Source organism: Phlebotomus papatasi, chromosome 2 (genome assembly GCF_024763615.1).
Source record: "Phlebotomus papatasi isolate M1 chromosome 2, Ppap_2.1, whole genome shotgun sequence".
NCBI classification, from domain to species: domain Eukaryota; kingdom Metazoa; phylum Arthropoda; class Insecta; order Diptera; family Psychodidae; genus Phlebotomus; species Phlebotomus papatasi.
Genome location: NC_077223.1, coordinates 36422745 through 36711102, shown reverse-complemented (window position 1 = coordinate 36711102; position 288358 = coordinate 36422745). Strand labels below are relative to the sequence as shown.

Genomic DNA, 288358 nt, shown 5'->3' with positions numbered 1-288358 from the left:
AACGGATTTTCAAAGTCCAAATTCTTGGGTATCACAGGCACCACAGGCAGCTGAAACTGGGACGATTGTGCTGATATTTGGTTTGGGACGTGTGGGTGACAAAATCCTACTGCACCGACTGTATCTAAATTCTCCCGATAACCCACATACAATTCAGATGAATTTTCTAGACGCGAAAAACCCATCCCAGAAAGTGGTCCAGCACAAAGTCTTTTCTCGAGCGCATTTAATGTTTCCGGATAGTCGCGCAATAAATCTTTGCGGACTTGTCTTGTCCTCCTTTTGCGGGCTGCATCTTTATCAAGAAAGTTTTTGGCTTCTCTTTGCCGAAACATTTCACAAGGTAAAGGGGTTCAAAATGATATCGCACTTACCAAAAATCAGTAAATTCCTTGCGGGAGCACTACTTTTCACTTTCACTGCACGCGTGGAACTGAAAAAGGTGACTTTTTCGAGGCCTCTATTCACTTTTTCGAGGCCTCAAAGAAATTAAAAGGAAAATTTGCGTACAATTCCATGGATTCTTAGCCGGAAATGGAAAGGAAATTGTACTCGGAATATTTAAAGGAAATTTTGAATCAATTTCCAGGGAATGGTCTCAGATATGTTGCAAGAAAATACCGTGGATTTTTCTTCAAGGAAATCCACACGAAAACAAACCGATAACTCCGCAGAATTCCAAGCGGAATATTAGCGTTTTTTTCCACGGAAACTCACGCGGAAAAATAGAAGATAAATTCCATGGATTTTTCTGTTACTCTGAAACTTTGCGCCCGATCGGCTATAGGGCCTTCCGGCACATTTGTCAGTCTTTTTGTGAAAAGCGTGGCGTGACGTGCAGTTGTGTAATTTCTTTGGGAAAGGAATTTGCGTAAGTTAGGATATTTTCTCATGTTCAAAACCTATGTAATTTAGTAGTATTCATTGTATAGGTTTGGCTGAACTCCTTGGGAGACGATCAAGCTAGGTCCTGAGTCAGGATAAAGAGTTTTATAACTTGGTAGGTTGAAAGAGAAAAATTAGAGAAATTCAAAATGGCGATAGTATGAAAATTATTAAATTACAGGTTGTAAACTCGTGAAATAGCTTGAGGTTGATGGAAGCGAACGGAGGCCGTTTGTGTTAAAGTAAGAATTGAATTATCTTGTTTAAGGAAGTGAATTGAAATTTAGGTTATATTTTAGGAACTATCAACACACCACATACATGCACACACATTCGTAATATTCAGCCATTCAGTCACCGCCAAATTAATCAAGTCCTTGCAGTCCGCCACGCGTGATTGAGTTAATAAAAATAAATACAGTCCACTATCTCTTGATGTGTTTGACCCAGGGGACTTGGTCCCCAACACAGGGTTTTATTATATATTTACGATGTATGTAGTATTACGTATTTACTCTGTAAGAGATTACTTCACACGGATACACTCACACAAAAGCACACTTCGGGTCTCATTTGGTGCAAATAGTACTGAGTAAAAAGTTTGGGTGTACATGATGATACTAAGTATTCGTACAACGTATATACACAATTTATACGTACAGTAGACTCTCACTCAATCGGCTCTTTTTCAATCGGGCGACAAATTTTGTTGACAATTTTCACTCTTAATTATGAAGCTAATTCGCTCAAATTCTCTGCAGTTCTTCCTATTTTATCGTGATTCTTTATAATTGAGCGATTTTTGTGGAATTTACAAAGGCTTTGACGCTCAATTCTATCGCTAAACCGAATGACATTTCGCCCCATATTCCCGATTGAGAGAGAGTCTACTGTAGTTTGGTTCCGCCGGGTAAATTGGTTTCAAGTTCAGAGGCCCATATGTCGCCGGTTCCGCATGTTATGATGTATAGCACTCATCGTATCTTCGCGTGTCGTGGTTATTCGGAGCCGAACGGAGCGTTTTCGGTTGCTGAAACCATCAGTTTTCTTGAAAATTTTGATGGAACTCTCAACAGCGCCTTTGGAAACTCTTGATTTTTGGTCAATATTTCTGATGGATTCACTTTCCTTGTGCAAATAAACGATAATACAGCGTTTTGTAGATGACAAACACCATTTTTACCCATATTCAATAATATTACATGGAATTTTAAACAAAATGTTGAATTTTCTTATTTCACTATTCTCTGCCCTATAACAACTGTGGTTATTATTATTTTGTGTAAAAACAAGCAAGTGTATGTTCCTAAAATATGATTTTGTTAGTATTTCTTGGAATTGCACAATTTGCGTAATTGGTATAAACAAAATACTTAATTGAATGTTGGTATCTGTTTTTGACGATTTTGGATATGCGAGTATCTAAACTGGCGACAGTGCTACCAACTGTCAAAAAAGGCAAAACTAAATTAGATTTGGATTTTCAGATGACGCTAGTTGTAATTTATACTTGTTTTAAATCCGAATATCTTGGATTCAATTTATCCTTCTGGAAGATCTTCTGTGGGTTTCTTTCGTGTTCTATAAATTATTGTTTTCCCCAGTTCTAGTGCGAGTGGACCTAGACTTCTTGGTTAATTGTGTGTTTTATCTTTGGATTGCAATTAATAACGCCGACGCTCACCGGAAGGACAGTCTGTCCTACAGAAATAAGATAGATTCGTCTGGTAGAGTCCCTGTTAATAGGAGCACCCTTCCCTTTCGTATTTGTTATCCTCTACGTAACCGTAGAAATTTGGGACCTCTTGGCTCTGCCACTGAACATTAAAGTTCATATGAGCACATTCACATTGTTTTTAGCCATTTTCCAGGAAACGTGGACTTTTCGTTATTTTACATAATGCTTTTGTCCATGAAATGATGGAATAATCATTTATGAATTTGACAAATTATGGTATTTATGCACCACGCAGTTTCAATTGTTAATGTTGCATCTTCAATTGCTATATCCTGTGTATAGAAATAGAACTCACGCATATTGCATTGAGCAGACTCTGTGCCAAAGGCGTTGAGGAGTCATCCCCCTCATTGCCGGATGGTAGTTGGGACCAGAAGAAATTTTTCCATTCACTATCTTCGAATATATAGGGCAGAATGCGCTGCAGGAGGCGCACGCAATTCAGAACAATTTGCTGTTCTGCCTGAGTCCGACAGCTGTTATCCACAGCACGGACCAGACGTTCTGTGGCTTTATAGAGCAGTGTGGCGAGATTTGCTGGGTTCTCCTGGCGCAAATTACGTATCTCATTGGGTGGAACAAGTGCAAAAACATCCTGGACATTTGTGCTATGTTCTGCCCAAAATTGATCCCAGAATGCATCGTCAGTGGCGTCAATTTGCTGAAAGGGCAAGATAAATGGTTCATCATTTGTCAATGCCTTATCACTAAAGACACTAAAGAAGTGAAACATTGATTTTTGCGTGGGATCGAAGGTGCCTCTTTTATGTTTTTTTTTTGTTTCCTCCCTCACAGCCGTCAGCAGCTGACTCAATCCTCTCACCTGATTCTTTGTGGTCAATTGTACAATTGCCTTCCGGAAGTTCAATTTCGTATCTGTATTGCCCATAACTCCAGCACAACTATTTTTCACTTGGTTTTTCACTCTATCGCGGATAGAGAAAGAGAAAATTTACACTTTTTCCTCCACGAATTCCCGATGTTAATGACAGCACCAGAAAATAGATGAGAGAATGCCCGCAGTGAGACGCTACTAGTTTTGTTATACAATCCCGCGCATTTTTCATACTGGGAATACAAGAAAGTAACGGAAATTATAACACATTGTGAGGAAATTTCATCCAAATCGGTGACATTTTGGCGAAATAGGACAGTTTTCAAAACTATTTCAAAATGCTGAAAATTGTTTAAATTGGTTTTATTATTGAGGGACTAATTAAGTTTGGTCAGTGGAGTGACTCGTACTCTGAAAATAAAATTTTGTCAAAATAACAAGAAGACATTGTCAAAAGAATGTTCTTCAATACAGAATATGGAAAAGTTTTGTAAAATCAGTGGCCAACTAAGTTTTGTTAAAAGTTTGTCAAAAGGATGTTTTTTTATAAAAAAATTTAAGAAAAAGTTTTCTTAAATTGGTAAACAACATCCTTTTGACAAAATTTTGGCAAGATCCATCTATCGGCTCAACGAAATTTCTTTTTCAGAATAACTTGGCAAACTTGTATGCTTCCGAAATTACGGTAAAAATAATTGGTAAAAAACTAATTAATTCAAATTAATTAGTGAAATTAATTGTTTTATCTTGCCTTTCTCTCGCATTTTCCCTCTGCGTACAAAGTTGGCAGCCATACAATTGCTCGAAAACTGACCGAATAACAGTTGGCACGCATGGAAAATTTCTCGAATTGCACGATTCAGAAAACAATTAATACGAACAGTAATATCTTACTCGTCGTATTATTTCACTAGAGTGTACTCTTTGTAACACACATGATTATCCATTTGAAATTTAGCATACCTCTTTTTCAGGCTTTTCTTAATATTAATCTTATATATGACACCACGATCAAACTTTTCCAATACTTACTTTATATGAGTATATATGTATATATATATATAAGGGCGTACCCAGGATTTCAGTTAGGGGGGGGGGGGGCTAAGTCTCAAATTTTGTTGGCAGGGGTGGGGGGTACATAATTTTTATTTTGAAAAAAATACAAATAAAATGAGATAAAAAGTATCTATATATACACAAACTGGTCCTACTTTTCATGAGAGATTAGCCTATGCTCAATTTGTAGGCATTGGTTAAGGAACGATCATCAGTGTTCCTCGGACCAGTGCAGTGTCTCCCATATTATTGGCCAAACATAAAATTAATTTTTAGAAATTATTCGCAACTTTTTACCAAATAACTACAGCAAGGATGCATTCCGTTAATTCATATTTAATCTATAGAATCAACTACCCGAGAAACATCTGATAAAGTTCCTTCCGATCCGTAAAACACAGTGCATTTTTACTATTACCCCTATCTTTATTCATTTTTGATTATAATAAGCATATACAAAAACATTAAATAGTGTTTTGGAGCTTATATTTTTTTAACTTAATATGGAACATTGGTCTTAATATTTCGTTTTGTGAAGCCCTTCAAGGCAAAAAGGACTATCAGTCTTTAGAGAATTAATGATATGCTTCTGAAAATTTGCAGCTTTGACATTTTTATTTAACGAAAATTTACTTAAGACTAATAAACAGAATATTTTTTTCATAATTTCTTTTTCAGCATAATAAAAAAATAATTCAAGTTCTTAGGCATAAAAAGAACAAGATTTAAACTATATTTTCTGCATTTTAATTAAAAAAAAATGAAAAAAAATCAAAATTCAGCCATTGAGCTATGTTTTCTAATATTAAAAACGTTAATATTTCTTTTAGGTGATGTATTAAACTAGTCCTCGATCAAAGGATTTTATGTTTACTTGATCACCAAGAGAGAGAAAACAGCAATTGATCCAAGCCTTTGTAATGCCTTGACTGCCTTTCTTTTCTTGCCTTTAATCTTATTTTTCTTTTGCTTTTCTTGACCTTATTGTACTGTCCCCTCCCTGGCTTATACAACCTGAGAAGGAGCATTTCCACCGTTTGGCTCCGGAGTAGGTTGGTCACCAACGCTAAGACGGCGGTGGACGCATTAAACTCTTGTCTGTCATTTTGCCTCTAAGAGACGCACAGTTTCAAAGGCATTTAATTTTTTCAAATAAATAAATAAATAAATAAATAAATAAAAAATAACTTATTCTATAAAGCGAAACAAGGTGTAAAATACTTCAAAAATGCCATTCGTTCAAGGACGCAACTTCAATAGGGGTATGCTGTTGAAAATGACAATGATGGTGATGATCAAGGACTGGTTTGACTCATTAGCTAACAGGAAATATTTGGTTTTTGGATTTCGGATGAATTTATTTCAAAAAATCTTGTCCATCGACAAGTAATTTTTTTCAAAAAGGTATCCGAATTCCGAAAAATTTATGTAATAAATATTTATGTACTAAATTTTCCCAAAAACCCATTTTAATCTTTCTTCAAAAGTCCTCAAGTTCAAGTACGGGTTTAACTCATCTGCTAACAGGAAAAAAACACGGTTTTTAGGGTCAGATGAATCTACTCTATGTAATCGTTACTAACGAAAATTTTTTCAATAAACGTTTCCGACAATCATGTCCTAACGGCCGAAATTTTATTTTTTATTTTTTTAATAAAAATGTTAAAAAAAACTAGTTTAAATGTTATGATTTTATATGTCTAGGAGCTTGAATTTAATAAAATTTTTATTATGTTGAGAAAAAAAGTTAGAAAATATGCTATTTTCAGCCTTTTTGACCCGCATAGCCCCTCAACAGATCAAAGTTCAAAGTCAATATACGACCTCAGCTTTAATTACATATTCTTAAATTTCACGTCTGACTGCTCCATTTGATGGCTTCAAATAAACTTTCGGAGTCCTTGGTGCTTTTTTTTAAACATATCCCCCGTGGAAATTAGAGGTCCATCACGAAAAGTTTTTAAGATGTCTTAAGGCCTCTACACATTGGGAGTAATTTTCAAAAAAAACAAATGCTTTTTAGAATGAAATTTTCTGCACTTCTCTAGGTGAAAACGTCACAATTCTGTCAAAAATGCAATTTTTGACAAAAACAGTTCCCAATGTCTATAGGTCATTAAGAAGAAGATTATTTAAAATAATCGGTAGAATCATTTTATGAAACTTGATTTCTTCTCATATAGTGAACCGTTAGTGCCAAAAAATATGATTTTTAGAAGACTCAAGGACGATTTTTCTAAAACATATTCTAACACTATATTTTTACTTTCTCTGTGGATTTTTAGGCTTTTCTTATAAATCCTGAAATATCCTTTAAATATGTGAAAGAGATTACGTGACAACTTCCTTCTTTTCGAAAGTTATATTACTGAATAAATTTATTACTGAAATTACGTTAGAAAAAGAAATCAAAAATAGTTACGAAATATTTTCCCATTTTTAAACTTTTTTTTAATTCTTGAATGTAGTACAGTACAGACAAGAGCCTTGTCATGTCCCCCCCATTGGGCTTTTAATAGTTTTTGAGTTTGTATGTTCATTTTTGTATTGACCCTCTACAAATGAGCAGTAAAACATCAAATTTGAGAAGTGACTAAATCTACAACTTTAAAAGCAATAGAATTTTCATGAAAGTTTCGATCTTTATGAATTGAAAAAGAACCCTGACCAAGAACAGATTCTTGATCAGGGGACTCGGCTCTACCAAAAGTACCATGTGAGATCTGTGTGCCAAAAAAAAGTTGTCAATTTGTTGCATAGTGCTATTATTCTTTTGTCAGTGCTTTCCCCGCGACCTTGCGACGCGTGCACGTTCTTGAAAACGAACCTGGCTTGATAGATTTTTGTTCTTTCGGTTCTTTCTGAGTGATAGTGAATTAATCTGACAGGATGAGGATGGGGACACATTGTGGTCTAAATTTCTTTTAAGGGATTTGTGGGAATTTGTCATCTACTTCGGGTTCTTAGCAACAATACAATGAATTCAGTGAATTAATAGAGTCCAAAATAGAAGATTTATCAGAGTGGTATGAAAATTTTTCTTTCGATGAATTGATTAAAGGGATTAAGGTAGTAAACATTTTGGACCTTAAGACATTGATTTTCCGGAATATTTGAAGATGCATTTTATATTATCATTTTTTTAGTTATCTGATCCTTAGACAAGAATTTTGAAAGTTCATGAAATTTGGAATAGGAGGGGTTAACATATTTAAAAATTGCAGAATAAGTTCATACACAGCGTTTCCATATCATCTTGAGAAAAAATTCTAATAGTCAAAATTTTCTTTTTTAATATTATCAGCTGAAATCTCTTTTCCTTGTGTTTGATGATTAATTGAGTTTGTTAAGTGCAAATTGAAGCAATAAACTCAGTCATTGAGTTTTGAAAACTTTGGTGTGCTTTTGATGCAAAAAACATACTTGCCATTTCAGCAAAATCGGCAAACAAAATTATGCTTATTAAGAACCAATGAAAATGTGAATCAGTGTTAAGTGATTAATCTCTAAGTAAATCACAACATCCTCACAATAATTGTATTTTCCGTCGGGAGAATCACACAGCACAAACACCCAAGAGTTACTTACGTAAATGGCTTTCTGATAAATCCACGTCGTACGATTATAATGCCAAAAGCACAATATTTACAATTAAACTGAAGAAATAATTACGATAATTTGTGGCCTTATCAAGACAGAGAAACCTTTCTTGAATGAAAAGGGGATTTAATTGATCAAAAAATGTTTTATTGTTTTTTTTTTGCTACACTTTAATTTTATTATATCTGAGCTTTTTTTATGTCAATTTCCTTCATCTTCTCATACAACAAGAATGCTTTGTATATACACTGTATGATGTGCTTCTGGAAATAATTGCTCATAAAATGCAATTTTAATGATTATTTTATGAGTTGCAATACTGAATGAGATTTTGATTCTAACTGAAGAAGTGTTCATGCCAATAAACTGAAAAGATTTTTCTTTTATTAAATAAATTGTATTGAGTATGAATGGTTGTATGATAGATGTTTCTTTTTTTTTCAAATAATAATTTTATTTCAAATTATGCCATCAATGTTTTCAAATACTGCTTTTACAAATAAACAAAATGTTTATTTCTAAAATGGTAAAGTGTGATTATTTTAGGTATTACTCGAGCTAAACAAATATTGTTTTTTGTTGTAATCCTTTTCTTTCTATTCTCTACGATAATCCTAATAGTTATGTTAGAAAAAAAAATGTCTATAAACTAAATAAAGTACTAAGTAGGAAGGAACAGAATTTCTCTCATGAGATAACAAATTTGTGTTTTTGTTTAAACATTATTCCATGATTGTACCTGTGCGTAAATTTACATGATTTCCTCATTGATTAAATTAAATAACATCCAATTTGTCGAAATATAATTTAATGTTTATAATATTATTATAAAAAAAAATATAATAAAACAAAACTGAGTACATTTGGCCATAAATTAGTGTTTGCAGTGAAAAAGAAATTATTAGAATTAATTGCACATGCCTATTTTCTTAATGCATCCTACAGGAAAAAAATGTAATAATTATTTTTTTCTTACAATTAAAAAAACTATTCAAATAGGTGTCATGAGATGAACTTTTGTGGTTTTGTCTTTTTTTTCTTCTGTTATGAAAGAGAAAATGGCACTAAAGAGATAAGAAATATCTGTCTTATTTTCACTTCCTAATCCTTTGCTGAGGTGATGTGACTTCAGGATGAATTATCCAACTTCTTTCGTTGGCCTAGCTCCCTGCACCGGTAGACGTAGGCGCTCACGGATAGATCATCATCGGTACGGACGCATTGTTTTTGTTCCTCACACACGCACGTATTCTTCATGAAATAGTCAACTTGTCGTGTGAAAGGTGTGTATATGCCCCAACCACATGGCGAATTATTTTGACAAATTTTTGGCTTTGGTGCTTCACTCTCAGCTACAGCTCTCTGGAAAGAAATTTTTAAAAAAAATAAATAAAAACTGCCCAACAAACAAAAATACTAAAAACTTTTGTAATTCTACCCCTAAATAAAAAGTTTTAGTATTAAATTAAAGTTTGTTGATATTTTATTTTAACATTAGACTCGCAATGGATCAACTTGTAGAGAGTTTACTCTAAAATGCAAGTGTCCCGGGTTCGAATCTACTTGAAGTCGGAGAATTTTTTTTAGAATTAAAGAATTTTTATTTGCATTCAGTGGGCTTCACTTCACTTGATCCCACAGGATATGGATGGTACAGCCCAATTTTTGTGTCACAAAAGAAAATAAGAAGGTTTTTCTAGGAATCTTGTTTGTAAGGAAGCCTAGTTCCCCTTTAAGATATTATTCCTGCATTATCTTTATTACCATCAGGAGCAAAGATATCTAAAATAGAATAAAATTATGTTCCATAGTCAAGAAGAGAGAGATTGTGAAGATATGCTCATAATCAAAAAAGATTTGTATTAATAAAAGGGGTAAAAGAATTTAATTTTGTAAATTTCTCATGGAGAAATAAACATAAGATAGTGTTTAATTTAGAGTCCTCTATACACTGGGAATAAATTTTGTCAAAAATCGTATTTTTGACGAAATTTTGATATTTCTTTGACGTAATATTTCGTTCAAAAAAGCAATTTTTGACGAAAATTGTTCCGAATGTGAAGAGACGTTAACTCTTTCCGGACCGCAGCATATGCTGCAAGCTAATTTCACAATTTTTAATCAAAAATATCTAAGCTCAGGAATTAATTGAGGTCCTACAAAAAATATCTCACATTTGGACATCCTTATAGTTAGTAATCATCCACAAGAATCGGATTTTTATCAATTCTGAATAATTAAAAAACATTGTTTTTCATAGAATATGCATATGCTTCTTTGAGTACTACAGTCCCAAAAGAGACGAAAGAGTTAAACAAAGATGCTAACCTTAAAATGACACTCGCGAGTCAGTGAGCCATTTCCATATATTTTGTTAGCACTTTTTGTTCGATAACTGCTAAACGGTCAGCATATTTTTACTAATTTATTCAGCAAAAATATACTAAAAAAGTATATTTTTAGCTGAAGTATGAAAAATATACTTCAGCTAAATGTGCTCGCTGGGAATGGCGCATATACTCTCTATCTGTGTTCGGTATGGTTAAAAAAAAGTTGATAGTTTTCTTTAAACAGGCGTAAACATTTTGCTTCAATGTGCGAAATATTGACAAACTTTTTATAGTGCATAGAAGCCGTAAAGGTAAAAGATAAATTAGGTGTTTGTTGATTACAAAATAATTGAATACAAGACTCCCGCTAATTCGACTCTTTTAAGATCGGACTACTTTTTAATTCGGGCAGCAGTTAAATTTGAAAAGAGTTTATCGACATTTTCAAGTTTTCGAATGAAGCAAATATGGTCAAATTTGCCATGTTTTGTCTTAAGGCCTCTACACACTATTAGAAATTTCTTCATTCGTAGAAACGTCAGATTTTTTTTTAAAAAAAAAGGCATTTTTTAACGAAAATTGCTTCTAGTGTGTAGACACCATTAGTTATGATATGATTTTGCATTATTAGAGGGTTTCATTAAATTTATTATAAGAGTTTGTAAGCTTAATATGAGTATGCAGAATAACTCACTCAGAATAAAAATCATTGCATTTAAAAAAAATCGATGCCCGAATTTCTCTCTAATTCGGGTGACATTTCGATCCCAAATGCCCGAATTTGAGAGAGTCTACTGTATTGTGTAACAGGTAGGGGAATTCTGTAACTGTATAGCATTTCCGTATTACAAATTTAATTTTTTTATGTGGTAAATCCGGGAAAATAATTCGAAAATTTGATTGATATTAACTACTGAGAGCTTTAAAGTGCTCCTTGCAATAGCGATTTGATGCTCAATCTGACTGACCTTTAATATTATGTCTTGCTCCTGTATTTACCACCAAAATTTGTTATACAGTGAGCGAAATTCAAATAGGGACGGACCTATATGTGGGTGGTGTGGGTGGTCTGTAAGTCGGATCAACCTAATATTTTTTTGTATAATATAGGCCTATCCAACAATACTTTTTATGGCAGTGACCCCCGTGCACTTGCGTTCGTGAGTGCACGCCAGCCAAAATATGAATTTTTTAAGTGATTTAAAGCGAAATTCAAATTAGGGATGGTAATTATTTTATGTTGATGATGCTCGAGGTGGCACACTTGAATAAGGAAATTTATGGTAGTGAGTTTTGTGGCAAAGTGTAATCATAGTAGTGAAGTTAAAAAACAAAGATCTTAGATATGGGAAGAGGCTGCAGACTCACGGAGAACGAAAAAGGCCAAATTAGGGCCTACAGAGATCTTGGGCAATCTTTTGCTGCAATTGGGAAGAAGTTGGGACGATCTAAAAACTGTATTTGGCAATACCTAAAAGGTAAGAATACCTGCGGTTCGAATTATTCGAATTATTATGCATGAATAATACCTAAAGAAAACTTAGCTTGGAACGTCGGCGTCGTCTAAATTTGAATTCTTTGTAACTCCTTAAAAGTTTAATGTTAAATTCTTCTAGTTTTAACTTTGTTACCAGAAGATTTTTGCTTTACTCAATTTTAAATTTAAAAAAAAAACTTGTTTATAAGCTGCCATTTTTAAGTATTATTACACATTTTACATACTCTCTTGGGAGTAATTTTTTATAGCAAATTTTATTCTATTTTATATAGAAATTTTTATAGCAAACTTCTGACAAAATTTTAAAACTTACTACTCAATTCTAAGGTAAATCTTTAAGCGTTAATGCCTTTGAAAGTCGAATTTACTGATAAAAATTTCCGATTTTAGGGCAAAATCACATTGACAGTAAAATGCTCACCGTATTTCGTTAAGTTACGCATTTTCAGTGCATTTCTTACGCAAAATTTCAATTACCGTATTACCTTATCTCATACTCGGTGGCAATAATATACAAGAAAATTGAAGAAATAAAACGAAAATGCGATAAACGGTGAGCAGAAAAAACTGTAGGATTAATTTCTCTTACAATGAACAAAATATACAATAACGAAGAGTTCTTTGGATTTTATTTAATTTTAACGCTTATGGAGGAGCTTTTTAAAACTATAAATTCAGAAAATTTCAAAATAGATGAAGTGTCATTCACCTTTAAGACAGGATATTAAATCATTAATTTTGACACTATGTATTTAACGTAAAGCTTTTAGCTTTATTTACCTCAGAAGAATAGAGGGTTCTTCAAACTATTCTAAGCTTATTTCAAAGAATTGATTTTATAAAAAGTTATTGTCATAGTTTAACAATTCTAAGTGGTACATTAAAATATTATGTGCAGTGTCATCCTCTGATTTAGCAAATCAATTGTAACCTTATACGAAGTTAATAAATTTATTTGAAGTTATTAAATTATTTGTCAAAGTTATTTGTTTTGAGATTCTTAAGAATAAAGTGAGGTTAATTGAGACGCTCGAATAGTTCAAGTTCTAAATCGACAACGCTTTTCTGCAAATGGATGAGTTTCAGATTTTATGTTGCTACCACTGTATATTACATAAAACAACCCTAAAAAAAGTTATTGTTTCCCCAAAGGTGTTATTTTTAAATCTTAAACAGCATTAGAGGCAGTATTTGTAATAATAATAGCAATATTGCCATCTTAAAATTTGGTATCATTCTATTGAGACAAGTGAATAAATTTTTATCAAAGGTTAAAAACCTTCACAGTAATTTGTGAATTGCTTTGGGAAAATTTCAATCAGTATCTCAGCATAAATTATCATAATGATTGGGTTTTCCCCAACATGTCGCTTCGTCAAATCTTGATGAGTCTCTTAAAATCATTGAAATGAATTCCAGTGAGTTCAATGATGCCTTGTGGAAAATTTTTGGGAAATATTACATGCGATTGAGTCTTGAATATTGACTTCCAAACTACTTAGAGCTCTGTATGACGCTTTTTTATTTTAATTTTCATGCCGCATGTTAAGAATTTTTCTGCTCAAAAATCTTATGTAATTCGCTGATTAGAATCTTCTTATCAAACGCCTGGAGTTTTTTTTTCCCCCTTTTACATGGCTTTTGAGCTAAGTCAGGGCTTTTCAGGGTAAATGCTGCAAGGATTGTGCTGTTTCGATTTTTCTGACGCAACTTACACCGTTGGTGACTTCAGTGTTCATGCTTCTCTCACATTAAAGTGTTGTGGTGTAGTGAGTACGCGGGAAATTCATTCACAAAAATAAATGTTTACAAATGTGTCAGAAAGATACGCGAAATAGCACAGAAATCCCATTGAAGAGATCACCATGAATCTATATTGGTTGAAATAGTTCGAATTTCGACCTTTTGCAATCAGAGAGGCACATCAGTATTTTTGCAAAAACCTTTAGGAGACTCAAAGGAACTTTTAATTTGCATTAGAAATTGTTCCTTTTAAGAAAGTAATTGCAGTTTATTTGATTACATTCCCTAAATTTCTCTGAATTTGAGAAAAGTTCTCCAATGTGAGAATAGTTCTCCAATTTGAGAATAGTTCTCTAGTTATATAAGCACAAATAATTCTCTATTAAAACTAAATTTTCAAGGTCTAAAACCACAAGAAAATCAATAAAAAACTTATGTACATTTCGTTTTAGGCATTTTAAGGTAATTTTTTAAAAGTCGGACTATGAAATTCAGCAAAATGTACATATAAAATTGAACTGTTTTTTATATCTCCCCATTTCAAAATTTTATTATAAGAACCTTTAAGTGTATCTTGTAGTATTCTTTGGTCAAGAACTTAGTTGTAGGAACTCATTCGATTTACGAACAGTGGTATACACTTCCTCATAAAGTTCACCAATTTATTTTTTATATAATAATTTCAATAATATTGCGGAAAAACAACCCATAGCCGAACTAGGGCTTTTTGCAAGTGATGCTTTATTATTTGTGAAATTAACTCTATTCCAATATTTTTAGTACCTGAACATCATTAATGACTTAAAGGGCTTTCGAATTTAGGACACTTATATTATTCAACATATTCTGTACAATTTATTCCATTGATATTTATAATTTCGAAAAATATTGACACATTTTTATAATTAAAAGTGTTTCTAGGTTATTCACTTTTTATATAAGAATATATCTTATATATTGGCGTAGAAATACTCTCAAGCTTATGCCGAAAATAGACACAGGCTGATCCTAGAGAATACTCAGCTCGTGAAATTTGGCGGTAAAGGATCAGCCCAAACTATCATACACTGAGGATTTAGATTCAAGGATTAGCGTTTTCAGCGTAAATTTCGATTAACTCTCCACACTTTGATTGCTGAAAGGCTTCTTAAGTGCATTATCAATGGATTTTTCGTACAGGAAGGAGCACTCTGATCTTCTCTTTACTCCAATCTTAATGCATTTTAAGATTTTGCGATATTGCGTACCATTACTCTCCATGTTTTTCACCCAATTTACATTTCGAAAAGCACCCAAAAAACCCCTAAGTGAAGCGTTTTATTTTCAGCACTGGCGCTAATGTCGCCTAATCCTCGTAATTTCACTAGACCTCATGAATTTAGAAGATCAGCCTGATCCTTCAATTTATGGGCCGATTCGTGAGTGTATCGACACCAATCCTCATTTTTCGGGCTGATCCCTAAGCCGATCCCTGTGTCTATTTTGGGCTTTAGGCTTTAAAACACAATTTAATTGGGGGAAAGTACTCTCCTTTCGAACGTTTATGCCTTCGAATGCGAATTTTCTTTTATTTTTCCTAGAGACTTATACACAATTATCACATAATTATCAATAATTGATGATAAGCGGAAAAAGAAAAGAAAATTCACATTATTCGAAGGCATGAATGTTCGAAGGGAGAGTACTTTCCCGTAAATGGATTCTCACCAAGTAGTTTAATCAATGTATCCTGCTTTATCTATCGCTTTCGACTACGTTAGGAAAAGAAAAGTCTATTGAATTTTCCAAACGTTTTTTGGCAACAATGGAATATTTCTGTAATTTTTCGAACAAGAACGGTACAACTGAGAATATCACCATAACTTTGACAATATTTTAGAAATGCTCGTTCATAAAATATGCTTTAATCGCTTTAAACAAAATAACTCAAATTCTAATTAAATCACGATTTTGCAATAAAACTTTTTGGATTTGTTTGCTTACGGTGCATCCTTGAAAAATTTCTTGCGTTTTATACTTTTTGCTGTCAAAGAGCCGTGTAGCAGCACGTATAAAGCTAGGTGTGATTATGAAGGAATCACATCTAACTCTGACTCTGTCGGTTACGCTATAACATCTGAATTATGAGCGCATGCAGAGTGGACGAATTGAGCAGATTGTCGGTCGTCCCATTCCAACTTTTTAGGTTAATTAGGGATTATTAAATATTGCTTAAATTTTCCATTTGAACACACGAAAGAACGGAAATCAGAAAATCACAATGCTTCTTCGATTGCAAAGGTGTGATTTGCGTAAAGAAGAATTTTCGCCGCAAATATTTGTCCTAAATGATCTCTTGACCTATTCTAATCAATTGAATGTTATCGATACGCATTTTATGGAAATTTTTTTTTCACCATATGTCCCATTCTCAAGCCATTTGGGAGGAGACATCGTTTCACTGATTGGACCACTATTTTGTTGTAGCAAATACTAGTCACACAATCAAAAGTTTATAATATGGAAAATTGGATGGAATTGTCAAAGTCACCGAACTACGCAGTTTAGAAAAAGAATAACAAGTGGATGTCCTACAATTTGAGAAGAAATTCCATAGGAAACATCATCACACCAAATGCTTTATTAGAATATTCACTGTACATATACTTTGCTTGGAATTGATTGCTAATTGGATCATTTGATTTATCACTCACCATTCGATATTTTCGTTCTAAACATTTCTTTAGTCTTTCTAGTGTCTCAAATACGCTGAGATCTAATTGGAACGTTTTAGAATAATTTCAAATCACATTTAAAGGGATAATTTTGAATACTGCACTTCATTGACTCTATTTCCTGATTTCAGTAATGCTCTCTATGTTGCGGCATTAAAATAAATAATCTTCTTCACTAAAATTTAAACTAATAAAGTTTCAATTCATATTCTTAAGCGACACTTCTATTTTCAAACACTTTGCATATTTTCCCAGTTAATTAACACTGTTTTGTAAATTAAATTATTAAAAATTTCTAATACCTTATTGACGATTGATGCACCATTTGTGGTTGAGCTGAGAGCCAGTCCAATCAACAGAAGAAGGCACAATTGTGGCAATTTCTCCATTTTATATGCTTTTATTTTGAAAATTCTTTCTCTAAAAAGCCGATGAATATTATGAAGACCAATCGAAACTTAATAGTTTTTCACCAATTTTAAACACTTCCGTTGATTTCACTTTCAATATTTCTTTTTCTTTTAATTTTTAGAATAACTTAAAAAATTACCGATAGAATTTAGATTAATGAATAGGTATTTTCAAAGAATATGTTGTTTTTCTTTTTTCAAAAGAACAAGTGTTTCAAATGCCAGACAACTTGTGAATGAAGATTTGTGTTCCGTATGCTTTGAATTTATAAGCGGCGTTTTTGCTTTCGGCTTCGTTGTCGTTTCGCGCCCATTCGGCGTGTTTGTATGTGTGTTGATTGGAGGGGAACATTTCAACGCACATGTTGATATTCTTGCATTTCGTTATATACATAACATACGCAACGTACGCAATATTCAATGTAAAAATTCTACGAAAAACTACGTTTTGTATGAACTAAATTCTTCTCTTATCACTCCCCTCCATTCCATCGTTTTTTTTTCACATCACAATAGTAAACTTTGATACTATCACTTCATTCATGTGACTTGGGGATTTTTGTTCTTTCAATAAAGAAGACCGGAGATTGTGTATTTTTTTCAATTCCCATTTAATTGACTCATGATCGCATACACTAATTCTCAATGTGATAAGTAGTTACCAAGAAAATATCAACTCGGCAGGAATAAAGTAACTATTGTACCAATATTCACGGAATACCTATTTCTCTCCATAAATTAGTGAAACTATTGAGACACTTTAACGCCATCGTTAAACGAAAAGTCTCTCCAGCTTCTTCAGGACATCTGCTCTGTAACGGTTGCTTCTTATGTATTATATAGTATCCTTTTTCTTTATACGATATATAAGCACATATGACCGTTACAAGGACCGTTACAGCTCGTGTATTTTGTAGCAGATAAGCAGACATTATATATACTTGTAACGAAAAAAACTAAGGAAATAAGTAACACGTTATTGTTCTGTAACGACCGTTACAACGCAGATGTCCTTCCTGAAACAGAATAGTACACGGTTCGTTACATTCATATGAAGAAATAAATTATTGCATTAGTGCATTCAAATACATTTTTCTAAGAAGGAAAATAAACGAGCGTTACATATATGTAGATATATAAATCAGTGAATTGAAGTCATCATTCATAGTATTATTCAAGCTGCTTCACTGAGAAAAAAGAGGGTGCGATTAACTTTTTTTCCTCATAACTTTAAAACTTTTTATGTGTAAAAATATATCAACATTTTTTTAAGGTTAATTTTACACCTTTTTAAGGGTAAAATTAACATGAACAAGGGTAACTTTAACTCCCAATACACCTAAAAAGGGTAATATTTACACCGATTTACGACCAATACTGCAGGGTAAAATTAACATTTCCGGAATGTTATTTTAACTTTTTCGGATTTCTCTCAGTGTTATTAAATTAATAGGGGAGACTGGGGCAAAAAGTCACAAATCGAAAAATTCAAAAATCAATATCTTCCAAGATAAAAAAGGTAGCATCTTAATTTTTTCCATAGATAGCCTCCATAGACATTCTTCGATGTCGTAAGTTTTATAGGATTCGAAAAGGAATTTATTAAATAAAAAATATCGAAATTTTTAGCCCTATTTTTCCTAAATGATTTGGATCTTTGAATACGAAGTCGCTATCTATTTTAGAATTTTACAAATATTCTTTTCTCCAGAAACTCTTTTATTAAAAATGACCACTTGGGGTAAAAAGTAACAAAAGGTATGGAGCAAAAAGTAACAAAAACCGAAACAATTTCTGATGTCTCACGGCGAAAAGAAACGTCATTGCCATATCTCGCCCCTTGTTTGCATTGGTCCAACTATTTGCAGTTTCTTGTGAGTTTTTTCTAAAATAGATTGAAAAGCGTTTTTCTTGTTCAGATAGAAAAAACGGTGTTTAACAAAAGTGTAGAGGAATAAATTTCCTATGAAAATATGTTATCTAGGTATTTTTTTTATTTACGGAAGCCCGTAATAAAGCGAATCAAAATGTGATAATATCTCATTTGCCCCAACAGTTTTGAGAATGGTTACAAAATTACTTTTAAAAAAACGGCTCTATAAATGTATTTCCGGTATTTCCCTACAAAATATAGGAAAATTACTTTTACAAGGTTGTAGAGCGGCAAATTTCCTATAAAATTGCGCTAATTAGAAATTTCTGGGTCACTCGGGTACCTTACAAAAAAATAAAATATCCGTTTTGTGACTTTTTACCCCAGTCTCCCCTACCTATTTGAGATTTATTAAGTAACCTTATGTAAAAAGGATAGCAAAGCATCACATGCTTTAGGTAATGCTGGAACTCGTGACTCGGTTCACAACTGATTAAAACCGATTCATAGATCACTTAACCCTTGAAGGATGAGAAGCTTTCCGTTGAATGAAATTCAACATTTCCTTTAATATTCAAGCCTAAATAAGAAAGGACATTGGGCAAAACAGTTCAACCTTTCGCCACGAATAAGACTTATACCTTCGAAAAAGAATTGGTAAAGATAACATGATAACAACTTTAGCTCCAGGACAAACCCTAAAAATATTTGAGAAAAGTATTAGATTATTAAACATAATATGCTTAAAAAGGATTTGAATTGTCTGATAAAATTCATTTTTTACAATAACGGTTTGTTTTACGTTATCGGTATCAAAGAACGCAAGGAACAATATCTAAAGAGAACCTAAGGAAGATTTTCCTAGAACAATCCTTTCTTAGCGTTGGTGACCAACCTCCAGAGTACCATTATTCAAAAACATTGAATAATAAGTTCAGAGTAAAGATATTTTAATAAAGCCTGATATCCTTGTCCATTGAAGATGGTCGACATAAGTCCAAGTAGTTTAGATACAGAAATCACTGTTTACAAACTACACCATGTTTAGTACTGCCCCAGTTAAGTTCCTCCTACACATTGATTGGGAGATTTTTTTCGACCTGAATTTCGAATTTTAATACACAGGTTGGGAAAATTTATGTAAAACCACACACAGAAAAATTTTGACTCTAAATTTAAGAATATGATCCTTGGAACTTAAATTGGACGTGAATCCCCGAGGCGTTTAAGTTTAGAAGCTTCGAGCAAAAGAAATGGGCTAGAATCCTTAGCTCTTTCAAGTTAAGAGAGCGGCAACTTAAGTTCAGCATTATAAAATGTTTACAGATTTGCAAATTGCAACTAAAACTAAATGATCAAGGATTTAGAATTAGGGCATTGGCATTCATTGGATGGGATTTGAAATTAAATTCCTGGGTGTTTCTGTTTAAGAATTTTCCATTTTTCTGTGTGCATACTAAGAAGCTGCTAAAAGGGTTACACAGTGATTATGAGGGGAACTAATAATGGGGTAGAAATATTATTATAAACATTATTACTTTCTTTTTTTCACAGCAAAGTTGTGAAGCCTGACACAATAATGTTAACACTTTGAAGTACCTACTTCAAAATTTGCAAAGGAAACACTTTAGCAACCAAGCGGATGCAATGTGGAAGTAGAAATACGTGCTTACTGGTTTTCGAAACTGATCTTCGAATATTTTTTTCCTTGAGGAAACTCCGGGTTGTGAACGCTGTTTATCGGGCTTTACCAATTAGCTGAGTATAACCGATTTTAGTGCATTGTAAAATTAAAGACCTTTCAAACGAATTTAATTTTGACAAAATTCGTTAAGAATAAAACCCTCTAGATAGATATAACTTAGTTTTTGGATTGTATGGGCGAAGTATTAATCCGGGCTATCCCAAAAAACACAAACGTGTATTACTTTTTGATATGAAAACCAATACATAGTTTATCTATCGATAGAGGTAATAAAGTATGCAATTCAATCCTTGTTTCATTTACTTCCCAGAAAGGTAAACATAAGAGTGAAATTTCTTTATCGTATAGACGTCTTTTTTTTATCTTTGAAGATTTTTTTTGTCCTTCACACGAAAATCACTTCCACGAATTCTGTCTCTCTTTCTTTGGCCTCTTGCTTTTCATCAGTCTGATGCAACATAATATCTAGTGAACGTAATGCAGTGGAAACATTTCACACTTCGCGTGAAATGGTAGAGACTTGCCTCATTATTTAAATGTATTGCATATAATTGGTAAAATTGCTGATATAGATGTTGAATTGGAAAATTAGCATAAGTAAAATGATAATGTTCAACTAGATCTTAGACGAAACTAATAGAACCAATTTTATTGAATCCGAAGGTAAGATCCCTGAAGAGGTATTAAGTGATACAAAAAGATGCTCTCAAAATTTGTGGTGTGATGTTGACGAGCCTCCATCGTCAACGAATCAACGTTCAGCATTTTCATCACTACGGGTGGCCTCTTAAACATTTCCTGTGACTTGTACATTGTATTTACTAGACCCAAGGCATGGTAACAAAAGAGCACACATTGATGGAAAAGGGGCCACAAACGATAAAGACCCTTTCAAATCATTTTCAATTCGTTTCATTGAATGCATTTGCAGAAGATGCTTCTCTTATGACAATTCATATCAATGAATGAGTCTGGTTGGAAAATAATCTGGATGAATAAGTATTTGAAAAAATTTCCATAACTAATCACGACAGTACTGGCATTTAATTGATATAATTAACAAATTCATGAAATACACAAGATTCTCTAGAACGGAAAAATACGAAGAATATAGAGAGAACAATGGCGATAGAATATTTGCAGACTGCTCGAATTTCCAAAAATATGTCAGTATTTTGCGATTTTTCGATTTGTTTATAAGATTCCTTTTCTAGTCATATACCGATCTTCAAAAGGGGAGTACAAAATAAGTTACAAAAGAACTTAGACTATACGGGTTTCAGAACAAAGGCTTTAGCCATATGGCTTAACTGTTATAATTTCTTATTAGTCAAGATTTTTTCGAAAAATTTCACTTAGGATTGAATTATTAAAGGAAAATGTTCTATTAGATTCTGAAAACCTGTAAAATTGGTTACTTTAGGATTTAGAGCCCTTTGGGAACGGGGCTAAACCTCTAGCCTGAAGACCGCTTTATACTTGAGAAAGTTATCCTTGTAAAATTTGTCTAAACACTAAATTCTCAAAATATGTACATAAGCTTCTAATCTAAATAATAGTTGATAAAATTTAAAGGTCGATTTAGATTTTATCTGAATGCTCAGAGTCGGAGTTTCCTCAATAGAAGAGACATTCGAAGATAAATTTCGAAATTCATAAAAAGGCATTTTTGCTTCTCGTTTCATCCTCGTGGTGGCATGTTCATATTTCTAAGAATTTCGAAAGTCAATTTTCACTGTATTGTAGGGATAAACAAAGAACGAGATTCATAGTACTCAGTGTAGAAATTGACGAAATTGACCATCAAACATTAAAAAATTGGCCCACCGATCGAGTCGAGGAATCCGGTCGAATGTGGGTACTTTACCTTATTTCATACATTTTTATAAGTTTGCATAAACTTTTAGCATGTATAAATTTGAAATTCTGTTGGATTTATTTTTAAACTTCAACTACAGTTCTAGCAAATAGAAGTCATTGGTGAAGACACCTTTTGAGAGTGGAATTCCGGCTATGAAAATACTGCATCCATAACCTTCCCGATTTGAAAGTTCTATACGTTTCAGGTTTATAACTGTACCGATTCGGAAAACCACCAGTCATTACCGAAAAAACCAGTCGGAAGTTCGAGAATTTAAACCGACAAAACTACATAACTACAAAGCAAAACTACACAAGATCTCACATTTACTCTTTTTGCACAGTTCTTGACCTTGTTGACGATTAAAGTGTCAAAAATACCTAAAATTCGAAATAGAAGAACAGTCAGTGCTAAAGCGGCGAATATGTGAATTTCTACTTTAGACTTTCGGTATATTTTCGAATATATTTGGTTTGGGTTTTGCAGAGGTTTTGTCTTTTCGAAAGGTCCAGAGCCTATGATGCCTTTCTTTAAAGGTTTTAATTCTAATAAATAGCTAATAATTTATTCTGCAATCCATTGACATTGAGTGGTCCTTCTGAAAGGTTATCATTTTGAGATAGAAGAGTTTTTGTGGGACCGTCAATATTCATACATAACATTTTCGAAAAAGACCAAATAGAAACGTAAACTTACAAAATTAATAGGGGTGATATCTTCTACTGTTTGATTCTGAAATGGAAATCAGAAAAAGAGAACATACCTAAAGCCCCTAAAGCAATATTTCGCAAATTTTGAAATCCTCAAAATTTAGTAAAAATATTAATGGAATTTTGCTTTCTTTTTGAGTGTGAGCAATAAAATTCCACATTTCTCTAGAAATATTTTTTATAGTAATTTTTTCTACCAATTACATTAGTATTAGTCATTGATGCTGAAGAACAAAAAACAAGCAAAAAAGGAGATTAGAATAGTAATGCAGATAATTTTTGTGTATTATGTATATAATATTCTTTTCGTCTTTCATATTATATTTCAGTTTGAAAAGGGGAGATAAAAAACAAAACGCATCAACTGCATGATTCTCGTCACGTAACCACATTTTAAACATGAACCAAAGATGAAGGAAATGGAGCAGCAGGTGAAGCAATAACACTTTTGTAGCAATAAAAGTTCTTAGAAATACCACGATGCTGAGAATTTTGCTCTAAATCATTACTTATTTTGCACATCCATAAATTAGACATTTAACAATAATCATAAAGTGATCATAAAAATGTTGAAAATAAATTATGTTGAGAGTAAGATTGTTTGGATTTTCAAAAGAAATATAATAATATTTTAGTGGGTAGGCCGGTTGTTAAAAAAATATTTAATTATCTCTGACTCTTCTTTGAGATCTTGTTTCTCTTTGAATGATCGAATCTTGAATACGAATTATTGACGTCATTTTAGTTTAGTTATTCTTCAGATTAGTAACACAAATTCAATATTATCATAACATGTCATGTCCAATACATAAGGATTATGTTTTGAAAAAGATGAAAAACAGACACCGAAAATTGCGTCTCATTTTCATAATTATTATCGATACTGAAAAGTTCGCACAAATTTCCCAAGCCCCCAATTCTACGAAACATTTACGCAGAAATTCAAATAGATTTATTGAAGTTAAATTCTAAACGCATATTTCGCAAATTACGTAGAATATTTCCAAAAAACACTATTCAGTGATAAGAGTGTTTTGGCAACTCGAAAAAAAATAAATTCACTCGATTATCAAATATTTTACTAATCACGAGACACCATGTGGAGATCTTCTGAGAATCATGAATTAACTTATCAGATAAGATTTTAATACCTCTGAATAATGGATTGCTATAGAAATCTTAATGTGGACACATGCTATGTTGTATGAAATCTTATTAATAAATAATCATTTAGTTTTTGAGTGATGTTTGATGATATTGATGATATTGATGATATATTAAAATGATAACATCTTTTGCAAAATTATGAAAACCGAATAGTCAAGCTTTTATATTTGAAAATGCTCTCTCATGTTTCAACTTCATAAAATGGGATTGAATTGAACTTTTTTATTGCAAAAGTATGAAAGCTCTTGTTGTTATTTGATAAATATTTTGTTTATACATAAAATAATACATGTACGCAGCGTCATTACTCAGTAAAACGGCTAAAAAACACTTAATAAATAAGATAAAGTTATTACAATTAATACGTAATTTCTAAGATGACAATGACACATTAACACGACAGTGTCATCATGTTTTCCCATGTTGACCCTTAAGCAAACTAACTTTACTAACAATTTGAACCGATTTATAAATCACCCAAAACAGTGCCCAAAATGCTTCAGGAGTAATATATAATTGAATTTTGGATAAAAGTTCATAAATTTTGGATAAAAATTTCATAACCACTTGAAATTAGTTCAGTCGTGTCAGGAATTCCAAAACCTTTCCAACGAGCCCAAACATAATACCATTCGGTTGATCAACATGCTCTTTAGAGCCTTTTTAACCTTTGATCTTGAAAACCATTTGAGGTAAAGTGTCCTCAAGTCGACCGGTAGAGTTATTTATTCAATTTATTTATATTTGAACTAATATTTGGCGTATGATCTAACATTAATAGGTGAATTATTCCATAAATAAATACGAATCAGTGACAATTTTATAGAAATTCACCATTAACCCTTTAACGACGAGACACTTTTTACGGACTGAAAATCAACAATAAAAATTAAACTGGAAAACATAATCAATGATAAGTCTTACACCTAACCTTGGAAAGTCCAACAGAGTCTGATTTTGTGTATTTTGTGCTTTTATGGACAATAGGGACAAAAATAGCCCGAAAATTTAAGTAGTTTTTCTGACAATACTAATGAATAATATTTTTCGCTTTAATGAAAAATATTACTTATGAGTATTGTAGTTTTTATTGCCAAAAGGGTTTTGCTTAAAAAGATGGAAGTATAAAAAATAAATAAAATCAATTATGAATTTGAGGATTTGAAAATTCGTCATTTCTTGAGCTTATTAAATATTTACTACATGTCAAATAGCTAGAGACTTGCAAAAAATATTGTAGATTCCTTTAACCTTCTGCTTTACGATTATGGTACAGACATTTGAAAGACAAGGAAAAAATAATTTTAGGTAGTCAGGAAAAATTATTTTCTTTATGGGACACCGGTGTTCCAATCGTCTTTAAAGGGTCAAAACATTCAAATATTGACCACCGGTCGAGTCGAGAAACCGGTCGACTCGAGAGCACTTTACCTTATAACAGTGCAAAACGCCTCCAGCGACAAAACAGCGAAGGAGATACCATCGACCAATACCAATCACCAAAATTGAAGAAAATGCGTTATCATATTTACATTCTCACAAATCATCGAAGAGAAGCCACGTTAGATTGAATCATTTAAGAAAAAAGCTAACTTTGAAGTGAGTGTGTTTTAGTTTATATAGTGATTAATTGAATTAAAGTTGTTTGTTGTTGAAGCCAGTTTTTGAGCAAAGAAGGATGGAATCCGATCACTTTATTCAGGACGGGATAACTTAGATTTAGATTCTTCCTGTCCCACAGGTATTTAATATCACTGGAATTTGGGGGTACGAGGTACATGGAGATTCTCATGCTCTTTCGTATCATTATCACAGGTCATCATTATCATTTTGCAGAAGGCTCAGGGAGATCAGTGATCAGAAATATTCATTTCTTTTGTTATGTATCATAGGTTATATTTACACAAATTTTCGTATATAAACAAAATGTGCGCCTAGGTAAACTCAAAACATATCCAAAAAACAAAATAAAACAATCTCACGACGCGTTTTCGACAAATCCCAAAAAAACATGATTTTGGAGGGGAAGAGAGAAGTCTCTGTATCAGTAAGATCAGATCAGTAAAAACGACCCTATTGAAAACCCTTATTAAAAGGTCAAAATTTGAAAGTCCAAAAAAAATATATTCTTACTTCTCGTTTCGACTGCGGATAGTTGAACTATTTTCTATTCGAATTTCGGTATCTCGAGTATTAATGCGGACGAAACGAGAAGTAAAAATGTCATTTCTTTGACTTTTAAACTCGATCTCCGAATGCTATTTCTTTTGATGAAACTCTGATGCGGAAAACTTGGACACTTTAAGAACTTCAAATACATTTTCAAATGAATCATCAAATAATTCTCAAAATGGCTCAAAATATAAATAGAAATTTTTAAGTCATCACTTTTCTAATCAGTCTCATCATCCTGATTTTGTTATATTTCTGCTAACAAAAAGACTCCTAAAGCTGTAAAATATTCTAGATAGGATTTTTTTCTTAGAAAAGACTTCTGAGAAGCCAATGCGAATGTAAAAGTTAGGTTTTCTCTTTCTAAAGAAATTTTAAAATCTGTGTGCTGACGAAATATTTTTTGTTCATTATTTTACATCAGGAACGTGATTCTTTGTAGAATGTCCTGTATTTGGTTAATTCTTAATGGCTTTCTCTCCTGAAGTATAAGCTTAAGTGTTGATTCCTTTGAAAGGGTCAATTAAACAAACTTTCATTGCAAGGTACATGTCGATATCTCAGTTTCATTATATTTTCGGCGCATTGTTACACATCCTGTTTCGAAGTTTTTTAATGATATTTTTAAGGTAATTTTTGCGATCTTTGGATTTTTTACCGCTTGTTTTCTATAAGGTACTCCGTATTTCAATTCCTGATGGATTTATGGAAATTTTTGATTTCTTAACAGATTGGCATCAATCATGTTTATTTATGTATAGTAGAACTGTTATTGCATTTTGAGTTTTGCTGTCTTAGGAATGTTCAATGCGTGAAAATTAGTTATCGATTGGTGCATCTTTCTTTTCCGCAAGGGTCAATTTGATTGGGTTAAAGCCAGTGATCAGAAATTGAGTGGTGTGGACTATTTGTCGGAAATTGACCTCAATCATGTAAAGTTCCCACTCCCATGGAGACGAATTCTTCAAAGAGAAAAGATGAGCTTGGGATAGTGGCGTGACAAAATTGCACGTTATTATGTAATACATATGAAAGACATCGCTACTGATAGACTGAAATATCTCAAAGGGGTCGTGAATGATTCGATGAAATTTTCATTCTTCACTCACAGACATAGAGTCACCATAAAAAGTTTCAGTTAACGATGCAGAAGAAGTGTAGAAGTTTGCAGAAGAAGTGGAAGTCAATTGATCATCACTGGCAAGTTTTTTTTTTCGATTGACCAAATGGTACTCTATATGTAGTTCTCATGTGACAGCTACTCTTAGTACAATTGCCGCCAATTGCAGCGTCCAATTGTCTAGAGAGTTTCAACCGTGGGTCACAATGCATAAGAATGCATTTGCAATTGCTCACAGATGTGATTGTCTGCCTCTTCTTTTTCTATAAATATTCAATAAATTTGTACATAGTAGTAAATTACACTATATGTCGCTGTAAATCTCTATGTACAATACAAAATGGGTACATTAAAAAAAAGGCTTCTGATTTGAAGTTATTGAGAAATGAATGACAATTGGTTCACTTGAGCGTGGACTGGAATTTATTGGAATAAATTTTATCGATTAGCAAATTATCACGAAAGATGTCCGCAAGCATCTTGTCCAATTAATGTGATGCACTTTAGCCAGTGAACGAGAAAGTTCACATATGCTATATACATATTTTATCTCATTGGTCACATTGGAGAGACCTTTTCTTACGCACTTCCTCTTTAACACTCTCAACTCTCAATCGTACGATATTATGTGCGTTGTTTCAGAACAATTTTATTGGGGAGTGAAGGAAATGAAGGAAAAAATAGGAGAGAAAAATCATTTCATGTGTTTTAATTACAATTCAATTGAACTTAATTTGTGATAAAGTATTATCCCCTCTCCTCCATCCACCTTAAGGAGCTATATATACTTGTATTAAGCAAAAATAAATTTTGTTTTATTCAATTGTTTTCAATTTCAGAAAAAGCTTTCATGGAATTGCCTTAGTTCGATGTTATTGATACGTGTACTCCAGAGTTTGATTTTCAAAACGCGTCCTGGCTAAAAGATAAATGGCTTTCTATTTGCACAAAATGTCGATGGTCTTCATAGTATAACTAAGGTCTCTCTTTGAGTTCGAGCAGTAAAAAGATCGAACTACACTGCAAATCTTTTTATTAAACATTTGCACAAAAGGTTTTAGAAAGTTATGAACTACTATATTAAGGAGCTGACAGAAGTAGTTATGTAGTGATTATGAAAGGTTTTAAAAATGAAACAGGAATAATATGAGTTCCATTGCATTGATTTTCCCACAATTAGAACAAGACTGACAAACTGTCGTTGGATCTGTAACTGCATTTGCTTTGTGTCTGCTGCATTCGTTGTAAGCGACGCATTGCTTTGTGGCAACTGTGCTAATGTGATCAGCAACTGCGTGCTAACTGCACTTACTCTGTGTCTGCATTCGTTGTAAATGACGCGACGCATCGCTTTTAGGAAACTATGCTAACTGCATTTCATCTGTGTCTGCATTCGTTGAAAACAGAGTATCGCTTTGTGGCAACTGAACTGTGCTAATGTGATCAGCAACTGTGCTAACTGCATTTGCTTTGTATGCATTCCTTGTAAACGACGCATCGCTATGTGACAACTGTGTTAACTGCATTTGCTCTGTATGCATTCCTTGTAAACGACGCATCGCTATGTGACAACTGTGCTAATGTGATCACCAACTGTGCTAACTGCATTTTCTCTGCGACTACATTCGTTATAAACGATGCATCGCTTTGGGGAAACTATGCGAATTGCATTTGCTTTGTATTTGCATACATTGTAAACTGTGTATCGCTTTGTGACAACTGTGCTAACGTAATCAACAACAGTGATAACTATATTTTCTTTGTGTCTGAATTTTTTGTAAACGACGCCGACGCATCATTGTGGAAACTACTAATTCGATAAGCAACTGTGCTTACTACATAGTACATAGGCTTTGTGTCTGCATTCGTTATTCGTTGTAAACGATGCATTGTGCGTGGTATTAGGAACGAACGCAATGAATGTAGACAAAAAAATGCAGTTATGACAGTTCCTGATTCAATTGGTGACATGTTGACTCTATCGAGATCAAGACACTATTCTAAATTATAACAAGAAGTACTTCAGTCACCGCGTGGACGAAACGAGAAATAAAAAGGTTTTTTCTTTGGCTTTCGAAACCGATTTTCAAGTGTTTTTCGAAACATTCGAAGATCTTCATTTTTGTAAGGACGTCAAGAGAGATCCCCCATGATCTTTGAAGCATTCCTGTTAGTTCGATGTCTGGTATTGTCTACGCAAAATCGTAGAGAAAATCCGCACCCATTTCTCTATTGGGTATTTGAATTATTGCAGTTTTTTGTGCGATCTGAGCGACCTGTTTTTTTTCCTCTCATTTTTTTTGTACTCAGTCCAGTTAGAAAGCCTCTCCAGTGTACACCATCAAAGTGATCAAGTGCTAAAATAAAGTCTGTGCATAAAAATCTCAAGTCTTTTTTCTTGTCACAGTGACACCTTATGCTCACAAGGAGTGTAAGGGCAAGGACAGTTTTAATTGTGATTAAACAGTGAGTGGAAGCAGCAAGTCAGGTGGATTTCATCAATTGGAATCATCGAGGACGCTCTGGGAATCTCTCAGTGGAATTGCACGTGGAGGAGCTACAATTTGGGCCCCCCTTTTTTTGTGGACTTGGAAGGGCAACATTTGGCCTCCAAGCCGCATTCGGAGGATTCTATTAATCCCTTTTCTACTGATATAATTACAGATCAGTCCCCTCAATAAGGGAGCACTTGTAACTCCATCAATTGGAATAGTTCTATATTTTAAACACCTGATATAATTACAGGTAACAGGTATTCAATTGATTTGTTTCTTGACAGAGTGTTGTGTTTGAAGTATTATTTAAGGCTTTCTCTCCTGATGATTGATGATTTTGCAAGGGTCGAATTGAGTAAATTTTGAAAGAATCTTTGCATTGGAAAATTCTATTTGTATCGCTGAAACAACATTTTAAAGAATGACCACTTTCATCCAAATGCTTTTACAGAAAGCGTCCACTTGAGTTATGAAGTTACGATTGTATTGGAATAATTCCTATCGAAACCGTAATGGAACCTAAATTTCCTTATCTTGCACAAGGTTTACTTCAGTAATTTGCGATAAATCGTATCGAGTCTTTATTTTGTTGTTTGTTCCATATAGTCATTATAATAATTAGAACTACTTCAGCAGAGTCTCGTAAAAAAAGAGAATATGTCGGTCTCTCGATCTTCTACAGAGATAATGCTGATATGTCGATCTAACGATCTTTGGATCTAGAGCTTTAGGGGCTTTAGGTAAAGAAATTTGGATAACAAGTTTCCGCGAATCACAAATAATACTTATAATCGAAAAGTAAGTTCATTAGTTTAACGTCTGGTTTTGTTGGTAAATTCGATTTTCGTAAGCACCCTGAAGCTAGAGCATTTCGTAGTCCTACGTGTTATACTATTATGCTAGACAATTCTCATACAAGTGACTAGGGTTCGATTTCAAGTATTGATAGAAAATTTAGTCCACTCTCTGAACCATGATTTTCTTACTAAAATCCTGCATTCCCACTTTCTCACTCTACTTGACTGATAAAAAAATAATTTGAAAAATCTGACTTATGGTGCTATTCCAATGAAAAAGTAACCATGTTTTTTAGGACATTACTGTTCTCAAGTACTAAGAAAAACCATGTCTGTTCCCATACGTCATTTCAAAGAAAATAATGAGTGGAGAATATTAATTCTGTTCGCCGACTTTTCACCACTGAGCATTCACGAGAAAACTCATGAAACGCTTGGGAAAACCCGCGGTTGAGGCTAAAGTTGCCAACTCCCGACCATCCAACTACATCACGCCACCAAGCTGACATGACAGGTTACTCCCACATTGACTGAATGTCAGATGGCATTGTGATTGGGTGAAAGCTTGCTTGGAGGAAACATTCGAATTCGAATTTCGGTAGAACTTTTCCTTTGTGTCGGTTCCTGTCATGACTATTTGATGATTTTTAAACACGACGAGGACTGGGGAAAATATGAAGTTTTTGTGTAGAGAGAAGAACCTTACATTCTGTCTATCATGATAAAGAAAATGTATAAAATACTATGAAAGAGAAAACATTAAATTAATCTTGTCGATTTCCCAACTGAAATCCGAATTCGAATATTCCCGGCGCCGAGCAAGCTTTCACCCGGTCATAATGCCATCTGATATTAATTGAAATAACACGTGAGAACAGTCATGGTCTTTTTAGTACTTGAGAACAGTAATGTGCTAAAAAAAACATGCTCATTTTTTCATTGGAATAGCACCATAACATATTTTTTTAACAAATTTAAAATATAATAACCCCTTAAACATCAGCAGTACGTTCATTTCATCACAAACCCTGGGAAGTGTGAGGAGGTCAATGAGTTTAAAATGATAAATAGCAAATTAGTGATAAATTCTGTATATTTCATTCATAAATTTTATACTCTCATTCGGTGATTTATAATTTTTTCCCCGGCATATTCGTTTGTGCACAATATTTTGTAATATTGTAACGTAAATAAAACAAGTTTCTTAGCAACGGAAAAAATAAAAAGTCCCATTCTTAATCACTTGTTTCTTCATTATCTACCCCAAAATTGAGCAGTAATGGAGGCAAATAATTATCTTTAATTTCTATGATTTTTTTTTCCTCTGAATCATCCAACCAGATGTTTAATACAATTCCTTTGAAAAAAAAATAAAGTCATTACGTATCACAATTGCAGATATTAATTTTACATTATAATGATGAATTTTACTGCGTAATGACCTGCCGGTTATCGTAAAAGCATAAAAGTTAAGCCATAAGACAGCATTTAATTAGGCGTACTGTGAATTTATGGTTTTCCATTTCTTTCACTTGAACAGTTAAATACTGATTTTTTATGTCCTTAACTTAGCAGATGTTTTTTTTTCGTGGATATCGTTATGATGAATTAAATTTAACCAAATTACTCTACTTTTTTATTTTATTTTTTATGTGTTGTAATAATTTTCCGCCTTGCACATTTTTCATAACTAATAATTATTACTTAGGTTATTTTCATTTCTCTATCAAGTTTAAGAGGTTATTTTTCGACCACTAAAACACTAACGACCTTGAACAGTTCCCCATAATAGTTTCTCAGGGTAAATAATTTTTTAAAAAAAGTTTAAAAAACGGATTTTCAATTAGGTTTGTTTAATTAGAATTCCTTTGAAAGCTTTTAAAATCACGATAAATATAAAAAGGATTTATATGGCTAGAATTGTTATAATTTATTTTATTATTTCCATGTGAAATTATTCCCAGATTCCCTATATTATGGCAAAAATTACTTTTTTTCTATAGATTTCCTTTATAACTGACAAATTCTTCTCATGAAAGAATAAATTTAGTCATTATTTGTCAAGGATAGCCTAAGAATAAAACTTTTACAATCTGATGTAAATTAACTTGTTATTTGAACAAAAAAAAGAAACTTTAACATAATCTGAATATTTTATACAATACGATAAAGAAATTTAGTTTCGAGTTTGTCTAGAAATTCACAGCTTATTACACACCAAAAAAAAATGTTTATGTTTCAGATAAAACTAGATGGAACATCACATGGCAGGTTTTTGGTTGTATACTGATGATAGCAATTCTAGAAATTTCTAGTTTTTCTTTGTTTATTTTCACTTCAAAGCGCTATTTTGTGAGTCATTCACTTGAAAATGTCCTTTTGAGCGCCTCTTTTTGAGTCTGTGGCCCTTTCAATTGAAATGTTGTGACAGAAAGTTCACGTGATTCCATGAATGAGAAAGAAAGAGAATTTGAAGAGAAGTCTAAAATGGTATTTAATAATCAATATATTGCTTCTGAGGTTCAAAAGTCTCATTTTACACTACACATTGTGAAATACTACGAAATGCGGTCCAAGATGTTTCAAAAGGATGAAAAATTGAGTATTTGACCGTTTTTTTTTCTTCAAATTTCTTTGCACTTTGGAATTTCAATCGGTGTGATTGATCTCCTTTTCCAAAAAAAGGATTTTCTCAGAAAATATTGCAACTCTATTTTCTTGGTATTGTACGAGAGTTCTTCCACTCTAAAAGATTACCTTCAATGTTCCTGAATATTTCACAGAAAATTCAGAGAAAATCTAAAAATTGCAGAATCAACCAATTGATGTCTGATTTGTTAAGAATTTTCAAAGTTTCATAAAAGTAAATTAAGTGACATGTCATCATCGAGCCTCCAACTTTGCCTTGTTTGGTTACACTCTCGATCTCGACACACTTCAAAACGTGATACTAACGTGACGTTCATCATGAATCTCCCATCCTGTCAGTGACTTCGCAGCCCTAATCTCTGGAGATAGTTTACTGTATGTATACATAATAATCTCTGTCTTTCTGATAATGCTTCATTGCGTTATTCGACTCATATAGGGAATGACGAGGAGACCTTACACAAATTTGTAAAATCACGAGATGCCCTAATGTCATGAGGCATTTAACGGAGCAATGTGCAATCAAGTGTGTACACTTGTAGGAATATTTTACCAGATTGTGAACAAAGCGTCACTTTCAATAAGAAATTTACTAGAAAATTATGAAACATTGAACTAATTAAATTTTCGAACTTAAAGATAGAGAGAGAGACGCTTAATTTTTGATACCTCCACATCCCCATGCTTACAAGTCTCTCTATCTCCAAGGGTGCATACACAGATACACAAAGATAATACCGCACAATAATCGGAACTAGCCCTTGTCAAGAGCGATATTTCTCGACATTCATGATTATCTGGTACGAACTTCGGGAATAATTTTAAACCAAGGGATTAGATTTCGCCGAAATTTTTAAATTCTAAAGTTTCACGAAAATTGACCATTGATGTTTGATAATTTTTAGTTAAATCTGATCCAAAGATAAGAAATACCGATTTTCGATCTTTGATGAACAGATTCTTTTCTTCTACCCATCCTCTGTAACCCCTTCAGAACCATATACAGTAGACTCTCTCTTAATCGGCAATATGGGGCAAAATGTCATCCGGTTTAGCGATAGAATTTAGCGTCAAAGCCTTTGTAAATTCCACAAAAAGCGCTCAATTATAAAGAATCACGATAAAATAGGAAGAACTACAGCGAATTTGAGAAAATTAGCTTCATAATTAAGCGTGAAAACTGTCAACAAGATTTGTCGCCCGATTGAAAAAGAGCCGATTGAGTGAGAGTCTACTGTACAGTAGACTCTCTCAAATTCGGGCATATGGGACCGAAATGTCAGCCGAATTAAACAGAAATTCGGGCGACAAACCTTTTGAAATGCAACGAATTTTTATTCATCTGCATACACATATTGAGTTTACACACTCATATATAACGTAAATTGCATGAAAATCCCTTAATATTGCAAAATCACATCAAAACTAAGACAAACCATTCCAAATTTGAGCATATTTGATTTATTTGATAATCATAATCAAACTTGAAAAATGACAACGACAACAAACTTTTTCAAATGTAACCGCTGCCCGAATTAAAAAGTAGCCCGATCTTAAAAGAGCCGAATTAGCGAGAGTCTACTGTATTTTGGTTTATTTCGAAAAAAAACTTCAAACACTCTTTTTTAATGCTCGAAGACTTTTTGGAAGTAGACTAATAGGCGGGCATTTCGTCTAAGACCATAACTTTCATGCATTCCTTACTTATTTTCAAATATTAAATACTTAAGTTTAAGTCCTTTAAAATAATCTCAGCCTACAGTATGCTCAAGAAAATTACGGTATGCTCAATCTCATTGCAAAGGCACTCCTAAGCGGTGTTCTATTTAGACTTATTATTATTAATCGTATCGAGATACTTTATTTGCATTACAATGAAATCTTTACAACATGCTCATGTTGGAAGAATCTGCTGATCGTAGATCCCGCGCAGGAACACCTTCCTCGCAGTATGGATGCTTCCTCTATGTTCCCGGAGTTTTTGGACAGAGGCGATGCATTTTTATTTTGTTATGTCACAGTGAAAATGTCTTTTTCTAGACATTCAATTCAGATTTTTTGCGCCGGGCGGGACTCGAACTCACAACACTGTGAGTCAAGCCGGGAATCTATCCGCCCAAGAACCAACGGTCTTGCCTATTACGCCATTGAGATCCCCTTTCTATTTAGAATGAACTCGATAGATTCTTCAGACATGGAATTTATTACGTCTCAAAATGAATACATTGTAACCACAGAATTCTATACTAGAACGGAATTGGAATTAGAATCCCATATAAAAAGGTGTTGGATGTCCGTTGGTTGCAAGAATGATGATAGCGCCACCTACTTTCTTCTTCTTCTTCGAAAATATTTTTGTGGCCCGAGCGCCATCTCTAAAAATTTTAGAGAACTTTCACGACGTCGCCACCGCCATTTGCGTTTTATGGTTACAATATTTTGATATTTAGTGAAAAAGTGAATAAAAATACAATTAAAAACATTTTTGAATATTCAATGGGAGTGAAATGTGTTGTGGAGAGCTGTCGCCTGGACCAGACGAGACAATATGGGGTTTCCTTCCACTGGCAAGCATAAATTCTTCGAGAAAAAACAGCATAATCGAATGACTTTGTTTTCCACTTTAATGCAATTTTTGTAATTTTAGTTTTCCTCTGGGCCCCATGGTACACCAAGATTGGATTCATTAGATTCATCACATCCAAGAAGGAAGTGGACAACATCTAGACAAGACCTCTGCGAGAATCTGCGGAAAACATTTTAAACAGGAGAATTTTCTTCCCGGAGGCGTCAGGAAGTTCCTGAAAAACGCGGCCATTCCCCGGATCCTTCCTGACAACCAATCCCACAATCCACAGTCGCTAAGCAAGAAACCGTGAGTATTACTATTTAAATTCCCATATTTAATAATCTAGAGTTATATCTAAATTCTCTTAAAAAAATGTCCCAAAATGCTTTCCGGAACCTGACAGGGAATGCATTGTTCGTTTTTCTTCGACAAAATTCTAAATTTATCGTAAATCGTGGGAAAAATTGTCGTTCAGCAGCAGTGGAATTTTCGAAGGGAATCTCTATCTGGACATGGCAACGCAAGTGGAGCCTTTAATCCGATAGTTTTATCAAAAACTTAAATTGTCTTCAGAGTTTTCGATACTCTTTGTGTCTTCCTCATTGATCAAGTGATGTCAAAGACCACTGGGTTTCATTAAAAAGAGAATCTTACAATCCTAGCGGGGGGTTACAGGATTCATATGCAAAGATCTCGAAGATACAGCACCAGTCACTCTCTAATCATCCCGAAACAACTGAAGTTTGGAGAATCAAAGTTGTTGATGAAGAGTTGAGAATCAAAGGAGAAAATCAAAATTGTTCTCCAAATTTCAGTTGTCTCCTCATAACTGGAAATGCTGGAAATTGACTAGTGCTGTCTCCAAGATCTTTGTGTGAGCATCCTGGTATCCCAGGAGAGATTGTAAGATTCTCCACGCACTCGACCATTGAGGAAGACATGGAGCATGGTCTAAAGCTCTCGATAAGAGTTAAGTTTTTGATCGCTATCGATTTGACTTCACAAATTGTGTTACCGTATCCGGACGGAGCTTTCCTCTGAAAATTCGATTTTATCTAAAATTGAATATGTGGTCTAAAAAATTGTTTTATCTTTGAAGATTTTAGTTCTTGTGCAAGACTATCATTTATCTTTCTCTAAAATATTCTTATATGAAGTTAGTTTGTTGCCCACTGTGCCAGTTGGTGCCAGTATCGTGGTTCAATAAATTCACATTTCCCTCCAGTTGATTTTTAAATTTTTCGGTTCATTTTATTACTAAAGGAGTATAAATAAATTAGTCATAAAAACTGTAAATTAATCAGTTTTAATTCAATGCTGAGGGTTCATTTTTCGGTTTTATAAATAATTTATATTATAGGACAATTAACAATGAATAAATCGACTTTTCACAAATATGCTCAAATAGATTCAAATAATATGAATTTTGGAAGGTTTATTGAGTAAATGAAATTTGTTTTTTAGCTGAGATTCTTTACAATCTCAGCTTTTGTGGTCACAGGTGAAATGCGACTTCGTCAGATCGGGCCCAAATTTTGGATATACACGTTTTGCAACTCATAGATCACGAATATCATATACGCCAAAAATCGATTTTCGTAGACGTCCCGTCCCATCTGTCCGTCCGTCCTTCCGTCCTTCCGTCCGTCCGTCCGTCCATCCGTAGTATCTTCTCTCAGAAAATTATTAAATTTTATTAAATTAATCCTAAGTCTTCGCAAAAATGGTGGTTATTTATATAACTAACCTCTATTATGGCTGCAGATTTTAATGGCGGTAGCACACCTTTTAAATCAGGATAATTTCATAAAATCTAAATTCACATCCTTTTCCTTCTTACACGTTTTTCATGTGTCCATCTCATTCTTTTGCACTGCAAATTACATGGAACTAAATTTAATTTGGCGTGTTGTTTAAAAGAAAAAGAATGCGAAAAAATGAGATAGACAGATGCAAAGCGTGTGAGAAAGAAAGGGATTAGAATTTCATGAAGTCAAAATTCCCATCTCTTTCTTTCTCAAACCTATTGCATATGCCTATCTCACTTTTTCACACTCTTCTTATTCTTTTAAACATCACAACAAATTCAATTTAGCTCCACCTAATTTAGAGTGCGTAAGAATAAGATATACATATGCAAACTTTTGAGAAAAACGAAAGGGATGCAAATTTTTATTTCATAAAATTTTCCTGATCTAAAAGGTGTGTCGGAGCAATAAAGTTCTAAGTTGATATATTTAGTTTTTTATACCCATTTGTAGAACTCAACAAAATTAAACTATTACTCAGTATTATTATTTGATAATCATTATATTGGTATCTCCTGAACTTAGACAAATGAAAGCCCAAAAATGGACGACTTTTATATTGATCTTTTTTATATTGTTCGTATGGAGTTTGTAAGTTAATTGGATAACGTATTCTACTATTTCTGGTGAAATTATCAATGATCTAAAATCTAAAACAAACAAATAAAATACGCATTTTTTTCAGAATTTCCCTACTTTAATTGATTTCGGACCCCAATAGCGTTAAAGGGTCTGAAAATAATTTGTTGACTCTACTGCAGTCGCACTGTATTAATTTTGGACAAATTATTCACCTGCTATTATTTATTTATTTATTTATTGTTTTATTTTTTATTTTTTCAGATGTGACTGTTGAAGGTGTTCGCGAATAAACGTAATTGATTGCTAAACGTACATGGTGAAGAATGATCGTCCGAGGAAGAGCGACAAATATATAATTCAAACTTCTTTTTTTGAACTTTAAATCTATTTTCTATTTTTTTTTTAAATTATTTATTCTGATTTTTTTTCTATATTTTTATATTGTAGTAGGACTGTTGAGCCTAGAGGAGTTGGAGGGAGAAAGCCCGTCCTGACGAAGACTCTTCTAAGCCAACGGTACCAATCACTGTTCAGTTGGGGTGTAACGTTGAGGGGTGCTATAACAACGGCTAACTTCAAGTTACGTCATCGCTATAATTCCGCTAGATGGGGTTGGGAGTGCTCGGCGAGATATTCCGAGGGGCACAATCGAATCGGTTCCTCAGTCGGTCTTCACCAGTGAAGCGAGGAGGACGCTGGATTCGTGGCCTTCTTGGAATGGGCAATGGGGCTCAACCTCCGGAAGGCTAGCGATGAAGGGTGCTCCAGCATGTTCTGGTGTGGACCTGTAGCATTCGTGCTACAATATTATTATATTAAATATTTTTGAAAACTTGCAAACTTGTAATCACGTTTGTAATAATTATTGAATAAAAACTTCTTTATTTCTGTTTCTCTTTATTATCTGATTTAAATAAAAGTCTTATGGGATATGGAATACAGAGTTTTATGCTTTGGATTCCTAGTGGCATCTGACTGGAGACAAGCAGAAGATCCTGAAAAAACTGAAGTCTAGATCAGATTACTATTCTTCACCTTTCCTGTTTTGTAACACTACTGCCAGCAGCTGTTCTGATTCACTATTCGAACAACATTCTCAGAATAGTGAAATCTTGATGATATTTTATATCATTTGTTTAATTAAAATTCTTCAGAATTGCCCTGGAAGGTAGATCCAACTGCAATGCCACTGGTTATCGTCTTCTATTCTTCTACAAAATAACAAATTTATCACAATTTACACCATTTGTGTAGTACTTGTTTACTTACTTATAGAGAAAATTATTTTTCGTCAATAACACATTAACACACAATCTCTAAGAAGACATTAAACACATTTTTTATAATATTATAAAATTTTTTGAATAAAAAATTGTTAAGAATCAAATTTAAAAAGTTTACACGAATTGCCGTTAAAAGCGCCACTGTCTAAATATGTTCCCAAAACGTGCCACCAGGTGGACACTGTGGCATGTGAGTTTATTTGTCTTGCCACTAGGGGGTTGCAATCGGTCTTGCAACGAGACATTTGAATATCTCCAACGCCATTTTCCGTTCTAGTATCGAATTCTGTGATTGTAACACAATTGATGCGCTTTATTATAAAGGGCGTGGCTTGGATTTTAGTATAAAAGAGGTGAAATTTAAAGATTATACCCAAAAGAAACTATTTTTCGAACTCAAAAAAAAACAAAAGTTTTCTCGAAAATTTGCAAAGAAAAACAATTTTTATTAATTCGAGTTTATTTAAAATCCAATAAGATCCTTATTAGGATCCTTATGAAAGAGGCATCCAATATAGGAAATGTTTCTCGCAGAAATTATCTTATTATTTAGTGGTTTGATTATTATTTATTTCGGAGGAATTTTCGGTCTAATAGGTTGTTGTAGCAGATTGTGAACGGAAAAATAGACCTTTCTTGACTTTTTCTCTTTAATTCTTCACGACGTTTCGAGGATCGATGTCCGTCCTCTTCATCAGGTTTCGAATATGGAGGAAAAATCACGTACAGGTGGGAAATTCTGGTGCTGCAATGCACTTGAACTTATTTTATAAATCTTCACTCTGAAGTTCACCATCCACCAATGGACTGACACCGAATTTATTTCTGCTTCGAAAAATTAGGAAATTGTTAGGAAAAATTATTTTTTTCTGCTTCGATTTAGACGACTTTTCCAATATGACCATTTCTTAAAAAAAAATGGCGACAAATTGACCAAAAAAAGGAATGGTGCTCTTTACGAATCTCAAAAACTTCAGTCTCAAAAACTTTCGACACAACTAGGAGTCGAGAAATATCGTGTTTCTTGTTTCTATAACAGCTTGGAATATTTAAACACACATTTAAAAATTTGAAACTTTTTAGGTGCGCTGTGATTTGTGGGATGATACTGTATAGCTAGTGAAAATACAGTTGAAGGGTTTTCTCTTTGACAAATAATTTTGCCAGCAAAAACACCATTTTCACTACGTTTCCTTAACACTCTGCTAATTCATTTGCTTTATATGCGTGTTCTGCGCTGAGGATCCTTTCTTGTGAAGCGAAAACATCCTTCAGCGGAGGGGGGGTGGTACAAAACGGACCCTTACTCAAAATTTTGAGTTTAACTGGTATTTTTTCTTTTTTGAAAATGTTGTAAAAATTTGAATATTTTTTTAAAAAAATAAGCGCAAAAGTGGAAGCTCGCCTTTTTAGGGAATGTAGTACTCAATGTTACTGATCAACAGTAAAAAAATGATTTTTGAGAATGGGGTTTTTGAGAAAAAGTAATTTTTAACTTTTTTCAAAAAAAAATTTAAAAGACGGTTACAAAAAAGCTTGAGCAGATAATACGAAAACTAGTATATCGTTTTAAAGAGTATAAAATTATCTTTCAAATAAAAAAAGAGTAAGAAGAAATCTCAACTCGTTCGCGAGATAGAGCATTTTGAAATATTTGCCAAAAATCTCAATTGACGAATGAAGCGCGAGACGCCATCTTTAGCGCCATGTTTCTCCGGCCAGGAATTTTTTTGGGCGAAAAAAAATAGGGGTATATTATTTTATCGTGTACTTTAACATATGTAAAATTCAAAAACATCTAAGACCATGAAGGGTACCCCTATGGTTGTCTTGAGATGGATTGGCCCATATATAATACACTTAAATTAAAATTGCATTGAAAAGAATTCTTGTCGGCTTATTTCAGAAAATTAATAACCAAAGAAATTCTTGGGAATTTTCAAGATATTTTAACATTTCATGAATTCTAAAATCGAGAAATATTGAAAAAACTCGGAAACTCATTTAAATACTAAGACTAAGAACATATGAAATTTAAAGCCTATATCATTTTCATTTAATGGTACAGTCGACGGAAAACGATTTTCAACTAATTGGCATATTTTCCTGACTTTAAAGGTACTCTTTTAAAAAATATTAACACGTGTCATTTTAATTAAAAAAATAAATCATCAAATCGAATAAATTTTTGATTTAAAAAAGAATATGTGCAGTATTAAGTAAAACAATAGTATGTTAATTTGCTATTATACCGCGATAATAAAAGTAATTTTTTGCGCAATAATGCGCTTTAGAAAATTTATAATCCAAAAATGTTTTATTAGACCAATACAGCATTGGTCTAATAAAAATTTTTCTAATAGAATTTTTTGTAGTTTTTGTAGTATTTTTAAAACCATCATTGAACTTACTAAGTAGGGGAGCCACATATTTTGAAACGATTTTTTAATGCTTCTGCAACTTTATTTACCATAAATAACTTTAATATGTAGAAAAATCCAGTTTCGCGATCAATTACTATAGTTGTGATCGAATGTGAGCATAATACATCGATGGCTGTTTCAGGAAAAATGCCAATATTTAATTGCAAAAATTGAGGAAAGTATGCTTTTTTTAAAAGAAAAAACATATTTTTCATAAATAATGAATAATTTTATAACCATCGATTGAATATTTCTTCAGAATAAATTTTTTTTCTCAAGAAAATAATGACGCAATTTACTAAAAAATGCAGAATTTTTGGTCGGCAGTATGTTTAATACTCCTATTTGACCATTCTCTATAGACAGCACACCGCAGCATAAATCCTATAATAATAAAGCAATAAAAATCGTGATTATAATATCCCCCAATGTGGGAAATGAAGACGAACAGAAGGCCAACCGTCAAAACATTTGAATTGAGCGGACTGAGCGACGGAATTTTGTAAGGCTTTTTGTGAAAAACTTCAGTGTAAAAAAGGGAGTGTGGCTGACGCAATAGGAGAAGTGCAACGCGTGTAAAACGACTCAAAGAAAATTGATGAAATATTCCCTTCAGGATTGAATTAGTTTCGTTAATCGTTAGAAAGGTGTTAGATCAAGTTGTGTAATAAAGAAATTTAGAAGTTAAATTGAGTTCTTGTGGAGAAATATCCCGGATAGACCGCCAGACATCCAGCTAGCAGATTTTGCTGACAGCCTCTGAAGAAAAGGAAAGGCGAGCGCTTGCGTCTTAGGTTTTGGGCTTACCGAGTGCGGCAAGAGTGTCTTCGAGATAGGCAGATTGTTGTAGCCACTCAACCAAGATCTGGAGCCTGCGGGAATCGGTCATTTCGACCGGATTATCTTAAAGGAGATTTTCCATTTGCAGGTTGGTGTTACTACCAAAGGGGTAATTCATTCCACTATTGGGATACTTCTAAGGGTTATTTATCATTACACAGGTTGGTTGTTAAACTCGAAGGGGTGTTTCAATCCAAGGTTATAGTACTTTAACGGGTCATTGCTTATTACACAGGTCGGTAAAGCCCACATATTACTGGTCCTTCGAGCCGGATTATCTTAAAGGAGATTTTCCATTTGCAGGTTGGTGTTACTACCAAAGGGGTAATTCATTCCACTATTGGGATACTTCTAAGGGTTATTTATCATTACACAGGTTGGTTGTTAAACTCGAAGGGGTGTTTCAATCCAAGGTTATAGTACTTTAACGGGTCATTGCTTATTACACAGGTCGGTAAAGCCCACATATTACTGGTCCTTCGAGGGAACTGGACAGAATCATCGACAAAGCAGACGCCCTTTCATTGCTAAGGACTATCGAGAATCAATCCTTCTTCGCCAACGTCGGCATTGCTCCTTGCTAAGGATTGAATTGCTTGTCCTTCTACACCTGCCCTCGTCAACACTGCTTCAAGATGGCGAGTATCGAGCTGAAAGCTCTCCATATCGAAAGAGGTATCTGCAAGAGGATGCTCACAAACATTGAGAGAAGAGTCTCTGAGACTTCAAGCTTCACTGAGCAGTTGATTGATGTACTTCTTGGCGAAGTCCAGTCTACACTGAATAGGTTTACACCAATTCAGACACAAATTGAGATTTTCGTTGATGACGATCCCAAATTGAAAGTTCACGAAGAGAATGAGGGTGACTCATTCAACAACAGATGCGTGGATCTTCGACTCAAACTTGGGCACATTGCTGAAACATGCAAAGGGAGTTCGAACGGAAGTCTTCCACAGCAAGAGGCTTTGGACAGTAGCATCGCTGATGTTCTACTAAAACAAACGGATCTTTTGGATAAGATCGCTGAGTGGCAGAGGTCTAGCCCAGGAGCAACCAATTCTGAGAGTAGTGCAACACGCTCCAAACTGCCACAATTGAACCTTCCGTCTTTTGATGGAAAATACATAGATTGGCCGCAATTCAGGGACGCATTTGAGAATGCCATTCACAACAACGATTCTCTCAGAGATAGTGAAAAGATGCAGTATTTGAAGATGTATCTAACTGGAGGTGCTGCTGCGGACATCAGTACTATACCGATCTCCAATCAGACTTATCAATCTACCTGGGACAGTCTGAAGGCTCAGTACAACAAAAAGGTTCACCTCGTGAATGCATACATCCAACAGTTTATGGCACAAACTCAAAAGAAGGTCGAAAATGCGTCAGATTTGCAATCTGCTAGTAGGAGATACAAGCAGATCGTTGATGGTCTCAGAGCTTTGGGACCCGAGTGCTTCTCGCTCGACATGTGGCTCATTTATTTGATGAAATTAAATATGAGCGAGAACTTCAGGCAAGAGTGGGAGAAAGGACGAAGTGCAGATCAGATGTCAACAATCGATGAATTCTTCAAATTCATGAGTGACGTGACAGATGTTATGGAACGTGCTTCTCATGGCACTTCTCCTGCCCCACCTTCAGTGCAAAAGACTACCAACAAGTCAAACAAGTCTGGGTTTAAGACCCACCACACGAATGCTACAAAATGTCCGGAATGCGAGGGTGAACATGCTTTGCCACAATGTGAGAAGTTCCTGGCACTTTCGCTCTACGAGAGGCGTGAAAGGATGGCACAACATCATCTTTGCTACAACTGTATGAAACCACATCATTCAGCTGCCAAGTGTCAATCCAAGGGGAAGTGTCAGAAGTGCGGTAGGAGGCATCACACTCTGCTACACCCTCCAAAGATGGATCCAGTTCCGGAAGAGATTGATCAATCTGTGAAACCTCAGGTGAAACCAGTAGCCGCAAAGGAAGTTGTACCTCAGTCACAGAAGACTCCTGAACAGTCACCAACTACTTCTTCAACCATCACAACTCATCACTCCGCAGTTCACCGCAAGGCATTACTGCCAACCGCTATTGTCAACGTGAGGGATGTTTACGGCAAGTATCAGGCTTGTCGAGTGCTTATTGATGGCGGAGGAGAGTGCACGATGATGTCAGAAGAGTGCGCTCAGAGACTTGCGTTGCCTAGATCCAAAGCTAGGATTGCTGTTCATGGAGCTGGAGAAGTGAATGTAGGCTACACAAGGGGGCTAGTCCACCTGGAAGTCGTCTCAAGATATGATCCGAATGACAAAGTCGAGGTTCAAGCTTATGTTATGGAAAAGGTTACTTCCAAGTTGCCTTCCGTGGATCTCTCAGGGTTTAAGTGGGATCATATCAAGAGCCTGCAGCTTGCTGATCCTCAATATACCGTTCCGGGAAAGATAGACATCATTCTTGGGGCTGAATATGCTTTTGAGATCAACTTGCCGCAAACACTCAAAGGGGACTCTGGACAACCAATAGCTCAGCTTACCATTTTCGGATGGATTGTGGGTGGTCGGATCGATAGCCCACTCAACAGCATCACTTCACTGCATACGCATTACAATTTGGATGAGATGCTAAAGAGATTTTGGGAGGTTGAGGAAAGCCACCTCGACAAACAACCTCTACTTACAGAGGAAGAAGTCATGTGTGAAGAACACTTCACACAAACACACTCAAGGGACGACACAGGCCGTTATGTCGTCAAATTACCATTCAAAAAGGATCACAAACCATTGGGAAATTCAAGCTCAACAGCGCTAGCTCGTTTCCAATCATTGGAAAGAAAGCTATCCCGAGACCCAGACTTCCATGAGCAATACAAGGCGTTCATGGGGGAATATATCGGCTTGAATCATATGGAACTAGTGACTGGACATGATCTGAAACCTGAGGATGAATCGTATTTCTTGCCACATCAAGCTGTTCTCAGACCTACAAGTGAGACAACCAAACTGAGAGTTGTCTTTGATGCGTCAGCAACCACTCGCCCGAACAATCCTTCGCTCAATGATATACTGGCGATTGGTCCTACCCGACAAGATGATCTGCTTGTGTTGCTTTTGCGTTTTCGAACGCACAAAGTAGCTATGTCCGCTGACGTAGAGAAGATGTACAGACAGATCCTGGTTGCAAGCGAGGACAGAGATTACCAAAGAGTGTTCTGGAGGACAAATTTTCAGGAGAAGATTCAGATCTTTCGACTCTGTACCGTGACGTATGGTACGTCAAGTGCACCGTTTCTTGCTGTGAGAGTTCTTCATCAAATAGCTATGGACTACAAGGATGATTATCCAGAGGCCTGTGAAGTTATCTCCACATCATTTTACATGGATGATTTGCTATGTGGAGCTGAGTCCATCGAAGACGGCAAGAAACTTCAAAAGGAGATCCAGGATGTTCTAGGCAAGGGACATTTTGTTCTTAGAAAATGGGCATCTAACTCTAGTGAGGTTCTAGATCAAGTTCCGCCTGATCTCCAAGCTATTACACCCGACGAGGTCAAAGCACACACCAAATCGATCTCAGCCCTTGGGCTTAAGTGGTCACCAGGTCCAGACAACTTTTCTTTGGTTATTGATGCTCTACCCCTGGTAAGGACGAAACGCGATTTGTGTGCTGCTGCAGCGAAGGTGTTTGACCCATTGGGATTTATCTGCCCTGTCACGATAAATCTAAAGATGATGTTCCAATCTCTTTGGCTGATTCCTAATCTTCAATGGGACGATGATCTGCCAGATGATACAGCGAAATCGTATGAGAGAGTGCAGACTGAATTTTCTTTAATTCAGAAAATAGTCATTCCGAGAGCGATTCCAACCCAGAAAGATGTGATTGAAATTCATGGATTCGCTGATGCATCAGAACGAGCGTACGGAGCTGTCATCTACGCAAAGGGTATGGATGCTGATGGGAACATCGAGATCAACATTGTGATTGCCAAATCCAAAGTGGCTCCCCTAAAACCAATCACAATCCCAAGAATGGAGCTAAATGCTGCTGTTTTGCTTACACAACTGGTCACAAAGGTCAAAGATTCTCTGGGAAACAAGATGGTGGAAGTTCATGCGTGGTCTGATTCAACAATTGTTCTTCAATGGCTTCAAGAACCACCCAGGACATGGAACAATTATGTAGCTAGGCGTGTTTACGCTATTCAAGAGGTCGTTCCACCTACTCATTGGCGCCATGTGCCTACGGCACAGAATCCTGCAGATTGCATTTCCAGAGGAGTATCCCCAAAGGAGCTTTCGGAGCACACCTTGTGGTGGCATGGACCACAATGGCTCAGTGAGAATGAAGAGAAGTGGCCAGAGAACAAGGTGAAGAGGGGGAAAACAGGCGAAGAGAGATCATCCCATGCAGTTTCCCTCGTGACGCAAAACCAAGTCGACCCTCTTGATCTGCTGATTGAGAGAACTTCCGGACATCTGAAGACTGTGCGGTATCTAGCTTACTGGTTCCGTTTTATTGGGAATTTGAGAGTCAAGAAAGAGGAGCGAAAAACGGATTTCCTGACAGTTAGTGAGTTGCAGAATGCCACAACTTGTATTCTGAAACATATTCAGCAGAAAGTATTTCCGGTTGAATACAAGAGCTGTGGACAAGGACACCCTCTTCCGAGATCGAGCAAGTTGTTGAAACTTGTTCCTTTCCTGGACAAAGATGGATTGATGCGGGTTCAGGGCCGACTGGCAAACTCAAACATGGATTACTCCACACAGCACCCCATCATTTTGCCATCTGCTGACAAATTTGTGAGAGACCTGATAGTGTTCACCCATGAGATGAATCTTCATGCTGGACCGGCGATTCTGATGAACACTTTACGCACGAAATATTGGATTCTTGGGCTCAGGAATCTTGTCAAGGGCATCACCAGGAAGTGTGTGAAGTGCATCAAGGCGAAACCAACTACTGAGACACCGTTTATGGGCGACTTGCCTGCAGCTAGAGTCCAACAGAACAGGCCATTTTACCAGACGGGTTGTGATTTCGCGGGACCCATCAAGATTCGCGCATCCAAGCTGAGGAAGGCACCGGTCATGAAGGCCTACATATGTGTATTCATATGCATGACCACGAAGGCGATGCATCTTGAGGCCGTCAGTGATCTGACCACTGACGCTTTCCTGGCGAGTCTACGGAGATTTACCGCACGTAGAGGGCATTGTCACACAATTTTCTGTGACAATGGCACCAATTTCCTTGGAGCATCAGGGACATCTCGTGAAGAGAGGCTCAAGGGAATCCGTACCCACCAGCACAAAGTGACTTCAGAGATGTCAGGTAATGGAACACGATTTAGTTTCATTCCAGCCCATTCACCCACGTTTGGAGGTCTTTGGGAACGTGGGGTTTCCAGAGTGAAATCTCATCTACGACGAGTGCTGGGGGAAAGTCTGCTAACTTTCGAGGAACTAGCAACAGTTCTGGCACAAATAGAAGCGTGCCTGAACTCACGCCCACTCTGTGCGAAGTCTTCGGACATAGATGACAACGAACCATTGACACCCGGCCATTTCCTGGTCGGACACGCGATGAATCTGACCCCTGGACCAGATTTGCTTGAGGTTAATCCCAACCGTTTGAGCCGATGGTTGCTACTTCAGCGCATGGTGCAACACTTCTGGAAGCGCTGGCATGTGGAGTACATCACATCGCTTCAACACAGATCCAAGTGGTACGAGAAGAAGAGGAACCTCTGTGTTGGAGATTTAGTGCTGCTTCGAGATAACCTTCTCAAACCCACTTACTGGAGAATGGGAAGAGTCACTGCTGTCCATCCGGGCAAAGATGACATCGTTCGGGTCGCAACAGTGAAGACATCCGACGGCATGCAGAAACGGGCAGTCAATACCTTGGCCTGGCTGCCCACAGACGGTTTCTTGAGCCCCTCCAGGACTCAAGAGGGGGAAAATGTGGGAAATGAAGACGAACAGAAGGCCAACCGTCAAAACATTTGAATTGAGCGGACTGAGCGACGGAATTTTGTAAGGCTTTTTGTGAAAAACTTCAGTGTAAAAAAGGGAGTGTGGCTGACGCAATAGGAGAAGTGCAACGCGTGTAAAACGACTCAAAGAAAATTGATGAAATATTCCCTTCAGGATTGAATTAGTTTCGTTAATCGTTAGAAAGGTGTTAGATCAAGTTGTGTAATAAAGAAATTTAGAAGTTAAATTGAGTTCTTGTGGAGAAATATCCCGGATAGACCGCCAGACATCCAGCTAGCAGATTTTGCTGACAGCCTCTGAAGAAAAGGAAAGGCGAGCGCTTGCGTCTTAGGTTTTGGGCTTACCGAGTGCGGCAAGAGTGTCTTCGAGATAGGCAGATTGTTGTAGCCACTCAACCAAGATCTGGAGCCTGCGGGAATCGGTCATTTCGACCGGATTATCTTAAAGGAGATTTTCCATTTGCAGGTTGGTGTTACTACCAAAGGGGTAATTCATTCCACTATTGGGATACTTCTAAGGGTTATTTATCATTACACAGGTTGGTTGTTAAACTCGAAGGGGTGTTTCAATCCAAGGTTATAGTACTTTAACGGGTCATTGCTTATTACACAGGTCGGTAAAGCCCACACCCAAGTTGATAAATAATTTCAGGGGAAATTCCAAGTTCATTTTGAGAGTAAAAGAAAAAAAATGAAAGAGAAAATCTGCTAAATGGTTTTCAGCGCCATCTCCCGACAGTGTTTAGTTCTGCCATCATCCGCTGCGAGCGCTAAACAGTGCCATTTTCATGTATTTGCTTAGCACTTTTTGTTCGAGAGCTGCTGACTGACAAGCTGACCGATTCAGCAAAAAAAATGTTGAAAATACTATTTTTTCTGCTAACTGTGCTCGCTGGGTACACCTTTGTAAAACACCGTTTTCTCTGCGAGAAAAGTGAGAAAACGAGAAAAGCGCTTTTCAAGCTATTTTAGAAAAAAACACACAATACTGTAAATCATTTGACCAATGCAAACAACAAGCGGCGAGACATGATAAGGCCGTTTCTTTTCGCCGTGAGACATCAGAAATTGCTTCGCTTTTTTGTTACTTTTTGCTCTTAATTAAATTAATTAAATCATAATTAAACGTGAAAATTGTCAACAAAATTTTTCGCCCGATTGAAAAAGAGCCAATTGAGTGAGAGTCTACTCTATTTATAAGGCAAAGAAAAATTTCATTGGTGGCTCTTCTGCCCCGGTCTCCCGTATGACTTAAATTTCGTCTTTGTGAAGCCAAGGAAGACAAGTCCTTCATCGGGAGATATAGTGGCCTATCAGAAAATTCCTATCAGGATATTTTTTATCTCCTTCAATTAATTAAAAATACATAAAATTGGTAATTTATAAGCTGTGTTAATTCTTTATTTTGTCCATCTATCTAAGACAACATCAAAGAATCTATTTCTGACAAAATTTCTAAAATCTAAATATACGGTCGCAAAATTTGAATAATCATACATGAACGTGTTATTTACTAATAAAATAAATATTTCTACATAGTCATTTCATGTAAAATTAATTTTATGCAAATTTGCTTTTTTAACGTTTGTTTTTCAAAAATTGCATGTTTCATATTTCAAATTAATCTCATGTTTCACGCTTGTTTCATGTGTGTTGCAGGGATTGAGGGGATACCTGTAAGATTTTCAAGATAATTCAGGATTCTTTATGATTGGGATGCTTTAAGCTTCTTCATGTGCTTTTTGCTGTCGAGATGTTGATTGAAGAGATGCTCATTGGCCACAGTAATGTCGCAGACATTGCAGTAGTAGTTCCCGGAAGGCGTCCGATTGATGGAAATATCCCTCTTTGGTGTGACGTTTCCGGATTGCTGCTGAATGATACTCTCCATCACAGTGTCATCGTCCACAGGGGGAAACGTGGCAGCTGTGGATGCCTTTAGGCGTTTGTTGTGCTTCGCTCCTTCCAGGTGAATCTTCATCTGAGAGTCTGAAGTCACGGAAATGTTGCAGAGGCTGCAGAAGTTGGATTGGTTGGAAGTGGACGGTGCTGGAGGTGGTGCTGGTGGCTTCTGAAAGGCTTCACCAATGCCAAAGCGTCCAGAAGTGTCTGCAGCTGGCTTCGTCATCTGCCTCACCCATTTCCCATCCGGACTGTAATATCCCGAACCAGATGGCTTGGATCTTCCGGACATCACCAGTTGATGCTTCCGGCCGGTGTAGTGAGTCCTTGCGTGTGCCAGGGAGGTCAGAGGTATGTCACAGACCTCACAGTGGAAGGCATTGGGCCCAACTGGTCCCTCCTTGTTGGCCTTTTGACGCTTCGGAACTGGTTGACCGGTCTTCTTAGACCAGTCCTGCAGCCAATTGTTGATCTTCTTCTCGTGGTTTTTCGATTCATAGTGCATATTTGCAGTCAGAACGGAGTTTATCTTCACGTTGCAGAGATTGCAATTGAGAGGACTCATAAGACTCTTCAGTTCCTCAGGAAGATCCTCTGCTAGCATATCCATCAACGCATGCGACATTCGATTTCTCTTGGGTTGATTCTGAGGATCTTCTGGATCCACATCCATCTTGTTGGGTCCTCCCGGAAGGCTTGCTCCGGGATCATTCTTCCGTTTAGCCGGTCGATTTTGCCTATGAACATTCAGACGATCCTGCACTTTGGTGAACCGATGCGGCGTACTTTGCTGCTCGAATGTGTCTTCAAGGACACTAGAATACCCCGACCATGCTTGAGATTGCTGCCCGGTTCCTTCTTCCGTCCTCAGGCAGGGAATTTTGAAAGTGGAGATTGATTGCGGATAGTTGTATTCACCTTTGGAAAACCATGCTTAGATGTCATTAAATTCTCAGGAATTTTGCACAAAAAGACTGTCCGATTACCTGTAAATTCTGTTTGATTGCTCATTGTTCCGATTTTAAGGTGTTTGCTGTGAATTTTCACGAAAAAAAAGTCAGGCGGGTGCAAATTTTCCACTCGCCATTAAATTTTTTGACCACAGAAAAACATTGACAAAAAGGGCAAATGTCCCGGATGGCCGTGGAAAAATAAGAGAATTGTCCATGGATAGACCTTTGGATAATCAGCCGAAGAGATGAACCGGCGGGCGGCGGCTGAATTTAATTTATAAGCCGGTAACGCCGGCGACTGAACTCAGCCCCGGCATTATGCACTTCTCGGGATTATCCCTCGAATAAATAAGACCGTTTCAAGACGGTCTTCACAAAAATCACATTGGGTAGAGGTCAGCCCTTTTCGCCATATAAGCACTTTTTCGCCACCTAATATAAAACAACTAATTTAAGGCATTTAAGAATAAGTAGCATTTCTTTCAACACTCATAATATGTTCTGTTCTAATGGTTCTAATATCCCAATACGTTATTACGCCTGTAAATTAATTGAAATTCGTTTTAAAATAGGTGGCGAAAAGTACTGAAACAAGTATAATTGGGGAAAATGCATATTTTTCAATGAGATTCTCTAAAATTCTCGAGATGTATCCTAGATATATAGATAGATATTGCTTCAAAGTATCTTTATACAAAATTCATTTTAGTCTGACAAAAATATCACACCTTTACGAGGCTCCTCAAGCTTAATGGTGGCGAAAAGTACTGACTCTACCCTACTGCGATTACAAAGTTTTTATTTATTTAAAAGTGCTATAGTGTCCTCGGCAATAGTCTTACTAACATCTTTTGAAAGTTTGAACTCATTTTGACTCTTCGTTTAGTTGCTATCCCCAGTTTTGTTTGACGGGTCAGAGAAAAAGCAACAAAAAATATTTGTCTGTAAGACGAATCGGTTCCGCGGCCAAAGACCCTGCCGTTATTTTGAATTCCTAAAGACTGATTGGGTACACAATGTGCCTTGTACCTAGGGTTAGCCCTTTGAGTCGGAGGTGAAGGGTGTGCATCTTTACATAGTGAACATGGCTTTCGATGTGCATAAGACTATGGACATGGAGCACTCATGCCTTCCTTTGGCATAACGCTCTTGCATACGATCACTTGAACTTAAGTTGGGAGTACAAACGCACCCTTAACAAGAGAATCCTTGTTGGGCCACCAACACCAGTAGCGCTACTTTGCCCGATTTCCAAGACCTCGGTTATTTTTATCTCACGTGTCCAAAAAAACTAATTTCCAATTTCAAGAAAAACACCGATTTAAAGTTGTCTCACTAAAATAAATTTATTTTTACTGAAAGATATGTCATTCTACTTTGTATATTTTATTAAAAAAAAATAAAAAGTAAAAATGTGAATTTGAGATGCAGAGTTTCAAAAAAAAATTTATGTTATAATAATATAATAATAATAATAACCATTTATTCAAACTCTACATTTCCCACCCTCCCATGCGTCTGCCGCCGTCTTAGCGTTGATGACCAGCCTCCGAAGCCAAACGGCAGAAATGCTTCTTCATTGGCTGTTTTCTCACCTAGCGCCTAAACTAAAAGAGATAATGAGAAATGGATGTTTTTTTCGACTTCATTAGATCATAATTAACCTGGAAAACAGTGTAAGATCACATTATAAGATTACATTTTCATGCCTCTAGTCATATTTATATGTGTATGTATATATGTAAATTACTCTGGCCCCCAGAGTCCGACAGTCCCGACAGCATTGCACTGCTTTTGTACGCCTTGGAACCTAAAATAGACAAAGGCATCGGCTTAGAGATCAGCCAGAAAATGAGGGTTGGTGTCTATACTCTCAGGAATTAGTCCCAAATTTGGAGAATCAAGAAGCTAGGCTTCTAAATTCATGAGGTCTAGTGAAATTTACGAGGATTTGCGACATCAGCGCTAGTGGCAAAAATATAAAACTTCCCTTTAGGTGTTTTTGGTGTTTTTGGTGTTTTTGAGTACTTCTTGAAAAGTACTCAATTCTGAAAATGCATGAAGATTGGAGTGCTTCCCTCCGCACGAGAAAAGATCTGATATTGCGGCTTTGAAGTCACCTGGTAATCAATCTGTGCACATTTATTAGAAATCTGAGCAAAAAAACGCTAATTTCTGATCCTAAATCATCAATGCATGATAGTTTGCATTAATCTTATGAAGCTAAGATCATAAAGAATTTCAGCTAGAAATAATTGGAAGGATGGCTGTAAAAGACAATTTTTTAAGAAGTAAATTCGATAAAAAAATAGATAGAAATGGGCAGAAAATAGACTTTGCTCAATCGTTAAGTTGTGAGGCTCACAATGGCGTGCACATCCGGTGAAGGAGTTAGAATTGCAATATGGTGGTAACTGGCAAATACTATATCATGTGAAGAAAAATACCAGTACGGCCATTAATGTGTAAGGTTCCCGTCTTAAATATTTATAGTTTTTCCTCAGTATTTGTGAGATATTTTAATTTTATAGATTGATGATTTTGGTTTATATTTTTGTGGACGTTTTTTGGTTTTCAAAGGATTTTCAACACAGGATACTGGTCAAAATTGGCCTAAAGGCCTAAGACCTTGGTAAGGGGGGACAGGTAAGGGGGGATACAAAAAAAAAGTGAAGAAAAATACAGTAGACATTCTCTCAATTTGGAATTTTGGGCAGAATATCATCCAAAGTATCGAAAAATTCGGGCATGAAACAGTTTGAAATCTATCTACAATTTTTGTGCATTTGGATAACTCATAATAAATTTACATACTCATGATCATTGGAATATCTACAAAAAACCATCAATGATCAAGAATCCCCAAAAAATCAATAGAAAATATAGCAAATTTGAGCATACTTGGTCCAAAAGACAAATTTTAACCAAACCAAACGTGAGAATTGTCCACCATTTATTTATTTTTTAAATGTAACACCCAACAGAATTAAATGTAACCCGATTAAAAAAGAACTGATTGAATGAAGTGTATTGTAAAGTAAATTTAAACATCACGAATTTATGTGATTAAGTTTGTGACCGGCTTCTACACAATGGAACACACTTTTTGTCAAAAAATGCCTTTGTCATGGAATTTTCGAATTCTTCCCATATGATCTTTACAGCTGGAGAAATGTATGACCATATTTGGCGGTTTTTCAACACAATTGTATACAGTTTCCTTAAATATGGACATAATTTCTTTGTGTGTAAAAGCCATATAATGCACACGATTTCTGTCATAATGCATCCTTCACCCATATTCTTGCCCACACATTTCACTAATGTAGTCTAATTGTAAATAACATTGAAGAATTTTAATTTTAACCATTTTTAAAAAAAAAAAAAATTTTCGGTGTCAGTCCATTGGATGGTGAACGTCAGAGTGAAGAATTGTAAAAAAGTTCAAGTGCAGTGCAGCAGCCAGGGGGGGGGGGGTGACATTGGCTCTGAAAAATGCGACCGGTTTTAGTGTAATTTTTTCCCTGTTTTCGTACATATTTCACGAGATATCTCCAAAACCACGTAGGTTGCCAATTTACGGTTTTCGGTTGCCTCTTCGTAATTAAATTTGGTTTTTATTTTGTATTATTATTTTTTGCTAGTTCATTCTACAATGACAGAAAACAGCTAATAAACTCAAAAGTTTTTTTGGCTCGTTAGAAACATATGGGAAACATAGGAAATGTCATGCCCCTGGCAGCAGCAGATTTTCCCACCTGTACGTGATTTTTCCTCCATATTCGAAACCTGATTAAGAGGACATCCATCCTCGAAACGTTTTGAAGAATTAAAGAAAAAAAGTCAAGAAAGGTCTATTTTTCCGTTCACTATCTGCTTTAATTTTAACCTTCACTCTGACCTTTGTTAGAAATTTTTGTCTAAAAAGGGCATTGTCAAGTCAAGATTTTTGTATGTAGAAGCAATATATTTCAAAATGTTTCATTTTAACGATAATTTTTTTCACATATGTGGAGCTCAGAGGAAAAACGGCACATATTCTAAGGCTAAAGCATAGGATGATATGTGCCATTTTCGCTCTCTCCTCCACGTGTATTATAGAGGTCTTTATAATAACTTATAATACTAAACTCTTAAGGATTTCTGTATGTATATAGTATTCTTTATGTATGTGAGCAAAATACAAGGAAGACCGAAATTTTTACCATTTTTATGTAAAATTCCGTATCAAAATGGCCTCCACGTTTGCTCTGGTCTCTGATGTTTACTGAAAGGGTTAAATGGGTTAAATGATAAATCCATTGATAGATTAATCATAATTTATTAAATTATTCCGTTGTTTTATTTACAATCATTTTTTTTAAAATATTATTGAAGCATACAGAAAATGCTATAAAATTAAAAGCAATATCGGCTCGGCTAAGAAAATTTTCAGCCGCCAGCCGTTATCCAGCATTGTCAACAATCCATGCGCCTTAAAAAACATTGAGACTCACAGTCCCAGTTTGTTTACAATTTTCAGTTTGTGAACACGTGTTTTCTTTCGTAAGGTATTTTCTCTGCTTTTGCACTATAAAATCAAAATGGGAAAAGTTAAAAAGGAAGCTGATGTGACAGAGAATCCAGAGGAAGTGGTTATTAAAAAGGAAGACACGGAAAGTTATGAAGAAAAGCTGGCTTACGTGACACCAATTGCCAAGCCCATGGCATCTAAGAAATTGGCTAAAAAGTGCTTCAAATTGATCAAGAAGGCCACAAAGCAGAAAACCTATCTGAGAAATGGACTGAAGGATGTGCAGAAGCGTCTCAGGAAGGGAGAAACCGGGTAAGAAAGAACAAAATTTGTTGCATTGCTTGAGATTTCATAGGGAATCTGTTTTAGGCTTGTTATCTTCGCAGGGGATGTTCGTCCCATTGATATGATTTGTCATCTACCGGCTGTGTGCGAAGAGAAGAGCATTCCGTACGTTTATGTGCCCAGCAAATCAGATTTGGGGAATGCTCTGGGAGTAAAGAGGGCATCTGTCACAGTTTTGGTCAGAGAACATCCAGAATACAAAGAACTCTTCGATGAATGTTCAAATGAATTGGTCCATCTCCCTGTTCCATCGTAAAAAGTATAATTGCAATAAAATTAAGTTGAAAATGTATTTTTTGGAGAATTATTTACTTTTGAGGTTATGTTGCGTTGGCTTTTTTTGCAGGGGTTTTATCCATGGAGGGGAAATTTATCCAAAGGATGAGAATTGCGCGTAATTCTGACGTTTCAAATCACATAACCTTAAATTTTATTGTTTCTGAGCGTTTGATTTTGTTGAATTTCGAGTGAAATTTTGTGGGTTTTCTTAATAAAAGACAGCTCATATTGAACTAGGTAAGTTCAGAGATTAATTTAATGTCCCAATTTGTATGGAGCAGTTAGAGAAGTCCTTTTAAAATTGCAGAAAGTCTCTAGATGCCATGGAAGTGACTCCGGAGAAGCCTGTGGCGGACTCTTCCCGCGGAAGTCGCCATACTCCAACGCCTCAGATGTCGGAGAGGAAGAGATCCCTCTTCGGTCGATGCAACACTGCCAATATGTGCCTCACTGTTGACGAGGACTCGGATTTGGGTCCGATGAGCCCCATTCGATACAGTCCTGTGGAGGAGGAAGACTTAGCAAATGGTAAAGATCCCAGCAAGGAAGCTTTTTTCCCTGTTGCTAATCCATCTTGGTTTTCAGACGGACTAAAGTGCAGTTTTCGCAATATTCTGCGGGTGAAGTCAACCTCTCCGGACATTGACGAGGCATCCAACATAAGCTCCGTCATTTCTGATCAAGCCTCAAAGATTCCAGATCTGCTGAAGTCTTTCAATTCCGAAGATCTACAGGAAAAAGACAAAGAAAATTGTCCGGAAGCATCAATGAAGACGCCGGAGGTAAGTGCTTTATCAAATATTCGGTTTCGAATTTCATCACGCGGCAGTTTTTTTTTGCAATGTGTGATTTTTTTGTGCTGACTTGATTTCTGACCTTTCCGTTCTGGAAGATTTGAAATTTGATTCCAAAAATTGTGCGTGTGTGCAATTTCTTGATAATTTTATATTAAAATGACCAGGAAACTTTTATTTGAGACTATAATGAAGACACAATGTTTATGAGCATTGTAGTACGTAAGATATGACTGACTGGCAAGAGAGGTTTTGTAAGATTTCTAGAATTAAATACAAATTCTCAGGTGTTCCGGGTGTTAAGCTTACAGTTTTCAAAACCATCGACTTGGTCATTCGCCGCTAGTGGCGCTGTAATTAAAATGGGCGCCAAAGCATCGCATACTTTGCGAAATGCTCGGACTCGTGACTTAGATGGCATGCCTCAAAAGGACTTTCGCATAATTTACCGATTCACAACCGATTTGAAAATCACTCAAAAGATCGCCTGAAATAAATTAGGCGAATTGAATTTCAGAATAAATACTATTGCGGCTCATAATCGGTTCCACATAACCGGTTCCATAACCGGAACAATTGCCGTTCATAACCGGTTCGTAACCGGTTTATAAGCAATTGGAATCGGTTTAGACCTGTCAGGAATTCTAAGGCCTTTCCAACGAGCCCAAACATGAGACAATTCGATTGAGAAATGCGCCCTTTAGAGCTTTTTTGACCTTTGACCTTGAAAACCGGTATTAGGAATGTTTCAAAGGGATTTTCGTATCAGGACAAAATGTCCGCCAGGACAATCTCTAAGACATATCTGGAAATTAAAAAAAAAAATGCAAAACAGTTATGGTCCCAGGGTGTCCTTCAAAGGTCTCAGTCTTTATCTCTGACCCTTTGGCCTTTAGGCGTGGCAATGGTTTACTCTTTCCGGACCACAACATATCCAGCGAACGAATTTCAGTAAAACTCACTTTATTGTAAGTCTTAGTGGTCAAATATGATACTTTTGTAGAGAAAGAATATTTTCCGCCTCTGGGAAATTGGAAAACTCATGGGTACTCTCGTCCCCAAAAGAACGAAAAGGAGACAAACTTGAATTTTCCAAAAGCTAATAATATCAATTTTGTGAATAATTTTTGCGTGTCAAATGACTCGTTTACAATGTTGATCACTAAAACAAGGTGAATTATTGACCAGTATCTTGTGGGATGTCCAGGAAGTGGTGAAGAAGACACCAAATTAGAGCCCGGCGCGTGCCGACTGTTAGCCGTTTTTAGCGCGCCGCCAAACTTTTTTCTTAGCCGCCGCCGCCTAAAAATTTTTGAGGCGCGCCGCCGAGCGCGCCGCCAAGAATAACTCGGCGCAGCGCCAGTAGGCGCCACACTGCAACTTTATTTTTTTACATAAATTTTTGTTTTTTTGTTTTTCAGACTGTTCTTTTTTTGTTTAACATAATTTTTTGTTTTTCAGATTGTTTTTTTTTGTTTATGCGTTTTATGCAAACCCGAGTGATATGTAATTAGAAGATTCTTATAGAAAATTTAACGCTATAGAACTTTACTGAAGATCATTTTCCTCTAGGGGAAAGGCTCATAATTTTGTCCAGTTTCTTATTTTGGACACTTTGAGGATAACATTGGACACTAAAAATAAATTGATTAAAATGATGGATTTTTATTCCAATATTTGATGAATAATTAATTCTATCTAAATATTTGTTCTTTTTGAAAGATTTTAACACTAAATACGTTAAAATTTGAATATGATTTGAGTTGAAATTGCTTTGTTGAAAATTCAGTGTGAGCAATTGCTTACGAGAAATATGACAGAACTTCGTGGCTTACTTCAGTCTTATTTAGTTTTGGTGAAGTACTAACAAAGTTTGTTCGCTGTTTTTGAGTGATATTATTGAATATTCATTGAATATTGTGTTGATTCACGTTACTGATGATTTGTACATTTGACCTGAAGTGAGATTTGCCTTGTGAATTATATTTTTCGTGTTAAAAATGGGAAATTTTTTAAGACATTCACCAGTGAGGTGATGGTTCTTATTTTGGACAGGTGTTTTTCTCACGAAATTTCGTGAAGTTTTAGCTTTTGTGATGACTAGGTTGGACAAATGCCTGGAGAAACAAAGGAGCATCATCTCTACGAAAGAGATGTAGCGAAAAATGCCTTGAAAGGCTCCCGGGAAGGTCAGGGAATGAGCGACTCCGCACGTACTTGGAGTATCGAAGTCAACTCACTTTAATGAATGATATGGAAAGTTTCCGAGCTTCATGTGACATTCTACGTTTCCCTTACATGAACAGGAAGAGGACTTGGTAAGATTGGTTCATCAAATGAAGAACAATGGGCATCCTGTTGAGGTGGATTAGCTGTCCAAATTTACAGCCAAGTTGGACAAATTAATAAACAAGTTGTCCAAAATAAGAGTCAAATTCATCTCTACATATCAATTCATTTTTAAACGTATTAAAACTAATTTTAATAAAAATAAGACGATAAATAGTTTGCTAAGTTTCTAAACAACCCTTCTGAAAAGAGAGTAACAAGAAATGTCAATTAGTATAGAAAATATCGAACTTCAAACTTGGAACTTCGATGCTTATAAGCAGACTGTCCAAAATTATAAGCACTTCCCCTATCTAAAAAATGTTATTTTCGAGCAATTTTCTATGAGATGATTTTGTGGAGTTTCCAAAAATTTGCTGGGGTAGTGTCAAAGCATGGCATAAGTTGTTACATTTTGCTCACGAAAATGGAAAAATGATCTAGTTTATATATTTCGATAGGAAATTTACTTCTTTACCTACTACTTTGTCGAAGATCTTTTTTTCTATTTCTTAACGACAAATATATTTTAATTTAGTCAATATTGATGTTCATTGTAAGGAAAATATTCCAAAAAAGGGTCCATAATTTCAATATTTTTTTTTTTTGGCAAAAACCAAATGGTCAGTAAAAAGTCAAAAGTGGTCAGCAGAAAATCAAATTTGATCAGCAAATAATTCGAAATAATCAGCAAAAATTTTCAATTTTGTCAGTAAAAGATTAAATTTGGTCAGTAAAAACTTCGAATTGATCAGTAGATATATTCGAGTTGATCAGCAAAAAATTAAAAATGAGCAGCAAAAAAATTAAAAAAGCAGTAAAAACTAAAAAGTGGTCTGCAAAAAATTAAAAAGGAGCAGTAAAAAATAAAAATTTGTCAGCAAAAAATTAAAAGAGGTCAGTAAAAAATTAAGTGGTTGGTAAAAAATAAAAATCAGTCAGTAAAAAATTAAAAACGAGCAGTAAAAAATAAAAATTGGTCAGTACAAAATGAAAAGTGGTCAGTAAAAAATAAAAATTGGCCAGTAAAAAATTAAAAATGAACAGTAAAAAATTAAATGTGGTCAGTAAAAAATTAAAAGTGGTCAGTAAAGAATTAAAATTGGTCAGTAAAAAATTAAAAGTGGTCTGTAAAAAATACAATTTGGTGAGTAAAAAATTAAAAACAAGCAGTAGAAAATAAAAATTGGTCACTAAAAAATAAAATTTGATCATTAGAAAATCAAAATTGATCAGCAAAAAAGTAAAAGTGATCAGTGATAAATAAAATATGGTCAGTAAAATATTAAAAGTGGTCAGTAAAAAACGAATTGTGGTCAACATAAAATTAAAAGAGGTCAGTAAAAAATTAAGAGTGGTCAGTAAAAAATTAAATTTGGTCAGTAAAAAATTATAATTGGTCAGTAAAAAATATAAATTGGTCAGCGGCCAGTGATAATCCTAAATCAGTTTATAGTGGTGCATTTCCTTCGGGATCGGGAATCTTCGTTTTTTCCATTTTGTTATTTACACTTTTGTTTTTCCCAAAGATTCCCCCTTTGGAATCTTTGTCTTCGGTAACTTTTGTTTTTTGAAAACTTTGTCTTTGGAAATGTTGTCTTTCATACATTTTTCACAATTTTCAGAAATTTTGTCTGTAACAAATTTTGCACAAGTATATTTTATAAATTTCCAAAAATTTCCTTTTTCTCAAAAAATTTCCATTTGCCCCAAAGTATGAAACTAAAAACCTCCCAAAAACAGAAAATTTCCTTTCGTCCCGATAGGTTATACTGTTAACTTCCCAAAACACCCTTGTTCCAAAGGACGAGACTAAAAATTTTCCAAAACAGAGAATTTCCCTTTGCCCCGACAGATGATACTGGTAAATTCCCAAAACACAGAAAATTTCCCTTTGCCCTAAATAACGAAACTAAAAATTTCCCAAAACAAAATTTTCCTTTGGCCCGACCCGACAGACGATTCTGACAGCTTTCCAAAACACAGAAAATTTCCCTTTGACCTGAAGGACGAAACTAAAAACTTCAAAAAACACCATTGTGATATCATTATTTTATTTAATAAAATATATTTGTTTAAAATATATAAAAGACAAGATTTCCAAAGACAAAGTTTCCAAAAAACAAAGGTTACCGAAGACAAAGATTCCAAAGAAAAATTGGAAAAAAACAAAATGGAAAAAAACAAAGATTCCGCAAACCCTTGGAAACTATGAGAGATAGAGGCCTCATACTTTACACCCTATTAAAGTCTCCTTTAGGCTCAAGATTTGCGAAATTTCACTTGAAAATAAAGAAAATTACTGCTCATTTTTATTTTTTTATTGACCACTTTTTATTTTTTATTGTCCATTTTTTATGTTTTCTGACCACATTTTATTTTTTACTGCACATTTTTAATTTTTGCTGACCAATTTCTTACGGAATTGAATATTTTCAATTTCTTGTTGACCACTTGTTGTTTTTTATTGAACTTTTTATTGACCACTTTATTTTCTACCAATCAAATGTTATTTTCTACTGCTCATTTTAAATTTTTAACTGACCACTTATTATTTTTTACTGATCACTCTTTATTTTTTACTGATCAAATTTTATTTTTTACTGATAATTTTTAATTTTTTACTGAACATTGTTAATTTTTTACTGACCACTTTTTATTTTCTATTTATAACATTTTATTTTCTACTGATCAAATTTTATTTTTTTTTAACCAATCAATAGTAGTTTTTTACTCGCCACTTTTTATCTTTTACTCACCACATTTTATTATTAATTGCTAATTTTTAATTTTTTACTGGCCACTTTATTTTCTACTGACCACTTTTGATTTTCTACTGATCAAATTGTATTTTTTACTGTTTATTTTTAATTTTTTACTGACCATATTTTATTTTTCACTGATCACTTTTTACTTTTTACTGATCATGTTTAATTTCTTGCTGACCGCTTTTCATTTTTTACTGACCGCTTTTAATAAAGTACTGCTCTTTTTTTTTTAATTTTTTTTAATGATCTTGAAAGAAAGAAGTTTTGGGGAGTATTGGTGCCTAAGGACGAAATGTCCGCCTTGACTACCTCTAAAACATATCCAAAAATGAAAGGAATCGATGAATTAGTTTTTGAGATATTTCCAAAAGAGTGGTTTCTGGAGGCGATGGAGTGGGATGAGTAGAAAATCCATATTGTATTTGGATTCCTTGTATTAACTTTTGGGGGGGTTGTCAGAACATTTTGAGTGGCTACCTCTATTATTTTGGCCAAAAAATAATTCAGAAAAAAATTCTTCCCTCTGACTGATTTTTTACTAAGGGGGAGGGAGGGGTTGGTTCTCTTTGCTGTAAATAGATGAAATGGACTCTAGGGGCCTCCCTAAATCATCCCAGACTGAAAGTAGGTGATAGTATTGTCTCTGATAGCATTCATCAGTATCGGTCAATTTGACCGGGTATGGTAGGAATAGGTATAGAAAAATCTCGGTAGGTTTAGTGTTAACAAAATATAGGTACGTGAAATTCTTAACTAATTCACAATTTTGATCCTTAATTTTTAGAATACTTCGCGTAGATAAGGATCTATTCTTTTCTTTTAGGTAAAAACCCTATCAAAAAACACAAATTATAACGGTTTTTTCATAAGTTTTTCACAAAGTCTAGTTCATTTCAAGGTCAGTATTTTTAAACTATTTTAGTTGTTCTATAATATTCTAAAACTGAATAAAAGTGCTTTAGGCTTATACAAGATTTTTAGATCTCTCAAAATAAATGAAATTTTGCCCAAATCCGTCGAAAATCCAATTTCCTAAGCATTGATTTGATTCCTAAGTACCAATTGACCACTGACCTTGCAAAACCCCTGAAGGAATTTTCAGAGAGAATTAGTGTCTGAGAACGAAATGTCCGTCTAAAACATATCCAAAAATGAAAGGAATCGATGAATTAGTTTTTGAGATATTTCCAAAAGAATGGTTTCTGGAGGTGAAGGAGTGGGATGAAAAGAAAATCCATATTGTATTTGGATTCCTTGCATTAACTTTTGGGGGGGTTGTCAGAACATTCTGAGTGGCTAGTTCTATTACTTTGGTCAAAAAATAAATCAGAACGAATTCTTCCCTTCTGACTGATCTTTTACTAACGGGGGAGGGAGGGGTTGGTTCTCTTTGCTGTAAATAGATGAAATGGACTCTAGGGGCCTCTCTAAAATATCCAAGAGTGAAAGTAGGTGATAGTATATAGTAGGTGATTACCTATGTCAAATCGGTCAAATTGACCGGTCGTGGTAGGTAGAGCACATGAAAAAGTTTCTCGAAAAGGACAAAACAAAATAAAAAACAAATACTCAAAAATATATCATATGGACATATTAAGAAAAGTCATGCACTTAAGGTAGTGGCAATTGAACGTCTAGTCTACGTAAATATTAGATATATGTCCAAAAGGTCAATTTGACCGGGCTTGGTAGGTTTAGTGTTAATAAAATGAAGAAAAAAATCGGCGCGCTTGGCGCGCCGCCGCCAACTGCTTCGGCTGGCGCGCCGGCGCGCCAGCCGCCGCTGAACCATTTTAAAACTTCTGGCGCCGCCGCCGAAACCCTCTGTGCGCCGGGCTCTACACCAAATTCCTGCTTGCCAACAGATTCCTCAACATATTTCACACAAAAACACTTTAAAACACATTTCTTTCAACACGATATTATTGTAGACACATTATGCTTTCTCAAAAGCATAAAAGACACTTCCTGGACAATCAGAATTCACCAAAATCAGGAAGAATAGGAAAAACTTCCCTGAAAACAATCTCCCTCGCTGCCAAATGTCAAAATTATCGGCCATATTTGCAAAAATATCGCTCCCGCTTGAAATTTTCTTACCAGGTTGGTGTCAAAAAGCAAATGGCGGGCATTGGCGGGATAACCTTACATTTGACCTCTAAATTTTTGGGGACGAGAGTACCCATAAAGTTTGAACAGTTTTTTTTGAAAATTTAAGAAAAAAATGTTTTTCGAATTTATGTAATTGTTAGTTATCATACTTATTGGCCCCGAGAGGTTTTTCCTTATTCTGGTCTAGAAATATGAAAAAAGTCACGATATCTGCAAGGAAGCAGAAAATCGAAAATTCACGATTTTTGACCAAAAATATCTAAGCTCAGGAGTTAATTGGGATCCTGCAAAAAATATCCTAGATTTGGACATCCTTATAGTTTGTAATTATCGAGAAGAATCGGATTTTTATCGATTCTAGATAGTCTAAAAAAAATTGTTGTTTCCATGGGTACTCTGAAAAAAATAATTTGCAAAAGGATGCAAAAGGAGAACACCTACTCCATGTAATTAACCAAAAAGGGTAGTAACCCTGGCTCCAATCGACTTTTTTGCAAAAATCGATTAATTTCAATCGATTTTTTGGTCAATTCGAATTCAATAAACTTTGTTTTGTAAAAGGATGCAAAAGGGTGCAAAAGTTTGCCATTTTGCACGCGGCAAAATAAGCAATTTCCAGTGGCTTCCAGTTCCAGTGTCGCTCACAGAATTGTCAAATGGCAGACAAAATAATAATTCACAGTGCTGTTAATTCGCAAAGTGGTGATAGTTTTCGCGTGTTTTCTCAATAAATATAATAGTGGAAAATGGGAGGAAAAGCTCCAACGTTAGAGATTTGTGTTGTGATTCACAAAAACACGGTGCCGACAGAAATAAGGTGAAAATTGAGCAGTGTTTTGCAGGAAAATTGACAAACATTTTTTTGGGAAAATGAAATTTTGTGGTTCAGAAGTTTGCTCAGGTCTATGGAGTGTTATGTGACAAATATTTTGTGACGAAAAGACCTAAATAGTGAAATATTTGAAGGATTTGTTCGCGAGGTTGCATCCCAATGCAAAAATTTTTGACATGTTGGATGGTTCATTCAGTAATAGTCCGACGACAAAAATTCTTGCAAATGTGAGTGTTTAAATGCGCAAAAATGGGCAAAATTTGCTAATAAATTAGGTAAATAATAGATAAAGTGAACAGTTTCTAAAAAAAAAAGTGTCTACGGTGGTAGTGGAGTGAAAATTGAAAAGTGCAATTAACATTTTCATTGAGAGTATGTGTACGTCGATTTTGTGTTAATGCGGCAGACAAGAATGCTAAATTCTATTTGTAGTGTTTCACCACAGATTGCGCTACTATAGTGCTCATTCGGAGGTAAAAATTTGCAAAAATTTACAAAGGGAGGCAATAATTGGCAAATATTTGCTAAATTGCAAATTTTTGCACCCAATTGCAAATTTTTCGTTTAATTCTAAATTCATCTCCAAAATTAATCGATTTTTGCACCCTTTTACACCCTTTTGCAAATTATTTCTTTCAGAGTACCCAGAGTTCCATAGGAGACGAAAGAGTTAAACTCTTAAAAGATCTTAAAAGATCTTTTCGGAGGACAAAATTACCGTGACAAGGAAAGTACTCGGGCCATCGGAATAAATTTCTTTATGAAACTTTGCATATTACCTAATTTTGGTACGACAAATACGATAGTACAATTTATTTATTTATATACGAAACCGTGCAATTTATTGTCTAAACCGTTAAAGGGTGACCAAAAAACATGTTTTTTAGGGATATCTCGAAAAGTACTCTTACGATTGTTGTCATTGTCACATTCGTTTTTTAAATGTTTTTTTTCATTAAATTTATGAAATTTTCATGAAATTTATTAAATTTTCGTGAAACATATAAAAATTTACTGTATTAAATTGAATGGTAATGACTGTCGATATATTTTTTTGAAGTGCAAGGTAAAGATTATGTTTTGTAAATGAAATGAAACTGCACTTTTTAAGTGAATCACTATAATTATTACGATAATAACATTTATTGTCAATTCTATTCCAAACTATATAAATATTGTATGGATTACGATATAATATGCATAAAAAATTTTCACATTTTAGAAGGTCCGTTGCTATTTTCAGTTATGAAATTGATCTATTTTTAAGGTTTTATCTCTATTTGTTAAATAAAATTGTGATGAAAATACTCAGCTCAAGCATAAGACGGGCAAGATTGTGCTGAGAATATGCTTACATCAAGCATGAACGGGCAGATAATTCGCGTAAAAACACGCACATCTTAAGCACAAAACGATTAATATTAAGCTTAAAAATCACGCACAGTTTAAGCATAAAACGATTATTATTCCGCTTAAAAACACAAAGAGCTTAAGCATAAAACGGTTAAAATTGCGCCTAAAAACACAAATAGCTTAAGCACAAAACGGTTGATATTCCGCTTAAAAAACGCACAGATCAAATACAATACGGTTCATATTCCGCCTACAAACACGCACAGCTTAAGCATAAAACGTTTATTACTCGCTCTAAAACAAAAACAGCTTAAGCAGAAAAGGTTAATATTGCGCTTAAAATCACGCACAGCTCAATCATAGAACGGTAATTTCGCCTAAAATCACGCACAGCTCGATCATAAAACGGTAAATGCGCATAAAATCATGCACAACTCAATCGTAAATCGGTTAAGAATGCGCTTAAAATCACGCACGGCTCAATAACAAACGGTTAAGATTACGCTTAAAACCGTTCCATGATTGAGCTCTGCGTAATTTTAAGCGAATTTTTATCCGTCTTACTATTGAGCTGTGCGTGATCTTAAGCGCATTTTTAACCGTTTTACGATTGAGCTGTGCGTGATTTTAAGAGAATTTTTAACCGATTAACGATTGAGCTGTGCGTGATTTCAAGCGCATTTTAACCGTTTTACGATTGAGCTGTGCGTGATTTTAAGCGCATTTTCAACCATTTTACGATTGAGCTGTGCGTGATTTTAAGCGCATTCTTAAACGTTTTATGATTGGTCTGTGCGTATTTTTAAGCGCAGTCTTAAACGTTTTACGATTGAGCTGTGCGTGATTTTAAGAGCATTCTTAGTCGTTTTATGATTGATCTGTGCGTATTTTTAAGCGCATTCTTAACTATTTTATGATCGTGCTGTGCGTGTTTTAAACACGATTTCGGATAGCGTTTTATGCTTGCGCTGTGCGTGTTTTGCAAACGATTCTAGGTATGGTTTTTGTTAGCGCTGTGGGTATTTTTCACACGATTTTAGAGAGCGTTTAAAAATAAAAAAAACATGAAATTAAAAGAATTATAAAAAAAAATAAAAAAAGCGTCGTGAGAAACTTACGGAAAAGAGTTAGTCTTTTTGTGACAAAAACAAATTGTGGAGCACAGGCTTCAAAAGAAAACGATTATGGAATTTGAGTAAATATGAAAACAGGGCCAATAAGACAAACCAGTGATAATCCCAGATAAGCTTGTGGTACACCGAGAAAAATGTGGATGGTAAAATTTACCATCCTCCATACAAAATTCTAATGGCCGGATAGTAAAAAAGTCACCCAGCAAACGAGATATTAAATCGGACTGTCAAAAATTGTAGAATCTATTGCATGGATAGTAAATTCTAATAACCGGATGGTAAATTCTAATATCCCGGATATTAGATTTTACTAGCCGGATGGTAAATTTTACTGGCAGGATAGTAAATTTTACTAGCCGGATATTAGAACGAAAAATGTCGGAAAAATTTATTTTTCCATATTTCCATTAATTTTTAGCCATTATTTGAGAGCTTGGGGCCCTTCTTGGATAACAATCTCTGTATTTCAAGCCATTTTGATGCGTGAAAATCTTTTTCCAACATTGATGACTACGCCGAGATTTGAACACGCGACCTTTGTGATGACAGTCGAGCATCTTCCAGCTGCGCCACGAATAGCTATATGTATTCAAAGCATATCGGGAACCGTTGCATCGGCACACACGATATTCCAAAATGAAATTCTAACAGCAGGATGGCAAATTTTACTGGCTTGGATAGTAATTTCAATCCAAATTACTATCCTCCGTTAAAATTTACTGTCCTCCAGTTAAATTCTAACATCTAATATGCGGCCAGTAAAATTTACTATCCAGATATTAGAATCTAAGAGAGGCCAAGGTAAAATCTAAAGGAGGATAGTAGATTTTACCATCCGGCTATTAAAATTTACTATCCATAGAATAGTAAAATTTAAAATGTCAAGATGGTAGATTCTAAAGGAAAATTTCTATGGAGGATGGTATTTTCTACTATCTTTTGAGACAGTAGAATTTAAAGACACGATTTGTAGAAAATACCATCCAAATTTTTCTCGGTGTAGCTGAGATTCTTGGCAGGTGACCTTGAAATGCGTGCAACTCGGAATGCGTGCAACTCGGAATGCGTGAAAATTTAATTGTGAGTTGAAAGGGTTCTCGGCCATCGAAATCGAATAAATTGGCTTGATGCGATTCTTTACCCCCAAAATTCAACTCACAATCGAATTTTCAAGCATTCCGAGTTGCAAACACCTTGAGTTACACGCTTTTCGAAGTCGCCTGTAAATAATCTCAGCTACCATAAGCTTATCTGGGTTTATCACTGGTCTTTTTAAATTGTCTTATCCTTTATCTCTTTTCACATCCGTTTTATGGCAATTACTGCTTTAAGTTCAAACTGTATCGACAGCAGCTCTTAAAAACACAAGATAGCACCCCCGAAAGGATTTTTAAAATCATCGAAAAATGCGTTCTTTTCTTGTAACATGTTTTTATGATGAATATTATCTATTTAGCATAAGTTTTGTATTTCAAATCCCTTCTATATGAAATTGTATCAAAAGTATTAAATAGCTTGTTATTGATGATGTCATAATGTAGAGAAGAGAATTATCCACTCTGTACATGCCGCAGACGATAATTGGACGTTTTTCTTGAAGAATTTGTAGAGAAAATTTGTTAATGCTTTCCTTAAGACGATCATCAGCATTCTGAACAGGAAATTCATGCAAAATTCTTCCAGTTCTTTCCATCTAATTTCAATTAATAGAAATGATTAATTTAATGTTACACAATTTTGAAGAGGATTTTTATAATATTAACCTCTTTTATTAATTGATCACAGAACACTGCAGTAATGGCAAGTTCAAAGAATCCTATCAGGTTTATAAGCGTAGCACTTGCATACATATCCAATGTTGGTGTAGTTTCTGATGAGCCTGTTAGCACTGAGTACTCAAAGAACAGTGGAATTGTTATTTCAACAAATTTATTGAAGTGGTAAAGAATTAAGACGGGATTTTGATGATTATTGAACTTGAGCAAAATGTCATTTAATTCCGAATGAAGGATTAAAAGTTCATCTACTTTATCGCTCAAATGGCAACAATAAATCATTTTCTTTGCATTGGAATTTATGTTAGATAAACTACTTATGCAGTGTGCTATCTTCAGCAATGATGAATTTATCTGATATGCAAAAAATTGCAGAGAGATAACTTCTAAGCAAAAAGAACATCCTATTAGAGTTGTTACTGTATTTGGAATTAGATAAATTGCAAATAGCATTTTTTTATCAGTTTCTTGCATTATTGGTTGGAAAATTATTAATAAAGTATCCATAATTAATTTCACAATGAAAGTGAAAATTGATATTAGAATCATCGTGAGAAAATTAATTTTTCTATCACATTTTTGTGAAAGTTTCACAATTTTTTCGCCATAGGAAATTTTTAAGTTTAAATAATCAACAATATCGTTTTTGTGGTACAAATAGACGCAATTTGTAAGAATTAACACTACAAATTCAAATGTAGATTGTATTGTTCCTACGTATGTCTCTAAAGTACCTCTGAAATTTCTATTAAGCATTTGAAAATAGAATGTTACACAGTACATGGGATAAAAGTAAGACATAAAAATTACTACACTTAAGCTGTAGAGAACAGATAAAGTAGATTTTTGAAAACTTCTTGCTGAATAATTGTAAGAAAATGGAAAGATTCCGAATACTTTATTTGTGTAGTAGGATATAAGGGCAAAAAGATGAAAATTTAGTTCCTTCTTCACTGACATTGTTCAATAGACTACTGAACTGGATAAATGATAATTTAGTTTACTATCTCACGATCTTATATAAAATTAATTAATTGAATTAAGATAAAAGTTAATGGATTGGTGTTAGAGCTTGTGAAATTCTCAACAGTTGAATTCAATTTCAAAGATATTTTGAATTGAATCGGGTCAACTTCAAACTTAATCAAAATTTTGAAAATTGAATTACTACTGATTTTCGGTTAATAAATAATTAAACGTAATAATTAAATTTATAATAATAATTTTAAAATGAACCCAAGTTTTACATTTGACCTTGAAACACCGTTGGAGATCACTGTTGTATCTGACGAAAATATAGGCCTAGATAACTAATATGGATCAGTGGAAGCAAAATTATTCGAGTCGAAATGTCCTCTTTTTATCCCCGAATAGTTGACTTTACGATCCATCTCTGTGAATCAGGCAATCTTAGAAAATTGACGTTAAAAAATCCAAAATTAAGCAAATCTATTGAAAATAGGGCCCTCCGGACTCACCGGAGTGGTTAAACTTTGACCGTAAAAAAATTGATGTCGACAACTTTTTCGGTCAGAGGTATGTATGGACGAAATGTGCATCTGGACTACCTCCAAAATATATTCGAAAATAACAGAAATCGTCTGAGCTGTTTTCGAAATAAACCAAAAACGACATGGATTGAAAGGGGAAGGAGGTGTGTGAGGGGAACGAGAGGGAAAAACGTCTCGAGATAATATTTACTTATTTGGGAGGGGGGTCACCGAAAAGTATTATCTTTTATTGTTTGAGCTCTAGCCTGGTAAAAAGCTTAAATATAAAAATAAAAAAAATAAACCCATTATAAGTATTTTACTAATTCATTACTATAATTGGGACCGATGTGGCCGGATTGGAAATTTCAAGATCTTTCTAAAAAAATACAAATTTAAGTAAATCGAATGAAAAATGTGCCCTCCGGACGGAGTGATTAGATTAAACTTTTTCGAAAATTCAATGTCGAAATTTTTCCGTCATAAAATGTGCATCTATGAAAGTTTTACCTTGATTAGGATGAAAGGAACACTTATTGACACTTTAAGAACTCGTGTCAGGCCTATTGACACCCTACTCTGTACCATTTGAAATACGAAATTTGAACACTTATCCTTATCGAAAAACGTAGATCAATGAAAAAAACGCCATATTACTTACATTTTATTAGATACATTAAATAAATTTCAACATTTTTACAAAAGTGTCAATAGAGGTTCTCTGTCGAAGAGGTGTTCATTCGACCCTACTTCCAAAACATATCCGAAAATAAAAGAAATCGTGTTGAAGCCGTTTTCGAAATAAAAAAAATGCTTTTGGCGGAGCAGGAAGGGGTGGGACGGAACAGAAAAAATGTCTGGAGATAATGTATTTTAATTAGGGGCCACTGATGACCGGAAGTTGATAACTCTTTATGTCCTAAACACACTTACGACTTAAGCCTTTGAGATCTATAGGGACACCGGTATCCCAAAATATCAAAATAATCAAAATAATTATTGAATTAAATTTACATCAGTTTCCCACTATCTAAGCCGTTTCTCAGTATATAGAGACAGCTTAGTCAGAAAAAAATGGAAACGTAATTTGATCATTTTATTTTGATTATAATTACGTTAAGCGGTCTTTCGGCTTAACTCTTTCCGGACCGCAGTATATGCTGCAAGCCTATTTCACCAATTTTTAGCCAAAAATATCTAAGCTCAAGGATTAATTGAGGTCCATCAAAAAATATCTTACATTTGGACATCCTTATACATATGTACAACACTTTTATTTGAGTCTAGTGCAAGCTTAATAATGGGGATCATTTGTAATGGGAAATTCGTCGTAATAAATAAAGCAATACGATCAATGTTTTCTTTTTCTTTTAAAATAAAACAAACGAAGTTAACAATTCGTCGCTTGGATCAGCAATTGTTGTAACTTACTTGTCACGAATTGTGAACGGAAAAGATTTACCTTGTTGATTTGTTTCCTTTAATTTATATCTTTTCTTTACGGTCAGTAGAATATTTGAATGAAATATGCACGGATATGGCCTGGTACTTTTTCTCCTTTATTTTCTCCTACGACGTTTCGGAGGGGAAAATAAAGGAGAAAAAGTACCAGGTCATATCCGTGAATATTTCATTTAAACTTTAATTTATATTTTACACGAGGTTTTTTTGGGAATCTATGTTCCTTTAAAATAATCAGGCGAACAAACACGTAAGGTTTAGATTCGTACACTGTGCTTACACTGGGATCGGTGGGAAACAGAGTCGGGAGCTCATCTCCATGTAACTTTTGTTACCCAAATCAGCAGCTCGTATAATTGTGTATTTCCCTATTAAATTACGAGAATTGTTGATTTAAAGACTGAGTTACGACGTTTTACATTTTATATTCCCGATTTTCTTGCTTCAATTTGAAATTGTATCAAAAGTATCAAATAGCTCGTCATTGATGATGCCATAATGTACAAAAGTGAATTGTCCACTCTGTACATGCCACAGACGATAATTGGACGTTTTTCTTGAAGAATTTGTATAGAGAATCTGTTGATGCTTTCTTTAAGACGATCATCAGCATTCTGAATAGGAAATTCATGCAGAATTTTTCCTGTAGTTGCAATCTACAAATATGGAATAAATTTAGAGAGTTAATGGTTATTTTGCAGGAGAATGTAAATAATCTCAGATAAATGCAATTAGAAACCTCATTAATCAGTTGATCACTAAACATTGTTGCCATTTTCAATTCCAGAAAACTAAAGATATTTGTTAGTATAATACTTATGTATGCATTTGTTTCTATATCTGCTATCGATAGACCAATTGCAGCAAGATAGACAAAAAATATGGGAATAATAAGTTCAGCAAACTTATTCATAAAAAATAGTAATAGTACAAAAGATTGCACTTTATTGAACATTACTAAGATTTCGTTCAGTTCTGAATGAAGAATCAAAAGTTCATCAATTGCCTCACTAGCTTTACAATAAATTACAGTTTTCTTTGCCGTAGACGTTGTTTGGGGTAAGTTTGTTAGTTGTTGTCCAATTTTACAAAGCATAAAATTAATTTGAGCTGCAAAATATCGCAAAGTAATGACTTCCATTGTAAAATTACACCCTGCTAAAGTCATCACAGCATTTGGTACTAAATTAATAGTTAAAATTATGAATATAGGTAATGTTATTGATGGTATTATGTACATCGTCATATGATTTGCGCACAATTTAAGCAGAAATATGGCAATTAATACTATTAATCGAATTACAAAGTGCATACCTCCATATAATGTTTGTGAATATTTCTCAATTTTTTTCTCATAAGCAATTTTTCTGTTGAAATACACAATAATTTCTTTTCTATAGTAGAGATAAACACATTGCGTTAAAATTACTGCTATAAATTCAATTGTACCCTGTGCGGTTCCAACAGTTGATTCTAAATTTCCTTCAAAATTTGCATTGACCATTGCGTAATATAAGGGGATACAAAATGTTGGATAGAAAAATAATAAAAATAAAATGTTCACAATACAATATGCAACAGCTACGGATGATGCAGTACATGTTCTTGTTGTAAAATTGTAGGAAAATGGCGAAAGACCGTATAATTTGTTTAAACAATACGTTAATAGGACAATACTGTGGAACTTTGCGTGTTCCTTTGGTGGCATTTTCAGGCAGACTAATTGGGAATTGAAAAAATGAGTCAGTGTCATAAAATTCCATTATCGAAATTTGGTCATTATGTATTAATTAAGGATGGCAATGTGATATATAGAGACATCCTGGAAAGTTTCAATATGTGTTTTTGATCCTACGACTGGAATATTGGTTTTGCGTTTATTAATTGGTTAAAACTCTCCCTCGTAGCATTTATAGACGTAAGGAAAAGCTTTTGACAGAGTATAGATTACAACATTCATAGTGGCTTGAATATCGAAGGGTATTGATGTATACTTGTAAATGGTTTTATTTTTCGGGCATAATTGTAAAGGAAGCACCTTTGTCTCCTACCCTATAGGTTAATCCTTACTATCTTTTTGCTAAGATGTAAGATAATTTATATTAAAAATATAAGTGTACGTAAGAATGTTCCGAAACCGATAGGTTAGCTTGAACGTTATATTCGACAAATTTAACGAACTGGTTCAATAATCGAGGGGAATATCTTGTAGACTTCTTGGAAGGCAATATACTTCTCTATATCAAAGTTTTTTAAATGAGATTTTTAGGTAAAGAAATTTAGAGCAATGCGTAATTTGTGTGACTCATGTAAAGCCACGGGGCTTTATGCGGTCTTCAGAGTAGAGGTTTAGCCCAGTTCTCGGCGGTCTCAAGATCTTAAAAAGTAATAAATTTTATTGGTTTTTCAGGATTTAGTTGATAATTTGCCTTTAATAATCCAATCTGAAGTCCAAACTTTCCAAAAATTCTTTACTTATAAGATACTAAAGACGTTAAGCCATATGACTAAAGCTTAGGGAGGTCTGAAGCCCGTATTACAGAGGGGATATGAGGACCCAAAGTTTAAGTGGAGTGAAACAACGGCCCACTGCACGAGCTGTGACACTCCACTCAACAGCCTGAGCCATATACGGGCTTCTGATCTGAGACTGAGCCATATGGCTTAACTGATCTAATTTTTCAACAATCAAGAGTTTTTGGAAAAAATTAACTTAGGATTGGATTATTAAGTACAAATGACCCATTAAATTGTGAAAATTCAATAAAATTGGCTGCTATTTAGGATTTTGAGACCGTCGGGAACTGGGCTAAACCTCTTATTTGAAGACCGCTATACTGACTGTCTGCCGATGGATAGATCGGCAGAGGGTTCTACTGATTGTGAGTTTGAATCGAATGCCAAGCTCTGACCATTGCCCACTGTGCCTATGATGGAAAGACAAAGACTTGTCTAAAAGGATGAGTTGTCCACGGGACGGATTTGCATCCTCGTTTAGGCATGGCTTGGCTTAATACTCAAAGACGAACATATGTATAGCAACGCAATAAAAACGATAGAAGCTTGTCCTTATGATTATAGTTCCGGTCTCTAGACTTGCCAACTGCAGATTTTTCTTGTACATATCGGTCTTGAGTTTATTCAGCGCATGTTGATAATATCAGGCCAAATAGGTTTAGACTGATTCTCGAGAATATTTAGCCTGTATAATTAGGCAGTAAAGATTTATTCCAAACTGTGATACATTGAGGGCTTATCCAAAAGTGTCCAAAGGGCTTGTCGATTCCCAGTCTGACCACCATCATGTGAACATCGTCCGTAGTTGAAAAAGTGATAGTGAAAGATTTCCCTGACAGACAGCCTTTTCCCACCAATTGTTATACCTAAAGAAGGAGACATCTCGCTCCAAAATGTTGGCTAGAGAATAAAAGAGGAGAGGAACTAGGTCAAAATTCCGTGTTAGGACAGGTCACGGCTACAGGTCTAAAAAACTGAGATAGGTTAGTTTAATATGAAGGAGTTTTAGTTGAATCACAGAGCACAAAAAGCCATACTACAGAGCAGGTCACTGTCTAGAGTCTGTCGGGAGGAAATCTATAAAGCAGAGGCGTGCAAGAACCGTTGAAACCGAATAAACGTCAAATGAAACATGTACGTCAATGGTCAAAACGCTACTCACTGGTAAAAATAAAAGGGTCAAATTGACCCTTTTCCAAAGGATGGATCATATTTGACTCTTTGAAAGGGTCACCAGGTACCCTTCGAAAGGGTCACGGTTTTGACATCTATTTAATTCCGGAATAAACGAATAAAAAAACAATGAAAAAGTGGTCTTTGGTGTTCGCTCAGATGAGAGAAATATGATATCAGTAATAAGTTTACAATAAAACATGATTATTCGTGATAAATGTGCATACTAAATTTCAAGAGATACAAAAGTGAACCTTTCAAAGGGTGAAATACGATCCATCCTTTTGAAAAGGGTCAATTTGAACCTTTTATTTTTACCAGTGCTATAACAAACTTATTTTGACGTTAATTCGGATTCAACGGTTTTTGCAGACCTCTGCTGTAAAGACTGTGAGATTTGGCAGACGTGCAACTGCTGGCCTGATTCGATAACACCTCAGAAGTGTTATATTGAAATTCTCGCATCATCGGTTGGATCAGCAGCTACTATGCTAACTTCATTTACTTAGTGTCTGCATTTGTTGTAAACGCCGCATCGTTGTGTGGTGCTTCACGCAGATTGATTATGACATTTGCTGTTCCAAACGACGATATCCAACTGGGCTAAGAATTGTCAAACACGTTGATCATTTTACATTTTATATTTTCGATTACAATGCTTCAATTTGAAATTGTATCAAGAGGATCAAATAACTTGTCATTGATGATGCCATAATGTACAAAAGTGAATTGTCCACTCTGTACATGCCACAGACGATAATTGGACGCTTTTCTTGAAGAATTTGTACAGAGAATCTGTTGATGCTTTCTTTAAGACGATCATCAGCATTCTGAATAGGAAATTCATGCAAAATTTTTCCTGTAGTTGCAATCTAGAAATATGGAATAAATTTAGATAGTTAATGGTTATTTTGCAGGAGATTGTAAATAATTTCAGATAAATGCAATTAAAAACCTCATTAATCAGTTGATCACAAAACATTGTTGCCATTTTCAATTCCAGAAAACTAAAGATATTTGTTAGTGTAGTACTTATATATACATTCGTGTCTATATCTACTTTCGACAGACCAATTGCAGCAAGATAGACAAAAAATATGGGAATAATAAGCTCAGCGAACTTATTCATAAAAAATATCAATAGTACAAAAGATTGCACTTTATTGAACATTACTAAGATTTCATTTAGTTCTGAATGAAGAATCAAAATTTCATCAATTGCCTTACTAGCTTTACAATAAATTACAGTTTTCTTTGCCGTAGACGTTGCTTGGGGTAAGTTTGTTAGTTGTTGTTCAATTTTACAAAGCATAAAATTAATTTGAGCTGCAAAATATCGTAAAGTAATAACTTCCATTGTAAAATTACACCCTGCTATCGTCATCACTGTATTTGGTACTAGATAAATAATCAAGATAATAAATCTAGTTACTGTCATTGATGGTATTTGGGAAATCATCATATGATTTGCAGCAAACTTGATAAAAAATAAAATTATTGATGCTGCGTTTTGGACTGCAAAATATACATTTCCATATAAAATTTGTGAATATTGCACAATTTTTTTCTCGTAAGCAATTTTTCTGTTGAAATATACAACAAGTTCTTTTCTATAGTAGAGATAAACACATTGCGTTAAAATTACTGCTATAAGTTCAATTGTAACCTGTGTGGTTCCAACAGTTGATTCTAAATTTCCTTCAAAATTTGCATTGACCATTGCGTAATATAAGGGGATACAAAATGTTGGATAGAAAAATAATAAAAATAAAATGTTCACAATACAATGTGCAACAGCTACGGATGATGCAGTACATGTTCTTGTTGTAAAATTATAGGAAAATGGCGAAAGACCGTATAATTTGTTTAAACAATACGTTAATAGGACAATACTGTGGAACTTTGCGTGTTCCTTTGGTGGCATTTTCAGGCAGACTAATTGGGAATTAAAAAAATTAGTCAGTGTCATAAAATTCCATTATCGAAATTTGGTCATTATGTATTAATAAGGATGGCAATGTGATATAGATACATCCTGGAAAGTTACAATACGTTACTTTCTATCCTACGGCTGGAATATTGGTTTTGCGTTAATTAATTGATTAGAATTTAGAGAAAAAGCTTTTTACAGAGTATAGATTACAACATTCATAGTGGCTTGAAAATCGAAGGATATTGATGTATACATGTAAATGGTTTTATTTTTCGGGCAATTGTAAAGCAAGCACCTTTGTCTCCTACCCTATAGGTTAATCCTTACCATCTTTTTGCTAAGATGTAAGATAATTTATAATAAAAATATAAGTGTACGTAAGAATGTTCCGAAACCGATACGTCTTAGGTCTGAACGTCACGGGACTGTCGGTAGGAAGTCTGTAAGAGCTGTGAGATTTGGCAGACGTGGAACTGGTGATCTGATTCGAAAACACCTCAGAAGTGTTATATTGAAATTCTGGTATCGTCGGTTGGATCAGCAATTGTGTCAACTGCATTTACTTTGTGTCTGCATTTGTTGTAAATGACGCATTGCTGTGTGGTGTTTCACGCAGATTTATGATGACGTTTGCTGTTCCAATCGACGATATCCCGTTTTTACGCGAACTTAAATTCCCTCCATGTGCTGATATTTGTAGCTTCGTCTAACGTATTTGTTTATAAACTAAAAAGAAGAGCTTAATGCTCAGCGCACAATAATGTCCAACGCACAATAACTTTTGTTTTGTAAACATGTTATTGACATTTCAATGAGAGTGAGTGAGATCTAGATCTAGTCATCTCGCTCACTCTCATAGAAAATTTTGAAAACATATTAACAGACAAACGTTATTGTGCGCTGGGCATAACTTTTGTTTGTAAACATGTTTTCAAAATTTCGCATGAGAATGAGCGAGATGACTAGATCTAGATCTCACTCACTCTCATTGAAATGTCAAAAACATGTTTACCAAACAAAAGTTATTGTGCGTTGGGCATAACATAAGGTAATCAACGTAAACATTCGACGCTGTGTCACGTGGACTACAAATGAGACCAGATAATTGAAAAACAGATATTCCTTGTCAGGACTCCTTGATGTTCGACGTGGGTGGATATATCAGAATTTGTCATATTACCGTTGTAGATTTCTTAAGAGCAAAGACCCCAAAGACCGATTGTCCTGGCCAATCCTGACCGATTACCGTGGTCAGATTAGGAATTCCAATTCTTATCGGATATCGTTAAATGAATTGTTAGAATTGCCTGAGGTGTTTTCCAGAAAGGAGAGGGTGAAGGGTCCACTTTTGGATTGATTTGAAGAATATTAAATATTGAAGCATTCATTGGTGTACTGTATAGTTATTTCAACACAAAAACATTCACTTTTGGGCAAGACAGCATGTCATAGAAATTGAAGATTTACTTGTTACACCATCAACTGGATTAAGAATTGTCAAACACGTTGATCATTTTACATTTTATATTTTCGATTTCGATCCTTCAATTTGAAATTGTATCAAAAGTATCAAATAGCTCGTCATTGATGATGCCATAATGTAGAGAAGAGAATTGTCCACTTTGTACATGCCACACACGATAATTGGACGTTTTTCTTGAAGAATTTGTATAGAGAATCTGTTGATGCTTTCTTTCAGACGGTCATCAGCATTCTGAATAGGAAATTGATGCAATATTCTTCCTGTAGTTGCTATCTACGATTTTGAAAGAGATTTAGAGGGTGAATACTTTGTTTTAAAAATTTATCAATGACCTCATTTATTAGTTGACTACAAGAGATTGTTGCCATTGCAGATTCCATAACACTAAAGATAATTATTAGTGTACTACTTATGTATAAATTTACTTTTACTTCTGTAACGGACAAACCTATTGCAACGAGATACTCAAAAAATACTGGAATAAGAAATTCAGCAAACTTATACATGAAAAATAGTAGGAGTACAAAAGAATTTAGATTGTTGAACATAATTACAACTTCATTCAGTTCCGAATGAAGAACCAAAAGATGATCAATTTTATCACTAAATTCACAAGAAATGGCAATTTTCTTTGCTTCAGATGTTGTTTGGGGTAAAGTTTTAAGCTGTTGTACCATTTTACTTAGCATAAAATTAATTTGAGCTGCAAAATATCGCAAACTAATGGCTTCTATTGTGAAATTACAACCTGCTAAAGTCATCACAGCATTTGGTACTAAATAAATAGTTAAGATTATGAATCTAGTTACTGTCATTGATGGTACTTGGTAAATCATCATATGATTTGCAGCAAACTTGATAAAAAATAAAATTACTGATGCTACGATTTGGACTACAAAATGTACATTTTCGTATAAAATTTGTGAATGTTGCACAATTTTTTTCTCGTAAGCAATTTTTCTGTTGAAATATACAACAAGTTCTTTTCTATAGTAGAGATAAACACATTGATTTAAAACCACGGCAATAAATTCAACTGCAGATTGTGATTTTCCAACAGTGGATTCCAAATCTCCTTCAAAATTTTCACTGATCATTGTATGATATAAGGGTATGCAATAAATTGGATAGAAGGACAACATAAATAAAATGATCACAATACAATATGCAACAGCCGCAGGTGACACAGTACATCTTCTTGCTGTAAAATTGTAGGTAAATGGTGAGAGACCGTAGAATTTGTTTAAATAATAGGTTAATCGGAGGATTTTTTGGAACTTTGCGTGTTCTTTTGGTGGCATTTTCAGGCAGACTAATTGGGAATTGAAAAAAATTAGTCTGTATCATATAATCTAATTATCGAAATTGAGTCATTAGGTATTCAAAAGGGGTGATAAAATTCTTCAAACTGTACAGAATGTTCAAACTTGTGACTTCGATGTTATGTATCCCATCTCAAAATCCATATTTTATCAATGATGTAAATGATAGGTATCATCATGATTGATAGCACAACTATTTTGTTTTTGAGATTCCATGGCAGTTTTTTCATAGTTTAGGGCTAAACAATATGGAACAGTCCATAAACTTACAAACATTAAAATTGACAATATCATTACAATACGTGCGAAAAATCATAGTTTATCTATAAGATTGTGTGTCGAATTATTGTAATGTTAATTACAAAAACCAGTAATAAGCCCGGATAAGCTTATGGTAGCTGAGGTTTTTTACAGGCCACCTTAGAAGTGCTTGCAACCACGGGTGTTTGCAAGCCAGAATGAGTTAAAATTCTAATGCAAAGAATCAGATAAAAAGTTTATTGAAATCGGTTGAAACGTGAAGATTCCGGAGACCGAATTATCTGGTCCTAAAAGACCGAAATGAGTGAAGTGGGTAAAGAGAGGGAAGAGATTTAAAATTTAGGGCCCATATAATAATATATTATCTACTTTAAATCACAAATTAATTTTCCGGAAAATACATGAATAGAGACACATTGCTTTAACGAACATAACCTCCAAAACAGAAAAATACAACAAACTTTTTAAACTTCAACTGACTCACGGATTTTTTTATGTCACCCGGACAAGAAGTTACCGGATAAGCGAGAGTCTACTGTATAGGGATAATTGCTCATTTTTACCTAGAAAATCAAGTTTATCCAATATTCAATATTCGTTGATTTTGTTCGCATTTAAAAATTTCCCCACGCAGGTAACACAAAAACCATGGCGGATTCTCTAAGCACATCCTTGTTTTACAATATAATAGACTTGCAAAACTAACGCTATTGACGCTGCAATCGTAAAGATGTTTTCTCGAAATTTTGAAAAGTATTTCGAAATTTCCTTTTCGATTTTTGTATTAACCCATTTATCTATTCATGGTTTGGACAGGTGGATAAACAGAACTACTGTAGGGATCTCAGGATCTCTTTCAAGAAATCCCTAATTCTGGGAGACATTGGAATACCTCAAGCTTTGGCTGGGAAAGGGACACGGAAGTGGTTGGCTAAGTGGAACGGTGACAATGAAGAGCAGAGTCCCAATGGTAAGGTTCCAAAGCCCGATGGTGAATGGAATGGGGAGAATCCCAAAGCAAAGACGTCACTTTCCTTTGAGCCCCCAGCCATTTCACCTTTGCGTTTCTACACGCCGGATGTTACAAAGACCAACCGTCGGGTAGTGTTTATGCATACTGCAGCCACCACAGGTAAGAGATATTCAAAGGGGGCGAAGAAAGTTGGGTTGATTAATAAGGGAGTGAGGCATAAGATCACAAAACCATCGCTGAAGGCAATTCATAAAGCTCAGGAGAAGAAAAGTAAAGTTGTAAAGAAGGCGGAGGAGAAAGTGAAGGAGAACGGTAAAGAACAGATTTCGACGAGTCAAATTGAACGGGTCAATAGGATTTTGAAGATGGCTCAGAATCCTATTGAAATGGCTCGGCCATTGTGTAGAGAATCAGAATCTGATGAAGAGGTTGAGGAGGGGGAGGAGGTGGAAGAGGAAATGTGTGAGGAGGAAGTACCCGTTAGTTCAAAGAAGTTTTTCAAAACTGGAACCAAGCGTACCAAAAAGTACCAATTGACAAATACTTTGTCAGCTACTGTGGACCGTGGGAAGTTGTCTTTGGTGCCACTGAAGAAGAGGAAGAAGATCAGGCGAATGTTTGATGATATTCAGGATTCCTTCAGGGATGAACGCAATGAGGTAAACAGCATTATTAATCAATTGACAGCTGAGGAGGAGGCAGAAGTCGATGGGATTATTGCGAAGATTCAGAGTGATCCGGATGAGGAATTTAGGAAGCGTTTACCGTACAAAACATCCGATCCGGCACTCATTAGCCGTCAAAAGTCCATTTTGGAGTTGTTGATCAGCAATAAAAAGTGCACAGAAGAGACTTTCAAGGTATTCATTGCTGAACCAGAAGCTCACAAAGCTCAAGCTGCAAGGATTCTCGATGAGATGTTTTATTTGACAACTGAAGATAGCACTGCCGTCACAGAGAAGACGAACGAGAAGGTTTTTCCGATATTTCAGAAAGAATTTCAACCTCAAGAAGAAAATGTCAAGGATGGGCATGGCAAGAGGCCGGTGAAACGTCTCTGGAGACCAATTGGCTCTGGACAGATGCAAATTGATGCGGGACAGAAGGAATTTGGAGCAAAATACTGCAGTGAGTGCAATCTTGTGTATTCAATGCATGAGCCTGAAGAAGAAAAACTCCATCAGGATTTCCACAATGCGCTCAATTGTATCAATTTCCGTGGCTGGCAGACGGAAAATGTTGTGCTCAATGTACCCGAATGGGGCCCAAAGGGCAGAGTTATTTGTGTCCAGAACACAGATTCCAAGCCCAAGATCAGTCGCGTTAAGGAATTAATTGAAATTGTTGATGCTGAATTGGGAGCTTTTCCCAAGGACATTCCCCCTAAAGCCATCACCTACCTAGCTGTGGCCTATCAACAGATCGTAGGTGTTTGCGTGGCTGAACCAATTTCCTCAGCCAATCGCCTCGTTCAGCGCAATGGAGTGGATTATTTCTCGGAGGAATCCTTCCCAGCTCACTGTGGCATCCTTAAACTCTGGACAGCATTGCCATTCAGGGGTCAGGGAGTTGCCAGACAACTTCTCAAAGCTGTTCAGATTCACTTTGTCTTTGGCCATGTTCTCACTTTTGATCAAATTGCCTTCAGTTCTCCCACAGAAGCAGGCAGAAATACTGCACAAAAACTCTCCGGAAGGGTCGATTTTCTCGTTTATCCCTAAAATTCCTCAAAATAAAAATGATAATTTTAATTTCAAAACGTTCAAAACTTTGTGTCATTCAAAAGTACTCTCTAAGTATTTTATTACATACTCAAAAGTGCTCTCTATAGCAAGAAAATATAGTCTCAAAAAAAGTTCAATTAATTTTGCCATATTTTTTTTTAAAAATACTTTAGACTTCTTAGGATTTCTCTAAAAGCTCATTTGAAATTTTTAGGCTAATTCGAGTGGGTCCAAGAACTAATAAAAAGTTCACTGTCTTATTTAGCAATATGAGTATTTGTGGATTTTTGTATTATTTTTTCAATAAATTTGTTTGAAAAAAGAAATTTACCATGTTGTTTTACTCATATTTGTATTGTTTATGTTGGTTCCTAAGCTTTTTTCTTGCGTCTGTGCAGTTTCTTCTCCTGTTTTTTGAGCTCTCGATAAGACTCTTGGGAAGAAAAACTGGTCAGTGTAGTTGAGGAGTACAGAGCGCAGTCGCACCAAGCGCGGAAGTTTTACCAGCAAGTCCGGGGTATGAAGCCATATACGCCACGAACTTCATACTGTAAGGACAAGCAAGGGAATCTGGTTTCCGATCAGAATGGCATCCTGGAGCGATGGGTGGAGTACTTTGATGAACTTCTCAACGGACAGCTCAATGATGAGTTGGAGGTCCCAACAACTCAAGGTGTTGATACCATACTAGTTTGGGTTTACGAAGAGACTCTTGGTATTAAGAAAGTTAAAACATTCGTCAAAGAAGATACCGAAAGTTACATATGTAGAAATAATCTTATAGATTACCAAGATATGAAAACCACCATCAAAAGTATATTAAAGCAAAACAAACGCAAGGACTGGACGGACGTTGACATAACCAACAAATTAAGACGAATCTTTCAAGACCCAGACAAGATACTGCACCCTGACATGAACCGTAAAAATAGCTGTATAATAACGAGACTCCGAACTGGACATACGAACGCAACGCACTCCTACTTGATGGACAGAACCGACCCTCCTATTTGTGAGAACATCCTCGTCAATTGTCCCGAATATTCTCATCTCAGAGACAGAATAGGCATCACCAACATTGAATTGAAAAAACTACTCGGTAACGATCTAACAAATTTAGTTAAAGTTACTCTTTTCATAAGAGAAACTAATTTAGCAATTTAATTTTTTATTCTCTCAACTGTTACTCAAAATAGCAAATTCATCCATAGCAATTAGGTAAACTTTTGTTCTGTTCTTTCCATTATTAATTTTTTTCCCTCATTTCTCAGATACTTTTGTAAATAACTTTTCCATTTATCTCAAATGAATTAGACAGGTATAGATAGTTTTGTATTAGAATTGTAGCTCTACTTCTATTTGTACCTGATTTTTTACATGTATATGGAGTTTTGCCGATACATTACAATAAATAATAATAATAAGATACCATACTAGAGCCACCTAGTATGGACGAGGTCGAAATAGCAATCCGTCGGCTTAAACACAACAGAGCGCCAGGAGTAGACGGAATTGCAGCAGAGCTGTACCAACATGGAATGCCAACTACACCGAGTTGTTCATCAATTAGTGCTCCGTGTATGGGACGAAGAGGTAATGCCAGACGAATGGAAAATTGGCATTATCTGTCCTATACATAAGAAAGGAGATATCACAAACTGTAGCCATTATAGGGGTATTACGTTGTTGAGTACCGCCTATAAAATATTCTCCTCTATTCTACTTGGTCGAATAGCCCCATTCGGTCAGACCATTATTGGTCCATACCAATGTGGTTTCACTCCAGGCAAATCAACAACAGATCTTTTCCCTTCGGCTGTCTATGGAGAAGATGAGAGAGCATGACCAAGCACTTCACCATCTCTTCATCGATTTCAAAGCAGCCTACGATAGCATAGTCAGGGTAAAACTGTACGAAGCCATGGGAGAATTCGGCATCCCGAACAAACTGATTAGACTGACTAGGATGACCATGACCTAAGTTAGGAGCAAAGTAAAGGCGAACGGATCACTGTCACGAGAGTTTTGCGTAAACAACGGACTCAGACAGGGGGACGGACTATCGTGCGTCCTCTTTAACCTGGCACTGGAGAAAGCGATCCGTGATTCCGGTGTGAGCATGAGGGGGGTCATACTCAATAAGTCCACGCAGCTCCTAGCCTATGCTGACGATATTGATATTATGGGACGCAATCCCAGAGCTGTACAAGAGGCCTTCATCCAGATTGAACATGCGGCACGAAATCTGGGGCTACAGATAAATGAAGGCAAAACGAAGTACATGATGGCCTCGTCAGCAGCAACTCCGGCAACATCTACGGAGAGCATCGGTCAAACAGGGTTCCCGATGGGGGACTACAACTTTGAAGTTGTCAACTCCTTCGTGTACCTTGGGTCAACAATCACAGCCGACAACAACATCTCAACAGAAGTCCGCGCACGGCTGCTGAAAGCCAACAAGGCCTATTTCAGTCTATCAAGAATTTTCCGGTCCAGAAACTTAAGCATAAAGACTAAGCTACTGCTGTATAGGACTATGATCCTGCCAGTCCTCACGTATTCGTTTGAGACGTGGGTCCTCAGCAAACAGAATTGCGAACTCTTGGCCGCGTTTGAGACGAGGATCTGGTTCGCAAGGATGAGGACGACCCAGCCTGGAAAGTCTTTAGGGGCGGACTCTGTGCTACGAGGAGGCGAGGCCGACCCAGCCTCAGATGGACTGACGGCGTGGACCAGGACGCCAGCTCATTAGGGGTGCGGAATTGGAGAACAGTGGCGCGTAACAGACTCGAGTGGCGACGGGTCCTGAGTCAGGCCAAGACCAGTAACTGGTTGTAGCGCCGGATAAGTAAGTATGTTGGTTCCTTGTCTTCTGAAGCTAGCTGAAATTCCTCTAAATAAGGTTTGTGCGTTGAGTTTTTAAATAAGAATACTCATCCCTGCGATATTTGGACGACAGCTGTCAAACACTATCGACAAATTAAAAAGTCCTTTGGAACCATTTACAATTTAGAACTCTGAGATTTTCTCACTGTTTTAGAAATGTAAGAACAAAAAACCGCGAAGAAAAACTGTTCTTTTTCTTCCCAATCGTCTCTACTTCACGGTCTTCGTTTTCTTTTTGCTCATTTGATACAGTGAGAAAATCTCAAATGTTTCAAATTGTAAGTGTTTTCATACCTCATTTTACCCTATTTAGATAATCGGACAATACTTAGGGTACACACGGCTCTTCGTTATCCGGGTGACAGCTGCCAAACATTGGCGGTTTATGTATTCAAAATTATTTTTACTAAACATGAAGTTTGTCCAGAGTGAATTAAAGTATTATTATCATTGTATCGACGTTTTTAATACATAATTGAGATAAAAAATGAAACATAAGCACACTATGAAGAAAATTCTCTTGTTCTTTGTCAGACAGAAAATAAATTCACATAGCACAAAATATTAAAACCGTTGATCATTTAAAAAACCTAAATGTCATTTTGTCCCCCAGTCAGCCGGATAACGAAAAGCCGTGTGTAACTGTACAAAATTTCGGACAGTTTGCAATTTCGGCCACTTGTTCCTCAAATTTCCCAGTGTCATCAGCAAGCGCCGGGGACGGTGTAATTGTAATTTGGGATTTTAGCTTTTCATGATTTTGTCTCATTCGGTATTTCAACCTTTTCGAGATTATGGTTCATTCAAGATTTTAACTTCAAGATTCTGGCTTATTCGAGATCTCGTCTTTTAAGGGTTAATTGAGAAAATAATACAGAGCTACAATCGTTACAATATAATTAGCCCATTCAGTCAATGTACTAGAAATACTTGAGATAGAATGTTCATATTTTGGAATCAATTTCTTACAGATTAATAAATGATTTTTTTGAAAAGAAAAAAAGAAATACCTATTATAAGGGGGGAACCCCTGTGAAACACGCGTCTTAACGGTAACTGAATTTAAATTCTGTGCCTTAATTCATTACAAACACTATTGCTTTAGATAGAGTAACTATCCAAGAAAACAAATTGGCAACTAGAATTCAAATCAGGAAAGAGGAAAAGAGGCCAATTTTAACAAGTTCGACGGGATGTCGAATTTTCCGTTTGCCATTTTGAGCAAGAATTTTGCATGACCTTCCGCGAAGAGAGAAAACAAACAAAATGTATTTTCATCTCTGTCGGACTATTTTTCCAAGTAATTGAAGAACTAAAGCTACTAAAAATCTATTCCCGATAGCAATTCGGAAAAAAATGCCCAGGAATAAATCTTCTAAAATCATTCAATTTGCGTATGATGTATAATCCCATGGTACGAAATGGGTTAATATTCCTCAGGTTGACTTACGGGGGGAGGGGTCGTCCAAAGACATTAAGTCTATATCTCCAACCATTCAACACTCAGATCACAGAACGTAGAGAAAAAAGAAAGATAAGTTTTATTGCTCTTTTTGTGAATCTAGAGCCATTGTTGTGGCATAACGAAAAGAACTATCAATCCCTTCTATTGTACACTTAAACCTTAAATGAAATTCTAGTTAATAAAGAATAGTAATAAAGAAAAACATTCCGTAAAACAATTCTTAATCCCAAACTTATCTCCAAAGGTATGACTTTTTTGGGACGGAAGGACTAATTAAAATCAATTTTCATTAGAAAAATTTAAGAATTCGTCATTTTTAAGCATAAAAATTTAATATATAGCAAATAGCTGAAGACTTGCAAAAAATATCCAGATTCCTTCAACCTTCTACGTTGCAATTACGTACAAACATAAGAAAAAAATAACTTTAGTCAGGAAAAATTATTTTCTTTATGGGGCACCGGTGTTCCAATCATCCTTAAGGTTTAAGGTACTCCAAGGGTCGAAAGTCTTCTGTTGTTAGAAGCCAAAAGACCTTTTTGCATCTAAGAGTGTTGCTTTTCAATAGAAAAAAGGACTTTTCCGCTGAAATTTGATTGTAAAACGATGCTTGCTGTTTAGTCTAGTATGTGCTGATGGTTTTGTTTTAAAATCTTATTTGTAAGTCACCGTGGGTCATCGTTGCATGAAAACTAAAAATCATCAGAAAAAAGGCTTTTCAAAGACTTCAGTAAAAATTAATGTAAAAGTTTATACAATAGAATTTAAATTAATTATAGTAAAAAAGCTTTTCCATCTCTTTTACTTTTGCCAAGCACAACAGCTTCTGTTTTGTTCGGCGAGCAAACCGCCCCAAAATTATTTGAGCAATTTTCTAACTAATTTAAATTTAGGAGTGTTTTTGAATGTTTTCATAATTTGTCTGATCCCCATAAATAGTTACATCATCAGCAAAAATAAATGTTTTAATGTTGTCTGTAGAAACTAAATAATTTTATTGAATTCATAGATTAAAGACTTACCTTTTATTTTTTTTTCAATTTCGTTATTGATATAACAATTCTGGCAATTTTCATATTGAGAGTTGTCAACATTAAGATCTATGTTTGAACGCCCCCACATCTTGGGTTATACCTTAGATACACTTTCAACTTAAGCCGAGAGACGGCTTAACGTAATTATAATCAAAGTAATATTTTGACTAAATTCCAATCAGTTTCTCAGCTTAAGCCGAGAGACAGATTAATCAGAAACTGATGGAAATATAGGAGAAAGTACTCTCCCTTCGAACGTTCATGCCTGCGAATAATGTGAATTTGTTTTATTTTTCCTAAGAGACTTACACATAATTATCACGTAATTATCAATAATTGATAATAAGCTTACTAATATTTAATAGAAATGTTTAAGTCTCTTAGGAAAAATAAATGAAAATCCACATTATTCGAAGGGAGAGTACTCTCCCCTATTCATTCTGATTATAATTAGGTACGTTGAGCTGTCTCACAGCTTTAGTCGTGAGCGTATCTAGGGAATTATGGTGAGCAGGAGGGAGGATCACTTTTTATATCGGAATATCTAAGTAAAACCTATTTCTCAATTGCTGAAATTCAATAACGCAATAGAAAAAATACCTGTTTTGTGATGTGAATTTCATTTTTCATTTTATTATATTCTTTCAAAATTATTTTACAGTATTTTGGAACTATTCTTTAAGTTTGTGTTTTGTCTTCTATTTATATACTTTTTTTGTATTTAAATTACATGGGCAGGGTAGTAAACAGGAGATAGATCGTAAGGTGATTTTTTTTTCAATTTAAATTAAAACTTAGGAATAAACTTTATCAATACTTTCTGTGTCTTTTACACATGTCTCTTTCAGTTGGATTTTTTTCAGCTGCTCAAAATTGTTGACTTTTAAAATTAAATGGCAAGTTTAGCTTTGTACTCATATCTCCTCTCGAGATTATCTTCCTTTATACAGTGTTTGAGCACAGTTAAAATTTTTAGTAGTTATGCTTTGTATGGCAATGAATTTACTAAAACACAAAAGAAGCCTCAATTTTATTTTTATTTTACAAAGTAATGGCAATGAAAACTATTTTTAGTAAAAACTCTAAACATTCATCTAAAAAATGAGTCTCAAAAGTCAGTTCTCTATCTTTTTCTTTTGACCTAAAGATTGTTTGGTACAAAAAATAAGTTAAAAAAAAACTGAAAGAAAAGATTTATGGAGTATTTTGTTTTTTTTTTGAGTGATCACAATAGTGATTGACATGAACTAAAAAGAAACTAAACTTTCATCAACTGTCTTTTATCTTTCCTCAACTAAACTATACACTATTTAGGGTCTAGCGCTTTAGGAGCAGAATGAGAAAATTCTGCTTCCTGATTTTTGTTTTTTTCAATATCATTACAATAATATTACAGAAATGGCAAGATATTTAATTTCATTCATTTCTTTCACATGTTGGCACTCATGTTATCCTTCAATTTATTTTAAATCTCTTTTAACTCTTCATAATTTGTTTTGTATCTGATTTCTTTTCATCTCATCACGGGTTCATACACAACTTTGTTTATTTTTAATTCATGCTTTTTTTCTTTAATAAACATTTACAGCAATAATATATAATTTAAGTAAATTTTCATCTTATTTTACAGTACAATTTTTTTTTTCATTTCTTTTTGTGTTGTATAATGAAAATCGATATGTTGACATCAATTAATTGTTGGTGTTGCTTAAATGCATTTTTTCCTTTGATATACGTCATCCACCCACAAAAATGCGCCTCAATAATTTCAATAAGAGTATGTCATTAATTCTCTTTTATACACAAATACTATATATTATCACAAAATATTGTAAAAATGCAAATAATCTTTTGCACTACAATTACGATTGATCCTAATTAATATTTCTCTTTTTTTCTTTTTAATTTTAATTACATTCAGATTTTCTTTTCGTGTGGAAAAATCCTGGTAAGGTTTTTTTTTGTAGATTTTGCACAAAAGGCTTTTTTCTTTTATTTTTTGTTAAATAATCGTTTCGAGAGCAAAAAGATTTACAATTAGAAATTGTCTACTTAAAAAGAAAGGAATATCTTTGTGTAATTTACTTTTTTCTCCATTTGTGTTTTGATGGTGTTCTGTCCTTTAGATCAGTGAATATCTCAGGAAGTAACATCACTTCTTGTCATTCTCCATTTTAGGACCTTTGTCTATCGATGATGAGACCATGCCACCGTTTGTGGGGTACATTTTGTCAAGATACTTGAGAGATTCATTGAGGAAATTCTAAAATAAAGAAAAACATAACTTATGAGTGAGTAATCCATTGCAGAAGAAAATTTTGAAATTCTCTATATTTTAGAATTTCAATAGGGTGTGGTAAATAATATTAAAAATTTATTATTGGGATAAATCGGATAAATAAAATTGTTTATAGATCTAACCCATCATGGTATACGGCCTTCGGCTCACGAGTTTCAATGTTTACTAAAGTTTACTAAAGACGTATTAATACGAAATTCCAACCTAAGTTTATTCATATGGCTTTAATCCTCTAATATAAAACCAAGTAAGATTTTTGAGAAAATTGTGGCTTAACCCTCTAACGGTGTTTTCTTTAATATCCAAAAAAAGTAGTTAAATAATTTTGTCTAGGGTAATTAATGGTCCACTCAACTCAAAAATACCATCCATATCTTCATTATCTCTTTCCGTTTGGGCACCAGGTGAGAAAAGGTAAAGACCGCCTCCAGGCGGTTATATTCGTTTAAGGCATAAAAAGACTGAAATATTGTAATTGAAAAATAGTGAACAAATAGTAAAATAAATGAATTTTAAACGTTTTTTATGGATGAATGTTGTATGATTATCTAAGAAATGATAATTTTTAGGAAAAAAACGTTTATAATTTTTATAATTAGACGTTAATGAAGCTCAAGGTGTTTCAATAAGACTGATTTTTACCGAATAGGTCACAGATCAGCTATGAAAACGTCATCTTCTTGTACAATTTGAAGGTCCTTTGAAATACATTGCTCATCTTCTGGTTTTATTTCACGATCTGGGGCATTAAAGGACGAATTAAGGAACTCATCATCACTGTTGAAGTCTGCTTCTTTATCAATTTCGCTTAATTTGCAGAAATCGACCATTTTACTCATTCTGGACAGTCTTCGTGTAATCTGAATTGTTTTCCATGATTAATATATTGCAAAATAATAATTATATTTTACCAGAACAACCAAAACAAATAAAAAGTTCGGTAATTTTTGAAAATTTTACACCGAAACCGATAATACCGCCCACAGGTGGTCTTCCTTTTTTTCTTCTAAAACTCATACTTTTAGTTTTTTCACAATTATCAATTGAAATATACAAACTAGAAGAACATATCTTTCAGGAAATAAGATTCTTACTACAGTTAGATTACTTTAAAACAATCTTTTTTGCACTTGAAAACGCAAAATGTCGCGAGCGACATTTTGTTGTTTTTTCTCTGACCTGTTAGACAAAACTGAAGATTGTAAGCAAACGAAAGGTCAAAATGAGTTCTGCTTCAGAAAATAAGTTAGTAAGACTATAATTGAGGACACTGTAGATATTTCAACTTCAAATAAGTAATATTATCGCAGTAAATGCGATTTATAGAATGACCGCCTGGAGGCGGTCTTACCCGTTAGAGGGTTAAGATTGGATATAAAATGCAAATAGCCCATTAGATTTTTAAAAAACATTAAAATTGATTGTTATTGAGAATTTAGGGACCTTAAAGAACTCGGCTAATCTCTATGCAGAAACCCGTGCAAGAATGACGATTCTAAATTCTTATTAAAATATTGCAGGAGAAATATTTAGAATCAATATAGAAAAATAAAGAAAACCAATAAAAGTAGGGATCTAAATGATTTCATGTCGTTCTCAAGAGAAACAGATCAGTAAGGAAATTGTGTAACAGTATGACAATATCATATGACAAATTTTATTTTTTTTTATATGGTAAATCCGGAAGAACTGTAATCGTAAATCCAAATTCGAAAAAATCGGGCAAAGTCGGGCATTTTGGCCCATATGCCCGATTGAGAGAGATTCTACTGTATTTATAAGGAGTAAGTTCGGTATCTGACTTACGCTATTTTACCCGATTGTGAATTTTTCAGATTTAGATCTTGTAAATCCACGTATGATCTCTTTAATTTTCAACGAAACACGAATATGTTCAATAAATTCGTTTGTCTGCCCAAGGGTTAAAATCGTTAAAATATTGTAAAAAAGAACATCTTCCATAATAATGATGCTTGTCTACTCAGAAATCCATTGTACAGAAATGGTTGCAGCGAAAAGTAATGTTTTAAATCCAAAGTAGGATTTACCTATTTCCCATACTTTATTAGATTTTTTTTTAAAAGATTTGCTTAAGGACTTACTTGAATAGCCGTGAGGGCTGCTACAATGGCTGGTGAACCGAATCCATGTGAGATGAGTGAGAAGTGGGTGAGGTGTCTCTGAATGGATGGATCAAGGATATGTTGTGGCCTCGTGTTACACAGTGGCGATCGGTCTTGGTTCAGCAAATCCATCAATTCTTTAGTGACCTTTAAGAAAAGCCCAATTTCCAAATTACTTCCAATACCTAATGTGATGAGAACAGCCTAAATTTACTTGTTTAGTGTTGAGGAGCAATTCTTTCCGCCGGTAGGATTCTTGAGGTTCTGTATGTTGTCGCAGGAGGTATTCTGCTACTTGTCGCGCGGGAAATTCCGTCTCACAGACATAGCCAAAATCCCTGGCCAGGTGGATAGCTTCTCCTTCTACTAGTGAGGTCAGGAGTGTCACATTGGCGGCTTTTCGTCTACCCGCCGGCAAGTTGAGACCAATTTTCTCCAGCTTCTCCCTCAGCAGACGTCCTCCATTCTTGCTTTTTGCCCTACAAAAATTATTAAATGAATCGTGTCTTGCTGCACTTTTTGGTAATTGTTTCATTTTTTGGTATTTTGTAGAAAGTTTTAATTAAAACGAAGGGTTTAGAGGGCAAAAAAAATGGTATTCTCACCTTCTTAAGACGCCACCCAGGAGCGACGCATTGAGACATTCAGGGGGTGAGAGTCGCCTCTGAACTTCTGCCACGGTGACTTTATACTTGGAAGTGCTCGACAGAAGACTCAGTCTTCCAGGTACAGAACAGAAAACATCACTGGGTGATCCGATGCCCATCGTGTTGGTCTCCTTGCCCTTAATATCTGCAAAGGTTGGAATTGAAAGGTGTGAAGAAAAAACATACCAAATAACAATTTCTTTTGTTGCTCTCACAATACAGGAAAAAAAAAATGAAATGTGAGTGCGTTGGAAGGCTCGAAATCACGCCTTCTCACAAATTCATCCATCTGATGGGTTTGTTTGCAATGGGACGGAATAAATCAACCCTCATTCCTCCGATTAGCAGTTACACATTGCTGCACAACAATTCGACACCTCAGCGGGATCGTATTTCAGTGTCAAATAATTAGCCCTGGCTCCCTCAAAAAATTTCTCTGTATCACTTTAAATGGTAAAAGATGGGGAACTTACTTTTTAGCAACGGTAGATCCGACATGAAGCCAGCATTTTCGTCAATTCCAGCATTTTGGCCATCGTCCACGGCACTCTGGAGGGCCTGATGGAGCGCCAGGGGGTCATGCTCATGCCCCAGGCGCGTCCCCGGACCACCCGAGCTGGCCAGGCCCCCGCTGTAGTCACTGCGACGGTCTGAGTAGGGGAATCCATGTGAGAGTTGTGTCTGAAAATCAGAGAAACCGAAAGAAGATTTAATAAATGATAACATATTTTCGCGGTATAATTTGAATTTTGACAGTGAATTAAATTGAAAAAAAAACCTAAATCTTTCCGAAAGTCAGTAAAATTTATATAATTCGTTTTAATAAGATGTTAAGGACTAAATAGTCTTTATAAGTTAGAAAATAGAAATTATTTCAAATTCTCAACGGTTAAGTCACTCCTTTATTATTTTTCTCCAACTATCCAGACTGTTTTAAGAGAGTCGTGTCTTAAAGTAAGTAAACAAATGGGGTAAATAATTTACTTAGAAAGCTTAAGTAAACTAAGGTAAATTACTTGTTTTCCAAAATTTTTAGGTAATTACAATTTAAATTTGAAAAAATCTCGTATCGGAAATAATTCTAATTTACTTGATTTTTAATTGATTATATTTTTATATTGATATTTTATAATGAATTTAAGACAACAACAAAAATTAATAAATAAGTTTATGATTCCTAAACTGTTAAAAATACAATATAAAAGTTGAAACTAATACAACTAAAAAATTCTAATTTATTACCACACATGTTTAAATTTGAATTTTAAGAAAAAGAATGCAAAAAAAAAACAACGAAAGAAAAACATTAACTAAATAAAAAAGGTAACGGCGTTATCACACTTGCACATCAAAATTTTAATGTGATTCACATTAATTGTCGCTTGTGAGCATCCAGATATGTTATTTGTGTCTTTGAGTCACTTAATATTTGGGGTTTTTCTATTTATTGATAAAAAAGTGGACTTGGCCTGCAAAAATAAGTTTAAATTTACCTAAAGCATAAATATTTTTCACATTAAAAAATTAAAGAGAAAATCGCATTAATTTTTCGCATTAATGCTATAAATCAATTTATATCAAATTTTGCGGGCCAAGTCTATCTTTTTATCAACAAATAGATCAAATTTTGAATATAAAATGATTCAAACACACAAATTACACATTTGGACTCTCACCAGCGACAATTAATGTGAATCATATTAAAATTTTAATGCGCAAGTGTGATAACACAGTAAGACGTATGTTTTAAAACAATTGGTTATTTTTGCAATTTTAGTTATCATAAATTTTTTCAATAAAATTTGATTTTCTAGATTTTTTAAAATATGAAAATAGGCCATTTCCATTAAAATCTAGAATAGGTATCTATTCGCATGATCCTATGACATGCATTTCTGACTTTTAAAAAGCTTGTAAAGTTGTGAAGCTAATTTTAGAATTAAGTTCATATATGCTGGGAAATTTGTTGTTTCACACAACCTACCTACATCTTTAAGGGAATGTTGACATGATTCGCATAGAGTGAACCTTCCAATAACACAAATTTCCTCCTTGTTTGCAAAGAGCTAGTTCGTCATTTCTTAGCCATAAGATAGATCATTATTAAGCTCATGAAACGGGACGAGAAATGGTAGGGCAGCACTTTGCAAACAAAGAGAAAACTCACATCGTTTGAAGGTTCGATTATTATTTAGTATCACTCCTAGTATGAATCTATACACCAAGTTTTAATTCGATCTGATAATTCTTTCCTGTCTTGCAAGTCAATTGAAGCTGACGCGTTAGAGTGTTTTTCAAAATGGAATTATTTGGACTTTCCGCAGTGATTAAGTGATTTGATGAAATAGATTTAAAAGCTATGAAAATTTATTTCAAAATTGTAAAAGCATTGGGAAGATTTTCTTCTTTACACCGAAAAGAATTTTATGGGTAGTATCAATATTTTTTCTGTATAAAATAAAAAAAAAATGATTTTTTCGTCAGCCAGTTGTAAAATACATTGTTTTTAAAGTATTATTTAATTTAAGTACACATGACTTTAATTTCAAATATTTTTACATTTGATCTGAAAGACTGTAATCATAGCTCCAATAAAAATATTTATTTATTTTGAATGATATTGCATTTGAAAATAAAACACGTCTTTTAAATCAAATACATTTGCACTTTATTTCTAATGTGAATTTCAGTTTTTTTTTTCAAAAACATCGGATTGTGTGACAGTCTTATTGAACCCTGCAATCCTTTATTCAAGTCGCTTAGGAAAAGGTATAAAAAAGCCGTCGATTAAAGACGCTCTAAACGATATGCTTTTTATTGCAAGAGATCTTGCAGGGATCCAAGAAGCAATATAAAGAATTGAAAGCTGCAAAACCGCAATCCAGCCAAAAATTTTTGCCATTAGATGTTCTGAACCTGACAAATTACAAATTAAGGAGATGTTTGTGTATTTTGACGGCCTAAAATTAAAAATGACTACACAGTAAGAAATGTGTAAAATTTTACAACTATCATAGTGCAAAATCGGCCATTTTTGTTGTTTAATTTAAAAATGTTTAAAAAATACACAACATTTTGGTAATTTATTGTCACGTGATTGAAAATTACCACTATTATAGTTGAAAAATTTTCAACAATGTTGTTTAATTTGAAAATGTGTAAAATTTTAACACTATTATAGTGTAAAATCGGATAAATTCGTAGAGCGTGCGGCCTATTCGACACATGTCAACCCTCGTCGACGGCTGCAACCCACCAATCCCAATTCCTTATTCCTTTAACACGCCCAACCCCTACCATCCCAAGGCGGGTGCTGAAGGTTGCTATATGGTGCTCTTGTTGCTTATGGCAATTAACATCAGTACTTCGGTGAGTGAACATCAGTCGCCGTGGAAATTCACTCTCAGGAAGTTGAAATAAGGGTGGAAAACCTCAGTTCCCCAGTTTCCCTCTATACGTTGTTTTAGTTGTATTTTAGGTAAGCCCCATTTGGGCTTACAAATTAATTATTTAATTGGATCTGTGTAAAATTTCTCACAATTATAGTCATAAAAATTTTTAACAATGTTTCGTGATTTAAAACTGTTGAAAAAATCGAAAAATCACAACTATTATAATATGATTATAGTTTTTCACATTATTATAGTGTAAAGAAATACACAAATTTATGGTATTTTTTGTCACATGATCAAAAATTAACACTTATTATAGTTTGATCATAACTTTTCACACTATTATAGTGTAAAGCCTTGTGTATTTCAACCAAAGTTGTTGAATTTTTAAACAAGTTATTGAATTTTTAAACAAAAGTTGTGTAAAAATTGTTGAATTTCCAATTAAGACTTATACTTCAGTCGAGATGCTTTTCATTGTTCAAAAGTCACATAGAACATCAAAAATTTATATGCATAATAAGTATATCGTGAAGATCCGAGCATCAGATGTAATCATTTCGCATTATGAGGGGGGGATCCCTGGATCCAGAGTACAGGAAAAACCAATAAAAATATCTAAAAAGGCAAAAAAATCAAAATCTTTCAAATGAAATGAAAATTCAGCATAAACAGAATTCAAAGATTTTTAAGTTTACACATTAAAATTCAACAATTTTTAAATTCAACAATTCGAAATTTAACATCTTGAAATTCAAGAACTTTAAATTAAACAATTTTAAATTAAACACTTTTTCCAAATTTAACACTATAATAGTGGTGTGAAAGATTACACACTATAATAGTGTTAATTTTTTTACTGCGTACGTTCAGGTCATGTGTCGATACGGTTATTGAAATTTGCATGACAATTAACTTAAAATAGTCCAACGTCAGCAAATATACAGTAGAGTCTCTCAAATCTGAATCTCTCAAATTCGAACGCCGTTTGGATTCAAAATATCAATTGTGAGGTTATGTTAGAAGGTCCGTATTCTAGGTGAATGAAAATCATATTTATGTGCTTCTTCGTGAATGTTTACATACATTATAGTCGTGTAAAATGAAAAGGAAGTATGTTACCACAAAAACTTGCGAGAAAGTACGAGAATTTGATTCAAAGTACATTTTAATCTCACACAAATTTCGTTAGTTTTGAAAAAATCGTTCGAATTTGGGAGGTGAGAAATGTCAAAAATACCCCCCGAGCGTTCGAATTTAGGAGACTCTACTGTACTTGGGAATTTTTACAAGAGTATCTGTACAAAATGAAATCAGTCAACGCAGTCCCAAAAATCTCACAATTTATACATGCTATGAAATAAACGCTGAAATCATGCATGAATATTGCTTTTTCTTTGTAACCTCCCCCCCCCCCTATAATAAGGAAACATAATCGCACAAAATCTTTGGTTTTTTCCTTTTCTGTTGTACGTATTCACCTTATGTATATTTTCTAAATGATTGTGCAGTGCTAATTATTAAAATGTTTTAAAATTATTTCACAACCAAATTCTTATATTTCAATAATTACATTGAAATCAAAGAATTTTTCCCGAAATAAATAAAAAAATAAAATTACGTGTATTCCATTTGGAGTCAAATACTAAGGTCCTCCACTAAGTTTTTGGCTTTTTGAGCAATGAAACATGAAAAATTTCATCTAAAAAATTTAATATTAACTATAAAACAAATGTTTTGAGTATTTGATTTAATCAATACGCCAAGATTGCAAAACTTGCACGAAAATGTCAAATTAGAAGCTATCATTGGCCGAAAGTCACCAAATATAAAATTAGTAGCAAAGACATGTTGTTACATTTGGATAAAGTCTTGCATTTGATTTGAATAAGCAATTATATATTTAAAATATAATATAATAATTGATATTTCAGATGAAAGGAATTTTATTTTGACTATGACTTTAATGAGCAATATGTTTCAAATTATGATGAACACAGTAAAAGTAAAAACCATTGTTCTTTGTATTTAGTCGCAGCAAAACATTCATATTAAATATTTTCTAAAAGTTATTTAATTTTTACATTTAAATGAAATGGATATTTTATACACAAACGCGTCGTACAATTTAATTAAATACTTGGTCGATTAATGTATAGATAGAAAAAAAATGATTTCAAACAAAAATTTGATACAATTGTTCAAAAATTCTTCTTCATTTGAAATAAATACGGATAATATTGAGACGGATCCAAAAATGTCAATATTAGATTTTACTCATTAAATGAATGTTTGTTGCATTTGATTTATTAAAGCACTACTTTTAAATCAAAACCAAAATTTTATTTTTTACAACACAATGTTGCATATTCAATTTAAATGTATAATTTTTTATTTTCACAAAATAATTATTTTTTGTACTATATATCACCTTTAATTCAGAAGCATTAGTAATTTATTTCAAGTATCTAAACATTCAAATAAAATTATTTATTTTTCGTATGAATGCAAAAATATTTGAAATTATGGTGAATACTTTTAAAACCAAAATCATTTCTTTTATATTTTGAATTAAAGTCATTTGATTCGAATATTTTCTCAGAATTTTTAAAATTAAATTAAAAAAATAATTAATTTAAATAAATCCCATATTTCTCAGTGTAAAATAATTGTTTACAAATGGTCATTTGAATTTCAAAATGGTCTGCAAGCCTCGAAAATGAACCATGCAATGGAAGTCCAAAATGAGTACTAATCGAAGTCGTGAAAATAATCCAAGTTATTGTTTATGTTCAAGCTGATCCAAATGTGATAAAGCCTAAAATTGCTCATATGATGAGCAACTGAAACCAATAGGGTAACTGTGCCAAATTTCGGCATAGTTGCGTGCAAGCGCCAAAGTCTGAAGTTTGAAATGTAGTATTTTTAATACAAATTGATTTTTTTTCTTTCTTTTTAAGGAGTGCTGCCTGAGACTTGATACGCAGTTGATCATTTATGAGTTTATCACTCAAATCATTCTTATTCCATTTTAAAATAAATAAAAACGTAGACACAGCTTTGGTGGCCTATTTCGGCCACCTTCATTCTTAAATTTCCTTGCCTTTCCAGATTTTTTCCAGTGTCTTTTTCACATTATCTCGTGTGTCGAAACGACATTTTTGTTACGTTTTTGCATTGTATGATCTCTGGAGTAAGCAAAAATTAAAATTCATCGAAATTCGAGGAACAAAAAAAGTGGCCGAAATTGCAAGCCGGCCGGAATTTGGCACACTTATCCTAGATACCACACACACTGCAAAAAAAGATTTACTTTTGAAAAATCTGATTGAAAACTCGTACCACGTTTGTTAAAAAATCAACAAATGTCCTTTCCAGTGCAAGTTTCTAAGCCTCATTTGGACCAATCTTGTTTAAAGTCAATTAATTTGAATTTTTATTTCGAAGAAAAGAAAATCAAATTGTTCCTATTTGAGGTAAGCTTCAAATTTTTAAATTGGCAGAAAATACCAATAAGCTCACTTACATTAAAATTTAAAAAGTAATTTGAGAGGAAGGTCAAAATTTTATTAGGAATATCCTTAAAGTGATTGAAAATTAGACATTTTCTTTTAAATTTTGAATATTTTTTTTTGAAAATAAGCAATTATATATTGCTTAAATCGCTTAAATGGAACATTTAAGCTTGTGATATTTTTGAGAAAAAAGTTTAGTGCGAAGCTCATAATTTCAACAAAAAGGTAATCTTTTTTGCAAATAAAATCGAGATACCCCACATGTATTCTGGACTAAGAATATTGTCTTTAAATGATGAAGTGCGGTTACCAAAAAAAATCAATAAAAGGAAAGTGCCTGTAGAGTGACAAATTGTCCAAACCATAATAATTGAGGCCGGGAATCAATAATTCGTGCCTTTGAATTTCAATTGACATCAGTTTTACTCCCACATATTGACTCAATTGACCATCGAGGAAGGTATGAGACTGAAGAGCGACTTAAGATTGGACACTGTCGATTGAGAGCAAATTTTTAATGACTCAGAATCCTACTTTGTTGTGTGTTAAACCAGATTAGAGAAACGCAAACGGATTTCTTTGGGGTCTGATGTCAAATGTGAGATAAGGAGTTTCTAATACACAGAAAAAAAGTAATTTGGACACTCAAAATGAATAATTATAATAGTTTTATAGCCACAGAGGTGGACGCTAACAAAAAAAAAAGAAAAACGACACTTTGAGAGTGATGTGGTTGTTTTCTTTCATATTTCTTCATCTCTACAGATTTCAATGGACCACGAGGGTCTCACAATGAAAATCTATTCAAAGAATCGCGATTACGGTACTTCTTTCGATCTCCATGGACATAGTCGATGGCTGTGGTCAAGAATCTAGACTATTTCTTCAACGTTTTGTCTTGTCTCTATTTTTCACGCAGAGCATAATTTTTCTCATTCGAGACAGGAGAAGAAGAAGAATCGATTAGATATACTTTTGTAATAAATTTGCATTAGTGACAGTTGAAAATTGGGCCATTTAATTATATTTTGCTATTTGGATGGTCAATATTGAGAAAATTCTTTTTCAATATTGCGCCAGCAAGTTTTTAGAAGCAAAATACCTAAGAAAATTCCACCCACACCGACGAAAGAGAGAATTCTAAACTCAAAAGTATTTGATGAATCTTATCAATTTCCCGTCTTTAAGGCTACGGTTCCAGCGCAAAAGGCGACCACTAACTCGCAAGATAAACTTACGGAAATTCCCAAGGAACTCACACTGAGGAATTTTGCATAACTCTTCTTCCCCAAAGAATAACTCTTCGGGAGACTGTACGGCATTCCCCTGATGAAGTCTCTCAACTTGCACAACATTTTCTTGAGGGGGAGGGCTCTTCACATTCTTCAATGGGAAATTCTTCTATCTATACTTTCTCTCTGTTTCCCTTGTTAGATGCGACTGAACCTTTGAGGAATTTTTCTTCTTTTTAAAAATGAGCGAAGAATAATATTGTTGAACATCGGATTTTTTTACATATCAGTTAATGTTTGTTAAGGTCAATGCTTATATAACTTGATGGTTATCAAGTTTATGCGCAACACACTATAACTTTTGTTTTGTAAACATGTTTTTGACATTTCAGTGAGAGTGAGTGAGATCTAGATCTAGTCATCTCGCTCACTCTCATAGGAAATTTTGAAAACATGTTTTCAAACAAGTTATTGGCGCTGGGCATTATGGCCAACGCATAATAACTTTTGTTTAGTAAACATGTTTTCATAATTTCCTATGTGATAGAGTGAGAAGACTAGATCTAAGTTTCATTCACTCTCACTGAAATGTCAAAAAATGTTTACAAAACAAAATTTATTGTGCGCTGGGCATTATACCAATAATAATATTTTTATTCTTTTGAATTTGCGCATTTTAACGGTAATTTCAAGGATGATTAAAAAATTTTTACTAAATTCATGAATGTGATAGTATTCTTTCGTTTGTCAGTTTTCCTATTTTGCAAATTTTCGCTCTGTGCCCTTCCATATTGTCTTTGTCAGTTTATAAATAAACATTTGCACTGATTCAAATATTATCTTAATATCTGTCTAAATTGTGTTGGAGAGATAAAAAGAAATTTCGATGAAAAATATGCAATCGCGGAGAGATGTTATGAAAAAATGTCGCACTGTGGATATAGGAGAGGGTGGAGTAGTTTCACGCATGTACTATTTTAGCAAAAAGTATTGTTTATTTTCAGATAGCCCATACCCGAAAGAAACTTACGAGATATGGTTAGTTTTTATATGGATCGTAGTGTTTAACAAATCAGTCTTTAAAAAATGTTTAGTTGCGTTAAAATACTCCACCCTGCCCTATTGGAGCGTTAAAAGACAAGACGGCTAAAACTGAGAGGCAGAAGAAACACTATTTCGAACTTTTGAAAGCCAAAATTAACTTTAGATGGGTGTAGGATTTTTTTGAGTCACTGGTAATCCAACTATCCTTAAAAAGTGAAAATAAAAGTATTTTGAAATTTAAATTTAGTTTTTTTTACAATATAGGGTAAGTGTGCCAAATTTCGGCATAGTTGCATGCAAGCGCTAAAGTCTCGAGTTTGAAATGTAATATTTTTAATACAAATTGAATTTTTTGTTATTTTTTTTATAAGGAGTGTTGCATGGACCCTTGTAGACAGTTTATCGTTTTTATTTTCTCTAAAATCATTCATTATATATTTTAAAACGAATAAAAATGTTGACATAGCATTGGTGGCTTATTCCGGCCACCTTAATTCTCATAGTTTCTTGCACTTCCGGAATTCTTACAATGTCTTTATTAGATTATCTTGCTCGTCGAAGCGATATTTTTCATTATTTTTTGCATTGTGTAATATCTAGAGCATGTAAAAACTAAAAATTCATGGAAATTGGAGGAACAAAAAATGTGGCTGGAATTGCAAGCTGGCCGGAATTTGGTACACTTACCCTAACAATAAAAATTTCAAGTTGGATTTGGAAAAATTTTAAAATATTCAAATTTAACACCATTTTTGCCTTTAATATATTCATTTTTTCTGCCTTTATTTTTAAATTAATATCCGGTTTAGTTATTATCGGTCAAATACTTATACGCAAGTATCATTTTATGAACACATTTCCTGATTTGCTCTATGCTGTTTTGTGGAAACTTATATTGGTAAAACTTGAAAATTTTAATGTTTTAGCATAATAATCCAGTTTTAGGTTTAAAAAAATCGCTAAGGTACTTAAAATTTCTTGCGATTTTACTCAGATATTTTACAAAATGGGAAGATTACATAGTATCTAGAATGTTAGAATAAAATATCTTGAATAATCCCTTATAAACATTTTTATAAAAAAAAACTATAAATTTGTAAAAAATCTCATAAAATTATTACTACTTAACCCATTCAGTCAATGTACCAGAAATACTTGAGAAAGAATGATCATATTTTGGAATTAGTTTCCTACTGATTAATAGATGTTTTTTTTGAAAAGAAATTATTTTTATTTATTATTGGGGCGCGGGGAGCCCCTGTCAAACACACGTCTGAACGGTCACCGAATTTAAATTCTGTACATTAATTCATTATAAACTCTATTGCTTTAGATAGAGTAACTATCCAAGAAAACAAATTGGCAATCAAGAAAGAGGAAAAAGGCCAATTTTAATAAATTCGACGGGATGTCGAATTTCTCGTCCACCATTTTGAGCAAAAATTTTGCACGACCTTCTGCGAAGCCAGAAAACAATAACAAAATCTATTTACATCTCTGTTGGACTATTTTTCCTAAGTAATTGAAGAACTAAAGTTACTAAAAATCCATTCCCGACAGCAATTTGAGTATCAGTTGCCCAAGAATAAATCATCCAAAATCACTCAATTTGCGTATGATGTGTAATACCATGGTAAGGAATGGGTTAATTTGTTACAATTTGTGCAATAGAAAAATATTACTCATTTAGTGGGAAGGTGGGGCTACATTGATACACGATTTATCGCATGTTTATTAACGAGGCTGGGCCTTACAATTATTTTATTTAGTTCTACAATCATTTTGTCGAATTCGTCGAACTAAATTACAATAAGAGAATGCCCAGTCTGAATAAGGCTTTAAGAACATTGACATTACAGAAAATAATAATAATAATAATTGAGACTTATATTTATGCTCCTGTCACAATACAACAAATTTCGGAATTAAAATATTTTCATTAAAGTGAAAAAAAAACCTTAAAATCTTTATAACAAACCTATTAATATAAAACCGACAGAAAAAATATAAAAATCTTTATTAACTTATGTGAAAATAGATAAACGAAAAATTCTCAAAATACCACTAAAATAAGGTAAAGTACGCTCACTCGACCGGTGTCCTCGACTCGATCGGTTGGTCAATTTTTGAGTGTTTGATGGTCAATTCCTATGAAATTGTCACTGATTCGTATTATTTATGGAGTAATTGCCCTAATAATGTTAGATCATATACTAAATATAATAGCAAGTAATAGCAAATATAGATTAAATAAATAATTCCACCGGTCGAGTCGAGGAACCGGTCGAACGAGGGCACTTTACCTTATCTATGGTGCGATGTGTACACACACCCTTTCCTTGTGATATATATTTTATGCAAGAAATCTTCAATATCTGTATACTTCTGCCCACTATATTATCTTGTCTACAATAATAATATTGTAGAATATTGCGTTAGAAAAGGTAACTTATAAAAACAAGACTTTTTAAGACCCGATTTGTACAATTTAGTCTAAGTATCTCAACCATAGAATAAAATTTTATTTAAACGTATGTACCGTCAGATATAGAAAACGGTGAGCCGAGACACAAACCTTAAGTTGTAAAAATTACTTCGAGCTTGTTTATGAAATAGAAGTAAATCTGATTTTTGCTTTTAAATGTGAATAATTATTTTTAATACATTATATATTCGTACTGATTTTCAGTCAGAAAAAACATATAGATTAGGACCATAAATCGGACCAAAAATACGGTCTTTAGTAAGTGTCTCAGCTTAACGTCAAAATTGTAATGTATGATTTTCTTGCTCACCGTTTTCCCACTTTTCAGCTTATTTGTTTTATATTCATCTACGGTCTCAGCATATGTGAAGGGCCAGCTTAGTGATTGTGCATTCATCTGAGAATTACATTAAAGAGCGTAATTACGCTAAAACCCATTTTTGGTGGTGATAGCAAGTATTTGACAAACAGTGTGTCTCAATTTTAATCTTTTATTTATTAAATTATTGTTAATATTATTATTTTGAGTTTTGTGGGTGCGTTTCCAGTGAAATTATACACAGAATGTTCAATGAAACGATTACTATACAGAAAATTAACGACTAAACAAAACTTTAATATGAAGAAATAGTAAAAATCATATTTTTTCAAATTTATGAGTGGTTTTACTTCTTTAACGTTTGTGGTGATAATACCAATAATGATAATCCGAAAATCTTTAAGATAACAAGCCCTTTCTTTGGATTTAAACCTCATTGAAAATTTTCGATAAAACGCCATTAATGGCAAGTTTTGTGATAGGGAATAAAAATATAAAAATGTGGGATAGTAAATTAATATATAAGAAACAAGCTGTATATTTTAAAGAGGCAATACCGAAGATATCCTACATGGACTTGGTTTGAATAAAGTGCAAAAAGCGCAAAAATGTTTGGCAATTAAGTTTTAGGGGGAAGTGGGGCACTTTTGAATGCGGGACAGCTTTTAATTGGGATTTTTCTTCTATTTTTAAATTAAATTGGGTTATGATGTAGCTAAACTCTCAATCTGTTTGAGGAGGTAAATTAAATCATGGTAAGACTCAATTGTATTTAAAAAGAGCAGAAAATTCCAAATTCTATGCTGCCCCACTTTCCCCTAACGTAAAACACGTCAGCTGCCTGAACTAGCCCACCCTTCATACATTAAATTCTTTTGAAAAACATTGTTGCAAATTCGAGCACTATTTTATGTTTCAATTTCTATTAAATAATGACTCACCACATGTCCTTGGAGGTCGGATTCGCGGTGTGTTCGGTGGATACCAAGCTGATCCTGCGATGGTCGCAGGCCGGCTAGCTGATTGTAGTGATGCAGCGGGGCATGATGGAGTGACGACAGAGGCTGACCATAAGGGTCGGCGCCTAGGTACTCCAGCGGGCCGTGATTTTGCTGCTGCGGCGGACTCTGCGCCGCATGGTGGAAAGGTGGCGGGAAGTAGGGCGGTTGGAAGTCCGACTGTAGCGTCTGGTGCGAATGCATGGTCGGTGTGGGTCCGTGTGAGCCTCCATGACCACCCGCATGACCTCCGCCGGGTCCGGCTGTGCGGCCAGAATGACCTGTGTGGCCGGTGTAGGCAGGACTTCCACTCGACAGACCGATGCCACTGTGACTCGTCAATCGCTCCTATAAACAAGAAAAAATTAAAAAAAAACTTTACAAATTTTGAAAAATCGAACAAGCATTATGCTATCGTCAAGAGCTTACTCTATAAAATGTAATCTGAAACTTGTTCAATCGGTTATGAACCGGTAATGAATCGCTCATGAATCGATAACTAATTTACATCAGAAACTCTATTGTGTTAGTTTAGGCTATTTTGAGCGATTTTTTTGAGTTCAAATCGGCCATGAATCGGTAAATGGTTAATAATGCGAAGATATTTATAAGGCGTAGCAACTAAAGGACTCTACACACTAGAAGTAATTAAAAAAAATGCCTTTTTAAAGAAAATTTCCCCAATCTTTGTAGGCATAAACGTCAGAATTTCGAAATTTTGACGAAAATTGCTTCTAGTGTGCAGACACAATAAGTCATTAGTTCGAGCATTTATAGCAAAGCATGGGACACTTTCCCACCCTTCCCACCCCTTTTTATTTGTGATTTATCTATTCTATGATTTCCTGAACATAAAATTTTATTAGGCAAAAAATATAAAATATAGCTTTGGAGGTTTAATAACCTTGTAAATAATATAATATGGAGTACATTTTTTTTGTAAGTATTAAATTACGTGTTAACAAATTAATGTTATTAACTAAGAAAACTATGAAAGAAGAGTGTAGTGGCCAATTCAAGATAGATTTTAAGTTACTTTTCCTAAATCATGTATTTTTAGAGAAACATTGAGTCATTTGTATTCCTTAGAAAAAAATTATCTTTGTATCTTATAGTGAGTTAAGCTAATAGCGTCTTCGAACCTGAGGTTTAACAATAGGGCTTATATCTCTAATTCTTTAAAAGACAAGGTATTTAAAGTTATTTTGATTTAGAAAGCTAAAGTAGTGTGACACGTTCACTTATACGACTAGAGACTTACGGTTCAGACTTAGTGCTTAAGTCATTGTCTGAAAACGTCGGGTTGTGGCTAATGCCCTAGACACATTTACGACTTAAGCCGAGAGACGGCTTAGTGAAAAATGATAGAAATGTGATTTAGGCATTTCGAATACAATTACGCTAAGTTGTCTCTCGGCTAATCCTAAAGTCTGTCAAGGCCATAAGTTTGAAAATTTGGAGACTTAGCTAAGTCCTCTGAAACGAAGGTTTAGTGCTTTGTTAGTGGCTTATCGATAATGACGCACCCTTGCAGTAACACAATGAAACATAAAATCTATAACTACTGAGATGAAAAAAGAATTGTACGCGTATTCAAGCAGTGTTTTATGATATTTTGAACGAAAAACTGATACACCAAAAAAGTGCAAAATAAAATTTCTCCACCATACTCGAGAGAGAAATAATTTTATGCATAAACGTTTGAGAACGCACTTTATTTTCCGAAAATGCCATTTGATAGCCCGCCAAAATATTCAATAAATTACGCGCTTTAGGTCTGAAAAGGTTTCTGGCTCATGTTCAGTCACCAAAAGCCATTTTAGTGATGAACTGGTATTAGTCGCAGATCTGAAGCCGACCTTAGAACTTAATAATTCACTGCGTTTTTGCATGTTGTTTTGATATTAGAGTTATTTGGGGTATAGGCTAATACTCAATTCTGTAGTACGGGCTTCAGACCCAACGCTTAACTCCTCTAATTCCTTATCAGGCACGATTTTTTTTTAGGAAATTGCTGTTTAGAATTGGATATTGAAGGCAAATGATCTAATAGATTTTGAAAAATCAATAAAATTGCTTGTTATTTAGATTTTGGAGAACTTCGGGAACTGGGCTAAATCTCCAGTCTGAAGCTGACATAGAACGCATAATACATAAAGATTTTAATATACTTACGCATAGTTAAAAACTTTATAGTTATACGGAAAGTAGTCTAAAGTCTTATTACATAAAATTTGGATCTAAGAAATCAGTTTTTAAAGTGAATTCAAGCAGTAAAGATGAACAATATCACTTTTAACAGTTCTGAAGTAATCCTTCAAAATACTGCCCAGAGTTCAAGTGAAATCAATCTGAAGGAGTAAGAACTTTGCAATTTTGAATTAATATTTTCCCATTGACATCCAATTATCTAATTTTTTTGTGAATGGATATGGCTTGCCCTGTGTCTTTGATGGGATAAAATTATGGTACTACCACTTAACTCCTTTTTGGAGTTACGTATCTGGATTTATAAGATAATAGTGGAGAGAAAAAAGCAGATCCACACAAAGGTTTTTGTTAAATGAGGAGTACGGGCTGGTTAACGCATCTTGTCTCAGATATCCTTTCATGACTTTCTAAAGAAGTTCCCTTTCGAAGGTGAAGTGGTGTCATGGATATCCCTTTTTTTTCATTTCCACAAGGTCAGTACCATGGTGGAATTGGTGGAAATCTCGTCGGTATATTGTCACCTTGATGGGATTTCTCGGTTACTTCATAATTTATTCTCTGAGAGCGAGTCTCAGTTTAGCTATCATAAAAATGACCCAAAAAGTTAATGTTACTTTTGAAAACGGAACGATTATGGAGATCCAAGAATTTAATTGGGATTCCAAGGATCAAGGCCTAATACTCAGTGCATTCTTCTACGGATTCACCTGTACTCAGTTTCTTGGAGGGATACTAGCATCTAGATTTGGAGGCCACATCGTAGGTTAATGCGAAACTTAATCCAAAATTTATAGTCTGAAGAAGATAATCTTTTAGGTTTTCGGCTTAGGCCATGCTGGTAGTTCTTGTCTTGCAATATTATCGGTTCCCGTAGCTAAATTTGGATTTTACCCATTCATGGCAATAAGAATCTTAGTTGGATTATTTGAGGTTAGCAACTGTTTTATTTTAAAGTTTAGAACATAATTATTAGTTTTGAGCACAGTAATCAATAGTATGTTGTTTATTAAGGGAGTTACTGTTCCCAGTATGCAGCAAATGTGTGCAAGTTGGGCACCAATCTACGAAAGGACGACAATATCTGGAATTGTGAATGCTGGTGGTCAAGTGGGAGTTTTTGTATCCTTCCTTGTATCTGGTGTATTGATCCAGCACCTGGGCTGGGAGAGTGTTTTCTATATTTTTGGTCGGTTGAACTTTAAATGATATGCAACGTTAATAGAAACGGTAATAGATTTTGTGTTTCAGGTGGTTTCGGAAGTATTTGGTTCGTAATTTGGATGATATTCATTAAGAAAAATCCCGCAGGTGATCCCCGTATTTCGGAAGAAGAAAAGACGTACATCGAGTCCAACATTGTTGTGATGAATAATCAGGGCAAAGGGCATATCCCATGGAAAAGTATCCTGACATCCTCAGCCGTATACTCTGTTATTATTTGTCATGCTTGTGATTCTTGGTCAAGCTATACCTTCGTCACGCTCTCACCTACGTATCTTCGAGATGTTCTGGGAACAGATTTGGGAACAACGGGTTTCTTGTCTGCCGCTCCTTATCTAATGTTTATCATTGTAATTTTTATTACTGGACCTCTGAGTGACTATCTAAGATCCAGTAAGATCCTCACCACACAGCAAGTTCGGAAGTTTGGAGTGGGAATTGGTTTTCTCATCAGTGGACTATTTTTAGTGATTATGTCAAATGTAACTAGTCTTCCAGCAATATCTTCCTGTCTTATAATTGCGATTGGTGTTTCAGCTATTTCAAAAATGTCCAGCATGTAAGTAAAACGATTTAACTAAGATTTGAAGAGCTTTGTGAATTAACTATTTATTTTTTTTTAATTCTACTAGGGCTAATCCTTTAGACTTTGCTCCCACTCACTCTGCAATCATTATTGGTATCTCCTACACTTTTGCAACGATCCCTGGAATTGTAGCTCCGACATTTGCGGGATTTATCGTTCAGAATGGAAGTCTGAGTGAATGGCAGACCGTCTTTTATACAGCTGCCGGAGTTCATGTCTTTGGAACAATAATTTTTTCAATATTTGCAAAAGGTGAAATTCAAAAATGGGCTGAAGATACTACATCAACACAATAATTTATTTGAATATCTATTGTAAGAAAATTTAAAATTCCGTTCATAGATCAGCTCAGACGACGACCTTGAGCTCTAAAAAAAATTTGATATATAAATGCTAAGACAAATACATTACATATCGTTTTTATAATATTTGTTCATTGAGAAATAAAGTATTTTGTTTTATTTTTAATTCTAACACGTAATAGATGTTTTTATAAAAAAGTTAATATAGAAACATTGAATGATCACGTTTTATTAATCAGAAGGTAATCTTTTTTTCAGAAGGAAAATTGCTTGTTAGAACACTTTTAGAATTATACAAAAAATGGAACCAAAATAACAGTGGAAAGACTAGATCAGCTTACGATTTTAATGTCGAGTTTAAATTGAAGGACAATCTTGAAAATAAGTAAAATCTTAAAAAAAATGAATGAATTATGAAGAAAATTATGAATGGGCAAGATGTGGGGGAAGTCTTTCAAGTTTCGCACACACTTTGACTTTTTTTTAATTTAATGTATCTTAATGGCTAGTATTAAGTCATACATTTACTGAAAAAATTAAGACAGAATCATTAAACACTGAGAGAAATCCGGAAAAGTTAAAATAACATTTCGGAAATGTTAATTTTACCCTGCAGTATTGATCCAAAATCGATGTAAATATTACCCTTTTTAGGAGTATTGGGGGTTAAAATTACCCTTTTTCATGTCAATTTTACCCTTAAAAAGGTGTAAAATTAACATTAAAAAATGTTGATATATTTTTACACGTTTTACACATAAAAAGTGTTAAAATTATGAGGAAAAAAAGTTAATCGCACTCTCTTTTTTCTCAGTGAAGGAACACGGAAAAATATGAAATGTTCGTAGTCAGAGTATGTTCAAAGCCTGAAAAAATTTCCTCTAGGCTAGAATGTTTTCTATATTTTGTCAATTTAATATTTCAGTTCAGGAGTCAAGATATGTAATATCCAGAAATACCTGACTTTGTTGCATGTTATCTTCAGTTCTTTTCGTGTTCTCAAAACCAAAAAGACTTAATTTTTTGCAAAACTTTCGACCCACGGTATGGGTCTCCCTCGGCTAGATTCAGATGACCCTCATTAGATGACAAACACCGAAAGAACTGTAGATAATATCCAGAAATTTACTTAAAAATTTAAAATATTCCACAAAAATTGTTGCATTCTTTCTACGTGATCATCCTTTCATTTTTTTTTCCTATTTTTAACCCTTTAAGGACGATTGGAACACCGGTGTCCCATAAAGAAAATATTTTTTCCTGACTACATAAACTTACTTTTTCCTTGTTTGTACGTAATTGCAAAATAGAAGGTTGAAGGAATCTAGAATATGTTTTGCAAGTCTCTAGCTATTTGCTATGTAGTTAATATTTAAGTTCAAAAAGGGCGAATTTTTAAATTCTGAAATTTATAACTGACTTTATTTATTTTTTATACTTCAAATCCTTTTTAAGCAAAACCCTTTTGGCAATAAAAACTACAATACTCATACGTAATATTTTTTATTAAAGCTAAAAATATTATTCATTGGTATTGTCAGAAAAATTACTGACATAGTTCATAGAAGCACAAAATACACCGAATCCGATTCTGTTGGACTTTCCAAGGTTAGATGTAAGACTTATCATTGATTATGTTTCCCAGTTTAATTTTTATTGCTGATGTTTAGTCTGTAAAAAGTGTCTCGTCGTTAAAGGGTTAATCAGTTATGTGGGGATCAAAAAGCTTTAAATTCTAAATTCACTAAGAAGTATCATCGAACTGGTACAGCAGTTACTACTATTACTGAATTGGTAAAAATGGTACAAATACTAATTTTCCGTTTTAAATTATGGTTGTAAATTTTCAACAGACGATTAATATTTTGATAGGATCAAAAAAGAGTTAATAAACGAATGGTCATGCTTAATTCTTTAAATGAATAAAATTTAGCCCAAAAAGAAAAATATCAAAATCGAATGATTTAAAAAAAGATCCTAAATGATGCCTAATTTTCTTCTAATATCTTAAAATTCCAAGTTGTTAACTGTAACCTAGATTTTATTATGATAACAGCGTCTTAGATTTTTGGTCAAAAAGTGATAACACAAGCTGTAGGTGATCTATCATCCAGTCATAATAAGTCAGATTTTCATTTTAAGCACGCGAAGATCAAAAATTGAGGGTCAGAAATTTTTTTTCTGACTTTATAGCGATAGGGTAAGTAAGTGTTCCAAATTTCGGCATAGTTTCATGCAAGCGCTAAAGTCTCAAATTTTACATGTAATATTTTTAATACAAATTGATTTTTTTTATTCTTCTTCGTAAGGAGTGTTGCTTGGGACCTTGTAGACAGTTTATTGTCTTTATTTACTCTAAAATCATTCTTAATACATTTTAAAATTAATAAAAATGTAGACATAACTTTGGTTCCCTATTTCGGCCACCTTCATTCTCATAGTTCCTTGCCCTTCGCGAATTCTTCCAATGTATTTTTCACGTCATCTCGTTTGTCGAAGCTTCATTTTTCTTATTCTTTCGCATTGTATAATCTCTAGAGTATGTAAAATCTAATCATGGAAATTCGAGGAACAAAAAAGGTGACCAGAATTGCAAGCTGGCCGAAATTTGGCACACTTACCCCATGTAACTTAAGACGACCCGACCGTAGGAAAAATTGGAAAAATTTTATTTTTGCGAACGAATAGAATTGCCTTACGCAAAAATATTTGAGAATCAAATTTGAATTTTGACTTCATGAAATTTTTCTGACCTAAAATTTTTTTTTCTTAACTTTAAAGCATAAAGAATTATTTATTTACAAAAACTTTCGGTTGTTTGAAATTTTGTGGTCTTATCCAGCTGCACTTCTGAAAAAAAGTGTCGAAAATTTCTCCAAATATTTCTCCACATCAAATTGTCCAATCGAATTCCAATGTGTTCCTTTTTGATTGTTATCAACCTGCCTTTGTGCATCTTCGTGGCAAAACTAAAACCAGATACTGTCATTGTCTCCGAAAAACCGCGATGTTTTGCGCACGGACGGAAGAGATGGATGGAAGATTGGTTAAGAATGCAGAAAAAAAGGGGAGGAAAGAGACTTCTTTGGCGATAACTGCAAATTATTATTTCCTCGATGCTTCCACATTTTAATAAATGCATGACACACACATACCGTGAGACGCAATCAACCTGAGAGTGATTGGCGAATCTGGAAATTATGTAAATTGCTGATCGATGGAAGAAGTTCAGTGTGAAGTGATAGAAGATGGCAAAGAAGATTGAGAAAATGATCTTGTTTGCTAAGTGAAGAGCTTTTTCCCATACGAGCTTTCACTCCAGAGGAAAGGCTTTTTTTTAGGGAGACTTTTTAGGATATTGTTTAAAGAAAATGTTAGTTCTACCTGTACTTCAATGACTGAAGACATATCCACGTAAGCTAGAGCCATTTCTTCTACAATTTATTGCCACATCCACTTCTCAGATCACTTCTTCAGCACCTTTCTATCAGATCAAGGACATCTCTAGCACTCTCTAGCCACTCATCGAGATGTCTCAATCGCTTCTTAAATATCAATTCACATCGACACGATCGACTAGAATGATGAGCAACTCTTTAGGATGTCCGCATGTTTAGACACCAGAGAATACTCTCTTAAGAATATTCCGTTAAGTAGAACGACGATTGAGATAGTAAAGAATCAAATGTGTGTGACACTGAAAGACATTTAATTGAACACTTTGCACGATGAATAAATTTATCTTAATATTCCTGCTGAGTTGGTGTTGTTCCCCATATGTTTCACACAGGAAATTGCCTCAACATTTCAATAAACTGATCAAATTGCTTTCCAATATCCCAAACACATTAGTTCGACCAGAGTAAATGTATATCTCGCAATCACGGGGACAACTTCTTGCACACCACCAGACAAATTGCAACAAGACCGAAAGGAGAGCACGAATTTTCTGGGGGATCTCTTCGCGCCAAGTACTCAGAGTCAACTAAAAGGCAGTAGCACTTTTTGGGCAACGCGCTGCCATCCATCGTGTTGTCGTCTTTTGATGGATTTTACAACAGAGCTGTGTGTGTTCAAGCTCAGGCAATTTGGGTGAAAGAGAAGCCCCTCGAAAATTCAAGACAACATACCACGGAGGGAGCAAAATATGCTACTGATTTGTGCGTTAAATCGACAATTTTGTACCCCCCAACTCGACACATTCACTTCAACGACAAATAAAATAACTCAGGAGGACCTTTTCAAGGGGCACCCAACTCACTAAATTTTCATGAAATTTAGTACTAAGTTTTAGTACTCATTTTAATTCAAAAAAGCAAAGAATACATATCTTAAAATAAATTTAAAATTACTAGTTTGTCTTTTTAGCTGAGATTATATACATTGTTTATTTATTTGTCGTGTACTAATGTGTAGAATGTACTAAAAATTTTTGAAACCTCAAACATGTTGGTCTTTAGTTTTGTAACGCACAGAAGGAATAAAACGAATAAACACCGATACGTCATAAATATTCATATTTGATAAATTTTAAGCAATATTTGTAGTAAGAATTTTAATGAGTTGAGTTGGATAATAAATTTCCATCCTAGACTTATGCCCAACGCACAATAACTTTCATTTTGTTTACATGTTTTTGACGTTTCAGTGAGAGTGAATGAAACCGAGATCTAGTTATCTCCCTCTCTCTCATAGGAAATTTTGAAAACATGTTTACAAACAAAAGTTATTCTGTGTTGGGCATTATTAAGCAATCCCAATATTTAAAATTTAAAACTAAAAACAGTGAAGAGATTGTACCATCGTTTTATTCTGAGCGTTCAAACTAACCTTAAGATGGCGATGGTCGCATGGAAAAGAGATATGTTCAGTTTTGTTGAATAAAACGGATGAAGCGAAAGCAGATAAAGAGACACGGATTTAAACCTAGATTCTGTTCCTCCTTTTACTAGGAATGCAATGTTAGGTTAGATAAGAAATGAGGTCTAAATCCGTGGCTATTTACCTTAATTCACCTACTGACGAAGCAATTAATAAAAATGAAAGCAGTTATTATTATATCTTCCTCGCTAATACGGGTTTTAGATCTAAGGCTTAGCTATATGGCTTAACTTCTCTAATTTCTTATGATTCAAGATTTTTTGTAAAATTATCATATAAGATTGAACAACATAGGCAAGTGATTCATTCAATTTTGACAAACCAATAAAATTGGTTGCTATTGTGAATTTTCGAGATCATCGGGAACTGGGCTATACATTAGGTCTGAAGCCGGCCTAATGTACTAAACTTAAGCCTTAAACTTCAACAAATTTTCTGTTCTAAATGTTGCCTACAAAATTGAAGCTTGAGTCAAAAATTGCTTAATTTTGAAATTTATAATTTTGAAATTTTTGCCTACAATGACAAGGGATATTTTCTTTCAAAAAGCATTTTTTAACAAAAATTGCTTCTAGAATGTAGAGGCCTAGAAATATTGGTAAAGTTAGTACTAAAGCGCGGATCTAAAACTTTAATTTATTATACACAATTAACTAGGTGAATTCTCGAATCAATGTCTTGTTTTGTCAGTAGAAAAACAAAACGTTAAGATGGCGATGGACGTATGGTAAATGAAAGGAAACCACAAATTATCGTGAAAATAGCAATGGAGAAATTTATTTAACAGAAAACCAAAAAGTATAATCTTCAAATATTTTGTTAAAGAACTATACTAAAGTTGTACTAAAATTTTATTTGGTTTTTTTCTAAGAAGTCAACTAAACAACGTAACTGTTATAAATAACAGAGATAGTGAATGAGAAATGATTATCTTATTGCAAGTGACGTGAGTTTAGTACTTAAATTTACTTGTTCTATATAGATATGCACTACAGGTCTAAGGATATTATTTTTTTGTGAGTTCAATTAATAACAAGTTATAATGCAAGACAAGTAGTAGAACCATACATTGTTAGTAAGCCCAAAAATTTCAAAGATTTTAGAGTAAAATACAAAAATTACACAAAAGAATTGACCATAGTTGAATATCTGGTACTACGAGAGGGACTTTCCGGTGTTCGCCAGTGAAAAAAAAGTTCACCCTAAGATGAAATACTTTTCTCGTCTTGCCAAGAGCTTTCGGTCCCGATGTGGACCTTCTTCAGTGGTCGACTAAACCGACTAACATCGGGACCGAAAGCTCTGGGCAAGACGAAAAAAGTGTTTTCATCTTAGGGTGACCTTTTTTTTCACTGGCGAACACCGGAAAGTCCCTCTCAAAGTACATTGCGCCAGATACTTTTGAAGAAAAAGAATTTTATATTAAAATTATTATATATATATTTTATATTATTATATTATTTTTCAAGTGCTTTATCGTATAGTGTTCGATAAAGGTAATAAAACAAAAGAATAAATAATGAAAAAAGCGTCTGTTTTTCGTCCACCTCTCACTGAAAGATTAACCCAATTCAGACAATCTTTTTGCATTTCAAGAATAGGATTTTTAAAGATTAATAATTAAAATTTCTATATCTATGATATAATCCAGGAGTAGGATATTATTCTGCCTTTTTTTAAAAAGATATTTTTAGTACTAAATTAGAATAGATTTCAAAATAGAATTAACTTGAATTATGAGGCAGTTATATAGGGCGGAGTCATCACAAATGCACGTTATATTATGGATAGCTGGCAGAAAATCTCCAATTTTTACCTAAAACTAATTTCAAAAAATTAAAAGTTGTTAATCACATCCTAAAATGCTATTTTTATGATTTTTTGAAATCTGTTTTAGGCCAAAATTTAAGATTTCTGCAAGCTGTTCACAAGTGTATAATGCCCATAAGTGCTGACTCCACCTTACTTAAGCTCCTTAGAGCGTCTTAATCTACCCGAAAATCTTGTTTTATTTTAAGTACTAAATATGTACTAATTAATTAATCGAGTTTACGGGTACGGATTGAAAATAAATAAGCAGAGAGTAATGGTCAGAAGGATATGGAGAATATCAAGATGTCTTTTAGTTTACGTGAATTTTATAGACGTGTCACAGAGGATCCAATTCGATATCTCAAAGCGTTTTACTTGTATCGTCAAAGGAAAGGTACTACAGTAGACTCTCGCTAATTCGGCTCTTTTAAGATCGAGCTACTTTTTAATTCGGGCAGCAGTTAAATTTGAAAAAAGTTTGTTGACATTTTTCAAGTTCTATTATGATTATCGAATGAAACAAATATGCTCAAATTTACTATGCTTTATCTCAGTTGTGATGTTATTTTGCATTTTTAAAAAGTCTTCATGAAATTTACAATAAATATGAGTATGTGAAATTTATTGAAATATGCAGATAAACAAAAATTCGTAGCATTTCAAACAATTTGATGCCCGAATTTCTCTCTAATTCGGGTGACTTTTCGGTTCCAAATGCCCTAATTTGAGAGAGTCTACTGTATATCATCAAAGTTATGTTTTTATTGTTGTACTGTTCCAAATTTCAAGCAATTTAAGGATGTTAATGATTTAAAAGGTTTAAAAGAAAAATCATATTCTGGCAAATAAAAATAAATTAAAATTAAGATATATTTTTCTGTAAAACTCGACCAATTTTTGTGAAATTCATGGAGAGCAAATGGCAAGAAAAACCAACTCTATCGCTCATATATAAGTTATAATAACATTGCTTGGTATGCGAATATGAATTTCCGGTTATTAACGGATGTTTACAATGTTGTACATAAATTATATGAAAGTAACATTGACATGTCTAGACAAATTAATAAGTTTTCACACTCAGTATTAATGGGTTTGAGAAAAAAGAAAAGCTGTAGATAAATTTTTCCCATCGCTAAGCTCAAGTGGAAAAGTCTTCTATCGCATGTCAATATCCTTCCGTTAGCCATAATTTTGAAAATTGTGGTTGGGGAATGTGTTCAATTGGCATTCTTGGGGTATTCATCTTCAGAAAGTGAGACGGAAGTTAGTGAGGATGGCTGATAAGGCTATTCAAAGAGGCTCTAAACATCCTTTATGACGCAATACAGGATAACAAATATGGCAGTTTGCCTCTTCAATCACTTCATCCAATTCAATGTGAATGACGACATGATGGGAAAAAATGTACAAGAGGTGGAGTTTTTCACCCCTTTTCGAGAGTACCCCTTCAACCCTTCTTTTTTACCAGATTTAGTCTCTCACACCCAAAATTGATTTCAGCAACTATTTCAACCCTCTCCGTAATTCTTTTGATGTATATTTCAACATCGTAAGCGACATATTTTCCCGGTTTGATTCCAACAATACAATTTCAAACCAACGCATTTTTCACATTGTTTTATGTGAGAAAATATCCATTAGGCTCCGAATTGTCAATCTCCGTGTTTAAATATAGGTATTTATGTGATTTTTCACGTGAAGAAGTGGAAATATGCTGCCCTATGATGACGCATTTTCGAAGGCAATCGACATCTCATTTTGCCCTGAAGGCAAAATGAATGCTACGACAAGAAAATGGGTAAATAAAATTAGGAAATGAATTTCAATCATTGACTTACAGTTTCTTCCCCAATTTTTCACAACAGCCAATATGCTCAAAAGCCCATAGAACAGAACGCAGAGCTGATTGGTGCAAAATCGAGAGGATGGTTATTATCGAACCATGCTTGCATTGTCCGACTTATTGCCGGTTACAAAAAAAACGATGCAATTAACAAGAAATATTGAGGCAAAAAAAACCCATAGATTTTTTTGTTCCCTGGATCACTACTAATTGCTCAAAAAATACTACTCATGTGAAGAAACTTTCACTATGAAAAATTTTGATTGGATGTTTCATTGATATTTTTTATAATATTGAGAGTTTTTTTGCTCATCAATGCGAAATGATATACTAGTTTGACTAAAGAGTTGATCGCAATAATTGGGTTTTCATTCCCGGGACAATAGAAATACAATTAAAAGTTGATGAGGAAAATACAATGAAGTTTGCACAAATTTTACTCAAGACGAACTTACAGTGAGTGTCAATAGTTTGTTGCCTAATGGATGTTTGAGAAATCAAGTGAAAAAAATGATAGAAAAAAATACTTTTCCAAATTTTTCTTTTTGCAGATGAGTTCCTTGTAATCCGTAGATATTATTTATAGTTTTCAAAAAAAATAATTAATTTTATTTCATATCAAAAATAATTGTTTTCCAAAAGTTGGTCATTTTTGAAAAATCAAAAGTTTGTTGCCTCATTAAAAAAACTAATTCAAAATGGTGAAAACGTGCAACCAACTTTATGTAAACCGGTTACATTTTGAGCTTATGTCAATTGATAGGCAAATGGTGGATTTGTACATTTTTAAGGCTGTCAATGTTAAATATATAGGTGTAAGAGTGATGATAAATAACAAGAAATAATCAGTTTTTTGATAATTCATAATTTAGGTTATAATGGCAAATTACAAAAAGTTGAAAGGTGGGATATTGTCCAGAGATACTGCTGGAAGGAATCGGCGTCGCTTAATTGCCAAATTTTATGGAAATTCATGAAAAGTTATACATAAAATGGTCAAATATTATAGTTATGAGGCACGAATACATCTGAAAAACGCTACTGGTAGACCCAGGGTTTCGACTCAGAAAGTCGATAACCGCATTCTAGGTATCTCTGATAGTAACCCCATGATGTTTGCTTCAAAAATTCAAAGTCGGCTGGTTACAGAAGGCATACAGGCTTCAAATGCTTCGAAAATCAAACTCAAAATGAAAGAAAATATAAGAATAGGTACTTGGCTCGCAAGATTTCATTGGTAAGCAAAACCAAACTGCGTAAGAGGTTGTATTTTTACGTTTTTAGCATGCTCCAAGTGAATTTACAACCTTTTAACCAGATTGGTTTTGTTTACCAATGGAAACCTGCAAACCAAGTAATTATTCTTACCACTTTCATTAAATTGCGGTTGGTTTTGAAGCCTGTATGCCTTCTGTAACCAGCCGACTCTGAATTTTTGAAGCAAACATCATGGGGTTACTATCAGAGATACCTAGAATGCGGTTATCGACTTTCTGAGTCGAAACCCTGGGTCTACCAGTAGCGTTTTTCAGATGTACTCGTGCCTCATAACTATAATATTTGACCATTTTATGTATAACTTTTCATGAATTTCCATAAAATTTGGCAATTAAGCGACGCCGATTCCTTCCAGCAGTATCTCTGGACAATACCCCACCTTTCAACTTTTTGTAATTTGCCATTATAACCTAAATTATGAATTATCAAAAAACTGATTATTTCTTGTTATTTATCATCACTCTTACACCTATATATTTAACATTGACAGCCTTAAAAATGTACAAATCCACCATTTGCCTATCAATTGACATAAGCTCAAAATGTAACCGGTTTACATAAAGTTGGTTGCACGTTTTCACCATTTTGAATTAGTTTTTTTAATGAGGCAACAAACATTTGATTTTTCAAAAATGACCAACTTTTGGAAAACAATTATTTTTGATATGAAATAAAATTAATTATTTTTTTTGAAAACTATAAATAATATCTACGGATTACAAGGAACTCATCTGCAAAAAGAAAAATTTGGAAAAGTATTTTTTTCTATCATTTTTTTCACTTGATTTCTCAAACATCCATTAGGCAACAAACTATTGACACTCACTGTATAAAGTGAGAGCTCATTTTCAGTTTCACATTTGACAAAACCAATTAAGAAACATTTAACATAGCTATCACAGGCTTAAAATTTTTCTACAAATTAAATTAAAATTGTTTACTGGAATTCCAAAAACATTAAGCAAGTGTCACGTGACTTTTTTTCCTCTGAGTTTAGACAAAGTATTCAAATTAGCAGAGAAAATTGATTAAATACGCTTAGAAAATCAGATAACAAGATCATAGGATCAATTTCAAGTGTTTTTTTTTTCAGATTAGAATATTATAATTTGATTTCTCAAAATTACGGCATTTTTAGCTAATAGTAACAACCAAAACAACACATCAACACTTTTTCATGTAAACTGATCAGAAGAAAAAATTTGCATAAGGTAAATGAAGCATGCATCGGCACTGAAGGCTGGATCGTCAATTCCAAAATAAAGTGCAATTTTGAAAAGTATTCGTGATTTTCCTATTATTTATATTTTGCAAAATGTATTTCATTAATTTATTATTAAAAATACCGATTGCGACCGATTTAATCGGATTCGAACTTTCAATACCTTTCCAAAAAATCTAAATTTATCCAAATCGATTGAAAAATAGACTCCCAAAGTGGTAAAACATTTTTTCCTTCAAAAATTCAAGATGGCGATTTTTTTAGGTCATACAGTGATGGTCAACATAATAGAATCACTTTGCAGAGTTTATATTTTTTTTAACTATCGTATTTTTTCCCAATTAGTTGATACAATTCTGAAGTAGAAATCTTCTAATTATTAGAATCATAGTATAAGGGTTGTTTTGGCCGCTAGAGGTCTCTATTTTACACAGAATACGTCAATAGTGAAATTCAGTTTGGCCAAAAAATTTGGAAAACTGTCACTTATGGTTTCTAAATATGGCTTTATTTAAACTTATTCGATTTATAGACTACATTCTTTAATTTAAATGAGAGTGGTGCTATCGTGTTGTTCAAACCAAATTTCACTATTGTTGTATTCTGTGAAAAATAGAGACCTCTAGTGGCCAAGACAATTCTTATTTGACGTAAGGTAATTTTTGAAAATTTCTATATCAAAATTATTTCAACTAATTGGAATAAACAAAAATGCTAAAGGTAAAATAGGGATCTTTGCGGAGCTGATTCTATTACTTTGGCCGCCACTGTATGCATGTTTGGACGAAATGTTCGCCTGGGCAACTTCTAAAACATATTCAAAAATACAAGAAATCGTAGGAGCCGTTATCGACAAAAACCAAAGAAACATGGTTTTAGGGGATGGAGAAGATGTGGGAAAAAGAAAAAAAACATCTTGAGATATCATTTTTTATTAGGGGTGTCCGGAAGACCGGGAGTTGATATCTTTTACCCATTAAGCTCTAGGATGGTGACAAGTTGAAAAAAATCGATTATAATATAACTGCTCCCTCTTTGAGTTCGAGCAGTAATAAAACAATAAATAAAAAAGTATAATAAGATAAAAAAATAATTTTTACTGATTAAAAAAATATATATTTTCATAATTTAATCTAATTTACGAAATAAAGTTATGCTTAAATAAGAATATTTTGATTTGAAACTTCTCTTTTGAAAATAAAATCTCACACTGGTTGTTAATTAATGGCCCGGTTTATTTTCACAACTTTAGGGCAAGTGAAACCGCAAACGAAAAATCATATTTTCGAAATATTTTGAAAATTTTCTTGACTATTTGTAAACCCTTTCTTAAAATAAAATAGTAAGTCTGTGAAATTTTGTTTCTAGGTTTACAACAAATGGTAAGGTGACTTAATATTGGTAAGAGAATTATTAAGCTTCATTTAAACGAGGATACCTTAATTTGAAACTTTCGTATCATAAAGCCTTCCATTCGTTTTATTTAGCTGAGACACTCATAAAGGGATTCTAACTGAGAGCTGTAAGGTTTCATCTCAGAAACGAATCACTACGGGAGATTTTCAGAGAATTAAACCTTAACTACGCATAATACTGTGGGTTATATTTAAAAATATTTCCATTTAAACGAAGTCTCACGGGACGTTTTCTGAAATTCATCTGTTATTGGGTGCATTTCGAAATACTCCCGTTTGAATGAGCCTTCAGGGGAGATTATACGTTCACATTATAATCCCTTGGCAAAACAATCAGTCAAATAGAAAACATCTACAGAAGCCTTTAATTGCTCAGGTGCTAAATTAATTTAATTCTTTGACTTCATTACTAATAATAAAATTTTACTTTTTTTTTTTTAACTATTTCTTGGCTGTAAGCATCGTTTTCGGGATAAATCGGTGTATGAGTTGCTGTGTGTTGATTGACTAGAAAAAGATGTTTTTTTTGCTGAAGTTAAAAGATAAATTGAACTACAATCGGACATAATGTCGATCGAATTTATTGTGTCGGGGAAACTGGGACACTACTACCACCGGAATTGGGGTAGCACCGAACGCTGCGATTTTTAATCAGATATTAGACTTCAGAGGAAAAGACCTATAACACTTTATAGGCACTATAGAGACGCCTGTCCACTGAAGAAATAGTCGAGATTGTCCAAGTAATTTAGAAATAAACATTAGTAGGGGGAAGTGGGGCACCTTTGAAAGTGGGATACCTTTGAAACTGGGATTTTTCACCTACTTTTAAATAAAATTGAGGCTTAATGTGATATAATTTAGCTGCACAAACAGATTGAGAATCTAAATACCATTATGATATGGCTCAGTTCCACTTAAACATAGGAGAAAAATCCCAATTTCAAAGGTGTCCCACTTTCAAAAGTGTCCCACTTCCCCCTAGTGTTTGGTGCTACCCCATGTTCTATGGTGCTGCAGTTTCCCCTGTGCTATATTTGAATCTTCAATTGAATTGAATTGAATTGAATTTATTTCATCTCATTTTTGACCTTTTCCACCCCTTCCCATGTGTCCACCGCCGTCTTAGCGTTGATTTCAACCTACAGGACTAAACAGTGGAAATGTCCTTTTTCTGGCTGTATGTTTCGGTTTTACAATATGTTTTACATTTCATTGGGGCTAGGCTAGTCAATAATAGTCAATAGCTAATATAATCAGTTGTATGGCAATTTAATTTTAACCTAATTTCATAACTTCTCATAATCACCACTAATTTTATATCGGTCATTCGATATTACAGGGGTTAACTCTATTCACGCTACTCACACATGTACCTGTACATAAAATTAAAATTTAAAATTTATCATTTTCTTTCTTTAATTGGAAGAAAAAGGCTATAACTGTTACACCTCAACATCTACTTGTTGCTAGATATCTATCAAATATATGATTTGTAAATTTCTATTTAATTTAAATTATGAAACTTCTTTGTGATGAATTTTTCAGAGAGTTTCTTTTATCTAATATCTTAGACATCAATGCTATATTCTGGCTAAATCTAAGATCAGTATCTATGACCAACTTTTAAGACTTTTTACTCTTAACGAACGCACGAGGAAAAACGAACCGGAAAAATGGTGAATTAATTGATTGACATGTTAATTATGAAATGCAACACATTTCATAGAATTCAATGAAATTGATCGTTTTTTTTTGCTCCATACACGGGCTTTTAGGCTGATCGAGTGTTCTCGGTTGAGAAAAAAAGGTGTCTCTTTGGAGTTTTCTTGATGCTTTTACGATCACCATTAGAGTGATTTGTCTGTGTTGTCAAAGTCTTTGAGTTAAACGGAAAAATTGTGCATGTGAATTGAAATGGTTTTGAACAAATGTTTGAGAAGTTGCACTTTGGGTTTTGTATTTTGTGAGAGCAAGTGCAAGAGACGGGTTACACCCAATACAACAATGCTAACTGCCTTGAAAGTATTTCTTGCCTTGGTTTCTGGCCAAAGTCTCAATCTCCGGGTTTCCTTTCGACCTGTCTCGCGGAATTTGCCGCTGATTTAGTGTGTCAAATAGGAGCAAGAACATTGTCTCTTTGGACGGATCGTCAGGCAAATATCGAACACAACAACAGAAGCCTCTAATTAGTGTGACACTCACCTATCAAATTTTATATGCAAATTCCAGAGGTATGGCCCAGACCAGACCCTGCTCCGCAATCAGAGGTTAAATACACGTGGAGGAAAAATTGCGTTTAGGACTATGTATTTAGATGAAGTAAAAAAAAAAGGTTGAGGTGTGCTTGGGTCATTAGCCTCGAAATAGTGACTGTTTTTTTGCTCCTTTTGAACTTCTTGTGTATAATTATGTTAACATATTAGTTATTTTTGTTGAACGTTTTTTTTTACCAGAAGACGCTGGTGTGTCTTCCTTAATATATTCACTCGACAGTGGACAGGTTGATCTTCATCATGAGCATTCAGCAAATCTCACCCAAGATACACAAAAGCCCATACCGAGTGGATTGTTGGAGATTTCAATCATTTCAACTTCTATTGAAACTATGATTTGCAATTCCACACCAAAAGCTCTCTCTGGGCCATCTCCAAAGAGATCTCTGGGTTCCAGCACCCAATGGCCCCTTCATTGTTGGCCACAAATTGGGCGCGCTTTTTTGTCTCCCGCACCGATCTTCTTTCTCCCGCTCTGTCCAATGATGAATTTCCACCAAATAGCAATTTCACCTCCTTCACCACCTTCCTATTCTTATGGATTCTCTTTTTTTTTTTTACTATTTTCTTTCTTAGCAAAGTGTGTGCGGGATAAATGTTCATTTTAATTTCATCTCTTGTCCCTCTTCATCTTTTCTTTCTGCCATCTATTTTGTGGTTTTCTCACATCGATAATTTTTTGGTATATTTTGTTTTCAAAGAAGTTGCCTTCATGGTCTTTTTGGCATTTTTTCGCCGTGTAGTTGCTAAAATTTTCGATTAACAAGTCCCTGCCTTCCTCCTTTAATTTTTCCATTGACTACAAATTTTTGTATGTTCAAGAGATATTTAATTGCGAGGGGCAGATAACTTCCAAATGTTAACACATTGCATAGGGTTTCCAATATTTGGAACACATTAAAGAATTTTTGGTTCTTACTGAATGAATTTTCTATACAATAGAATAAAAATAAAAAGTAAATTTCCATAAATTTAGTACAGATTCGTATTGTACTAAAAATATTTTTTTCTTCCATTTCCTTCCTACATAGAGAGACAAAATTTTAGGGTTCTCAGACCAAGTATCGTGGATAAGCTTAATTGGCTTTTAAAAAATACCAATGAGTAAATGTAAATTTCAATATTTTCCATTAAAGATTATCCATGTACTAAAGTTAAAATCATTGTAAAACTTTTGCAACTCTAGAAGAAAAGCTTGTAGAACGAAGTTTAGTAGAACGACAAGGAGTAAAAGTGAATTTTAATAAATTTATTATTCATTAAGAAAGATAAAAAATAAATAATATAGTAAAACTTTTTAATTTTAGAAAGCAAAAATTTTGGCAGAAGACTAGGGGACAACCTTCAACACTATTGAAGAGTAATAGGCTCTACACACTATTAAAAGTTTTCGTCAATATTTTGAATATTGAAACAAATTGAACTGTCAAAATTTTTTCAACAATACTAAATATGGACATGAATTTCTTTAGTATGTACGTACAATCCACAAAAATGAGTTTCATTAAATTTAGCACAGATTTTTATTGTACTAAATAATAATAATAATAATGCTGGCACATCACTCCATGAAGGAACAAGGCCTTACCGCAAAGGGATTTTCTAGACATGCATTATTATTTTTTTCTTGTACGGGATGAGGTTGTCAGTCCCATGCCTGATGGAATCAAGGGCAGTGAAGCTAACTGGATGCAATTCGAACACCTTTAACGCCAGAAAAATTTCTGGTGACCTAAAGGGGATTCGAACCCGAGACACTTGCATCACAGAGCGAGTGCTCTACCACTTGACCCATTGAGTGCCCGATTTTTTATTGTACTAAAAGTAAAATATAATAAATCATATTTTCTATTCTGAAATAAAGTCTAGCTATATTTAGCTTTTAAAACAAGAATAAGGTACGAATTCCGCGAAATATTGAAAGGTTAAGAAACTAAAAAGGAATTTAGTCGTCCTAAAAATTGAATATAATTAAATACTTTAATCAACTTCCAAATACAAAAAAAATAAATAATAAAGTACGTAGTGTAAATTTTTTTTTTAAATAATGCAAGTTAAACAATTTTTACAAATCAATTATAATAGCGAAGTACTAAAATTTGAAATTAATAACACAACACAATTAGTCTGCCTTGTCTAAAGATCAATTACGCTTTCTTATTTATAAGTATCTCAGTGATCTTTTGCTGAAATACTTTCTATAATCGTTGTAGGTTTCTCTAAGAAAGTTATTTCTATATATTTAATTAGTACAGTTTTTTTTTTTAAATTTAGTACTTAAGAGTTTAAGTACTTAATAGTGTGTACTAATTATTTGTTAATTGATTGAGTACTAAATTGTGAATATGAATACAAACTTAGGGTGTCAGTTTAGAAGTTTAAACCCATTCCTTTGATAAATTTAAGTAATATTTTTGTATTTTGTTTAGCGTTTTTAGTACTTTAATTTTAAAAGACAACTTCAGTGAAATTTTAGTACTCCTTTACACAAATTTATCTAAGAATGAAACACCGGTTAGCGTAACTTTTATTTGAAATGTTCTCCATTTTGCACACTTACACACCTCATGTGGTTTTAATTCTTTCTCTTTTTTATACCAATTGTGAAGATTTCTGACGCCTTATTTAAAGGAAAAAAACTGCAGGGTTTAACTTCTGTGTATGAGAGAAAAGTTGACCTACATAGAAGGCACATCATTCCAAAAGACCTTTTTGCTCTTTTGTCCAAAATATGCGAATAAATTGACATGAAGAATGTTCTGTAACACCATCCAGCACAACATCGTTCACCCTCTTCTTCTTATCGGCCAAATCGAATCATCATGAAGTTCAATAAATGAAGTCATGAATGCTAACAAGTGTTTCCGGTAACTTTTTCTGCAAGCTCACCGAATCATTTCTTCCATCTCCATCGTATTAAACACGCCGCACAGTAAGAAAAAGATATGATTGTGGGTGGAGTGGGTAAATCAATTATTATTTACTATGGCATTCTTCGGCGATATCACCAATTGGTATCTCTTTGGTGGAGAGACCTGCACCCAATGGACCACAAGATCGACGTACAGGTGAAGAGACATTGATACGAAGAGGCAATTATGCGAAGAAATCTCACCAGACACGCTCGCCGAAGTCATCAACGGCGTGTGAGGGATTAACAAGATAAACAATGAGGAAAAAACAACCACGAAATTCTCTTTGCCGCATTGAGAAATTTTCCATCCTCTCGAAGAATGTCGACAATGAAGTGACTTGGAGATTTTGCGATTATCATTTGAATAAATTGGAATTATTTCATGGAAAAAAAATAGCAAGTACAATTGCACAATATCATGTGGCCTTTATTCCCTATTTCGATGGCCACTAAATTGCTGTGATATTCAAGCATGAAAAAAAGTGACGAAGAGAAATGATGCTGAAGAAAGCCAATTAGTCAAAATATTCTTTTGCAACACCTGAGAGCAATGGGAGTTTTTGTTCCTCGTTTTGTGGAATGGCTCAATAACGGAGTGCCGAAAACAATTTAATTGTGTGTTTTAATAAGTGTTTAGTTTTTAGTACAAGAGCTCATAAAATTAATTTCCACTTAAACAGGTCATGCCTTTATTTAAAAAGAAAGTTTTTGATTTTTTTTTTTAATTTTTAATTAGAAAGGAGTTCAATTGGAATTTAAACTTTTGATATTAATATATTTTGAAAATTCCAAAACTTTTAGTACAAGGGTCTTTGTTTTAAGTCTACTGAAATTTTAATACGAAAATAATAGATTGAGTAATGAAAAGTTTGTGAAATAGTTTTGAGAAATTTGATAAGTATTTGAAAACCAATTTTTTCATAATTAAGATTAGAGCAATTACATACATTTCTTGTACTAAATTGTGCAGTTTTTGGTTATGTCAAAAGTTATCTACTAAATCTACTGATCTACTAAATCTACCGATTTTTACTAAGTAGACGACTCTAGATCAAGCTATAATATTGCAAACTACAAAAATTCAAGACACATAACACAGTTTCAGAGATATATAACCAATTTGTATCTATTGAATATTATATTAAACATCAACCAGATGATTTTCAATAATTTATTTTTACGTTGTTAATTCTGAAAACCCGGAAAGAATTTTTATTTACTTTAGTACTATAACGATCAAGGATAAATCGCCTAATATGTAGAAGCAGAAATACTTGTTGATGAGCTTTTTCCGCATCGAGGAATGAATTAATGCACAGAAAGTTTGACATCGTGTCGATTTTAATAAAATATTCCTACATATTCTCTTTTGATTTGAATATTAGGTGATAATATCTATTCTGAAATAGTTACACTTTACAAATATGATTTTAAAATGGTTTAATGTAAGGCATTTACATAAATTCATTGTCCATTAAGATGCTTGTTTGATTGATAGCGGTATCCCGCAACATCTTCATAGATTTTTTAAAATTTATTTTCAAAAATAAATCTTCAAATAATATTGGAGAATCTTATTTCACAATTATGAACATTCATGACCATGTCACATATAAGTTTAATATTAAGATTAATACTTTCTGAACAGCGAGAATAGCAATAAAAGATAGCAATTGTTGTATCTTGCCCCTCTCGCGCATTTTTCCACTACGTGCAAAATTTGCAGCGATACAATCGCTCGAAAACTGACCGAATCACAGTTGTCACGCATGAAAATTTGCTCGAATTGCCTGTAATACGATTCCGAAAACAATTAAACTTCTTGGAATATAACGAACATTAATATCTTACTCATCGTATTACTCTACTAGAGTGTACTCTTTCTAACACACGTATTTTTTCATTTGAAGTTTTGCATACTATACACCTCTCTTTCCGTCTTTTCACTCTTAGTATTAATCTTGTGACATCACACGGTCAGTATTTCAAAAATATCTTGAAAGCGAGAACTTATTTTAGTATCGTTTCAGACAACATTAAATTGATATAAAAAATGTATGCAAAGTATTCTCGAATTTAACGAATTTAAGAAATATTTGAACTTTGATGTTATTAATCGTATTTGTTTTGTCTTTCACCAATTAATAGCCCCTCTACTCAGGTTTCAAAGTCTAAGGCCTGACTTGATCGATGTAATTTCAAATAAAATTGATAAATAAACTTAAGTTAATAAAATAGATAAAAAGAAAATAAATATTTATAGAAAACTTCCCCTTAGTCTAGGAAGATCTACTGTATCTATCGTTTTGATAAGAAATGTTGAGAAATATTTTAATTGCCCTTAAGAACGATTTGTTTAAGATGATCAAAAAGCATTCTTTAATAAACTTTATTACTGCGTGAACTCCACAGAGAGAGTCGTATATGTATATAATCCTTCAATTTTGAGATATACATTTCGATTCCTTATTGCCCTCAAGAGGTATTATTTTTGTAAAATTTTGGAAATCTGTTGTTTAGAGTTTGCAACATCATGCTGTTTGTGCATCCGTCCGTTCACCTGTCTGGCTGCTATCACACCTAGAGCCCAAACGGTTAGAAATATAGATTTGCGATCTTCGGGGGACCCACAGGGGTATTAGGACCATTAACATGCTCCTTAATTTTCTCTCGACCTTACAAAGTCATGATTTTTGAGAATGCTTAAAGACGCGCCATGCATTTTTTTCATTCTTTGATACGTTTTGGAAATTACCTAGACGAACATTTCATTCTAAACGAAAATACCGTTTAATAATTCCTAAGAACGGTTTCTCAAGGTCAAAAAGGATAAAGAGAACGTAATACTCAATCGAATGAACTTATGTTTGGGCTCGTTGGTCTTAGAATTTCTGAGAAGTCTGAACCGATTCCAATCGGTTACGAACCAATTATGAACTGATAAATCTATTCGATTACTCCTAAGCCTTAGCACTTGAGTCAGCACTTTTGAGATACACTGTCGAAGTCACGATTTCGAGCATTTCGCAAAGTATGGGTCACTTTACCTTGGATTTTGAAACTCTTTATGCTGGGAAGCTGTTCATGAATTAGAAAATTATTAAAACTTGTCTGTCATGGTAATTAACCTATTGGTTGATAATTTGAGGCTTGGAAGTAACACTATAAAACATAAAATTACTGGGCTTTTTTGATGATATTATTTCTTCTTTTGACACAGTTGTTCAAAAGATCATTAAATTTTTTTTCTGTTCATCTTCAAGCAATTATAATTATTTACTAGAGATTATAGTGTTTACTAAAGATACTCCCATTATAAAATATAATTTAAATTGCGCTGCCGCTGCAATTGCCATTGATAGTCTCTCAAACTGCATGCATGTTCAGTTAAATAAGAAATGGAGTACATCTTTCGCGATATTGCTTTCATAATTGGACTCTCTGGTATTAATATCCGATTTCTCAGTCAATATCAGAGTCATTATAATGTTGATATTTTTCTATTACTCCTGCACAATCACCGCAGTATATCTCTTGCACTTTGTGCATCTTTCAGTTCAGTGGGACTTACCTAAAACATAATTTACATCATTTGACGCCAAGTCCTTAGTTTCTACATCTTATTGAGGTATTGAGGTATCAATAACGTGCATCCCATTTCACATGGTGAATATTTTATGAATTCTATGTAAGGGGGCATCGTGCTGGAAATTGTCGCCCTGAGGATAGAGCGTGTTAGACAAATTCAATAAAAGTCCCTCTTAATTAGTGTTGTGCAGACTTTTGGGTGAGGTGAAAGAATATAAAAAAGGAGATTGCAGAACCCCTGGAAAGTGTGCATTTGTATTGAATGTTGTACAGAATGTGTCTTTTTTGTCGTACAAATGCCGCGCGTTGTAACGGAACTTTAATACTTTTCAGAGAGACTGCCGGAGGCCAAGAGCCACCATATGTGTTGTCTCGAGAGACTAGAAGTGATCTCGGCTCTGATTCTTGGCCGGAGTCTGACTCGCCGCCGGGGAGTCATTCATCGAGAGTCGCGCGTGAACTGGCCAGCCAACTTGTCGGGAGCTCAGATTTCGAGTGGGATGGGTGTCACAGTGGTCTCTTCAGCATGCCCCATGAGAATGCCAGAAGGGTGATCCGGGGGGCAATGGGCAGGAAAGAGAAATTGATGGATTAATGCAAATAGGAGCAGTTGGGAACATAAAGAATCCGGCAGAGAGAATCAATTGTATAATTTGTGGACAAGTTTTTCCTTCTTACAATTTATGTTCACCATTTATTCACCTTTTTCGTCAACGCTGAGTCTGGTCTTTTGGCATGTTATACTGAAGAGCTCCATTGATTCAATAAGTAATGATGTTTTTTTGGATATAGAAATGATTTTCTTTCTCGAACTTGAGAGACAGATCAATGTATACACGTGTTTCATATAGGGAAAGTTGAGGCAGTATCAGGCAACAGAAGTTTTTTTTCTCATATGCGAAATGATTAGCAACTATATTCAAGCTAACTAAGTCAAACATAATTCATTCATTACTCTAAAATATTATAAATATAATTTTGATAGTTATGCATGCCTTAACTGCCCCATGTATCCCTAATTGATAACAGGGGCATAACTAAAATGCTTGAGTTGGACGAAATAGTTTTAAGCTTTCTTCTTTTCGTTCAGAAAATTGAAATAATTAAGAATAGTAATAGAAATGTGAAAGAAATTTAAAACTGTCGTACAAAAATTAAATTATGTTTAGGGGAAGTATGGTACCTTTGAAAGTGGGGCACCTTTAAAATTGAGATTTTTCACATATTTTTAAATAAAATTGAGCCTTATCGTGATAATAATTTAGCTGCATAAACAGATTGTGAAGCTAAATCACGATAAGACTCAATTATATTTAAAAATAAGTCAAAGGTGCCCCACTTCCCCCTATATTTGTATTGTCGAAAATTCGAATACGAAAAATTATCGCTTAATTTCATTGAAAAATTAATATATAATTCATTGTTTTAAGTTTGATTTATGATTAGGTTCTGGGATATTAAAGTTTTGATAAAAGTGACGTTACTACCGGTCTACAGACCAATACAGTGAGAGTTATTGTATGATTATTTTTATGATGACCCCTACAAACCGATTTTTCTAGACACGCTCTCTTATACACCCCCGTCTCCTTCTAAAATAATTTATTTTGAATACTTTGAGAACGGCTCCCCCAATTTCTTTTTTTTCAAAATGTTTTACAAGTATTTCAAATGAATATTTGGCCTTAAGTATGGCCCAATATATTCTTAATGTAAAATTCTTAAATGAAATAGATTGTATTTACTGTGAGGGTCCAGATCCCAGACCTCAGTTAATCAGTTAGGCAACTCTTAATATTACTATTAGGGTTGTGAAATCCTGAAAAATACTACATTGGTTCCAATAACGAATAGATACCGTAAGCGACAGAATTTTAATATATTATTTTTTTTTTTAGTTTTTCTTATGAAAAAAAATAACATTATTACAAAGAAAAGCAGAATTTGAAAAGTTGCAAGTAAAGTTTGTGTTTGAGTAATGCAAACAGTAAGTATGCTTCTGGCATTCTTAGAAAAGTTTAGACATCATTACTAATGAAAATTAGTTGATCGGGTGATTATTATCAAATCTATTTAAAATAGTTCTTATAATCTTAAAATATTTTACTCATAAAAAATTTATTAGTATTGAGAACATAAGGCAATATTTACATGGATAAGATACGGCAATTATTTCATAATCATTTCATAAAATTATATTCGCTTGTGTTAATTAAATAAAATCGATATCTCAACTAATATTGGTCACTAATTCCTTTTAGTTCTCACAACTAATGCAAATAAATGGGCCTATATTTTCATATAGTTCTGATAACTTTTTCAATAGTGGTTTTTTACTCATATGTTGAAGATTTTTCGAGCTATATAATAACCACAACTAATATGATATAGTTATTACAGTCAATAAGATGGGTAACAACCCTATTTATTTAGTTATTGGAACTAATATGTTGTAGTACCCGTTACTACTCTAATTTAGTTATGATAACTAAATGAAAAAGGTACTGTAACTAATATTGGTCAACTATTTCATTTAGTTACCCATGCTAAATATTCCATACCTGTATATGAGGTAGTTGGGACTAAATTTTTCTAAGAGTGGGGATGGTATTCAAATGTTATGATATTCGATGTAACTTTCGATTCCTCAAAATATTTTATTCTTATCATAATGATCTGATTTGAAGAAAAACCTTGGGAAGCTTTAGATGTATTCAGTTCAGCCAATCAGAGAATGAGGTATCACTAAAATATTTTACGAGACTAAAAATTTAATTGAAAATGGACCTTACTTAATATATGTTTTTCTTGAAAAAGAACTTTCTGTGTGTATTGAAAAAAATGCCTAAAAATTACTTCAAAATTGATTTCTCTTCTGAATTTCACCAAAAAATGTTTGGTGAGTAAGTCAGTGGCAAAACGTGAATTTGATTATAGGCTATAAAGGAAAATATTCACGAATGTATGTCTTGAAAAGAACCATCAAGAATCCCTCTTAATTGGGCATCTCCTCATACAACAAATCGATTTAATTGTCCTCATCGACCCAGAGCCCATTCTACGTGACTCGGGCGCAATAATTTTCACTAAAATATCTTCATGTTCTTCTCCACCTCTTGCGGTTGGGCACATAAAACTTCCTCACTTGGACAGAATCAATTAAATTCCCCGCGGTTTTACATCACCTCAGTGATTGCTGGTAAAAGAATCTTGAGAGACTCACATTGTCATCTTCGGAGGACTGGGAATGGGCGGGATTGGCCTCCATAATCTCGATCTCACTGAAGGTATGATCGTCACTTGGGGGTGTCTTGAGGTCTCCTGAATTGTTATTGTCATCCCCGTCGAGTTTGTCCAGAGGATTACTCTTAAGGATCTCCATATTGTGCTTTAATAGGTGATTGAGAGAGCTCGGACGAAGATCAGATATGGCAACTGTATCCTCCATCTCATCATTATTGTTGTTGTGCTGATTCTTAAAGAATCCCAGGGTGGATTTGAGGAAGTTTTGCTTAATTTCGCATTCATTCTCCCTGGATTTTGAGAGGATGTCCTGGCTGAGCTTCAAGGCATCCTCAAGAGTGTTACTCGTGGTGGCTTGGAGGATATTCATTGTGGCACTTTTAGCACAAAAATCGGGATTAAATCGCCGCTTCTTGTTCGATGGCACTTCCATGTGAGGTAGAAATTTTTTTTAGGTCATTAATCACATCAATCACGTGGTTGGGGTACACATTGTCCTCTCCCCTCAAAATTCCTCTTCCGCTGAACAAGTCCACACATTACCTCCCATTTATCATGTCTTATCACCTCGCTCAATACGGAAAGAGTCACATTTCTTCTCTCACTTTTCCACCAACACTTCAAATAGATCAGAAAGTTTATGAGAGGTGGACACCTAGGGTCAGCAAAAAAAAACGGTCTTTTTTTTGTACGAAGAGACAATAAAAGTTCACAGAGAGCACCAAAATATTGTTTCTTCAGGTGAGATTCGGATGGTGCGCCTGGACAGTGTTGTCGATGCGTACGATTTGAGTATCACATGTACACTGGTGGAGTCCCCACTAAATGGCCCCGAGCCAAATAGAATTTATCTCACAATACTCACAAGATCGTCGAGACTCAACAGAGCTGAACTCCATGGTATCCATTTGGAAAAATACATTTTGATTTGAATTTCTACGATTATACGCATTCGCATACGACGGAATATAGTTAATCTTTATCACTCAGGGTGTCCTATAAAGATTCTAAATTTAAAGGTGTTGAAAAATTTAGGCATATGGCTCAACTTCTTTAATTTCTTATCAAGTAATGGATTAGGGGAAATGTACCGCTTATCAAACCGCACAGAAAAGATCGTTTAACACGACAAAAGACTATACAGCCTGAGAAAAAGCATTTCCGCCGTTTAGCTTTGGAGGCTGGTCATCAACGCTGAGACGGCGGCGGACGCTTCGTATGGAGGGGCTAATGTAAAGACACATATTGGTAATACAATACAATACAATACAATAAAAATAAATTTTAATTCATGTTTACATATTAAGGACAAATGATCCTTTAGATTTAGATTTTGAAGAACCGCAAATATTGTTTGTAAATTGGAATTGAATAATGGTGCCAGTACACAGATCAGGAAGATTTCAAGAAATCAATATTCACATTTCTTTTTTTTTTAACATTTTGCATTTCTTTATTCCATTTTTTTCTTCTTTCGAGCATTATAAAAAATAATTCAATTTTACAGGAAAAACTTTTGTTTTCTTAAAATATTCTTGATATAAAATGTGTGCATGATCTACAATCTGTGGATTTCTAGTAACGTTAATCGATGAATTTTATTTTAAAAGGTATAAAAGAATAAGAAACTCAAAAAATGTATTGTTGTGACATTAAGATGCAAAATTGTATGTACATAACCAACAGAGTCTTGCCGGTAACGAATTCAAAATTCTAACAGATTTGAATTTTGATTCAGACAGCTTGAAATTAATGTTCATTGAATTGAACAAGCCAATTTCATTGAGTGAGTCTGATTTGAAATTTACTAAGTATGAAAGGTGTCCGTAAGTGCCGTGAGCAGGTAGCATAGCATTTAACAATGCTACTGTGTGTAAGTATATTCGTTTTAAGATTGTGGAATATTTCTGCCTCTTGTTCTTTTTTATTTAACGATATAAATATTGCCAATAGAATAACTGACGAAGAATATGTATAATGCAATTGGGAGATGACCTCTTTCCGGATGCGTCAGGGATGTTGATCCTTTCAGAGAACAAACAACAATGTTTTTTCGCCAGAGCTTTCGGCACGACAGTGTGCCTTCTTCAGTGGTCAAAACCGTGATTCTTTCTCTTTAAAATTTGCTCTCCTACATTCATCTACCGAGGGACAACAGGGACTGAAAAATAGTTGATCTGTGTTGAATGTGCAAGTTCAAAGTGCTCCTAAAGAAAATCCTAAAATTTCCCTGTTATTCCTCAGTTTAAGTAGATGGGTGTAGGAGAACAAATTTTAGAGACAAAGAGTAACGGTTTTGATCAGTGAAGAAGGCGCAGTGTCGTGCCGAAAGCTTTGGCGAAAGAACATTGTTGTTTGGGCTCTGAAAGGATCAGCATTCCCGACGCACCCGGAGTGAGGTCGTCTCTCTATTGCAATCAACGAAAGGGAAATCCGGAAGTCGTCGGGAAGAGACAATCACTCAGGGAAACACATCAACCATCTCCAGAGCTTTCGGCTTGGTCTCCAAGCCTTCATCAGTGGTCAAGTCTTGAAATTTTTCTCTGAGATTCGTTCCGGGTTTTGTTCAGGATTACAACAGGGCATGAGAGGAACGGGGGCACTATTCTTGCACTGTCTTTTACATTTTTTTTTGTAATATTTGGCACAATTTTCGGATTTTCTTTTTCGTCTTGGGTCTTGCTGGGAATTTCTCTTTGTTAGCATTCTTTGTTTGAGTCTTGACCACTGATAAAAGCTTGGAGACCGAGCCGAAAGCTCTGGAGATAGTTGATGTGTTTCCCTGAGTGATTGTCTCTTCCCGACGACTCCCGAATTTCCTCATTGTTGATTATATCTCAAAATTCAAAATTAAAGTAAAGCGAATGGTTTTATCCATTTAAAGCAGTATTATCAATTTTTGATTGATTCTGTACTGTACATGTGCTCAGATAAAAATAAAATGTTGTCAGAATTAAAACAAATTTGATAATAGGGCTGGCACACCTTTTCAATTTAGCAAAATTAAATCGATTGGAATTTTTCTTTCTAACCGTTTAATACTGAAACCAGATATAATTATCTCTTTCGGTTAAATAAAAATTGAAACTTCAGTTTCATTTTCAATTTTAATTTTCATTTTACTTAAAGAGACAACTATATCTGATTTTAATTTGAAGGAGTAAGAGGATAAATCTTAATCGATCGAATTTGACTAAATTGAAAAGGTGTACCAGGTTTAAAAAATTAACTTTTAATTTAATTACCAAATTTATTTTTTTGTTTACAAATTTTAATTTTCATTACTTATTTGTTTTTGCTTTTTTCTATCACATTTCTAATCACTTACAGACTTTTTAATCCAAATTTTCTTCTACTTCATAAAAAATAGAAATTCTTTTTCTAAATTTAATCCATAACCATTCCAACCCTGGTGTCCACATTTACAGACGTAAAAGCAAACGGCGAGTAATTCTGCGGTTTATTATTGTTGTAAAAGACCTGTTGCTCTCGGGAGAGTTATGTCTGTATGCACATAGTTGTTTCACATATATTGAATGATTCTTATCTTATGTGGTGCCTTCTTTCTCCACTTCATTGGCTCTCACTTCCACCAACAGGTCCTATGCCCAATGCTCCGGAGACACTCTATTTTCTCAATGAAGTGTCCAAACGAGAGAAGGTGATCGCGCGCGCTCACACGAAAAGGAAGGTTCGTCGTCTACAGCATTGATGTCTTTCGTTCCAATTTCACATCAATTGCACTTTTCATATATATAATTGCAATAATTTATTGATTCAGCTATTGTGGAGCATTTCAAAGCAAATTCTCGCCATTTCTCCGCAATATCCCAATGAGATTTGCTGTGTGACATGGGCTTGGGGTGAAAAATCCAAGAGAATATTTCAATATACAGCATAAATCATAATTAAGGCAAGAGTCACTCTCTTGACACAAGAGAATGATTAATAATGTGACACACAAATCACTTATCATTCCTCTCCATGCTCTTGGTGTCTTGTGCGTGAGAGTTATAACATGCAAAATGTGAATGTTTCAAATTGATGCGAACATCTTTGTTCGTTGCTGATTCAAATTGTCCGAGTATTTTTACCACTAAACCATTAGGTACAATTAATTGCCCAGTTTTTATTAGGTATCCAATTTAATTTTGGGGTAATGTGCGTTCATCTTAATTTGACTATCTATAATGCGGGAATTCTTGTGACATTTTTTTTATCTTATTAACTATTCTGCAGGTAACACTGAAAAGACATCAAACTAATTTTTATGGGAGATTTTGAGAGATTTGAGTGCGTCAATTAAATAGTCAAGAGGAATGTGAGATTAGTGACTTTTGCCCATTAAAAACATGCTACTTTAACGATGTCGATGAAAGTTTTACTATTTAGCAATACTCAGGCTCCTGTCCAGCCCTTCAAAAACGAATCATTTCAATTTTATAATCTACTCAAACTGCCACTACTTTTAAATAGTCAACTTTTACGACAATTCCCAACTATGTGCATTTGAAAAATTTGAACCAAAAGGCAGAGTAATAAAAATTCAGGACTATTCTCCTTTGCTCCATATTGATTTAATTGTTAGTAAATTTATTATTAGTAGTAACTTAAAAAAATTGGGATACGAGTCTGAAAATTTCCTACCAGCTTTAAGCTAATGTACCCTATCTGTGTGCATGTTCTCAATAAATGCCATGTGGTAGGTTTGAATAGATAAAAAAGACATTGCGGATTTAAATAAATGGTTGTGCCTGGTAAATGATTTCGGTGTATGTTTTAGGATGAAATGATCTGAATTGCAGAGTTGTTAGTTTGGTTCCACGTTGAGTGTTGTATGTTACTTTTTTCCACCACAAGTGCCGCAGAACTACTTTCTCTTACAGCCAGGTATACTCAAATGTGGAGGAGAGTGAATGAAGAAGTGCATTTGCCTACAACAAAGTCCATTGGAGCAACTTGTTGATTAGCATAATTGCTTTGTAATTGACGATTGAGTATGGGTGAAACTAATGAGTCAAATTATTCAGCAGGAGACCATTATGCAGTGGCAGTAACTTGTCTTCCTCTAGAGCCCATGAATATGAATTGTGTGTGAATTGTCTCATTAATGTCACCCGCGAGATAGTCACCCATAAGTCAATGTCTCACTAGTGAAAATTGCACAACTGTTCCACTGAGTTGGTGTAACAATAAATCTTTAAAATCAACTTTGATGGGACATTTTATCTCTGTAAATATTTTGATTTTCAGCCATCAAACATTATAAATAATAATGTTTCTCTATCTCATTCATCAAATTCTTCAAACACAATATTTATGGATGCTCTTATAGTGAAAATAATAATCAAATTTGGATAAAATTTTAGCATAATTTACATTTAAACAAATAAGGATTATTATGGCTGGTAATTTGTGGTTATAAATATAACTTATGACATTTAAAATAAATTTAGTGATTAAAATATAATTTTACAAACATTTAAAAGGTATTATTTGAATAATTGAGTTTTGTAATATCAGCATTGGGGCACTCTTATGATTATTCAAACTATTTTATATTAAAATAATAAGAGAAATAAGAACTGAAGAGTAATTTTTGTTTTAAAAATTATTTTTCTTGATAATAGAGCAGCGAGGGCCAGTTTTACACGTGTATCACTTTAGTTTATTAATTTTTAAGACAGTAAGACCAATGATAACCACAATACTTGAAACTCAATGATAAGTAACTCGGAGTACATACAAATTCCATTGTGAGTTGAATTTTGGTAGTATGAAATAGTATAGGGGAAACTGGGCCACCATCGAACACGGGGTAGCACCGAATACTGATTTTTTTTAAATTAAATATTAGACGTCAGAGGATAAGATCTGTATTAATTCGTAGACACTAGGTATGTTTGTATACTGAAGAAATGACCGTCCAAGTAGTTTAGAAATAAAATTCAGTGTTCGGTGCTACCCCATTGTTGTGGATTGCAAGCCTGACATAAGCTATCACAAGATTATCTGGACCCTGGATCTATCAATAGCTGATGTCTTTTTAAATTGTTTGAAATTAGAAAATGTAGGAGATGTAGGGTAGAATGGGGTATCTTTAAATTTGAGAATTCATCACTATTTAATATAGAATAAAGAAGAAACCGCGAAAAGATGTTTTTCTTTTTCTTTTTCATACTTTACGCATTTTAAGCAATAAGAAAATCTTGAAATTCAAAATTAGAATATTTTCAAAAGTATCTTTAAAAAAAAAAGAAATCATCAACATCAGTCAAAAATCACTCAAAATATAGTATGTTAAATTGATTAAATTTTATAGTTCTTGTCAGGGAAGACCAAGTAGGAGATTGTGCTTCATTGGTTGATAGAATATATCCTTAGCTACTACATATTAAAATTTCATCGAAATCGGAAATAATAGTATTAAGGTAATCGACAATGAAAATTTAAAAAAAAAGAATTTTCAATTTTAGCAGTCTTATTACAAAGAGCTGATGTTACGAAAAGTTATTACATTGCATTTTATGACACCTTACATTTGCATTATTAGTGATTGAATTCTTATGATAAGAATGGAAACCCATTTTAAGATTCATGAATGTCTTTTAGGCCTTTCATTGGTCAGAGGAGGTAAACTTTCTTTTGTGATTCACAGCTTATGGACAGTTTAGTAATTACTGAAATTGTAGCCCAATTGCCACCAAGCGTGATGGGATTGATATCATCAACTTCAGCATACCTTTGATATTTTAGTCTTACCGAAAATTAAATACTAACAGTTCTCTATCCAGAAACGATTATACAATGGAGTATAAGTCAAAATTGGAAGTACGGATAGATGACCATAAAAAATCAATAATTAGTAGTTTAAAATTAATTATAATTAGGGGATACTGGGGCGCCACCAAACACAGGAAAGCACCAAACACTAATTTTTATTTCTTAACTACTCGGACTATCTCAACCATTTCGTCAATGGACAAGCATCCTTATAGTGCCTATAAATTCCTATAGGTCTTGTCCTTAGAAGTCGAATATCTGATTAAAAAATCGAAGTGTTTGTGCTACCTCGTGTTTGATGGTGCCCCAGTTTCCCCTAAAGAACAAAGTATATTCTCAAGACAGATAAATGGCGTTAAGAGTCACTGAAATTTTGACATAATCCCAAAAATTCACAAATTATGGAGATTAGATTAACCTATTTAATTTTGTTATAATTTTGACATTTCAGCGAGAGTTTTAATGAAATCTAATTTTAGTCATCTCGCTTATTCTCATAGGAAATTTCGAAAAATTTAAATTTTTAATTTTGAAGAATGTGGGGCAGTTTCAGGGATGCATGACTTTAGAAAATACAAAATTTTGGGATATGGAAAATGTATAGTATGTTCTTAAATAGCCAATAATATCGAGAAACTAGCTAGACTTAATTAACTTTTATAATAGTGTATAAACGTGTAGTAAATGTGTCTTAAAGAACCTATACATCTTTAATAACTAAAAAGCTACTTGAAAGGCCTCACTCTTCTCTACAAAAATAAAGTTATTGTTCAAATGTTTGAGCGAAATTTAAAAGTTTTTGATGTTGCCAAATTATGGTTTTAAGTTTTCTTTTAACTCCTTTGGTTTTAATCCAATTCTTGTCCATTAAAGGCTATAGGCTATGCTTCAACTCAAATGAGTATTTTACGATTTTAAAAATATGTTATTTACATATACTTAATTTTATTAAAATAAAATGTGATTGTATTTTAAAGTTTTTGTGTTTTATCGACTAATAGTTTAAATCACATTTTTTATGTTTGAAAGAGTTCTTAGAAACTCTGTATTATCGGGTTAACAGTAACTCAATTGATAAAAGCGTTTGGATTTTTGGATTTTGACCGAAATTCATACCAAATTAGAGCCAACAATTTCCCATTACATAAATTTTTTTTTAATCGAATATCCTAAAACGATATTTTTTATCGCCTTTACGTGAACAGGTTTTTTTTCTATAATATAATTTTGCTTAACATTTAAAACTCTAGTTTTTATAATTACATAATAATGGGTTATGGATACATTAATTATTTTTAATTAATTCAAAAATTAAAAAAAATAGTATATTTATATATTTTTCACGAGCAATAAGATTTATAAAATAAAAATTTTGACTATCACTAGAAAAATTTAAAGGAAGTCAAGGATATTCAGACATACATTAAATTAAAAATTGAAGCTAATACTTATAAATAATCGATAAGGAAATTAAATATTAAAATAAATTTACTTTCTTCTAAATTCGATTTTTTTAAACAAGTTTCAAAGATCCCCATTTTCCCCTAAGTCTTACCATCGAGTCCGGTTCAATTTGACACCGAAAGCGCTGTGTGAGTGCTTAAATCATTATAAATTTCCTTTATCATCGCTCACGAAGCTCGTAATTTTGATCCAAAAAGTGTATACACAAATATTTGTCAACTGGTGCTTCAGTTTCTCCGTGAGATTCTTTAATCCGATTATAAAATCGGAAAAAAAGCTATGATGGTGTTTTTTGCTTGGGCGGCTCCATCGAGAGCCGATGGGAAAGAAAAACTCTTTTGCTGGAGTATTTTTCTGTTTCTTTTTTTTTTCATTCACCTATAATTGGGCGGGAAAAAAAGAAGAAGTTGAAAAAGAAGCTGGGAGAAAATACGCGCACGCGAAAATTATTGCTGTCGCGGTAGCTGAGGGTTTCTTTTTTTATATTGAATCCGAAGTTTTTCGACGGTTTTAGATTTAGATTGAAAGCTAAGCTAAAGCTCTCACACACGAAAGTTCTCGAAGGTGAGCCATGTTGCTGTTTTTTTGGCTTGGGATATTAAAGAGTCAAAAGATGGGACATTGACCTGAATCTGTGGTGAGATCTCTTGTGTTTATAATAAATTTTTATCATTTGACAATCAAGTTTTATGTTGTCCGCGTCCGCTGCTGGCAATTTGGTCCGGGATCGCTCTTGCCGAGGCCCACCGAGAACTACTTGTTCTTTTAGCCCCATGAAGGGCAATCAGATCGATGGAATATTTTCTTCATGACCACGATTTGTCCACCGATGTAATCTCGCGCCCAGCAAATGTGCCTTTTCGATGCGAAAGATGGAAAGAAAGAAGAAATTCTCAGAGTATTTATTCGGTATCACTTGAAGTCGATACTCTTGTGCATCTCTTTTTTTTAGTGCCCCTCAAGATCACCACACGTAAATGGAGACAAAAAGAGAGATAAATCTGACAAATAATTCATCGTAAAAATTCTTTTCTAAATTCCACTCGATCACCCTTTTTTTCCTCCTTGCACAGCGATAGGCCTTGTGATAAAATAATTAAATGGATTTCTTTCTCAATGTGCAAGCAACACCTGAGAGGCACCCATAATCCTGTTGCAATTAACTTGGCGGCAAATGTGACAAATTTACATGATCTCACTCTCAGGTGTGCGGATAACTATATATAGCGGGAGAAAAAAAAGACAACAATAAATGGGCTTTTAAGAGTTCCAAACCAATTAAGCTATTAATGCTCATAGCAGACATTCCATCGTCAAAATTGCTTTAAATGTGTATCAATCTCTTTTATGACTCCTAATCTTCCAAATATATCCATTGAATTTCCTCACAAAATCGCAATAAATCTTTTTGTGATCATAGAAAAAATTGCCATTGACTGATATGTGAAAGAAATAGTAACGCAGTAGTAATAAAATTAAAAAAAGCCAAACTCTACAATTTCATTGATATTTTAGAAGGAAGGTATTGCTTAAATTGCTGTAAATTCGAAAAATATTGCATAGGTAAACTTATCAATCTATTCATAAAATTATAATTTTGCCTAAAGCGTAATAACTTTTGTTTTACAAACGTGTTTTTGACATTTCAGTAAAAGTGAATGAATACTATAGTCATCTCGCTTACTCCCATTAGCAGTTTCGAAAACTTGTTTACAAAATAAAACTTATTGAGCGCTGGGCATTATACCCAGCGCACAATAACTTTTGTTTATAAACATGTTTTCAAAATTTCCTATGACATAGAGCGAGATGACTAGATCTAGATCTCACTCACTCTCATTGAAATGTTAAAAACATGTTTACTAAACAAAAATTATTGTGCGCTGGGAATTAGACATTATCTTTAATGCACATCACAGAATAACATTTTTTGTAAACATATTTTCAAAATTGAATATAAGAATAAGCGAGATGATTAGATCCAGAATATACTCACTGTCACTGAAATATCAAAAATATATTTACAAAACATGAGTTATGTCCAACGCACAATAACTTTTGTTTTGTAAACATGCTTTTGACATTTCAATGAGAGTGAATGAAACAGAGATCTAGTTATCTCGTTTTCTCTCATAGGAAATTTTGAAAACATATTTACCAACAAAAGTTATTGTGCGTTGAGCATTACGTTGGGTGTAAACCTCTTCGAAACGTTATTTCAACACATGCCAAAAATGTTAAATTTCTACAGTAGATTCTACAGTAATTACAGTTGATTCTAAAATGTCTAATGTGAGGTTATGTTAAAAAATCGTGTTGCGCATGATTAAGAACGATATCACTTTGTTATTTCCTGGGGTGGCATGATAACTTATTTTCGATACTATCGACTGTCGATTCTGAAAACTTTAAACGATAGCTGCACTTCCTGTTGCAAACAAAAAGCGACAAGACGCGGAAATGACGTTTCTTCTCGCCATGAGACATCAGAAATTGCTTCGGTCTTTGTTACTTTTTGCTCCATACCTTTTGTTACTTTTTACCCCATGTGGTTATTTTTAATAAAAGGATTTCTGGAGAAAAGAATCTTTGTAAAATTCTGAAATAGATAGTGGTTTCGTATTCAAAGAGACCAAGTCATTTAGGTAATATTTAGCAGTGCATCAATTTTGGAAAATAAGTAGGTCAAAATTGATATCTGCTATAAGGAAAACATTTTAAAAATAGGCTTAAAATTTTTTTATTTTCTGAAATCCTTATACGAATTCTAAGAAACTTACGACTTTGAAGAAGGTCTATGGAAAAAATTTTAAGCCACTATCTCTTTTATTTTGGAAGATATTGAATTTTCAAATTTTCAATTTGTGACTTGTTGCCCTAGTCTCCCCTACTGCAGTCATGCCTCTTAAACAACACATGCAGTTGTTGCAAAAGATCCAACAAGAAACTGATCCAAGTGACGATGATATATTTACCAAAATTCTATCAGTATATCGATCGTTTTGGTCTTTTGTCGTCAGATAGCATATTTTCTATATTCTTGTGTACAGAATAACAAGAAACAATGACACAGCACAAATTAGATATTCTCACGGTTACTGTTAGTCGATAACTCAGAGACAACCATACGAAATTTCAATTGATGAATTCCGTAACTCTTACAACTTTTCTTTCACATATGATAAAAAAATAGAAATTTTTGAGTACCGATGGTACATACAAATTGTTAGTAAAAGCGTGGTAGAAGTAATTTTTCTCTACAAAATTTAAGTTGTAAAAATCATTTGAAAAAATTTAAAAATATTTAATTTTTTTTAATAGATCATGATTTATAACCGTATTTAACTAAGATGTATTTGGGGGAGAGGTGGGTGGTTTGGTTTTAATTTGGTATGTTTCTTCAAGGAATACTCTCTAGATTAAAGTGGTAAGTGCGTCTAAGTGCAAGCGTATTTAATATTTAAAAATACATTATAAATAATCTGAAAAAATTACATTAAATATGAAAAATATCCAAAAAATTCTCCAGGAAAGCTATGGAAGCCATTGTGAGGAGGCGTCGACCTAGAGGCAGACCTAGGACAAGGTGGCTGAATCAAATTCAGAATCTTGCCTAGGAGCGCCTTAGGATCGAACCTGAACATCTTTCTGGTGGAGGGTCGACAAGTCTGGGCTGCTAAATCGGATGTCATGGGTCCGCGACCCCAATAGGGATAAGCGGTTTAAAATGATGATGATGATGATGAAAAATATCCTAACTTTAATTCTAACCCTGTAATGGGGTGTGGCCTAATTTTTTTTGTTAAGCTCTCTCATAGAAAGTGTAGCATTACCAATAATGGTTTAATTTTCCCTATGGTTAGAACTTGCGGTATTTATACTTTACTAATCGTAATGCCAATAGCTAATGGACAACCTGGGATCTTCTGGTAGCAAGAAAGCTGTTGATTTTTTAGAAGCGAGTTTAACGACGTAACGGGCCTTTAGACCTATTCATGATGTAACTATAGGGGAATTCCGAAAAAGGATGAACCATGAACTGGAGGAGCTTTATGGAGGGGTCAACATTGCTGCTTCTATTCGGGTTAGAAGACTAAGCTGGCTCGGTCATATTTACCGAGAGGAAAAAATGTTTACTAAAATCTATGAGTGAAACCTAAAATGGGACGAGAAAGAGGGGCTATTCCCGGTTGAGGTGGAAAAAGTGAATGATGTCCTCAAAACCTTGGGGGTGTTGAGACACTGGGGGACGCTGGCACAATGGCGAGCTGTTGTGTAAGAGACCTTGTTGTGGAAAAAAAGGTGAAGCTTAACCCTTTAAGGACGAGAAGGTCAAAAATTGGGGGTCAATAAAAATCACTTTTTCTGACTTTTTAGGACAAAACATAACGTTAGATGGCCATAAAAAATTCATTTTTCATTCAAAAATTCATTCAATCGTCCTTAAAGGGTTAAAATTCTGATTTTCCTAAAGCTTTAGAAGCAGACTCAAAGCCTTTCTCAGAGGCTGTGACTAATTTTTCCATCACTGTAATTAATTGAGCACATGTCAATAAGTTAAAGGGCGTGGCCTATATTTCGTTACCGCATTTACTTTATTTGTTTATTTTGTATTTTAGGTTATTCAATTTGTGTTAATATATTATAAGATGTTTATTTGTGATCTGTTTCGAACGAACGAGTTTTTGAAATTTTCAAATGTCGGTCATAATATTTTTATGTTTAGGCTCCCATCCATTTCAGATCCTATCGGTCTTCTATTGGTCCTTAAGTACCCTTTAAAAACGTATGGAACAGCGGTATTCCAAAACCAAAAATAATTTTTCTGATTATTTACAAGACAAAATAAATGTCTAATTCACTTTTTTTTAATTGTTTATGTTTTTAGATCACCGATGTCCAATTGGTCCTCAAATAGTTAATATACTAATGTACGAAAGTGCTAGCTATGATAGCTTAGTCATTAATCATAAATTAACTGACTTTTTTTACAGGAGGAAACAGTTTTAAATCTGGTTTTAAAACAAACAAAAAAAAAAACATTTTAAAGTTTTGTGTATTTCGGATATTGACTCCGCAATATATTTTAAAAACTATGCACTTTACTTTAGTTTTTAAAATATGCGCGGTAGGGGGAGGTGGGGCTACATTGTTATACGATTTTTTTGCATATTTCTAAAGGAAACTGGGTTTTAACATGATGTAATTTGGATAGACAAAATAATTGTGTATCTAAATAAAATAATTGTAAGGACTAGCTTCATTTAGAAATAGGCGAAAAAGTCGTATAACAATCTAGCACCACAGCAAAAGTAGCCCCACCTCCCCCTAGGTCACATTTATTGAGAAACATAGGAAAAATTTTGTTATTGTAAAATTTGGGATCGTAAAAAGCATGAGCAGTGTGTAGACCCATTGTTCAAATTAAACCCACTTCGCGCTATGTCTATATTTGATAAATTAATCTTTAATTTGAAATTAAATTTGAACTTCCGAACATGATATCAATTTAAATTATTACTGAAATTAGAAAGCAATTTTTTGCAAAAGGGGTATAAATTCTCTTAGATTCCCTAAGTAAATTGTAAAACTCAAGACATTATTAAATAAAGAAAAAATTATAAATTGAGCTTGAGAGATCCTACTGTTTTATAATTTATTTGAAGGAAGAGATCCTTATAACTTTTAAAATTCTAGGGAGAAAGGCATTCAACAAATTTGACTCTTAATGTTTTTTTATGAAATTCACCTTTCGTTTCCGATTCGTAAATTTCGATAAAAATTCAGAGAAATCAGTTTAGTAATCGGTTTATTCCTCTCAAGAGTGCCATCAATCTCACAGTGTTTTCTCGAAGGAGGTGAAAAAATGATACAAATTTGTCGTGTTTTCTCACACACATTATAAAAATCTCTTCCTAAATGGAGCAAAATGAAGAACCCCTTTGGCCACCGTGGCCCCCCCAAAAAAAGCCTCACGCCGCAAAAGAAACTAATTAATTATTTTGGTATCAGGCAGAGGTTCAAGAAAAAAAAAAAGAATCAAAAAGCACCGTGCTAAGAGTAACAAAAAAAATACGATGCGGCACCTGTTGAAAGTTTCTTAGCATCCCAGAGAGTGATTTCATATGGTGATCTTGTCTGTCTCTGAGCGCTCTAACTAGGATTTTTTCACGTGGCCTAATGAGTGGAGTTCAATGGGGAGTTGCCAATGCCATTAATAACGTTCGTGTTTGTACAATTCTTCAATCGATTGATGGACGAGTATTTAAATGCACAAAACTCTGGACATGGCACAACAATAAAAAAACCAAACTCGAAACGAATTTTCTTTCGAAATTAATTGTACAGCCTCTTTGATGGGGCAAAAACACCAATAAATGCCGCATCTATTGCTGGTGGAAGAAAATTGTGGGAGGTCAGAATTTGTTGTATGTTCGATGAAAAAAGAATGAGCATTAATTTCTCGCAATTGTTGTAACGTGCAAAATCCGTTATATGGGGAGATCCATCAAGTGCTAAAGGAACAATTTTCCACCTCGATGGTATTCCCAGTCACAATTGAAATTGCTCAACCATTAGCGCTTCATCGAATACTGACCGATTAATTATTATTAAGTCAAATCATAGCTGCTTGATACTTTATATCCGGTGATTTGAGAATTTCTTGTTCTTCGCACTGTTGCAAGCGCAAAAACGAGTTTGATACGTTCATTATGTGGCTTTTTCTGTTTGATTTTCACTCACGTGGAATAGAAAAAAAAAATTATACTATATCCAAAAGAGAATTTAGCATTAGAACTGCCAATTTATGTAGATTGAGGTGGAGATGAATGAGTGTGCATCTTCAAAGTTAGAAATAATTTTGAATAAATTATCCAAAAGATATTTACCTAAAGTCAACATAACACTAACGGTAAGATTTTCAAATTTTGTAAACCACGAGGTGCGTGTCCAAGCTGTGTGAGGAATTGAGAACAAGAAGAGCAGTAATTGCACTATCGTCTACTACACTTACCCATTGAGCGCTGGCGTCGTATGAGGGAACACAGCGGAAAGTCATTTAAAATAACCGCCTGTGCGGATTTTGTGCGTTCTCTTTTTCAGTTCTTATTCTCAATCTCACGCTTGAGAATCACTCTCAAGCCCACCAATTTCTCTCAATTAACGCCAAACACCATAGGACGTCTCGATGGGAGCACTGGTGGTCTGAGGGGGAGGTGACTGGTTCAAAAAAGTGCATCTAGCGCCTTACCTAGAAAAGAAATGAAGAAGATAAAGTGAATGTGGAGGTTTCCAGAGATATGTCATTAAGAATATTATGCAAATGCAACATGTGGAAAAAAATATGTGCACTGCAGACAATATTAATGTATGGCTATGGAAATGCGAAACAATATTTTACTGGATAACAAACAAATGAGACATTTACAACAAGTCATAAATGTCTCTAACTCTATTAGAAACTATTTTATTGCTCTCTTTTTCTCCTCCCACTTTAAGCTCCAGAATCTGTATAGAGGGATTCAGTTTAGCGGTAAAGGTGGAGGCAATGTGGTAAGAAATGGATGTTTAGGGAATTCTTAATCTTTCACACAAAATGTGCGAAGGAAACAAGGTGATGAGTAAAATTTTCGATTGAAAACATTATTATCATGAACTTACTAAAGAAAGGTACAGTGGAACCTCGATAGAGTCAATTAATTATTTCCAGGTCTGTTGACCCTCCCAAGGAGCATTTATCGCCATAAATGAATAGAGATGTCTGATATCTATACGAAAATGATGGGGAAAACTTTACAAATTTCTTCTATATAACCGCATAAAAGAGGTCCATATTCGGATGAATGGGGAATTTTTATACCCAAAATATAACAATTTTTTATTTTAGAGTTAAACAAGTCATCGTGTACGGTAAAATGTATTGTTTATGTCTAAATAAAATATAATCACCCTGTCATACCAATATTATAACTATCGACTGAAGAACTGTCATTTCTTGTCCATTTTTCTTTAAGACTTGCTCAAATATTTTTCCTCAAACGAATAAATATTTATCCTCAACGATTCAGTCACATTTTTTGTGCCTCGTGCACTTTTATCGCGTATGAAAATTTAATGAAATAATTGTTTTCCATTAGAGGCTAAAATATTAGTGAAATTCTTAAGGGAAAGCTAAGAAATTAAATAAAACAAAATTGAATAAATTTATTGCCTTTTACATTACATCATTCAAAAAACTTATGGTTCTTAAATTTTTTCTGCGTGTGAATACAGCCCTTTAAACAATAATTTGGACAAATATCATTGCACTGCAATGTTTTGTGTATCATTTTTCCATTAATTTGAGTTTGGCGTCGCCAATTTTCTGTATTTTTCCACGGCATAATCTTCTTTTTGTTCTGATAAAATAAAATCAAGATATTTTAACCCGAATAAGTAAGAAAAGCAGAAAATAAAACACATTTATATTATTTTAGTGATTATATTTACAAGATGTCGTATATCATATTTACATTTTGCAGACTTCTTACGTCAATAATATCACTACACAGCAAAAATGTCAAAACACTGAAAGATTATGCTTTTGATAATTTTTTCTGCATTCTGGGCACTCATTCTGCAATTTGATTTCATAACAAATGATCTGGAAGCTGACCTAACGCTTGTACTTGCGGTACACTGCAATTAAAGGAAGAAAATATTAGCTCTCACAAACGAAGTGTTAATTAGTTATTTTTCATCATTTGCACTTACTTTGTAAAATTTAATGCCTTTTATCTGTATACTCGATTTTTCTGCACACGCTGGTGCATTTTAGGACTCTAATTAATGTGAGACATCACTTTTTTCACATATTTTCATCGTCATACAAAAAAGAGACAAGTTGTATATAACTTGTGTCTTTTATGGAACAAATGTAACTGAAATATAACAGAACATGATGTTCATACAATTTCACGACATTATGTGAACATAATGGCATGAATATGTAAGATAAATATACTTTAGAAATATTTGACATAGTTTTATACATTTTCACTCAAAAATAGATTATATTATGACTGGTTTATAGATCAAAAATGTTTGGTAGTAATTTTAAGGGAAAATAACAATATTTTAACTGGAATTTATCAAACAAAATGTATTATATGTATGTATTAGTAGAAAATAACTGATATTTTCTATACAATTTTTAGTCAAGTTATTATACTGGCATTCAACGCACATAATTTTCATATAATTTACATCCATTGCGTTCATACATTATATTTTTAAGAAATAGTTCGATTACGTTGAAAATATGTTGGTTACATTTGAGACATACATTATTTGGATGTCAAATGCCCCTTGGGATTGGATTTGTTGACTCTATAGGAGTCCAAAAATAATCAATTAAAATGTGAAATTTTGATAGGAAGGAGTATTATTTTATATTTGTACTAGATCATTGGTGAATTCAAAACGATAGTCTAATATTATTTAATTAGCCCATAAATTCTGCACCGTTTGGCCCAAAAAAGTTGTATATTTGGACAAAAGTTGGAGATTGAATAATTTTACGGAATGTTTTTATTCTTAAGTATAAATTACTGTCCATGTGGTAATATTGAGGTTCGCTCACGATGTTAAGATGAGGAAATATTGTCTTAGAGATTTCTTTTTTCACTTTTTTTTAGAAGAGCTCCGGTAGATATTTAATTATTTAAAATTCTGATGCAATTAGCGTTACTAATTCGAATTCCTTTTAAACTTTTAGTATTATAAAAAAGAGATTGATGGTTGTTCTTTTCCTTATAACATGGCTCTAAACTTCATAAAAATAGCAATATAACCAATTTTTCTCATTTTCTTCTTGTTCTGTAAAATGGGTACTTAAATGGTAGATATCGACTTGGAATCTTCAGATGACCCCCTAATAAGTCAACCTGAGGATTATAAATATGACCCTCATTTCTTCCCTACTCCTACCCTTCACCACTAAAATCGTATTTTTTGTAATTACAATAAAACACGTCAAACAGTTTTTTTGGAAGATAAAGGGGTGGGGTACAGTGGAAATGATGGTCGTATTAATAATCTTTAAGTTGACTTATGGAGAGCGGGGGTCGTCCAAAGATGTCAAGTCAATATCTTTAACAATTCAGTACTTAAATCCTAAATGTACAAAAGAAGGAGGTTTTGACCGTTTCTTGCTGACCAATTTTAATTTTCTGTTGCTTTTCTTTTATCCAAATTTTCTTTTGAGATCCTAATCTTTTGAATTAAAAATGTAACTTAAATTTGCATATTTTCTCTAGAAGAGTGATTTTTAAGTAAGTTCTTTAAACAGTTTGAATAAAATTAGAAAAAAAAAATTACACTATGTTATATTCAAAAAATCTAGCATCTTGTGCGTTTTTCTTTTTGTAAATCGAGTTCATATTTTTTTGGTTATACAGTGCTGTCTCTCTATATGCACACTCTCTATATGCACAGCTTTTGTGTCGGTTGCATTCAAAATCAATTTTTTTTACATTTTGACAAAGCAATAAAGAAAATTATTTTCTTGGTAACTAATTTTTCTTGTTTTTAATTTTCTTAATTTTATTTTTTCTGTCTCATATTATATTTAAAATAACACGGGAAATTCTAGAACAATAAAAAAATTATAATTTAATAAAAGAAAGAAAAAAACCGTTGGGAATTTAAAAAAAGTTGTGCATATTCAGAGAGATAACTGTCAAAAAAAGTACCCAAATTGTGCATATAGCGAGACAGCACTGTAATTGAGTTTGGACCTTTTCAAGTGGGTGGCGAGAAGTGATTACAAAACTAGCGAAAATTGGTGAAAAGTGGCGACGAAGTGGTTATTTTTGCATTGTTAATAAAAATCAGTTTTTTAAGTAGTCCAGCGTTAAATTCTAGGACCATTGTTTTCACGAATCAAAAGCCAATACATCTAAGTAGTTTTGTGTCAAATTTGTGTTATTTTGTAATAAGAGTTCAAAATTAATTCTTCTTTTTCCTAAACATGGCGATAAGTGGTTACTCCACCCTAATATTATTAGTTCAATAACAAAGGAAAAGTTGACTCTATCGGAGTCCGTAGAGTAAAAAATAGCTGTTGACTCTATCGAGGTCCCACTGTATTTCTAGTTTTGAAATTGAAAATAATATACTAAAAGGGGTGGCAGTGTCCCAGGTCTTGCAAAGTGCTCGAACTCATGACTTAGACGCTGTACTTCAAAAGTACTTTCGAATCATTTACCGTTTACCGGTTCTCAACCGATTTAAACTGATTCATAAATATAACTCAAAAGATCCCACATAATAGTTTTAAGATTAAAAAAATATTTTCGGGCAAAAAATACTTATCAGTTAATTACCGGTTCATTACCGCTTCATAACTATCGGTTATCAATCGATTCATAACCTATTGAAATTATAGTTCAAGCTTGCCAGGAATTCCAAGACCTTTCCAATGAGCCTAAATATGATACCATTGGGTTGATTAAAGCGCTCTCAAGAGCCTTTGACCTTGAAAACCCATTAATAGGAATGATTCAAACGGTATTTTCGTATGCTGAAATGTCCGCCTGGATAATTTTACTATTTATTTATTTAAATCAGAACCTATAGTTTCAGTATAGTATAGTTCACCTATGAATTTTTTTCAATTAAATCCCAAATTAACTAAATTTGTTTTTTATCTATAAAAATTCTCATGGTACCCTTTTTAAGTACATTCGGAGGAAGGGGGAATGGACACTTAGTCTTTTAAAGTCTTTTAAATGTATAAACTTGCGAGTTTTCGCTGCACAGGCTGAACACATGTCTTCCTTGATTTTATCAGGCTGCATTAAACTTGGTTTTATTGCATCTTTTAATTCTGAAAACAATTTAGTTCCATATCAATCATATATATAATAATATACCATATATTTATATAGGTAGTTCATAAAATGTTTTTGATTGCTAAAATTTCTTTTCGAAAATTCCGCGGATTTTCTGCACCACAAATCTTTTGCGTGGATCGAAATTCATCTTTGCCACCCCAAATAAGAAGAAAAGAACCTGAGAAGAAATATTACGCGAAGAGAGGGAGAGAGAGAGCAAGAAGTGCGTTTTGTGCAGAAGCCAAGACACAAATATATCAAGAAATTGTTTCTTAATAACATATTTCGCTGTCCAAGCGAGATCTCCTCTATCGAAGCCCTTGCATCTTTGGTGCATTCCTACTGTCCTCTTTCCGTCTTTTTTTTCTGACCAAAGATACAGGAGCGCATTCCGAGACTGCTGGAGTATTTACAATCATTCCCCAAAAACTCCTCCAATCAAGTCAATTAAAGTTAATACTAGAGATGATAGCAAAAGTTTTTGGATTGAAATGAATTCTCTGGATGATATTTCAATTTTGGACAATTCGCCTCTGGAGGAGTGATTTCTGGGCGAATGAATGAGAGGCAGTGATCGTGGTATGTAATTTGCCAGCTAACACATCAGCTACCGTGGTACACCAAAAGCACAGCAGCAATTACTGAAAATTAAACGAAAATTGACCATGAATCTCTGGCATCCACAATGCTCAAGTTTCAGCGCATTTTTTGGCTATTTTCATCAGTCAAAAATTGAAATTATTGCCGTGCATCCATTGGTGATGAATGGGACTTAAGTAACATTCCTAAAAGACTTTTCACACCAGTATTTTCATTTCTTGATCGAACAAGGTCGAAACAGCATTTTTGAACGGACCACCTTTACGATTGAGTAATTTGAATGCAAGTGTCCGGTTAATGACTCGTTTCACAAAGCAATTAAAGAAGTTTTCAGCAAAGAGAGCGAAAAACCACAAAGAGGAAACATACTGCCTTCTAAAATAAGTTATTTAAAGAAGTTACTAAAAATAAATTGTAATGTAAACAATGCGGATCTCATAGTCTGGACAGCTTTTGCTAAAAGTCGTCATATTGCTTTATATCAAAATCTATTTAGACTCAAAGTATTGAAAGAAAAAGAAAAATAATATATTTTTAATTAATGTTGCGTACATTCCCGGTGTTCATAGCCGGAGTATGATTTTCCAAAAGTGTCTCGGCTATAAGTTAAATGATGTTCTAATTGCGAAAAATGTCATTGATGTTCGAATAGTTGAAACTGAATTTTGAATTTTTAAATTAAATTCATGTTCGACGGTGTCAATAGTTGTGAAATACTACAGTAAAAAGGTGTTAAATGAGTTGTTCTTATTTGTAGAATTTATTGTGATAGGAGTAATAGGAATATAGTGAATCTCTTTGCTTCGATTTTCTTCTTTTCGAAGTATAATCTGACACAGCTTGACACACAATATTTCGAAATTCGAACGGGAAATTATATGAGCCATGTTACAGAATTATAATGAAGTCATATCGATCGCTCAGAATAAGATACGAATAACTCTTAGTAGGCAAATCTTACAGGAGAGCGATTTGAAGCTGAGATTTTAGATGCAAAGTACTTATAGGATTTTTGAGATGTAAAATCTTTATAACTTTGAAAATAATTATCTTTGAAGTATTAATATTCACAGGGAAGGTAGAGAGTATAAAGAAGTATCCAAAAAGCGAATAATACGATTTTTGTATCGAGTTGTTCGACTTATATTCTAAGTCGTCGATATGGAGTGCTCACAGTCGGGGTTTAATTCACCAAAATGATGATGTTCGAAAAATTTAAATAGAATTTAGAATTTTCATACTAAAATTCGCGTAAGATTATAAAAATTTGTGAAATACCACAGTATGAAACTGTCAAATGACTTACTCAGTGATTATGAAGGAATTTAATTTTGGCGCAGAATATTATGAAGTTCTCTGCTTTGGTTTTACCCAAAATAAAGTGAAGACTAAAGCGTTCTTCAAATTAGAGGCTTGGCCTAGTTTTCGAAGATCTCAAAATTCGAATTAGCAGCTAATTTTATCGGTTTTTCAGAATATAATGGTTCTTTTGCCCTTATTAATTGAAATCTAAGTCAAAATTTTTAGATAATCTTGACTGATAAAAAATTAGAGACGTCAAACCTAGGTCTGAACCTCGCATAACATATGTTGGCATTAGGGACATTTCGAAATTCGAAAGGGAAATACTTCAGCCACCATACGGACGAAACTAAAGGTAAAGATGTCTCTCCTCTGGCTTTGGAAGCTGGTCTTCGAAACTAACAATTTCCAGCTGTGAACTCACGGATCTTATTTTTAATCAAGATCCGGGAAAATCTTAACGATTTTTAATCAGATCATTTTTGTAATAATTTACTTCTTTACAACTTTGCTGTAGACAATTATTTGCTGTAGAAGGGAAGTACTCACTTTTTCTGTTAATTACTTAACCTATTAAGGACCAAGCGGTCGTCGGTGATCGAAAAAATAGTTTTTTTTATGACTAAAGGACAAAATAACTTTATATAATCAGAAAAATTGTTTTTGTTTGTCCGGTTACCGATGAGCCACTGATCCTTAAATGGCTAAGGACGATTTCTGGACAAATTTAAAGCACTTTGAATTACTGTATTATAGAATTTCATAAATAAAAGAAATATCCAAACGAGAAATGTGCTTTTTCGGAAAGCTTTTCTGGAACGGATTTTTTTTTAAGGAAAAGTGTCTTCTTTAAAACAGGCGGAAAAGACGAACTGGAGACAATCTGACTCATATTATTCTCTAATGAGGTATTTTTTAAATAATGTGGCATATTCAAATTAGTTTGGAAACACTTCCTCAAGCATAAATTATGGAAAATAAGTTGATCGAAATTGATATCTTCAATAAGGAAGATATTTAAAACAGGGTTCAAGAAAATTTTATTATTATTTTTTATTTTTTATATTTTTTGCTGGAATAATTTCAGGCATTTTATAGAGTATAAAACGTGGTCATTCGGCTATTTTCTTCTCTTGACTATACTAAGGTATAATTTCAAATAATTTTATTATTTATTTGATTTCAGTCAATCAGATATTTTTTTCTTAATTTAACAATATTGGCTTTTGGAAGTAAAATTGTTAGGCGAATAATTGCAATTCTCCGGAATAAGCACAATAAAATATGAATGTGTCCGATGAGTTTATTGCAGAAGACAAAAAAGGAGGAAGAAAAATGCACAATTGAGAGTGAGAGGAAGGAAGAAAAAGTGATTAAATGGCCAGACTCCTCGTGCAGTTCATTGATGATGGAAGATGAGCAGAAGAAGATTCCAAAAAAGAATCTCAAGTGCCAAGAAGAAATAATTTTCGCGCGCGCTCAAGAGGCCAAACAAAAAAAGGGGAGAAATATTTAAATGATCCCCAAGACGTTGGACTCTCTCGTTATAACTTTTGACCTGACGAAATATCTAAAAGCTATTAAAGTCTCTTGCTCAAGCCAAAATGGAATCATATGGCTGATGGTGTATTTGGAGCATGCTGATTTAATTTGCTGTAAAATATTATGATTTTTCTTGTGCATCATTCATTTTTATGCCATATTCATTTCCTTTAATTTCCTTCTCAATCCATTCGCGCATTTTAATGAATGAATCCCTTTTGCCTTCATCCTCTTTTTAATTTTTTTTCCACCAAGAACAGAGACAATTCGCACAAGTATTTATTGAAATACCAACACTTTACGATGTATTCCTTCTATTGTACCATCAATCCATTTTTACTTCTTATGCCATTCGAGAGATAAATATTAAATTTAATAAATTCCGCACACGCCATTGAAATCACATTTATATGTTTATTGCAAACAGGGGGTTAGTGACTTAAAAGTAAATGAAATGAAGAAGTTGATTTTAACATTCACGCAATTGTTTCTATTGAAGATATAGGAAATACAACCCAACTAGCAAAAACTAATCCTCATGACGTAATGTGAGACTTTCTGACCGAAAACCTTTTCGATGACTATAAATTTTAATCAGAATTTTAGCAATACTGGCGATATTTCCAATGTTCTAAAAGTTACTCTTGTCAAAGGATAATTTTAAGTAAAATATGTGAGAGACAATGCTTCTTATATTTTAAGTAAATTTATATTGAAAGTGGGAAGGTCAGAAGAACACATATTGGACAGGGAAGACTTGTTGGCAGTGTCGTCAATATATTGAATTTCTTTTTATTTATCCCAAGTCTTAATATGATTTTTTTAATATAGGTACAATTTACTATAAAGAGAAGTGTTCATTTATTTTACAAATAGTACTGAAAGAGTGTTAAGAGGTCGTGGTAGAAATTCTTAATGTTAATAGGTGTCCTTGTTATCCTATTGTGTTTATGTTTATGTTATAACAGAATTGAGTTATGCTTTTCTCCTAAAATACAAATCAAGTGTAGGGGAAAGTACTCTCCCTTCGAACGTTCATGCCTTTGAATAATGTGATTTTTCTTTTATTTTTTCTAAGCGACTTACACGTTTATATTAAATATTAGTTAGCTTAGTATCAATTATTGATAATTATGCTAAATTTATGTGTAAATCTCTTAGCAAAATAAAAAAAAAAATGACATCATTGGAAGGCATGAACATGCAAAGGGAGAGTACTTGTCCCTATAACTGCAAAAGTCACGCTCCTGTCCAGTATATACGGACTTTTTTTCTAAAATTTGTGTAAAAATCGTTGCTTTTGGTTTTAGTTAAAATTTGTTTTCTGAATGCGACACATACCGAATCAATTCTGCACTTTTACAAAAACATCTCTTATTTATCAGGTATGTTCATAATTCCACCAGACTAAATTTCTGGAAACCCTTAGATTCTTTTTCAGAGCAAAATTAAAAGTTAGTGGCGATTTTTACACAGGTGCCCTTATTTGCTCAGATACGTATAAAATTGTTCCACATACGTACGCCTTATGCCCAGCGCACAATAACTTTTGTTTGTAAACATATTTTCAAAATTTCCTATGAGTGAGAGCGAGATGACTAGATCTAGATCTCACTCACTCTCATTGTAATATCAAAAACATGTTGACTAAACAAAAGTTATTGTGCGTTGGACATTATTTTCACTGGAAACATTAGACCGGACACAAAAACTTGTACATCACTTTTTAGATGGAACATTCATCTCAGGTTGACCGAAAGTTTATAGACAGTTCAGGAAAGCAGGTTAAAAAATTATATTTTTTTCGTTTTCAAATGAGTTGCTTGTATTGCAATCCATAATATTATTAATATATTTTTCAAAATTCTAATTCATTTCATTTCATATAAAAAATTATTTTTTTTCCAAAGTTCAGTATTTTTCATCGGCCAAAAGTTTCTTGACACATTTGTAAAACTTTCTCAAAATGGTCAAATGTCTAAAGCTAATTTCTTTAAATCCTGTTATATTCTGAAGTTATATCATTTTAGAGACAAATTGTAGATTTACACATTTCTAAAGTTTGCAGTGTTCAATTTATACATATAAAAGTGTTGATAAATAATAATAAAATAATATATTTTTGTAAATTTAAAATTAAGGTTAAAATGGCAAATTAGAAAAAGTTAAAAGATGGGTAATCGTCTAGAGATACTGCCGGAAGGTATCATCAATTGTTTAAACACGACAGGATATACATATAATCGTCAAAATTTATGGTAGTGAGGCATGAGTGCATTTGAAAAAGGCTACTGGCAGATTCAGGGTTTCGACTCAGAGGATTGGTAACTGCATTATAAGTATCTCTGATTGTGAGCTCATGATATCAGCTCCATAAACTCAGAATAAACAACTTTTTCTTAATATAGTCTTGTAAAATTCCCTAAGTAGGGTAAAATGAGGTAATTTGGAACTATTTATAATTTGTGACATTTGAGACTTTCTCACTGTTTCAGACGAGCAAAGAAAAAACTACTACCGCTAAATAAAAGAAAAAGTCGATTAGGAACAACAGAAACAGATTTTTAATCTTTTGAATCTCTAAAACAGTGAAAAAAACACAAATGTCAGTAATTGTAAATGGTTCCAAATTACCCAATTTCATCCTAAGGCATTTAGAACCAAAAATCTTTTTATTTGTTTGTAACGCTCTTGGTTCTATCACTGTGATTACTATAAGTAAAGTGGCGTGCTCTTAATGATCTTAAGAGCTCCTATGAATTTCAATAGAAAATTCTCACTTTAAGTCTTTTAAAAGTGCACTAAAAGACTTTTCCAATACTTTGTTCTATAAGGGAGCTGTTTTACTTCTTGGAATGTCCCAAATATTACAAAAATAATACGCAAATTAAGAAAGTAAGAATGTATGGATGATTCCAACCAATTCTAAATGTAACCTTATATTTCCTATTACCTTCCCTTGAGAAAAAAACGGGGGTGCGATTAACTTTTTTTCCTCATAACTTTAACACTTTTTAGGTGTAAAATTATATCAACATTTTTAATGTTAATTTTACGCCTTTTTAAGGGTAAAATTATCATAAAAAGGGTAACTTTAACCCCTAATACACCTAAAAAGCATAATATTTACACCGACTTCGGATCAATACTGCAGGGTAAAATAAACATTTCCGGAATGTTATTTTAACTTTTTCGGATTCTTCTCAGTGTATATGAACTTATATGAAGTCTCATTAACCTTTAAGTCAGAGTCAGAATCGGAAACACTAGCACTAGCTTCTCCTAACAGTTAAAGCCTCTGTTGGTATTTAAATTACCGTAATAGATGTCTCACAGAGCGGAGCCGGTTTTTCCTAGGAACATTTCTTGTGTTAGCCTGTTAGTTATTAGTTACCGTTTCGGGTGAAGTATCGTAGAGGTTTAGTATTGAAAGTTAGTTCACATTAAATCGTTACAGGGTTAATAGTTCGTTATAAGGAACACTAAAGTAGGCTTCAGACTGGAGATTAGCCCAGTTCCCGAACGTCTCAAAAATCTAAATAATAAGCAATTTTATTGATTTTTCAAAATTTATTGGATTATTTGCCTTTAATATCCAATCCTAAACAACAATTTTCCAAAATAATAAGGCCTGATAAGGAATTAGAGGAGTTAAGCCAAGTCTGAAGCCCGTATAAGAGTTTTGAAGAAATCTCTGACGGCTAGAGGCCTCTACACATTGGGAGCAATTTTCATCAAAAATTGCATTTTTGACAGAATTTTGACGTTTCTCCCTGCAGCACTGCAGCCAATTTCCTTCAAAAAGGCAATTTTTGACGAAAATTGTTCTCAATGTGTAGACACCTTAAGGCGCAAATCCACGCGATTGTCTAAAGAGATTTTTTTTTACCTCATTAGGGTCTGAAGGCGCTTAAAAAGTCCTTTATGGATCTTCTTTGATGACATCTTATGACAGTGATGTTGGGTTGATATTACTATACAATAATTAACACTGAAATGTTTAAAAGTTTCAAAATGAGTAGATTTGTTTTTATTTTTGGATTTTATTAAAATATATTCTTTAAAAGTAAAATGAAAAAGAAACACATATCGAGGAGATAGTCTTGAACGTATTGCTTTAGGTCTATTTTGGACAATTTTTAAGTAATTTATAGATTGGTTAAAATCATTTGTGGCAATCAAATTTTAGGGCATGTTTTTGAGTCACGAGTTCGAGTATTTTACAAAGCCGGGATCCTTTCCACCCACTGCTGCTCCATTATGAGAAAATTAGAACAAAAAAGTATATAACTGGACTAACATACCAACAATCACGTAATAAGTTCTCGCGGTATATCAAACAGGTTTAATATAAGTAGGGGAGACTGGGGCAAAATTTGTCAAAACGAAAATTTCTATATTCACTATTTTCTAAAGTAAAAGAGACTGAAGCTTAAAATTTTTATTATAGATAGCCTTCATGAACCTTCTTAAACTTACATAGTTTCAAGGGATTCGAGGAAGGATTATGTAAAATAAAAAGTAATGAAATTTTGAGCCCTATTTTTGGAATATTTGTCTTACAAAAATATCAATACTGATTAGCTCAATTTAAGCACATTTCTCGTTAAGATAGAGAAAAATTATTTTCGACAAAGTTGTAGAGGAATAAATTTATTATAAAAATTTGTCTATTTGATATTTTTAACGTTTGCGAGAATAAAACGTCACAAATTATCCGAAGACTGACAAAATTTGCCCCAGCAATTTTGAGAATCTCCACAAAATCGATTTTTAGAAAATTACTCGAAAATCACATTTCTTTCGAGATAGAGGAAAATAGTCTTCTGCAATGTTGTAGAGCAGTAAATTTCCTATAAAATATGTTCATTATAAAGCGTTTAAGTTTTCTCAGAGCTCGTGCAAGAATTAAATATGCGTTTTGGCAAATTTTGCCCCAGTCTCCAATAACTGGTTGATAATTACAAGATAGGGTAAGTGTGCCAAATTCCGGCCAGCTTGCAATTTCGGCCACCTATTTTGTTCCTCGAATTTCCATTAACTTTTAGATTTTACGTACTCTAGAGATTATACAATGCAAAAGAATAACAAAAAATGTAGCTTCGACAAACGAAATAACGTGAAAAAGATATTGGGCGAATTCCCGAAGGGCAAGGAACTATGAGAATGAAGGTGGCCGAAATAGGGCACCAAAGCTATGTGTATATTTTTATTCATTTTAAAATGTATTAAGAATGATCTTAGAGTAAATAAAGACGGTAAACTCTCTACAAGGTTCCAAGCAACACTCTTTCAGAAGAAAGAACAAACAAAAATCAATTTGTATTTAAAATATTACATTTCAAACTTGAGACTTTGACGCTTTCATGCAACTATGCCGAAATTTGGCACACTTACCCTATGTTTCAAACTCTTTTTAAAATTCTTTTTTATCATCGTTAAAAGGTTAACGTTATCAAAAAGATATTTTATAATTTGGAAATTATGTAGGTCCGATGTTATACAAATCTTAAACTAAGATTGCGAGCTTACTAACAACTCTACTTAAGAACTATGCACGCTATTCCTACATTTTGCTTTAAGTTATCAATTAATACTTTACCAGTTTCTCAATTTACTTGGATGCGTCAGCTTATGTGGATAATGTTGTATATAAAGGGACCTTTGACAAATACAGAGCATGATACAGAACCCTCCATATTAAAAAGCAGGGGAAAACTTGAGAGTTCTTGACAACTTTCAACGGTTAGGAATTGTTGGACTTTCCTTGCATTAATTAGCTTGAACTTGTGCTTTGTAAAAACGAGGGGAGAACATTTCAATCGTGTTGAGAATTTCCTTCATCATCCACATGGGAAATGAACGAAATAGGAGATGAAATAGCTCATCTACGCAAAATTCATTTTCTGACCTTCTGTATAGCATCCCCCACCTACCCATCCATGATACACAGGCTTATCTCATTCAAGTTCGTTCGCAATATTTTGCCATTAAATATTATTAACGAAGAAAATATGAATAAATCAAAAGGTGATATACTGGCATCTACACCAATTTCTTCTTCCAAAAGGTGTTCGGTGTTCTTTTTGCTGGGGCCTCTTTTTCCATCTCGATTCTTTGTTTTAAAGCGATGAAAAAGCGCACACTTGGAGCACGCTTTTTTGTTGCCCTCGCCCCCCACACCTCGACCCATACATTTGTTGGGGGGGAAGAAACGTGAATGGAGATCTAAGAGATGAATGTTTTGACGGCCAAGAAGAATTATTTACACCCATCTGTTTCTTTCATCCGCATTGGGTGTCTTGGACACAAAGAGATGGTGGGGAACAGTGGAGATTATCAAGGACTCGGATGGGTCTCTCAAGACATGGACAGGAAGTCGTTTGTTCCATGGCAGACCTCCATGGCAAATAATTGACAGGGAGAGACAGCAGAAAGTTCATTTCAATATAACTGACCATTAATGCAAAAAGGCGACACAGTGCAGCAGATGATGAGTTTATTTAATAAAATTTATTGCTTGTTATATAAATTAACCAGAAATTAAAAATCCTCGTGTGGATTAAAAATTCACTTAAGGGGTAGTGCAATTTGTTGAACAATTAATTTGCTGCGAGCACGTTATTCGTGTTAAAGCAGAAATTTACAAATGAAAAATCGATTTCAGGCGACACTTTTAATATTAATAGCCTTCCGCTTACACTAGAACCTATGTGTATATGTATATAACGAGGGGATGTTTAGGGATATTCTATATACAGTGGCGGACAAAAAAACAACATAATTATCATGCAATGCTTTCCAATTTTTTGCATCTTTTTTTCAATTTGTTAGAATGATTTTGATGTATTAATCTTTAAATTACATTATCAGTGTAATGTAAAATAGGGAAAGTGCTTGTTATTTGGGACAGCTTGTAATTTTGGACACTTTGAGGGTAAAGTTGGACACTACAACTAAAGTAATTGAAATTTGGGATTTTCTTCGAATATTTAATGAGCAATCTATTTCAGGTAAATATTTATTTGGCAGATAGTACCTCTAAATTTGTTCAACTTAATTATAATTTGGATTAAAATTGTTTTGTTGAAACTTTAGTAACACGAGATGCCTTGCGAATTACATTTTTAGTGTAAAAAATAGACAATTTTGGCAAAGGTACACCAGTGAGGTTATGTTGCTTATTTTGGACAATTATTTGGTATCTTGAAATTCTATAAATTTTTAATTCTGTAATAATTAGGTTGTACGATGTTTAATAAATAAGGAACGACATGCAGTTAAAAAACCCTTAGAAAAAGTCTAGAAGAGCAAAGAAATATGTGAATCTGCTCATAATTGGAGTGCCGAATTCAACTATCTTTGTAACCAATTATATAGGAAGTGTCCGGGCTCCTTGGGGCATTCTATGGTTCCTACTCAAAAGCATGATGAAGACTTGGTAAGTTCAGTTATTGAAATGGATAGGAATAAGATTCCTATTTGCGAAATATCAGTTGTCCAAAATTACAAGCAAAGTGTCCAAAATTACAATAAAGGTGTCCAAAATTACAGTCAAAGAAATTACGAGTTAAGCTAACGATTGTCGATTAGGGCCGCGCTCGCTATACATTTAGAAATTTATATTATTAGAAAAAATCAAAATAACACATATTAAATATTTGAAACTCGGCTTTCTTTCGCTACAAAAGCCATTGTTTCGAATTTATACAGTTTCATTGGAACATTATTCCAAAAACAAAAAAAAGTCAAATAAAATTTCTATTAATACCGTATATTTTAGTTTAGTCAAATATACCATTGGATTTGTAAAAATGTACATTTTCGTATAACCAATATATTAAAATTACACTAGTGAAAATGAAAGGATCACCAGGGATTCTTTGAAAGTATCCCAGTTTTGACCATTACTTAACTCCGGAATAAACGAATAAGAACAATGAAAAAATCATCTTTGCTGTTCGCTCAGATGAGGGAAATATGATATGAAAGAGTAATAAGTTTGCGATAAAACATAATCTATCTAATAAATAAACATATAAAATTTCAAGAGACACTAGTGATCTTGTCAAAGAATTAAAAATAAGATCTATCCTTTTGAAAAGTATCAAATATGATCTATTGATCTATCTATCAAATATGATTTATTTTTACCAGTGTATGCTTTCTGTCTTCCTTTTCACATTAATATAGATTTTTCACATTGAATATTAGGAATACACTTTTTGTAAAAGAAGTTTGGCCTTACAATATTTTTTTTTATTTAGTTCCACAATTGTGTTGTAGAGCTTAATTACATTACTTACGTTGAAGCCCAGTTTCCTTTAGAAATATTAAAAAAAAATTGTATATCAATGTACACGGTAAAAACTTTTGGACACTGACCAAAATATTGGAATGAGTTTTCCTTGGAACAATTTTTTTGGAATCGATTTGCACCTAGAAAAGATATTTTTTTGTTCCAAAAAGTTATCTTTATAATTTTGTTATGAAATGCAGTTACAATTTTGTTAGAGTTTTCTTTTGGAACCGTTTTGATACAGTGGAATGTCTACAAATTTGAGTTGATTTCGTTTTATACAAATTTGTTCCTGAAATTTGGAATAGAATTTGTTGCACTCGGCTGTTTTGTTCCCACTGTCAGGAACAAATTGGTACATTTTCTTTATAACAATATTATTCCTACATCTGTAACATATTTGTTCCAAAAATTTTCGGTGTCCGTGGACGAGGTAATTTTTGGAACGAAATTGTTACTCATATGAGGAATCTTTTTGTTCCCATTATCGGGAACAAATCCGTGTAAGTGATGTCGTCTTACAGTTAAGGCCTATACTTCAGTCGAGATGGATTTCAGTGGCGAAAGTTCATAAGGAACATCAAATAAAAATCAACTTAAGAGTGTTTTATACAGACGCGCGCATGACGAAATCATATGCGAGTGCTGGCAGCAGGAGGGGAAGGGAATCTCGAATTAAAAAAGTGAAACCACGTAGCACGAAAATTGCCACAGATGTGGCGTCCTCTTCGCTCCGGTGACTGAGTGTGAGAGGAGGAAGGATACGATTTTATACTAGACGAGCTATTTATTGGAACAAATCCGTTACTAATATTGGTTATCTTTTTGAGTCTCGTAAAATGAACAAGATTATGCCAAAAATTATGGTGTCCGTGGACGAGCTAATTTTTAGAACAAATATGTGCCGATTTTTTTTACCGTGTAGCCTTACAACTCAAAGTAGACCCACCTTTCCCCATATCTACTATTGCAACTCTTTTTAAATACATTCAAATAATCATATTTTTTTTATTTTGAACAATAAAATTATTAATACATTGTAAGATTCTTGGAATTTTAAGAATTTCAAAAAATTGAAAAAAATATGTCTATCGATTGTACTCGAAATAAGTAAGTACTTAATTTGGAAAATAAAACTGTTAATGAAAAAAATGTTATGCCAATAGAAAAGTTTATAAGGTCTTTATAAGTTATGTGCAAATGGTTAAATATGGGTGGGGCTACATTGAAAGCATTATTTTTTTGCATATTTTAAAGAAATCTAAGCTTTAACGTTAATGTAATTTAGATAGAGAAAGCAATTGTGGATCGAAATAATATTGTGCTTAGGTTCTTTTTTATTTTTAGAAATATGCAAAATATAGCGTTTTCAATGTAGCCCTGCCTTCCCCTATTAACCTTATCGTTTAACTTATAGTCAGAACAGAAAGCGCGGGTATAAAAAATATTAAGACTAAATATTTTATGTGGATAATGTTTTTAGATGAAGAAATTTAGTTCTAATTTCTAAATTCTGCTCTGACTTTGAGTAATTTTGTTAATTTTAGTGCTTTTTATGTGACAATTTGGCAGTAAATGAATGTACTATCCCGTAGAAGCAAAAATTTCCGTGAAACTTATAATCATATTTTGGGAATTCTCCTAATATCTCCTTCGTGATTCTACTTCAAACTCTAGGTCTCATCGATGTTTTTGACCCAAAATAGTATAATTATAAAATTCTTTTCGTGCGCTCGCTTTATTTTCGTGTGTGTCTTCTTCGGTTGTAATAATTCTTCGCGAGATGATGCATAAAAAGTTTAACCACAATAAACTCCCAACAATATAACACTTGGATGGACTTGGTGATGCTCTCCTTTTTTTCCCTCCTCAACCAAACAATCCCAAACTACGAGTGAAATCTTTCTGTGCTTTACTTCATCACTCTAATGATCTTTTTTATGCCTTTGCACAAGATCACAAAAACCAACCCTGGAAAGATGAATTGTGTTTGATGAAAATAATAAATCATATCATTATTAAATTTAATTTTAGAATAAATATCAACAGTTCGGGCGCGATGTTACCAGCAGGTTTAAGAGGTGAATGGGTTAGATCATAGATGAGATGGTCCGTTTTGAGAAGCACGAAATCAAATTATTAATTTTTTTTCTATTTCCACCACCGAAACGGCAACCGAAACACCGAGAAAATCGAAACCCCATAATTTGTGTAGTTCTGAAAACTCATTTGAGATCGTCTTTCTTTCACTTCTTGTTTGTCTATTACCTCACCAACAATGATACTACATTTATATGAGGGGTTCACAGAAGCAAATATTTCTCAAAATTGACAACATGAGGAATTTCAATGACTTTTCAGCAATTTTTCGAATTGTTGCACTCTGGTTTTAGGAGTGCACCCAAAAAGAATGGAAATCAAATCCACCACACGCAACAAATTTTTCTCGGGAATTACCTCAATGCACATTGTTATTCATTCCTTCCTTTTGGTTCTCTTTTTGGCATTCCAGACTTCAGTCTTTTTCTTGGTCTTTTAAAATCAGCCCTTCAAAATTTGAGAGATTTCTTTTATAATTTCCAAACAACGGAGATTACGCAAAAATTCTTGTTTCCAGAAAAAAAATGTTCTAACGATATTGAAATGCTGCACTTGTTAATCTATTCACTATCATTTCTTAAATTGATTTCAAATTGAATTAAGGTAATAATAGATCGTCGTTGTTTGCATCGTTCGTTGTCGTATTTGTCTTTTTTTATGCTTTTCTAGTCATATTGTTTTTAAGATTATTCGATAATATCAGTTAAATCTGGCTTTTAAAAACAAGATTTTTTTCTAAAACCAAGAACAGATAGTTTAGATAAATTTAAAAATAATCCATAAAGTATGAAAATTGACGGCTATATGTTAACTGTATATTAACTATTTACTTATCAACAAGGTAATCAATTGAAACTAAAAAAATCGGTTTTGAAATCTAAGAAAAACTATGACATTTCTATTAGTAAAAGTACTCACAATATTTAACTCTTTAAAGGCCCCTAGACACTAGAGAAATTTATGTCCATATCTGACAGTTTTTCCTACACCCAGAGTAGGCAATTTGCTTCGATATGAACATAAATTTCTCTCGTGTGTAGAGGCCATAAGGATCAGTATAGATCATCGTTTATCACTTTAAGGGTGATTGGAACACCGGTGTTTCAGACAAAATATTTTTTCTTGAATATTTCAACTTACTTTTTTTCTACAGTTTGTAGATAATAATTATAAGAAAGAAGGTTGAATATTATTATTTTTAATGTTTTAATTTTGTAACCAAAGACTTCTTGGTAGGGGGAGGTGGGGCTACTTTGAGCTGTGGGTCTAGATTGTTAAACGACTTTTTCGCCTATTTCTAAATGAGGCTGGTCCTTAGAATTTTTTTTATTTGGATCCACAATTATTTTATCTACCCAAATTACATCCTGTTAAAATTCAGTTTCCATTAGAAATATGCGAAAAATAGTAAAACAATGTAGGCCCACAACTCAAAGTAGCCCCACCTCCCCTACTAGAAACGACAATAACTTTATGTAATATTTTTAATGAGAATGAAAATGATCATCCATTCAGGAAAGCTTTTTCTTTTTTTTTATATTATTTGCTATGTAGAGGAAAGTGGTTACCTTCGAATTGGGGAAATTTTGAAAGGGCTTTTTCCTCTATTTTTAAATTTTAGTGAACCTTATCATGATATAATTTAACTAAACGACCCAATTGCAAAGTTAATTTGTATTAAGTTGAGCTATATCATTGTCTTTGGAACTAAATAGTCCCGTAAAGACTCAGTTTTCTTTATTGTATCCTTTATGACGCTGCGATCGCCAAAGACAATGGCTATATTCTAAAGATACTCTAATTCAAGGGTGCCCCACTTCCCCCTATGTTTCAAACGGTCATACATTTAAAAAACAGCGAATCTGCCTTTATTAGATTTTTTAAGATTTAAAATTAGACGTCGTTTTTTTTTAATGATCCAATTAAATATGAAAATGATTTTTTAGTACTGTGCTGTTGTGCTTCTGCATTATCGACTTTTCATTGTGTTGGTTCCTGTCTCGACTGCTTTCCCCAGTCTTCGCCATATTATAAAAACACCAAGTAATCGAGACGACATAGACGACAAAAAGCAGGCAAATATCGTTAGGCCAGTTTTAATGAAACTTCAATATTCTACAATTTCGCCAAAATATGATACATCATATAGGGGAGACTGGGGCAAAACTTGTCTAAACGAATATTTAATTCTTTCACGAGTTCTGAGAAAACTTAAACGTTTTATAATGAGCATATTTTTATAGGCAATTTACTGCTCTACAACATTGTAGAAGACTATTTTGCTCTATCTCGAAAGAAATGTGATTTTCGAATTATTTTCTTTCCAAAAATAGGGCTCAAAATTTCATTTTTTTTATTTTACATAATCCTTCCTCGAATCCCTTGAAACTTTGTAAATTTAAGAAGGTTCATGAAGGCTATCTATAATAAAAATTTCAAGACTCAGGCTGTTATTCTGCCGTCTTTATAATTTTGTAACTGAGCAAGATCCAAGAAATTTGGTATTCTCACAGAAAAAATATAAAGTTCTAAAATATTAGTACTCTCCAAAAATTTTACACCTTGTTATAAAGTCTCCAACAAAATTTTCAATTTACCATATTCTACATCCAAGAATTTTTCAATTAATCCAAAAATTCTTTGACAGTTCCATATATTTTCTTGTACGATCCAAGGAAAGTTTAGAGGTCCTTTTAAATTTTGTAAAGTGAAAGTTTTATCAAGGTTGAATTGAATATAATAACCTTTAAAGTTATTTTAATGCTTTTTTCGTGAAAATAATAATTGGATTGACTCTAACAAGAATTCCAAATTCCGCAAAATCTTACAAAATTATAAAGATGGCAGAATAGCAGCCTGTCTCTTTTATTTTAGAAAATAGTGAATATTGAAATTTTCGTTTTGACAAATTTTGTCCCAGTACATACCACTTTTTTGAACAATAAAATAATTTGTAAAAAATATTATGTATATTTTTAAAATAGGAAAACAATGAATAAAATGACGCAAGGGTATGTTCTAATTTATATTATGGTATCTACCAATTGGAGTATACAGTGATATAAGACTAAACATGTGAAACATTTAAAATTTTAAATTTCAGATTTGAGATTCTCAAAAGATATCTAAGAATTTTTATTACTTTATGACAGATACTGATAAAAAGATTAATTATGCATTAAGTGTTAGAATACTCGTTCTATTATGCAAGTGTCCTGTGTTAAAATCCTCTTTAGGTAAGTAAATTTTTCAGGTTAAAAATGACAAATTTCATGCAGAGATTTTTATTATCCTTAATTTCACTGGGCTTAGAACTAATATCCCCATACTTATATTAAATAAAATAAAAATGCATGTCCGGAAAACTCTTTTGTGCGAAGGCCTTGGTCCCCTATGGAGTAGAGCAATATTATTATTACTAGAATATGACTAAATAAATTACTAAAATTGTTCTAGCAAATTAGGCACTTTTCTAGATTCATTAATTATTTTATTTATTTATATTTAATACAGTTTTTAAGGGAATAATAAAATTATAAAAAAAATAATCATGTAATAGGGGATTGCCTGAATATTGGAGTTTTTAAATTAAATATTTTTTCTTTACTTTTAGAATAATTTTTTTCTCTTGGTGTTCAAGTCTTACCGCTATCTACTGTCATTTTAACGATTTTTTAAATGAAGCTCATGCATTAGAGGTTAAATGTCAGTTTTAAGTTATTTTTGTTATTTATTTTAAAACTTGCATCTCTAACTGTGTTATCACACTTGCACATTAAAATTTTATTATGATTCACATTAATTGTCACTGGTGAGAGTACAAATGTGTAATTTGTGTGTTTGAATCATTTTATATTCAAAATTTGATCAAATGTTGATAAAAAGGTAGACTTGGCCCGCAAAATTTGATATAAATTGATTTATAGCATTAGTGCGAAAAATTAATGTGATTTTCTCTTTAATATTTTAATGTGAAAAATACTTATGCTTTAGGCAAATTTAAACTTATTTTTGCAGGCCAAGTCCACTTCTTTATCAATAAATAGAAAAACCCCAAATATTAAGTGACTCAAAGAGACAAATAACATATTTGGACGCTCACAAGCGATAGTTAATGTGAATCACATTAAAATTTTAAAGTGCAAGTGTGATAACGCCATAAGAAGAAGTCATGCTTTGATGAAATTTCGGTATCCTGAATTTTCAAGGAAAATTACGTAGAGGAAAGAGGGGCATCTTTGAATTGGAGAACCTTTAAAGTAGTTTTTTTTGTATTCTTAAATTAAATTGAACCTTCTATAATGTAATTTACCTTAACAATTATGCGTAAGTAAATTAAATCTGTCCCCCAGGTTCATTTACAAATAGGTGAACAACCCCTATTTTAAAGGTGCCCAACATTCCCCTATTCAAGTATGATTTCAGTCCGTCTCTGTTACCGATCTAGTGGCTAAAGGATAAGAGTTGTAAAGATTTAAAATTTGATATGCTCTACGATTGAGAAATATCCAGTAGATTCATAACTTGGATCTAATGCTATCTAACGCATTAACTGTGTCATATTTGCTTTTCGTTTTTATTGTCTGTCATAAGACTTTTTTGGCGATTTCCTAACAAATTTTATTCAAACACTGTGAGTGAAACTTGAGTGATTTTCTGTGGTGAACAATTGTCACAGAAAGCATTTGGAAAAAAAAGGTTAAAAGAAATCAATTCAACGTGGAAAACCACAGTCATAATTAAAGCAATGACAGTGACAGAGAGTAATTATTGTGTCAGTTATGCTTGGTACTCTACTCATTTATCTCTCCTTCTATTTTTCTTCCAGCTCAGCACCATTGGACTGTTTTTTTTCTGAGTTTATTGGATACAGCACGAAGATGAGTTGGATGGAGGTGTTGGGTCCATGGTAGGAGTTGAGTGTGTCCCGTCGGATTTTCGCATGCGTGATGCACTATTTATGCAAATTTTTCCCATGAAGAGAACGCTTGCAATTCTTTTCTTGTGCTATTTACCCAACATTGTGCAGACCCGTTGTCATTTAATTATTCATAGACATCTCAAGTCCACTAACTGTAAAGTAAACTTTCCAGCCACGCAGTTGACAATAATTACCAATGTTATTACTTTGTCCATTTGGTCAATAACGCGGTGACTTCGAAGAAGATATTTTCCTTTAATGGGCAAAAGTTAGTGGAGGATTGAGGAAAAGTCTTTGGGAGTTGGCGCATTTTGTGTCTCCCCCTGCATAGAGAATGCATAATGGGTGGATTTTTTAGTAATATGACATGTGAGAGATATTAGACATGGATAGGAAAAATATGTTATAATCTTCAGCCCAAGTGGCTTTTATGCTCTTTTAATAAACTTCCAAGTCGAAACAAGAGACGAGACAGACTATAATTAAAAATATGTATGTGTAACAAACGAGTTTATTATGCAAAACATTTATTTTATCATTCAGGTTTACTAACCATATAAGACATCATATTTAATATGTGGCGCTTTTATGTATGCTATGCGGATTTGATGATATGTCTGGGCAAAAGGTGGACTGTTGGATGGGTTTTTGCCAAAGAGGTATACGCATTCTGTGCACCTCTCGCACATTCATAATTTTCTTTTTGGCATTTTTCTCGCGTTTTAAGAACGCACGATGCACCATGAAAATTGCACAAGAGTGACAAGAATTTTGTTGTAGGTTATGGGGCATTAAAACAAGAAGGATATGATGTAGTGTATTGATGGACAAGAACGTGCAATGTTAGCAATAATGATCATACCATCGTAAAAGGCTCTTGATGGAACTTTGGGTGAACTTTTCCCTTCACCACAAACTTGTTCTTTTCTTTTTTTGTCTTTAGCGTGTATACAAAACTTTTCACTAAGGGGCATTCACTGAGTTTTCACCCAACACTTTTTTTCTTTTCAAATTAAAAATTATCACAGTTGAATATGTCGATGGGATGGTGAGGAACTTTTAACCCTTTTCCGCTGTTCAAGCACAAACACCTCTTATTTTCACACCGGCAGTCTTGTTCTTCAATTTTCCTCTCTTTCCACACAGGCAGATAACTTAAAGACAATGATTGTTATATATCCTCATGCGTGGACGGTTTCTTAGCACGTCAATTAAAACGTCTCACTGAACATGTCTTCTCACACGGAGGGATGATTTTTTCTAATTCCGCCAAGTGAAATAAATGCAAGAGAGCGAAATTTTATTTTTTGGCACAGAATAACGCTTGAGATTTAAGATTGAGAGTTCTAAATTTCTATTTATTCTTAATATATAGAAAATTTTCTAAGTTAGTAAATTTAAAGGCACATCATCACAATTATCCAAAAGATCGAACATTCGGAGGTTAAGGTTCGATTTTACACTAAAATATATTTAAAAAAAAAAACAGCAGAGACTTTTCCAATCTGTTATATAACAAAAAAGCGCGAGAGATCGTTCCGAAATGCAGAAAATACTGAGAGAGAACTGTTTTCACTTCATCAAACCCTTTAAGGCTCAACGTTTTTACTTGTTTGTCTTATATTCCTTAAGTTCTCAAAATGGAAATTTTCCCTACAAAATTTTCTCTTCACATTTCAACAGCAAATTGTCTCGTAACGACGATGTTGGGCATATTTAGAACACAATTTTCCACTTTTCACTCTCACACTGGACTCCCTTATTTTCTCACCACATAACTCTCTTTTGGGGGGATGTAAAAGAATGAGATGGATGATTTTCAGGGTTACCAGGAGCTTTTACACACACGTCTGACAGAGAACCAACAAAAAAATATATAGCACTCTTTAAAACCAACTTTCTCATGCATTGAACCCTCCGGGAGGGTTAAGTTTTCCTACCCCTTGCAAAAAAAAAGTCCTTCAACACATGAAAAATTCCAAGAACACAAAACACTTAGGGATTCTGTGGACCTCTCCTATTGTTTTGGGGCTGCAGAGAGAGACAAGAGAGTTCGGTACAAGCGCGCGCACCCGTAGTATCGCTCTGCGCAATAGACTGACTTTAACTGCTTCAGCATCACCTTCGGGGGATTCGACGCCTAAAACAACGCGGCCAGCAGTAGACAGAAACCACTCCCAGTCGAGAAACGCCCAGCATATATTTTATACCATCGAGCTATTCTCCCCACCAGTGCCTATATACACCGATGGGCACACGTGGTGATGTTGCTGGTGGGTTTATGCGGTGCTTGCTGGTTGGCTTCTGTCTCCTTCGGCAGCTGGTGTGCGCGTGACCGAGATGGCGACACTAGCTGCAATGGTACCAATATGTACTGCAGCATCTTATGCTGGCAGACAAAAAGAGACAACCATCACTTCCCCTTGGCCAAAGTAAATTTGCCAATGCAGATGGGAAGCAAGTGATGTGCAAACTCATCCCGCCAGTAGGAGCATCCAGTAGACAGCTTCTTTGCCCATGGATAGTGGTGCACAGGGCATACGACAGAGGGTGCTCTCCAGGGCCCTTTGCAACACTTCAACCACTTCAACCCCAGCAAACTTCCCCATGTTTTCAACCCAAAAACCATCTCAAAGTTCTAAGTAAATTGTTTGATGACTTGGTTCTTCTGCAGCTCTCGCAATTCTTATCACGATGATAATGCTATAGATAGCACTATCCTTGCAGCTACATATTCACTCATCCCCCTCATAAATAATATCTCATGAAAGTTTGCAAATGAACTTGCACTGCGAGGTAATGCGAACTTTTGCGGAAAATACTGATGAATGATTGCTACGGGGAAACCTAGGTCGACCTATTTTAGACACACACTCTGGGAAATGCTGCATTGAGAAAATCAATACCAGAGAGGTGAACTGTTTACTTTAACCTTTTGAAATTAAAGCCTCAAATAAGAGAAATAAGTTGGGGAAATTACAGACTCTTAGCGCCATTGAATTTATATTGAATTTGTCACATCACACATACTTAAAATTTTCGTAAATTAAATAAAGTATCTAAAAGCAACATTATTAAATGCAGGCAAATTAGAAGAACAAGAGCTTCTCAAACGTGACATTTATAGTAATGTAATTTTATTTAATTTTTGGGATTGTCAGTCTATGGTGGAATGCAAATTATAGTGGAACTCACAAGATTCAATTCAAACACATTTAATGCCTCAGAATATTCAAGTGATATAAAAAGGATTTGAACCAATGATAATTAAACCATGGAGCGAGAGCTTTATCATTTAATCCATAGCGTACACTGAGAGAAATCCGAAAAAGTTAAAATAATATTCCGGAAATGTTAATTTTACCCTGCAGTATTGATCCCAAATCGGTGTAAATAGTACCCTTTTTAGGTGTATTGGGGGTTAAAGTTACCCTTTTTCATGTTATTTTTACCCTTATTAAGGTGTAAAATTAACATTATAAAATGTTGATATATTTTTTTACACCTAAAAAGTGTTAAAGTTATGAGGAAAAAAAGTTAATCGCACCTTCTTTTTTTCTCAGTGTAGTATCTCATTAAAAGGATTCTGATCTGATATATAGAAATCTAGTGCGAGTGACTTTGGGTCTCTACTGTTTGTAATCTTTTCTTTAATTCTAATGTTCAAGAACGGTCCTCGCCGATCAGACATGGTAGATTGCATCGGTACAGACCATCCTTGAGATCTAAAGAAAAGCCTTCGAAGAGGGGGTTGTCATAGTCACCTGCACTTGCGGTATTCTAAAGTTTTCGGTTTATAAAAAAAAATAAATAAGGCTTCACATAGACTCAGGCTAATATTTGAGAATATTTAGCCTGTAAAATTTGGCAGCAAAAATTTATTATTTACCTAATCTTTTATTATGGCAAATTATTCTCGAGGGTCAGCCTGAGTCTATTTGGGCCCTACAGTGATCTTTAGACTAGAGATTTAGCCCAGTTCTCGAAGGTTTCAAAATCAGAAATACCAAGCAATTTTATAGGTTTTTCAAAACCAAATAGGTCATTTACCTTGAATAATCTTAAGTCAAATTTTTCAAAAAAAAAACTTGACTAATAAGAAATTAGAAAAGTTAAGCCATGTAACAACACCTTAAATCTGAAGCCCGTATAAGGGTATTATTGAACTTACCGAACTTTAGTGTATATGAAAGTGGATTCAATGTACACAAAATTTAATTCCGATGTTAGTTGTAATATTAATATACGTTTTTTTTCCATATAATCAATGTCAGTTAGTATTAGAGGAGAACATTTTTAGAGGCTTTAGTCGAAAAAAAAACTGTTTTTCAAACGACAAAAACGAGAGTTTCTTAAAAACAAATCACACTCTCACACAAAAACAATTTTAATCCAATTTTAAGAATTTGTGCTTAATTAAAAACTTATAAAATCTTTCACTAGGACCTATAATTTTACACTGAGAGAAATCCGAAAAAAGTTAAAATAACATTCCGGAAATGTTTATTTTACCCTGCAGTATTGATCCGAAATCGGTGTAAATATTATGCTTTTAGGTGTATTAGGGGTTAAAGTTACCCTTTGTCATATTAATTTTACCCTTAAAAAGGTGTAAAATTAACATTAAAAAATGTTGATATATTTTTTACATCTAAAAAGTGTTAAAGTTATGAGGAAAAAAGTTAATCGCACCCCCGTTTTTTTTCAGTGTAGGAAAAATACTGACGCTGTTTTCTGAGGAAATCCTGTTTTTTTACCCGATTCTGCATCGATTTTGACAATTTCAATGAATTCTCTAGGAAGAAATTGTTTTTAAATTTGAGAATATCTTGTTTCAAAAACCATGTTCTTAGACCAAAAAATCATATAGATTATACTTTAAAAATTAATCAAAATTAATTAAAAAATTTTAATTAATTTCTCATGATTTTAAGTAATTCAAATTAATTTTTCAGAAAAATGAATATTAGCTTTATTTTTAAAGAAACTGGTTCAAAAGTAATTTCAATTTTCTTTGAAACGTTCCTTGGAAGTTTACTATAAATTTTCTTGATGAACCTGCCGGATTTTGTAAGCTTAAAATTTGCTATAGACACCATGTACATTTTGTTTTGAATAAAATGGCGGTAAATTGATCAAAAATTTAATGGAAAATGTTCTGGATTGACAGGAAGTTAATTGAGGATCTCATGACATAATAGCTAAGAGCGCCACCTTTTTGGCGGAAAGATCCCTGAAAGTGTGAAACAGTGCATTTTTACGTAAATGTATTGTAATAAAACGTAATAAAATGGACCGCTTTTGCTTAAAAATCTGGGAGTACAAGAAAACCCACATTGAGAGTAAGCGTTTTTAGACGGTCTGCAATGGACTTAGCAGATTCTTGCAATATGGGAGTGATAATATTACACGATACGATCATCTCAATACGAATATGTAGTGTTACACATTCGAGCGTTCAGGGAAGTATACTCTGCTTCACACCACTCACTGCTCCTTTTTAAGTTGAAATTAATCAAATTATATTTATAAGTTACATAATTATAAATAAGTTGCTATTTTAATTTGTTTAGGGAGAGGTGGGGCTACTTTCAGCTATGGGGTTACATTTTAATACGATTTTTTCGCAAATTTCTAATGAAAACTAGGTTTTACCATGATGTAATTTGGATAGACAAAACAAATGTGAATCTAAATAAAATTCTTGAAAGAAACAGCTTCATTTAGAAATGGGTGAAAAAATCAAATATCAAAGTTGCTCCACGGCTCAAAATAGCCCCACCTCCCCCTTTAAATATTTTTAGCCAGTACTGAAACAGTAAAAATATCGTTTTGGTCAACAGAAAAAGTGATCAGAAATCCATTCAAATCAAACTGACAATGCAATTCCTAGATTGTTCTTATCTTTTAATTTCTTTCTTTGTGAAGATTTATATGCATTTGTAATTTATGATTTCCGGTATATATATATTCTGATCAAGTTTAATTTTTACTGAGCAATTTTATAACGACAGTGTACAATTTGCTATATCCATCCTTTTAATTTTATTTACAAAAGAAAATAATTTCGTATAGAATGTTGGTTCAAATAATTTCTTTAATTAGAAAATTGCCACTGTAAACTTTGTTGAGAATTAAATTTACTTAAAAATAATTAACAATAATTTGTGACAATAACCAAGCAATAATCAGTTATTCCGATGATGATTTCTTTATTTATTTTATACTCTACTTTTAGTTAAACTTATTTAATAATTTAATTTATATTTTTTTGCTTAGACCAGAAGAATAAGCTGAAAAATTGTTGAAGATAACGGAATTGAGCCTGCGGTGGCTAAATATTGTAAGGATATGAAAAGATATAATAAAATTACCTCAAAAGCTTTCTTAAGATAAATTTAAAAAGGCTAGCTTCTTGGAATACCCTTGACATTTAAAATTTATGCAAAGAGTATTTTGTAACGATAATGAATAATTTTTTTTACATGTATTTATCATTTCTGAGGAAAGTTTATTGCGATCATGATTTTTTTGTTATCTTACATGTTAATAATTTAGTGAGCAAGAAGAAATTTTAATTATATGCAAATTTAGAGCCTATTTTTTATTTGAGGTAAAATCTGTCTATTACAGGAGAAATGATTTATAAATTAGGATGAGTTAAAAAGTATATTACTTAAATATTTATTCATATTTCTCGTAAAAAAAATATCTGGAACGATTTCCAGAATTATGAGGAAACATTTCTAATGCAAATTGTAGTTCCGAGAACTTATTGGTTGATGAAACCTATTCCGTTTCAAATTTGAAAAAAAATACTAGAAATAAATCTAATATTGAAACTGAATATAAATTAGCATAGTCAGCATTTCAAAAACCCATATCTTTCTTCGGTTTTCTCCAGGCCCAAATATACTAATGATACAATTTAGTTGAACGGACAAAAAACCTCCCAGAGACTGATGATCTTGTTTATTATGTTATATTGAAGAAAAAAAAATAGCTTAGAGCTAAGATTTCATAGCATCATCCCAAATGTGATGTTGAGGTTTGGTGGCAAAAAAAGAGACCTTTGGTTGTGGGCGCCAAATTCAGAAGCTCTTCCAGCATTTGCATCAATTAATTTTTTACCACTCACATCAATCATTTTTACACAAAAATTGGCGAGATGCATAAAATAAGCGGAAAGGATTTTGTTGAGAGAAAGAAGAGATTCTTCGGAGGGATATTAGAAGAGCTCCCGTTTCACTATAATAAATTCAATTTTCTGCTTATTATATAGGAGATGATCCCAGGGCTTCTGTATGGGGATTTTTGCGGATTTCAGCAGCATCCCATGGCAAGGAGGGATGAATATAAAAAAAAAACTTTCACTGTGGAATTTATAGTACCTCCAAGGCATTGGTACATTCAAAACAAATAGCCCAGAAATGTAGGTTTTTCGCATCAATTAAATATTTTCAACTCAATCTGACGGCCATGGATAATTTCTTCACTCATCAATTAAAATGACGATTTCACACAAGAACCATCAATGAAAAAGGATCTACCTGATTGCATTGAAGAAAAAGAAATACCCAATGCACTCCCACAGGGATTACCGGAAAGAAGGGACACTTGAACTAATTCACGATAAGGTCTTCATTTGTAACATATTATTAAAAAATTATCTCTTACCAATCCACCTTGAGGGTGTTTCTGTCCACTGAACAATTGCTCAACCTTTCTTGTAGCACAATATTCCAGGTGGTGCAAAATTTATGCAAGAGATGCAGGAAGATTGCATTGAAATATTTCCCGATAAAACGCTAACAGATGCACAAACATTTTTATTGCAATTTCAAGTCATCAATAATGGAACGAAAAGATAATTAATGAAACATGCATCTCAACAGAAAACAACATAATTTTGATTAACTTAATGAGAGGTTTAATTAATTGCATTGGAATTCTTGGGAAATCGGAGGAAAGACTTTTATTGTGTTCATGCAAAAATAATTCTTTGCGTTTATAGGGTGGAAACACCCCTAATTGATATTCTAAAATATCCCAAATGGGGGGCCTTACTACCAAAATTATCAAGCTTTAGTTATAGAATGCCCAAGTCCTGGTTTTAAGATAATTGTGCTTAAGTGAAATTTTGGTAATTTACAAATGCACCGTGGTTTGTGGTCATGAGATATAAGCCAATAAGACCTCCGGTAGGGTAAAAAGGAAAAGAAAACAAATGCTCCAAATGCACAAAGTTTTAAAGGCTAGGATACTCTGTTGCGGAACAATATATATATATATTATTATATAATTTTATGTTATTATTTTTATGTTATTGTTCCCGATTCGGTCCCCCTCTGTACAGCGCTATTCTTATTCGGGTCAGCAAAACCCATAAGTAGCCTCGCTATTGACAGAATCGAGGAGTTGGACGGGAATTTTAGACAATAAATGTCTTAATAATGAAGCTAGCGTTTTAATGTACGCTTCATTGGTGTCAGAAGTGTTTGGTAAAAAGTGAAAATGAGTGAAAACAACAAACGAACCAGCGTCAACTTGAGGACCAAAATCAACGTGATCGCCAAGGCAGCGCCAAGAAAAACATCGGTACAACAGATGCCGAAACTGATAATTCCAAAGTCATAAGCCGAAGAGAGGCCTGGACCACCAAATGCAGAGAATCCAGTCTTCTAGAAAACTACGCTCCTGAAAAGAACACTACCGCCAACTTCATACCGTTACAAATATCAGCCGATTGTTGAACCAAAGCAATCAGATATTCAACCAGAAAACCAACGAAATCAACCGATTTCTAATGAACCAGCCAGTTGCCTTGTCACCATTGAATTTGAGCATACCACCCGCACTACAACCTACAACAAAGATGCATGGCATTGGACATCAGGCGCGTTCGTATAATATCCACTTCGTCATCTCCGAAGAATTATCTTCAGCTTCGTTCATCTAGACCAGCGATACACACCAAATATCAGCAAGCAGCATTATCAGCATCACGGAACACCATAGACACAATCACCTAGATATCTACACTTATGCAGCCTCCAGAATCTCGACTACCCGCACCAGAACATAACAACATGGCAACAACACCTCTGATCCCGTTCCAGGATATTTATGAAATCTTACCGAAGTGTACAGGTGAGCCCATAGTAGCCAGTCAATTCCTTTCTTTATGTGACGGAATCTATGAAGATTATTTCGGTGCAGAGAATGGGTGTAGAGATAGGGAGTATATACGATTATTAACACTAAAATTAAGTCCAGACATATATTTTCAAATTAGAGATCAATCCTTCAGCACATACGCGGAATTTAAAAACGTGTTCCTATCTGTCATTAATCCAGAAATTCCTTTAGAAGATGCGATAACATCCTTACAAAAATTGTCACTTCATCCTAAAGAAACGATCAAAGAATTCGGATTCAGAGTACAAGGTGCTTTACAAACCTTGAATACTGTATATTCTGCTCATCTTGAAGGAGTTCTTCCTTTGTCTTTGAAAAGGGCAAACACACGAATGGCTATAGAGACTTTTGCGAACTCTATACGTCACACAGAAACTAGGATCTTGGTACTATCACGATCCTTTGATAACCTTAATGCTGCAATCACTTACACTGAAAATCGCCTAAAAACCAAAACGTCCTATTGCGAAGATCATTTCTCTAAAATGTCTCAGTCACAAAATCCTCAGAGAAAACTTAAAAATTATTCAAAAGTAACCACTGATGCTGACCGAAACTATCTAGCCACAATTTCAAGCTATTCCGTTGTATCAGAATATGATCCTCATATCATTAACTTAGCAGCATCCGTGTCTCCCTACAAATTAAAATTTCTTGTCGACACCGGATCACCGTTTTCTTTTATAAAACGTAACTGCCTTCACGATTATACTACGGTGCATACTAAAAATAGCATTCGTATCCAAGGCATTGTAGATGAGGGGATGGTGCAAACGCTGGGCACTGTAGTCACCCTTATACGATTCATCCCAGATAGAACAGATTTTTCAGCTAAATTAAATGTACTTCCGAATAGTAAGTTCCCATTCGATGGAATACTAGGCCATGACCTTTTAAGCATACTTGATGCCGTAATTTTCGTGAAAGACAGAAAAATATTGCTTAAGTCAATGAATTTAATGGTTCCATTCGCAATTTCTTCTCAAAATATTAAAATGGAAATGGAATTAGGGCATCACTCTCCAAAATTTAACAAAGAAGGAAATGCGAATGTTGCGAATTTAATACACAACAATAGCACCGATCAAAATTCAAAACAAAAATGCAGCGACCTTGCTGAACGCAACATTGACAATAATGCTAACGCAAGCAAAATTTATGTTGATGCTGACATAGCTTATAATCGTATCAGTGACCTTAAAGCAAATGCGGAAACAAATTTTGAGAATAGCACAGAGACCCCAAAAGATCACGCCTTTTTGTGTATCCCTTACCAAGAATATCACTCCTTAGGGACAAATTATCAACAGAGTCATCCCCTAATAAATGAAAACCGTAAGACTCCAGAAAATACACAAAATATAAAAAATAAATCTGAAGACAATATTCCAATGCATAAGCAAAATGAAGTTAACAATACCTCTGTTTCCGAAGATCCCAGAGAAAGAATAAAAGAAACCAAGGAAAATATATTTCAAAATTTCATTAGAAGAAAAGTAACGCATTCCATGATTCTCCCAAAAGTTGAGGATCAAAATTTACCCCAAAATTGTAATGTCATATTTAACGAAGACGAAGAGAAATTCAAAATTCATCACCATTACATTATGGAACAAAAATTGCTTGCCCTCATGAAAAATGGCCTCACACTATTGAAGATCCCGGAATTTCAAAGAATCCACTGCTACGAATTCAAAACCATTCAAAAAATCGTTCCTCCAATACAGTTAGAAAATTATACTCATAATTATACCCCACATTAAGCAATTGATTAGAGATAGATATATTATGGCCTCATTATACCGACCTCAATAAGTTTTGGACAACTATCCGATAGATCAAAGTAAACCAACGAACAAATTTTAGAATTTAAAGTTTTAAAATTTAATATCATGACTTTATCCCATCTCTGCATCGCACCCTTTAAGAGGGGAGGGAATGTGATATCTAATAATAAAAAAAGGAATATTAGTAATTTCATAAAAAAATAGTACATTATTTAATATTTAACCCAAAAAAAAAAAAGATATTTTTGAAAATATTCAAAAATTATATACCAAGTACCATTTGATAAACAAACAAAAAAAAGTTAATTTCAAATATAATAATTTCACGAAAAAAAGTCAATAAACCAAATGTTAAATAATCTCCTTGGCAATCTCTGACAATTGTAAGTTTTCTTTTACCATATTAAAAAAAAAAAAAAAACAATTCAAAGAAAAAAAACAAACACATTTTAAACAAAAATTTTATAAAAATATAATTGTATAATTTTAATCAGTTTGTAATCTAATTAAAAATTGTATTATACCAAATTGTAATTCATATTATATAATATAATATTTTTGATAATATAGAATTGTATATCCAGTTCGCATCCTCCTTCACAACAATAAATCTTATTCGCACGGAGTCCGTGCTTCCTTAAGGAGGGAGGAGTGTTGCGGAACAATATATATATATATTATTATATAATTTTATGTTATTATTTTTATGTTATTGTTCCCGATTCGGTCCCCCTCTGTACAGCGCTATTCTTATTCGGGTCAGCAAAACCCATAAGTAGCCTCGCTATTGACAGAATCGAGGAGTTGGACGGGAATTTTAGACAATAAATGTCTTAATAATGAAGCTAGCGTTTTAATGTACGCTTCAACTCAATCTTTCTGAAAAAAAATGGCATACGGGAGACTGGGGCAGAATTAACCAGCAAATGAAGTTGTTGATTGCGTATAATGCTCTGTGAACAAAATTTTTGTATCAGACTGATGAGTAGTTCAGATTCATCTCAGAGATTTTCTCAATATTTATTCTAACTATGGAAAACTATAACATCCCACTATGTAGTACTACCCGTGGATAATATTGCCCTGATTTCTTTCATCGATTTTAATTGATGAAAATGTATTGAGTGTCTAAAGCAGAGGTGTGCAAGAAACCGTTGAAACCGAATTAACGTCAAAATAAGTTTGTTATAGTAGCGTTTTGAGCATTGACATACATGATTCATTTGACGTTAATTCGGTTTCAACGGTTTCTTGCACACCTCTGGTCTAAAGACTCTTTTAATAAACTTTCAAGAGCGTTTACATAAAAAAGAGTGAAATTTTATGAAAACTTCGTAAAACAATAATTGTTAATTAAAACTAAAAAAAAACAATATAGGGTAACGTGTGGTATTTTGGGACACTTTTTAGCACTTTGCAATTTTAAATAGCCTAATCACTTCTCAAATTATTTTTCTCATTGTTGATACAAATATTTATGTTTCTTATTCCATCCAAAATAAAATTCTTACCAAAAAATGTTGAAATATGCATAATTTTTTATTCAAAATTGCAAAAAATGTAAAGAAGTAAGCATGGTGTATTTCGGGACAATTGGGCATATCGGGACAGACAAAAGTCGCTATTATGCAAATAAATTTCACTGAGCCTGACTATTTACTTTTAAGTAGAATGTCTAAACTTGACTCTTTCATAAAAATTTTGTTTAAATTTCACTTGTAACTCAGCACTGTTTCTGTTGACATCTGGAAAAATTGACAACACTGAAGGTTTTGTAAAAAGTGGAATGTGACACTCAGAATTCACGCGTATTTCACGCTTTAAATTAAATAATATTTCAAAAGTTTTATGTTTATCTTATAGTAAAGAGCTTAAAATTTCATATAGAACTTAAAAATAATAAGAAAACAAATATTTATAGCATTTTTGATGTGTCCAGAAATACCCATATTATGGCCCGAAAAGCACCTTGTCCAGAAATACCACACGTTACCCTACATAGTTAAATTAGGGTAACGTGTGGTATTTTTGGACAAGGCGCGTTTCGAGACACATTATGGGTATTTTTGGACACATCATAAATCCTATATAAATATTTGTTTTCTTATTATTTTTAAGTTCTATATGAAATTTTAAGCGCTTTACGTATAAAATAAACATAAAACTTCCGAAATTTTATTTAATTTAAAGCGTGAAATACGCGTGAATACTGAGTGTCACATTCCACTTTTTACAAAACCTTCAGTGTAGTTAATTTTGCAGATGTCAACAGAAACAGTGCTGAGTTACAAGTGAAATTTAAACAATTTTTTTTACGAAAGAATGAAGTTTAGACCTTCTACTTAAAGGTAAATAATCAGGCTCAGTCAAATTTATTTGCATAATAGCGACTTTTGTCTATCCCGAAATACCCTATTGTTTCGAAACATACCATTCTTACTTCTTTACATTTTTTGCAATTTTGAATAAAAATTATGCATTTTTCGACATTTTTCATTCAGGATCTTATTCTGGATAGAATAAGGAACATAAATATTTTTGTCAACAAAGAAAAAAAATAATTTGAGAAGTCATTAAGCTGCTTGAAACTTGAAAGTGCTAAAAAGTGTCCCGAAATGCTACACGTTACCCTATATTGCAAGAAATAAGCATTAATAAGCAGTAAATGTAATAAAATAATAATAAAATCAGCAATACAGTAAATACTGGTTTTAACAAGAGACAAATTACTGAATTAAAAGGTGTTATCTTTTTAAAAATACACAATATTGTAAAATTCAAAGATTTTCTTCTATATTTAAGAAGTATATAGTGCATTACCGCCAATTTTTATTCATTGCTTCAGGTCAAGCAATAAACAAAATATGTTAATTTTTTATAAATCGAATAATGTGTAAAAATATAATATCTGAAAGAAGTTTCAGATATTCAAACATATTATAACAATGGTGGCAGTGTTGCAGCTTTGTGAAAGACTCGACGTCGATATATCTCCGTGGAGATCGAGCATAGTAAAATAATTATTGATTTGTAGCATTACTAAGAAAGATTTAAAAACTTAATTCGTAAATCGAATTGTTGGATTTTTCGGGATTTTAGGAAGTTCTAAAAACCATAGTTTAATGACGGAAAAGGAGAGCTGAAGGTGTGCATGTTAAGTAACCTTAAGATGAAGTCGCTATCTCTAACCCGATCCTAATAGACAAGACAGACATTGTAACGTTATCCTTTAGAATTTGGGTTAGAGAGAATTCGAAATAATTTATAAGGTTCTATTCAATATTGGTCTCTCTTAAAGGGTTATGTGTAGAGACCAAAAATAACATATTTTCTTTAAATTTTTTAGACATAATAAAAAATTTTATTTAATTCAAGATCTTACGTACATAAAACTACTACATTTTAACCATTTTAACTATAAGAATTGACACATTGAGAGTAATTTTTGTTGTATTATAATTGGAATTATAAGTAGTCGGATTGCTATTTTAATTAAAAAGTTAAAATAAAGTTAGAAGGCGAGAAGACCCTATAGATCTTTATATAAATATAATTAAAAAGAATTAGTAAAATTTTATTATGAGTTATATTTATATTTTTTATTGGGGTAATAATAAAATTTATAATTTTTTTATTATTAATTAATAACAAATTTATTTGATAAATTGATTCATTTATTAATGATTAAAAAATTAAGTTACCTTAGGGATAACAGCGTAATGATTTTTTGAGAGTTCTTATCGATCATTATTCACATAGAAAAATGAATATTTTAATAATTTTCGTTATGAGGAGAATTATTATTCTTTCGTGGGTTATTTATAATCGCATTCTAGTTAATGAATTAGGTGAAAATATATGTAGTTCGCCTATTACCATGATTGTCTTATACTTCAACTTGGGTATTCAAAGCTTGGATAGAAAAGGGATACTCTACCTAAATACTGTCGCTCAAAATACAATATTTTACTAAAATAATTCCTTTGTCATTTCCTGTGAACGTGACTCTTTTAACCTGAATCATTTACTTTGTGTTACGGTAAGGTTGACAGGTGAAGGAGAAAAAGGGTTTATCTTCAAAGGAGCTTTGCTATTACCGTATTTTTGGGGTGACTTTTAGGGGGTTTATTTGGAATTTTTCTTCAGACTAATTAGATTTTGTCCCTTATCCATTGCCAAAAACCATCCCCACTGAGAAACTTTGTGTTTTTCTGAAGGAGGGATAAAGAATAATGTCATTTGAAGTTTATTTGAGTGTTTCATTTGGGGAGTTTGTTAGCTTTTTTTTTTAGTTTACAGCAATTTTCAAAAAGGGGATTCTGTTGAAGGTAGAGAAAAGAAATTGAAACAATGATGATGGAGACAAATAAATTGGATTGTGAAATTCCCTCAAATTGAAATGTTTCTCCCATTGAAGATACAATTTCGTTGAAGGGCATTTTCCTTTGGACACGAAGAACAGGAGAATAATGGAAAATTATGTTGTTAATTGAGGGAAGGTAATTTGGTATTCTTCCAAGATACTCCATGAAGGAGATGCAATTGAGGGAAGTAATTTTTATTGATTTCATTCTCTACGAGACTTTTCTTTTATACCTCACCGCAAGAATATTTTTGCATTTGAATAATCACCATAAGAGAAGACCAGAAAAGACCCTCAAGACAGACTAATATTCCACAGAAGGCTCATAGAGTCAGTCGTATAAGCCTCATCTTCCAATGTTTAATCCTTTCGCAGTATTTCCAATAATACATTATTTTTATCCTCGAACTCGTATTGAACTGTTTTGAGGGCAGACTTGTGTCCATAAAACTATTCACATATTGCTACGCAATTCCTCAATGATGATTGATGTATCTTATAAAGTAGTTTTACTGGAAAGAATGTGGTTTTACTTTAATTTATTTATAATTTCTTAAAAGCTTTTCAAAAGATGGATTTAAATAATTTTATTCATTGTGACAATTGAATTAAACATGAATGAAAAGTTTAAAAAAGACTTATCGGAAGGCACTTGAAATCCCCTTTAGGACAATAGGAATTTTCATAGCATTAAAGATATACCAATTGCATCCACTAAGCTTTACTATATACTTGATTCCACGGGGAATGGAATTGAAAATCTCATCCCTGTATAAGAAAAAAAAATACTATGGGATAGCCGGTATGTTTGGGACACTTTTTTATGTATAGACTTTCAAGGCATCATTTCCAAAACTCAGAAAATTATATTGTGTAGTGCTTAGTATAGTAGACTTTATTAAAATAACTCGATTAGTGTTTGTCACATTTATTTTAATAATCAAGGAATAATCAACCGCGTCTCAAACATGTAGGCTTTCCCCTACATGTCAAGAAATTTTGCATGTGCGAAAGCCTAGTTTCTCTATGAGGAATGCTGTACCAACATTATAATTACATTTTATACACCAAAAGTGTTTTGGCTAAAAGGTAAAATGCTTCATTTGGACAAAATGTCGTTCATATTCGGAAATTTAAAGCAAAATCCTAGTATTCAAAGGTCCATAATCAAAAGATTCGGATGAGAGTACGATAGGAATATTATAATGAAAATTAGATACTTTAATTTTTCTGGCAATGCTGTGAGCAACTATTTCGAAAGTCGAACAGAAAATTGTGTGAACCATTTTATGAAATTATCAGAAAGTTAAAATATTTATTCTTAAGCAAATTTAACCGATTTTCGCTTTTTCGCTTTGATAAATTAGATTTAATTCAAACAAATATTTAGTTAAAATTAAAAATCAATAATTTAAGTCACAGAGACCATTATTGTCTTGAAAACATTAAACATATTAATTCAAAAACTTATAACAAGGTTTCATTTCGTAAGTTTATTAGGGTGAAAGGAACACTTATTGACACTTTGAGAACTCGTGTCAGGACCTATTGACACCCTACTCTGTACCATTTGGAATACGAAATTTGAACACTTATCCTTATCGAAAAACGTAGATTAATAAAAAAAAACGCTATTAAACGCTAATAATAAATAAATTTCAACATTTTGACAAAAGTGTCAATAGAGGTTCCATGTCAAAGAGGTATCCATTTGACCCTAATTCAAAATAATTTTCTTTATCATTGCGCTCACAGCTTGATTTTGATTCTCCAAAAGTGTCTCTGCTAATAAGGTAAATGACGTTCGAAGAATTTGAACTCGATTTTGAAATTTCCAACAAAATTTTTGTATGAGTTTTAAAAAATTTATGAGATTACAACACTAAAGGCTGTTAAAACATTTACTCAGTTAGTCGAACATAAAAAAATTGCAGCTACATTTGACAATCTTTTCATCCAAATTCATCAAAGTACTTTATGTATTTAATAAAATTGTTAGATTCTTTTTATTTTTCATATGTAAAAGTAGATTTTTAATGTCTATTTGATTCTATTTTCTACACTGATACATAAAATATGGTAAACGTTTTATATGCAATTAAATAGAGAAACAAAACTATACTAACTACAAACGTAGCCTAAACCAAGACACATAATTTTTAATAACTATTTCATTTTTCTTTTTCTTTCTTGTCAGTTTTTCTTATAATTATAAGCCTTGATGGGGCTCACTGAAATAATAATATACTTATTAAGGGAAAATGGGGAACTGAAGGTGCCACCCATGTTTCAACTTCTTCGGAGTGAACTGTACACGGCGACTGATGTTCACTCACTGAAGTACTAGTGGTAATTGCCATAAGCAACAAGAGCACTATATAACAACCTTCAGCATCCGCCTAGGGATGATGTGTTGGGTGTGTCATAGGTATGAAGGATTAGGATTGGTAGGTTTGACCGTCGACTGGGTTAACAACCGTCGAATGAGCCATACGCTCTACATAATAATTTTGAAATATGCTATGAATAAGTTTAGCGGTCTGAATTATTGTGGTGAAAATTTACCGATTTGAAATTAAAACAATATGCCTTATGATGGTGACGGTAAAGATTTGATGATCTAATGTGATTCTGCCCTTATTTACAGGAGCCAAGCTGTAAAATAAGATCTCGAAATTTGATTGTATTTCCATTGCAATGGTATCAGTGTTAGGGCAATTTAAAAAACTCACAATAAAACCTTCCAGTTCGAACATATTACAAAGTTTGAAACCTTTATATCATCCATTGCTATAACAGAGTATAATAACGTGGAATAGTGAGTGAGTGAGAGGGAATAAAGAACACGAATGAGCACAATACAAATTACAATCAGAAACAAAAATTCGTGATAAAAGAGAAACCCTCCGGTTATCAGGAGGTTTTTGTAAGTTGCAACCAACATTATTTATTAATAACATAAATAACGACATGTGCGTCTTCTGCACATAACAATAAATACATTGGATGGTGCTGATGATGAAGGAAAAGGGTGCACCAAGAGGGGAGGATGATTTTGGTGCGCGGGGGGTGGGGTCAGACCTCAAAATAATATGCAAAGTTTCAGTTTCACGAATTGAAAAGGAACAGGAGGGAGACAGAGAGAAAGAAATTATATATTTTGCCCAAGTCAAAGAGAGAAGTTACTTTTAGTGAGGAGAAACACACCAATAATGTTTAAATGATTTTCAAGTGCGGGATCGTGCTGCGGAGCTCCCATCAAGGCGGGAAAGGGATACTTTTCTGAGATGGTGGAAAAATTACAATTGCAAGATCAGAAGCATTTCACGAGGGAAAATTCTCAAACTCTCCCCACGATGGATCCATCATTATTTGGCTGGGGCTTTTCAGTGATCGTGATCAAGTTGGAAAGGAGCAATTTCGCCATGATCTTTTTTTCACGCATCTTCCCTGGCAAAATCAAAAGTTCCCTCGTACAAACTCCCAGAGCAATTGCATTACGCAGACCACAAGATGGATAATTTCTTCCTCCCGCGGGGGAAAATTCACTAATTTCCACCCGAAAATTGGGCGGCAGAAAGAAAACGTGCACTGGACATTAAAAGAGAGATCTCTGCAATCGAGTATCTGTCTTCTTGTATTTTTTTTTTCAAACCACCTCCTGGCGCAGAATTTGCAATTTGAGTCATTAAGACTGTGTAGAAAATCTCAGATCCACCTTCAACACCCAGAGGGGAGCAAGGGAGTCGATGTTCGGGAGGCGGAGGCGGTTTGGTACAAGCTGCCTGATGTCTTTACCCCAGGCATATTGTTCCCAAAAATGATGAGACTCTTCGGACGTCGTGTCTGCAGGTGAAGGTGCATTTAAAGTAACAACAGTTCATTCTCATGCACTCAGATTAAAATTATTTCATGGAAATCAAGAAATTCATAATCTTCCATGGTTAAATTTCGGTCAGGTAGAGATTGAAAGGGGTGGCAAAATGAGTAAGCTTTGCAAAATGCTTGAATTTGTCACCTTCAAAGCTCGTCTTAAAAAACTTGGTTAATTTTTTTTCGATGAATAGAGAAGACCGGGGCAGAATTAGACAGCAAGTGGAATTTTTCGTTGTCTATATTTTGTAAAAAAAAAACATGTTCGCATTAGATCACGGGCCAATGACATCCAGTATAGCAGCCCAAACTTGTCGATCCTTCGCCACTTCAGAAAGATAATCGGTTTCGATCTCTAGGCGTTTTAAGGCAAGATCGTAAATTTGATTCAGCCACTCTATCCTAGGTCGTACCGAGATCGAGGTCTCCTTACAATGGCTTGCATAGCTTTTCTGGGGAATCTTTCTTCATTCATGTGCTGGTCATGACCATATCATCGAAGTAGTGATCTCTGAACCAGAAGAAGCAGCTCCTCGACTCTTAGTTACTCACGAACGGCTACATTGCTTACCCGATTTCGACGAATGATTCCCTTAACTGTCCGAAGGTGCCTCATTTCCAGCAGCTTTAACTCGCGATCTTATAGTTTCGGTCATTGCCCAAATATCATGACCATAGGTGAATATAGGAATGAACACAGCTTTGAAAACCGATAATTTAGCAGAAGGACTAAGCTTGGACTTCCTGACCACGCTTCTGTCAAGCTTCCTCATTACTGGAAATGGATGGCAGATCCACGACAAGAGTTCTGCTCCCATGAATGGGAGTTCACTAACATAAAGTATATAGTATAGACTTTCGGGAGATTACCATTATCTCCGACTTAACCACTTCATACCTGTTTCAGAACAAACATTGACAAAACGGTCAAGGGCGTACTGAAGTTCTTCTTCGGAAGATCCGAAAAGAATTAAATCGCAAAGAGAAGGTGGCTCACTCTGAGATCTCCAATACGAATCGCATTCTGCCCCCGGCTGCGCTCCATCATCTTGTCCATGGATAATATGAACAATAATTGGTGATGGAATACATCTCCGAAGAAGAATATATGGGAACGAAATTTTCAGAGGAGTGAGATCCTGAAGCGTTAGAAATGTCAGGCGGGTCATCATCTATCTAACTCTTCCAGTTGTGAATAACTTGACCGAATTTGTACTAGATTTAGCGAGAAGCGAAATGAATTTTGGAATATGAGTAAGAGGTCCACTGATTTTTAAAAATATAGTTTATCTGATACAATGAAACCGGACCCGAAGAGCTCTAAGTCCCAAAAAGACTTAGGCTGATCCTCAAGACTACTTAATTTAGGATCAGTGATTAGAAGTCTTTTGGATACATTTCCTTTATCTTATTCTTAAGCAATCCAATCTAAATTATACGGCCTAAGTTTTTTTTAGGACCAGCCTTGAGTCTATTTCTGAATTTGGGGGTTTTGCTCATTAGCAAAAACACATACAAAATATACCAATAAAAGAACCAAACTAGGTCGAAACATCTATTACTCCATTTTTGTGATGCTTGCAATGTTCTGCATGACATTACCAAAAGCTAGAAGCAATGCATCAGGTCCGTTTCTGGATGGGTGAAGAAGACCTCCATTAAAGCTAGGCATCTTAAGCTACAATTTGAGCCACGTGTAAAGGAGAACAAGTTTTACCATATTAAGAAATAAATCGGTTCAGCAGAATCGGAGATATAGGCACTCAAGTATGAAAAACGGCAAAAACGGTTTTGCCTAGATTCCAGGCGCAAAAACAAATTGAAATCAAAATGATAAGTATTTTCGCAAATCATTTGACCCTAGCAATAGAAAAAATAGCATGAGAACGTAGGGACAAAAAAAAGTTTAAAATTGTTGCACAGTGTAATAGACCTTTAATGAAAGTGTACACGTATTAATATGACACATATCAGAGATCTGATCAGGTAATTAATTGTATTTAATTCCTTTAGAATTTAAGTTTAAAGATCTGAAAAAGTTATATATACTTGTTTTTGTTAATTTTTGCAATTTCGTGTCTGTTCAAGATGTTGTTCCTGGTCATCCGATACAAGATCGAATTTTTGTCGTTAAGAACCATCGTCTCCATTAGTGGACATCGTTTTTCTTTTTTACGTCATTCTTTTCTATTCTATCAAAATTACGCTTTTTAAAAACAATAAAAACGAATCTTATCATTTCAATATTTTTGGATGGACAAACTTTGAAGGGAGTTCATCAACAACACTGCTTGTCGATATGTGTGTAGTATAATATAATCATTAGGGGAAAGTGGGGTACCACCGAACATGGGGTAGCACCAATCACTAATTTAACACTAAACTGGGGATTTCAGTGACGCTATAGGCAAGACCGTTGGTTCTTGGGCGGATACTTGGACCGGACCCGGTGCAAAAATCTGAATGTGTAGAATGTCTCCGGGTGCATGGAAGAAGCATCCAAATTGTGAGGAAGGCGCTCCTGGGTGACCTACGATCAGTAGATTCTTCCAATACGGTATACGACAGCATGATTGAATTGTAATAAATATGTCCCAATACGATTAATAATAATAACACTAAACTACTAAGAATATCTCGATCGTTTTTGCAGTGGACAAGCATGCCTATACACACTGGTAAAAATTAAAGGATCAAATTGATCCAAGTTTGATCCTTTTGCAAAGGATGAATCAAATTAACATGTTCTATTATGATAAATGTGCATTCAACGTTTGAAATTTGATCCATCTTTTGCAAAAGGATCAAGTTTAGATCAATTTGATCCTTTTATTTTTACCAGTGTAATGTATATAAATTCCTATAGGTCTTGTCCTCTGAAGTCTAATATCTGATTAAAAAATTTCAGTGTTCGGAGTTACCCCATATTCGGTGGTGCTACAATTTCTCTTATAATGTTTTTTCAGAATCAAGGAATTGAACCTTCTAGATCGAGTGTTTGTCAGCCAGTGGGTGTCAAAGATTTATTTTATTTTAAAAGATTTGAAATTCTGAATTACTCTGAGCTGAAATTCAAAGATATTTAATTTAATAAAATAATTTTAATATGATTTATGAACCTATTTAAATTGGCTTACAGGCTATGTACACCTGAATCTCCATTTTCCATCGTCACTTGTTTAAGATAGTTTCTCAAATCTTATGTCTTGTCAGCTATAGCATCTTTGACACAGAATGCCTATAGAACATCCATTTGGAATTAACAATGGTTCTCTGTTCAATGGCTTATTTTGGAAAAAAATATCCTCTCTATTGTGCATAAAACCACAAATTGCACTTTAGAATACGAACTTGAGCATTTTCCATTGGTTGTAAATGACTGCTATGTACTTCCTCTGTAACACCAGCGGCTTACTATCCATCAAAATGTGCTCAACCCTTTGGGCACCTAAATACACCATAATTGTCTTCATCTACGCAATTGTTGCTGATTGTTAAAAATGACGACTTGGTGTCTTGTCAAATGGCAGCGCAGACATCCATCGCCTCTGAGGAGCTTTTTGTCGATGGGTCTCTCAACTCATCTTTTACCACTGGGACTGCCATAATTTGTATTGATTTGTTAAAGTCTCCCAGCGATTCGAGTGATTGGTCACGTTTTATTCAAATGAGGCACTTCACAAGATCCTCTCTAATGGATATGAATGGTGAAGAAATTGATATTATAAGGTGGAAAACACTTGCCAGCTTGATTACCAAGAAGAGCAAAATTTAATGATAAGAATACTTTAAAAAAAAATACCATATTTTGACTAAATTTAACCCTTGACTGAAGTCCCCAATTACCATGGACAATACCTGAGAGATCTCCCCAATTGTGGAGGAGACCTTTCGTGGTTAAATTCTGCTACAACTTCCACGTTGAGGAGGTGTGCAAGAAGTGATTTACCACCAGGAGATGCCAGAAAAAGTCCACCAAGAGAAACCTCGTGCAGAGCGCCAAAGGCCCAATGGGGCAAACCAACCAACAACCACCGCGTATACAAGAGTAATTACATATGCTGATGGGTGTATGATTTTCTCGTGAGGAGCCGCACGCTACAAATTCCTCGCGTTCCACCGTTCCAGTAAAATTCCCCGGGAGAGGTTAAACTTAAAACACCAAGTGCAGAAGAGAAGAGAAGACAACACTGCTTTCAATGTTCCTCATCATCTTCACTTCTTTTCATCCACCCCTCTTTTTACTTGTGATTCTGCTTCAGCAAGAAGTCACTGCCACTGTAATTAATCTGAGATACACAGAGCTGATCTTGGAATGTGGTATGAGTCTCCTTTCTTATGATATTAAAACCATACGGTATGGATAATTTCGCGCAGCACATTTGTTTCAGAAAGATTCGTAATGCTGTATTTTGTATACATCTATTACTTTGACCAAGGATGATGTCGATAGATCAATAATAATGTCTAAAATCGGTAGAGCAGTTACAATCGATTCATATAGATAAGATCGTTATCTATTGACTAATATTGATACCGATGTAAAATCGATACCTATATCAACTAGGATAATTGTCGATTAACTGAAATTGATTCTGGTATAATAGGACCAGAATCGATCACATAAGATCGACGCCGCTTGATTAATTTGACTATGATCAATAAGATCAATAGTGATGCAATGAAATCAATGTCAAATGATTAACAGAGATTAATTACTATAATAATTTTGCGAACTTTTATTTTAATACCAATAAAACAAAATCCATGGACACATGGGTTACCGGCTGAATTATCAGACCGATACCGTTCTCATATTTTGCAACCCTAATAGTGCAATTCGTTAAGGACGTGGAAAGTCAAACTTAGTTGTAGTCTTTGTATCTCATTTGATAGAGCACTCGTCTAAATTATGAGAAGTCTTCAGATCCTGTGTGGAGGAATTTGCCCTTTCTACTTTCCAGAGAAAACTGAGCGATCTTAGTGTCGCTCGCTCTGCCTGATGGGCCTCGATACAAATCAATGTCGAGCAACTAAGATCGATTACGATTAATACTGAACCGAAAATTTCTGCTTCCTTTATCCTTCTACTGACAACTGCCTAAAAAGTTGTACGAGGATAAAAGAAGCAATGCAGTTAATTACTTAGTGGCAATTGACTATGTCTTGGTCCTCATAAATTCAATTGTAAGAGCCAGGATAAGTTGATCGCCCGATCCGTTTATATGAAATGTTTCTATATTGATCAGGTATATATGGTTTGGACTAATTCAGATTGAATCCATATTACGTTAAACTAGGGTACCATGAAACAGTTGTAAACACTAATTTTTATGCCTACACTAGAGTAAATGTCCTAATTCAAAACCATTTCCAGGCGTTTTAACTTTGACAGAAGGTTCAATTTTAAGTTCATATTTTTTCTTAAGTTCAATTAAGTTCATATTTTTTTCTGAAGAGAATTACATAAATTTGCTCCTTGACTCTTCTAGAATGTGACTCTTTAGTGAAAATTCTTTAAATATAATTTGAAAACTTCTTAAATACAAGAAAAATATGCGAATGTAAAATGCTGCTATTGGAAACAAATTAATCCAAATCGAGACAAGGGAAATTTTCTAATTGGAGATAGACAGTGTAAGTAAAACCGCGACTAAAGGCTTCAAAAACTTTGTTGAGTTGCTCTTGAGCGCAGGATTTGTTTTTATTTTCATCTAAAACAATAAAAAAAAGTTCTCCAAAAAATCATATTTCCGGGGTTTCCTATTGAAGCATTTGCAGACACTTCAGAAAAACCCTTTTTGTTCACTAAATAGGTAATTATATTATTTGAAAACTTCACGTACCGTTAGCAATAAAGATTAGCACTTAATTTAACTAAAATTAGCCAGAAATATGACAGAAATGTTAAACAAAACGAATAAACAACAGTCAATTTATTGTTTTTTTTTTCATTGGAAAACATGGTCGATCGATGAAAAATTCGATGGTGAAAAGGTACACTTTTAATTTTTCTCCGAAATTAACAAATTAAAATTTGTGAATATGAACGGATTTTCGCTTTATTTGGAGCAAAATTAACTAAATACTAAAACTGTGTTATAGAAAATATATAAATATAATAATTTAGTACTGTATTTATCGTGAAAACAATGACGTTCCCATTTGGAGTATCGAAATATTTCCATTTAGAGCAGGTTTTGAATTAGCTTAATTTACTCTACTTGGATTTTATATTCACCATTCCACTCTGTAGTCTAATACAGTAGACTATCGCTAATTTGGCTCTTTTAAGATCGGGATACTTTTAATTCGTGCAGCAGTTATATTTGAAAAAAAGTTTGTTGACATTTTTAAAATTTGATTTTGATTATCGAATGAAGAAAATATGCTGAAAATTGCACTGGTTTGCCTTAGTTATGATGTGATTTTGCATTATTAAGGAATTTTCATGACATTTGCAATAAATACAAGTATGTCAATAAGTGTGCAGATGAATAAAAAAAATCGTTGAATTTCAAAAAGTTTATCGCCCGATTTTCTCTCTAATTCGGGTGATATTTCGGTCCCAAATGCCTGAATTTGAGAGAGTCTACTAGATCTTATTAAAAAATCTCAGTGTTTACAGTTGCCCCACTTTTACTGTTGCCCAGTTCTTCTAAATTGATTAGTATGCAGGTTAAAATAGATATCGTCTATCTATTTCAGTAGAGTATAACTATTGCGTAGCTGACAAGTTAGGAACATTTCAGGAAAGGGAAGAGTCATTAGCTTTCACTACATCTTCTAGGATTGACATGTTCAGAAGTAAAACTTTCAATGTTTTAATTCAAAGATGTAGTAGTTGCAACCGCAGCATTGATTTTCTTTTTCAACCAACAAAATACATCGTTCACGCCTAGGACAATGTTCAAAGGAAGTATTGTACTGTACTGCATCAAAATCCGTGTGTTGGTTTCAGTTTTAGAAGACTATGCCACTTTTGAATGAATATGTCTTGACTTCATTTCGATTTTGGAAGTTGTTTGACGTAGGCTCAGATGAACTAGTTCTCTAGACTCTAGTTCTCAGATGAACTCTAATTTATTTATGTTCTTGATTTTTGGAGTGAAATTTTGAAAATACTTGATCAGACTTCTACACTCAATTCAAATGAATGAAAAGCGTTGTTTATCTATCAAATATCTCTGATTTACCGAATACTTTTAAGAACAAAGTGATCGTGAAGTAATTATAGTAAATCCATACGTGATGATGGTTTTGAATCAAGAATTAATTGATGCACTTGATGCTTGTTCTCCACAAGAATCATGTTTGCGTGAATTCATCTAGCCTTACCTATGATTTTCGATGTTTTGCACAGTTTCTTCTGGGTATATGGAGTGGGATTTTTGCGTGTACATCGGTGTCCGAAGGATTGCATAGATCTCAGACTCCTGCCTCGAAGCATATCCCTCCCTGGGCTCACTTCCCTCGCACCCAGTGGCAATTGCAGCACAACAACGAAAATTCCTCTTGTAGCTTTTTGTACTGGGGCCCATTTAAATGTGCAATTGTGATGAAGAAGTGCGCAAGGAATGCCAGACAAATTCAGTATGCTGTTATATGTTTTTTTCTTGAATTGGAGGCTGAGGAGATGCTGGGGGAAGAGCGCCATTTTGTTTTATTGAGCGCACGCGCTCATCCCACTTTTCCCGCTGATTTTTCATCCCCAGTATTCCCCCACAATTCAGCGAGGCTTTTTGCCGTTGAACTCTTTGTGAGGGTGAACCAACAATTAAATCGCGAGAAACCTACCCTCATTTGGCTTGATTGTTTGTATGAAATTGAGGAACAACAGGCCAACAATGCAGATGTTTAATTAAAACACAACAAAAGTGTATTATACTTCCTTTTAGCACAAGGCTTACAGGGCTCAAGAGCCGGATATCATTAAAGTATCACACTGAGAGTGTGTACCTGAGAATTTAACAGCATCCTTTACTTCTCACTTCTGGGAGCGACTTTGGAAATAATTACTGCCAGCTACTTGGTTGTTATCAGTCCGGGCACGGAGTGGCAGAGGCATCTTGGTGGACGTGATGGCCAGCCAGTGGGTAACATTGTAAGCCAATGGCAAGTCTCAATAAAGTCCATCATCAAATAGACAGACAGTGGATGGGCAAAAAAGTCAGCAAGAGTGTATAAATAATGATTTTTTTAATGGTGTGGAAGGAGGAGACACCACTGCCCAAGAAAGTCTTCATGGACAGTGAGGATGCACCAGAATAAGAAAAAAATATATATTGCGTTGCAGTGTGCAATTGTGCGCTTCAGTGGAGGCATTTATTCGCATAAAAAACACTCACGAAGCGCCTAGGGTGCTTTCTTATCCTTGGTATGCTTCACCACATTGCGCTCCGGTAACATTTACCAAGAAACTCATATGTTCACGTAAATGGGGATGAATTCCTTCTTTCTTCTTTTTCTCTCCTCGGGAAATTAAGAAATATCAAACTATTGCTCGTGATGTGACTAATTATCAAGGAACAGAACACCGCAATTATATCGTTCGAACTCAAGGAAAATTGAATTGTATATCTAGTTCCAATGTAACAGATAAGCTCCCTACTTACAACTACTTTCAGATTTAATAGTTCATAGAAGTCAATATTAGGAGTAAATTCCATAATGGAAGCGCCTAGCCACCGTCAATTAGTTGTAAATTATATGATATGAACTGAAGACAGGCACCTAAATTAACTCTTTTTAGCTCTTTTTCAAAAGTGCCCCACTTTCCTCTGTCAATGGAAGTTTGTTATAGTAAAATTCATTAAAAATAAGAATTTTTTGTAGCAAGAAAATTTTTAGTAATCTAATAGAATTTCGTACTCATGACTTAGGGGGAACTGGGACAACACCGAAAATGGGGTAGCACCGAACACTGATTCTTATTTCTAAACTATACTTCGACTAGGACGAAAATTTTTTCAGTAGACATACATCCCTGTAGTATCTATGAATTCATACAGGTCTTGTCTTCCGCAGTCGTAGGGGGAGGTGGGGCTTCTTTGAGCTATGGGGCTACATTATTTTACGATTTTTCGCATATTTCTAATGGAAACTGAGTTTTAACATAATGTAATTTGGATACAAAAAATAGTTGTGGATCTAAATAAAATAATTGTAGAGACCAGCTTCATTTAGAAATAAGCGGAAAAGTCATATAACAATGTAGCCCCATAGCTTAAAGTAGCCCCACCTCCCCGAATATCGAATTAAGAAATCGCAGCGTTCGGTGCTACCCCAGTTTTCCCTAAGTATTTTTGAGCTATCCAAAGAACATAGGTTTGGAGAACTTTTGAAAGTCATGTTATTCTTAATTAAGTTGACTTCTTCAGGAGGATTTCTCGAAGAGCTATATAGTACCTATATCTAATCGTTTTGCTTCTAGGTCAGCTAATTAGTCTCGAATTAGTCCAGTAAATAAATGGAAAAGTAAAATCGATACACTAACAAACATTATCGCCTAAGCAAAGAGAGGCTTGTACAGAAAAGAGTTTCGACATGAAGAGTCACTCGATGCAAATACACATTCATTGCAACTGATCCATTCGAGGCTGGTATGTCCTAATATAGAAGTGGCACTGTGTGCATGCCCTGGCACAAAGGATTCGAGATCTAGATCTGGGGCACCATCTTTAATTTTAAGATTGAAAGGAGGAATGGGAAGTGCAAAATGGGCCAAAATAAATGGCCTGGATGCAGCGGATCCGTTTGGATTAAGCCGATTGATAGACCAATATTAATCGGTGCCGCTCAGTTGATCTATCCATCGTGCTCGAACTCCAAGGAAGGAGCAGTATATATAATCTTTCGATTTTTTCACCCTCCCAAAATTACCACCTTCCACCACCCGGAGGCCATTTTTCTCAACAAATCTTCACGTTTCAGACAATTTCTGAGAAATGTCGTCACGTAGTTTGTTCGTCTGTTCGGCTGTTCTTCCGACTGTTATCAGCTCTAGAGGCCGAACGGTAAGAGATAGCGACTTAGAACCTTCGTGTGACCCCTGCCCTCCAATAGTCGACCCAACGACAGTTAACCCACGTTCCTCCACCCTCGCTTTCCCCTCCAAAACCATGTTTTTTTGGGATTGTTTGAAAACGCGTCGTGCGACTTTTTTCATTTTAGTAAATTAGTTACTAATTACCGATTTAGTAAAAATCGGTTCAAATCGGTTAAGAACCGGTAAACAGTAAATGATGCGAAAGTACTTTTGAGGTATAATATTTAAGTTACGATTTCGAGCAATTTGCAAAGCCTGGGATGCTTTTAATTCCTTTTTCTTTAATGTTTTTAAAGAAAATTTCCCCTATCATTGTACATAGACAGAAACGTCTTTTTTTAAAGACATTTTTGACGAAAGTTATTTCTAGTGTGTAGACACCATAATCCTCTCGTTCAGTAATAACCTTCCCGATTTGAGAACTCTCTCCGGTTGAGTATTTTCCTTTACCGACTCGAAGGTATATCAGAGAGGACTTACCTAAAAACCCGTTGGAAGTTCGAACGTTTAAACCAGCGAGTTACGCAAAAGTTAGCAATAAGTTCATCAAAAGGACATTTCTTTGAATGAAAATGCAATTAAGACGTTCTACCATTCTGAAATTCCACAAAACTACACAAAAATTCACTTTTTGCAGCAAAAGTTTGCACACTGTTGCTGACATTGTTGACGATTGAAGTGTCAAGAATCGAAACTCGAAATGTCAGAACAATCAGCGCTAAAGCGGCTGATATATGAACTTGTACTTTAGGCTTCCGGTAGATTTTCGAATAGGTTTGGCTTGGCTTTGGAGTGGCTTTGTCTCTTTGAAAGGTTATTACTGAATGGAGCCAATACGGGCTTCATACCTAAGTCTTAGCCATATGGCTTAACTTCTCTAATATCTTATCAGTTAAGTTTTTTTTTGGAAAAATATGACTTAGAATTGGATTATTAAAAGTCAAATTAAAAATTAGATTTTAAAAGTCAATAAAATAGGTTGCTGTTTAATGTTTTGAGACCCTCGGGAACTGGGCTAAACCTCTAGTCTGAAGACGGTCTAAGGGTGAATGGATAGAGCTTAAGAATAAAAGTATTTAAAAGAATTAATTGTAATCAACAATAATCATAATGCATCGAATCGAAATTTTAATGAAAAATTTCAGTGTTCGGTGCTGCTGTAGTTTCCCTTAAGACATGTAGTTAAGATATAATGTTAAACTTATTTTTCTAAATATTAATTGTTTAAAAAAAAATCCATGATGGAGAACTATTCCATCCCTCCTACTCCTATCATTACTTAAATTTCTTTTGTAGAAATGTCTTTTGTTGGTAATGTAGATAGACTTCGATAACGTCCAATAACCCCCTTACAAATATACTTTTAGGATGGACCATGCGAGATGGAAGCAATCTCGTGTCTATCTTAAAGATCCTCGGAGCCTCTTTAACACACCTACAATTTGTGGCGGAGAGTTTTATATTTTTGGAGTCGCAGAAATCGTGACTGAGAATACTTGAAATCCAAAAATGTTTCTCATCTCTTTACATCTCTAATATTATAAAACGATTTTTGGGTGAATTTCATCCGAAATCTCGTCTCTTGGAGCACCATTGTTGTTTTTCTGCGACTCCAATTTGGCGTGTTAGTCGGTGGATTTTTTATCGTGTTAATTACAGTTTTGGCGTATTATTATTTTATTCCTTCGGACTTTTCTCAATTCCAACAACACTATCGTGCAATGGTTCATCATTTTATATCACACGATGGGAAAAAATAGGAGAAAAAGAGTCGATTGGTCCACAACCCCCGCTCCCTTTTTTTATCCGTGATAAATGCCAGAAAGGAGGGTTTTTCTGAGGAATATTGGGATGATGTTTGAGGAGTAAATGGACTAGATCACATCATTTTGGTGGTATGGACTATAAATCACATCATCTCATCCCGGACTGGTGCAAATTCCATCGAAGGACTATGCAGACGAATAGAACGCAATGTGTGTCAATAATTTTGGCCAATTGATTGAAGCATAAATCACGCCGAAATAAACGTGGTCCATAATGATGTGGGGCAGTTTTTTCATGCTGATGGCACGGTATAGGACAAAAAATTGGTGAATCCTCTTTATGCTTTAATATCATGATAGATAGATGTCTCACACTTGACAGTGTAATAGCGCCAAATTGGTTCCAATGATGAATTGCTGCACAGCCGTCCATCTATTGGGCATCGAGAGTTGAAGGAGACTCAAGTTTGTGATGATGATGGAGCATCTCCATATAAAAATTCCACCCCATTTGGCGATCTTTGGGCGATACTATATGTTGATATAAAACATCAGGCTACAGAATCGTCATCCACCATGTGGATGCCATCAAATGCACGTTGGACACTGAAAATGCATAAATCATGGACCACGATATTCCAACAAAGTCTTCCAATGGTGCTCGAATTCCCGCCGTTTAACCCGATCCAACTAATAAAACATAATTTCATGCACAAATAATAAATTTTGTATATATCCATGTGGCAGAGGTACAAAACAGGCGTCCATCGAATAAAACGCGTGGAAATATTTGTCGATTGCATGTTATTCGGTATTATCACGAAATCTCGCTCAATTCCAGACAATTCCTTTCATTATGATTCGCGCTGCCCTCTTACCAATTTGCGAAATTTGCCAGGTCAAATTTGCTGCATCGTTACATGATTTTCATATCCACACTCCATGACTCTCTAATGTTGAGCTTAAGAAGAGGAAGGAGTGTGCCAAACTGAGTAATTGCAAGGAATTTTACTCATGCAAATGCCGATCTTGCAGTAAAAATGTCAAAATATTGTATAGAATTTTTACAAAAATTGGTTCCATTGACAGTTGATGGATTGGTATTCTGTATTAACTTGTGATAATCAGAAAGGAATTTTCAATTACAGCAAAATTTCGAATAATTTAAGCTTATACAATGGCTATTTTAAAAAATTAAGTGCACATTTTAAATTTTTAAGGACGATTGGTTCATCGGTGATCTAAAAACCAAGTTTTTCCTACGTACATATCTAATCTAAACCTAAAGATTCGATTTGCTCTAAAAAGACAGACAAATTATTTCGGACCCCTGATTTTTTACCCTCTGGTACTTCAGGAGTTAATTAAAGTTTTAACTAAATTCTTTTATTAAAGAATTTTTATTAATTATTTTTCATTATAGAAATCGATTAATTGTAATATAAATTGCTTAAATTTAACATAGATTAGAAGACCTTCTATGTGAATCTATAGTTACCCCAATCAGTTAAGAAATGAGATCTATTAATTTTGTTTTTGGAAATTAAAAAAAAAAACAATAAATAAGACATTGAGAGAAAATTGAAGCAGTATGTATATTATTATAAACAAATTGCAGTCCGAATAAGTATCGTTATGGTTTGGCAAAAAGAGAGCACACATTTACATTTTTTTAACCTCACTTAACCCATTAAGGACGAGACGAGACACTTTACGGACCAATAATTGTCTATAAAAAAAAAACCGATAAACAAAACTTGTAAAACGTTTACATGTAACATTGGAAAGTCCAATACAGTCTGATTCGGTGTATTTTCGGCCTCTGTGGACGATAGGAAAAAAAGTCCAAAAATCTAAATTAATTTGCTGACAATACCAATGGATGATAACTATAATTCTTATACATTCTTATACATACTTATCATTCATTTTCTTATAAAAAAGATGCTAAAGCGTCTCAGCTTTGCGGAATACTCGAACTTACGAGTATTCCTCACGAGACTACCCTATGAACTTTTGCCACCGAAATCCATATCGAATGAAGTATAGGCCTTAACTGTAAGACGAAATCTTTTACACGAATTTGTTCCCGTCAATGGGAACAAAATGATACCCCATATGAGTACTAATTTTGTTCCAAAAATTACATCGTCCACAGACAGCGAAAATTTTGGGAACAAATATGTTACAAATGTAGCAATAATATTGTTATAAAAAAATGTGCCAATTTGTTCCTGACAGTGGGAACAAAACAGCCAAGTGCAACAAATTCTGTTCAAAATTTCAGGAACAAATTTGTATAAAACAAAATCAACTCAAATTTGTAGATATTCCACCGTATCAAAACGGTTCCAAAAGAAAACTCTAACAACACTGTAACTATATTTCGTAACGAAAATGTAGAGAAAACTCTTTGGAACAAACAAATACCTTCTCTAGGTACAAATTGATACCAAAAAATTTGTTGCAAGGAAAACTTGTTCCAATATTTTGGTCAGTGTTCAAAAGTTTTTACCCTGTAGAGCTTACCGTGAATTAGTTTTCGCATGTTTTTTTTGGTTCGTACTGGTCTACTATAGAGGTCAAATTGATTCATAAATCACAAAAACATCTGAAAATAAAAAAAATCGGTACTTTAACCAATTCATAACCGATGAAGACCGATGCAGACGGGTTCGCAATTACAATACTTTGCCAATAAATTCAAATTTAACCAAATCGGTTGAAAATGGGCCTTCCAAGTTGATCGACTTTGATTTTCAAGAATTCAAAATGGTGAATTTTCCGGTCATAGGTATGTTTGGACTAAATGTTCGCCTGAACTAGTTTTAACACGTATCCGAAAATCATTGAAAAAGCTTGGGCCAATTTTGAGAAGAACTGGAAAAACATAGCTTTTAGGGGATGTATCATTATTCGAAATTCGGTACTTAACAAGTTCATCACCGATGAAGACCGATGCAACCGGGTTCAAAATATCAATACCTTTCAAAAAAAATCCAAATTTAACCAAATCGGTTGAAAAATGAGCCCTCCAAAATGGTTGACCTTTGATGACCTTCAATAATTCAAAATTGCAAATATTCCGGTCACAGGTACGTTTAGACTAAGTGTTCGCCTGGACTACCTCTACAACATATCCGAAAATCATTGAAAAACCTTGGGCCAATTTTGAGAAAAATAAAAAAAAGCATGGTTTTGGAAGGGGTAGTGAAGGGGGGCGAAGGGGAAGGGAGGTAAACGTTTAGAGATATTGTTTTTTTTTATTGGGGGTCTGCGAATACTGGAAGTTGATATCTATTACCGTTTAACCTCTAGAATAGTGACAAGTTGAAAAAAGAAGACGGTTATATAACTCCTCTCTCTTTGAGTTCGAGCGGTGCAATTAGAAATATAAAATAATTATAAAAATCATTCATAAATGCGTTAATTTGAAAATTCGTGAAATATTTATTCCACAGCAAACAGCTGGGGATTAGCAAAAATATTCTTGATTCTTACAACCTTCTACTTTACGATTACGTACAAACATTAGAAAAACTAATTTTAGGAAAGTCAGGAAAAATTATTTTCCCTATAGGTCACGGGTGACCAAATTGTCCTTAGAGGGTTAAGGATCGTTTTTGAGAATATATATTCACGAATTTTTCATTTTTAAAGAATTGGTTTTTATAAAACTACCATTTTAATGAATACTTGGTAATAATTGTCTGACTTTGTCTCTTACATGTGACTTTAACACCCCTCTGTTCGCAAGCTTTTCTTTATTTTTAAAGCTTACCTCTACATATTGGGAGCAATTTTCGTCAAAAATCGCTTTTTGAAAGAAATTACTTGAAGTTCTGTACGTGGAAATGTCTAGAGGCCTTAAGTGATCTTTACCGATCAGACATGGTAGATCGGATCGGTAAAGATTATCCTTAAATTCTAGAAATAAAGAAAAGTTTGCGAACAGAGAGGTGTCAAAGTCACCCTTTATTACGGTACTTCTTATTAAAATTTTCAGTAGAATTGTAAGTAAGATAATATAGTGTTGTTAGACAAAATAACAAAAAATAAAAGTAATAATGATATAATGGAAAATTGTAAATTCAAAGACTGTACGTACATGAGCCAAAGCCTTGGTCAAAGCATATTCTAAAATATCTCAAATAAAATATTTCGTACAAATAAAATGGGCTTTAACTGAACACACAAATTCCTAGTTTTTATTTCACGAGCTAATTGGAGTTGTTATCATAGATTTTTTTTCCGAGTAAATCTAGGAATAAAAATCAGTATTTACAACCACCTCATGTTTTCTTCTGCCCCAGTTTCCCCTATTGCTTATTTTAAGACTTTGGATCTCTTGAAGGAAGAATTTGCTAATGCAAAGTCGATAAATGTACATTGTACACTGAGAAAAAAAAGAGGGTGCGATTAACATTTTTTCCTCATAACTTTAACATTTTTTAGGTGTAAAAATATATCAACATTTTTTAATGTCAATTTTACACCTTTTAAGGGTGAAATTAACATGACCCCTTATACACCTAAAAAGGGTAATATTTACACCGATTTTGGATCAATACTGCAGGGTAAAATTAACATTTCCGGAATGTTATTTTAACTTTTTCGGATTTTTCTCAGTATAGAGAAAGGTCTCAAAACTTGGTAAGATAAATCTTCATCCAAATATTGGGATGACTATGATATTATAGTTTCTTTATAGATAAACTGTATTAATCTCTTTCAATTTTAATAAAAAAATCTAAAGGATCATCCCCTTTAAGATGATCATTATCCATCAGATACAGATCAGAAAGTTGTTTTATTTTCACTATACCAGAGAAATCCTTTGGTGGGTGTAAAATTCTCGTCATGAGATCTCAAAAGAGTGGAGAAAGATCAATGTGGAGAAAGAGACCCTCTAATTAATGCCCAACCACCGATAATTTTTCAAAGAGAGAGAGAAACCCTTTTCGGGAACCTCCTCAGAATCTCATCTAACGCCGCACGATCTCCAAAGGTGCCAATTATATTATTGCCGAGATTAGACCCTCGATCTGTATAAATATTGTGGCGAGACTGACAAGAAAGTGCATCATCCAACTCCTACAAGTTCTCAGATCCTTTTTTTTTCTTTGGCTGCATTGACCACGAAAAAAATCCCGCTGTGCCAAATTGTGGGGCCATTTAATTCCAATGGCGAATGACTTTAGTGTGTATTATGATGATTATGTCGTCAATAAAACTGCATATCTCTCGTTTGTGAATCTCGATTTTATACGAAAATGATCCTTGTGGAGGCAGCAGCATTAAATTAAGAGTTGGTGGTTTAGGTGGATACTTCTGTCATTATTAAATTGTAATATTGCGTGCGGCGCCTCACTTTGTTCTTCAACATTCTTTTCGTATGATTCTTCTCTTTCTCGAGATTCAGTTTACAGTGGGAGAGCAATTCCCAAAAGGCCATTTCACGAAAACAGTCCCCTTCGAATTTATATTAGGGGCAATAGAAGTTGGGTGGATTATTTTGTGGGTGGAAAGACTGATTTACACAGTTTTAAATTTGCAGAGAAACCCTAAAAGAATCTTACATTCCTCTTAAGTGCTTTTCAAATCTCACAAATGTAATGCTATCACGGAAATTCTATTGCTATTAAATGCTTCTATTAACAAGGGGTACCAAAAGGAGTATTATATCATACTGTGAATGATTCTAGAGACGAAACTAGACAGTAGGAGTGGTAGGAGTTGTATAACTATTTTTATGGTTTTAGTGCCTTGTCAAATATACACATTTTCCAACTTAGCTTAAGATTTCACCTTAAAAAATCTAGAAAAAAGAAAATTTATGGCAGTTAGAACATATTTTACACACTAAAAAAATCAATTATATTCAGTTCATTTTATGAAATGATTTTGCCTGAATTTTATGAGGTCTAGGAGTCATTTTCCTATAACACAGGACCCATTAATGTACAATTTTATACTTAAAATATTCGCCTGGACAATCAATAAACATATCCACACTGACAAAAAAAACGGGGGTGCGATTAACTTTTTTTCTTCATAACTTTAACATTTTTTAATGTTAATATTACAATTTTTTAAGGGTAAAATTTACATGAAAAAGTGTAACTTTAACCCCTAATACACCTAAAAAGAATAATATTTACACCGATTTCGGATCAATACTGCAGGGTAAAATTAACATTTCCGGAATGTTATTTTAACTTTTTCGGATTTTTCTTAGTGCATGAATGATAGGGGAGAGTGGGATAGTTTCACGCATGTATTGCTGGTCAATTTCGAGATGTAAAAATGTTTTATAATTTAGGTTAAAATGTTAAGTTATAAAACGTTAAAAGAAAGACAATCGTCAAAAAATAGGGGAGAGTGGGGCAAAAGTCACAAAACAGATATTTTATTTTTTTACAAGCTACCCGAGCACCTCCAAAATTTCTAATTAGCACAATTTTATAGGAAATTTACCACTCTACAACTCTGTGACAACAATCAACAACTTTCTTCTATTTTGTAAGGAAATATATTTATCGATCTGTTTTCTAAAAGGTAATTTTGTGATCATTCTCAAAAATGCTGGCATAAGATACTATCAAATTTTGATTCGCTTTATTACGGAATTCCGTAAATTTAAGTAAAATACCTAGATTACATATTTTCATAGGAAATTTATTCTTCTACACCTTTGTAAAACACCGTTTTCTCTATCTGAGCGAGAAAAGCGCATTTTAAGCTATTTTACAAAAAACACACAAAAGACTGCAAATCGTTTGACCAATGCAAACAACAAGCGGCGACATATAGCATTGACGTTACTTTTCACCGTGGGACAAAAGAAATTGTTTCGGTTTTTGTTACTTTTTGTTCCATAGCTTTTGTTACTTTTTACCCCAAGTGGTAGTTTTTAATAAAAAGATTTCTGGAGAAAAGAATCTTTGTAAAATTCTAAAATAGATAGAGGATTCGTATTCAAAGAATATCCAGATAATTTAGGAAATATTCATCAGTGCATCAAATTTAATGTAAGTAGCTAATAATTGATATCTTCTGCACGGAAAATATTTCAAAAATAGGGTTAAAAATTTCTGTATTTTTATTTTCTAAATTCTTTGTTCAAATTCTAAGAAACTTACGTCATTGAAAAAGGTCTATGGAGGCTATCTATAGAAAAAAATTTGAGCCGCTATTTTTTTCACCTTGGAAGATATTGAATTTTGAATTTTTCGAATTGTGACTTTTTGCTCCAGTCTCCCCTACTGCCGAATGGGTCTGCGTCGTCAATTATTCTATTTGAAGGACAATCACAGCATTATAAAGGAAGAGCACCCCGGATCGGAATGTTAAGAGACATGCTCGATATTTAATTGAAAATATAAACCTCAAAATGTTATTTAGTATTTTTGTGTATGCTAATCGGTATGTTAGTGATCTATTTAACTATATCTGTGTATTTGAATTTCAAATTTTTACAATCAATTATTAAAAAATGGTTGTGATTGCAACTTTGTACTCTGTACCTCGGATCGTCACGAATTTAATCAGGTGTCTCACGGAAAAATGGTTTTATAAATTAAATCTGAAGTAATGCATTGCATTCTTGTGAGAGTTAAATGGTAAGCTAATAATTTTTAAAAATTTATTTGAATTTGTGCAACAAATGGTAATAACCCGACGATCCGAGGACCACTGCCGATCACTGGTTCTTTTCCCTTATACAGGAAATCGCCAAATTTTGGTAATGAGGCACGAGTATATCTGAAATCGTTGTTGGTAGACCCACAGTTTCGACTTAGAGGGTTGGTAACCGTATTGTAAATATCTCTGATAGTGACCCCAATGATATATCTATTCCAAAAATTCAGATTATGTTGGTTCCTGAAAGAAAAACCCCGCCATATATTACAAAAATCAAACGCAAATTGAAAAAAGTGGTAAGAATGATTAGGCTCTTAGGTTTTTATGGATAAGCAAGTCTAATTTGGATAAAATGCTGTAGAGTTACTTAAAACTTAAAACACATTAAAAAAGTCTAAAAAGATTTATTGAATGGAATATTGATTCTAAAATGTGTACTATGGTATTGTTGATGTTAGAGCAATCAAATGTACTTCTTACAGAAATTATTATTTACTAAAAATTATACTTATGAGAAGTTTGTTACTGCACCAAAAATGCAGATAAAAACCAGAAGCTGAAGAACCAATTTCAAGATCACAATTTGATCAAATTAAATGAGAAAATACTGTGTGATTTCTCTATTGAGCAATCGTTCGTCTCACGGTAAATTGCACAGAGCAGGATGACTCCTTGGCGGACCTTTTTTTCAGGCGAGGGAGCTTGAGACTCAAATTGGCAAACTCTATAATCATCCGCTGAGATTTACCCCAAAATGCCAATTAATCAAAACATAATAATACATCACATCTTCAGTTCCAAAATCCCAAATGCCACACACACACCTTCGTCTGCGAAGATGGATTCTGTGGAATTCCAGAAATTGGACTTTAAGATTTTTTTTTATGTTGAAAATACTGTGAGTTTTATGCTCTCTCTCACGACTGAGGCTATTTTGGCACCCAACAACACCCCACGGCGGGGTCCATGCTCTGTGATATCACTCTCACTCACTGGGCTGCCATTGGGAGGGCAGCATTTGGTGGCCCAGAAGTCTGGGATGCGATTTTTGGTGTCTTGTCTGAAGGCGATGAATCAATTATATGGTTTGCTTGGGCTGACTGCTGACTCCCTGAATTACGCAAAACTGTCATCTTGTCGACGGTGGAGCCTTAGAGGTGATTGCCGTCTTTTCCAACAAAATACAAATTAAAACATTTCAGCAATCAATACCACTAAGCACGTGGTAATAATAGTTGTTAAGGAAAAATTATACCAATTGAGTTACTTATACCACCAATATTTTATCCAATTAGTCAATGAATTTCCCAACTTCAGCTATGGGAAATTTGAGTCTGTTTGAGCCTCTGTTCAACATCAACACCCTCTAATTAGAGAATTTTCTGTTTTTCTGAGCATCATGTTTTTTGACGGGACAATGGATGGAGAGTGGTTGAAAAAATGAGTGAGTGCTATAATCCAATATTTCGCATCCCCGAGATGATACTTTGTATACCTTTGCAGAAGTCGAGAGGAGACTCAAGGATCACAGCACGTGACCCGCTATTGAATGTCATGTTTTGCACATAAGGCTTTCCACAAGTGGATAATGGTCCTTTTAATCATTAGCTTACATCTAAAACTCACAGATATTGTAATCGTGGTATCACACTAGAGAATTTCACATTAAAATTTTAATATGATTCACATTAATTGTTGCTGATAAGTGTCCTAATGTGCAATTTTCATCAAGAACTTTTAGAAATCGATTTATTTGGTGATAAAAAAGTGGACTCGAGTCACAAAAATTGGTTTAAATAGATTAATATAGCATAAATACGATTGATAATTAATGAGCAAATTAATGAGAAGTGAGCAAATTTATGAGCAAAATTTGCTCATTAAATTTTCATCAAGTACTACTTTATTGCAGTCATTCAGGTAGTTTCGGCGCCACAATTTTCTCACCAATTTATTCGTGATTAAATTGTGATAAAAAGTAGTGCTAATACCTACTATTTATCGCGCACGAGATGGAGAAATGACAAAAGGTCTTGAAAAAGATCGGTGCAGAGGATAAGTAAGAAAAAAGCTAAGCAAAAATGTGTTCGATCTACATTTTATATTCCTTCATAAACTTCTAGAATTTCGTGGTCAAATGAAATGGCGGCCGAATTGATTGAGGCTGTGCATCAGGAATCCGTCATTTGGGACTACAACTGCCGGGAATACAAAATAGAGGCAGCCGATCTGATGGTTTTTAGGCCGTTTGCGATAAATTGAGTCACAAATTGCCGGAACTCACACCTCAGTCGGGATTTGGGTGATATTGGCTCCCTCATTTTCGTAGTCTTCTTTTTAAAATAAATCCCTACGATTTGAAGCAGTTCCCCAAGCAGCAAAATAGCTGTCTTATAGAACCAAGTATTAGACAAGTCTTTTAGTGCACTTTTAAAAGACTTAAAGTGAAAATTTTCTGTTGAAATTCCCATAGCAGCTCTTAAGATCCTTAACAGTGCGCCACTTTACTCATAGTAATCTCAGTGATGGAAGCAAGAGCGTTATAAGTAAATAAATAGATTTTTGGTTCTATAGTGCCTTTCCTAGGGAATTCTACAAGACTATTTTAAGAAAAAATTGCTTCTTGGGTCTTTAAATTCCTCCGAAGTCATCTGGAGAAAATTATTATGTCCAAAAAAATTGCCCAGAGAATTTCAACGACACCATGTGAAGATCGCGTTAGGAGCCAATCTCTCGCCCACATCCTCCTTCTTCTCGCTTAGCGGGTCCTTTTGTACGACATAAAAGTAGCATACAGTAGGAAAACTTCCTCTTCTTCACTAAAAATCGCATATTTTCGCTCAAACGACTGAAATGCTTCAAAAACAAAAACACTCATCTGACAACCCGTGTGCCATCGTGACTGAGCAATTCTAGCAATGTGTCCTGACTAAATCAGCGACTTCGAGTGGTTCTAGAAGTTTTAATGAGCAACTTTTCACTTTAACTTTAATGTGAGATACTAAACGGGAAGAGATAAAGGCTTGGGATCTTCGAGAGACTTCAAGTTGATTCAAGGGTGGTTACCATGATTTTCATTTTCTCCCACCCTTCCTTATCTCCTCCGAAACCATGTTTTGGAATTTTATATACTAAAATACCGGTGAATTATTCTTAATAATTGGTTTTCAAGGTCAAAGGTTAAAAAGGCTCTAAAATGCGTATTTGTCAATCAAATAGTATGATGCTTAGACTCATTGGAAAAGTCTTGAAATTTATTACAAGTCTGAACCAGTATCAATTGGTCAACCGGTATTTAACCGGTTATGAACCGATAAGTAATTAATGTCCGAAAATTAAATCTATTACGTCCTTAGCTATATTGAGCGATCTTTTCGGTGACGCATGAATCTGTTTAAATTCGTTGTGAACCAGTTAATAGTAAATTATGTGAAAGTACATTTAAAATATATAGCATCCAAGTCAAGAGTTCGAGCATTTCGCAAAGCATGGGACGCTTTATCACCCCTTTGTTTAGTGATATATCTGGCAAAAATATGTATCGGTGATTTTCTCAGCGAATTTTTTGAGCGCTCGTGACTAGTTTAATGTGTCTACTTTCCAAGTTTAATTTGAAATAATCTCAGAGTGTTTATGTTTATATTATGAAATCAGGAAAGATCTGGAAATGTATCATAAATTTTTATCGTCATCAATATTTTTTTTACAGTGCGCATTTAGTGCTAAAGCAAGATATTGTGTAAAACGATGCCACGCTTAGTGAACTCAGTAATATCTTTCCAGAAATGTTGTTATAACCATAATAAGGTATTTCGTTGGTTATAAGATAAATCGTAACCCCTATAGTGTAAAACAACCTTAGATTCTTCAAAGTTCCTCTTTGGCTTCACCATTTAAGGGTAGTACCAGAGGTATGCATAAGTTTATTAAATAAATACTCAACACTCAAAATGGAAAATGGATAAATTTCATAGAGGCACGTGCATCTCATTTCCTTCCATTATAGCCAACATTTTTCCATGCTGATCATCCTCATATTTTTCCTCACCATTGAACTGAGTCAATGGGGTGCAATATGCACATGCTTGAGATATCGGCGTCATAATTCTAAAAATTGACCGTTCAACATAATTACAGTATTGGACTAATTAGGGGGTTATACCTCCTTTGTAACCCATTGTAGAAAATTATGTGAATTTTCACTGGTGTCTTTTGCTATAATCCTCGCAATGGTGAATTTTTAACTGTGGCGTATCTTTAGCCAAGAGGGAAATTCTGCACAAAAGTCCATCGAGAAGTGCTCTTGAAATTTCATATGCAAGAGATAGAGATCATCTCCCGGTGAGTATTCATCCCATTATATTGTACGTTTTTCACATCTTCCAGAAACAGGGAGTCTCTCGAGAGGGCCCTCTTGGCCAAAATCGAATTACAGGGTTAATATTCAAATTTAAATTATAACTTTTGAGATCTGCGACATGGAATATACTCTATAAAATCCCACACCATGTGGTCTCCCCTAAAACATAAAAGGAAAAAAATACAGGCAGACGTTTTTTCTAGCATCGACTTTAAGCTGGGGGAAAGTCTTTTTAATCGATATTAGATGAAAATTCACTTTGCATCGGTACGTTTGACAATTTCAAAAACAATTTATTCTTGCAGCCATGCGTTGGTAATCGAGAGAAATTGCATGTGAGCAATTTTATTCTCGTAACCCCTTTGTGACTACATATTTGCCGTCATAGAAATCAATATGTGGATTTTCCGCGAAAATTGCGGCGGCAAGAAGAAAAGTGCATGCAAGAGAAATTATTAATTGTCGGAAGATGACAAGAAATATAAGAAAATTGACTTGGAGGCTTCTGGCACGAGAGGTGACTAAGTTGTGGTAAGGAAGGACAATTGTGGGCCTCAATTTGCAACGTCCTGTCTTCGGGCTCTTTTTTAAATACATCAATTGCTGATTGCTGATAATTTGTTGAAGGATTGGGGGTTAATTTTGCGTAAAGTGTAATGGTCAAAGATAAGTACGATGAATTGAAATACTAATTATTGAAAAACATGGAGTAGTTTCCATATAAATTTATCCTTGAAATTATAAGAGGTACAATAAAATCCAAGGTTTTTCTTTAAACAAATAGCCTGAATAATAAGTATGTAAAATACACTTGTTCATACTTGCTAGAGTATTTTTTTTTATTTCAAAACTAATATAAAAACTTTTAAAATGTATATTGTAAAGAAAACTTAATACGGAATAAATTTTTTAAAATTATTATAGTAAACACTCTATTCCAAGTTTTCAGCATTATTATAGGAATTTATACGAAATAAATCCTTCACATGTTACCAAACAATAATAAGAATTATTTAAGTGTGAGCTCTTGATAAAACCTATTTTAGATCTTTGATTTGGACAACCCTATGATCGGCCTGATATTCAAAGGGTAAATAATCAGGATCCAAAATGATCAACCGCCATTTAAGGGTTCAGGCGGCCAGCTGGCTGGACCCTAGAAAATTAGAAGATTTCTTCTTCCTGAGAACTTGAACAATTTCTAAGAAATACTGTCCGTTCGCCTAATCGTTATTAGAGGCCAAACGGTTAGAGATTGAGATTTGGGATTTTCGGTTGGCGCATTAATAATAGTCAACCTAAGACCAATAACATGTCTTTCATTTTTGTCTTCACCTCTTCTTCTTTTCTCCAAAATCATCTTTTTGGGGATTTCTCGAAAACGCTATATCCAATTTTTTTTGAATAGGTTTGAGAGCCTTTCTAGATTGGAGACCGTTAAAATCCCTAACACCAAAATCCTGAAAGCCAAAATCCCGAACGCCAAAATCCCGAAAGGGCCAAAATCCCGAAAGCCAAAATCTCGAAAGCCAAAATCCTGAAAGGACTGAAGTTATATGGAGGATAATGTTTAGAATAATTTCCGAAGACACCGAAAATTTTCTTTTGCCTCCAGCAGGCGCGAATGCAATCGTGGGAGTAGGTATGTCACTTTTAAGAATTCGGGATTTTGGCTTTCGGGAAATTGCTATTGGGATTTTTACTGGGATCCGTCGTTGTATCATATAGTTGTACAGTAGAGTCTTCTAAATTCGAACGCTCAGGGGGTATTTTTGACATTTCTCACCTCCCAAATTCGAACGATTTTTTCAAAACTAACGAAATTTGTGTGAGATTAAATTGTATTTTGAATCAAATCCTCGTACTTTCTCGCAAGTTTTTGTGGTAACATACTTCCTTTTCATTTTACACGACTATAATGTATGTAAACATTCAGGAAGAAGCACATAAATATGATTTTCATTCACCTAGAATACGGACCTTCTAACATAACCTCACAATTGACATTTTGAATCCAAACGGCGTTCGAATTTGAGAGATTCAGATTTGAGAGACTCTACTGTAGTTTAAAGTGAGGCATCTTTGAAATAGGACTCTTTTCTCTTATTCTGGATTGACCTGTAAACTGCCATTATATAATTTAGCTGCACAAACCATTTATGAAGATAATTACATTTTGATAAAGCGCATATCCATTTAAAAATACACTCAGAAAAAAGAGGGTACAATAACTTTGTTTTCGTCATAACAGTAACATTTTTATTTGTAAAAAACACATCAACGTTTTTTACCCTCAAAATGTAAGGGTAAAAGATTTTACCCCTAAAAATGTGTAAAATTAATATGAATAAGGGTAATTGTAATCCCTAATAAACCTTTTAAAAAAGGTAATATTTACACCGCTTTCGGATCAATATCGCATCTAATGTCTCTCAATGTGTAAACTGAGAGAAATTCTAAAAAGTTAAAATAACATTCCGGTAATGTTAATTTTACCCTGCAGTATTGATCCGAAATCTGTGTAAATATTATGCTTTTGAGGTGTATTTGGGGGTTAAATTTACCCTTTTTCATGTTAATTTTATCCTCAGAAAGGTGTAAAATTAACATTAAAAAATTTTGATATACTTTTACACCTAAAAACCGTTGGTTATAAGCAAAAAAAAAATTAATCGCATCCCCGTTTTTTCTCAGTGAAAAAAAGACCCTGCTTCAAATGTGTCTCACTTCCCTCAATTAGGAGAATGTAAGCATGATTCGTACAGACTGAACCTTCAAACCCTTCAAACGATGCGAACTGTCTCTTTGTGTGTAGAGAGCTGGTTTACCATTTGTCATCTCGTCTCATGAGGTTAAAAATTATCTATCTTATGGCTAAGAAATGCCGAACTAGTTCTTTGCAAACAATGAGAAAATTTGCATTACTTGAAGGTTCACTCTGTGCAAATCATGCCAACATTCTCCTACAAATGTCTTGGACTTCTATTACTCTCACGTCTCTGATATTTTCTAAAATAAATTCTACAAAAATTCAAGTATTAGCATTAGTGAACCCAATTAAACATATTTCCACAAAGTCAGTGGTATTTAGTTTGAATTCAATTTATGTTATTTTTGAAGAACGTAGGGGTATATGGGGCTGTTAACGAATGAATTTTGAAATGAACTTTGAGAATGATTCACAGAAAGGTGATAAATATACCACAACCAAAACTTACTAATCTAATCTGCTACAATGGAGGTTAAACCTAAACTCTTAGGCTTAAAAAAAAAAAATAAAAACCTTCCCTCTTATAAGGTAAAATAGGGTACGAAATGATTCCTAATTCGCAATTTTGAGAATTCTTCAATGTTTTAGATGGGTAAAGAGAAATAGAAGACCACATACTTCTTCGTGTAATTTTTTCTTTGGCCCATTTAACATTAAAATAATCTTGAAATTCCAAATTAGAAATGATTGAAAGTTACCCCATTTTACCCTACATGGAAGAATGTCTAGAAGTTTATCATATATCCTAGCTATTCCTTAATGGTCTCTCTTTGAGTTTGAGTATTATAATGTTCTCAAACTATTTTTAACAGATGATGCTAAGCTCTTCGAAAGTCTAAAATTTAGTAGGATTCATCAATCAAGGCAGAATGGTGTTTTTTTTAATTAACCGCCCCTATGACATGGTACTCACGGTCTATCTAATGCCTTCCATCACTAATATCTCTGTGGCCAATTATGTCCATTAATCGCTGTTTACACCGTGTCTCTGCCAGCATTGTTGGGGCATGATGATTGAAGGCCCGATAGCACAAGTGCCGCCTCGCGACGTTTCCAAGAGGAGTGACGAAGTCATTGGATCGCCCATTAGTTATTGAGTCACCATCGCGAGTGGCGATGTGCACAAGAAGTCTCGGAGTCAATGGGGATGCCGCTCAAACGCCAGTCCCGCCGCAGGAGACTCTGCACATCGAAGACCCATGGACCGACGGGAAGTCTATTAACCACGCGTGCCGACCCCCATCGGGGAATACCTATGTCTTTATTATCATGACTTCATAATTTATTCCTTTTGTTGCCCATCTCCTCAATAATATACACACATTTGTGAATGGCGCTTTTTTCTGCACTTCTCGATATAATTCAATTTGTACCGTCTTTCCGTGACCGTCCGACAAGACCTTTAATTGATTCCTCATATCCATGAACTTTGCAATTCCAGGACACCCTCACAATATACTAAGGAAGGAGGACAATATACGTGTGGGTTACAAAAGGAGATTTGTTGAGGGTGCTAAAACCACAAAATGTCATCCAAGTGTCACAGAACAAATAACCAAACACCGACCATCATCCCTTACAGACTGAGAATTGCAATTCAAATTCGCACTGTTGAGCCAGTTTATTTGTTTAAGGGTAACGCTGGATGTTTGTCCTGTGCGTGAGTTTATTGGTAGTCGTACTGAGAAAGAGTTTCAACCGTATCAACTTCCATCAGGGAACAAATTGGATCCCATACAAGGGGAGATATAATAACCCACCACATGCTTTTCTCTCGAAGCAAAATTAAACTTCCACCCTTTTTTTGCCATATCCAACTTGTGTTTGCCAGAGTCGTTGAAGGGAATTGTGAACCTGTCGGACAAATCAAGCGACTAATACATCAAACAACAGAAAACCCCAAAGAAGAGGCAGTGTAGGAATACTTCTTGGAATTGTCTTTTCCAAACCCCCACTAAAATTTTTCTGGTTGTGGCTAGGCCACAAAAGGAATCTCCTTTAATCACTGCCACACTCTGATTTAGAATGCATCTGACAAGCGCCTTAATACCAGCACGCGCACCCACAATTCAAATTATTGCCGGAAATATTAGAATGATGATGCAGGGGATGATTGGCGGATTAATAGGGCTACGTGACAATTTTCAAATGAACTCCTGCGGATTTTTTCACCACTTCCCAAGTGATCAATTTGTTGTCCAATTAGGGCAGTCAATAATTTCACAGCCATTGTTCAACTACAAGGTTTAATGATGATACAAATGAGCATAAATGTCAGACAAAATAGTACAGGGATGTGTATTAAAGTTTAACTGTTTTAATAGTAAAATTTGGGAATTACGGAATTAATTTTGGAAATTTATAAGGAAGTGGGGTACCTTTGAATTTGGGCACTTTTGAAATAGGGCTTTTCGAGGGGGAAGTGGGGCACCTTTGAAATTGGAATTTTTCTCCTATATTTAAGTGGAACTGAGCCATATCAAAATGTAATTTAGCTTCTCAATCTGTTTGTGCAGCTAAATTATATCACGATAGGCCTCAATTTTATTTAAAAATAGGTGAAAAATCCCAATTACAAATGTAACCCACTTTCAAAGGTGCCCCACTTCCCCCTATTCCATTTTCAAATAGAACTGAGATCTATCACATCACTATTATAGCATAACAATTGGTTTATGGAATTAAATTCTTATCATGCTAAGGTCCAATACCATTTGAAAATAGGAGAGAAAATCTTATTTCAAAAGTGCCCTAAATTAAAGGTGCCCAACTTTCCCCTAAGGGTAGACTTCCGATAATTTTCCTATAGGGTGGAGTAACTACTTATCGCCACTTTTAGGAAAAACTTAAATTAATTTATTTATAATTTTTAAATCCTTATTATAAAGTAATTTAAATATGACACAAAGTTTCTTAGATATGTTGTTTACAGATATATCAGACTAATAGTCCCTCAATTTAACGGTGGATTGCTTAAAAAAAAATATTTTTATAAAAAATTCAAAAATAACCACTTCTCGCCACCTACTTGAAAAAGCCCAAACTCAATTATTTTGGACAATAATATTAAAAATATATTCAGCGTTACTTTTTCTTCCTGATATTCTTTTTATTACTCGTATTATATGATTTTTCTTCGATTTAACTTTAGATCTCGAGAAGTGGGTCACTGGCGAGAAGTAGTGACACCACCCTAATAGATATTTTAAATGAAAATTTTAACACTTATGTCTTTTTTGTTGAAGAAAATTCCAAATTTCTAAGATTCTATACTTCGTCTTAAAGATTGTCCGTCTGGTAACTTCTCTTATTAATTTCTTGGTCAAGGAAATTGTTCTTCGTCAATCAAATACAGCCAAAGTTGCCCTACGTCCCCCATGAATTTGAGCACCTTTGAAATAAGGCTTTTTACCTATTTTTAAATGGAAATAGACATTACCACAATATAATTTAGTTTCATAAACTAATTTTGAAGATGAATTACATTACAATAAGTCTTAATTCCTTTTCAAAATAGAAGAAAAAACAAATTAAATTTCAAATTTTTAGTTAAGTGAAAATTAAACAGGGCATATTTTTTTTAATAATTCCATTTTTTATACTCAATACACTTCGAAATTCTGTAAGAGAAAATTAGCCGAACACTTTGCTGAATTAACAAAGTTAAAGTATTATTCTCTATGATACTTTTGGAAGTATTTTCTATGACGCATTTTCTTAAAGATTTCTCTAGGGCGTTTACTATTTAAAAATATACAGAACGTTTATCAAATAGAGTACAATTTCGCGTGTCAACTAAATATTTCTAGCCCTTTCTAATAAAACTGGATTTATTTACAATTGACACTATGTTTGTGTCTGAAAAAAATCAATTAAATTGGGCGATTTTGAGGGAAAAACGATATTGTTTTACGTTTGTAATAGAGCACTGAAAATTTTAACAGAGTAAAAGAGTACTATTTAATTAATACATTAATTCTAATTTAATAAATTTTACACTTTTTTATTGTAAGGTAAAGTACCCTCACTCGACCGGTGCGGTGGGTTAATTTTTGAATATTTGATGATCAATTTCGTCAATTTCTATGAATTTGTCACTGGTTCGTATTATTCATGGAATGATTGACCTATTAATGTTAGATCATATGCAAAATATTATAGCAAATATAAATAAATTCAATAAATAAATCTACCGGTCGACATGAGGAACCGGTCGAGTGAGAGGACTTTGCCTTATACGTTAGTAGTGTTTTATCTTTGTATTTTGTGTTTAAATATTCTCTTTTTGTGTACGTCGTAATATAATTCATTTTTAAATTAAGCAAAGTTCAAAATTAATTATATTGCAGCTCAAAGTTCAAACAAAAACAAATTCATTTGTATTATTACTGAAAGTATAAGTCTATTAAAATTACTGCTTAATTCTTTTATAGAACAAAAGGACGTTTGCGTTCTAAGTTGAAAATTTGAAAATGATATTTTCTTGCATACAAAAACCATGAACAAAACGGATTTTATAAGTTTATATAATTGTGTCACAATAGAATATAAGCGAAACTATAAAAAATGACCATTTAGAAATTTTTACATTAGGAAACTTAAGTCAAGGCTTAAGTTATGCTATTCTTATACTTAAAAAACTATTCTCAACTTTTTTTTTACTTTATCTTTTACTTTTAAAAGATCATAGAAAAACATAGTAATATTACTTCAATACAATGAAAGAACACCTGACACTTTTGGAGTTAATTGAAATCCAAATTGAATCTCCTGGGGATGCTCATATTAAGTACAAATCTTGATATTTTCAAAAGTAATGCATTTCTTAAATTTTCCCAGACTAGAGGTTTTAGTCCAGATCCCGAAGATATCAAAATCCTAAATAACACACAATTTTATTAGTTTTTCAGATTCCTTAATAATCCACTTCTAAACCAAAATTTTTCGAAAAAAAATCTTGATCGATAAGTAAATTGAGATGTTAAACCATATGCCACGGGTCCCGGTCAAAATCCCGAAAGCCAAAATCCCGAACGCCAAAATCCCGAAAGCCAAAATCCCGAATTGGCCAAAATCTCGAAAGCCAAATTCCCGGAAGCCAAAATCCCGAATTCTTAACAGTGTCATAGCTACCTGCGCTTGCTGGAGGCAAAGGGAAATCTTTTCTGTCTTGAAAAATTATTCTAAACATTTTCCTCCATATAATTTCATCCCTTTCAGGATTTTAAAAATTCGGGATTTTGGCTTTCGGGATTTTGGCTTTCGGGATTTTGGCTTTCGGGATTTTGGCCTTTTCGGGATTTTGGCGTTCGGGATTATGGCTTTCGGGAATTTGGCTTTCGGGATTATGGCTGCCACCGTATGCCACTATGCTTTAGGTCTGAAGTCGTAATACAGTTTTCTTTATTAATGATCGTAGCATTTGTAAGATAAAATTTGGTGCAATTCTTTACAATCTGGGTTTTATATTTGCAAATTATATTAAATAAATACAGAGGATAATATTAGTGATTTTGGGAAAAGCATTTGGTAGTTAGTTTTGACGAGTCGGTAGAGAAACCAAGGTTTAACCTTTTAAGGACGAATGAGTCAATAATTGGGGGTTATAAAAAAATCAATTTTTCTAACTTTTTACACCATGGCTTTAGATGGCCGTAGAAAAAAATCATTTTTGGGTCATTGGTGATCTAATCGTCTTTAAAGGGTTAAATATTGTTGAATTGCATTAGATGGTAGGAAGGAGCATATGCCCAAAAGTGGTTCTGAATTTTAAATTTTTTAATACAAACCGTGGAAGAGAAGAAGGAGTAACATAAAGTAGTGGCGTAAACACATTATTCTTAAAATACCACCCACTGATATAGAAAAATCAGTAAAATGTTTTAATTTTCTTTAAATCCGCTTAATAAAAGTAGCTACATATCACTCACTGAAATGTTTTTCAATTCACATGTATGTCACAAATTATGAATAATACATAATGAAGCACTTTAGTTGCTAACTCATTTAGTCCGATTATCACCTAAGTCTTTTATGGTCAATGAACTTTAAAATTCAGTCTGTGAATATGGCACAAAAACATCGTTGAATTTCTTTTTCAGAGAATCGTAGAACGATTTTTTTTGTAATCAATGGAAGAGAGACATCTATAAAACATAAATCATTGCCTTATCATTGTATTTCTTCTATGTTCGATAAGTCACTTTAATATATACCACCCACAGAAGAATTATAAACCACTGACTGGTAAGTCTACAATAACACTTTAGAGACCATCTCTTACGGCAATTGACTTTACGAAGTCTCAAAAGGGGACTGGTCGCAGGATATTGGATGAGGATTTATTAAATTTTTGGCCCTATTCACTTGGGGATCCAAATTCAATTGGGAAGTGAGTGTTTGTTGTGTATTTACCTGCCAAGCGTTTGCGTCGAGTGTTGCCAGGAAGGACATGTTGAAATTATTTGGATAATCCAGAATGATGGTGATGCTGGATGTCAAGTTGCAAGAAAACTTTCTAAACACTTTCTCTCTAAATTCACAGAATTTAAGAGGGTAGTATCACTATGGTAGTTATTCAGTTTTGCGGATTTTCACGCGCACTAAAACTTTTCACAAACACATCAAATAATTAAATTAATCACTTTTGTTATATGAAAAACACAAAGCTTGTTGTTTTTTAGGATGGCGAGGGAGTGAGAGTGAAAAAGCTGCAACCCGAGGGAAAATTGACTAAAGCTCCCACAATTGTTTGATATGGCCTGAATCAAATAAATATTTTTCTCTGGGTGATTATTAAAGAGTGTATAATGTATGTATGTGTCTATATGGTGAAAAATAAATACTATATAGTGTGGCTCATATTATATTTTCCCCATCTAGTCGAGTTGGTGAACTTACGCGCTAAAGGTTCCAATACGACTGCAACCATTTTCAGCCCTCGGCTATTAGATACCCGGGGGTGTATGCTCGCTTCTGCTACTGCCATCCTCGCCTCCGCACACACAGAACTTCCCACCGTGTACATAGGACGTGTGCTTATGTACTGTATTCGGGTATGGCTGACGAGACCCCACCACAACCCTCCCATCTACCAGACTCGTCTCTCGCAGCCGCCAGAGGGTTTCACAGGCTCCATCTTTCTCTGTGTCCTTTTGCTCCTACCACCCCCAAATATGCCAGACAGAGACAACATCACAGAATCCCAAACTCCTCTCTCAGGACACCCTACCCCTGACAACAATAGGAGTCTACTGGAGGATGAAGCTCTCTCGCCAAGAGTCACATTAATGACGCTCGGAGCTAAAGCTCCTTCGGTAGACAATGGCATCGACGCGAGCTCGAGTCTTTTTGCCCCAGCCGGAGCTTTCAGCACACAAGAAGTTGCAAATAACTCATCTCACAGCCATTTGAAGAATTTTCTTTCACCCCAAATAACTGTCGCAGTATTTTCCTGACAGAATAATTGAATACACACCTGTATGGAAAGGAAATTCAAACATAAGATAATTCCGTCGTCATCTTTGAAATGTTTTGCAGAAATTACTTTAACAGATTCCCAATCTTTACCTTACATTACAGCATATTTTTTTTATAATAAATTCACGGAAAAGTTTATTGTTTGATTCTTTATTTAAGCACAGGTATATAGGGGAAAGCTCTCTACCTTTGGACGACTCAAGCTTTGGATAACTCAATTTTTCTATATTTTTTTAGGGGATTTCACACATGTATCTTATCAGGAAATTTTAGGCATAGGATTAGCTGTTATAATATTATATATAATGGATCAAATTCATTTAAAACATATTGAAAATAATGAGTTATTCCAAGCTTGAGTAGTCAGAAGATAGCGCGCTTTCCCCTACTCTTCGGATGGTACAACATTGTTATATTTTACACCATAGGTGAATTTGCTTTAAGAGTATCAACTCAATAAAATGAGAAATTAAAAAAAGAATCGTAAATCTTATTCAATTTTCCGATGAAAAAAATATCCAGGATAGAAATGAAAAACAATGGTCAGCGACACTCGTGGGAGAAAAACGCGCCCTCACTCGGGTTTTTCTTTGTAAACATAAAAGAAAATTCAACTTTTTCGAGGTGTTAATAATGGTGTGAGGACAAAATCAAAACAATGGAATGTTAACGAGAGGCGTTTGAACCTGATTTGAAGATAAAGGTGACTGAGGCACCACCGAACATGGGATAGCATCGAACAGTGATTTTTATTTCTAAACTATGTGGACTGTGGCAAATATTTCTTCAGTGGGCAAGTATCCCTATAGTATCTATGAGTTCATACAGGTCTCGTTCTCTGAAGCCGTATATCTGATTAAAAAAATGTAGTGTTCGTTGCTACCTTGTGTTTGGTGGTGCCCCAGTTTTCCCTAAGTTTTTTGCTAGCTCTAATTCGTAGGAAATTAAATGTTGAAATTTAATTTCTTGATAATGTAAACATAATATTAAGACTCACTCAACAATTTTTCATGACAAGCTTTTTCGAGACCTCCACCTGAAGTTCTAAGTTTTGGAATTTCAATTGATATTTCGGAATTTCAAGTGATAATTTAACTCTTTTAGGAAAAAACGTTCTCGCATTTGAATCTATACAGGGGCTGAAAGTGTTACTCAGATGAAAAATAGACCACGCCCCTTACGAATTTTAATCCCATTAAAAGCAATATTTGACAGAAATTTCCTCTTACACAAAATTTCCAACTATTTATCATAAATCTTAATGTTTTTGCATATGAACAACACATTTAACTAGCAGGCATAATCTCAAGTGGGCGTGGTTTTATTTAAGGGTGTGGCATAATTTCACAATGATGATGTCGATAATATATTAATTACGAGCTATTTTAGGTAAGTTTTCTTAGAAGAAAGGATCAATCTTTTCAATTGATTTTGTGAACCAGCAATAATAAAAACAATATGCAAATAATATAGAAGATTTTGTAAATTGTTCACATTAAGGGCAGAATCACATTGACAGTAAAATGCTCACCGTCAGCGTCAAAGCCCTCACCGTATTTCGTTGATATACGTATTTTCATTGCAATTCTTACGCTAATTCTCAATTACCGTATTGCCTTACCTCATACTCGGTGGCACTAGGTGAAAATAGTATAAGAAAATTGAATAAATAAAACGAAAATGCGATAAACGGCAAGCAAGAAAAAACTGTAGGATTTTTTGCTACAGTTTTTCGTACAGTTTTTTTGCTCACCGTTTATCAAATTTTCGTTTTATTTCTTCAATTTTCTTATATTATTTTCATCTAGTGCCACCAAGTATGAGATAATGTAACATGGTAATTGAAAATTTGCGTAAAAATTACAATGAAAATGCGTAAATCAATGAAATACGGTGAGGGCTTTGACGGTGACGGTGAGCATTTTACTGCCAATGTGATTCTGCCCTAATGCCCAACGCACAATAACTTTTGTTTGTAAACATGTTTTCGAAATTTTCTATGAGAGTGAGCGAGATGACTAGATCTAGGTCTCATTCACTCTCATTGAAATGTCGAAAACGTATTTACAAAACAAAAGTTATACTTAGTGAAAACGGAGTAAGACCTTATTTCGCCTCTTTCAATTTTTATTCGCTACAACGTTTTCACTAAATATTGCACTCCACCTAACCGTACATAGTAGAACAAAAGTTATACGTTAAACAAAAACAAAACAAAACAAAAGTTAGTTAAACAAAAGTGTTAAGTATACCTAATGAACACTAGGTCATATCCTATGAACTGTGAATTCTATGAGAGATAGCAACGTCGACAAACTCAAAGTTTTTATAAAGTAAATTCGGGAAAATCTCGAAATTGGGATTGATATCAATTACTGAGAGCTACATATAGTTCCTCTTTGTAATGGAAATATTATATTCATCTACCTTTAATGTTTTCTCGCGCTCGTCTAGTTAACGAGAGGTCTCCAGTTCGATCCTGGATGGTAGCAGGATTTTTTCCTATTTCCACTCCGGAGCAGACTGAATGATTTGAGTGTCACTTGCTCTGATAGACGATTTTCTGTAAAACAATTGTATTTAAAAAAAAAGAAAGCGATTAAAGTGAAATAAATTTAAGGGGGTAAAAAATCGAAACGATGACTTTAAATATTTCGCTGAATAGTTTTTGCTTTTTATCCAATTTCTTATGCAATAATTTATCATACATTTAAAATTGTAAAGCTCTGCATAATATGTGTTTTTTTATTACAACCATTACTTGTTAGTCCAAAAACCTATGCTTCATTAATTAGCCACAAGAGATTTCGTATTTTTCTAAGCCAGAAAATTAGAATGTTTACAAGTTGAAAAATTCTTAATACCTAGAATTTTCTATACTGTTTAATATGGGATTAAGTTTATTCCCATCTTTTATTTTGTGATATGTATTTTGTGAACAAGACAAGTCGAATTTTCCACCGTATATTCAATTATTATCCCTCGAAGTTGCTTATTGGATTGTCTTGAGGATTCAAAAGAGGAATTGTGAGTGAATTTGTGGAAATTTTTTTCTGTTGATTTTGCGATTCAATGTAATTTTGGCGTGTGGTTGTTGGTTTAGGGGGTGGGCATATTTAATAAATCCTTGGCAAAATTATATGCACCCTGTGAAATCTCCCCCCGGATATATTGGGATGTATTGTGTATCCTCGCCCTCATAGCAATCTTATGTGTTTGCGATGTGTGCTATATTGAAGCCCGGGAATGGATCAGAATGGCCCGGAGGCGGGCTCTTCCTCCCGACTGAACATGTACATCCTCAGCCCCCTGTTCGGTATTTTACGTGCTACCACCGGGTTTCAGGGGGAGGTGGAGGGACGCCTGAGATATGTTTGAGGGATGGAACTAAGCGCGCACCATGTACTAAATGCAGAGTTATGTTGCGTTGCCTGGAGCTGCGCGTTTGGTCCCTGTTACACACATTTATTATAACGCAGAGGAGGAAATAGTATTCTGCACATAATGTTCACCAATATAATAACTCTCTTGTTCTCCTTTTTGCCAAGCCATAGATGGCACAACACGGAGAAGGGCTGAGGGAAACATGATGCAATAATGTTGGGATCTCCTCTCAAAATATTCCAAACACTTCCCTCCGTATTCCCATTCTCCCAAAATCCAACAAGATGAAATGTGTATGAATCGATATGGAGGGAAAGCCAATGAAAAAGAGAAAGATAAGAAATTTCATTTGAAATTCATGGGAAATCCAACAGAAATAACAACAATGATCCCATCATTTACATTTTTCTCAATCTTTTTTTTTCTCTTCCACCAACCCCCATCTCAAAAAAAAGAGATTCACCACATTTGTGATTTATTCAATCTCGGGAAATTCAGAAAACTGTGATTTTCTCTTTTTTACATTCCTCTGGGTAATTCCAGCTCTTACCAAATATTCTGTTTGATGGCAAAAGGGAAGAGATTCATGATTCGGAATTTCAATCAACATCCCACACTGTGAATATCCTTTGAGCGGAAATGTCACACATATTGCCCAAAAAACATATATTGCAGGTAAGATAAATGGAAAATCATAAAGGACTGAGTTACCAGAGTTCTGCTTTTGGCAAAACTGTAATAATACTGTGTTGGCCCGAAGTCTATTTTTAATTGAAAATTATACTTTGTTACTGTATTTAATTGCTATCCTTTGAATGGAATGGAATAAGAATATAAGAGAGTGATGCTATTTATAAATTCAATATTGTTTCATCGCATTTTACACACACAATAAATTCAAGATGATTAAGCTTTTCTGGCTTCCAAAATGCTTTAAGCCACAACATTGATGTGATCCCAAAAATTGGGTTTTGATTTACTTATTCAGATAAATAAAGTTCTTAAAAGTTTAAGCATTTCATGTATTTTTTATTTTGTGTTTTTTGAGGTTTCCCGGTAAAAGCCCGATTCATTATTAATCTTAAAACATTTTCAAAGTCACAAAGAAGTCAGTCTATTCAGGTAAAAATATTATTAATTTATCTTTTCTTATCGAGTTCATAGACACTATAATGATTCGGATTTTCAAGGATTCAAAGACTTTTCAAACGAATTTATTCTTGTCTTAATCGGCAGAGAAATCACCTACCTGGTCGACCTTATATACTTTTTTATTGAAATTAAGAAAGAATAATAAGGTACATGGACGAAATGTCCACTCAAAATACCTCTAGAACATATTCTCTGAAGACCTCAGACAAGTTTATGGAGCTTCGGGTAGTTAATAGTTAGTTTCAGGGTGCTCAAAATTTATATTGACTTCTAACTTTAATGAACTTAAAAGAAGTTCAGAGAAATTAGTCAACAAGCACTGAAGATACAGCCTTATCCGACTAAAAAAATTTCAGCGTATTGCCTTGTCAAGCTTTTGGGTAACGACTAATATGTACATAGGTTACAATTCAAACGGGAGTTAGGTGCAGTGCCCGCTCCCTAATCCGGATCGCCGTAATCCGGACGAGTTATCGACGGTTACATTTAAAATATAATTTTAAGGTCATGTACGCATGTGTGTTCAGCAATGAAATAGGATTATCCTGTGATGTTTTTATTTAATAAATGAGGTATAATGGCATAGAATTCTCTAATTATGTCTTTTTATTCATTTTTTAAAACTTTTATTCTAATTCTACAAAAAAAACTTGTATTATATTTGCGAGACGTTGAACAAATTCAAAAAATCCATCCGTTTTACGAAGCGGACATCTGTCATATTGTCTCTCAATCATCCGAATTACAAAGCAGACACTGTATATTAAACATTTGTTTATGGATCCTCGTATCAGGATAATTAAAATAAGGAAAGTTTTTTTGTTAATCTAAAACTAGATTAGCAAAGAACCGTAACTTAATATCGGGAGAGAGCAAAAGTTTGATTAGCAAAGTTTGTTCTATTTGTTCAGCTTTTGTTTAGCTTTTATTGTCCTGAATATAGACTTGCGAGTAACACATGTTTCAGATACGAAGTTTCGCCTAGTTTCCGCAGATCTCATAATTAAAAAAAAGGTGGCAAAGCATCACAGCCTTTGCGAAATGCTCGAACTCGTGACTTAGATGGAATACCTCAAAAGTGTTTTCGCATCATTTACCGATTACCGGTACTCAACCAATTTGAATCGATTCATAAATCACTCAATAGATTCCACAAAATACTTTAAAGAGTAATAAAAATTATATTCGAACAAAAATTATTTAACGGTAAATAACCGGTTCATTAGCAGTTCACATCCGATTTGAACCGACTTATAGATCACTCAAAATATTTCCCAAAATACACCTCAGGAGTAATTTAATTAAGTTTCGTATAAAAATTAGTTATCGGTTATGAACCGGTTCATTACCGGTTTAAAACCGGCTCAGTTTTATAGGAAATTCCAAGACCTTTCCAATGTGTCCAAATATGACCACATTCGCTTGATAAATGCACTCTCTAGAGCCTTTTTAACCTTTAACCTTGAAAACATGTTATTAGGAATGATTCAACGGTATTTTCGTCTAAGGACGAAATGTCCGCCTGGGTAATCTCTAAAACGTATCCAAAAATGAAAAAATCGCACCACGTGTTTTCGAGAAATCTCAAAAAACATGGTTTTGGAGGGAAAGGGGAGGGGTGGGGGGAAAATGAGGGGCATGTTAACGATCCTTGAGTCGACTTATGGAGGGTCACCCGAAGGTCCTAAGTCGCTATCTCGAACCGTTTGGCCTCTAGAGCTGGCGACAGCCGGATGGACAGACGGACAAACGGAAAAGTGGTCTCCGGGGGATGGAAGGTGGAAATTTTGGGGGGTGAAAAATCGAGGGATTAGATACTGCTCACTCCGTGGAGTTCGAGCAATAAAAAACAACCATTTTTAGTGGATTTCCCATTGATCATTTGCCATGAATACTCAATCGTAAGACAAAATTTTCGTAAAAATCTTTACATAAAAGAAATTAAAGAACTTGAGCCATATAACTAGACTTTAGGTCAGAACTCCGTCTAAGTGCCTGAATAGACTCAGGCTGATCTTCGAAAACATTTATTTCCAAAGCACAATAACTTTTGTTTGTAAACATGTTTTCAAAATTTTCTATAGGAGTGAGTGAGATGGCTAGATCTAGATCTCACTCACTCTGATTGAAATGTCAAAAACATGTTTAGTAAACAAAAGTTATTGTGCGTTGGGCATTATTCTGCAAAATTTTGCAGTAATGAATTAGTTGAATCTATTTAAGCTTTACTACGGGCTGCAGACTTAAGGTTTAGCCATAAGGCTTAACTTTTCTAGATTCTTATTAGTCAAAAATTTTTGGAAAATTTTGACTTATTAGAAGTGGACTATTAAGGGGAATTAATCAATTTGAATCAGAAGATGAAATTAAATTAGTTGATATTTAGGATTTTCAGACCTTCGGAAACTAGACTAAACCTCTAGTCTGAAGACGGTCTATGGGTATGTGTGATTATTTTGCTTCTTGAGAAGAGGAATGATTGATTATATTGAGTTAGAATGCAGTTCCCTAGTGCGTGAGACGTGCAAAATAGGGTTAGGACTAAAGAACAGTACATTCGTTCTGTAGACGGTACTTCAGCGTTAATATTTTGACGACGGTGTATTTCTACACTGAGAAAAAAAAGAGGGTGCGATTAACTTTTTTCCTTATAACTTTAACACTTTTTAGGTGTAAAAAATATCAACATTTTTTAATGTTAATTTTATACCTTTTGAGGGTAAAATCAACATGACAAAAGGATAACTTTAACCCATAATACACCTAAAAAGGGTAATATTTACACCGATTTCGGATCAATACTTCAGGGTAAAATTAACATTTCCGGAATGTTATTTTAACTTTTTCGGATTTCTCTCTGTGTAGAACAGACTGAAGGAAGTGCACAGCACATATTGCTAATATGTCGACTTTAAGCACTTGGATACCTTATAAGAAGAACATCAGTTTTCGTTAATACTCGACTAGATATAGTACTTATCACATAGTATGGAAAATGGTGGAATGAATAAGGGTCCAGTATAGATCGGAAACATTTCTTGTAATTGGACGGCTCAGAGAAATACATCATTGAGCGAAAATGGTTTATAATACGTTTGCCCAAAGGAAGACTAGGATTTATTGCGATACGAAACGACCAATCGGTATCCGTAGTAGGGCGTTTCAACTAGGAAAAATTTTTTTTGGTACTATTCTCACGGTGCTGTATTTGATGAGAAAAGAAAATTTTTCTTCTACGACCATATGATCAGACGCTGTTTAGAGGTGGCTGAACGACCCTCTCTGTAGAACATTTTTCTGATTTTACCGGATTTTACACTAGAGAGGGTCGTTCAGCCACCTCTAAACAGAACATTTTTCTGATTTTACCGGATTTTACACTAGAGAGGGTTGTTCAGCCACCTCTAAACAGCGTCTGATCATATGGTCGTAGAAGAAAAACTTTCTTGTCTCATCAAATACAGCACCGTGAGAATAGTGCCAAAAAAATTTTTTCCTAGTTGAAACGCCCTAATCCGTAGGTTGGATAATGAGCTGGCGTGATGGATATTCTATGGGGACACTTCCTTCCCAAGTGATTACTGTTGGTAATGATCCTCTATTTTTCCAAAAATAACGAACTTCAGGAAATCAAAAAACATAGTCTAGTCGAGTGAGTTGAAATTTAAAAATTGTTCAAATGAAAAAGAAACGATCTTGTATAAGAATATTGTTGAAAATAAATGAAAAACTTTTTGTAGCCACTGAAGAAGGTCCACATCCGGACCGAAAGCTCTGGGCAAGACAGAAAATTTGTTTATCTTCTTGAGGTGAAATAAATTTCCACTGGCGATTACCGGAAGTGTCCCCATAGGGTATCCGTAGGGTTAAAATTCTTCTAACTTTTAGTTCAATTATATTCCAAAAGCTTTATTAAATCGAATTTCACTACTTCACACTGCTCGTAGTTGGAGAATTAAAACTCATTTCATTTCATTTTGAGTTACGAGTAGTTTATGGATACATCTTTTTTCCTCTACTGATCACGCTACTTAAACAAATGACTGGTGGTGTAGCTCGCATGAAGTTTAGCTTTATGTAAAAAAGTCTTATTTAGCGCCCCTCCTAGATTGATAGATATCTATCTATCTATCTATCTATCTATCTATTGCCTCTCATTAACATTTTTGATAAGTAATCTTGGATGTCGTATTATTTAAATTATTGTGAGTACCGAATTTTATAAGTTAGAAAATTGCAACAGTAATCAGTATCTTTAAAATTTTTTATTCTAGTTTTTTCCCGTAGCATATTTCCAAAATCAAAAAGTAATTCACGCGAATTAAGTTTTGTTACTAAAAGGGGGCAATAAAATACAAATTTTTCTATTACAAAATTTCCTATGTTTTATAACTATTTTATGGATTAGCTTTAAACGAACAGCATCAAACTGGCCCATGCTCCCCTAAACCATATTTTGAATATTTTCATCTTAAATTCCTTTTCGATTTTCAGTCACCCCTCTATTTAAAAATACCTGATTTATTGAATGCGTAGAATTTTATGGCTTTTTTGCGATGAAAGAAAAACAGAGAAAATCTGTGGAAAAAAGAACATATTGAACTTCATGCGGAGATCAAAGTACTTTTCAGAATACTGTAACAATGTTTTTCTTAGTCAATTGGAAAAGCTGCGATTGGTGGGGGCATATGATGAAAAAGTGTTAGCAGAAGCAGAGGAATTGTAGGAATATCAAATTAAGTTGCTCCAGAGATACTATAGAATAGAGTAAAGAGTTCTTTTTTGTCTTTTTCAATATTAAAATGCATTTAATTAAGTGGAAAGCCCTTGGGTATATTTTTGAATGTGGTTTTGCATGTCATTTTGACTCTCTATATTTTTCGCTCCTGCTTGAGAGATCAACAAACTCTACATCTGACAACTTCCACCCTCAAGGGGTATTACAATTCTTCCTATTATCCCTTATGGCCCTTGATGTGTGATTTTAATATTTCACTCGATGAACTTGTCACATACAGAGATCCTCTGCCATCTAGCTCTTTACCCAATAACGCACCCTGAATCCTCTCTGGAAAATTGTCATTTGAGGATAAACGGAAGAGGGTTGGCAGGAGGCATACATTTGAGTATGATAGAGTCTCGAGAGCAATCATTAACCCTAATTGGGGGTGTAATAGCGAATTAAATCTCTCGATGAGCGGGTTTTGATGTTTCATTCTCCTGGCCAAATTGTAAATTCATCTGAAACATTAAAAAAGGGGTGCATAAAAATTGTTCAATTACTCTCTTTGCCATTTGGGGTGGGTTTATAGTTTCGATTATCATACGCATTCTGTATCTTGCTTCTTTCTGCCAGTTTACAGTAAAGATATCTGTAGGTTTGATAAAGCTACAAAAGTTTAATCTCTTGTCTAAACACAAAAGTATAACATATTTTTCAATCTTAAGAGAAGAGTTTAATTCCATCGATGGATGCATAAAAGGAATACCGTGAGATTATTGAAAAAATAAAGTATAAGCCCAATTCCTAATCTCTCCATGAATCTCTCTCCTAGCATTTTCTCATCGTAACCATCTCACATGATCGTTTTGATGTTCTCATTCGCATAATCGCCCGGCTATGGTATCTCAGGCATTTTTTGCGGCGGCTTCGTGGCAAAAATTGCGGGAATTCCTAAAAAATTGAGCGCGGGCGTCTTGATGCACCAAAAATGCACCGAAAAGGAGTTAATATTGAAAGCATCACTCGTTCGGACATTGGTGATTTTCCCTTAGCATCCCACAATTATGAACACGCAAAGGGTGCCCTTTTTGCTGTAGACAAATCTTTGGCATGGAATTCACTTGGGATTCTTTGCCCTTTTACACATGCAAACGATCTCTCTTCTCTGATTCTTTTTTGCCGCATCTTTAAATCACATCTCATTGAAATGAAATTAAGGTGATTTCTTCTACTGCCACTTCTATTCCACAATTTTGGTAACGATTGTAGCTTAAAAAGCATAGGTATATGTAGGTTTCTGATTTGCTAGAAAAATTGCTTCATATTAGGGGAGACTGGGGCAAAACTTGTCGAAACGCATATTTAATTCTTTCACGAGCTCTGAGAAAACTTAAACGTTTTATAATGAGCATATTCTTATAGAAAATTTACTGCTCTACAACATTGCATAAGACTGATTTCCTCTATCTCGAAAGAAATGTGATTTTCGAATTATTTTCTAAAAGTCGATTTTGTGGAGATTCTCAAAATTGCTGGGGCAAATTTTGTCAGTCTTCGGATAATTTGTGAGATTTTACTCTCGCAAACGTTAAAAATATCAAATAGACACATTTTTATAGGAAATTTATTCCTCTATAACTTTGTAAAAGATAATTTTTCTCTATCTTATCGAGAAATGTGCTTAAATTGAGCTAATCAGTATTGATATTTTCTGTAAGCCAAATATTCCAGAAATAGGGTTCAAAATTTTATTATTTTTTATTTTACATGATCCTTCCTCGAATTCCTTGAAACTTTGTAAGTTTAAGAAGATTCATGAAGGCTATCTATAATAAAAATTTCAAGCCTCAGTCTCTTTTATTTTATAAAAAAAAAAGAATATTGAAATTTTCGTTTTGACAAATTTTGCCCTAGTCCCCCCTACATAATAATTTCGAGTTTCCTTTCTTTTTAATTGGCTTAAATTTGCAAATACGAATGTAGTTCAGGAAGCTATTTATTACCAAGAATACTCGTATACAGGTTCATTACCTTTTCGAAAACAGTTGAAAAGGTTTTAGATATACTTAGTATCTGAAGATCTTTCCAACGAATTCAACTTGCTAGAATCTTTCGAGAAATATGCTTTTTGGCTTCTTCTAAAAGAAAAAACTATTGTGATATGGCCCTGTGAGTCTCGGGAAATCTTCCCTTTTAAAATTTCTTTGAGAGTGTCCTGACTAAAATAGAAAGTATGGCAGTTACACGACGTTTCACAAACATAAAACTGAAATTTAAAGCAATAGGGGGAAATGGGGCACCTTTAAAATTGGAACTTTTCACCTATTTTTGAATAAAATTGAGCCTTATCATGATTTAATTTAGCTGCACAAACAGTTTAAGAAGTTAACATTCTGATATGACTCAGTTCCCTTAAACATAGGAGAAAAATCCCAATTTCAAAGGTGCCCCACTTCCCCATAGGAATTACGCAAGCATTTAGCAAGTTAATTTTTTATATGGAGCTATTTGAAGCGAATTCCTAAATTGATCTCATACTCAACTCACAGTGCTCCGAGGAAAAAATTTATTTAAACAAAAATGTAGTATCCCTCCATACGGAAAGGTATCTTATAATACGGAAAAACTTTTCACTTTTTTGTTATTTAGTGTAATGGTCGCGAGTGCAAAAAAAATCCCATATAAATTTAAATCGAAGTATGGGAGAGTGGCTTCAAATTTCAGGCAACTTGCGAGGAGCGTGGAGTTATGCTCTCTCTAGACAAACTTACGACTTAAGCCGAGAGACGGCTTAGTTAGTGGGAAACAAACTAAGCTCAACCAACTAAGTCAAGTCATTATTTTGATTACAATTACGTTAACATTAAACCGTCTCTCGACTTAAATCGAAAATATGTCTAGGGAATTACCATGTGTCTGATGACGATAAGAAATAAGAAGTTATATCAGAGTAAAATATTGAAAAGTTCAAATGGTAAATTTTTTAGTAAAAATTTCTTGAGTGCTAGCCAGCGTAATTCGCACCAAAGAAAATTGATTTAACCTTTAGTATATTTGAAGCAATTGTTTCCCTTCAGCTAAATTCAAATCAAGGACACTCTCGGCATAGCCCAAACTGGATTATCAGAATTTTTTTTTCTTTTTCAACAATTTCAGATGATTTTGAGAGAAAGTTTTTTCCTTTCAATGAATCACCCACCAGCGTATAAATCACTGGATGAGAGGAAAAATATTTTCCCTCTTCAAATCAAATGGTATAATCACTTTCGCACCCTTGTTGTTTCCAATTGAAAAACCCCACTTTAAAATTCAATGATCTCTCAAGTGCCTGTAAAAGAAGTGCCTATGTTGAGGGTGAAACGGGGATTTGTCATCAATTTTTGTCGATAGAGTAAGAGAACATGTACTGTGCGAGACGTCTTTACTGCTCGAACTTTAAAGACAATGCAATATAGATGTACTATAATTCGTTGATTTTGCGATATGTAAAAAATATTTGTAGTCAGTAAAATATTCCATTTCAAAATCTTTTTCTAAATATTTATTTAATTTATCGACAGTGAATTTATTGCTAGTAAAACATGACAATTTATCAAAATTCCAAACAGTGATTTCAAATTTTGAATGATTTCTATTTTTTAACTGTAGGGTAAAACGGGGAAATTTGGAACCATTTAAAATTTGGAACATTGAGATATTCTCAATGTTTTAGAGATTCAAAAGGAAGAAATGTGTTCCTTTTCTTCTTAAACGTCTTTTTCTTCTATTTTGCGGTCTTTGTTATTTCTCTTTGCTTATCTGATACAGTGAGAAAATCTCAAGTGTCTCAAATTGTAAATGGTTCCAAATTACCTCATTTTACCCTACCTAGGGGAATGTAGGCATGGTTTGCACAGAGTGAACCTTGAAACGATGCGAATTTTCTCTTTGTTTCCAAAGTGCTGCCCTACCATTTCCCATCCCGTTTCATGAGCTTAATAAAATGATCTATCTTATGGCTAAGAAATGACGAATTAGCTCTTTGCAAACAAGGAGAAAATTTGCGTTGTTTGAAGGTTTACTCTGTGCGAATCATGCCAACATTCCCCTACGTGAATTTATTGACGTGAAAATTGTAGCCAGCTCGTTCTTGAATCAAATTATAATTTCCAAATACTTCCAATACTTCCAAATTTACGTAAAATTTCAGAGATGATATGAAATTGAATATTTTATATAAATGAACTTAAATAAATTACTGATTCGTGTAACACTCTAAGATCTTTTAAATTAATTCATACTTGCTTCATGTGCTAAGGAACACACGATGTATAGCTAGTCAGCCGTTGACCTTAGGAGACCGTATTTAAGAATAGTTCAAGGTCATTAGATATTACCAGTAAAAGATATCCAAACATCCAAAAAAGATATTCTAATGAGATATCCGAATGGTAGAATAACTACTGTCATGCTAATGATTTTAAAGTCGACTTGAAAAGACTCCTTGAATATCCCAAATCCAAGTCATTATCTCTAATTGTTTGGTCTTATACGGGTTTCAGACCTAAGGTTTAGCCATCTGGCTTAACTCCTCTAATTTATTATCAAGCACGACTTTTAGGAAATTCTTGTTTAGAATTGGATATAAAGGGAAAATAATTCATTAGATTTTGAAAAATCAATGAAACTGCTTGCTAATTAGATTTTTGAGACTACTGGGCTAAACCTCCAGTCTGAAGCCGACATTAGGCTCTCTTTCGAGCGAAAACGGTTCAAATATAATGTTATGAAGACATGGCAAAGTATTCCAGCATTGAATGATACTCAAACTCACGAAATAGACCTCTGCGTGGATCATCTGTTTGCATGATTTTTGGGAGAAAACTAATTTAGGGGAAGGCTTTCATACTTTGTACATGTACACACTCTGGCTTCGAACATTTCATATTTTCCCTTGTTTTTTTTTAATGACTTTACCTATTTTTGTTTAGGGTATGTGTAACTTAAGACTAGCGAATTAAAATATCGTCGTTTGGTTCAGCAATTTTGTTAAATACATTTGCTTTAGAAAGGTCACATTTCTTAAATAAATATGTGAAAATAAAAGTTTTCGAAGACAGAGCGTGTGCGAAGCCTGAAAGCCCTTCCCTACTACAAATTGAATTTGTTCATAAATCAAAAAACTATTCCGGAGTTGAAAAATTGATTAATAAGTTCACATTTAAGAATATTTCAACATTAGCAATTAAGCCGACGAACTGACAAAAAGTAATAATTTATTAAATATAATGCAATTACGAATATTTTACCGATTCATTATATAGATTGAAACCAATACAATTGGATATGAATTTTCAAAACCAAAATTTGGCCAAGTCGCTGGAGAAATAGGCCTTCCAGGATTGTTGAATTTTTACCTTCAAATATTCAAGATGGCGATTTTTCATACATAAACGAAATATTTGCCTAGGATGTTCCCAAAACATAATCAAAAATAAAAGAAATTGTAAGAATTGTTTTCGAAATAAATTGAAAGAAACATGGTTATGGTATGAGGCGAAGAGGAGGGTGGGCCCCAAAAAACGTCTATAGATGAAGTTCTTTTTTTATTGGGGGTTACTGATGATTATAAGTCAGTATCTTTTACCATAAAAGCTCCAGATTGGCAACATGTTGAAAAATGTGGGAAGGTTCGGGGTCCCCGAATGACCAAAGAGTGTCTGGTGCATCCGTTGAGATCTTATGTGAACATCCTAGAACCTTCCCACCAATGCAAAACGTCCCCTACCCAACGAAACCCACAGATCTCTGACAACACTCGATCACTGAGGAAGACACGGAGCGTGTCGAAAGCTCTGAAGAAGAGGTAGTTTTTGATCCTGGGTTGAAAACTTTACAAACAGTGTTGCCGCATCCGGACGGAGTTTCCCTCTCCGAAAACACATCTGTTAAAATAACATTCCGGAAATGTTAATTTTACCCTGCAGTTTTGATCTGAAATCGGTGTAAATATTATGCTTTTTAGGTGTATTATGGGTCAAAGTTACCCTTTTTTCATGTTGATTTTACCCTCAAAAGGTGTAAAATTAACATAAAAAAATGTTAATATATTTTTAAACCTAAAAAGTGTTAAAATTATGAGGAAAAAAAGTTAATCGCACCCCCATTTTTTCTCAGTGTTAGAATCTATTCAAAAACGCATAATTTATAATCTGTAATATATCTATAAATATTTATAATTTTTATAAAAATAAAAATTTTAAATAAAATATAAAATTTAGTAAGTCTTAAAATAGTATTAATGGAAAATTAGGAAGATTTGAACCATTTTTACATTATACTTACCAAAATTAAATTTTTTATTTACCAAATTTACTAATTTACTTACCAAAAAGTTTTATCCATTAAAAATTCATAAAGTACATGACATTTTTAGTGAGTTCGAGCACAATGCGAATGTTCCTTGGGCATTTTGTTTCCAATAATTAACACGGCACATTAGTAGTACTTTAAAATTGTCACTTATGTTGCGAAACTCATTTCAGGTGTTGAACTATTTTATGGTTAAATAAAAACTGCTTGTTGATGATGGGTAAATTATGTAAATTAAAATTTACAATTAATTGCCGTCGTGTTGATTGCACCGAAACATCACATGTGTTCAAATAATGTACAATGTTGGGTGCAGAAAAATCGTCATTTATGCATATGAGATTGCTTAAAAAGTGCTTTTAAAAAACTGTACCCGAAGCGGACATATGACAAAATTGTGGGTTTGCACTTAATTGTAGCGATGGGAGGCAGTTTTTTCATGCTCATTGATGATGAACAGGGGAGTTAATAACGATTTTATGGGGTGTTTGCGAAGTGGTTTCCTCTTTCTTTTTTTTAGCCATCGGTTACCATTTGAAAATGAGTTATTTACCCACAAAAATTCTCCATGCCAAACGATAAATAGGGTGTACCTATCAGGGAGTCATCGTGTGAAGGAGGGGTGCACTTTGTGCCTTGAAGGGAATGTAAGCAACCGTGTAATTTTCAATTTACTCTTGGTCACACTCGATTTCCGGTGTAGTTGGAACTTTCACCCCTCACATGGCATTAAAAAGAAGAGAAGTCCCCATGGCCCTTAACAAGTGCTAAATCGTGGTTTTGTCATCCACTGTGATTTGATTGTAAATAATTGATAAATGCGGTAAATTCCTGAGATATCTATCACAACTCCGTACGTGCTAAACGTGCCGCAGGGATCTCACGGGGGTCAGTATTTGACCCATCACCTCACGAAACAAGCACGCGTACAACGCGAGACCAGCAATTTCTTCATGAATTCTGACGTTGCACTGAGACCACGGACATAAAAAAGAAATCCACCGAAGAAAGAAAAGGCGAATAATGATGCACGAAGGAGGAGATATGGCAGAAAAAAAACTTTATGTTAACATTTCAAAGAGTCTAATAAAATTGGACTTGCATTGCTGCTCTTGCCAAGCGAGGGTGGAATGGAAGTTGCAGAGGAGAATGGGATAACCCGATGATTGTTCGACAAAGGATAAAGTTGAGAGATAGATATGAAATTTTACTTAAAAAAAAACTTTCAAAAAGTTTAAGAGTTTTGGAATTTCCTGCGCTCTTGCAGAATAAAAGTTTAGTAATTTCATTTACTTACAGCTTCATTTTTAAAGTATAACACTTAAAAATGAAAATTTCTTTTGTAAGTTGGACTGCAAGTTTTGGGCATTGGTATTAATGAGAAAAGTTTAATTGATATAAAACATTATTAATTTTTTGATAGAAGTTTTACTATATTTCGCTTCAAGAATCTTACGAAACGAAAGTCCTTCAACTCTAAGTTAAATTTGTTAATGAAACATTGTATCCCACTAATTCGGACATAAGAAGGTATTAATTGAGGCTAAACAGAAGTAGATTTTGATTCTCCAATAGTGTCTTGGATAAAAGGTAAATGGAACTCTATTTGCACAAAAAGTCGTTGAAGTTCGAAGAATTCCAATTCAATTTCGAATTGTCATACTAAATTTTCGAACAAGGTGGGGAAAATTTGTCAAATATCACACTAAAAAGCTGGCAAGAGAGTTACTCAGCGATTATGGAGTGATTAAATACTGCGGCATGAACAGAAACGTCGTTGTTCTGTTTATCTCCTCACAACAATGTGAAGACCGTCACATTTTGACACTTGAGCACTTCGAAATTCGAAAATTATGTACCTGAACCACCTTGCGGAATTATCAAGAAGTAAGAAAGTTTCTTTTTTCGATCTTCAAATAGATTTTCGAATTTTTCAATATTTTCTTTGGTATGGAAAGATTGGTGATAATCCTGAAATTCTAAAAATTGTTGTTATCCCATTATAGTAAGGTCAAATAGGTCAAGAGTTGCATTTTTCTGACGTAGTCTCTAAATGGTTAGAAGTAGTGGGTTAGAATGATATCAAGACCCCCAATAAGTTGATTCAGGGAATTAAAATATGATCATTATTTTTCCTTAAACCCACAGTAGGTTTTTTTGGATCTTGTCCAGTTGGACATTTTGATGCTAATAACCTTGAAACATTACTTCACTTCATTTCAAGGTCAAAGGTATTATCGTTTAAAGATGTCCTCTGTCGATAACTTTTATTGCAATCAGAAATATCCAGAAATATCCAATAAAACATGTTTCTAGACGATAAGGAGACTAATAAAGTGAAAAGTAATATTATATCTTGGTATCATGGGCCGACAGGGGACTCCGCGAACATCCCAAATTTCTATGTCTCTCTTAGCGTACACAGAAAAAAAAACGCATTTTTGACATTTTTTGAACTTAACATAAAGGGTGAATAAAAATTTTTCAAATTCTTGAAATATCACCTATGAATATCTACGGCAGTGTCACGGTCCGAAATCAGCTCTTAGAGCTAAGGACCTATGGGTGGAGGAGGGCAAAAAAACCAATGAATTTCTTGGGAACGATTTAGTTTAGAGAGTTTCCCAAGAAATTCGATATCAAGATAGAGGACAGAGAAAATTGATTTGAAAATTAGCTCTAAATTTAAAAGAAAAACTATTTCTTTATACAGAAAAAAAATATATTTTGTAAAAATGTTCGTAAATGTTTGTGAATTCCTATTGGGGAGTTACAAAATGCTCGTGAATCGTATAACCCACAAACATGTTCGTATAGGTTTGTACTTTTGCACAAACATTGTTCATAACATGATCACTTGACGAGCATTTTTTTGTACTTTTACAAACATTTGTTCGTAAATGTTCATAAACACACAAAAAATGTTTGTAAAATTTTGTCATTTGTTCGTAAATGTTTGTTTTCCTGTCGAACATCATACGAACAAATGACAAAATTTTACGAACATTTTTTGTGTGTTTACGAACATTTACGAACACATATTTGTAAAAGTACAAAAAATGTTAGTCAAATGATCATGTTACGAACAATGTTTGTTAAAAAAATACAAACTTTTACGAACTTGTTTGTTGGTTATACGATTCACGAGCATTTTGTAACTCCTCCATAGGAATTCACAAACATTTACGAACATTTTTACAAAATATTTTTTTTTCTAGTGATTGGCTATAAGGGGACTCAAGTGATATTTGTGTCAGATCCTTGAACTGTTACTCACTTTATATTTATTATAAAGAAACTTTAGTAAGTCTATTAGGAAAAATAAAAGAAAATTCACATTATTAGAAGGCCTGAATGTTCGAGGGGAGAGTACTTTCCCCTACTAGACATACCAGGGTAGGGATTCTCTAAGTGAAGTGATCGCTTCACTTGTATTTTGAATTGATCAATTTGTGAGAATTTGTTAAAAAAAAATAAAAAGTATTTATTTTTATCGCATTTTCAGAGCATTTATAGCATTCTTTTGTGTTTATCATCCTGATTTGAGTAGTGATTTGATTGAGTAGTGAATCGTTTTACTGATAAATCATTCAAAATTGTTAAAGAATCCCAGTGTTCCGTTAGTTCTCTCTTTTGAAGTGAGCAACACCAGACATATGTAAGTATTTAATTACACGTGTTTTTTCAAAATTAATATTATCAAAAACACCTTGCGATGACACTTTCAAATGTCTCGAAATAAAATAGAAAGTTTGCTAGACTTCTTATTTTAGCCAGTAACAAACTCTTACCATTCACAAGTAGAGTTTAAAAATTCGAAGATCCATTTGAAAAGCCAATTCCGAAAGGTGACTGAAGTACTTATTGTTCGAATTTCGGAGATGTTTAATTCAAGCGTTAAAGTTTTCCGATCTTTACTTTGTTGTAAAAAAATAACAAAGCAACGACGTTTACTATTCCTGTGCCATTATTAAGTTATTTCATATCTAATCACTAAGTAACTCTTTTGCCAGTTATTGTCGTTATATTTTATAAATTTTTCGAAATTGTGTTTAAAATTCGAAATTCGAACATCATCGACATTGCGTGTCTTTTGTGCAAATAGAGTTCCATTCATCTTTTACTTGGAGAATGAAACTCCATTTATGTGTGCATCCACTTGGAGAGATTTACTTCATTTACCGCTTGAGCTTAAAAAATTAGAAGCTCAGTTTCGAAAGACAAAGACAAAAACATTCTTACTTCTCGTTTCGTCCGCATGGTGGCAGAATTTCGAAGGTATTCAAAATATTTTCAAATTGTTATGGAGAATATCAAAACCACAAGATTGACTTCGTTATAATTCCTTCATAGTGACTGAGTGTCCATTTTTTATAGCTTCATAGTATAACTTCAAAAATTTTTCTAACTTTGTATGAAAAATTAGTTTGAAAATTCAAAACTGGATGAACATAAACGGCTTTTTGTAGGAATTGCGTTCCATTTAGCTTTTATAAAATCACTTGTATATTTAAACTCCATAGCTGTAATTAGGAAGATTGCTACAGCGACCGGTGTATAAGTACAGTCGAGTGCATTTCAAAATGTCCCCGTAGAGAAAAAGCCTAGTTAAAATTTTATTGTACAATCAATTTATGTTACGTCTTTTTAATTTTCGAACGTTTTTAAGGGAATTCTAATTAATTATCATTTTCTTACCAGCTTACTTACTTCTTAGAAAAATGCTGCATTTGCTCATTTCGTATTTTCCCAAGAGATCACCTAAACGAATGATTTACTTCGCCGTTGCTTTTTGGTTTTATATTTGCAATTTATTATTCCTATTTTATTACTAACCAATTAATTAGACAAAATACTGAATAGTTTATTTTACATATAATCATTTCGTGTCACTCAATAAAATTACTCCATTCAATAACATGCACAAGATTCCTAAAATGTTTATAAAATCGTTTTTGATCGTGCTAAATGCGAAGGAGTGAAAGTTGTTCTTATTCACCATATTGCAATTTTTTTTGTGAAAAACTTTATGTTAGCTATGTTGGATCTCCAAAGAGTAACATATACACGCATCTCATAAAATATTTTCTCGTCATTCAAGTAGAAATGTAAATATTGCCAATCAAATATAAGAGCGATGTGTTGTATTAAATCCTTCTGAGCCATCAAACAACCACTTCAATTTCAGAAAGAATCCCTATTTGCACTAAGTCCTAATCGCTCTTTTGTTAATCGTCCTCCGATGACGTATTATTCTTTTCTCTCCCTCAGTTTGGTGTGTCAACAACTCTTTGGAGGATAAATGCATCAATTGGCCCTCGATGGTACCCCGTGAGTAATATGGCAAATTGAACAGCGACAGAGTGAGCTTATTAATGTTTGAGATTGGAGTGGGATGGGGAATTTGTATCTGTCTTCTCGATTAAATGTATAAAAGGAGTATTTAATTCTATGCGAGATAGAGGCTCTGCTGTAATAGATGGACTGGAGGAGGATGTTCGGGGTCTGCAATCAAGATGCCGAGGCGCATCTTGGAAATTTCTGACACAATCCATAAGTTCGCATTTTGCATTTGCATACGTGCAGAAAAAGGAAGGTTAGTGCAGTGGCCAATCCTCTTGCACCGTGTCCACGTTCGTCTCCACTTGTGGACATCGAGCCAGGTGGGACATCAAAGTACTTGGGTGCTAGAGGGAGAGCTTTGGCTGAAGCGAGAGGGAAAAAATGAGGAAAATTGCCATACAATGAACACTGGAAATATGGTGGAGTGGTGGATAAAAAAGAAGTGCGATCTCTTTGGCTCTGGAATTGCGAATCTCATGGGCTGAATAATGCATAAGACGCGGGACAAATATGGCTGCGGGCACATTTATCTCTGTTTTTTTTTATTATTTATTTCCTTCTCCCTTTTTTGCATTCTATATATCTCCACGGTTGATCCACATTGAGGTAATACCCTCGAGAGGTACCAACGATAAGACACATTCGCAAAGGAAGAAGGAAGGGTTTTATGATGATCTCAAGAAGTTGCCAATGTACCGAGAGTAAAGATGATACACCATGTGAAATCCTCCAACACAATCCCGATGAATCTGAAAATGAAGAAGCAATTTGTGTATCCTGTACACAGAGGTGATTTATACAAAAATTTTTGCCAAAATCAAATGACAGATAAATAATGAGTATTGCATACAGCAAATGGATCGATTTTTCCATCTTTGCCAGATTGCAGCGCGCCCTCACTCTCGGTCCAGATGATTAAAAGAAACGCACAGAAAAAGAGAAGACAATCAAAAGCAATTTTCTCGTATTGCCTTAATTTCCGGCCAAGTGGGTGAAGTTCCACTTCATTTTCAGCCACAGGTATTCATTCTCATTTTAGATGCCGAGAGTATGTCAGAATGTTTAAACTTTGTTTTCTGCTGTTCTTCTTTCGGGTGATATTTTACAGATTTCGACAGCTCAAAATCAATTATGCTTCGGATGAGAAACGGATTTCCCTAATCTCAAAGGCTTAGGGTAAGTGTGCCAAATTCCGGCCAGCTTGCAATTCCGGCCACCTTTTTTGTTCCTCGAATTTCCATGATTTTTTAGTTTTTAGAGATTATACAATGCAAAAGAATAACAAAAATGTAGCTTTGACAAACGAGATGACGTGAAAAAGACATTGGAAGAATTCCCGAAGGGCAAGGAACTATGAGAATAAAGGTGGCCGAAATAGGGCACCAAAGCTATGTCTACATTTTTATTCATTTTAAAATGTTTTAAGAACGATTTTAAAGTAAATAAAGATGATAAACTGTCTACAAGGTTTTAAGCAACACTCCTAAAGTAGAAGGAATGAAAAAAAAATCAATTTCTATTAAAGATATTACATTTCAAACTTGAGACTTTGGCCCTTGCATGCAACTATGCCGAAATTTGACACTCTTTCCCTAATATTAAAAAAAAATTGTTATCATTCTTTAATTTTATAAATTGAATTTTGTGTCTTCTCTATCTAAAAATAGATTTTGAAAATAATAATGTTCAAACTTACTTATACAATATTTTCCAACTGGAAAATATTGTTAATAAAGGAGACCAATAAGATAAAGTTAACACTTACTGCTGTAGTAAGTGGTGAAAAGATCCAGTTTTCTGGCTATGTGAAGGAAGCCTCCGAAAGGGAGGAAGCAGTTTTGCCCAGAGTAAGATCACAGTCCGTTAAGTCCAAGGGATAAGGAGGCTATCAATTTGCTTCATGCCCATCGTGGAAGGCTTTCATCAATTAGAAGGATTCTTCGGGGGAATTGGCGGATAAACGTTTTAGCAGTGCTCAAGAACAGAGAATCCTTGCTTGAGAAATAGAATAAACAAACCCAGGACCTCCAGAAAACTACTCAGGGGCCTCTCGACATTTCATTTTTCCATACGTTTTTGCATAAAGGTACTGAAGACTATTGGCAAGTTTTTTCCTAAAGAGAATTGACTTATCAGTCTGATATATTTAGAAATCGTGCACTAAAAGCTATTTAAAAATACATATTTCATAATGCTCGCCAAAGTAATACAAGAATTACGAGCAAATTTGTTTAAGTCGCGGTGCAATAGCTACAAAATTTTTACAAGGAAAAGTGAAAAATAGCTTCACTTTTTATTAGGCTTGATGGGCCCCTGAAACTACTGAAAGAATCTCATAACAATCTACACTGTCTACATCTCACAGTGTTCTGCTGTTCTGTGTGTACTCGCGACTCCTTCATGAGAGTTACTAAATCATTATAAATTTTCCGTATTAAGTTCTAAATTAAACAATTTACTTATTTTTAACCGTTTCACCCTTTCTTTTCTATTAAAATAAATTTCGTAATAGGAGAACTGTAGCATATATCGGCCAGCTTGCAATTTCGGCCACTTCTTTTGTTCTTCAAATTTCCGTGACTTTACTTTTTGCATGCTTTCTACAGAGATTATACAATGCAAAAACGAAACAAGAAATCTCACTTCGGCGAACGAGATGATGTAAAAAACGCTTTTTGGAAGAATTCCAGAAGGGCAAGGAACTATGAGAATCAAGGTGATTGAAATATTATTCAAAGCTCTGTCTATATTTTTATTCATTTTAAAATGTATTGAGAATGATTTTAGAGAAAACAAAGACGTTAAACTATCTAAAAGTTTTCAAGCATTACTCCTTTAAAAAGAAATAAATAATAAAGAAGTCAATGTGTATCAACAATATTACATTTCAAACTTAAGAATTTGATGCATTTATGCGACTATCCGAAATTGGGTACAGTTACATTTACACTAAATCTTGTTAGTTTTGATAAATAAAATCTTTCGTATTCCACCTAAAATCATTAGGTCATTTGGTCTTGATATATTCAATGCTTACCAAAAATCATGCTTGATAAAAAATTTGAGATGTTAAGCCATATGGGTAACCTTTAGGTCTGTGTAATGGCCTCTACACATTGGGAGCAGTTTTTGTCAAAAATTGCTTTTTTGAAGGAAATTCCCTGCAGCATTGTAGGGAGAAACGTCAAATTTCTGTCAAAAACGCAATTTTTGACGAAAATTGCTCCCAATGTGTAGACACCTTAATCGAGCTTCACATCTAAGACCTAGTCATATGGAGTAACTTCCCTAATTTCTTATCAATCACAATATTTTGGAAAAAATTTAACTTTTTTATTATTACAGATAAATGATCTATTAAGTTCTTAAAAAGCAATAAAATTTCTCGCTATTTAAGGTTTTGAGACCGTCGGGAAGTGGACTAAATTGTCTGAAGACCCTTTAAGGATGGTTCCAGATCCTAAGAAGGGTACGGTCTGGCAATTTAAAATAAGTAAAGGTTCTTTTAGTTAGATATATTTGTCAAATGTTTAAGGGTCATATGGTCATATTCATTGTCAACTAACATCACGATGCAACTTTATATTCATATCTTTTAAGATGTTTAAATTTTTTATTGTAATAATTTGATAATCCAAGATTAAAATAAATTATTTCGATTATATGAAAAATCGTTCTGAATACCTTGTCATAAAATGTCTTTCCCAAAGTTCCATTAGGGTAGGGTGGGGTAATTTCATGTGTGCATTACTTTGGAAAATAAAGACATTTAGGACGAAAAATCAATGTTTAGGAATTGTCCTTTATTTTCAGATAATCAACACTCAAGAGAAACTAACGAAACGTAGTTAGTTTGAATATGGTTTATATTATCAAATGAGCCCTGAAAAAAGTTCAGTTGCGTGAAACTGCCCATCCTCCCCTACGCTTTAAATCTAGCTATATTTTTTGGGCATTGGCTATTTAATAGATAAACAGCATTTTGTGCATATATTTAATTACCCACTTACAAATTTTATATTTCCTAAAATCATACCTATAAAGCTGCCTCACTCTCTCCTATATAAATCGGTCAGTTTGTCTAATACGTGTCTGTTCTCTACAGTTTTATAAACTTTTAATATGCACAGTAAGTCTGGAGGAAATCCCACCCAGAGAAGACAACAGGAGCCAGTACAGATGAACACTGATGAAGGTTCACATTTGGACTGAAAGCTCTGGCCAAGATTGAAAATGTTTTTTTTTTCTAGAAGTGACTTCATACTCCACTAACGATCACCAGAAAGACCCAAAAGACGCATTTAAAGAATTATGATCAGGATTTTATTGGAAGGAATATATCTAAAATTTTGTTTTCTTCATAATCCTGCCTCTATTGTGTGGATCATGTTTAAATTTTAACATGTTTTTATTAGGCTTAAGATCAGAATTTTCGAATAATAAAAAACTCGACTATGTCCGATCTATATTACCTGGGAATATTTAAGGATTTAAAATGAAACTTAATAGTTAATAATCCTATTTATTTATTTGAATTAGATTATCGATTGTGCTAGAGCAAGTTTTTGTGAGATATTTCAATTCTTTTGTATAAAACGTGACAACCTCTGGCGATCAGTAAAATCGTTTTATCAAATTTCTATATCGAATCGGAGTTTTCTAAATGCCCTTTTTTGGTTTTTCAATTATTTCTAAATTTTGATAAAATTTTGTAAACTTAATGAAATTTAAATTTGCATTTAAATGTCTATTGTGAAACTTTGTAATTTTGTCAGGTGTCAAAATGTGGTCTATAAATGCCAGTGTTATTATGAACTTTATGCATTCTTATAGTGTTAATTATGTTTTATAGCTATTTGAAATGCAATTGCAACCCGTACATATTTATTTATTATAAGTTATACAACTTTGCTCGGTGCGACATTAACTAAAATATTAGATTTCCTAAATTATATTGAATAATAGGTATTGATATGTAAAAGTGCTTTCAGCATTTCTGTCAGTCGAAATGGAATTTACTACCGAAGGAATAAAATATATGAAGTGCTTTTTGAAACTTCATAAATGCCATAAAATAACTCACATGAAAAGTGTCCCATAAATTTTTCAATTAATTTTAAGAGTCACTTTTGAGTAGAAATAACTCAATCTTTTGACCATTAACAGTCACAACATTTAAGGATTTTGCTCTTGTACTGAGGCAAAAGAGAAGATGAAAATGTGTCGAAACGGTGAGATGTGTCTTGTTGAGAGAAGTCCAAAAACTGGCATTCCAAGGAGACAAATAAACACGGCGAACGATGGGTATATATTGGCCAAGATTGCAGATGAAGAACCAATAAAGTTCTCGATGTGTTGCTCAAACATGTGGTGAAAATTCATAATTTACGATTCGACCCTTTTCCTTTTACCTTTCAGTTTTTTTTGTTCTACTATTTTCAAAAGATTCACTGCGAGCTTTCCGAGGTTTGTGCATGAGGCCCCCGAAGGGGACATAGAGCCCATAAAACCATTTAACCCGTGTAATTTTATTTAAGAGCTCTTCCTCGCGCGCAAAAGAAGTGCTGAGGGAGACGCACTTTGGGATCAATGCCAGCAAAGAGAAGAGGAGATTATTAACCACCAAAACTAATCGATGAGCTGCACAAAAGAGCATAAAATAGCCGTGACTGGTGCTCATAATACCGATATTCTATTTCACTTGCCCATTTATTTGCTCTCTTAACGAGATTCTCCGGCAAAATTTTATTGCAAACACAATGACTTTTATCGCGGAGGGACGCATTTATTTGCATAGAGACGCAAAAATATGATATGCAAATGATAATCGTATTTTAGTTGCAATGCGATATGCTGTCCTAATGAGCCAAAGCAAGAAAGACCCCTTCAAACGGGGAGTTAAGAGGCGTGAAATTGGGCACGTTTGTGGGAAAAATAAGCTCCCCCCGCTCAACATTAAACTACCAGGTTCACCAGCAAGGACACCCTCAATTTTCTTCCTCAAGATGTGACACGTGCGATAAAAGTGTCACTGTTGCAAAACCTTTTCTGGGTAAACGGTGAGAGTAAATTATAAGCGCGTAACAGGATTATCGCGATATGTGAGTGCATAACAAAAGCCACAACGTTCATTGGGGTGGCCCGATGGAGGGTTGAGTGGGAGGGTAAATCTCATTAGCGTACCGATATTTACCCAAGGACTCTATTGCACATTGCTCTTTTCCACAATCAACCCGATAATTCCCTGACAAAAGAGTGAATTATGGCGGCATGTTGATGAATTCTCCGATGATACAGAAAATTTAATGAATAGGTTACGCTCGATGCTTTATTGTAGGACTGAAAACTTACTGAATAATATAGATTAAAAAGATATAATAATAACCAAAATTATGGGTAATTTTAATTAGGAAGATCAAAAGATGACTCATAAGAAGAAATCTGAGGCCTCTGAGGCAAATGATGGACAAAAAGTTCGTGTAAACAAGAGAAACTTTTAAAAAAAATCCGTAAAAAATGTACAACCCTTCCGAGACTTTCTACTTTTTTCCTTACATTCTGTGCTAAAATTTGTATTGAACAAACGTAGATCTTTTACTTAAGTTGTTTTTAAGTTGGTACTTATTGTAATATTTGGGGATGGGATCAAGTCACAAACGAGTGGAGTAGAGCAGTCTTTCAGACTAGAGGTGTAGCCCAGTTCCTGAAGATCTCAGAATCCCAATTGCAACCAATTTTATAGCTTTTGAGATCTATTAGGTCATTTGTCCTTATTAATCCAATTCTAAGTTAAACTTTCCAAAATATCTTGGCTGATGAGAAATTATAACAGTTAAGCCATATGGCTAAAGCCCAAAATAGACACAGGGATCGGCTTAGGAATCAGCTCGAAAAATAAAGATTGGTGTCAATACACTCAGGGATCAGCCCAAAATTTGGAGGATCAGGCTGATCTTCTAAATTAGCGAGGTCTAGTAAAATTACGAGGATTAGGCGACATCAGCGCCAGTGTTGAAAATAAAAAGCTTCACTTTGGGTGTTTTTGGGTACTTTTCCAAATGTCAATTTTATGAAAAAAACATGGAGAGTATTGGTACGCAATGTCGCAAAATCTTAAAATTCATTAATATAGGAATAATGGGAAGGTCAAAGTATTCCTGTCTGTATGAAAACTGCATTGATATTTCACTTCGGCATAAAATGCCGAAAATAGACACAGGCTGATCCTCGAGAATACTCAGCTCGTAAAATTTTGCGGTAAAAGATCAGCCCAAACTATCATACACTGAGGATTTAGGATCAAGGATTAGCGTTTTCAGCGTAAATTTCTATTAAATCTCCACACTTTGATTGCTGAAAGGCTTCTTAAGTGCAACATCAATGGATTTTTCGTACAGTAAGGAGCACTCTGATCCTCTCTTTACTCTAATCTTAATGCATTTTAAGATTTTGTGATATTGCGTACCATTACTCTCCATGATTTTTCACCCAATTGACATTTCGAAAAGTACCCAAAAACACCCAAAGTGAAGCTTTTTATTTTCAGCACTGGCGCTGATGTCGCCTAATCCCCGTAACTTCACTAGACCTCACGAATTTAGAAGATCAGCCTGATCCTCCAAATTATGGGCTGATCCATGAGTGTATCGACACCAATCCTCATTTTTCGGGCTGATCCCTAAGCCGATCCCTGTGTCTATTTTGGGCTTTAGGAGCTCTTCCTACCTTCCCTACACTCTACGTTGGATCGCAGGGTAGAGCACGTGATTTTTTTTTTCTAGTATAGCAATCCGTAAACATAGGGGAATGTACTCTCCCTCCGAACGTTTATGCTTTCGAATGCTTCGAACAATGTGAATTTTTATTCATTTTCCCTTAATGACTTACACATTTCTAATAAATATTTATCAGCTTATCATCAATTATTGATAATTATGAGATAATCATGTGCAAGTCTCTTAGGGAAATGAAAAGAAATCCACATTATTCGAAGGCACAAACGTTCGAAGGGGGAGTACTGTCCCCTACATTATTAATAATATTGTTATGACTGTGAATAGTGAAGTCCTGCTCCTGGAATGAATCCTTACGGACTTACCATCCTCTCTTGAGAAGATAAGAATAATAAAAAGATTGTAAATGTAAATGTAAATGTAAATGTAAATGTAAATGTAAAATGTAAATTTAAGATTAAAATAGCTGAGAAATATCGTCTTAAAATAACATTTATTTTATTAAAAATTTCTGCGGGGTGATGCGGGACAACTTTGACCATAATGTCTCCGTTCTGTGCTTGTCCTCCATTTTCTGAAATATCACTGCCCTTGTCTGCCTCTTGCATACTAGAGGAGGACGATCAGTAGCATTTAAGTGTCGATTAAAAATATCGTAAACATGGCTGACAATAACCCTCTACTTAGCCTATTTATTATTTCTTGAACTCCACAGCGCTCCTTTGCTTTCGTGTTGTTTCTGTAGGGGAAAGTACTCTCCCTTCGAAGCTTCATGCATTCGATAATGAGAATTTCTTTTATTTTTCCTAGAGACTTACACACAATAATCACATAATTACCAACAACTGATAAACAGTTAACTAATATTAACTTTACTTAAATTAACTACTATTGTTCCCTGACCTGAGCTATAACCAAAAATGTGTTGACAGGACTATATTTTCGGTGTTTATGAAGCGATTTCGATGAAATTTTAGCATATATTGTATCTGTGAGCAAGATCTTTATAATAATGGGTCCCATCCGTTTCTACCGCAACCCTCTGTACCCTGATCCTTACTATATTCAAATAGACCGGACTCTACCTCTAATGTTTATTAACGGATTTCAATGAACTTGTTTTTTATTGGTCTTCCCCACTCATTTCTAGGAGGGCCCGTACAATAGCCGAATGCGTAAAAGCGATGAGTAATATTTAGTAGATATCTGTAAGTATCTTAGGAAAAATAAAAGAAAATTTAGATTATTCGAAGGCATGAACGTTCGAAGGGAGAGTACTTTCCTCTATCTTTGGAAATAACTTTGAATTGGCTACTGAAAGGGGTGGCAAAGCATCCGAGGCTTTGCGAGCTGCTCGAACATCCGAGAAGGAGCTCTGACTTATATTTCTTTTCGCAAATTTTTCTGGTGCATATAAAATAATTGTCGAATTAAATTTATCTATAAATCACAACAAAATCATCTTAAAGTTGAAAATTGTTCAAAAAGAGGGTTTTAAAAAATCATAAACTTTTTAATTACTGAATTGACCAATATTTGTGGTACATTTTTAGTTCACTTATCGATTTATGGAATTTAAGTAAAAAACAATCGATCTTTTAACTTTGTAATTCAGGAAACCCCCTGAAATGAATACTTTTTTTTATCAGGACTAAGGTAAATGTACCAGCGATCGTCAGTGTTCCTCGGATCGGAAGGTTGTCCCGCGTATCGGAACCCCAAAATTAAATATACTTTTGAAAATTATTCACTGTATTTTAGTAATTTTCTTTAGCAAGATACATCACGTTAGTTCATATTTAATCTACAGAACCAATTTTCTCGTCGAGTTTCAAACAAAATTGCTATTATTTACCTAATTTATTGAATCACTGTATCAGAGTCTTAGAAAAAATCCGCCATTCATCACTTTCTTAATATTTCACGCGAGAATTTGTCTGCAAAAATATGAGGAATTATGTTTGATTAAAATGATTTACATATCTGTGTTAATTAAAAAATGAATATTCAGTGATTCTAATTTCACTATCAATACACTTTTTTAATTGTTTTGGCAAAGAATATTAAAAATAAATTATTTTTTGCGAACAAGTACGTTTTCTTTCATCTGTTCCTCGAATCGGCACAGTTTTTTCGTGGAAAATTGCGCTCAGCGCGCTCAGCTGTCATCTTCACAGCCATTATTACATGTTTTTGTTGTGATAGAACAATTTACCAGTGAAAGTTTCATTAAATTTAACAGTTTTAGAAGTAATATTGTAGAAGTTGACTCATATATTTACAAACTATAACGGTCATTATTTGAACATGGTGAGTTATTTCTCCTCGAGAAAAAGGGGTGGACGAGGACGTGCTGGATCGAAGAGTCAGTCGGGGTTTGATAGAGAAAGAGTGAAGGCGTGGTAGAGCTAATTCGGGGTTTTGAGAGGTACTAAGGTGTATTTCCGGGGCTTCGCCCAACAATATCATGTGAATACACAGTACACAGTGTTAGGATGACAAAAAAGCTTCAATGAAGCCTTCTAGTGATTTAGATGCCAAGAAAGAAGGAGAATCCTCATCAAAACATCTGCCGATCCGTGGCTCACCCCCTTCCGATCCGTGGAACACCTGATCAAGTACCTTCCGATCCGCGGAACGCATTGCATTCTTACAATTACACCTATATAGTATTAATTTCCATAATTAGCAAAAGTGTTAATACACGAAAATAGTTAAATGGATCACTAATATATCAATTGGCATGTAAAAAGATACAAAATAGTGTTTTGGAACTCATATATTCAACTAAATATGGAGCACGTCTCTTAACATTCCGATCCGTGGTACACTTCCCTTACTTTTAATTAAATTTGCTGAATGTGAAGGTCTTTAAAATGTAACTTTATAAATTGGTTTTGCAGACGAGCTTGTGGAGAGCTTTAAAGGGTTGGAATGCAACATGTCTTTCAAGATGCACTTTTTGCATTCGCATCGCAACTCTTTCCCTGAAAATCTCGGCGCCTTGAGTGACGAACAAAGGGAAATATTCCACTAGGAAGTTTTTACCATAGAAAAACGATACCAAGGATGATGGAACCCCAATGTGATAGGGGATTACTGTGGTTTCTCATAAGAGAAACTCACCACGTTTATAAGAAAAAGCCACGCACTGGATGCGTTACGAAGCACTCAATCTTATCTTGAGAAATAAAAACCAAAGACCCTCGTACTCTTTGATCAGAGGTAGAAGTGGTTAAACTTTTTTATTTTGATCAATAAGGGCGTTTTAGAAAATTCTCATGATATGTCACATATACTACTAACATCGGAAGTTCATAAAACCACCGCTGAGAAGGTTATTATTTAAAAGAATTTTTAAAAGTAAATAAGATCAGACTTTATTACATGAATCTGGCTCAAACTTTTGTATATTATGACTTCTACACACTCTTTCCGTACAGAAGTAGATCTTGAAAAATTCGAAAATCTATTTGAAGATCCAAAAAAGAGACTTTCTTACTTCTTAACACTTTCGCAAGGTGGCGGAAGTTACATCCTGTTCGAATTTCGAAGTGCTCAAGTGTCAAAATGTGACAGTCTTCACATTTTTGTGAGGAAAAAACTGAACAACAACGATTACTGTTCTTGTCCCATTATGCAATCACCTTATAATCACTGAGTAACTCTTTTGCCAGCTTTTTAGTGTGATATTTAATAAATTTTCCCCAACTTGTTCGAAAATTTAGTATGAAAATTCGAAATTGAATTTGAATTCTTCGAACTTCAACGACTTTTTGTGCAAATAGAGTTCCATTTACCTTTCATCCAAGACACTATTGGAGAATCAAAATCTACTTGTGAGCAGGCTCACTAGGAGCAATTTCTTAAAAAAAAATGCCTTTTTAAAGAAAATTTCCTCTATCTTTGTAGGCAGAAACGTCAGAATTTCATAAAAAAGGCAATTTTTGACGAAAATTGCTTCGAGTGTGTAGACTAGACACTCCTACTCTCAAACAAAAAGCTTGGGCCAATTTTTTGTAAAAATTGGAAAAACCTCATTTTTGACCTATTTTTGAGGGATAGGGAACGTATGAAAGGGGAGGGGGGAAATAAAGAGGTTGGGTACGAGATAATGTCATTTGAGGAAAGGTCACCGAAGACCGGAAGTAGCTCTACATTTCACCTATATATCATCTTTTTGTCAGTTCGTGCAAATCTTAGATTATATTATCTGATTCAAATAAAAAATTTGCAATGTTTCAGGAATTTGATTCAAAATTACTGAATAACATTTCCCAACTTAAGCTCAAAATTGAATTTGCATTCAATCCGAGTTTGCCTACGTTAAGAATCTCATGTATAATAAACTGATCTAGGTCTGCCACTAGTTTTCATTCCCCAAACAGAAGTAGATTTTGATTCTCCAATAGTGTCTTGGATAAAAGGTAAATGGAACTCTATTTGCACAAAAAGTCGTTGAAGTTCGAAGAATTCATATTCAATTTTGAGTTTTCATACTAAATTTTCGAATAAGGTGGGGAAAATTTATCAAATATCACACTAAAAAGCTGGCAAAAGAGTTACTCAGTGATTATGGAGTGATTAAATACTGGGACAAGAACAGTAAGCGTCGTTGTTCTGTTTTATTCCTCACAACAATATGAAGACCGTCACATTTTGACACTTGAGCACTTCGAAATTCGAACAGGATGTAACTTCCGCCACCTTGCGAAAGTATTAAGAAGTAAGAAAGTCTCTTTTTTGGAACTTCAAATAGATTTTCGAATTTTTCAAGATCTACTTCTGTACGGAAAAACTCAGTGATTTTGGAGTGATTAAATAAGACCGTCACATTTTGACACTTGAGGACTTCGAAATTCTAACAAGATGTAACTTCCGCCACCTTGCGAAAGTATTAAGAAGTAAAAAAGTCTCTTTTTTGGATCTTCAAATAGATGTTCGGATTTTTCAAGACCTACTTCTGTACGGAAAGAATATGTAGAGACCATATACTGAGAAAAAATGGGGATAAGATTAACTTTTTTTCCTCTTAACTTTAACACCTTTTATGTGTAAAAATATATTAACATTTTTTAATGTTAATTTTACACCTTTTTAAGGGTAAAATTAATATGAAAAAGGGTAACTTTAACCCTAATACACCTAAAAAGTATAATATTTACACCGATTTCGGATCAATACTGCAGAGTAAAATTAACATTTCCGGAATGTTATTTTAACTTTTTCGGATTTTCTCTCAGTGTAGGATAAAAAAGATCTTTTGGTCTTAGAATTTAAGGTGCTATTTTAATGTTTGAGTAAAAAATGACTTTAAATGACCCTAGTTCAGCGTTCCTGAGCCAATGTTTGTATATTTTTCCCGCGCATTTTCTGTGCAATTGCCAAAATTTATCATTTTTAATTATTGCTTGGATAAATAGAAATGCACCTCTATAATTTCCACTTCTCTCACCCCCATGCCATACGATCGGTCCAAATCCAAAACAATCCATGAGAATTCTGTTGAAGGAGCATGAGGAAAAATGGGCGTTAGAAGTGTTTTGACTGCCTTTTTCATTTTATTTTATTTTTTTCGAGGAACAAAGTCGCGAGTCGGAAATGCAAGAGGGAGTTTCTCTAATTGTTTAATTATACCCTTTGAGTCTCGCTCTCAGTGGGATTGTGAAGCGTGCACTGACTTTTCCTTTTTTGCTCTGGCAGCATTCAAAGTTCGCAAGAGGCGGGAACATGCCTTTGCTTTGCATATTTCGCATATTTGGAGAGTTTTACCAGCAACGAAGATAATGCCAGAGATGAAGATACGAGATTTGGCTCTGAAAATGCTTTGGAAGCCTTTTGGTATTCTTGGATTAGGGATAGGGATCACCCTATGCTTTTTTAAATGCCCTATGTATGTTGCGACATCTGTTGAGCAATGGAGAAATTCTGTTTCTATTTGACGCGCCATCTCATGGAAGACACTCTAACTTGCATATTGAAATTGATATCTTTTAAAAATAGTCAACGGATTAAATGGGATGAATAGAAATCATGATTTTTGTGACATAAAGAATACTGATTATAATTTGTTAACATAATTTTAATAATTTAAGTTAAAACAATTTTGATTTCACATGAAACTTTCTTTAATTCTCTCTCAAAGTTATAATACATTTTTATAGCTAATTGTACCAAAATGAGTAAAAGAAATGGCCACATTATGTTGTCTCTTTCTTCTTAATTTATTGTAAAATTAAATCAACTCAATCAATACATCAAATTACGGTACATAATTCAGTTTTTATCATCTTCTCCAGCCAGAAAGAGCTTCAAATCTGACTATCCATCTGTGTTCTGACTTTTTTATTGTGATTCAGTTTTCTTAGTGATTTTATTTCCAGTGATTTTTACAAGTGTTCATAAAATTAGGAGATTGTGATGGCCAGCATAAAAGAATCCCCCAGTCCAAGATGTGATAACAACCGACGGTTTGGGATGAAGAAGCGTACAAATTTCCACAGCAACGAGATGGTCAAGGTAAGTGCGATTCTCTAGTTCTGTGCCATCTTTTGGGATTTCCAAGGGCATTACGAGTCCTCAGCATCCAACATTTCACGCAATTGTCACATGGAAATCCCAAATCAGTGCAGACTATTTCGTGACTTTTCCTTGAAGTGATAAGAAGGACCTCTGAGAAAAGTTCCGGAAGGAGTTGTAGGCGAACCCGTCAAGTTGGGACTTAGTAGGCCAGTAGTTGGATACACTTCTAACACTTCTGGTCCACAAAATCCCAAATTGTCAAGCTCAAAGCTCAGCTTTTATCCTAAAAATTCTGAAAAATAATTTTAAAATTAGTTAAATTTGAGTGAAATAATCGCTAAACACTATGTTGTTTCATTTAAATTATTTATAATATTTAAACAATAACTTTATTTGATCATAATCATTAGAATTTGATGTATAATTTATAAATATTCTCAATGAAGACTTCGAAATTATTGATTAGAATTGATAACTTTACTAACTTTCTAAAATCACTCAAACACTGAGAAAAAAACGGGGGTGCGATTAACTTTTTTTCCTCAGAAATTTGACACTTTTTAGGTGTAAAAATATATCAACATTTTTTAATGTTATTTTTACACCTTTTAAGGTTAAAATTAGCATGAAAAAGGGTAACTTTAACCCCTAATATACCTAAAAAGCATTTTATTTACACCGATTTCAGATCAATAGTGCAAGGTAAACATTTCCGGAATGTTATTTTAACTTTTCGGATTTCTCTCTCAGTGAAGAGTTTTTCTTTTGTTCTTATTTTCTTTTAAGTTTATGTAATACAATTCGGATACAGAGTGACGATCAGAGGATCCGCCTATTTTGTTATTTTATGATACATGATCAATTTTTATAATTGATCCTGATTTATATTTTAGAAAATATAATCCATTTTTTTAAATTTGCAAATTAGGGGTGAACTGCCCCACCTTCCCCTAATAAATATCCGATTTGGCAGTTTTGCTAAACGTAAAGAGTTAATATTCAAATAAAACTCTATTGTGTGACTTTTTAGGTGAACCGTATTATGTGTAAAGTTCTCTCTGATTTAGTACCTTTAAATCGGTACCGAAAAAATCTCAATTGAAGAAAGCACTCAAATCGGGAAGGTTATTATTGAACGAAATGAATTAGGGCATTGGCATTCATCGAATGGGATTTGAAATTAAATTCCAATGTGTTTCTCTTTAAAAAAATTCTATTTTTCTGTGTGTATTAAGGGTTACTTTTAGCGAGGTGGCTTACGATCCGTAAATGGGATCTCAGGTAATATAGATCAATTTATTTATAAGGATATCTTTGATTTGAACAAGTCATGTAATCTTACATTGTAAAGAATTTGCCTTAGGTTCTTTTTTAAGTTTTAGCCAAGCTATAATGATCCCAAACATACAACCATAAGAGTATTAAAAAGTGGTTCAATCAAAACAAAATTTATTTTCTGGAACGGCTAGGACTATCTGATTGTAGTTTCATTATTTCAAGATATTATTTTCTGCAGAATAAGGCACAAATTACATATATAAATCATTAAACTTATTTTTTCGCTCTTTAAAACTTAGATATTTTTCTGATATACTTATAGTGATTTGTAATTTTGAACTACTGAATTTTTTTTATACTTAAAAAAATAGAAAAATTTTCGTTGAATAATGCCCAACGCACAATAACTTTTGTTTTGCAAACATGTTTTTGACATTTCAATGAGAGTGAGTGAGATCTAAATCTAGTCATCTTGCTCATTCTCATAGAAAATTTTGAAAACATGTTTACAAACAAAAGTTATTGTGCTTCGGGTATAATTATAAAAAAAATTGAAATATTATTATTATTATTATTATTATTAGTGTGTTAATGTGGTCATAAAGAAGGTTCAAACACTGCGATTGGTCAGTCTATTCTATCAATCATCTTTATTTGTTAGGGCCTTATTTTGGTCTTCTTAACCCTCTAACGATGTTTTCTTTAATATGCGAAAAAAAGTTCTAAAACAATATTTTCTAAGATAATTATGATCCAATGAAGTCGAAAAAACCATCTGTTCTTCATTATCTTTTTTTTAGTTTAGGCGCTAGGTAAGAAAATATAAAAATTTTTTGAAACTCTTTTTGCTTCTAAAATTCACATTTTTAGTTTTTTCAAATTTTTTAAATAAAATATACAAAGTAGAATGACATATCTTTCAGTAAAAAATAAATTTATTATATTCAGATAACTTTAAATCGGTATTTTTTATGGAAATTGGAAATGAGTTTTTTTGCACAAATATTTTTTTTGTTGCTTTTCTCTAACCTGTCACACAAAACTGGGGATAGCAACTAAACGAAAAGTCAAAATGAGTTCAAACTTTCAAGAGATGTTTATAAGACTATTACCGAAGACACTATAGCACTTTTAAATAAATAAAACCTTTATTGTCGCTGTAAATGTGATTTTTGTGAAGACCGCCTGGAGGCGGTCTTACCCGTTAGAGGGTTAATAAAACACAGTAAAACTTCAGGTTGGGATGTTATAATAATGCAGGTAAGGTAACACGGGTCCTGCCTGGGCCGTTTAGTGATCTGCAACCTACTGACCCCATGAGCAAAGATCCGGTATTTGAAATATACATACCTAAATTTCGAGATAAGGCTTAAAATTTTTAATTTTATTAAATCAAAATTGAAGATTTCCCAAAGCAGCCATCTAAAGAAAAATCGAAGGATTCTAACGAATAATAATGATGTTTCTAGTATATCCCGATCTTGCATAGAAAAGTTTTGTTTTTTAATGGCTCCGGCACACCTTTTAGATCAGGAAAATTTGATGTAAGTGAAATTCACATCCGTATCTTTCTTAAAAGCTTTGCATATATCTGTCCCATTCTTATTCTTTTGAACATCACATCAAAATTAAATTTAGTTTAGTATAATTTCGAGACCGAGAGAGTTGGATAGACTAATGCAATTCTTTTGAGAGGGAAGGAGAACAAAATTTTGATTTCATAAAATTATAACGAACTAAAATGTGTGCCAGAGGCTTAAGGTTTAAAAGGCCCTCCTAATTCCGAATCAGCTCTAAAATATGAAAAAAGTTAAGTTAAAAGCTTAAAAGACACTTGACACTCTCCTAATTTTAACGATTCATCGCTTAAAGATTTGTCCTAGAATTGAGGCGATATAACATAAAAAACTTTATACTGGCGTTTTAGATTTTAAAATTAGTCATGAGAATCTCTTGAAGTTTTAAAAGTTAAAAACACTCATATAAGTGTTACTAGACCTTTTAACTTACAATTGGACATATTTAATTTTGTAACATTAAATTTTCAATTAAGTCTTTGAGCTTTCTATTATCTTAATTTGAAAGGGTTAATTTCTATTCAATCCTTATTTCTTTTTATAAGGTTCTTCTCGGAAGATCAAAGAACGTTAATGAAATGTGAATTGTTCTTCATTTTCGTATCTCAGTTAGGGGAAAGTACTCTCACTTCGAATGTTCATGCCTTCGCATAATGTGAATTTTCTTTAAGTTTTTCTAATAGACTCACACATTTTTATTAAATATTAGTTAGCTCATTATCAATTATTGATAATTATGCGATAATCATGTGTAAGTCTTTTAGGAAAAAGAAAAGAAATTCATATTAATTGAAGGCATGAACATCGAAGAAAGAGTACTTTTCCCCTAGTAACTCAAATACGGCTTAAATCGGTTATAAAATTTATTTGAAAATAATTGCAATAACTACAGAGAATAAGAACTTCTTTTTCAATATTTAAAGTGTGTTTCAACTGATTAAAAATAGTTCCTAAATTATTTTTAAAACTTTTCCAAATTTGATTTAGTGAATACGATAATTTTGAAATAATACAAGAACAGCGGAAAGAAATGGAATAAGTAATTTCTAGAAAAGAGTGAAAAGGCTTGGTCATGTCAATTCAACTTACTCTCTCAGTTAGATATCATCCCTGAAATTCCAATATACTCACTACATTTTAAGTTCATTTAATTTGAATTTTGCAGGATTCATATTAATATTTAGAGCTCGTTATAAATGTAGATGTAGAGGATGGTTTGAGATAATTTAATAAATATAAATTGAAATGAATCACTGTGTTCACAGCTGGAGTTTGATTCTTTGAAAGTATGTCAACTTGAAAGTTAATTAGCTTTTTATTTGAACAAAATGCTATAATTATTCGAAAAATTCAAACAGCATTTCGAATATTCATGCTGAAAAATTCACTCAAAGTTATAAAAATTAATGTAATACCACAGTAAGAAGCCATTAAGATTTACTTAGTGATTATGAAGGGATTTAATAATGAGACAGAAAGGGACAGATAATCCTAACCGGCTTATGTAGGTGAGATTCTTAACGTGAGCTAACTCGGAGTGCATGCAAATTCGATTTGGAGCTGAAGTTGGGAGACGCCATTCAGTTATCTTGAATAAAATTCGTGAAATTATACAAATTTTGTATTTAAACCAAAATATCAAGGATTTGGATGAACTGACAGAAAAGTGTTATATGGGTGAAATGTAGACCAGAATGTTCTCTATAATTTTGCCGTAGAACTTGAACTCATCGATTACTCAGAAGCCAAGATAAGCGAGGTTTTTTGTTTCTTAACTCGTTTTTTCATCCAGAGTGCCCCAAGTAGTCATTTGTTGAACTTCAACTATATCAAAGAATTGTTGTATTTTGCGGGACTTTCCATTTAAACCCCTATTTTAAGTGTCTTGGTGGAGTAGAGGCAGTCAAATTGGCATCTGAGTGATTTAAAAGCGTTATTATTGGAAAAATCAATTTTTTCACACTTAAACGGCAAAATCAGAGTGATAGCGTAGTCTGAGCGGAAAATGATGTATGGACGAAATGTAGAGAAAAATGTGCTCTACAATTATGTCGAAGTAATCATCAAAATTGATTCAGCGACAGTCGAGATAATTGAGGTTATGTGATATTGAAATTGGTTTTTCGACTGTGGCGCCCCTGGTGTTGGTCCCACGAAGTTCAAATGTTCTAGAAAGTTGTAGCATTTGGTGAGATCTTTCGTTTAAGCCCTCATTCATCAAAATCGGTCACATAGAACCGGAGATATGATTTTTTGAATTTCGTGAACTTTGACCCCTCATATCTCCGGTTCTATTGAAACCACAGCGCACATACGCACCATTTTGGAAACGTCCTAGACTGGACTACAACATACTAAAATTTCATTAACTTGCACAATGCCGTTTTTGAGAAAAGTGACTTTGAATTTCGATGAATTTTGACGCTATCACAGCGCCACCTGTGGTGACTTTTTGAACTTACATCTGAAAGTGCTCATTGAGACGAAACCAAAAAGGTAAAATTTAGGTCGCTATGTTAATTAGAACCGGAGATACAGGCCGGTCAATGTTCGAACTTTGACCCCTTATAGCTCGGGTCAGGGGTTTTAGATCGACTTAAGTTTTTTTTTGTTTGATAGGTATAATCAACGGCTACAACATACTAAATTTTCAGCCCGATGCACAATGGAATTTTTGAGTTATTTAACTTATAAGATTTAAAAATTTTCTTTTTAATAATAGCGCCCCTAGCGGTGGTTTTACGAACTTGCGATGTTAGAAGGGGAAGTGGCATTTCACGAGAGCTTTCCAAAAAGCCCTCACTTTTTAAATTCTGACAATTAGAACCGGAGTTATGGCCATTTTAAGAAATTTTTTTTGGACCCTTATAGCTCGGGTCAGGGGGGTCGGGGGACCTTAAGTTTGGTATTGATGGAAAGCTCTAAGGCCCAGCTATAACATACTAAAATTTGAGCCCGCTCGATGCCATAGGGACGGAGCTATTGAGAAAACAAAAAAAGGGGGGTCTTCAAAATGGCGGAAGGAGGGGTGGGGGGTGGGGGGTCAATGCACCAAGTTGCAATTTTCACCCGATATATAACCTTTGCCGAAAACCGCAAGTCGATATCTTTTTTAGTTTAGGAGCTATTAAGCTCCAAAGAGCGGCCGGCCGGCCGGCCGGCCAGCCGGCCGGCCGGGAACGTAAAATAGCCACATATATATTCGTGATCAGGAAGTGGCGAAACACATTTTGGCCAAGTTTGAGGTCGATCGGACGACATGAAATTTTGTTAGGATTATAGTAGGTGAGATTGTTAAGAATCTCACCTAATATTGTGAGTCTCGTTGGTGTGGTTTTCAATACAACTATAAAGACTGACACCATGTTAACACTCGAGAAATTTCGAAATTCGAACAGGAAATACATCAGTCACCATGTTGACAAAATTAGGCGTAAAATCGTCTTATCTTTGGCTTTCGAAATCGATTTTCGTATATCTTTTTTCTTAGGAAGCCTCAACTGTAAACGCTCCGAATAACGATTTTGTCCTACAGTATTTAAATTAATATGCTTAAGGAGTCACGTGGGTAACGTAGACTAAAAAATAGCATTTTTCCTTTACATCATATTTCTACATAATAAAAAAATATATTCAGTTCGAGTTCTTAATTATATAAAGATATTACATTTAAACTATATTTTCTGAAATTTTAATTTAATAATTTTGAAAAATCAGTCGTTGGGATCTGGTTTTTGGAGACGGTTTTTGAAAAACCATACTTTTCAGTGGACAGGATTTCTCAAAGTATATTAATCTGACGTTAGAAAATTAAATATTTGCTATTAGTTGATGAGCTGATGATGAGTTGATTAGATGATGAACAATGGGATTTTTTTGGTTTTAATCATAACTGATTTTACAAGACGAAAGGTGGTATAAACACGTTAAAAATAGACCTTTAGTAAGACCTTTTTCAAAACCTTTGATTAAAATAAAAAAATATTACGTTAACAAACAAATTAGAAAAAAATATGCTCTTTTCCAGACTTTTTGATTCATGTAACCCCTTAAACGATTTTTTTTCTTTTGTTGTTTCACAGCATGACATATATTAGGTGAGATTCTTAACAATCTCACCTACTATAATCCTAACAAAATTTCATGTCCTCCGATCGCGCTCAAACTTGGCCAAAATGTGTTTCGCCACTTCCTGATCACGAATATATGGGGGGCTAAGTTACGTTCCCGGCCGGCCGGCCGGCCGCTCTTTGGAGCTTAATAGCTCCTAAACTAAAAAAGATATCGACTTGCGGTTTTCGGCAAAGGTTATATATCGGGTGAAAATTGCAACTTGGTGCATAGACCCCCCACCCCTCCTTCCGCCATTTTGAAGACCCCCCTTTTTTTGTTTTCTCAATAGCTCCGCCCCTATGGCATTCAGCGGACTCAAATTTTAGTATGTTATAGCTGGGCCTTAGAGCTTTCTATCAATACCAAACTTAAGGTCCCCCGACCCCCCTGACCCGAGCTATAAGGGTCCAAAAAAATTTCTTAAAATGGCCATAACTCCGGTTCTAATTGTCAGAATTTAAAAAATGAGGGCTTTTTGGAAAGCTCTCGTGAAATGCCACTTCCTCTTCTAACATCGCAAGTTCATAAAACCACCGCTAGGGGCGCTATTATTAAAAAGAAAATTTTTAAATCTTAAAAGTTAAATAACTCAAAAATTCCTTATGCAATCGGGCTGAAATTTTAGTATGTTGTAGCCGTTGATTATACCTATCAAACAAAAAAAACCTTAAGTCGATCCATAACCCCTGACCCGAGCTATAAGGGGTCAAAGTTCGAACATTGACCGGCCTCTATCTCCGGTTCTAATTAACATATCGACCTAAATTTTACCTTTTTGGTTTCGTCTCGATGAGCACTTTCAGATGTAAGTTCAAAAAGTCACTACAGGTGGCGCTGTGATAGCGTCAAAATTCATCGAAATTCAAAGTCACTTTTCTCAAAAACGGCATTGTGCAAGTTAATGAAATTTTAGTATGTTGTAGTCCAGTCTAGGACGTTTCCAAAATGGTGCGTATGCGCGCTGTGGTTTCAATAGAACCGGAGATATGAGGGGTCAAAGTTCACAAAATTTAAAAAATCATATCTTCGGTTCTATGTGACCGATTTTGATGAATGAGGGCTTAAACGAAAGATCTCACCAAATACTACAACTTTCTAGAACATTTGAACTTCGTGGGACCAACACCAGGGGCGCCACAGTCAAAAAACGAATTTCAATATCACATAACCTCAATTATCTCGACTGTCGCTGAACCGATTTTGATGATTGCTTCGACATAATTGTAGAGGGCATTTGTCTCTACATTTCGTCCATACATCATTTTCCGGTCAGACTACGCTATCACTCCGATTTTGCCGTTTAAGTGTGAAAAAATTGATTTTTCCCATAATAACGCTTTGAAATCACTCAGATGCCAATTTGACTGCCTCTACTCCACCAAGACACTTAAAATAGGGTTTTAAATGGAAAATCCCACAGAATACAACAATTATTTGATATAGTTGAAGTTCAACAAATGACTACTTGGGGCACTCTGGATGAAAAAACGAGTTAAGAAACAAAAAACCTCGCTTATCTTGACTTCTGAGTAATCGATGAGTTCAAGTTCTACGGCAAAATTATAGAGAACATTCTGGTCTACATTTCACCCATATAACACTTTTCTGTCAGTTCATCCAAATCCTTGATATTTTGGTTTAAATACAAAATTTGTATAATTTCACGAATTTTATTCAAGATAACTGAATGGCGTCTCCCAACTTCAGCTCCAAATCGAATTTGCATGCACTCCGAGTTAGCTCACGTTAAGAATCTCACCTACATAAGCCGGTTAGGATTATCTGTCCCTTTATTTAACATAATTAAATAATAATTTATGTACTGACCAAATTGATTATTTTGAACAATAACCGTAGTGCAAATAAATTTCTAAAACCATAAAATCTTTAATATCTGCCACGTTTTTTGATTGGATAGAGCTTGAAAGCACTTAAAGCTCGGTCATTTAAAATACAAACAATTGAGTTTTCTCCATTTTGAATTGCAAAATAAAATAAAAGTTAATTACATATTTAATAAAATATACAAAGTAATTGCAGAACAAACAGATAATAGTTAGATTTCGAAATAATACTATAAAAATGCAAATTCATTTATGCAAAAAAGCAAAGCATTCATCAATTTTGCATCATGTTCATAAAGACTATATAAATATTGTTTTAAATCTTTTCTAAAACAGAAAATTGGATGCATTGATTTACATTGTATTTCTGGGAATAGTAATTTAAAATCTTTTATTTGTTTTTGAAATTTACATTTCAATTTCCTTGGAATTTGTTCTAATTTCGTGGTCAGTTTAGACCTGAATTCTAAATACTCTTAATATTTCTGAAATTCTAGGAAAAGACTCATATTTTAAATTAAAATATAACATTAACAGAAGGAATAAATAAAAATTTAGTAAAAATTCCACTTTCGTCAGTACAAAACATACTTTTTCCACTTTTCTAATATCAAGAGCTTCATTTTATTAACTGACCAAATTTTATGTTTACTGACTAATCAGTAAAAAAATAAATTATAAGAATTTAAGAATCTTTCCATTCGAAGGTTTATTTGTAGATTTTATTTTCTTTATTTCGCTTTAGCTAATAAATTTCCTGACCTCCCTGACTGACGATATCACTGATTTTGAAGTTCTAAACCAATACAATTCGTTTTTAAAAATTCTTACTTATCAAATTTGAAATTTTTACTTCCAAATTTAATTTGAAAATTACGTACCAAACTTCATTAATTTAGCAAATTATTACTTATATTAACGTTAATACTGTTACTTCTGAAACTTATTTATTCATTAAAAGGTGAGATACTTAAAAATCCCGCCTATTTTTTTTAATCAGTGAGCGCGTAATAAATTAAAATTTATTTTATTACTATGGTCATCAGTAAAAAAGATATTGATGTAACTAACAAAAATTGTTTAGCATTGTGAAAGAAATTGATTTTAAGTGTTAAATTCTTTAAAATTTAATTCAGAAAATCCAATTTTCGATAGGAAAGAAGTCAAATTAATTTAATGAAAAGTAAAATTAGATGTTTTACTGATCATTTTCTCTCTTTTTGAGTAAAGCAATAACTAATCGTAATTTGTGAAAATTACTTTTTAGTTTTCATACTTTTTGGATCATTCTTGTTAGTAAATATTTGGATTTCTAATAGATCACTTTTCATTATTTATTAAAAATTACTAATCAAATGTGAATTTTTAAGTGTTTTTTTCCTTTTTTAATTCACTACTGATAATTTTAGTTGATTATTTTAATTTAATTTAATTTAATTTTAATTAAATTTTAATTTTAAATTTTTCCAACCCAACCAAATTTTTTTGATGATCATATTTAATTTGTTGGCTTTTTGTGGATACAACATTTAACTTTCAGTATTTTATTATTATAATTAATAAATATGTTCTTATTTTAAAAATAATATTCAAAAAATATTTTAGAAAAAGAAAAATTACTCTGAAGAAAAGCCTTATATCAAATTAACAAGAAAAGTTAATCAAAAGGATGTTTAAAATTCGAGAAAAAGTGTTGTCAAATTGGTAACTAACATCCTTTTGACAAGATTTAGACAAGATCCATTTGTCAGTTTAACAAGATTTTTTTTTCAGAGTACAAAGTTTTGATCCATCCTGGAGATGTACCTATCACATTGATTAAAATAATTTTTTGATCAATTTTACGTTTGATTTTATTGGACCAAATATTACTTATTTCTTATATTTTTTAGCACTTAAATCATGTTCAACGCACAATAAGTTTTATTTTGTAAACACGTTTTTGAAACTGTCAATGTTAGTGAGCGAAATGATTAGATCTGGATCACAATCATTCGGATGTCAAAAATATGTTTATAAAACAAAAGTTATTGTATGTTGAGCATTATACCCAATGCACAATAACTTCTGTTTAGTAAACATGTTTTTGATTTTTCTATGAGAGCGACTGAAACCTAGATCTAGTCATCTCTCTCACTCCCACAGGAAATTTGAAAACATATTTACAAACAAAATTTATTGTGCGTTATGCCAAGCGCATAATAATTTTTGTTTGTAAACATGTTTTTAAAATTTCCCATGAGAATGAACGAGATGACTAGATCTAGATCTCATTCACTCTCATTAAAAGGTCAAAAACATGTTTACTAAACAAAAGTTATTGTGCGTTAGGCATTACATAAAACACTAAAAAACATGTTTCTCAAAACATAATATTTAATGTCTGTTGACTGATTAGCAAAGAATCCATATAGTACACATTCCTCTTCAACAAGTTCTTGTTTAACAAAATCCTTTTACATTCTTGCAACTGCACATGCTTACAATGTAGATGGCCATTCCGGGTAACAGATTATCTGCAAATGAAGACACCATGAAGGGTATAATGAGAATGTAATGAAGTGAAAATGAGCGAGACACGTGATAATCTCCTGTTGAGTAGCAAAAAAAAAAAGATCCCGCGGCTCGAATATGTCCAAAAGAGGTGTCATGTCACGCTGTGAGTGGATCAAGATCAGTTGGACGGATTTGCAGAGTGTCTCGGGTGCATTTCCATAAATTGCAGAAATTATTGTGCGCCGATGAATCTGGCAAGATTGAATGAATGATGACGAGACGCAGATGATGACGAGAGACTCTTGCCCATATACGAGTGTCACCTCCGCGCGCTTCTGTTTGCTGGAATATCGCCCAGAGATCTCGTGGCCGTCAATTTTCCACGCAATGACGGTGTTGCGAGGGAGAGCCGGTCCAAGACTGATCGTATGATGATGTTTGTTTGACTGGCTGCCCGGGGAGGATGACACTGCGGTGACTGAGGAAAAACAAAACAAAACATTATATTCCACAATGTCTTATCATGTGCCAAATATAAAATCTACTTTCAAAGGGGTAGCTGACTAATGTCGTCAATGAGTCTTTTAAATTTGATTGACATGTCATTTTGATTTTCGATATTCATATTCAAAAAGACAAAGTCAAAAACTTTCACAGCGACAGCTGTCAAACAATCAATTGTCTAATTGTTTTTATTTTAAGTTTGAGAATCTAATTTGCCAACCTTTTCTTGTTGAATCTCTAACTGTTAATGATCATTGTGTCTGTCATACAGCCAAAAATACGATAAAAAATGCCATTTTGACAGGTGAAGCTGCTACACTTGAAACGCTTCGACAGTTCAAAAATTAAATTACACTGATATTTGTTTTATTGCAGAATACTTCATTCTCATTTTTTAGTAGTTTTCAATTGAATAGCGATCATTTCCCATTGAATTTTGATGAGAATATGAAATCAATTTGTGTATTTGACAGCTCATGCTTTGAACACTTTGACAGCTGTCATGCAAAATTGTTTAGGGGACAGCGGGGTTCCATTTCCTCAGTAACCTAACGTGAGATTGTAATAGAGCGATAGAAGCGACAAATACTTGAATTTATTTAACCAATTTCATTATAATGAAAACTAAATTATTTTTTACTGAGAATAAATTATTTTAAATAGTTTTTCTTGTCAATATTTCAATTACCAAATATTTATTTGGTGTCACATTTCGACAAGACAACGAAATGAATTTGGCGCTTTGACATGCCGCCATAAAAATCGATAATTTTCTCAGCTGTTAATCCAGTTGTAATACATACAATTTGCCGTATTTAGTTTGAAGGCACAAATTACTAAGTTTAAAGCTGTATTATTAAGAGTTAATGTAATTTTTCCCACCAAACTTGGAAAGAAAAGCGTTTTAATATCGATTGGCCTCTTCGCCGAATCTTCTAATCATTTTAACAGTTTCGTAATAAGTAGTAGTTTTAGATTTATTTACTCCCATTCTTCTAATCATGACTTTAAATTCATCTTGTATACATTCAGTTTTTTAATTTCTAATAATCTTGTTAATCACGAAAACAAGAATGTAAAATGCTTTTCAGGATGAACACGATTTTAAGTATCTCTAGTTTCGAAACAGTTATTGCAATATTAATCATAAAATTTCAAAGAAATTTTAGTTACTATTTTTCAATTTCAAATTTAGATTGAAAATAAAATTTCGTTTCTATTTAATTAGAAAAGTTAATCCATGTTTATAAACTTCAGATGTAAAGCGGTCATAGTGCGTTTTAGTATGATTTCAGAATTCCCTCTGTATAATAATTCCAAACACCTTGTCACATAAATATTCAATTTTATTGTAATTGCTAATTTCACATGTGTTTTGAGAAAAAAATATTAATAAAAAATAAACAAATTGATCTTTGACATGTTTGAAGCAATTAAACTGCTATGATAGTTTTTGCCATAATAAAATCTAATAATTTTTGTTTTATGCCTTTCATAATAGTCAATTTTCCTGTAATTGATAATGGAGCTTTAATCCTTGTTTATTTTGACAGAAAAGCAAAATCCAATATGTCAGTTTGACAGGTGGCGCTGTCAAATCATTTGAATCACTGTGACAGTTTTGACAGTTAATTCGCACTTAACACTTCCTTAGTGTTTTCTCTGTCAATTTAAATTGCAAACAAGTGTTACAGTTTCAGAGCAACATGTCGTAGAAATTAATTGCTGTTTATCGACAAGATCAATCTCTAATTGATGCGATTAGCCAGTATGAAGTACGAATTGTGACAAAATGTGTCCGTTTCAGTTGTAAATTAATCACCCCTTTCGATGCATCTTCAACTTTAGTGCAGAAGAAGACTCCCTGTGGTGAAGCACACAAAATCCACCAAGGCAATTCAATCCCAGTCGTTCCCATTTACTACAGGTACCTCTTGTGAGAATTTTTAATGAGACCTATCAGAAATTAATTCGTCATGGTGGACAGTGAAGGGCGAACAGTGTGAATTAGCATTTTGATGCTGTTTGGGGACATCACGCAACAAAAACCATCCAATTAATTTACGATCGAAATGACAAAATTTATTTGATGTCCAGTGGTGAGAGGAGGCATAAAAAGAAGTTTAAAATTGCAGAAATTTCTCTCACAGTTTGGACAACAATTCACACGAATCTTGGGCTGGTTTGGCCATTTGGTCACGGATGGCACAAGCAATTGGCTCTGACGCCGGAATGACACGATCGTGAGGTGATCTTGGCATTTTGAGGGGAAGATGGGGTTAACAAGGAAGAAAAAATTGCGGAATTTGTTCTTGTGTCTCCTCAACTGTCCACTCCTGTCGCCAATCACCGGGTCTCAAGTGCAAGACACATAAATAAATATCCGCTTGACCGATCAATTCACGATCGCGGTGAGTTGATCGCGAATTCCACCTGATTATGAATATCATTATGCGCCTTCATTGTGCACTTATCTACCTATTTAAGCGTCACATTATATGATTTTTGCTCTCTGGAGGATCTCCTGTTAACAGGGACGAACTTATATGATACATACGTACACTCAGAGAAAAAGAAAACATAATTTTTTTGTGGCAAGAGATAGTGTTTTTGAATATTTTTTAATAGCGTACAAACACTAGAAGCAATTTTCGTTAAAAATTTCCTTTTCCAAAAAAAAACATTTGATATTTCTACTCACAGTGATTTATTTTTTATTTTAAATTTTATTTTAAAAAGCATTTTTTCTTTCATTTCTCTAAAGTATGTAGAGGCCTTAATGCTCAGAGAATGTTTCCTTGATTCTAGATATTTTCTTTATAAAAATATAATCTAAATATACTTCTATATTTATTTCCATTGAGATTTCTGATTGGTTAGAGTTTGACTGTATTCAAAGCTTTTAAAAATTCTAGCCATTTTATCCAATGAAAGAGCGAGTTGGTTTTTTATGAAACTTATGTCCAACCTAAATATGGTGTTTTTTTTTCAAAAGTTTCATTCCAGAATCAGAAACTGTCTTCCTAGATATAGAACTATACCATTAAACTACAGTTTCTCCATTTTAATATAAATTACTATAAGTTCTGTTTGTTTAGTGAAAGCATATAAAATCGTAATTTTGTCATAGTATTTTTAAATCAGTTTTAATTATTAACTTCTTATTATTCTTAACATTTCATATTTAATTTTAAAATTTTGAATTTGACTTTTGAATTTTTTTTCATATATTTCTTCCTTTTTACTCTTACTGGGGTGATATAGGCTGTCAAATTTTTGAACTTTGCCCCTAATAGTTCACATAAATCAAAAGGGAATAAGTTTTTCCTACAATATACTGAAACTAAATTCTAAGTCTGGCCAAAGAGAAATCCTTTAGAAAATTAGAAAACTTTATTTAATTTATCCTGATTTTTCTAATAATAATTTTATGGAATTCCATTAAATCGTAAAGTGGTGATTACCGGAGTTTAATTCAGTTTAGGCCAGTTAATGTTTCTGGCAATTGCTGCTATATCTTAGGTAAGTTAAGTATAGCTGCAATAGGAGCAAGCTGAAATAGTTTTTAATTCTCTTTTCGGGAACATTAATTGTGGGAGAAATTGACAGAGCTTGGAGTCATATTGGAAGGGCACGATAATATGTTAAAATCTCACCTAAGACATAACCTATACGACAATTAACGCTAAAAACGAAGGTTTCGTTACTTAGATCTATTTGAAAACCATTAATTGATGATTTGTTCTATGTATGAATTTCTGTGTCGAAGATTGGCAATTTAAGATTGACACGTTTGTTTTCGAAACCAGAACCTTTTCTTCTAGGTTTGAAAAGAAATTGGTATCGTAATTAGAAGTTCTAAAATCAAGTATAAAATTTAGGTTAACCCTTTAAGGACGATTGGAACACCGGTGTCCCATAAAGAAAATAATTTTTCCCGACTACCTAAAGTTACTTTTTCCTTACATTTGTACATAATTGTAAAGTAGAAGGTTGAAGGAATCTAGAGTATTTTTTGCAAGTCTTTAGCTATTTGCTATGTAGTAAATATTTAAGTTCAAAAATGGCGAATTTTTTAATTCTCAAATTCATAATTGATTTTATTTATTTTTTATACTTCCAATTATTTTTAAGTAAAACCCTTTTGGAAATAAGAACTATAATACTCATACGAATATAAGTTCAAATATAAGGTAATTAGCGATCTTTCCAAATGTAATCGAAATGTAGCCTTGCTAACAGCTTCGCAAATAGATTGGAGGCCTTTATATTATGCCCCTAACTCTTCCGATAAGGTGATTGTCCTGACTGAGAATCTTAACTACCTCTTTGACAGAGTCGTACCTAAAAGGCGGATTCTTGAACGGGGTCTGCAAACTCCTTGGATCAATGAATCAATACTTTCCCATATCAAAAGACGCAACGCAGCGTACAAAAAGTGGAAACGCTCGGGCTCTATCCATGATGGTGTTCGTTTCCGAAAATTGCGCAACAAAGTTTGCTGTCTAATAAAAGAAGCAAAACAATCCCACTTTCACAAAAATTTGAACCCTGAGCTTCCCTCTAAAAAGCTTTGGAGGAACGTTAAGAAACTTGGCTTACGTCCTTCGATAGGCTCTCTGGGGAGTGGATCTGTTTCTGCAGATGAGCTTAATCGATTTTTCTCATCACCTTCTCGTGCTGTCTCTGTAAATTGTCCCCCTCTTCCTAATATTCCTTGGGAGGGTTTTGGCTTTGGTTGCGTTTCGCAAGAATGCGTAATTCATGCCATCTCCCGTGTCAGGTCGGATGCCGTGGGGTGTGATGGCGTCTCCCTTAAATTCATCAAAATCTTGCTCCCGGAAATTATCTCAGTGCTCACAAATACTTTTAATAATGTGTTAACTACCTCCTTGTTTCCTAATTCCTGGAAGACAGCATTGGTTGTGCCAATTCCAAAAATTTCTAATCCAACTTGTCCTTCTGATTATAGGCCAATTAGCTTACTCCCAGTTCTATCTAAAGCTTTTGAATTTCTTCTCCATCAACAAATTTCTCAATATCTTTCTAATAATGGTTTGCTCAGTGACTATCAATCAGGCTTCCGTTGTGGTCACAGCACCACTACAGCCCTTCTTAAAGTGAGCCATGACATATCGGCGGCTATCGATCGCAACCATTTTGTGGTCTTGGTATTGCTTGACTTTACTAAAGCGTTTGATAGTCTGCCGCATGACTTGGTTTGCTATAAACTCTACAAGCTTTTTAATTTCTCCTCATCCGCGGTCTCTCTTATTGCCTCCTATTTCAGCGGAAGATCTCAGAGAGTTAAATTTGGAGATAAATTGTCTGCCCCAGCTTCTCTGACAAAAGGCATTGGACAGGGATCCATTCTTGGACCCCTGCTTTTCTCTCTATTTATCAATGACTTACCAACTGTCTTGCGCAATTGTTCATACCACTTGTATGCTGATGATCTGCAAATTTACATTGAAGGTGATTCTTCTGACCCATCCTCTACCTTTCAGCTCATGAATGACAATTTGGCGAAAGTCGAGCACTGGTCCGTTTCAAATGGCTTACTCCTAAATCCCAAAAAGTCGCAGGCTATTATCATAGGCAAAAAGGCAACCAACATTACTCCCTATCCTCTAGTCCTTCACGGCGAAGTTATTCCTTTTGTGGATCAGGTGAAAAACCTGGGTATTGTCTTTAACAAGACGTTATCTTGGTCTGACCATGCATCCACCATTTGCCGCAAGGTGAACTTTTCTCTCTATACACTTAGACGCTTCCGGGACATCACACCCTATGATATTCGCTTGCTCCTAGCCCGAGCACTGCTACTTCCATTTTTTAATTATGGAGCAGAGCTCTTCTTTCTGTCGGATGCTGACACGATTCGCCGACTTTCAGTTGCTTTCAACAATTGTGTGAGATATATTTGCGGGTTGCGCCCTCGTGATCACATTTCTTCTTATAGAAATGTTTTTGTAGGATGTGATCTCCCATCGCTACTTCAAATGCGCGCTCTCATCTTTCTTAACCGGTTGATTGCATCGGGATGCCCTGGGTACCTGGCCTCTCTCTTGACTCCTGGCGGGTCGGCTAGAGTCGGTGGACTGATTGTCCCTAAGTCACACCATGAGTCCTTCAGACGAACTCTATTTGTCAAAGGGGTTTTTATGTATAATTCTCTCGCTCCTCAGAAGCGTAGATCGCCTGACACTATTAGGGAGCACTTCCAGAATGGACCTTGCTAATTTCTCTTTTCATTTTTTAAATTCTTGATTTGTTTTATAAGCTATATTTTATTTTACTTTGCTTCATTTTCCTTTTTTTTAAACTATTTTTTTTTATTTTTTCTTTTATGCCACAAATTTGTAAGAGGGAACTACCCTAAGTTTTGTGTGTCAATAAATTGAAATTGAAAAATTGAAATTGAAATATTCGGTGAGATTCTTAACAATCTCACCTACTATTTTTCATTAAAGCAAAAAATCGTATTCATTGGTATTGTCAGAAAAATTACTTCAATTTTTGGGCTATTTTTGTCTTTATCGTTCATAGAAGCACAAAATACACCAAATCAGATTCTGTTAGACTTTCGAAGGTTAGATGTAAGACTTGTAATTAATTATGTTTCCCAGTTTAATTTTTTATTGTTGATTTTCAGTCCGTAAAAAGTGTCTCGTCGTTAAAGGGTTAAGAAATTTAAGGAGATCGAATAAATTTCTGAGGCCATTGAAAATACTACTCCCTCCGTTCCGAAATAAGTCGTACGCTTGGGAAAAATTCTTGTTCCGAAATAAGTCATGGGAAAAAATAAGATTAAGGGAAAGTACTAAGTAATGTTTTTTGGGCACTTTTAATGCTTGTGATGGACCTTTATTGGAATAAGTGTCAATTCTACAAGACGACTTCAATAACTCATAATCGTCGACTTGCGGACAGGAACAGCTGACTAGAAGATGCCAGGATACTACTATTTAGTCATTTTTCTAGCCAATTACTATCAAGAATATTTCTTTGTATACTTAATAATATGTAACATTGAAAATAGAAGAATTATTAATTTCAAACAAGTGACGATTATTTAAAATTTAATTTTAATTTTTCTAAATTTTTATGAGTGTACTGATCATTCAGCTGATCGTCAGCTTCGATAGCTCGATCATTTTTCTTCCAACGCCCTGGAGATTCTCCAAATGGGAGGAATTTAACCATGATCTTAGTTATCTACTCCCGAGGATAAAATATATATGATATGATGCCCCTATTTCGCACCCGATCCTCAAGCCACTGAAGCTCAGAAACACGTTTTGGTGAATGATAAATGAGAGATTGCACGCTAGCTGTCGATCTATAAATGATGAACTTCATAAGATGACGAGATGACAATTCGCCGATAAGAAGTTCTTCATTATTAAACACAATTTCTCTATATATTCCTCAGAGAAGTATCTCTTCTTATATTCGAATTGCATTTGGAAGACAGTTTTGCAATTGATGCAATGTGAGTACAATGTTGACGAGAGAAAATGGGAATTTGCCTCGTTGGGGGTGAAGAACAATTAATTAACTTATGCTAATTTATCGCAACAAATGAAAATCTTTAGAGAGTAATCTTGTTTTTTTGTACCATTGATCCCGTTCTCAAGATGAAATATAGGATCTTGTTTGCAATTAAGTTTCTCATTCAGCCCAGAAAATGTCCCAGGATCTTGCAAATGGTGTTGTCTTTCCTCACCAACCGTGCCAATGTATTTGCAATTTATGCTTATCATCTGGCAATAACAGAACCATAGAGACAACAACTGCCGCCACTTCTCAATGGGGGAGGCAATAATAGAAGTTTTGATCACTCTGGTGGGCTCAAGAGAGTGCCCATAAAATCTCTTTCATAAATTATTGAAAAGGCAAGGCGTCCAGGTAGAACTTGGTGAGGGCATGAGAAGGCAAACGTAGAATTGGTTTTTGACCGATGAATAAAAGAAATTCTCTGCCAATCTGTCTGTAGATTGAGATAGATTTGTGATCATACGAAGACTTACCACTCACTGAATTTGCTCAGTTAGACAAGCAAAAGACTTTGCATATTTATGCCATTGATCTCAAAGTGTATGACTCAATTTCTGATCCTCCGCTTGAGCGAGAAAATTCAATTTATTTCAACGGTTGCAGTTAGATTTTTCAATTACTAAAATATACATTTATTATACCAGCACCACTTCAATTATTCATTTTCTGTACAAGTTTGTTGCAAAATTGATTCATCTAGAAAAAAATGATAATAAATTTAACGCACATTCACATGTGAAAAATTGCAACCAAGTAAAAATATTAAAATAGTCTGTTAATTGATTGTAAATAAATGATCTATTTAGTAATGAATTTGCATATGTCCACATCAATATTAAGCAAGGAAAAGATAGTGTTCTTGTTTTTTTCTTACCATATGAAAATTTATTGAGCTATTTTTTATTAAAAAAAATATTCATAAAGTGATTCTGTCGATTCTGTACACGATGTAAAAAGTCAATTATTAGTAGTTTAATTTGCAAATAAAAGGAGATAGGGTAAAATGAGGTAGTTTGGAACCATTTATAATTTGGGACATTTAAGATTTTCTCACTGTTTCAGATGAGTAAAGAGAAAACAAAGACCGCAAAATAGAAGAAAAAGACGATTAAGAAGAACAGAAACAGCTTGTCTTCCTTTTGAATCTCTGAAACGGTGAGATAATCTCAAATGTCCCAAATTGGAAATTGTTCCAAATTACCCCATTTTACCCAATGCAGCAAAATTTGTAAAATTATGTAATTTCAAAATCTTAAAAATACTTCTTGGGGGTAATAAAGCTAACTCTCTGAAATTTGGACATCTGGAACCGAAATGCCATCCGAATTATGGAGTTATTCGAGCGTAAAACTGTTTGTATAAAATCTAACGATTTAAGTAAATACTCATATTAAATTTAAAGTTATTGTAAGTTTCACAAAACTGTCAATAAAATGAATAATCACAATATACTTAAGAAAAGCCACAGCAAAAGACAATGGGCAACACGAGGTGTGGAGATTTTCATGTTTGGATGATCCAAATAAAACACGAAACAAATAAAAAACCTTTTATCAGAGATGGATCTACGCCTATTTTGTAGATACTACATGTTTTAAAAGTGACCATGATTCGCCAAAAAGGACTGTGAATCTTTGGGAAACTAATGTCCTAGACACACTTACGACTTAAGCCGAGAGATGACTTAGTGGAAAATTACGAAAATGTAGTTTGACCATTATTTCTAATATAATTATGCTAAGTCATCTCTCGGCTAATCCTTAGGTCTGTCAAGGCCCTTACGACTTGCCTTACGATATCTCTCTGAAAATTTAATTAGGTTCAGCTCAAAGTCGATATATGACTTATTTATTTATTTATTTATTTATTCATGTCCTTGTACATTACTAAGTACAAAGTGGAGCTGTATCTACTTAAACTTTAGATAATGTATTTTAAGATTTCACCACTGACTTCTCCATCTGGTAGCTTCCATATAAATCAATCGCATTTTAAGCCATCGAGCAATATGCCTTAGGCAGACTTACGACTTAAGCCGAGACGGCTTAACGCAATTATAATCAAAATAATAAGTTAAAATAATAAAATAATAAGTTTTTAACCAATCTGTTTCTCGGCTTAAGATAAGAAATGGCTTCGTTAGTGGGAAACGGATGGGAATTTAATCAAAGCATTATTTTTATTATACGTTAAGATATCTAGGATATCTACCTGTCCCAGCTTAAGTCCTAATTGGGTCTCTAGAGCATTACAGTGTAATAAGATGAAAACCTTTTCGGTCAAGGGAAGCCATTGATATTTCAGAAGTCGTTGTTTTTCGTACATCGTAAACTGCTGGTACCGAAGAACGTTTTCTACAAGACTCAAGGAATATTTTACTTACACAAATTCTATTCCTATGTCTTAATTTTCCATCTGGCTTTTCAAGTTTTTCTCATAAATTCTTGTATATTCTTTAATTCTAGGAAGAAAATTACGTATGACGACTTTCCTCTTTACGAAAATATTTTCCTTCCAAAATAATATAAGATTGCTGAATATCATAAAGTTAAAATAGATACCGTTATCAAGAATTTTTCAGCTAAATGTTTCAGTTGTGTAATGGCTTAATGAGAATATTTTTATTCCGACTATTCTGAATTTCTTATTTACAGTTTTTGGATACCGGTTTCTTTTAGGACCTTACAATCTTAAAAGACTTTAATTATTCTTCTAAGGAGAATATTTATTTATAGAAGACACTTGCGAATATGAAATGCTTTATATGAACATTGAAAGATATTCAAAGATTTATAACGAAAATCTGGAAAATACGGGAATGAAGATATAATAATATGGTTATACAAAAATCTTCTTTAAGTATTCTTTTCATTCTTTTACATTTTTAAATTTAAAATTGAATGTTAAATTAATGTTAAATTGTTATTGTGAAAAAGTGAGATTTATAAAATAAGTCTAAACATTTCTTGAGCATACAGGTTTTATGCTCTGGCGTTTTTCGTAGATACTTTTGAGTTGGTCCCGGAACAAAAGTTGTCACCCTTATCAATACCTATTCAATGGTATGGATTTCCTTCTAGGCGAAAGATTAAACCATTTTGCCCATTGTTCTTTGAACATAAATATTTTAAGTCGATAAACTCAAACAAAACATGAGAATCAATAAACTTTTTTTTAAATGGATCTGCAACCAAAATTAAAATTTAGCCTCATTTTAAAGAACCAAATTAGCAAGAGTTTATTGTACTTTAAAACAATGAGTAAAAAGTGACAAAAATTGACAGCGAAAGTTATATAAATCTTCTTAAAAATTTTTATCATAGTCTGTGAAAAAAATGGTGCTAACCTTTTAAATCAACTGAAAAATTGCAGTGATATTTCAAATTAATCTTAACTGTTTCAAGATGTATTACGAGCTTGATTACGAGCTTTCTAGATCCCGTTTCAACGATAAAGCATCAGACCACCCAAGAAATAAAATAAATTTATTTAAATCCGAGTAATTGCAAATATATTAAAGATTCCCATTAAATGATGGAATTAAGTGTGAGTGCGGAAAAATATATTTCATCGACTTTAGATAAAATTTTGCTGTACTTTTGCGATAGAGATGACAAAGCGTCTCAGTTTTGCAGAATGCTTGAACTCACGAGATAGCTTTACTACTTGAATTATATTTTTGCACAATATTTAAGTGTATACCGTGTTCATTACTGAATTAACCCTCTAACGGTGTTTTCTTAAATATGCGAAAAAAAGTTCTAAAACAAACTTTCAAGAGATGTTTATAAGACTATTACCGAGGACACTATAGAACTTTTAAATAAATAAAACCTTTATTGTCGCTGTAAATGTGATTTTTGTGAAGACCGCCTGGAGGCGGTCTTACCCGTTAGAGGGTTAAACTGGTTTATAATCTTCCTGAAAAACATGTAAACCTTGAAAATTTTTAAAGAAGTATATTTTTCAGTGCATCTTTTACATTGAAGCAGCATTAATCTATTTGGCTGTAAAATGAGTTGAATATTTGACATTGTAAAATCGTAAAAAGGAATAATTTGAGGTTATTGGCATAGATGAAATGTTCGCCTAGGTATTTTAGGAGCCTAGGCGAACTAAATGAGGTTCAGGATTTCTTGCTTTGAAATTGTTATTCTTAGGTAAACGTTAACAGGCCTCTCTCGACCTCAATCGCCCTCCCTACTCTTAATCGATAAACCGTATAAACCTATATATCATAAATGATAAAATTTATAAAAGCTCTGGCGGTAAGGTTGACATAGGAGAAGCCGGCCCAATCCTTTTAAAGTTGCAAACTTGAACATTGACCTGAACTTTAGGAGTTTCAGTCATCCTATAATCGTAAGATTAAATACGTTTAAACGACGCGAATTCTTTGTAACTTAACATAGCGCCTCTCATCATGCCGTTCCAGTTAGGTATCAAATACTGAAAATTTGTGCAACCATAATGTAAGGCACAAGCATAATAAAATCAAAAATCTAAATGTTAATTAAATGTACCTATGTCATCTCTATTAGATGGAATGAAGGTTTCTGTAATTGTCTTTCTTGTTGATGCATTTCTACTGTTGGAATCAAATGCACATTTTTTTAGTCATATTAATTAAAAGAAAGTGCATTTGTAACAGTCAGAAAGAAAATGTTAATTTGCTTTTTCATTTAATTAATTTGCCCCTTTAATGCATTTGCATATCAGCCTTTGCGAATTCAAACAGCTTTGTAATCATGCCTCTGGTCTTACATTACGGTAAGATGGAATGAACGATTGTCTCAATGTTCTGCTGAAGTCAGCGAGAGTTGAGGGTGGAAATTTAGCATGGAAAATTTATATGAATAGAAATTTGAAACTAATACTTGTGTTCCGCCTACGAGATTCAATGAAAAGCTCAATAGATAGTTTAGATATGGTGCAAGACATTGCACAAATATCCATTTTCAGTTTGCTAAAAAATTGTTATTATCATTTTCGTATTTATACAAATGGAGTAAATCGAACTCTTAGATCTCGACAGTATGGTTATATTTGGGGATACTTTAGTTTGCAATATCGTAAGTTATATT

General features: G+C 33.8%; 9 protein-coding genes and 1 long non-coding RNA gene across 18 annotated transcripts in view; 6 read left to right on the top strand and 4 right to left on the bottom strand.

The window, feature by feature from the left end:
- LOC129805038 (protein HID1) overlaps positions 1-3632 on the bottom strand; it is a 13969-nt gene extending 10337 nt beyond the window's left edge. The window contains exons 1-2 of the mRNA XM_055852849.1: positions 3447-3632; positions 2919-3284 (exon numbers count right to left, since the gene is read on the bottom strand). Coding sequence (XP_055708824.1) covers positions 2919-3284; positions 3447-3512 — 432 coding nt within the window. The 5' untranslated portion in view covers positions 3513-3632. The remainder of the gene's footprint in view (positions 1-2918; positions 3285-3446) is intronic.
- On the top strand, positions 821-1351 carry LOC129805039 (uncharacterized). The gene is made up of 4 exons (XR_008752039.1): positions 821-871; positions 933-1000; positions 1067-1127; positions 1185-1351. It is a non-coding gene; the product is annotated as an uncharacterized LOC129805039 (long non-coding RNA).
- Positions 3633-8239: 4607 nt separating the features above from the next.
- On the bottom strand, positions 8240-17050 carry LOC129805037 (uncharacterized). Its single transcript, XM_055852848.1, has 2 exons — positions 16702-17050; positions 8240-9476 (listed from the first exon to the last, which is right to left on the bottom strand). The coding sequence occupies exons 1-2, from the start codon at positions 16786-16788 to the stop codon at positions 9243-9245; spliced, it is 321 nt and encodes a 106-aa protein (XP_055708823.1). The 5' UTR covers positions 16789-17050; the 3' UTR covers positions 8240-9242.
- Positions 17051-29910: 12860 nt separating this feature from the next.
- LOC129805036 (H/ACA ribonucleoprotein complex subunit 2-like protein) lies at positions 29911-56864 on the top strand. 3 transcript variants are annotated; one of them, XM_055852846.1, is made up of 3 exons: positions 29911-30162; positions 56267-56541; positions 56599-56864. In XM_055852846.1, exons 2-3 carry the CDS (start codon positions 56300-56302, stop codon positions 56828-56830), a joined length of 474 nt encoding a protein of 157 aa, XP_055708821.1. In that variant the 5' UTR covers positions 29911-30162; positions 56267-56299; the 3' UTR covers positions 56831-56864. The 3 variants fall into 3 exon arrangements, with proteins under 3 accessions (XP_055708821.1, XP_055708822.1, XP_055708820.1); XM_055852847.1 differs by having other exon boundaries at positions 29911-30169; XM_055852845.1 differs by lacking the exon at positions 29911-30162 and having other exon boundaries at positions 54544-56541.
- LOC129800934 (uncharacterized) lies at positions 43499-47658 on the top strand. Its single transcript, XM_055845678.1, has 2 exons — positions 43499-47537; positions 47594-47658. The coding sequence occupies exons 1-2, from the start codon at positions 43499-43501 to the stop codon at positions 47656-47658; spliced, it is 4104 nt and encodes a 1367-aa protein (XP_055701653.1).
- LOC129805034 (uncharacterized) lies at positions 47668-49486 on the top strand. Of its 2 annotated transcripts, none has more exons than XM_055852842.1 (2): positions 47668-49327; positions 49475-49486. In XM_055852842.1, exon 1 carries the CDS (start codon positions 47696-47698, stop codon positions 48872-48874), a length of 1179 nt encoding a protein of 392 aa, XP_055708817.1. In that variant the 5' UTR covers positions 47668-47695; the 3' UTR covers positions 48875-49327; positions 49475-49486. The 2 variants fall into 2 exon arrangements, with proteins under 2 accessions (XP_055708817.1, XP_055708816.1); XM_055852841.1 differs by lacking the exon at positions 49475-49486 and adding an exon at positions 49401-49463.
- LOC129805035 (zinc finger matrin-type protein 3-like) lies at positions 50234-51901 on the bottom strand. Its single transcript, XM_055852843.1, has 2 exons — positions 51750-51901; positions 50234-51681 (listed from the first exon to the last, which is right to left on the bottom strand). The coding sequence occupies exons 1-2, from the start codon at positions 51772-51774 to the stop codon at positions 50567-50569; spliced, it is 1140 nt and encodes a 379-aa protein (XP_055708818.1). The 5' UTR covers positions 51775-51901; the 3' UTR covers positions 50234-50566.
- A 98-nt stretch (positions 56865-56962) lies between the features above and the next one.
- On the top strand, positions 56963-84611 carry LOC129800312 (N-acetyltransferase eco). The gene is made up of 4 exons (XM_055844601.1): positions 56963-57090; positions 57161-57381; positions 57439-57635; positions 82405-84611. The coding sequence occupies exons 2-4, from the start codon at positions 57177-57179 to the stop codon at positions 84280-84282; spliced, it is 2280 nt and encodes a 759-aa protein (XP_055700576.1). The 5' UTR covers positions 56963-57090; positions 57161-57176; the 3' UTR covers positions 84283-84611.
- Positions 84612-90273: 5662 nt separating this feature from the next.
- On the bottom strand, positions 90274-228236 carry LOC129800913 (transcription factor AP-2-epsilon). 5 transcript variants are annotated; one of them, XM_055845652.1, is made up of 9 exons: positions 176269-177515; positions 151782-152018; positions 107668-108072; positions 106718-106804; positions 95213-95420; positions 94698-94884; positions 94307-94571; positions 94072-94239; positions 90274-91933 (listed from the first exon to the last, which is right to left on the bottom strand). In XM_055845652.1, exons 2-9 carry the CDS (start codon positions 151824-151826, stop codon positions 91823-91825), a joined length of 1476 nt encoding a protein of 491 aa, XP_055701627.1. In that variant the 5' UTR covers positions 151827-152018; positions 176269-177515; the 3' UTR covers positions 90274-91822. The 5 variants fall into 5 exon arrangements, with proteins under 5 accessions (XP_055701627.1, XP_055701628.1, XP_055701630.1 ...); XM_055845653.1 differs by lacking the exon at positions 106718-106804 and having other exon boundaries at positions 176269-177517; XM_055845655.1 differs by lacking the exons at positions 106718-106804; positions 151782-152018; positions 176269-177515 and adding an exon at positions 227630-228236.
- Positions 228237-263660: 35424 nt separating this feature from the next.
- The window catches only part of LOC129800315 (protein cortex), a 126297-nt gene continuing 101599 nt past the window's right edge, over positions 263661-288358 (top strand). Inside the window, exon 1 of one of the 2 annotated variants that reach the window (XM_055844604.1) lies at positions 263661-263899. In XM_055844604.1, the coding sequence (XP_055700579.1) occupies positions 263801-263899 (99 nt within the window). In that variant the 5' untranslated portion in view covers positions 263661-263800. The remainder of the gene's footprint in view (positions 263900-288358) is intronic. The other variant, XM_055844605.1, reaches the window with a different exon arrangement.

Excerpts from the sequence above, each read along its gene's own strand:
- LOC129805037 (XM_055852848.1), bottom strand. The coding sequence starts at position 16,788 with ATGGAGAAATTGCCACAATTGTGCCTTCTTCTGTTGATTGGACTGGCT. Across the intron at positions 9,477-16,701 it reads GTGCATCAATCGTCAATAAG|AGAGCTGTAGCTGAGAGTGA; the intron begins GTATTAGAAATT and ends ATTTCTTTCCAG.
- LOC129800934 (XM_055845678.1), top strand. The coding sequence starts at position 43,499 with ATGGCGAGTATCGAGCTGAAAGCTCTCCATATCGAAAGAGGTATCTGC. Across the intron at positions 47,538-47,593 it reads ACACCCTCTTCCGAGATCGA|GGCCGACTGGCAAACTCAAA; the intron begins GCAAGTTGTTGA and ends ATGCGGGTTCAG.
- LOC129805034 (XM_055852842.1), top strand. The coding sequence starts at position 47,696 with ATGAATCTTCATGCTGGACCGGCGATTCTGATGAACACTTTACGCACG.
- LOC129805035 (XM_055852843.1), bottom strand. The coding sequence starts at position 51,774 with ATGAGCAATCAAACAGAATTTACAG. Across the intron at positions 51,682-51,749 it reads CAATCAAACAGAATTTACAG|GTGAATACAACTATCCGCAA; the intron begins GTAATCGGACAG and ends GGTTTTCCAAAG.
- LOC129805036 (XM_055852846.1), top strand. The coding sequence starts at position 56,300 with ATGGGAAAAGTTAAAAAGGAAGCTGATGTGACAGAGAATCCAGAGGAA. Across the intron at positions 56,542-56,598 it reads CTCAGGAAGGGAGAAACCGG|GCTTGTTATCTTCGCAGGGG; the intron begins GTAAGAAAGAAC and ends AATCTGTTTTAG.
- LOC129800312 (XM_055844601.1), top strand. The coding sequence starts at position 57,177 with ATGGAAGTGACTCCGGAGAAGCCTGTGGCGGACTCTTCCCGCGGAAGT. Across the intron at positions 57,382-57,438 it reads GGAGGAAGACTTAGCAAATG|ACGGACTAAAGTGCAGTTTT; the intron begins GTAAAGATCCCA and ends CTTGGTTTTCAG. Across the intron at positions 57,636-82,404 it reads CATCAATGAAGACGCCGGAG|GTGGATAAACAGAACTACTG; the intron begins GTAAGTGCTTTA and ends TGGTTTGGACAG.
- LOC129800913 (XM_055845651.1), bottom strand. The coding sequence starts at position 136,952 with ATGGAAGTGCCATCGAACAAGAAGCGGCGATTTAATCCCGATTTTTGT. Across the intron at positions 108,073-136,499 it reads AGTCCTCCGAAGATGACAAT|GAGCGATTGACGAGTCACAG; the intron begins GTGAGTCTCTCA and ends TCTTGTTTATAG. Across the intron at positions 95,421-107,667 it reads CCGACCTCCAAGGACATGTG|ACACAACTCTCACATGGATT; the intron begins GTGAGTCATTAT and ends TCTGATTTTCAG.